This window comes from Lemur catta, chromosome 20, assembly GCF_020740605.2.
Source record: "Lemur catta isolate mLemCat1 chromosome 20, mLemCat1.pri, whole genome shotgun sequence".
NCBI classification, from domain to species: Eukaryota; Metazoa; Chordata; class Mammalia; order Primates; family Lemuridae; genus Lemur; species Lemur catta.
The window spans coordinates 29,277,081-29,522,974 of NC_059147.1; the positions used below are offsets into that span (position 1 = coordinate 29,277,081).

The 245,894-nt window shown below is 45.6% G+C and overlaps 5 protein-coding genes and 3 non-coding genes across 25 annotated transcripts in view; 4 read left to right on the top strand and 4 right to left on the bottom strand.

Moving 5' to 3' along the window:
* Nucleotides 1–3,078, top strand: part of SLC38A7 (solute carrier family 38 member 7) — a 14,417-nt gene extending 11,339 nt beyond the window's left edge. For 2 of the 4 annotated variants that reach the window (XM_045533594.1, XM_045533595.1), the window contains exon 12: nt 1,161–3,078. In XM_045533594.1, the coding sequence (XP_045389550.1) occupies nt 1,161–1,263 (103 nt within the window). In that variant the 3' untranslated portion in view covers nt 1,264–3,078. The remainder of the gene's footprint in view (nt 1–1,160) is intronic. The other 2 variants (XR_006730439.1, XR_006730440.1) reach the window with 2 other exon arrangements.
* Nucleotides 3,079–37,045: 33,967 nt separating this feature from the next.
* Nucleotides 37,046–117,073, top strand: CNOT1 (CCR4-NOT transcription complex subunit 1). Of its 9 annotated transcripts, none has more exons than XM_045533255.1 (49): nt 37,046–37,196; nt 53,344–53,619; nt 58,336–58,443; nt 59,035–59,133; nt 59,675–59,743; nt 59,872–59,926; nt 60,429–60,632; nt 62,194–62,362; nt 63,244–63,370; nt 63,517–63,627; nt 66,614–66,784; nt 67,210–67,337; nt 68,989–69,229; nt 71,195–71,314; nt 72,041–72,163; nt 72,345–72,496; nt 79,596–79,746; nt 81,644–81,845; nt 83,262–83,396; nt 84,506–84,630; nt 84,878–85,164; nt 86,022–86,100; nt 88,204–88,434; nt 88,767–88,907; nt 90,975–91,154; nt 92,904–93,020; nt 93,375–93,485; nt 93,819–93,896; nt 94,077–94,254; nt 95,108–95,238; nt 96,374–96,670; nt 97,523–97,663; nt 97,759–97,863; nt 98,494–98,613; nt 99,818–100,009; nt 100,901–101,043; nt 101,551–101,659; nt 101,755–101,924; nt 102,552–102,804; nt 105,053–105,301; nt 105,957–106,120; nt 106,314–106,431; nt 107,711–107,812; nt 109,785–109,958; nt 111,310–111,459; nt 112,387–112,567; nt 114,557–114,689; nt 115,740–115,874; nt 116,039–117,073. In XM_045533255.1, the coding sequence occupies exons 2-49, from the start codon at nt 53,518–53,520 to the stop codon at nt 116,115–116,117; spliced, it is 7,140 nt and encodes a 2,379-aa protein (XP_045389211.1). In that variant the 5' UTR covers nt 37,046–37,196; nt 53,344–53,517; the 3' UTR covers nt 116,118–117,073. The 9 variants fall into 9 exon arrangements, with proteins under 9 accessions (XP_045389211.1, XP_045389215.1, XP_045389213.1 ...); XM_045533259.1 differs by having other exon boundaries at nt 102,552–102,783; XM_045533257.1 differs by having other exon boundaries at nt 83,262–83,381.
* Nucleotides 80,359–80,494, top strand: LOC123625495. Its single transcript, XR_006730515.1, has one exon. It is a non-coding gene; the product is annotated as a small nucleolar RNA SNORA50 (small nucleolar RNA).
* Nucleotides 91,920–92,056, top strand: LOC123625494. The gene has a single exon (XR_006730514.1). It is a non-coding gene; the product is annotated as a small nucleolar RNA SNORA46 (small nucleolar RNA).
* Nucleotides 117,074–117,309: 236 nt separating the features above from the next.
* SETD6 (SET domain containing 6, protein lysine methyltransferase) lies at nt 117,310–121,146 on the bottom strand. Its single transcript, XM_045533265.1, has 9 exons — nt 121,053–121,146; nt 120,731–120,820; nt 120,510–120,654; nt 120,291–120,432; nt 119,966–120,160; nt 119,718–119,838; nt 118,784–118,964; nt 118,475–118,617; nt 117,310–118,291 (listed from the first exon to the last, which is right to left on the bottom strand). The coding sequence occupies exons 1-9, from the start codon at nt 121,077–121,079 to the stop codon at nt 117,989–117,991; spliced, it is 1,347 nt and encodes a 448-aa protein (XP_045389221.1). The 5' UTR covers nt 121,080–121,146; the 3' UTR covers nt 117,310–117,988.
* Nucleotides 121,147–122,109: 963 nt separating this feature from the next.
* On the bottom strand, nt 122,110–163,240 carry NDRG4 (NDRG family member 4). Of its 6 annotated transcripts, none has more exons than XM_045533269.1 (16): nt 163,060–163,240; nt 143,219–143,313; nt 138,665–138,709; nt 131,062–131,167; nt 130,693–130,813; nt 130,545–130,607; nt 130,310–130,370; nt 129,009–129,095; nt 128,876–128,932; nt 128,339–128,442; nt 127,585–127,641; nt 127,452–127,503; nt 126,483–126,530; nt 126,309–126,344; nt 126,125–126,176; nt 122,110–124,154 (listed from the first exon to the last, which is right to left on the bottom strand). In XM_045533269.1, exons 2-16 carry the CDS (start codon nt 143,288–143,290, stop codon nt 124,000–124,002), a joined length of 1,116 nt encoding a protein of 371 aa, XP_045389225.1. In that variant the 5' UTR covers nt 143,291–143,313; nt 163,060–163,240; the 3' UTR covers nt 122,110–123,999. The 6 variants fall into 6 exon arrangements, with proteins under 6 accessions (XP_045389225.1, XP_045389222.1, XP_045389223.1 ...); XM_045533266.1 differs by lacking the exon at nt 163,060–163,240 and adding an exon at nt 162,392–162,612; XM_045533267.1 differs by lacking the exon at nt 163,060–163,240 and adding an exon at nt 161,579–161,712.
* On the bottom strand, nt 136,750–136,853 carry LOC123625583. Its single transcript, XR_006730584.1, has one exon. It is a non-coding gene; the product is annotated as a U6 spliceosomal RNA (small nuclear RNA).
* Nucleotides 163,241–198,964: 35,724 nt separating the features above from the next.
* On the bottom strand, nt 198,965–206,195 carry GINS3 (GINS complex subunit 3). 2 transcript variants are annotated; one of them, XM_045533596.1, is made up of 3 exons: nt 205,826–206,195; nt 202,143–202,376; nt 198,965–200,623 (listed from the first exon to the last, which is right to left on the bottom strand). In XM_045533596.1, the coding sequence occupies exons 1-3, from the start codon at nt 206,009–206,011 to the stop codon at nt 200,393–200,395; spliced, it is 651 nt and encodes a 216-aa protein (XP_045389552.1). In that variant the 5' UTR covers nt 206,012–206,195; the 3' UTR covers nt 198,965–200,392. The 2 variants fall into 2 exon arrangements, with proteins under 2 accessions (XP_045389552.1, XP_045389553.1); XM_045533597.1 differs by having other exon boundaries at nt 205,913–206,142.
* Between the last annotated feature and the right edge of the window lie 39,699 nt (nt 206,196–245,894).

A 245,894-nucleotide genomic window follows, 5' to 3' on the forward strand; every position in this document is an offset into this window, starting at 1 on the left:
AGGCAGTGCCAATTAGAGTTGCACCAGCAGTGAATAAGAGTGCCCTTTTCCCCACACCCCTGCCAGCACTGTATGTAACAGCCTTTCTAAGTTTTGTTAGTCTGATAGATGAGAAATATTACATTGTTTTAATATGCAGATTTCCCTGAGCAATGGAGAGGTTGAGAACAGGTTGCATGCTTTAAAAAAAATTATTACATCATAATCTTGTTCATTGTAGAAAACTTAAAAAATACAAACATGCCTACAGAAGAAAATAGGGCATGGTGGCTCACACCTGTAATCCTGGCACTTTGGGAGGCCAAGGTGGGAAGATCACTTGAGCCCAGGAGTTTGAGACTAGCCTGAGCAACAGAGCCAGACCCTGTCTCTACAAAAAATAGAAAAATCAGCTGGGCGAGGTGGTACATGTCTGTAGTCCCAGCTACTTGGGAGACTGAGACAGGAGGATCGTTTGAGCCCAGGAGTTTGAGGTTGCAGTGAGCTATGATGATGCCTCTGCACTTTAGCTCAGCCAAGAGAGCAAGAGCCTGTCTCAAACAAATTAAATAAATAAATAAACAAATGTAAGAATTTTGACTGGGCACAGTGGCTCAAGCCTATAATCCCAGCTACTTGAGAGGCTGACGCAGGAGGATCACTTGAGTCCAGGAGTTTGAGGTTACAGTGAGCTATGGTCGTAAAACTGCACTCCAGCCTGGGCAACAGAACAAGACCCTATCTCTTAAATATATGTACATATTAAATAAAAAATAAATCACCCTTAATCTCAATACCCTGTTGCTGCTGTTTTTATAGGTATATTTGCAGATGTCTGCTTTTTATTTCTTTTTTTTGAAGAAATGGATCATGTTCCATGTGACCTTTTTTTTCCCTGAACATCTTTCCAACAGGAGACCTGCATTCTAATCCTGCTCCTGCCCTTGGTGCGTTGTTACCAGTCAGTTTATCCCATTAGGTCTTGGTCCCCTTACGTGTGGAGTGGGGATAATACACCTTGCCCTACATGCCTTTGTATGGAGAAGTCCTTGGGAAGTAGGAAGTGCTCTAGCAGCAGGAGAAGTAGTATAATTACAGTAATTAACTGTTATATATATTGAAGCCTGCAGAGTCATGGGATGGGATAACTGATCAGGCCCCTCTCATCCTCTGCCCTACAGCTGGTGGGTGCTGGTCAGCTATGGAGTCCTCTTGGTCACCCTGGGAGCCTTCATCTTCGGCCAGACCACAGCCAACGCCATCTTTGTGGATCTCTTGGCATAACCACTGCCTTCCAGGGAACACATGGCCTTTGCCATTTGACCTAGGAACACATCTCTTAGAGCTGTGGGGCCACTCTGTGTCCACCATCATTCCAACTGGTAGGATGACATCTGGACATCCTTTCCCAGGGACAGTTCTGGGGCAAAGTCAGGCCCCACACCACTGGACAGCTCAAACCCAGCTCCCTACCTACTCCCCCAGTCCTGGCAGTGCCGTGGATGGTGGCAGGAGTTGTCATGTCACAGAGGAACCATCTTCCTCTCCCAGCTCTCAGCTTCTCCATGCCTGGAACCCATGCTGAAGAGGCCAGTGGGTGTCAGAAGAAGGAACCCAGTCTGACTCCCCTCTGGAGAAAGACTGTGGACAAAAGGGCACCACCTTCCACAAAGCAGCCCATCCAGAGTAGGGGCTGTGCTCATTGTCTGGGGGTCAACAGTGGCTTCCTCTGGCAACATCCAAAGGTAGCACTGCAGTCATACAAATACGCAGAGGCAGGTGGATTCTTGTCTGCTCCCTCTTGGGGCCCCATTCTGTCTCTTTCTCCAAACCTGATGGTTCAGGCTGGGCACCCCTGTTCTCCTCCATCCCCAGGCATCACCAAGTCTAATGTTTACAAACGGTGCCAGCCCGGCTCTGAAACCAGGGGCCGTCCTGTGCCACGGTGCTGTGAGTATTCCTCTGTTAGCTTTCCCCATGGGGTTGAGCGGGGAGTCTGCTTTTCTCTCTCAGATTCCAGATGGGCCCCCTTCTTTGCAGAGGCCCCAGGGTGGGTGAGGGAGAAGTCTGGGAACCTTTCTGACCCTCCATGCTGGCTGGGCTAACCAGGATCAAGGTGAACGTCTCTGACAGCTTTTTCAGTGATTGTTTCTCTTCTCCCTGCCTCTCCTCTTCCTCCTCCCCTGCCAACTCTTCTAGCCTGATAACTCAGAGGGAAGAAAGGCAGCCAGGTTGTCACTGATGGGCACAAGATTTGAGCCTGTCACACTGGCCTGGAAGTTTCCCTTCCAGTCTGGATCTTCTCTGTTCCCTCCCTCTCCCTCTCTACTCCCTACCCCGTTGCTCTGTGTAGCTCAGTTTCTCCCACTCACATAAGTTGCGGGTGGGGATACCAAACCCTCTCTCACAATTTCCTCAGTAACGTACGTCTATTGGTCCTGGCCTTGGTGGCCTGTCAATCACATTGAGATCATACCTGAATTGTTACCCGAGGTGGGGTAAGGAGGAACACTGCCCCCCCCATATTCCCATTTGACCCCTCAACTGCCCCTGTTCGTTTTGGCCAGTCCTGGGCACCAGTCCGGCTTCCTCTTTCACCTAGAACCCTCAGCATTTTCATGGCCCCTCCTGCCCCAAATCTCTGTAGTGGGGGTGCCCAGCAGCCCACCATGCAGGACAGAGGCTGGCTAGGCTTCTGCTCAGTCCCCAGACTGGATGAACTCCCTTTGCTCACGTCCGCTCTTGGTGCCTGATCTTCTCTGCCCCGGGGGGGGGCGACCCCACTCTACTGCTCTTCTGCACAGCACCCGGCTCTGCCAGCACCCACTGCTGACAAGGCGAGGAGGACAGCCCAGGCAGCAGGGCTGCTCGGCCTCCCAGAGCTGTGTTTCAGGGTGGGGGTGGGGGAATGTAGGAGGAGTCATCGCACAGAGACTGACCATCAGGAAAAGGAGCTGGAATCTTGCCTCTTGGCCTAACCTCAGGACCCCCTCCCACCGTCCCCTCTGTCCTTTCTGTCAGGGTATTTCACTGTTTCTTTTCTACTTGTGCACACAAAGAAAAGGGAAGATGGTTAATAAAAGGGACTTGTGCTGCTGAGCTGCGTCCCTTGTGTCTGGTGGTAGGGGCAGAGTCCAGGCCACTGCCAGGAGGAAGAAGGGCTGGGGTGGGAGGTATAGATGACACATCATCCCCTATGACCCCCGTTTTAGGATTGGCACCGCCGGGCTCCCTCTACCAAACAGGAACCTGCAAATGGCTTTTGCCACCTCCTATCCTATCAGTCCTTCCCCACTGACTTAGGAATGCAGCTCAGTCTCTGGTCTTGCTACCTCGGCCTTTACTCAAGCCCTCTCTGTCCTTCCTGCACCTCTGTGGCTTCTGACTGGCCCCCTGACCTCAAACCTTGGGTGAGCTTCAGACTCCTAAGCATCATCCTCATCTATTCAGAGGCAGGCGTTGAGCAGGCCCCCGCCATCCCTGTTGCAGCCAATCAACCGTGCTCAGCGCTGGTGAGAAAATAATCAGAACAGACCCCAGCTCTGCTCTCAGCCGAGTATTGGGAATACTGATGCTAAGCAAGTAGTCACACAAGTGTACACTTGCAAATTGCGATAAGTGCCAAGAAGGGAAAATAGAGTGTATGATATTTGGGGCCTTGTCTGGGAGTCGAGAAAGACTTCCTGGAGGAAGTGATGTTTGAGCTGGCCGCTGGATGACGACTGGGAATTAACTAAGGGAAAAGAGCTGGGGAGACCTTCCAAGCAGTGGGAACCGCATGTGCAAAGACCCTGAGCTGGGAGGAACATGGCTTGAGGAACTGAGAAATGGTCAGTGTAGGTGGAACATTGCCTAGGTGTGGGAGAGCAGCAGAGGTCAGACTAGAGAGTTCTAGGCAGGTCTTCAATGGCTCCCTCTTGCCCTTAGGGTCAAATCTAACCAGTTCATCTCCCACCTCACTCCCCTTCTCTGCTCCAGCCATACTCCAGTGAGGGTAAGCGCCCCCCAGCCCCCATTCTGGTAGGGGAGGGACTCACCCTCTAAGGAGGAAACACTTCAGATGGGTTTGCGGGGTAGGGTGGCTTGGCCCTTGGTCTATGTTCACACCAGACTAGTGGTCCCAGAGCTGGAGGTTGGGTTTCACTGTATGAACAGAGAGAAAGAAAGGTTACACCTTTGCCAAAGGCACACTCACATGCAAACAGCCAGATGCATCCAGTCATACATTTTACTCAAGACATCCCCAGCCTAATGTTTCACACACTTGTAAGCATTTGATCAATGCCTGTCTCACCCATTAGACTGTAAGCTCCATGGGAGCACTCCTATGTCTTCCCCATCCACCAGGTGCCCTACCCCAGCACCTAGCACATAGTAAGCAAGTGCTCAGTAGCTGTTGAGGGTAGGGCACAGTGGCTCACATCTGTAATCCAGCACTTGGGGAGGCTGAGGCAGGAGGATCGCTTGAGCCCAGGAGTTGGGAGTCACAGTGAGCTATGATGGTGCCACTACACTCTAGCCCAGGCAAGTGAGTGAGACCCTGTTTCAAAAAATAAATAATAATTTTAAAAAGTAAAAAAAAATTAACTGGGCGTGGAGGTAGTCCTAGCTACTTGAGAGGTGGGAAGAGCACTTGAGCTTGTCTCTAAAAAAAGTTGAACAAGCAAATGAATGAATAGGAACATTTGTTGAGTACTCATACTGCATAGCACTTCACTTGCATCATCATTTGGTCTTCACAACTGCTCTGTGAAGAAACCAAGGCTAAGAGAGATGACAGTTTGCCCATGGTCACACAGGTCACAGGTCATAAGGTTGGAGCCAGACAGCACTCTTGCCATGCCTGAATAAACAAGTGAGCAGAGGGCTCTCAGAGACAGCCTGATGATTTCTGGCCCCTGAAGGCAAGCCCAGGACCCTACCACACTCATCCTGGCACCAACACCAGATCTTGGAACCCTTGGGTCCTCTCCCAGCCAGTCTACTTCAGGTGATGGTCAAGTGAGAGAGTACCTGCCACTGGTGGCTCTGGGCAAGTTGCTTCACCTCTCCAGGCCTCTTTCTCTGTCTCTAATATGGGAAGGAAAGTCACTGGCCTTATTTACCTCCCAGGGCAAAGGAGAGCCAGAGTAAAGAAAGCCCTTGGAAAGTAACCAGTGCTTTTAAGCAAAGGCCATGTGTACAAAAGAAATGTGCAAACTCAGCTTCTCAAGAGGACACGTGCCAGGGTCTCACCCACTGCCTCCTGAGAGTCAGGGTGCTTCTCAAACTTTAACTTGGGTAAAAGTGCATACAAATCACAATCGCCTGGGGGTCTTGGGCTACAAATTCTGATCCAGTAGCTCTGGAGTGGGGCCTGAGGTCTATATTGCTGACACTTCCAGAGGTGACAGTACTCTGGCAGTCTTGGGCCACATTTTTTTTTTTTTTTTTTTTTTTTGAGACAGAGTCTCACTCTGTTGCCCGGGCTAGAGTGCCATGGCATCAGCCTAGCTCACAGCAACCTCACACCCCTGGGCTCAAGCGATCCTCTTGCCTCAGCCCCCCGAGTAGCTGGGACTACAGGCATGCGCCACCATGCTTGGCTAATTTTTTCTATACATATTTTAGCTGTCCATATAATTTCTTTCTATTTTTAGTAGAGACGGGGTCTCGCTCTTGCTCAGGCTGGTCTCGAACTCCTGAGCTCAAACGATCCTCCCGCCTCGGCCTCCCAGAGTGCTAGGATTACAGGCGTGAGCCACCACGCCCAGCCGTGGGGTCACATTTTGAGTAGCAGGAACCTCGTGCATAGAGGTAAGTCTTTGGCATCAGACAGACCTGGCTTGAATCCCAGTGATGCATCTTAAACTGTGAGAAACTCGGGGAGTTGGTTCACTCCTTTTGCTCAACTATAAAGTGGGGGTGGTAGGTTATCAGTACTTATTAACATTGGAGTCACTAAAGTTGGTATTCAAACCCCCCACACTGCTAAATTTGGCTAAAAAAATAGGGGTGATGATGCCCACCTTGTAGATGTAGATAACATAAGTCCAACGATAATGGTATAATGATACGTGTGACATGCATGAAGTAGGGTTGGCTATTTCACTATAGTAGGAGTGTAATAGCAGTTTCTTCCTTTGCTCAATAGAGGTCACCTTTGCATAATTTCTGTTACGACAGTGGGAAGCCTGTGGCCTCAGAGGAGAATCCAGGCCTCTGAATCACTAGGACTCTCAGTGACTCGGCTGCTTGGTACATATGAGTGACATCCTTGTGCTAGGGCTGGGCCACCTCTAAGTCTTGGCGTCCAGTCTGGTAGGGGAATCAGACCAAGCCAATAATCACAGATACTAATCGTGTAGGTACATGTGCTAGATGTACATATAGATGTTACAAACCCAGATTCAGTAATAGTTCCCAGGTATGACACAATGAAAAAACATTCCAGGAAGGAGGTGTGGAGGAAGGCCAAAGGCTTTGCAGCCAGGAAGAAGGCACACACCCTGTCCTCCAAACATGTCAAGTCTCCTAGGGGAACTAGGCACAAGATTCATCCGTGTAATCATTCTTCCATTAAAAACAAAATTGATGCATTAGTTAAGAGGATGCTACAAATAAACCCTAAAATCCCAGTGGCTTAACACAACCAACGTTTATCACTTACATCCCAGTCTAATGCAGGTGGTCCTGGGCAGGCACATGGCAGGCAGGGCTTGGGCTTGGGGCTGGCAGGGGGTGGTTGAAAATTTTCAGTGTGGTTGACTCCTGGAGTGAATACTGCTGAAGACCCACTCAGACCCTCTTTGGGTATCTTTGGGTGTGTCACTGGGCTGATATACCCAAATCCCAGTCGCTGTCAGTTTGGCTAAGGGTCCGCAGCTGCCCTCCTGTCAGCTGAGCTGCGCTCTACTGAAGAGGCACCCAAGCTTCACTGGGAAGTTACATCACACAGTCAGTGACTGATTGAGGCCTGGCGCGGTGGCTCCTGCCTGTAATCCTAGCACTCTGGGAGGCCGAGGCAGGTGGATCGTTTGAGCTCAGGAGTTCGAGACCAGCCTGAGCAAGAGCGAGACCCCGTCTCTACTAAAAATAGAAAGAAATTAGCTGGACACCTAAAAACATACATAGAAAAAATTAGCTGGGCATGGTGGCGTGTGCCTGTAGTCCCAGGTACTCGGGAGGCTGAGGCAGCAGGATCGCTTGAGCCCAGGAGTTTGAGGTTGTTGTGAGCTAGGCTGATGCCACAGTGCTCTAGCCCGGGCAACAGAGTGATACTCTGTCTCAAAAAAAAAAAAAAAAAAAATGGCTGATTGAGATGGGCACCTAAACCCACAACCCCCCTACCCCCCACTTCCCACTCCCCAGCCCTGGCCTCAAAGTGAGACTATCTTCATGGTGCCCCTTCGTGATCAGGATGTAGCCATTCTCTAGCTAAGACCACATTCTTGCTGAACTTTCTTCACCCATCCTGCTTTCCCCATTCTCTCAATAAATCAGTTTTACGAGAATCCCCATCTTATCTCAGGCCCTGCTTCTAGGGAGTCCACCTACTCCCTAAGTCCCCTCTCTTCCCCTACTGCAGCCACACTCTGGAAAATGAGTTTGTTCCCTAGAGCAACTGACCAGGGAGGCTCCTGATTCAGGAACCCGAGTTTTAGTAGAGGGCAGGGAAAAGGCAAGGGGCTGAAAACGAGGGTTATGTGCAATCCTACAGCCTGAACTGATGGGACCTCAGTCTTTGTCCTCTGCCTCCTCTGGAAGGCTGGAAGTTAGGTTCTGTACCCTGCCAGGAAGGACATAGGGTGATCCATTCTGGGAGAAGTTGAATAACCCCAGAAAAAAGGACCTACAGATAACCCAGTGAAGAGACTGGGTCCCTACAACACCCCATAGTGATGGCCTCAGCTGACGGATCAGCTGGGACCAAGTGCATGGCTTCCAGTCAAAAGACTCTTGGCTATGGATGAACAACCTCAGATCTGGTGGGAGAGATGAGGACAGCTCCGAATGTACCAAAGAGAGACCAAAATAGCAATCTGGAAAAAATGCAACTCAAAGGGAACAGAGTTAATGCAGGTAGAAAAAGAAAAACAAAACTTATAATTAATACTCTCAGAAATAAAGAAGATATTGTAATTGTAAAACAACAAAAAAAGATACCTTGAAAAATAAAATGAGAGCTAACACCTGAAACTTGAAAGTATGACAGTAGAATGAAAAGAATAAATCAGAAAAGAGTTGAAGATAGTTAAGAAAAATCTCCCAGAAAGCAGAACAAAGAGACAGGGAAAAGACAAAAGAAAAGAAAATCAGAGTTTCAACTCAGTTCTGACATCTGACTAATAGGAGTTCCATAAACAGAGAGCAGAGAAAATGGGTAAGGTATGCAGTAGAGCAGGGAGGTATTATCAAAGAATAATTCAAGAGAATTTCCCAGAAATGAAAGACATGAGTCACCATATTTGGTCCAGTAAATTGAATTCTAAGAGCTGCACACTATGAAAAAAGAGAAAATCTTAAAAGTTTTCTGAGTGGGGGGAGGGGTGCTGCTAAGCATCACTGCAGAGTGGAAGATAACATATCAATGCCTCCAAAATTTTGAGTGAAGTTAATTTTCAACCTATTCAGTATGTAACCAAACCTTCAATTAAGTATGAGCCTGAAATAAAAATATTTCCAGATAAAGTTGAAAGTAGAATAGCGGTTCCTGGAGGCAAGGAAGTGGAGTGGGGGACAGGGCTAGCTAGAGGTTAGTTAACAGATGCAAAAGTATAGCTAGATAAGAGGTGTTCTAGTGTTCCACAGCATTAAAGGGTGACTAAAATTAGCAATTTTGTTTTTTAAGAGAGTAGGTCTTGCTTTGTCACCCAGATTGGAGTGCGGTGGCATCATCATTGCTCACCGCAGCTTTGAACTCCTGGATTCAAGCAGTCCTCCCACCTTAGCCTCCCAAGTAGCTGGGACTACAAGTGCTGTTTATTGTGAGGCCTTAAGCAAGTTACTTAAACTCTTTGGTTTTTTTTGTTTGTTTGTTTGTTTGTTTGAGACAGAGTCTCACTGTGTTGCCCAGGCTAGAGTGAGTGCCGTGGCATCAGCCTAGCTCACAGCAACCTCAAACTCCTGGGCTTAAGCGATCCTACTGCCTCAGCCTCCTGAGTAGCTGGGACTACAGGCATGCGCCACCATGCCCGGTTAATTTTTTCTATGTATATATTTTAGTTGGCCTGATAATTTCTTTCTATTTTTAGTAGAGACGGGGTCTCACTCTTGCTCAGGCTGGTCTCGAACTCCTGACCTCGAGCGATCAGCCCCCTTGGCCTCCCAGAGGGCTAGGATTACAGGCGTGAGCCACCGCGCCCGGCTACTTAAACTCTTTGGATATCTCTTTAAAACTTTGTCCAAGGAAATTTTAAATTAAAGAAAAAAAAAAGCCTTTTTGTCCATTTCAATATCTCCCTATAGAAAAAATCACTATACCGATCCCAACAGGAATCCCTGGTCCCATCTTTGGCTTCTCCTTGCTGTATTCCTCACCACCCACACCAGAAGTCATTGGGGCACTCTTAATTCTGCTACAAATAATCCTGCAGATATAGAGTTTTCCTCTCTGCTCTATATATGGAAAATGCCAACTTCAAGCCAAAGCACGGTTCAGGGTCCCCTACCCCATGTGAGACCAAGTTTGGCCAAGATTTCAAGGCCTGGGGGTGCATCTGTCCAAATGGGTTACCACTGAGGTGCCCAGTGTGTCAGCCCCATGGTGGGTCTTTGGGACAAGGGAAATTTTGGCCAAAGAGGAAGCCTGTGATCCGGCCTCCCAGGGGCAATCGTGTGGTTACCTCCTTTCAAGATCTTCCCACCCCCGGTACACAGCCAGAGAGATAGCACAGGATCTTGCAGAGCCCACAGACTACCAAGAATCTGTTTCCCACCTCACTGCTCCTCACTACAGCTGGGCCAGGGCAAACCTAAGACTGGAAGCTGATGTGTCGTATGTTCGCATGTTGAAAGGCTATGAACCAAAGCCAGGCACAGTGGTGTGCACCTTGTAGTTCCAGCTACTTGGAAGGCTGAGCTGGAAAGATCACTGGAGCCCAGGAGTTTGAGGCCAACCTGGGCAACATAGCAAGACCCCATCTCTAAAAACAATTAAAAAATGGTTATGAGGCTGGGCATAATGGCACATGCCTATAATCCTAGCACTTTGGGAGGCTAAGGTAAGAAGATCGCTTAAGGCCAGGAGTTTGAGACCAGCCTGGGCAACATAGCAAGACTCCATCTCTATGAAAAATAAGAAAAATTAGCTGGGTATGGTGGCTTGCACTTGTAGTCCCAGCTATTTGGGAGGCTAAAGCAGGAGGATCGCTTGGGCCCAGGAGTTCAAGGCTGCAGTAACCTATGATCATGCTATTGCACTCTAGCCAGGGTGACAAAGCAAGACCCTGTCTCAAAAACAAAACAAAACAAAAAAACCCACAAAAATAAAAATAAAATAAAGTGCCAATACTTACAAAATAAAAAGATTTCAATTCTATATAAATCTTAAATTTTATTTTTGGTGGGGATAGAAATTTTACTTATCCATGAAATCCTCAAATCTGGGAACCTGATCTAATCCAACACCTTTATTAAAATCAGAAGAAAACTGAGGCTCAGCAAGAGAAGGTGACTTACCAAGGTCACCAGCAGTAAATGGCAGCCTGGAAGCCAGGCCTGCAGCCTGCTAGTCCAAGGCTTGGTCTCATATGACAGCCTGATGATGTTTACCTTGCTTAGCCTCTGTCTCCTCATATGTCCCTGATACTCATGCCAGGGAAAGAGGAATGGGGGAGGGAGAATATTAGGAGGGGGAAGCCCTGGGACTCTCCTCTGTCCTTTTTCCCCAAAAGAACAGAGAAACAGCAGTGAGAAAATTTCAGAAAAAGCACAGAATAGAAGCTGGTTGGCCGAACTCAGGAGTTCAAGACCAGCCTCAGCAAGAGCAAGACTCCATCTCTACACAAAATAGAAAAAATTAGCCAGGTGTGGTGGTGGTGCCTGTAGTCCCAGCTACTCAGGAGGTTGAGGCAGGAGGATCGCTTGAGCCCAGGAGTTTGAGGTTACAGTGAGCTATGGTCGTGCCACTGCACTCTAGCCCAGGGTGACAGAGTAAGACTCTGTCTCAAAAACAAAAAAAGAAAGAAAAAAGGAAAAGAAAAGAAGGGAAGGGAGGGGAGGAGAAGGAAGGGAAGGGAAGGAGGGAGGGAGGGAGGGAGGGGGTGAGGAAGGAAGGAAGGAAGGGAGGAAGGGAGGAAGGGAGGAAGTGAGGAAGGAAGGAAGGGAGGAAGGAAGGAAGGAAGGAAGGAAGGAAGGAAGGAAGGAAGGAAGGAAGGAAGGAAGGAAGGAAAGAAAACAAAAGAAAACAAAAGAAAGAAACTGTCTGCCCTAGGTAGAGTTTGCAAAATCCATTCCTCCTCAATTTCTCCAGCCCTCTCCCCTCCCCAGGCAGGGCTGTGGGGACTCAAGAAGGAACTGCCAAGAGGGACTGTGGTGGGACTGATTTGGAATCAGCTTAGAAGCCCTCTACAGCCAGATGACAACCACATACTCTGAAGATGACTGCTCCTAGCATTTGTGGACAAACAGTTACTTCCTTTCATCGGCTGAGCTTACACACAGCCATTCACCAAGGAGCAAAGGCGCTTTGGTTTTTGAGGCTACTATCACCAGGGCTCCTGGCACTGGGAGCAGAGCCAAACTGGGGCCATTGAGATCCTTTTAAAATGAGTAAAAGGGGCCGGGCGCCATGGCTGATGCCTGTAATCCTAGCACTCTGGGAGGTCGAAGCGGGAGGATTGTTTGAGCTCAGGAGTTCCAGATTAGCCTAAGCAAAAGTGAGACCCCGTCTCTACTAGAAAAATAGAAAGAAATTAGCTGGACAACTAAATATATATATATAGAGAGAGAGAGAGAAAAAATTGGCCGGGCATGGTGGCGCATGCCTGTAGTCCCAGCTACTCGGGAGGCTGAGGCAGCAGGATTGCTTGAGCCCAGGAGTTTGAGGTTGCTGTGAGCTAGGGTGATGCCACAGCACTCTAGCCCAGGCAACAGAGCGAGATTCTGTCTCAAAAAAAAATAAAAATTAAAATAAATAAATAAAATAATAAAATGAGTAAAAGGGTAAGACCCCAAAGCAAATGTCCAGTGTGTACTGGGCACCCCCTGGGAAGGGAGGCGGGGGCCGCACACAGCAGGTGGGAGGCAGGCAGCGGACAAGGGACCAGTCTGTGGGCCGGGGCAGCCCCTGGGAAGGGAAGCACCAGCCTGGCCCGAGGGGAAGCGCAGCTTTTCCCCTGCCTCTCGGTTCCCCAGCCTCAATGCCAGGAAGTTCTTTACAACTAATTCCAATCTCTCTGCTGCAAACCTTCTCCCTCTAATTCGGCCTCAGGGACTGAAATCCTCCTTCTGGATGGAGCCTGGGCCCCGGCTTCCAGGGCTGGCTTCAGCACTGACCCGTTCTGTGATCTGGGCAGGTCCCTCTTCCCTCAGGTCCCTCATGTGTGAAGTGAGGTGGTGAGATTCTGCAGTCCCTCCCAGCCCGGGCAGATTATATCGTCCTCAGCCTTCTCCTCCCCAGTTCCTTATCCCGGGGGTTGTACACAGAAGCCCTTTTGTGCTTATATCTTGGGGGGAAAAAAGGAGAAGAAGAAAGACTAAGAAGAAGAAAATGGAAGAAGAGGAGGAGGAAAGAGGAGGGAAAAGAGGGAGAGGGAGGAAGAAGAAGCATTTAAAAACTAAGAGCCATTGCATGAAAATCTGGACATCTGGCTCCTCTGAGAAGTCAGAATATCTGGCCACACTGGTCCTCATTCCTGCTTGGAAACTGATGGACCCCTGCTCTCTAGCTCACTGCAGTTCTAGCCCGGCAGCTTTTCTCACGTACGTGCCCTGCCTGGCCCCTGAGAACATCTGGGTTTGGGAGACCCGCAACTGACCTTGAACCCAATCAGCCAATTCCAGCCCACCCCCTTGCTCCCCTGTAACCCGGCATCCACTCTGGGGCTCTGAAATGCCAGTAGATGAGCAGATGCCAGCGCCAGAGCCTGCTGTCCCACCAGCCTCTGCCCAGAAGCTCAGGCCGACATGGAACAGGACTGGCCAGGAACACTAGCCAGGGCTGTACTGGGAGTGAGGTGAGATGGATGTCACCCCTCAGCTTCACTACGAACATTAGCAGTTCGTGGACCCAACATCCTCCCTGCTTGTCTGGCTGCTCATGGTTAATAGAGGCTTACGGAGAAGCTGACTGTACCTTCTCTTGGGCCAGTCCCAAGATACTAGTATAAGGGAGGCTGGGGCACCATGAATATTAGGATAAGGGAGACTTCTGGGTGTGGAGCCAACACAGCTGGACCTCAAAAAACCAGAACCAAGAGACCATTCTGCTTAACTGAATTCCTGATTAACATGAGTCAATCTCCTAACCTGTATGTCCCTAGATGGTGAAAAGAAATAATACTAAAATGTGTCAGAAATCCTTTCTTCTAGCCAGGTGCGGTGGTTCTCGCATGTAATCCCAGCTACTTGGGAGGCCGAGATTGAGCCCAGGAGTCTCAAGCCAGCCCAGGCAACAGTGAGACCCCATCTCTTTAAAAAAAAAAAACCCTTCTTCTTCAGGAAAGAAGACCTCATGACTACAACTGAATCTTTCTTTGCTGACTTAAGGTCTGCCAAAGAGCTTCCTTCCTTCCTTCCTCCCTTTCCTCCACAAGTTGTTTTTAAGCACCTAGGATGTGTCATCCTCTGTCTTGGCTTGAGGACAGAGAAGGTGCAGGCAGTGGGCTGGAATGGGTATAACCACAGAATATTCCTCAGAAATCGCCTTCATAGACTAAATTCTGAATCCTAGTTTGTTTCTTAAGGATTTGCTTTTATTCTCTTAAAGATTGAAAGCTCAGGAAAAAAAAATCAACCCAATTGTAAGCGCTAAGTAGCTAAATTCAAATTAATTGAGGCTTGGGGACCAGGACAGTCCTGATAACTGGAAGAGAGCACAGGGTTGGAACTGGATAGGTCTGCATTTGAGTCCCGGTTTTACCATTTCCAGCCAGTGGGGTCTTACCTAACTAACCTTGCTCAAGCATTTACTATGCACTTGGCACAGTGTTTAACGCTTCCTATCCATTATCGCAGTTGGTCAGCCAGCTCTAAAAGCATTGCAAAGGAAACCCCAGGAAAGGCACTTTACCTCCCCGAGTCTGAATTTCCACATCTCTAAAGTGTAAACAAAAATAAGCATCTGACTGGTTTGTTGGGTGGATTAATGAGCCCAGTGTTGGAAAACCCTAAGCACGGGCCTGGCCCAGGGTGTGTGCACGGCAGGTGTGGGCTCCAGGACACACCGCTCTACCAAGTGCATCCTGCCAAGGTGCTCTGCTGGGTAATCAGGTTTTGGTTTTTTCTTTCTTTATTTTTTTAAATCTTGTCCCCCACCCTTTTTTCATTTTAAAGGGAATTTATGTTCTGGTTTGGCTGGGCCATGTTGCTTCGATTGAATCCCAGGCAGGGCTGCTCCCAGCCTGCAGGGAACCTGCCTGCCACTAGCTAAACCTAACTTCACATAGTTTAGTTAAGATAATGGAAGTTCTCCCAAGTCCCAGCCCAGTACTAAATGAGCCCTCCTCTTCATCGGTCGTCTGCCTTCAGCAGAGTGCAGGAGGAAAGGAAAGAACCACTCTGTTAGTCTAAACACCTACTTGCTATGCAACTTCACATAGGTCTCTTTCCCCCTCTGGGCCTCAAGTTCTTTTTTTGTACAGTAGGAGGATTGCAGCAGATGACTCAGAAATCCTGTGGCTATTAGAGTTTGCCACTAATGATCCTACAGGCACCCCCTGCCCCTAACTCCCCCCATCACATATGGCTAGTGGGGCTGAAGTTGGGCCAGGAACCAGCTACGAGAACTGGGGCAGCGTGAGTCCTCAGTGAGAACCCCAGAAAACAAAGGGAAGCCAACCTTCTTTTGCCAACACAGGGCCTCGCAGCAGGCCCATTTCCAAGCAGATAGGTAGTTTCCTGGCCACAGGACTGGCTACATAATTTGTGAGGCCCTTGTTCAAAAGTTATTAAGAATTTCAAGAGCACTCTGGGAGGCCGAGGCAGGAGGATCGCCTGAGGTCAGGAGTTTGAGACCAGCCTCAGCAACAGTGAGACCCCGTCTCTACTAAAAATAGAAAGAGGCCAGGCACAGTGGCTCACGCCTGTAATCCTAGCACTCTGGGAGGCCAAGGCAGGAGGATTGCTTGAACTCAGGAGTTCAAGACCAGCCTGAGCAAGAGTAAGACCGCATCTCTGCTAAAAATAGCAAAAATTAGCCAGGTATGGTGGTGCACACCTGTGGTCCCAGCTACTTGGGAGGCTGAGGCAAGAGCATCACTTGAGCCCAGGAGTTTGAGGTTGCTATGAGCTAGGCTAACGCCACAGCACTCTAGTAGCCCAGTAACAGAGGGAGACTCTGTCTAAAAAAAAAAAAAAAATTCAAAAGCATTAAACCAAGAGCAGGGACCTTCTAAACACAGGTGACTGCACAGGACACATGCCCATGAAGCTGACCCTGCCTGGCCACCCTGGGACACACAGGATCCCTTTCTCTTGGTTCAGAACATCAGAACCTCCCGAGCTCTGGCTGTAGCTCCATGAGAATGGGCCCTACCAGGAGAGGCAGTGGCTCCCTGGGAGCAGAGCTGGGTGGGACAGAAGGGAGAAGGCCATCTGGCCTACATTTTCCTTGATGATACAAGCCAGAGCTATGGTGAGTGTCCCTACAGAGCTCTGAGTGACCTAGTGCCAGGCAGCAAGGGCTGGGGGCAAGACAGACTCGGGCCTTCAGAGCCAGAAATTCAGGGCAGGCATTGGAAGAGCAACAGCTCAGCATGGCAGAAAGAGCACTGGACTTAGATTCAGGAGACCTGGGTCTTGGTTGGTATCATGTTGGCCCGTCACTCCCCCTCACTGGGTCCCAGTGTTTTTGCCGATCAATTGCCTTCTGGACATTTCAGGATCAGATGGGTAAAATCCCCAGGACAGCAGATCATCCTGAGCATTACTGAAAGCTGCAGAGTCGGTTCACGTGCTTAGACGAGATAGAGTGGTGCAAGTCCCATCCTGGACACCTCCCAGCTGTTACTACACCTCTGTAGGCCGTAGCTTCCCCATCTGTGAAAAATGGGAAATAGTTACTCGGCCTCTGCAGGCCTTAGTTTCCCCACCTGTGACATGGGCAATAATATTAGTGTTGTAAAGATGGAGATCATGTAGGGGAGGAAGGTTAGCACGATGTGTGCCCAGGAAACAGACTGATTAGTTCAAATTTGGGCTCTGCCATATACCAGTTATGTGACCTTGGGCAAATATAAACCTGTCCAGGCCTCAGTTTTCTCATCTGAGAAAAAAGAACAATAATAATAGTAGAACCTACTTCCAAGGTTGCTGTCAGCCAGGCACAGTGGCTCATGCCTATAATTCCATCACTTTGGGAGGCCAAGGTGGGAGGTTCCCTTGAGGCTAGGAATTTGAGACCAGCCTGGGCAATATAGCGAGACTGCTGAGACTCCTGTCTCTACAAAAAAAAAAAAAAAAATTAAAAATTAGCTGGGCGTGGTGGTTGGTGCACTGCTATAGTCCCAGCTACTAGGGAGGCTGAGGCAGGAGGATTGCTTGAGCCCAGAAGTTCAAGTCCAGCCTGGGCAACATAGGGAGACCTCATCTGTTTTGTTTTGTTTCGTTTTGTTTTGTTTTGTTTTTAAAGCAAGGAGGTAATTCCCACAGAGTCCTTAATACAATTCCTGGCAGGCAAGTTCTCGCTCCACAATGCCCCTCTCCCAAGGGCCTGGGAAAGAACAGGGCCAGTAAGGAGTAGTTTGGAGGGAGCATTCAGGACGTTACCTGACTTTAAATGGGAATACCCTTTGTCGCTCAGGCCGTGGAAAGGTGGAAAGCTTCTGTCTGGAGAAGGTTTGAAGAGACTGGAAGAAGGAGGGCTTGCCCAGCCATCTGCCCCCTGACTGGAGCACCTACCTCTGCTCCTCCCTGGCTGCCATCTTATCAAGGGGCACCGGCAAGAGCCCCCATGAACTCTGAGTTCAGCCCCGTCATGCCCTTGGCTCTTGCGGCCTGGAAAACACCTGCACGTCTGCACGATGCTCCCTGCAGATGAACCCCTGCATATTCCTCTGCATGAACTTGCACAGCTGGAACCTCATGGCCAACAACCGGTACCTTGAGTACCCTGCTGGTGTCGGTTACTCCTACTCTCTCAGCCAGAACTACCAGACTGATGACCAGGCTGGTTGGGCTGCTCAAGGTGGGGACAGGGAGGAGGGAAGGAAAGGGACAGAAAGGAAGACAAACAAGAAAGAGAGATGGAGGTGGGGGAGGACAAGAGAGAGAGGGCACTGGAAGAAGAAAGGAAATGTTTTATGTCTCAGAGCAGAGGCTGCAGATTCGTGTCCTGTGAGCGGCATTCATTCAGCCCATGGACATCTTTCCCTGGGGCTGCACATTGCTCGTGGGGAAGAAAACTTGAATTGTAGTCACTACCATTTATACAACTGAGAGATTGCACTTAGAAATTCAGATCTGTGGCTTCTGTTGAGAAGTCAACCCTCTGCCTACATTTCCTCCTTGCAGCACCTCTCAGAGTTGAGGGGCCCAAGGGCCAGATGGCTTTCGAAGGCCACATGCTCTCTAGTTCATCACTGTCCCCACCTTCCCCTATTGTTTCACTCCTGTCTGCTTCAACATTCATGTTCTTTGCCTGGTTCCTACAGACATTAGGTTTGTGGCCCCTGTTTTATTTGCTTTTGTTGTTATTTTCATAGAGATGGAGTCTCACTATGTTGCCCAGGCTGGTCTCGAACTCTTGGCCTTAAGGGATCCTCCTGCCTCAACTTCCCAAAGTGCTGGGATTACAGGTGTGAACCACTGCACCTGGCCTGTGGCCCCTGTTATAGACACAAAAAACCCCAAGCCCTTTTCTGGAGCTGATGGATAAAGGATAACTGCTTCCCCCCATAGACAGGGCAAGCTGTATAGACGAGCAGTTAAGAATCAGATGACTGGGTTCAAACGCGGTCTGCCGTTCCCTGCTGTATGACTTTGGGCAAATTCCTTTAACTTCGCTGTGCTTCAGTGTCCTTATCTGTCTCATGGGATGCTAATAATAGTACCCATCTCATAGTGTTGTACTAAGGATTAACAAAGTTAATACACAGAAACCACCAGACCCTAGAAAGCACTCAGTGTCAGCTGTCATTATTGTCATTCCTGAGGCTGTCACAGAGATCAGATGTGTAGGAGGAGACACTCTGTGTAACCCGGAGACCAGGGGCGGCTGTCTGCAACTACTCCCTGTGTGACCTTGGGCGGGTCGTCTACCCTCCCTGATCCTGAGTTTCTCCGTTTGTGAAATTAAGGAGCCAGACAAAATGATTTCTGGACCTTTGTTTTCTTTTTTTTTTTTTTCATTAAATTCTGCCTTAATTAGTATTAGTGCCACAATAAAACATATAACATTATACATTATTTTATCAATGAGCTTCAGTTTGGGAAACTGAATAGCAGAAATAGATCTGAACATTTGAGTCATGGCAAAATTGGTAGTTCTTTGAAATCTGGGGGATGTATTAGTAAAACCGTAGACATAGCCAACCCCCTACCGAAATCCTGGAGAAGAGCATTTTATTAATTTGCGGGAACAAGACTGGACACTAGCTAAGATGTGACTTGTTGAATTCTAAAGCCACCTGAGAAACTGGCCCAAGGAATGAAGAGAATCAGTGGTACGTGCTGGTGGCAGATAAGACAGAAACTTTGCATTGGGATGACTAACTGCACATTTTATGAAATGGCTTTGAATTTAAAAAATGAAACATTTCATTGTGTTTTCTCAGAAGCAAATCAAAAGATTACAGAGTCCCATACACTTTGAAGACACAAAATGGATGCTGAGTGACTACAGGTCACTCCAGGTGTAGTGGACCTTTGTTATCTAAAATTGAACGCAACAATTTTCTTTCCTTTTTTTTTTTTTGAGTACTTTACCATGTGCCAGGAATAGGCTACCTATAGTGGAAACTAGTGAAGGAGGCAGCCCCGGAGTCTGCCCTTGTGGAGTTTACAGCCAATGCAGAAGCAGACATTAAACAAGTCATGACAAGTGTGAAGAGTATGACAGCAGGGGAGGTCTGGGGGACTGTGGGAGGACCAAGCAGGGGGGTGTACATAGCCTAGGACGTCAGGGAGGGAAGCCCAGTGAGTGTGGAGGAAAGAGAGCACAGAGAGAGCAGTGGGCAAAGGCATGCCGATAATGAAAGCAGATGCATCATGGGCTGGGACATCACTTTTAAGAGGCAGGAGCTGGGGCCGGCAAGCTCTGCAGGGCCCAACTGTAGAGGGTCTCTAGGCCCCATTAGGGCTAAGGGTAATAGGAAGCTCTGGAAGGGTGTGAAGCCCAGACTGCCGTGACCAGCTCTGCCAAGAGCAGCGAAATATGCAGATGAGTAGATGAGCTCTCTCACCCTTTGCCCGGGGCAGGGGAGGCTGAGACCCCACTTCCTCTCCGTTCAGGTGCCTGCAGACAACCACCAAGCCCTGTGGAGTTCCTTTGAAAAGCTCCCCACTTTTGCGAGCCATGACTTCTGGGTGTGTGTGTGTGCCCCGAGTGCACAAATTGTCAATGGTCCATTTCTCGTCAAATCCAAGGTAAGTCTCAGGCCCTGGCTAGCTGTGCAGGAGCCACACCAGCAGTGCCTGGAAATGCTTATCCTTTGCCTCAAGGCTTCCTCCATACTACAGATATTCACTGAGCACCCAGTCTGTGCCAGGGGACTACGGTGGTGACCAAGACAGACATGGTCTCTGCCTTCTAAGTGGGTGGCAATAAACAATAACCGTGAAACATACATATAAAAACAAGGTTGTTTCGGAGAATGCTAAGGGCTGTGAAGGGCCACTTTAGACACATGGTTGGGAAGCCTTGCTGAGGAGGAAACAGGCGAGCTGAACGAGGAGGAGCAGCTGTGAGAAGAGCTGGGAGAAGGGTGGTCCAGGAGGAGAGAAAAATGAGTGGGAATGTGAAGTAGAACAACCCTAGTGTCGGGGACCGGGACAACAGTAGAAAGGAGGCCGCTGGAGCTGGGGCTGAGTGAGGGATAGGCCGTGGGAGAGTGGGGTTGTAGAGGCAGGAGCTGGATCCTGGGGGGCTGTAAGCCATGGTAAGGATTCTACAGGAAGCTACTGGAACGACGGATAAATTATGGAGAAGCAGGGGAGAACACAAGGAGAGACACCAGTCAGGGCCTGTTGTGGTCCAGGCAGCAATGACAGTGACACATGGACTAGAATGAGAGCACTGGAGACAGAGATAAAGGCAAGGACTGGGCTATATTCAGATGATAGCAATTGATCCCTGACCTTGATCCCTCTCCCCCTGACTGTCCATGAGGCTGTCTGAAAGGGGTCAGCTGCTCCGAGGTTCTGAGTGTGGATCTGTGTTAACCCTGCAGAAGGCAGCGTAGCCAAGTGGCTAAGAGTGTAGGTCTGGACATCACACCGACCTGTGTTAGAATCCCGGCTCTGCCTTTGACCGACCCTGTGGCCTTGCACAAGCTCTTTATCCTCTCCGTGCCTCAGTTTCCTTGTCTGTAAAATGGGAATGCACACAATAGTACCTGCTTCACAGGGTGATGGAGAATAAAGGAGAAGAGTGTAAAGGTCGCAGAGAAGGGTCTGGCACACAGTGAGCACTCAGTGGTTAGTCACTATCACTGTCACCATCGGGGGCGGGCATTTACTTGTCTCTTCTGGTTTTAGGGCTTTGGAGTGGGAAACAGAATGACCAACTACCAGCTGACTGATGCCACTCTGCTAGAGTTTGGTTACTCCCATGGCCTCTTTGGCAGTAAGTCCTGTCTCCTTCTAGTTCTTATCTTTGGCACCTTGTGGCTCATCTGAGGCAGGTGGCTCTCTGCCATCCTCAGGCCAGAGACAGATGACACCACCAGGCAGTCCAATTTAGATTGGTCAGAGTTAAGAATATGGCAGGAAATGGGGTAACTGCCGGGGAAATGGAGGTGGGCCCAGGTGGCGCCTGCTGTCACTGCCTGACTCTCCGGCCCTGTGCCCATGGACTCTAGGCATCCCTCACACCTGCTGCTGCGCTGAGGACTCCTGCAACTTCAGCAACACAGAGGACAACTGCTTCAGTGCAGTGAGACATCCCTTCTCCATGGTTGGGGGTTAGAAAGAGGGTGTCTCTTTCCTGCTCAGCTAGCAGGAGAGCAAAGAAAAAAGAGGAGCTCAAAACCTGCATTATACGGAAATCCTGTGAGGCAGAGTGACTGGGCCCACATTGTTATTTTAAAAAATCTAATTCATTTTCACTTTTTAAACTGCAAATGCAATATGGTTTCCTCATTAACTATTCAAGCAATATGAAAGTTTGGTGTGGTGGGGTCCAGACTTAATTTGATTTTTTAAAATTTTTATTTACTTATTTGTTTTTGAGATGGGATCTCGTTCTGTTGCCCAGGCTGGAGTAGTACAGTGGCCCTGAGGTACAGCTCACTGTAACCTCGAACTTTGGGCTCAAGCAATCCTCCTGCCTCAGCCTCCCAAGTAGCTAGGACTACAGGTGTGTGCCACCACACCTGGCTAATTTTTAAATTTTTTGTAGAGATGGGTGTCTCACTATGCTGTCCAGGCTGTTCTCAAACTCCTGGCTTCAAGCAATTCTCCTGCCTGGGCCTCCAAAGTGCTGGGATTACAGATGTGAGCCACTGTGCTGGGCTACTTTTCAAAAAAAATTTTTGTAGGCAGGGCACTGTGGTGCATGCCTATAGTCCTAGCTACTCTAGGGCTGAGGCAGGAGGATTGCATGAGCCCAGGAGTTTGAGGTTACAGTGAGCTATGATCATGCCACTGCACTCTAGCTGGGTGAAAGAGCAAGACTGTGTCTCTAAAAAAATAAAAATAAAATTTTTGTTAGGGGAGTGGGTGTGGGACTTGCTATGTTGCCCAGGCTGATATTGAACTGCTGGCCTCAAGCCATCCTCCTGCCTCAGCCTCCTAAGTAGCTGCAGACTAGACTTAATTTTCCTGTTGTTCAGAATAGGCATTATTATTCTCATCTTGCAGAAAGGAACACAAACTACCTCATGGACTTCCAGGTAGTAAGTGGCAGAGTGTGGATTACATTTCAGGTTTTTTTATATCCAAGGGCAGGACTTGTCCCCCAGGCTGTGTGGCCTCCCACTAGGCCCCCTGACCTGCCCCAGTCAAAGGCCGTGGCAAAAATACTCAGCAGATAGGCCGTGGTGATCCACATCAGAGAAAACATTCACTTTGCAGCAAGAGAAAGGACTGTCCCTAATTCCTCTAGCAGAATTTGCTGTCATGCCACCCCTGTCTCTCCCACCCAAGAGGGTATGCAAATCTGAAAGCAAATGACTGAGAGTCAGTCTGGGGTGACTCTGAGGTGGCTCTGATTTCATTACAAAAGTTATTTCTACAGACTTCTGCAATCTGTGATTTAAACAGAAACAAAAACAAAAACAGCAGGAGGTCTCACAAGGAGTGGTGACTGTTCAGAGGAGATGGTGGCCCTAGAGCCGGGATTCTGACTATGCTCCCTGCTTGATGCTGGGCCCTCAAGTTCTGATTAGTCATTGCTGGAATCCAAAAATCCCAAGTGCCTCAGACTTCCATTTGACCCTTGACAAAGGATTATTGTACACAGAGAGTTATGACAGGTCACCAAAATTTGGTTTTCAAATAAGAAATAGCACTTTAGGAGTGTGTACTGGGCACTCGGACCTCTGCCAAGAAGTCTGGCTGCCATGCAGCCTTGCAAAGTGTCTGCTGTGCATGCCCAGGTGGAGATGGTTGGTTGGAATACTACCAGGAGTGGGAATGGGTGAGATGAGAAGACCATAGAGTCTTTGGCCCTACCTAAATAGGCCAATTAAAAAAAAAAAACCACAATTGTGAACCCTGGCCCCTAGAACATAATTGAGCCCACTGGCTTGGAGGAGCTGGTTGGTATTTGGTAGCTCTCTCCTGGGTGGGGGAGGGGTGCAGAGTTCCCCAGCCAACATGTGGCACAGATGTGTCCCCTGGGTTTAGCTCCAAGACTGCCCTCCCCTCCAAGAAGCCAGAGGGCACAAGCTCAGGTCCCATATGCTTTGTTGGCAGTGTCTGCTCTGGGTGTCAAAGTAATTGGGACTTGTACCCAGAAGTATAGCAAATTGTGTTTCACCCTTAACTTTGGAAAGACCTTGGACTGATTCTTCTCTGCAGGTCCTGGAAGCTTATGGCATGACTCAGGGCATTGGCCTCAACATTTACAACCTCTGCTCACCCTGCTGGGGGTACGTGGCTACCAGGGGAGTTACGCTGCTCACCCGAGCAACCTCTTCCAAAGATACCAGTTCGACGTGTTCCCCCTGGTAAGTGGTTGGTGAGGCGGGATGTGAGATGGTGAGGGCTGTGCCCTGTAGTCGGGGTATAGTTATCAGAGGTAACGCTTCTCTCCACCTTTGCAATTAGTCCAATCTACCGTCCATCATCTCTTGCCTGGACTATTACAACAGACTCCTAACTCGGACATTCCTGATGCCACCCTTGTTCTCCTATTCCTCACAGCAGCCTTTTAAAATGAAGGTCAAGTCATGTCATCCTCAGTTCAAAATCCTCTGTGGTTTCTCTTACTATGACGAAAGCCAAAGTCCTCGAGTGGCCTACAGGGTCCCATGAGTTCCGGCTCCTCTCTGACCACAAATTCTACCCCTCCCCTCCCCGATCCCTGCTCTGCTTCAGCCTCCCCTGAACACTTGCCAAACGCCAGCCTCAGGGCCTTGGCACTTTCTGGCCCCCTGGTGCTTCTGCCACCAGATATCTGCATGGCTTGTCACTTCCTTTAGGTCTCTGCTGAGAGCCTCAATCAGAGACGTCAGCTGCCTGCCTCCCCAGCCCTCCCACCTCTTTCTGTCGCTCCACCACCTTGTTCTCCTTCATTATTTTTGCAGCGCTGTTACTGCCTGGTGACACTTATTTATTATTGTTTACTCCCTCCCCACCCCCCATTTAAATGCAAGATCAATGAATGCAGGGACTTTGCTTTTTTTGGTGCTACATTCCTAAAACCTGGCACCTAGGAAGCATTTCATACCTACTTGTTGAGTGAATGAATATCCCCATTTCACAGGTGGAGGAACTGAAGCTTAGAGAGTGATATCCTAGTACAAGGTTCCCTAGGGCAGAGCTGGAATATGAACCTCAGGAGCCTGACTCCAGAGCTCAGAATGTTGAACAAAAACTTACAAGTGTGATAAATGGTGCCCAGCGCACCTCGCTTTCGCTTCCATGGAAGCATCCTCAGTACCAGCTGTCTGCTGGGTGCTTTCTGTGCCAGGGCAGCCTTGCCCTGGGAATGCACGGTCTAAGTCTGCAAGGGATCAGGGTGGTGGGGTGCTCAGGCAGTGGGAATAGGGGAGAGGCAGCGCTTCCCCAGGCTCCCCTGTCCAGGGCAGGTGCACCCTGGGTCTTGCTTCTCAGGAACACTGGCTGGCAACGGAGGCAGAGAGGAAGGCACGCAGGATCGCCTGGCCGCCCCTCCTCTCCAGCTCCCCTTCCTTGGGTTACTCTCCCTGAGGACTCTCATTTGGAGCACAGTGTGGACCAGGGGCTACTCTGGGGCTGAGAACAGTTCCAGGTGGAAAGAGCTTCATGATCAGCCTGGACAATTCTTCTGTCTTACGGAAGGGGATACTGAGGCCTAGAGAGGGGGCAGGACTTAGTCTACATGGGAAGTGGATGAGCAGAAAGTACAGAGACAGAAGAGTGGATCCTGGGGATGCCTTGTGGGGACTGGGGTTGGGGGTGGTGGGGGGACCATGCAGCCCCTCCTTCTTCCAGAATTCAGCAGCCCGGAGAAAAGTCTCTGGTGCTGCTCCAGAAAGCATTCTGCCTCGGGGAAGAAATGTCCGGAGGAGGAGGGCTGTGTAGATGATCAAAGCCCAAGTATTTCTTCCTTCCTTTAAGTACCCAAAAGAAGACCTTGTCCCTCCAACTAGCTAAAGCTGAGCTCCACCCAGATCTCACAGATGAGAGATAAGTTCTTTCCAAAGGAACTTCATTAGCATTTAAATGTGTGCCAGTCTCTCCGTCTTTAAAAAAAAGAAAAATATAACCCTCCCCTCCCCTCCAGCTATAGCTTTCCCAGCTTCAGCCCTCTCCTTTCACAGAAATTGCTCTCTTCAAGGTCACCAGTAGCCAAATAGCTGTCGCACAGCCCAAGGACTTTGTCTGTCCCCTCCTTGCTTGACTGCTCAAAAACACTGAGTCCCTCAGCTCTCCCCCTTGGGCCTCTTGGGCTGGACTGCTCTTCCACCCTTAACCTTGAACTCCAGCACTGCTCTTTTTAGGGCCCGGCTTCTGTTCTCTGCAAGCTCCCCCAGGCCAGCAGCTCCACTTGCCCAGCCTGTCAGTGCTGTTGTCCCCAGTTTCCAGAGCCTCTCAAACTGTTAGGGGGGCCAGTGGACATCTGCACCTGGGTGAATCACAGGTACCTCCAACTCCCGCACTGAACTCACCATCTCTGCCCCCAAACTCCTGCAGTCTCCCTGTCTCATCGGGAGAAAGGCACCCAGTGGCAGATAGTCCTTCACTTTTCCCTCCCTTCCACACTCCATCAAGTGCCAAAGCCAGACAACTTCACCTCCCACATCTCTTGTGGCCCAGTCTCTCCATGCTCACAGCACTACCTCCCCAAGACTCCTGTAGCTCCCTAGTTATCTCCCAGCAGCTTTTCCCACTGGGCACCCATCCTTCCTCCACATCACAGCCAGCCTGACCTTAATGCAAATAGAAGCTTGTCAGCTACTCCACCCAACCCTTCGAAGGCTTTGCAGAATTCTTAGGATAAAGGGCTGACCACAGCAGCCCTAGCTGTGCCTCTGCCTCTCTGGGCTCCAGCCTTCCTGGTCTTTCAACTCCTCCCAGATGCCCAAAGATGCCAGTATCATCTCTGGAAGACCTAGCTCTTTGCTGGAATGTGCCCCCTCCTCACCACTCTACCCACATAATTCCTACTCCTTTCACATCCTCGGGGGAGCCCCTGAATCCCAAGACTGGGTTGCAGACACCCCAAAGCCTTCTGTGCTTCCCCTTTTATTAAAATTTATCACGCTTGCAAGTCTTTGTTCAACAGCTGGCTTCTCTGCTAGTCTGTGAGCAACACCAACCAGCACAGACACCTGCAGTGTCTACACTGTTCAGAGCTGTGTTTCTTTCAGGACACAGTGAATGTTTAATCCATGAGTGTTGAAAAATAAGGGTTCTGTCGTGGTGGTAGAGATGGTAGCTGCAGAGCTGCGATTACTGGCTCATAAGCACCCGATGCACCAGCTCCAAAGTCCGTTCTCTGGCCCCCCACCCCAGTGGCTATGTTAGGAAACCCAAATAGGGATCAGCTGGCCCAAGGGCTGCCTTAAGGAGGAATCCCTTTTGCAGAGGCTGTGGAGAGCAGAGTGGTTGAGTGACTCATTTCTTTGGTCTCCCTTTGTTCCCCTGATGGTGAGCTCTTGTCAGCCCTGGTACTAGAACAAGCAGGTCGCTAGCTTCTTTAAAGAGTGAGATCTCCTTTCTCAAGGTCAAGGTAGAGCTGGGCTTCTCCCCACCTCTTAACCCATGTTGCCCCAGAACTTGTGCACAGGAGGCGCCTCAGGACTCAGTGTGGGCTGCGTCTTCCTGGGAGTAGGAAGGGAAGCTCTTCCTCTTCAGTGACTGACGGGTGTGAAAGAGGACCCAGGTTCTGGGTCTGAAGGAAGCTGTGAGTTAGGGGACTAAGGAAAGTGAGTGCAGTTGGAGGCAGGATGGCTTGGAGAATACAAATAGGAAAACTGAGGCTGGGGTCATAAAGGGCTCTACGTGGCTATTTGAGCTCCATTCAAACACCACTTTCTCTAAGAAGCCCCCAAAACGTCTCTAGATTTCTCCCCTATTTCTCTATCCAGGCCTCTGTAGATTTAAAAGAAAAAATCTTTGCTGCTTTTTCTGCTAAAAAAAAAAAATGCTTATCTATAAAGTTTAACTCTAGAGCCGTGTTCCCCGTTTTGAAACACAGCAGAATCACTCGGAGGGCTGATTACTGGGCCCCACCCCATAGTTTCCGATTTTGTAGGTCTGGGGTGAAATCTAAGAATGTGCATTTATAGCTAGCTCCCAGATGCTGCTGCTGCTGATCAGGGGATTATACTTGGAGAACCGTTGCTCTACAGAAATATATACTGCACTACCAAGATAACCCGTACTATTTGGCCTCTCTCTCTTCTGCATGCGGCTCAGGACACATGGTCCGTGTGGTCAGGCTCTGAAGATGTTTGAGAGCTTCCTGAAGAACACCTCCTTCCTGTTATCTTCCTCAGCTGCTGGTAGAGTTTTCCAAAGGCTGGAGTTTCCCACCTCCCACCCCCCATTCTGCTTCTCTTGGGATGTATCTTGTTCTATGAAGCTCCATGCTGCTGTACCAATATAGTGGAATCTGGGAGGAGGGAAGGGGTTAAAAAACGAGTCTATGTGAGAAGGATGGACAGTAGTATGTTCCTGGAAGTCTACAGAAGCTGGATTCCAGTGAAGGTTCTGCCCCCAGTTTGCTATGTGACCTTGACAAAGTTACTAAGCTCTTTTTGAGTCTTCATTTTCCTATCTGCAAAATGGTAGGACAACATTCCCAAGCTCCTATCCTGCCTCCCAGCACTGATGGGAAGGATCTTGACGGTGGTTTGGAAAGAATAAATCTTAATACAAATTGTACTTCTAAAGGCTTTCTTACATAAAGGAAACTTTGAAAACCACTTACCCACACCTTTACAGCCCCTCCTATTCCTGTTTTGTTTTAAACCGATGTTTCTATTTGCCTGTTGACAGCATCAACATAGCAGGATTGAGGCCTGACATGGTGGGTCACACCTGTAATCCCAGCACTTTGGGAGGTTGAGGCTGGAGGATGGCTTGAAGCCAGGAGTTTGGAACCAGCCTGGGCAACAAAGCAAGACCCTCTCTCAACAAAAAATTAAAACATTAGCTAGGCAGGGTGGCTTGAGCCTGTAGTCCCAGCTACTAGGTGGCTGAGGCAGGAGGATCGCTTGAGCTAAGGAGTTCAAGGCTGTAGTGAGCTAAGATCATGCCACTGCATTGCAGCCTGGGTGACAGAACAAGTCCCCGTATCAAAAAAAAAAAAAAAAAAAGATAACAGGATTGCATATGCTATATGATCTATAGCCTATTAAGTAGACTGATTCCTTGGAGTTGATTCTCTTTCAGAGTCATTCATTCATTCATTCAGTATTTATGGAACTCTTACTATGTGCCAAGCACCAGGCTGGGGCAGATTACTAAGTATTAAACTCTCTGGAATACAATTAATCTTGTCAAAATGCTTTCTTCTTTATTTGAACCTGGAGTTTGTCATATCCTTTCTTTCACTATCTTTCATTACTCTAACACACCGAGTGCTACAAAGACAAATAAGGACATATCCCTATGCTTAGCCCAGTGAATTAGGCTCAGATTTTTTTTGAACTGGAATGAGCTTCAATAGAGAGATTCCTCAATATTTTATTTCAAAGATCTTTGATAATTATTTTCCCTATGGGCTCCATATTTTGGAAGATTTTTGTCTACCACATGGGATGAACTTATTAAATGATAACTGCTGTAGCTCTTGAGGGGGTGGAGTGGGTAAGAATAAATGTTGATTTTGTTATGCTTTTTGAAATACTGAAAGCTACTCACAGGCCCCTCACAAGTGTAAGTTGAGGCCTTATGAAAGTTTAGGGATTCCTGGTCATGAAAAGTCCTTTTCAGGCCAATGGGGTTGGCTATTCAGCCCACCTTTTTAGGTGCAGGGAGGGGCTATTATTTTAAGCTATGTATCCTGGAAGAGTGCTGGCGAAAGTACTTCTGGATCATCTCCCAGCGTTGATAATTGTTAACCCACTCATTCTGCAGGTAATATACAGCCTTGAACTGTTCACTAATTATGACTGGTCTCCACTCCCACTGCGTCACTTGACTAGCCTTAGCACCCATGCGGCCATTAAATATGAGATGTCCGATTTCAAATCTAAAGTGTAGTTTATTATATCTCAAACAAGAAATAGTAAAATTAATCAAAGTATGTGCCTAAACTATTAACACAGTTTTGCCATCTTAACAGTAGCTTGTTTTTGCCAGCAGCAAAGAAGCCTGGAGAGCGAGTGGTGATGAAATCTCCAAAGGCATTTTCCACAGCTTGTTGAGAATTGCATGTTTTTCCTTGCAAGAAGTGGTCCAACGCCTGGAAGAAGTGGTAGTCAGTTGGTGCAAGGTCTGGTGAATACGGTGTGAGACAGAGACTTTCCAAATCCAGCTTCCACATATTGAGCAATGTTGTTTGTGCAACACGAGGTCGAGCATTGTGAGCATTGACATCTTGCAAAAGGATTGGCCTGTCTGGCTGGGAGTGGTGCCCCATGCTTGTAATCCTAGCACTCTGAGAGGCTGAGACAGGAGGATCACTTGAGATCAGGAATTCAAGACCAGCCTGAGCAAGAGACCCCATCTCTACTAAAAAAAAAAAAAAGAAAAGAAAGAAAAAGAAAGGATTGGCCTGTCTCTATTGACCAATCTCAGCTGCTTAATCACAAGCATCCTCATCATTTGGTCCAATTGGTAGCAGTAGACATCCACTGTAATGGACTCACCAGCTTTCATCAAGCTGTAGTGGATAATACCAGCAAAGGACCACCAAACAGGCACCATTAGCTTTTTTTGATGAATATTTGGTTTTGGACTGTGTTTCACCACGTTACTTTATCCAACTGTTGTGCTGAACACTTGCAATTGTCAAAAAGAGTCCATTTTTCATCACATGTAACAATACAATGTAGAAATGGTTCACCTTTATTTTGTGACAACAAAGAAAGGCAAGCTTCCAGATGATCTGATTTCTTTTCGGAAGCTCCTTGAATTCATGTGTTACTCATCTATCCGGCTTGTTTATCTTGCTGATTTGTTTCTAATGGTTCAATATTGTTGGACTAGTAACGTCAAACCTTGCTGCTAATTCATGCTTAGGTTGAGATGGATTTGCTTCCACTACAGCTTCCAGCTCATCATTATCCACTTTGGTCTCAGATTGCCCACTTGGCTCATTTTCAACATTAAAATCACCAGAAGAGAACTTCTCGAACCATTGGCATACTGTAGGTTCATAAACCACATCCTTCCCAGCCACTTCACTGATATTTCGAGCTGTCTGTACAGCATTGGTTCTATGACAGAACTCATATTTGAAAACAACACAAAACTTTTACTTATCCATGGTTTCACAAAAGTTGCTCTAAAAAAATATGAAAGATAATCACAAGAAACCGTGTGTTTGAAAGAATGAGGATGTACCTTCACAATAAAAATAAAAGAAGAAGTATCAAAGTGAAATGTCAGAGATATCAACTGTCAAACTTAGTACTTAAGGAAATTGGACATTTTAGACTTAAATACCTAATATAAATTACTAATTATGACTTGTTCTGCTTTTTTTTTTTTTGGACAGGATCTTGCTCTGTTACTTGGGCTAAAGTGCAGTGGTGCAATCATAGCTCACTGCAACCTCAAACTCCTGGGCTCAAGTGATCTTCCTGCCTTGCTTCCCCAGTAGCTGGGATTACGGTTGCACACCACCATGCCTGGCTAATTTTTAAAAATTTTTTGTCAAGACTGGTGTCTTGCTATGTTGCCCACTCTGGTCTTGAACTCCTGGCCTCAAGCAATCCTCCCACCTTGGCCTCCCAAAGTGCTCGGATTACAGGCATGAGCCACTACATCTGGCCACTTGTTCTGTCTTTTGCTTCTCCAAAGAGTGATGTGCTGTCATGGCACCACACTGTACTCTAACCCTGGTGACAGAGTGGGACACTATCTCCAAAAAACAAAACAAAACAAAACAAAGAGGAATGTAAACCTCTTGAAGTCAGAGGCCTCTTTTTCTCAGACTTCTAAGACTCTAGACTATATTTGGAAGAGATTAAATGTCTGATGGATTTATAACCCAGAGAGGGAAGTGCAGAACAGGAAAGAGGAGTTTGGAAGACAATTCTCAACTTATTGCTCCCCTCCCCACCTCTAGTTCAGAATATGTTGTAAGTTTACCTCTCTAAGCTCCCTAAAATGACAGTAGAGAAGGGTGCTAGGTAAAAGCTGTTAAGTGTAAGCAGGGGGCTGAGATAGTGCCCAGGGAAAAGTCTATAAGACTAAATGAGAACTATCTGCCCAGGCAGGGGCCCAGAGGAGCAGAGGATGAGTAGCTGCTTCAGGCTTCTGCAATCACTTCAAAGAGCCGGTCTGTAATCAGAAATAGCACAGGAAATTGGAGCAGAGTTACAGAACCTGTCTAGCTCTGAAGTCCATCAATAGTCCCAAGGTCTGCTTATCTGTCTAGAGCCCAGGAAGGTTTTTCAGACCTGTCCCAACTTGTTTGCAAGCTTCCATTTTCAGATAACCCTAAACTAACCATGAGTCAAAGGAGATGCTATGTCGCCTTTCCGATTTCCTCCCTAGCGCCTTCCTTGTTCTCTCACAAAAAGAGGCATTAGGAGAAATAACCGTAAAAAAAGAAGTCAAAGCTTCCTACATAGTCTTAGGATAAAACTGCCCACTTAAAGAGAGAATCTGAGAGCTCAGATGTAAACCTACCTGGAAAACATCAAACACAGAGCACTATTTTCAGAACATGTCTCACTAACTTATAACACTCTGACAGACTATACATTTCATTTTTAGGTCTGGAAAATATTTGTTCATGAATGAGCCACTGAACATTATAGTTGGGACCTTGGAAGTCACCTCATCAACAGGGTTTCCAAACTACACTTCGAGTGCGGTGGGTGAGAACCACCCACCTTGCTCTGCCATTGACTAGGTATGTAACTTTGGGCAAGTGACTCAACCTCTCTAAGCCTCAGTTTTATGATCTATAAAACAGGGTAAATAACTCAGACCCTACCACACTAGGTCCTGAGGTCTGGATGAGATAAAATATGTAAAGTTGTACTTTTAGAAAATATCAGTTGATTGAAAAAAAACAAACCAAAAACAAAACCCCCATGCATATATGAATTCCAGGACCTTGTAGTGAGTCCTTGGCTTCCTGGGAGTCCACAGCCCACAGTTTGGAAGCATAATATTTGTCCAATATAATAATAAAGAGGGAAAACAAGGTCCGGGGAGGGGGGACTGACTTAAGATTACACAGAAATTCCGTGGCATAGCCTAGTTAGGACTTAGGTTTCTGAATTTCTCAGTGGGCTTTTTGCAGTGTGCCTCCCTGAACATCCTCTAGGCTACAGCCACCAAAGTCCTACCAAAGTCTGGGGGGCCAAGGAGTCAGAGGGCTTAGAGCTAGGCAGTGGTAATGGGCTGGAAGGAGATCACAATTTAGAGTCAGGCTGCCCGTGAGTGGCTTTGGATTGAACAAAGAATCCTTTAATTAATTAGTTAATTAATTAATTTTTAGAAATGGGGTCTCCCTATATAGAAAAAATTAGCCGGGCCTGGTGGCGCATGGCTGTAGTCCCAGCTACTCGGGAGGCTGAGGCAGAAGATCACTTAAGCTCAGGAGTTTGAGGTTGCTGTGAGCTAGGCTGACGCCACGGCACTCACTCTAGCCGGGCAACAGAGCGAGACTCTGTCTCAAAAAAAAAAAAAAAAGAAATGGGATCTCCCTATGTTGCTTATGTTGCTCAGGCTGGAGTAGTACAGTAGCTATATACAGGCATGATCATGGCACAGTACAGTCTCTCACTCCTGGGCTTAAGTGATCTTCCTGCCTCAGCCTCCCAAGTAGTGAGGACTAAAAAAGTATGCCACTATGCCCAGCTCCTACAGAGAATCCTAATGTAGTCAACCTACTGTAAATTGAAGTTACTGACTCACCTGAAAAATGGGACTGAAGACCAGGAATATGGAATAATAAGGCCTCCTACTTTTGCTCACCTTTCTTCCAAGCACCTCCAAACATTTTATAACATAGTTTGCACAGATCTTAAAGCCTCAAAGTTCTTTGTCTTCTAGGTATTTTTTCTCCTCCTTCCTTAACCCAATTCAATAAGGCTTTTGTTTCCCAGCATTTACATTTCCATCTCTGGGCTATTTTGGGAAACAAAGAGTTTTGTTAAATTCTTTCAGAGCCTGAGATGCACAATTAATAGGGGAGTGAAGGACTGGAAGAAGGCTGAGGAAAGAGGCCAGGTGAGTAATTAACAGCTGGCTGAAATATCTTGTTTCTAAATATAGTACATTTGAACCCCAACACACATAATTGCTGACTTATCAGGTGATTCAATGAATCCTTTGTGAAGGTCTCTAGTAAAATAGTTTGTCTGGGTGTGATTTCCAATTATGTCTTGCAGTAAAATGAAAAGGTGTACCAGGTGATCTCCAATGCCCCTTCCAGTTTGTAAATATTTTGTGAGTCTCTTAGCTTTCTTTTCTTTTTTTTTTTTTTTTACGAGACAGTGTCTGTTGCCCAGGCTGGAGTAGTGCAGGGATGCGATCATAGCTAACTACAACCTCAAACTCCTGGGCTCAAGTGATCCTCCTGCCTTGGTCTCCCAAAGTGCTGGGATTATAGGTGTGTGTCCAGCCTCAGCTTTTTATTAGGATAGAAGCCACCCAGAATTCTGACACACAGTAGGAGGACTTTGATCTCTAGGCTATTGCACAAATATTGTAGTACTTGGCTGAGTCCCCCTGACACCTTAAATTCAAAGAGTGGTGTTGGTGTAGATCCAGGGCAAGGGCTGGCTGTGGACACAAGGATTTCCTGGAGCAGCGTCAGTTTAAAGTAGCAAAGACAGGCTGAAGTGGGGAAAGGCAACTTACCTTTATTTCACCTTATCTTTATTTTAAGAGATCTATGCTTGAGACCAGAACTAGTTACAGAATTACAGAGTTCCCCTTAGACATTTGACTTCTATGGGTATCACTTTCTGTTTCTTTTTAAAAAAAAATATTTTAAATTATGCAAATAAAACAGGAATATATCCACTTTGTAAAAAGTTCAAATAGTAAAAAGCAAAAGTTTCCATTACCCTTCCTCACTCCCACTCATCTCCCCAGGGAGAAACATTGGTGTCAACTGGGGGGAGCGGTGTATCTTTCCAAATTTTTTAGTGCATTTAGTTATATGTAAATATAGTTACTTTCTTTCACACAAATGGCAACATACTGATTATACTATCTTTTTTTCCTATTCTGTACCTAGCTTTTTAAGAACTTTTAACATTTTTTAATTTAAATTTTTTTTATTTTGATAGATTTAGGGAGTACAATGCAGATTTGTTACATGGATATATTGTGCAGTGGTGAAGTCTGGTGCACTTTTTTATTTAACAATAAACTTTGGAACCATTTCTTATCAGTATATATAGATTTACCTCATTCTTTTAAAAAATTTCATAGTATTCCTTATATAGCAGTACCATACATTTATTGAGCCAGTTCCCTATTCCAATCTTTTGGGTCCCCAGAAACAATGCTTCATTGAATATCCATATACACTCATCTTGGTACACATTTGCAGTGTTCATCTGTGGAATAAATTCTTAGATAAGGAATTACTGGGTCAGTGGGTTTGTGCATTTTCAGTTTTGAAAAACTCAGCTAAAATGCTTCTATCCATAGAGGTTTTAGCAATTTTTACTAGCAACAGTGCAGGGAAGGGCCTTATTCCTCATCCTTGATCTGTTTATGGGGCCTTTTACCACTATGATTACAATGTTGTAAGTCAATCTCTCCGTTTCCTACTCTCTCCTTCCTTCCTTCCTTCCTTCCTTCCTTCCTTCCTTCCTTCCTTCCTTCCTTCCGTCTTTCCTCCCTCCCACCCACCCTCCTTCCTTCCTTCCTTCCTTCCTTCCTTCCTTCCTTCCTTCCTTCCTTCCTTCCTTCCTTCCTTCTTTCCCTTTCTTTCTTGAGACAAAGTCTCCCTCTGTTGCCCAGACTAGAGTGTCCTGGCATCACCCTAGCTCACAGCAACCTCAAACTCCCGGCCTCAAGCGATTCTCCTGCCTCAGCCTCCCAAGTAGCTGGGACTACAGGCATGTGCCACCATGCCCAGCTAATTTTTTTCTATTGTTAGTAGAGACAGGGTCTCGCTCTTGCTCAGGCTGGTCTAGAACTCCTGACCTCAAGAGATCCTCCCGCCTCAGCCTCCCAGAGTGCTAGGATTACAGGCGTGAGGCATTGTGCCCAGCCCCTTTCCTCTGTTTTCAACATTTAATTGCTCACATGCCTACCACGTGCCAGGCACTGTGCTAGACGCTGGGAATAAAGCTATGAATGAGACTGAAGTGAACCGTGTCTGTATATGGGGTCTCTGGCTCGGACATAGTTGCTTGGAAACACAAGGCACTCAGTAAATGTTTGCTGAAAGACCTGGCCTGTAACCAAGGCAAGGCAGGTGTGGAAAAGTATTTTTAGGACATCAGGCTCAGTGACATAAGCCAGTCACAAAAAGACAGATGCTGCATAATTCCTCTTATAGGAGATACCTAAAGTAGTCAAACTCAGGTGGGCACGGTGCCTCATGCTTATAATGCCAGCACTTTGGAAAGCTGAGTTCACAGGATTGTTTGAGACCAGCCTGGGCAACACAGTGAGACCATGTCTCTAAAGAAAGAAAGAAAAGAAATAAGTCAAGCTCTTAGAAACAGAAAGAAGAACGGTGGTTGTCTGGGGTTTAGGGGAGAGGGAAATGAGAGGTGTTAAACAACTATGGGTATCGGTTCAGTTTTGCAAGATGAAAAAGTTCTAAAGATCTGTTACACAACAATATGGCATATAATTAAGACTACTATACTGTCCACTTAAAATGGATAAGATGGTAAATTTCATGTTTTTTTAACCACAATTTTTAAAAAAGTATTTTAGGCACAAAAGGTGGTATGAGACAGATGGCCAGGCCACAAGCTACTCAGCCTAGCCTGAGGACATGGGTGAGGAGGGGGATAGGTTTTTTTCAAACGGTAGAAGAGCTACCCAGGCTCCTTTGGGAACAGGTGACCATAAAATCTTACAAACTATTAATACTATATATAACAGCCAAATCACAGCAAAAGACGTCTCTCTGGTTTTTCTCTCCGGAGTAAAGGGCATGCGTATTCTCCCTTACATGAGGCCAGGAAGAGAACTGGAGTTCCAGACCTCTCTGTAAGGCCTCCCTTCTTTCCTAGGCACAAGTAGAAGAGAAAGTTCCCTGGACCGAAGACGAAGGAAGCTAGGACCAGGCAGGAGGCTGGGAGACTGCGCTCTCGGGGACGCACCGCTCCTCCAAAGGCTCAGCCAGTGACAGAAGGAAACGTGTAAGTTCTGCGACCGGAATGGGGCGGGGGCGCGACTACATATCCCAGGATGCACAGCGCCCCAATTCTAGTCACAGCCTGGCTGGCTTGCTTGCTGGCTGGTGTTCCCCGCCAAAGGGACACAAGGGGAGGGGAATGTTTCGGTTGGGAACCCCCGCAGTCTACTGGCCCGTGACATTTCGAAAGAGGAAGGAAAGTGGAGGAAGGCTGCTTCACTGTAACTCAAAGTAGTTCCCGCGCAGGGTGGCGAGGAGGCACGGACCCCCTCCATTATTTATTGTTTCTCAGAGGCAACGCCAGGTCCCCGTCGGTCGAAGACCTCGAGGGCAAGTGGGAAGTCCATGAAACTCCAGTCGAAGTTAGCAGTGTCTCCCCATTGGCCCTCTCCTCGAGCGCAGGCGCGAGGTCTCGGACTCCAGTCCCCAGGGGCTGGTGAGCGGCAATTGGCCCAAGCCCGCGAAATAGGAGTCTGGATTGGTAGTTGCTAGCAGGAGCCTGGTTTCTTCCTCGACTTCTGCAAGTGATAGTGTGTGATTGGTTTAAATCCGCGGGCACCTGTCGGTGATTGGGCGGGAGCCACGAGAGGGGCGCGGTCATTGGCTGGTGCTGGAGCCATCCCTCCTCGGGCGGGCAGCGAATGATGAAATGGGAACGGGGAGGGGAAAGGCCGCGACGTGAGCGCGCGACCTCCGGCGCCATTTTGTAGAGAAACAAGCGGAGTTAACCGAAGAGGGGGTCGAGAGCCGGAGTCGGGGACCCAGGAGTTTCCTGTGTCCAACGCCGCCGGAGCCACCTAAGGTGAGGTGGGCTGGGGTCAGGGGCTGGGTTAGGCTGGCGTGTCAGCTTGAGAACACGAGTGCCGGTGGGAGGAGGACCGAGGGTGGACTTGGGGCCACTGGAAGCTCCCGGAGCTGCGGGGAGCGAGGGGCAGCCGGGACGGGGAAGTTGGGCGAGGCGGGAGAGGGCCGACTGTCTCCCCACGCTTGCGGAGGCTTCGCGCTTTGAAAAGAAGAGGCCGGCGCGAAGCCTCCAGGAAGTGGAGGGCAGAGCGCGGGGCAAGACCCTGGGTGGCCCCCGACCGGGGCCTGGAGGCTCCGAGGGCGGCGGTGGCGGCAGTTCGGGCCGCTGAGTCTTGCTTGGCGCGGGCTGCACCTTTCTCAGACCCCACGGGCTCTTCAACTGTTCCTTTCTCTCCGTGCTCCCTGGTGGGTGCGCTGGCCATCGGCTCCCGAGGCCTAGCTCCTCGGGCCGGGGAACTCTGTTTGGAGTTGTTGCAGATTCCTAATTCTTTTCGGTGTACCCGGAGCTGCCGCTCTCTCCCCGCTCTCCTCCTCCAGCACGATGTCAAACCCCCTCCTTGTTTCGGGTGTCCGCCAGTGGGAAAGGCGGGCGGGAGCGGACACTTCCTTATTGCTCCTTGCCACAGGTTTTGTTCCACTCGCGCGCCCGGGCGCTCACACTTTCTCCGAAGTCGGCCCCCACCCACCCTGTCCGCTGTCTGCAGTAGTGGCGCTTTTGCTCACCCAGGGGAAGTGTCCCCGCTACAGAGCTGAGCGCTTGCGGGGCTTAAGGCTGGTGGGAGTTGCTGCTGCGGGTCTTGTAGAGGTTACTTAAGGCCAAACACACAAATAATGTGCTTTTTCTGTACCACACTCTGCAGAATTCACCCAACCATGCTCACAGATACTGTCCCCACGAGGACTGAGCTTTGTAGGTTAAAAAAGAAAATACTTGATACCTGTGCGTTTGCATGTGTTGTATGTGAAATAAACTTCATGACACGTACGCTTTTCCCCCCGAAGTCACCCAAACAAATGTCACATTTCTTAGGACTCTAATCAATTAAAGTTACTTTTTTTCCTGAAAACTGAGTAACAATACTTAATCTCCTTGCCTATTTCTCTACCATTCGATCGTCTGTGACCACTTGGGTGTTTTTTAGTTTTTGTTTTTAACTCAATAATCGAGTAAATATACTTATTTCGAAAAAATTCTGAACATTTTCCTCCTGACAGTCCTTTGATAGGAATAGAGGATACATGGAGGGAAAAATGGGGGAGGGCAAGTAAAATATTAGGAAGTAAGTTAAACAGATTAAGAACAAATTTGTTTTTGTAGAGGTACTTGGGTTCAACACTTTAGTGATCTGTTGTTCAGGTTGGCATTCCTACCCTTTGAAAGATTGGCAGCACAGTATTTTAGCTATTAATAAGATATATGGTAACAGTTTAAATAGTTATGTTTTGGGACACTGCAAATTGTTACCTTGTCTAAGGTTGATGATACATGAAGTTTTGGGCGGCTGGCTGTGTTGTGACTGAAATGATGGCATGATGATAAAACTTGTTTGGAGAGTTGGTCCCTTTTCAACAAGTGTGGGTCCCAAGTCTATTAGTGGAAACTTAAGTCTAGAATTGAGGCACAAAGACTTAACCATTTATAACAGAAAGTATTTCCTTTTCTTACCTAAGATTGTGATCTTTGAAGTTTTAAGGCAGGGTTTTGTGGCATTCGGGTGGAACAGAATGGAAATATGCTCTTGTTAGTTCCTAACTCACTTGAATGGATCCCTGGCTTGGTTTTCTTTTTTTCCAGTCTCTGAATTTTCTACTGGGGGTTTAAATCCTGGTCTCTTTAATGTAGGTCTTGTCAAGCCAAGTACTGTGACATCCTTATTTGGAGTTAAGACATTGAAAAAAAAAAGAAACGATGTCAAAACAGAAAAGGAGGCCGAGGCGGGAGGATCACTCGAGATCAGGAGTTCAAGACCAGCCTGAGCAAGATCGAGACCCTATCTCTACTGAAAAATAGAAAGAAATTATCCGAGCATGGTGGCGCATGCCTGTAGTCCCAGCTACTCAGGAGGCCGAGGCAGTAGGATTGCTTGAGCCCGGGAGTTGGAGGTTGCTGTGAGTTAGGCTCACACCATGGCACTCTAGCCCGGGCAACAGAGCCAGACTCTTTGTCAAAAAGAAAAGAAAAAGAAAAAAACAAAACAGAAAAGGAAATGCCTGCTATCTCCTTCAAAACATGTTTTATAGCCTAATCTCAAATTATCCTTGCATGTTACTTTTTCTAAGGTATGTTTTTGTATTCTGATCTAGTTATGAGAAGCTTTCTTTTTAACCGACTTAAATTTATGAACTTGATTACCTCACTCTATGATGTAACAACAAATCTCAATACCACAGAAAAGAATTTATTTGTTCCTAATATTTTTTTTTTTTTTTTGAGACAGTGTCCAGCTCTGTCTCCCAGGCTAAAGTGCAGTTGCATTATCATAGCTCTCTGAAACCTCACACCCCTGGGCTCAAGCAGTCCTCCTGCCTCAGCCTCCCCAGTAGCCTGGACTACAGGTGCACACCACAACTGGCTAATTTTTCTGTTTTTGTAGGGATGGGGGTCTCGCTTAGGCTGGTCTTGAACTCCTGGCTTCAAGTGATCCTCCCACCTTGGCCTGGGAAGTGTTAGGATTATAGACGTGAGCCACCTCACCCAGCTTGTTCCCAATAATTCTGATTGAATGCTCTCATATTTTAAGACTTTAATTTTTTATAAAATGTTTGTTATGCTTATTGAGTTAATAAAAATAGTAGTCTAGTATTTTGAAATGCTGTATTTTATAAACTTAATATTTTTTTTTATAAAAGAACAAGACTAAGTTTCAGGTCATGCAACTATGTTAGCTGAAGCACTTATTAAACAATCCTCTGACCAAACTAAACTTTCTGTTGGGGAATTTCAGAATGGCATCTCATCAAGTCTTATTTTAAAATTTTATGTATGAAGGAATTCCTTTTCTGTTTGCCCACAGTTTTTGAGAAGCATGTTGCAAAGCTAAAACGGGCTCAAAACCTTTTGCACCCTATGTATACAATACTTTTTTAATGTAATTTTCACTCAAATTTGCAAGAATGTAGCAAAGCAAATGAAACATTGTTCCTTAAAAAGCATTGTTTGAGAAGGTACTACTTAGAGGTGTAGACCTAATCTGAAGCCTGAAGCCTGTGTGGAGATTTGAAGGGAATGCAGCCTTTAGGAATGCAGAGTGTAGATTTAGGATGTACATTTATTTATTTTTGGAGACAGAATCTCACTCAGTTGCCCTGGCTAGAGCGCCATGGCATCAGCCTACCTCACAGCAAGCTTAAACTCCTGGGCTCAAGCGATCCTCTTGCCTCAGCCTCCTGAGTAGCTGGGACTACAGGCATGTGCTACCATGCCCAGCTAATTTTTTCTATATATTTTTAGTTGTCTAGCTAATTTCTTTCTATTTTTAGTAGAGACGGGGTCTCACTCTTGCTCAGGCTGGTCTCGAACTCCTGAGCTCAAACGATCCACCCGCCTCGGCCTCCCAGAGTGCTAGGATTACAGGCGTGAGCCACCGCACCCAGCCTAGGACATACATTTCTGTTTTTAATTATGGAAAGCTCAGCATAAACCTCAGGATAAATGTGTTAATTTTGTTACAGTTGTTAGAAGGACTTGCCTGAAATGTTGAATGAGATGTTAAACTGCAGAATTTTTTGGTAGTTCTGAGAATATAGTAATAAACTCAGTTTCTTCCACTGTACCCTAAACATGCTTCTGACCTCAAATATGTAGGTTTTCTTTCCCTTACACATCAAGCAAGCACTTGTGGAGTGGACACTAGATGGGTATCCTCTAATTCAATTCAGTTCAATTCTGACATTATCTACTTGGAGATAGTGTCAGATCCCAGGTTAAGGGCTCAGTTGCACAATGCTGCCCCCCATGCCAGTCTCAAGCCCCAGGTTGTTTTACTTATGCTGACTATCAAGCTGTAAATCAGGGTTCCCATTCTTGAGTTCAGTTAATTTGCTAGACCTGCTCACAGAACTCAAGAGAAACACGAAGGATACAAATAAAGAGGTACATAGGAGGAGGTGTATTATGCATAGAGTGAGCTATGGGGGAAGTGGCATGGAACTTCCTTGCCTTCCCCAGAGCTTCTGTGTCCTCCCCAGGCTGTGCCATGCCTCAGCTCCCTGAAGCCAGTTCTTTTTTTTTTTTTTTTTTTTTTGAGACAGAGTCTCCCTTTCTCGCCTGGGCTAGAGTACAGTGGCGTGATCATAGCTCACTGCAACCTCAAACTCTTGGGTTCAAGCGATCCTCCTGCCTCAGCTTCCTGAGTAGCTAGGACTACAGGTGCGGGGGCCACCAGCACCTGGCTAATTTTTCTATATTTTGTAGAGACAGGGGCTTGCTCAGGCTGGCCTTGAACTCCTGACCTCAAGTGATCCTCCTGCCTTGGCCTCCCAGAGTGCTAGGATTACAGGAGTGAAACACCAGGCCCAGCATGAATTCAGTTCTTTATGGGTTTTTATGGAGTCCTTATTACATGGCCATGGTAGTCAACTTAACCTTTAGTCCCTCTCCCCTCCCCAGAGGTTGGGGGATGGGGCTGAAAGTTTCAATCCTCTAATCCTGCCTTGGTCTTTACAGGTGACCAGCACCCATCCAGAAGCTATCTCGGAGCTGCCAAGCCATCAGTCAACTTATTACCATACAAAAAGACAGTTACGCTGGGCTGGGTGCTGGCTCTTGCTGATAATCCTAGCACTTTGGGAGGCCTAGGCAGGAGGATTTTGAGGTTAGGAGTTGGAGACCCCCCCCCCCCACTAAAAATAGAAAGAAATTAGCCCGGTGTGGTGGTGCAGGCTTGTAGTCCCAGCTACTTGGGAGGCTGAGTTTGAGGTTGCTGTGAGCTAGGCTGACACCATAGCACTCTAGCCTGGACAACAGAGTGAGACTCTGTCTCAAAAAAAAAAAAAAAAAAAAAAAGACACTTATTCCCAGGATTTTAGGAGTTGTGTGCCAGGAAATGGGACGAAGACTAAATATATATTTTTTAATACCACAATAATGTTGAGCTAATTCTTTGAGATATAAAGTAGGATGAAAGCATGTATTTTGAAAGATACCATCTTAATGTTCTTAAAGTGTCATATTAAGAACTCAGCATTTTCTCTTTGACATAATTAATTTGAATGTCATCGTTAGATTTATAGCTTCTAGGTTTTTTAAAATTTTATTTTTTAGAGCAATTTTAGGTTCACCTCAAAATTGAACACAAGGTACAGAGATTTCCCATATATCTCCTACCCGTACACATGCTTCACCTCCCCCATTATCAACGTCCCCCACCAGAGTGGTACATTTGTTACTATTAATGAACCTACATTTACACATTATTACCCAAAGTCCTTAGATGGCATTAGGGTTCACTCTTGGTGTTGTATTTTCTGTGGGTTTGAACAAATTATAGCACCTAGTTTTTGCCAACATAATAATTATCCCTTTGTCTACTTTTAAACTCTTTGACTTTTTTGCAGTAACTTTCTAACAAATCTCCCTTATCTTTTCCCCATCATTTGGCTAATGAGTTTATCACATGAATGATATGTGAATGCATGCTAATTGTAAAAGATTCTATGAGTATAGTTAATTCTTTACATTTCTGCCAAAATGCTTCCTAGATCATTACTTTGGAAGTACCTGTTCTCTGTTCAAAAGTCCTTCTGATACTTTCATCTGGAGCTAAAAGTGTTGATCCATTCCTGCCTGTGGTGGTACATTACTGTCTTTTTTTTTTTTGAGACAGAGTCTCACTTTGTTGCCCAGGCTAGAGTGAGTGCTGTGGCGTCAGCCTCGCTCACAGCAACCTCAAACTCCTGGGCTTAGGCGATCCTACTGCCACAGCCTCCCGAGTAGCTGGGACTACAGGCATGCGCCACCATGCCTGGCTAATTTTTTCTATATATATATTTTAGTGGGCCAGATAATTTATTTCTATTTTTAGTAGAGACGGGGGTCTCGCTCTTGCTCAGGCTGGTCTCGAACTCCTGACCTCGAGCAATCCACCTGCCTCGGCCTCCCAGAGTGCTAGGATTACAGGCGTTAGCCACCACACCCTGCCTATTACTGTCTTGTATAGTCAAAAGACTGCTAAGTAGTGGTCCACAAATACATCATTGCCTCTGTCTACCAAAACTTTATTTCTCTGTCATTCCAGTCCAAACTCAAATGTACTGTCTATAAATCTCTTCCCTAATTTCCTTAAGCAAAAATTGATTTCTTGCCATCCTCCTTGGCTAGTTTCACTTAACTGCACCTTATATTGCCTTGTGAGTTTCTGTTTATAGTGGGTAAGGAGTCTTCCTTTCCCCCAAGCATGTATACAGCTGCCCTAAATTGTAATTGAACAATGCTTCATTTGTTAGTAGACTCACAGAACCTGGCATTCTTGGAAAGGAATGTTCTTTGGGTTTTGTTTTTTGAGGGCACAGACTGTTTTTTGGTGCTATGTGCATATAATTCTGTTGACGTCTTTAATTTTTTAAAATTTTATCTATTTATTTATTTATTTTTGGAGACAGAGTCTCACTCTGTTGCCCAGGCTAGAGTGCCGTGGCGTCAGCCTAGCTCACAGCAACTTCAAACTCCTGGGCTCAAGCGATCCTCCTGCCTCAGCCTCCCAAGTGGCTGGGACTACCAGGTGCGTGCCACCACGGCCAGCTAATATTTCTGTTTTTAGTAGAGGAAGGTCTCGCTCTTGCTCAGGCTGGTCTCAGACTCCTCAGCTCAAACGACCCTCCCTCCTGGGCCTCCCAGAGTGCTAGAATTACAGGTGTGAGCCAGTGCCCGGCCTGTTGACTTATTTTAGATGGTTAAACTTTGAAAGTTAGTTGTGGAGAATTAACGATAGCCTTTTGGGAAATTGAAGCCTAGGAAAGTGAGCTGATTTACTTCCTTAGTTTAGGGTCAGACTAGGTTTTCCTACTCTAGCCATTCTGTCTTTCCATACTACTTGAATGAGTAAGTAACGCTACTGGAGTTCAAAGCAAGGAAAAGTATGATCTATGAATTTGATCATTTTATCAGAAATGTGAGAATAATCTCGAACTCCTGACCTCGAGAGATCCTCCTGCCTCGGCCTCCCAGAGTGCTAGGATTACAGGCATGAGCCACTGCCCCTGGCCCAAATACAGGTTTTTTTCCCAGCAGTTTTTTGGAGGACAAGACAGAAGTCTTGAGGCTTTTTTTTTTTTTTTTTTTTGAGTCAGGGTCACACTGTCACCCAGACTGGAGTGCAGTGGCCTGCTCATAGGTCTCTGTAACCTCAAACTCGTGGGCTCAAGGAATCCTGCTTCAACCTCTTGAGGAGCTGGGACTACAGGTGCATGCCACTGTGCCTGGCTCATTTTTAAATTTTTTGCAGAGACAGGGTTCTACTGAGTTGCCCAGGCTGGTTTCCAACTCCTGGTCTGAAGCAATCCTTCTCACAGCTGTAATCCCAAAAGTGCTGGGATTATACCTTGCCTGCCAAGATTTGAGGTGCTTATCTCTTCAGTATGAAAATGTAAAACCTAGTGTGACAAAAAGATGGTATTTTCTGTTATAGTTAGTGTAATTACTTAACTTCAGTGTAATAATAAACTTGAAGTTCGCTGAGACTTCTTAAAGGTGAAGTTTTTTTAAAATTGAAGTTTTGAAAAGTTTTTTAGCTCTGTAAACTGAATTCTGACAGATACTTGAGTAAGGTTTTTCTTGGTGTAGTTGTAGTTTTAAAATAAAGTAGCTTCAAGAAAGATATAGTCTGTTATCTTTTAATGGTCTTAAGTATATTATATATTTCATAGCTTTTAAATTTTGAAATGCTACTGGGAAGACACTTATGAATAGTCAGTTGATTCTAGATCAGGAACTTGCTTCCTTTCTGACTTTAAAGTAAGTGTGCATTCTGGCTCTCTCTTCACTTTCTCAGTTTTTAAAAATAAGAAATTTGTTTGCTAATAGTTAAATATTTTGAGCTAAGCTGATGTCTGAGTTGGATTAATTCTTGTAAAATTTTTAAGATATCCACATAAGGCTATTAAATGTTAAAAGTTATTGAATGCTGGCATGATGGCTTACACCTGTAATCCAAGCACTCTGGGAGGCTGAGGCAGGAGGATTGCTTGAGTTCATGAGCTCTAGACCAGCCTGAGCAAGAGTGAGACCCATCTCTACTAAAAATAGAAAAATTAGCTGGGGTGGTGTGGACTCCTGTAGTCCCACCTACTTGTGAGGCTGAGACAGGAGGATTGCTTTGAACCCAGGAGTTGAGATTGCAGTCTACCTATCAGCCTTTGTGCCTGTGAATATTTCCTTATCCCTTGCCAACTGGGTTCTAAAAAAACTTTTTATACTAGGCATTTCTGAGACTAATTATACAAAAGTTTTGGATGCCCATAGTATGGATTATTTACATTTGTATTTTTGCTCTTTAGTTTGAGTAGTGGAGAGGTAAGTGTATCATGTGTACACCTATTATGCCATGGATATTTTGAGAATTGTCTTTTGAAACAGGCTAACATACCAAAGGTTAAAGAAGTTGAGGACGTTACAAAGGTAAAATGCATATATTACTTGGAAGTATTTGATTTTGCGTTTTTAGTTATTTTTGGCAACCAAAAAGCATTGGCATTGTATATAACTTAGTATACTAAACAGTTTCGCAGTATTTGTGTACAGCTTTGTAGAGTTCTTTCATGAGTTTTAGTGACTAATAATTCTCTCTTATATACTGTGATATACCCTGCTTCTACCCTTGCTCCTCCATAGCTTATTCTTTTTTTTTTTTTGAGACAGAGTCTCATTCTGTTGCCCAGGCTAGAGTGAGTGCTGTGGCGTCAGCCTAGCTCACAGCAACCTTAAACTCCTGGGCTCAAGTGATCCTTCTGCCTCAGCCTCCCGAGTAGCTGGGTCTACAGGCATGCGCCACCATACCCGGCTAACTTTATATATATATTTTTTTAGTTGTCCATATAATTTCTTTCTATTTTTGGTAGAGACAGGGTCTCGCTCTTGCTCAGGCTGGTCTCGAACTCCTGAGCTCAAATGATCCGCCCGCCTCAGCTTCCCAGAGTGCTAGGATTACAGGCGTGAGCCGCTGTGCCCGGCCCACAGTTTATTCTTAATTCATGTAGTGATTTTTTTTTTTTTTTTTTTTAAGAGGCGAGGTCTTGCTGTCTTGCTGTCTTGCCTAGACTGGAGGCCGCAAAGGTGATCATAGCACGCACTACAGCCTTGGACTCCTGGGTTCAAGCGATCCTTCTGCCTTAGATACCTGAGTAGCTGGGATACAGGTGGTCGACATCGTGACTGGTTTAGAGTGATTCTTTTAATTTTTTATGGAAACAGGGTCTTGCTGTGTCGCCCAGGCTGGAACTTCTGGGCTCAAGAGGTCCTCCTACCTCAGCCTTCTTAGTAGCTGGGATCACAGGCATGGGCCACCGTGCCCAGTCTGATTCTTATATTTTAAAAGTCATACCATGTCATCCTGTTTGCAACCTTTTGCTCTACGTTTCTTTCAGTAAAAGCTAAAGAAAGTCCTTTTGTTACCTGCAGGATCTGGCCCTGTGCTATACCTCCTCACATATTTCCTTCTCCTCCTCACATATTTCCCTCTCCTCTCAACTTGTGTTTTTACTCTCTTCCTCCACTAAATTTACCGCAGTTATACTGGCCTCTTTGCTTTTCTTCATGCATGCCAGGTGGGCACTCTTTGAGGAAGCCTTTGTACTGACCAGCCTCTCTGCCCGGAACATTCTTTTCCCAGATGTGTGCATAGCTAAATCCCTCTGTTCCTTCCAAGTCTACTCAAATACTGTTTTCTCAATAAAATGCCCTTTGACCACCCTACTTAAAATTGCAACCCCTCTCTTCCTTAGTTCACTTTTACTTTGCTGTTTTTCTTTTTCCTTAGTGCTTAGCACTTCCTAACATGCTACATAATTTCTAATGGTTACTGTTTCTCACCCCCAGTGGGAAAAGAGGGACGTATGTCTGTTTACACTGGTGTTATATGAAATACCTGGCACACAGTGGGAGTGGGAGTGTGAGCCTGTAGTCCCAGCTATTCTGGAGGCTGAGGTGGGAGGAGGATTGCATGAGCCCAGGAATTGAAGGCTGTATTGTGCTATAGTTGAGCTTGTGAATAGCCACTGCATTCTAGCCTAGGTGACATAGACCTCGTGTGTTACCAAAAAAATACCCCAAAAACCTGGCTCATAGTAAGTACTCAACAAGTATTTGACTGAGTTAATACACATAACAGTTATGTATAAACACTCTGATAAGTTGTGCTAGCCACTTCACATAAGCCATATAACATTTCTTGTCTGGTGGATTTAAGTATTGTTTGGCTTTGTGTTAATTTTGTGGAAAGTCAGTTTTGAGGTGTTTACCTCCAGGGCCCACCCTACAGAAGGTGCATAAGCCATTTTCTCAACAAGGGCACTAGTGACGTGTGAGCAGGACAGTTCTTTGGTGGTGTAGGTTGACTATTCCTTATCTGAATTGCTTGAGACCAGAAGTGTTTTGGATTTTAGATTTTGGAATATTTGGGTTATACTTGTTGAGAATCCAAAATTCAAATGCTCCAGTGAACATTTCCTTTGAGTGTTATGTTGGCAAAAAGTTCTATATTTTGGATTTTCAGATTTGGGATGCTCAACCTGTATTGTCTTCTTTGCAAGATGTTTAATTACATCCCTAATTCTTACAAAAAGGCCAGTAGCTCTCCCACCCCTACGCATTTTAAAATCCTGTTGGAGACAGTATTGCTCTCCAGTTTATTCCAGTAAATGCCTTCTTGAGGTTCAGATTTCTTGTCAGGATTATTCTATTTAGTTTAGATTAAATTATTCTTGGTGTAAGTCACAAATCACTTAAAATTAATTTTACAGTAGCACATGTGATAGAAAACTACATAGGGAAAAGGAATATCATATTTCGCTGATTCTAAAAGAAACTTTCCACATTTTAACATCTCAAATTGGGATGTATCATGTCAGAAAAACAAATGCTGCCAGATAAACTTGTGTTATATAAAATAGCAATGCTATCATGATTAAAGACAAACCAAGCTGAGATGAGATTATGGAAAATTATCACCACTATCTCTGATGGGTGGTGAAGGTGGAGGAAATTTCAAAAACATTGCCTACATTTTGTTTGCCTTAAAAAAAAAAGCCTAGTCAAACTTTATTTTAGGGATCTAGAAATTGAATATATCTGTTGGGGCTGGGGTGTAGTGGCTCAGGCTTATAATCCTAGCACTTTGGGAGGCCGAGGCTGGAGGATTGCTTGAGGTCCAGTTCAGGAGTTCAAGACCAGCCTGAGCAAGAGTGAGACCCTGTCTCTACTAAAAATGAGCTGGGCATGGTGGTGCACATGTGTAGTCGCAGCTACCCAGGAGGCTGAGGCAGGAGGGTGGCTTGAGCCCAGGAATTTGAGGTTGCTGTGAGTCAGGCTGACTCGATGGCATTCTAGGCCGGGCAACAGAGTGAGACTCTGTCTCAAACACATACACACACACACATACCCTTATTGGACGTACAAAGGTTCTGGAAAATGTTCACTGTCCTCACAGATGGTTAGTTGGGAGTGATGGTGAAAAAGATATGAAAGAAAGCTGAGGTGTGTCCCTGGTAATACACATGAAACAATAGTGAACAGTGTGATTAAACTTTATAATGCCATATGCATACTGAAGTGATGGGGGCAGACCAGCCTGTAGATGATCTGAAGTGCTTTGGGAGGCATTAGTGGGGCTCAGGCTTGAGGTAGGCCTGACTGACTTACTCCTGATTCTTTTACCCTCTTTATGGAGACTTGTCGTGCTGCCAAGTGATCACCAACTTTCTTCTCTTGACAGTAATCAGTGATCTACCAATTGCTGATTCCAATGATATTGTAATAATTTTTGCCAGGCTCTGCAGCTCAGGTTTGTAATTCCAGCACTTTGGGAGGCTGAGGCGGGAAGATCTCTTGAGGCCAGAAATTCAAGACCAACCTGGGCAACATAGATCCTATTTCTACAAAAAATAAGAAAATTTAGCCAGACATGGTGATGTGTGCTTGTAGCCAGCTACTTGGAAGGCTGAGGTAGAAGGATTGCTTGAGAGCCCAGGAGTTCGAGGCTTCAATGAGCTATGGTCCTCCACTGCAACCCTGCCTGGGTGACAGAGCAAGACCCTGTCTCAAAGACAAAAAAAAAAAAATTGTTACTTTTTTGACCCTCATTTATTAATACACTGCCAACTTATTTTCCTTTTAAAATCTCTTCCCCATGGTTTCCAGTAGTATATGGATATATTAATTATTGATTGCTGCATAACAAATTACCACCACATTTAGCTGTTTAAAACTTTTTTGTCCTTTGTTCCTTAAGAGGCAGGCACTGCTTGGCTAGGTGCTTCTGACTCATTGTAACTCAAAAAGCAGCAATTAAGATATTGACTGGCTGCAGTCACCTCTAGGCTATGGAGCAGGGAGATTTTCCTAGCTCATTCACATGGCAGTTGACTGGTTTCAAATCCTTGGTGTCTGTTGGTTGGGAGTTCCTTGCCACTTGTACCCTCTCCCTAGTGTTTTTCACAACATGACAGCTTCCTTCCCCAGACCACAGGTTCTGAGGTGAACAAGACAGAAGTCATGGGCGTAGTGGCTCATGCTTATAATCCTAGCACTCTGGGAGGCCAAGGCGGGAGGATCTCTTGAGGTCAGCCTGAGCAAGGGTCCACTGAGATCAGCTTGAGCAAGAGCAAGACCCTATCTGTATCAAAAAATAGGGAAAATTAGTTGGGCATGGTGGCAAGTGCCTGTAGTCACAGTTACTTGGGAGGCTGAGGAAGGAAGATCGCTTGAGCCCAGGAGTTTTAGGTTGCAGTAAGCTGTGATGATGCCACTGCACTCTACCCTGGGTAACAGAGTGAGACTCTGTCTCAAAAAAAAAGTAAATTAAAAATGACCGTTAAAAAATACAAGTCTTTTTGTGATTTAATCTTGGAATTGACTTTCTTTTCTCTGCTTTAGAAGCCGTGCTGAAGGTCTAGCCTACTCTTAAGGGGAGGGGAGTATGTAACAGTTTCAATATTAGGCTGCTTACCACAGTAAACATTTCCCAAAGATTTGTCCTTGGATTCCCTAGGGATGCTATCCCTTCCTTAGTTTTGTTTATTACCACTATGCAGAAGACTTTGATTTCTGATATTATGCACTTTTAAGTTTCTTCCTACCTCCTTTGCCACTCTTCATTTTCCTTTGTGGGTCCATTTTTTTCTCCTATCCTTACAAATGCTAAGCTTCTTCAGGACTCTTTCCAGGCCCTTTCTTTTTTTTCTTTTTTATCTTTTTATTTTTTGAGTCAGAATCTCGCTCTGTTGCCCAGGCTAGAGTGCCCGTGGCGTTAGCCTAGCTCACAGCAACCTCAAACTCCTGGGCACAAGTGATCCTCCTGCCTCAGCCTCCCGAGTAGCTGGGTCTACAGGCATGCGCCACCATGCCCGGCTGATTTTTCCATATATATTTTTAGCTGTCCATATAATTTCTTTCTATTTTTAGTAGAGACGGGGTCTCGCTCTTGCTCAGGCTGATCTCGAACTCCTGAGCTCAAACGATCCACCTGCCTCGGCCTCCCAGAGAGCTAGGATTATAGGCGTGAGCCACCTCCGCCCGGCCTGCCTTGTTTCTTAATGGACATCTTTCTTGCGTAGTTTTACTTCATACTTTTTAAAAGCTATCTTGTTTGGATATACTATAATTATAATTTAAGGAGTTAGTTTTTACTGCCTTTCTTTGCTGTGATAAATAATATTAATACTAAGTGAAAATACTTCAGTGAAAAATCTGTTTTCAATTTCCTTTTGAGTTTTTGAGGTAATATAACTGGAGGGATACAGTCTTAACGGGAATTAATCACAGGTTCAAGGATAGTACAATAAATACTTTTTACAACATTGCTAACTTGAATTTCAGAAAAGGTTGTACCAGTTTATACGGCTCTTAATAGTTTGGTAAGTCCTGTTTGTTCTTATCCTGCTCATTATGGGGTGTTCTCAAACTTTTTTTTTTTTTTTTTTTTGCTAGTCCGATACGTAAAATATGCTACCACTGTAATGTGAAGGAAACTACTTACTATAGGAATTTATGGCAGACAGGTTCAGTTACATCTAGGGGATGTAAGCATAATTTACATTTAACTTTTTGTATGTTATTACGGCAGGATGAACAAACATATCTTGATATATTCCCAAGCCTTTCCTACTCTTTTTTCATGTGGATATGGAGATATAGCATCATTAGAACCTTCGCTTTGTGTAAATAAAACAATATAGTCTTCCTACATTAAGACACTGTTAGAAATAAAAGTTTAATTGACCTTTCAAGGGCTTTAAGTTTACTATGCTATACATGGTGAGTTCTCTTTTTTGTTTTATTCTTATTTCAGCATATTGTGGGGGTATACATGGTGAATTCTGATTGCAGTGTAATGATGAGATTACAGACCATGATGCTGTGGATAAGGTCAGCTCCTTGTATTCAGAGATTTTTGTATTTCAGTGGATCTTGGTGAATTCTTTTACAAATGTAGAGTTTTGTATGCTTGCCCTTTTTTTAATTTTTAATTTTTTTTAATTTCAGCATATTATGGGGGAACAAATGTTTAGGTTACATATTGCCTTTGCCCCACCCAAGCCAGAGTTTCAAGCGTGTCCCCCCCCAGACGGTGTGCATTGTACCAGTTAGGTGTGAATAATACCCATCCCCTCCTCCCTCCCATCTGCCTGACACCTGATGAATGTTACTATTGTATGTGCACCTAAGTGTTGATCAGTTAATACCAATTTGATGGTGAGTTCATGTGGTGCTTGTTTTTCCATTGTTGTGCTACTTAGTAGAATGGGCTCCAGCTCTATCCAGGATAATACAAGAGGTACTAGATCACCATTGCTTTTTGTGGCTGAGTAGAGCTCCATGGTGTACATATACCACATTTTATTAATCCACTTTGCTTGTACAGAATAGTTCCCCCAACTCAGGTGGTTGGAGTCAAACTGATAAGCATCCTGCCATTTTAGCTGTACTGCTGCTTTGGGCTTCCCTTTCTGAATTCTCCTAGTGAACAGTTCCAGCAATGAAGGAAGGAATTTGGCTTCTGGAGTTCTTACTTGCCTTTAAATCGGTCCTTACTTGCCATTCAGATACCTAAAACATATATCCTTATTTAAAACTATAAGACCAAACTACCTGATTCTGCAGCAGTAACATAAGGAATAAAGTGAACAAATGGGGTCTTATAAATAGATTGAAGATAGCATGGAAAGAAGGTCTGGAAATAAGGTGTTTCTTTCCAGAAATCCTAATTTTAATTAAGTTCCTGCTACTTCCAAAGGACATAAAAGAAATTATAATTTTGAAATTGGTAAATTAGAAATCTCAAAGTTGTCTTGCTCTAAAATAAAACTTTTTGTGGTAGAATTTTCTTTTTATACTTGCCTTGTCTAATTTTGAAACTTGGCATTTTAATCAACTGTGGTCGAGCTAGCTTATAATTTTTTTTAAGTCCTCAGTAACACTGTAGATACTAAGACAGTGACAAAGGTCGTTTAACCTCCATTTCCCTTGATATATTTTTCTTGGAGATGGAGTCTTGCTATGTTTTCTGTGCTAGAGTGCAGTGGTATGATCATAACTCAGTGCATCTTCAAACTGCTGGGCTCAAGCTAGCCTCCTGTCTTAGCCTCCTGAGTAGGTGGGATTATAGGTGCATACCACCAAATTTGCTAATTTTTTGATTTTTTTTTTTGTAGAGATGGACTCTCCCTATGTTGCTCAGGCTGGTCTCAAATTCCTAGCCTCAAGCAATCCTCTCACTTTAGCCTCCCCAAATACTGGGATTACAAGCATCAGCCACCATCCTGGCCTTGTTTTTCCCTATTTTTTTTTAAAAGGCCTGTCAAGTGAAGTATGGGAGTGGAGAAGGAACAAAGGAATCTGGAACTGGTTGTGATGAAGTAGTTGTAAATACCACTGTACTGGGACCAGCCCTCCTTTTCTCCTAATTTAAAATTCTGGATTTTTTTTTTTTTCACAGGTGCCATGTTTCAGAACAGAGTAAGACCCCTGGTAAAGAAGAACTGAAGACATTGTACATACATCAGATATAGCCTAATTACAAAGAAAGCATTAACCTGCCTCTGAGGTGACTAAAGGGGAATAATGGTGATTTTGCGCCGGGCTCGGCCGCCTGCTTCCGCCCCAACCAGCAATGAATCTTGACTCGCTCTCGCTGGCCTTGTCTCAAATCAGCTACCTGGTGGACAATTTAACCAAGAAAAACTACCGAGCCAGCCAGCAGGAAATACAGCATGTAAGTAAAATAGTCAGAAAACAAGTACCATTAAAAGACTGAGTATACAGTGGAAAGAAAGCTGGAAATTCATGTGGGTATATTACATGAAAGGTAACTAACTTTTGTCTCTTTCTTCAAGTGATTTAGTTCAGCATAATAAATAAAAGATATTTTATCCCAATCTTTTTCTTTTTTTCCAAGAGATGGGGTTTCACCATGTTACCCAGGCTGCAGTACAGTAGCTATTCACAGGCACGATCCCACTGCTGATCAGTTTGGGAGTTTTGACATGCTCTTTTTTCGACCTGGGTTGGTTCAGGCAGCCTAGTGGTCCCCTGTTCGCAGGAGGTTGCCATATCAACATTTTAGTGCAGACACCTGATGGGCACAGTGTGCTATAGCACAGAACTTCTGGGCTCAAGCAGTGCGCCTGCCTCAGTCTCCCAAGTAGCTGGACTATAGGCATGTGCCACCATGCCCGGCCCTGTTTTATTTTTTCTAAAAAGGATTTTTCACAGCTTTTTATTTTTCATAGAAATTATGAAGTATGATCTGACTTTTTTTTTTTTTCTCTTGAGACAGAGTCTCAGTCTGTTGCCTGCGTTAGCATGCAGTGGCGTCATCATAGCTCACTGCAGCCTCAAACTCCGGGGCTCCAGCATTTCTCCTGCTTCAGTCTCCTGAGTAGCTGGGCCTATAGGCTTGTGCCACTGCATCTGGCTAATTTTTTCTATTTTTTTTTGAGACAGAGTCTCACTCTGTTGCCCAGCTAGAGTGAGTGCTGTGGCGTTAGCCTAGCTCACAGCAACCTCAAACTCCTGGGCTTAAGCGATCCTACTGCCTCAGCCTCCCCAGTAGCTGGGACTACAGGCATGCACCACCATGCCTGGCTAATTTTTTCTATATATATTTTAGTTGGCCAGATAATTTCTTTCTATTTTTAGTAGAGACGGGGTCTCGCTGTTGCTCAGGCTGGTCTGGAACTCCTGACCTCAAGTGATCTCCCACCTTGGCCTCCCAGAGTGTTAGTTTTACGAAGTTTTATGTGGACATTTGTTTTCAGTTCTCTTGAGTATACCTAAGAATGAAATTGCTGGGTCATATGATAATGCTGTCTTTAACACTGAAGAATTGCCAGACTTTTTGAAAGTACATCATTTCCAGGAGCAATGCATGAGGGTACCAGTTTCTCCTCATCCTCACTACACTCATTATTACCTGTCTTTTTTACTTGTAGTCATCCTAGTGAGTATGAAGTAATATCTCATTTGTGGATTTTTTGGTGGTTTTTTTATTTTGAGATAAGATCTCACTCTATCTCCTAGGCTGGAGTGTAGCAACATGATCCTAGCTCACTGCTCACTGCAGCTTTGAACTCAAAGGATCACTCAGGCGATCCTTTTGTCTCAGCCTCCCAAGTAGCTGAGACTACAGGCACATGCCACCAAGACCCTGATACTTCTTATTTTTATAGGTGTGGGGTCTCGCTGTGTTGCAGAAGCTTACTTCAAACTCCTAGCCTCAAGCAATCTTCCTGCCTCAGCCTCCTGAAGTGTTGGGATTATAGCCACGAGCCACTGTGCTGGCTTTATTTGTGGTTTTGATTTATAACTAATGATGCTAAGCATCTTTTCATGTGCTTATCTGCATATCTTTGGGGAAATAATCCATTCAAGTTGTTTGGCACCCCCAGTTTTTTTTTTTTTTTTTTTTTTTTTTGAGACAGAGTCTCACTCTGTTGCCCGGGCTAGAGTGCCGTGGCATCATCCTAGCTCACAGCAACCTCATACTCCTGGGCTCAAGCAATCCTACTGCCTCAGCCTCCTGAGTAGCTGGGACTACAGGCATGCGCCACCATGCCCGGCTAATTTTTTCTATATATATTTTTAGCTGTCCATATAATTTCTTTAAAACTTTTTTTAGTAGAGCCTGGGTCTCGCTCTTGCTCAGGCTGGTCTCGAACTCCTGCCTCAAGCGATCCTCCCACCTTGGCCTCCCAGAGTGCTAGGATTACAGGCGTGAGCCACTGCACCCGACCTGTATTTTTCTTTATGTAAACTTTTTGAGCTTTCGTGAAAATCCCCATGTGTTGTTTTTTTTTTTTAAAGCAATTTTTAGGAGCTGAGGTTGAAGGCACAATTCCTCAGATAATGCTGCCTTACCAATATTCCTCCTAAAGAAGGACTTAAAAAATACTTACGGGGATTTCTTTTATTTCTAACTGTGGAAGTTGGTTGACTACCTCTTAAGGTTTACTCATTACCATTTGTGGGCACCCTTATTAGGAATTTCTTTACAATGAGCTAAAATCAAATGTTTTTATAAGATTTACTGTTTAATGTAACCAACTTTCACATAATTAAGTCTTCAGTCCCCCCTCATGTGTCTTCCCTAGGCCTAATAATGACCGGTTTCCTATACATTCTATACGATTTTCTGAATTTCTACCACTGTAACTATTTGTTGATGTCATTCTTAATATGTGGCTCCCAGATTAGAATCTTTTTCTTCTGCTTGTATTGCTCTTCTTTCACCTGTATCTGTGGTTGCCTCTGCTCATACGTCTCACCTTTAGGAAAAGCTTCTTTGGGGTACTCCTTTCCCCCATCGCCCATCAGTCTTCCATAGCTCTGTTTTATTTTCTTCATGTAACATGTAATTTATCAGAAAGTCTTTGCCTGTACTTTTCCCCCATCGCCCATCAGTCTTCCATAGCTCTGTTTTATTTTCTTCATGTAACATGTAATTTATCAGAAAGTCTTTGCCTGTACTTTTCTTCTCATAGGAAAATGTACTTTGGGAGATTTTAGAATGTATCAGTGTCCTCCATTGCTGTATTTATAATGTCTGTAATAGTGCCTAGCATATACTCAACAAATACAGGTTGAGCCAGATCATTTTTTTCTTTGAGGGGTATAGATGTCTGGTTAGTTGGGGCATAAGTAATTCTATTACTTAATTTTATTAATAGCTGCCCCCCCCACCCGCAATTTGCTTTTTAAGATACTTTGTTCATCATTCTAGGGGATAGGACAACATAGTCCCTGCTTTTGTAGAATTTTATTAAGGATTGATTAGAACCCACAAAACCAGTACATCATGAATGAGTTCACAGTAATCTTGAGATTCAGAGGTTCTTATTGTTTGTCTAATTTTATATATATATATTAACTTTCAGATGTCTGGAGGACAGTGTACAGATTGATCTTAACTCCCACGTTTTCTGGATGGGAATAACAGAAACTGAAAATAACTTAGCCAGCTGTCACATAATTATCACGATACAGTGGGAAGATCATAGGCTTTGGAATTGGAGTATGAATCCAGATTCTTTAGCTTATAGACTGTTGGAGGTTAGGCTCATGGAGTCTGTTTTAAGTATCTACTTCCACATTGCTTGAGCCCAGGAGTTTTAGATTGCAGTGAGCTATAATGACACCACTTATACTCTAGCCCAGGCAACAGAGTGAGATCCCGTCTCAAAAACAAGCAAACAACAACCAAACCAAAACAAAAAATTATCTACCCTTTTCATCCATGGGGGTAAATTTTGGCAGGGTTGTTGAAGATTAAACCAAGGAAGCTCAGCACAATATCTAGCCCAGAGTAGGTAGTTAAGTATTTTATTTATAATATTTTAATGTGGGATTTAACAAACTGATTACTGTGTATGTACAGTGTGCTCAGCTCTTTTCTGGACTAGATGTGCAGAATTGAACACAGCTGCACAAATTTCGCCGTTCTCATGCAATTTATAATGGACAGTAAACAGAAATTATCAGGTAATGGTTAGTACTGTGGAGAAAAGTAAAGCAGGGTGTAAGGGGTGATGGTGGGGCAGGCCTTGTTGCTATTTTAGGGATGGTAGTTATAAAAGCCTCACTGGTAAGGTAACTTTAGAGCAGAAACCTAAAGGAAGTGAGAGAACAGGCCGTGTGTGGTTATCTGGAGCTTTCCATTTAGAGGGGATAGTAAATAGAAATACTGGTACATTTGAGAAATAGGAAGAAACTAATGGAGCTCAAGGGCAGCAGCTAAAAATCACTGAAGTCATCTAGCAAATGGCAGCTTCCTTCAGGGCAATGCCATGTAGATTGTAAAGGGTTACAGCTATTCAGAATTTGGGTTACATAAAATTGTTACCTTAAAATTTTTTTTTTCGTATTTAAAAACTTTTATTTAAATCTTCAAAAAATTATTTTTATTATTTTTTCCCTTATGTTTTTGCAGAACACATTCAAGAGCCATAATTATTTTAGTTTATTTTAAAAGATGGGTTTTCACTATATCGCCCAAGCTGTTGGACTCCTAGACTCAAGTGATCCTCCTGCCTCAGTTTCCCCTGTAGCTGAGATTACAGGCGTGTACCACCACATCCAGCTTTTTTTTTTTTTTTTTTTTTTAACTTAAAAGAAAAAAGGACCTTTCTATTACATGTTGTCTGATACTACTTGGTGTTTTTGGTGTAGATGTTGACAAAAGTCAGAGTTAATACGGGATAATTACTGGTAGTTTTCTTCTCTTCCTCCTGCCAGTGACTATAGGAAACATTTTAAGAATATTGAATTATAAAATATAATACTTCCATCTCAGTAATTCCTTTAACTCTATTCCAAAATGAACAATTAATGTAAAGGGATTTTGCCTTGGAGGTTGATTTTCTTTTTTCTCTTTTAACCCTCCTTCATGGTTCTTAAAAACTCTCCCTTAAACTTATGTTTTTGGTCTTTTTAGATTGTGAATCGGCACGGTCCTGAGGCAGACAGGCATTTATTACGCTGCCTATTTTCGCATGTGGATTTCAGTGGCGATGGTAAAAGCAGTGGCAAAGATTTCCATCAGGTATTTGGGGCTCGCAGAGTTTATGTCCACTTAGCTCTAATTAAGTGTTCAATGAATTACATTTTGGGCATATTGTATGTAGTAAACGACACATACAAAATAGCATCCAGAAATAACCTTAGCTGGATGGCTAAAAGGTGTTAGACTTTTCCTTTTTTCTGTCCTTCCCTTTTCCTGCCTGGCTGCAGACCATTACAGCTACCTAGTTCAGGCTTAGAGAGCTGGGGATCAGACCTGCCTGAAGGAAGCAGGAATGTGGGGATGCCCTGCTTGCTTGACAAGTAAGTAAGGCAGAGAGGGGATCTCGTGTCCTGGATTGAGTCTCTTTGGCTTATTTTTCAATCTGACCACAGTTTGACATAATATTATTTCTTACAGTAATCTTGTCAATGGAGTCTGTTCTGTGGAAGTGTTGGTTTAATACTTGTTGATAATAGACATAGTTTAATGGGATTTTTAAAGAGCTGATTTTGATAGTATATAAACAATATACAATGTTAGATCATACAGTAATGTTCTGAGAACCTCTGCTTCTGTTTGTGCAAGATAATGGCTAGTGCTAATGAAAATTCCTTTTTTTTATTTTTAAAGACTCAGTTTCTGATTCAGGAGTGTGCATCGCTGATTACAAAGCCAAATTTTATCTCAACGTTGTCCTATGCCATTGATAATCCATTGCACTATCAGAAGGTTGGTATTACTTAGTAGTTCTAAAAATGTGATCTCTTGTTACGCTTTCTAAAAGGCCCTGGGCCCTTTTTTGGTATATATTTATGGTATACAAATGTAATTTTGTTACATGGATATATTATGTAAGTGTGTACTTTTGTTATGTGGATATATTTACATAAGTCGTGAAGTCAAGAGCATACAATGTATATTGCACTCAGTAAGTAACTTCTCATCATTCACACCCTCTTTTCCTCAAAAGGAAATCCTTGATATCATAATGTTGTATCTTAATTTTCAAATTTCAGGTAGTTACTTTAGGGTGTCTTCTGTAGCTTTCTTAACAAAAGGCATTTCATTTGATAATGAAATCTTACTAAAACCACATTATGTGAAAACTTTAAGCTTGTCAGTCCATAGTTCAAGGACATTTTGTATTATTTCTAGCAACACTACAGAATTGTGTATGTCCTATATAGTGCCATACATACTTGGGCAAACAGATGCTTTTAAAACTCCTTGAAAATTAAGTCGTTTTAAAATAAAATTTGGTTTGTTTCAGAGTTTAAAGCCTGCACCTCACTTATTTGCCCAGCTGAGTAAAGTGCTCAAGTTAAGCAAAGTACAAGAGGTGAGTGATTTAAGAAAAGGAATGTATCCAGCTATTTGGGGAACTTTACAAAAAAAAAAGATGTAGGTAAAATTAGAATTAAAAACAGCCATTTGACTCTTTGGTCAGTCTAGCCCTTGTTATTTCAGGTAATTTTTGGCCTTGCCCTGTTGAATTCTTCTAGCTCAGATCTCAGAGGTTTTGGTAAGTTACTTTTCTTCTAAAAATATATCTGGGGGTCAGATCTGCTTGAAGGAAGGAGACTTTAAAAATCCATGGGTTTTTAAATCATAGAGCTTCATAGTTTAGATTTAGATAGCAAGATAATTTAAGATTAATTCCCATTAATATCTGTCTATGGTAAAAACAGATAATATAAAATTTACCCTCCTAACCATTTTTAAGTGTATAGTTCCATAGTGTTAACCATATTCAGCTTGTTGTCTAATGGATCTCTAGGACTTGTTCATTTTGCCAAACTGAAACTATACCCATTGAAAAACTTTCCATTTTTCCCTGCCCCCAGCCAGCCCCTGGCCATTGGTGTCTTTCACAGCTCTACTTAATAGGGATAAAACGTTAGAAAGTTTAAAGGGGTGAGTTTGTGAAGGAGAAGGGCGGTCATATCTATATTTCGAGTATTTGTGACTTTTTACCCATTGTAGTCCAAAAATAACTTGTGATTTTTGGTTTATCTGACTTCTAGCTGCCCAGTTTATCAAACAGAAACTTCCAGATCTTCTGCGTTCTTACATTGACGCAGACGTCAGTGGAAATCAAGAAGGTGGCTTCCAAGATATAGCAATAGAGGTCCTACACCTCCTCCTCTCCCATCTCCTCTTTGGGCAGAAGGGAGCTTTTGGAGTTGGACAGGAGCAGATAGACGCTTTTCTTAAGACACTGCGCAGAGGTAAGGGACTCTTTGTAGCCTATAATATAGATGAATTTCTTGGAGGATCACACATGATACAAGCATTTTGGAATATAAGGGGAGTCATTGATTTACTTCTTATGTTGGTAATCTTTTTAAGGAAGAGACTGTTTTATATTTAAAATATGAAAATAATAAAGCCTCATTATAAAAGGTATAAAATGAATATAACTTCACCAGTAATCCTTGATATATAAATATAACCAGAGATAAGACTTGGTATATTTCCATGCAGTCTTATTTTCCTCCTTAGGGAGACTACACACTGGTTTGTTTGTTTGTTTGCTTGCTTGTTTGTTTGTTTTGAGGCAGGATCTTACTCTGTCTCCTGGGCTAGAGTGTAGTGGTGTCATCACAGCTCACTGCAATCTCAAATTCTTGGGCTCAAGTAATCCTCCTGCCTCAGCTTCCTGAGTAGCTGGGACTATAGGCGTGTGCTACCATGCCTGGCTAGTTTTTCTAGCATTTGTAGAACTGCCTGGCTTCAAGTGATCCTCCTGCCATGGCCTCCCAAAGTGCTAGGATTATAGGCATGAGCCACTGCACCCAAGTGTGACACGTTGTTTTAAGCCCCCAAAACTGGTCACTTTAGATATACCTACCTTATTTGCTTGGCTGTTGGCATAATGCTAAGATAAATCCTAGTTCTTGTTTTCTCCCTTCCCACCCCACCTAATCCTAGTTACATCGTTGCTTTCAGTCTTTTAGAGAGATCTTTGTTTTAGAGAGTCTTTTAAAAAACAAATTGGTGGGCGGGAGTAGTGGCTCAAGCCTATAATCCTAGCACTCTGGGAGGCCAAGGTGGGAGGATTGCTTGAGGTCAGGAGCTCGAGACCAGCCCAAGCAAGACTGCGACCCCGTCTCTACTAAAAATAGAAAGAAATTAGCTGGACAACTAAAAATATATATAGAAAAAATTAGCTGGGCATGGTGGCACATGCCTGTAGTCTCAGCTACTCGGGAGGCTGAGGCAGAAGGATTGCTTAAGCCCAGGAGTTTGAGGTTGCTGTGAGCCAGGCTGATGCCATGGGACTCTACCCCGGGTAACAGAGTAAGACTCTGTCTCAAAAAAAAAAAAAAAAAAAAAAAAAAAACCTAATTGGTGATAGTATACTAATATCCATTTTCACTGTTATTTTTGTTTCCTTAGGTTTATATAGTTTAATTTTAAACTGCATTAACTTTCTTCTTGTCAGTGAAATACATTGTGGTGTTCTAGTTGTTCGTTTGTGATGCTTTGCTTGTATGGGGATTGGTAGCCTCATTGTGAAAATTTAAAGTAATATTTAGGGTGTGAATTGGCCAATTGATGCTGGAATCCTAATATTAAAAGCTAAAAGTATACCATTGAGCAATCTTTGTGATATAAAAAGATTCAAATTTTAGAATTGGTATTGAACTCATAAATTGGGCTAGCAAGTTTAATAACGTGAAATAAACTTTGCTTTGATTATGAATTTGGGGACAAAGTTTGGAGAAAATAAAAGAGGATTGTTTATTTTTAATCACTATAGCAGTTGTAACCTTTTTCCTCCCTCAGATTTTCCCCAAGAACGCTGTCCCGTGGTGCTCGCACCACTTTTATACCCTGAAAAACGGGACATTCTAATGGACAGGATCCTGCCTGATTCTGGAGGGGTAGCTAAAACCATGATGGAGAGCTCTTTGGCTGATTTCATGCAAGAAGTAGGCTATGGCTTTTGTGCGAGGTTGGTAGTAAGACATTAAATTTCTGATTATTCTTGTACCAAGCATGATGTAATTCCTGTAACAAGTTCCTTAGAATTAACAACTTTTGCCTCAAGATTTTTGCTTCCAAATGTTAATCTTCTGCAAACTAGTGTTGGCAGCAACTGTATACCTCCTGGGTGTTAAATTGCTATCTCCTTAACCCCACCAGTTTCTTGAATTTAGGAACCAGAGGTTTCTAGACTAGTTGTAGGATAGGCATATTTTAGCTTTGGGGGAGGAAAAGAGCATTGAGGCAAGGGTTTATGGAACTTTCACCTGCCTGGGGTTTTACCCTGTTAGTAGCACTTAAGATTGTGTCATAGTGTATTGTTATTATTTTTCTGAGGGTAAGTTATTAAGGGCATTAATGTGCTTTGCTGTGACTTAAAAACCCTTGTACAAACCACATTTTCACTTATGTTTGAAATTTTGAATTTGTGTTTTATGAGTGCCTGACATGTATCTTTTGTTTAATCAAACTTTAAGATGCAAAGTCTAAAGGTTAGGATTCATTTTCAAGGCTTTGTATGTATCAGAATAATCAAACTTACCTTGAGTGTTAAAATCTTAAAAAGTAACATGATTCACACTGAGGATTGAGGATAATTTTATATGTCACTGTGAAAGATCATTACTCTTGGCTCTTATTTTCTTCCACTGATCTTTTAAAATTTTGCTATTTTCTTAAGTGGGTGATTTTTACATTCCTAGCTGTATAAAAGTGACAAGAAATGAAGCTTATTCTATTTGTATAAGTGAAATGTATGATTTCACACAAGGGTTCATTTAATATACTACCATTTCTTAATCTTGGTTTTGAGGATGGTAGCATTTTTCTGAAGTTACATTTCTCTTTCAGTATTGAAGAATGTCGCAATATAATCATGCAGTTTGGTGTTCGGGAGGTCACAGCTGCCCAGGTTGCAAGGGTTTTGGGAATGATGGCTCGAACTCATTCAGGATTAACAGATGGTATTCCATTACAGGTGTGTTGAATTCAGCTATTTTACCAAGTGAGTTAATATCCTGTCCTGTTTATTTTATTCGTTAAATGACAGAATGACTGTTCTACCAACCAAAACTGAACACATTAAGTAGTTGGATTTGTTTAATTCAAGTTTTACTTCTACAGAGTATCTCTGCTCCTGGCAGTGGTATCTGGAGTGACGGAAAGGATAAAAGTGATGGAACACAGGCACACACATGGAATGTAGAAGTCTTGATTGATGTTCTCAAAGAACTGGTAAGTACCTGTATTCATGGTTTTTGATTCATGATATTACTAAGAGATAGCCCAAAGAAGGCACATTTTAATAAATAAAATGCCCAGCTGTGTAAGAGCAGCAGTGTTTTGTAATTCTGCAGCTTCTTTGGCTCGAAAAGTAATGACGCTGGTAGAAAGGTTGTGAGTTATCTTGATTGATCATAGTGAGTTACAGATTGAGCTGCTTATTCTACTCAATACGCCCTTCTTATTGCTGCGCTAGAATAGTCTTTTGGGAAAAAGAAAGGAATGAAGTATTTGAGTTAATTATGCACTGGAAATAGTATATAATCAAATTCTGGTTTTTATTTATTTATTTGTTTGTTTTGAGACAGTCTCACTTTGTTGCCCGGGCTAGAGTGAGTGTCGTGGGCTCCGCCTAGCTCACAGCAACCTCAAACTCCTGGGCTGAAGCGATCCTACTACCTCAGCCTCCCTTGTAGCTGGGACTACAGGCATGTGCCACCATGCCCGGCTAATTTTTTCTATATATATTTTAGTTGGCCAGATAATTTCTTTCTATTTTTAGTAGAGACGGGGGTCTCGCTCTTGCTCAGCCTGGTCTCGAACTCCTGACCTCGAGCGATCCACCCACCTTGGCCTCCCAGAGTGCTAGGGTTACAGGCATGAGCCACTGCGCCCGGCCCAAATTCTGTTTTTTTTTTTGAGGGGGGGATTGTTGGCTTGCAGTTCTAAGCGGCACTGCTTAGGTGAGTTGTCTAATTTTGCAGGGAGTGGAGAGGGCTAATGTATTGCAAAGTAATGATTAAAGAATTACTGAGAAGGGAGGCCTTCTGAATGTTTTTTGGTAGGTATAACAAAAATCCTGCAAACTCTGTATGGTGGATAAGGATAATAAAAATTCTTATTTATCTTATTAGTTGCACTTTTGGATCTACAAACTAAACCGATAAAGTACCTCCACTAAAATATTGAAATGCTTAAATAAAACAAATGAAACTTTTAGATATTTAAAGGAAGTGATAAAATTTAGTCAATGGAACAGTAGTGGTGTCAAGATGTAGTATCTTCAGTTTCGTGCATAAAATGTCATGCAACAAAATATAATAGAAGACTTACATATACATAATCATAACATTTTAAAATCACGTGTCCAAAAATAGGATATATCTGTCCTATTTCTCATCTTCACTTTCACGTGTTTGGAATTTAAGGGTAAAATCCAGTTACAGAGAAGCATGCGGTTCTCTCTCCCTCTACTGTTTTTTCTTTTAAGCGGGCAGCAGACCAGAAGCAGCATGCTATTCTCTATGTGGCCTTGCTACCACGATATCAGTGTGTTTTCTTTTTGTTTTCTCAATTGTAGATGGATTTGTTCAGACAGTTTTTCATTAGTAATAGAAGGCAAAAATAATACACGATCATAGCAGAAAACTAGGAAAAGTATAAAAACCATAGTTTTATCACTTACAGATAACCACTTAGGGAGTTAATGTTTATCTTTGTGATTGTCATGCAAAAGTAAGGACATGCCCTTTTAACTCAACAGTTCTGTCTTTGTTCTTTATTACCCAGTTAAAAATACTGTCTTTTTAAAAATTGTAGACAAGTAGACTATCCCATGATATCTGAAGCTATTTTTTGTTCCTGTTTACAGAGAGTGAAAAAATTGAGTGCCTGCAGTGGGGTTTTAAACAGTTGAATTAATAACCTCTTTTCTTCCTTCCATTTTCTTCTTGAACTCTGTTAGAGTTTTCCACACAATTTTTGACCCAGAGGACAATTTTAGATACACATTGGGTTTATAATTTGGTTTTTTGATTGTCTATCAAGGATGGGCACGACTGTGGATTTATCAAACTTATCTCTATCTAGGATAATGCTGTTTAACAGTAAATTTATGGTACTGTTTTTTTAAAACCAGTCTTTGAAAACAAATTAAAAAAAATTATTTTCTGAAAGTTGTTATTTCCTTAGGAAAACGACAGTTGAAGATTGTTTTGTACCATATACAAGCACAAGCAAGCTTTAAATTTTTCATGGCTTGAATGGAGTCACTTTAGAACTCTTCTACCACCCTGCCCCCCTTCAGAACACTTTGGGAAAGAATGGTTAGAGCTTTAGATACAAATTGTACACTGCCAACATATGTCATTTCCTTATTTGCCTTTTTCTTTTCAAGCATAAGACATACTACTTTGTGCAGGGTGTTTTGTATAATTACCTTCTATAAACTTGTTTCCTTTGCTTTTCTTTAAGGAGTCTCAGGCTGCTTTGCTTGAATACCTTTTCCAGAAAACATCTTTTGAATGGAATTTTTAGTCATTTAGACATAAAGAATCTAGACCACTGATGCATACATTGGGATGCTTTTAAAGGAGATCTTACATTAATTAAGAATGATGTCTGAGGCCGGGTGTGGTGGCTCACACCTGTAATCCTAGCACTCTGGGAGTCCGAGGCGGGAGGATCGCTTGAGGTCAGGAGTTTGAGGTTGCTGTGAGCTAGGCTGACGCTACGGCACTGTAACCCAGACTACAGAGCGAGACTGTGTCTCAAAAAAAAAATAATAATAATAATGTCGGGGATAATAGATTTATCCTTGCCACTTTGTTCCAAGACAGTAGAATCTTGGTGGAAAGACAGCACTGAGCGAAGATTTACTCATTTGCCATATTGGAATGGGTCCTGTTGTTGGACTAAATAGGAGAAGAGAGGGTTCCTGCCTAAGTACTCACACATTTAAAAGTATGTCAGGATCCTGCCTAAGTACTCACACATTTAGAAGTATGTCCTGAACTGAAGGTTGGAGTACCTTGCTCTTAGAGCCAGTTTATTTTGAATATTAGGAATTGACCTTTATATCTCTTTCAAAATGCCAGAAAAATTCAGGTGATTTTGTTTATAAGAGGAACATCTTGATTGAATTTCAGATTTAATTTGGCCCTTTGGATATAAAGCTTTGTGTTCATTAAACTTTAAACTGCTTTTATCTTTTTTTTAGAACCCGAGTTTGAATTTCAAGGAAGTAACTTATGAACTGGACCATCCTGGATTTCAAATTCGTGACAGTAAAGGACTTCATAATGTGGTTTATGGCATTCAGAGGGGTTTGGGTATGGAAGTATTCCCAGTAGACCTCATATATAGACCTTGGAAACATGCAGAAGGCCAGGTAAGTGACTGGTATTTAGCTATTGAAGGGGAACAGAATAATGACTTATTCCTTATGTAGTGCTATCTATTCATTGATTGAAATATTCTTTTAAAGTAGAATTTGTTTTACACAGCTCAGAAGAGAATGGAGTGTCATAATATTGAAAGAATATAACCATAGTTTTAGTACCAGTAAGACTCCATTCAGGTATAACAATCAAGCTGTTTTCCCAGTAATTTAATCTTGTTTGTTTCCAAGGCCATCTCATCGTGCACCTTTTTATTTGTCAAAATTGTCTAGGTTTTCAAAGGGCAAACAATTAAGATTTTAAAAGGGAAATTGTCATTCTAATAACTTTGGGATTAGCCTGATGAAAACATTTTGAATTTTTTTTGCCATTCACAGTCATGTATGGTGGTAAAGACTTTATTCTTTTGTTCCAGCTCTCCTTCATTCAGCATTCCCTTATAAATCCAGAAATCTTCTGTTTTGCGGATTATCCCTGTCATACTGTTGCCACTGATATTCTGAAAGCACCACCGGAGGATGACAATCGAGAAATTGCCACATGGTAAACACTCTCATGTAGATTTTCTTTAAAGGGTCACATCTTTTTTGAAATATAAAACAAATTGTGAGCCAAGTATATAGTTAACAGGTTTAAATGAAACAGTATTTTCAGTTATCCTACTTACCTTAAGTTTTCATAGAGGATGTTGGTGGATAAAATTGTTTTTAGTCTGTTATCACTAGTTATATCTCTGCTCTTTAAGGTGTGCCATCAGATATTTTCTAAAATATCAGAAATTCAAAACTATGAAATTTTGGAGGGGGATTTGTACTACTTGTTAAGATTTCTTCTCTGTAGATTTGCTTTTTTTTTTCCCCCTTTGTAAGTTGCTGAAGATAGCCCATCAAATCTGATACTTTGAGCTAAATTATCTAGTTTCTCTGAGTCCCAGTTCCAAATTTCCGAGGGAGAATCTGACTCCACTGTCTAGTTTAGGTTTTTCCCGAGACTCTTTGTCCAGTCACTCCTCTCTGGTGTTGTGAGGAAAGGATGATAAAAGTATTTCCATCATTGTTGAAGTATCCACATAGCTACAGGGAGGGAGCATGGCCTGAATTGTTTGCCAGAGGCATCTAATTTATAATGTTTCTTCAATTTTTTTTCCTAACTGTATACTCTCAAGGACACTTTTTCATCTTTGAACAGGCTGTCTTTATTTTTTGGTGGTAATGTGTTCTTTTCCCAGATGCTAGCCAACATTGGATTTGCAAGTTTGGCTGATTTTTCCTGTTGAGCGTAATGCGTACAGAAATATATCTTTTTCATTTTATTTTAACAGATAAAGGTCTCTTTCCATATTAAAAACATGTAAATACTGGTTCCTTAGTACAGCAAGTTGTCTACATTTAAGTTTTCCTAATTGGCTCAACATTGTCTTTTAACAGATTCTACAACTGAGAATCCAGACGAGGTCCACATAGTTTCTTTATTCTGAAAGTCCCTCTTTCTTTTTTTAAATTTATTTTTTGCCATTGATTTGATGGAGAAATACATCGTTTGTCCTCTGGTCTACCCCACGTTATGGTCTTTCCTTGATTCCTCATGATGTTTCTTTTGTTCTCTTTCCTCCTCTTTTTTTATGGGCTAAGGATAGTGTTAACATCTTGATATTCAATTAAAGCCAACCAGGTCCAACTTCTTGGCAAGAATAATTCGTAGCAGGTGTTGTGGATTTCACACTTACATCACATGAGGAGGCACCTAAGTTGTAACTTTGCATTCCTAAAGTGAGTGTTAAGGATGTGTTTTTGGTAGACTTTTTTTGTATGTAGATTACGATGACTATGGATGACCATGTGTGTAGTGGGGTTGACTATTCCTAAACTGTGATTTGTTTCTTTTTTTCATCCTGATCACGGACATCTGTGATAGCTTTTGGTAAGCAGGATCCATGATTATGCAGATGTTCAGTGGTTTTGTCCTCTCCTTTATCAGTTATTCTCTGTTAATTTGGGCTGCCTTTGAAATTAATCTGGAAGCATAGCAGCATTATGTTATAGAGAGAAACAGCAATAATTTAAATAAGTATCAAATATTAAAACATGGCGGCAACTTGGTTTTGTCCTGATAGCTAGTATCACTTATTTCGAAAATGAATTTTGTGTACTTGGATTCTCATTGAGAGAGCACCTTTCTTTTCCATTCTTATTAGGAAGAGCTTGGATTTGATTGAATCTCTGCTGAGGCTTGCAGAGGTTGGGCAGTATGAGCAAGTCAAACAGCTCTTCAGCTTCCCTATCAAACACTGTCCAGACATGCTGGTATTGGCCTTACTACAAATCAACACCTCCTGGCATACCTTGCGCCACGAACTCATCTCCACTCTGATGCCAATTTTCCTTGGAAACCATCCTAACTCAGCTATTATTTTGCACTATGCATGGCATGGGCAGGTAAGACACAACTGTGTACTTACAATGTCTTCATCTAAATAATTGACATTCTTTGGAGTGTTGAGGATCTTCAACTAGAGAAATTTATTGTCAGTCTTTGAATTACTGTGACTTTCTGGAGAAGCCATACTGTCATAAAACTTGTTTTATCTTTTAGGATCATGTGAGCATTAAAATATATAATCCCAAAGAGCAAGGAGGCAAGATAGTTTTCTTTTCTCTTCTCTTCTCTTCTCTTCTCTTCTCTTCTCTTCTCTTCTCTTCTCTTCTCTTCTCTTCTCTTCTCTTCTCCTTTTTTTTTTTTTTTGAGACAGAATCTCACTCTGTTGCCTGGACTAGAGTGCAGTGGTGTCAGCTTAGCTCACTGCAACCTCAAACTCCTCAGCTCAAGCGATCCTCCTGTCTTGGCCTCCCAGAGTGCTAGGATTGCAGGCGTGAGCCATACACCTGGCCATCAACATTGTTTTGATAACAGTTAAGAGCTTAAACATTTATTGTATGAGCAGAAGGTACCAATGTCACGTTTTAAGAGTAAATGGGAGAAGATCACAGATCCATTTAATTAGCATTATTTTCAGTTTTATCTAAATGCAACATTTAAATTTAATTTTAGTTTGTGCCGAAATGCCTTTCAAGCTCTTGTACTTTTTACCCCTAATTTTGTAGAATGTATTTGACAAGTAAATATTCTTTTGTCCATTGATTCCCCTCCCCCCCTTAATAGCAGTAATCTATCTTCACCTTTACTTCAAGTGCCCTTTTTCGTTGTTCTCTGTTTGTTTTTTGGAAAAAGAGAGGGAGGTCTTGGTATGTTGACCAGCTGGACTTGAACTTCTGGGCTCAAGTGATCCTCCCACCTCAGCTTCCCATGTTAGTTTTTTTCTTTAACTATTCTTACAGTAGTTTGTATTACATACAAGTGCTTTTTAAAAATTAATTGGGGCAGATGCGGTGGTTCATGGCCTGTAATCCTACTCTGGAAGGCCGAGGAGGGAGGATTGCTTGAGCTCAAGAGTTTGAGAGCATACTGAACAATAGCAAGACCCCTACCTCTACAAATAGTAGAAAAATTAGCCAGACATGGTGGTGCATGCCTGTAGTCCCAGCAACTCCGGGAGTCTGAGGCAGGAGGATTGCTTGAGCCCAAGAGTTTGAGGTTGCAATGAGCTATGATAACGCCACTGCACTGTAGTAGCTGGGGCAACACAGTTGAGACCCTGTCTCAGGGGAAAAAAGGGAGGGGTCAGTCTGAAAGGAGCTGCATCTCCTCATTCTTGTCCTACTTAGACCATCTGCCTTTCTAGGGCAGTTACTGGAATATAACTTGGATACAGCAATAGTAATTTTGTTGGTGTCACTTCTTCAAGAGATATTTACTGAGTTCCAGCTGTCTGTTTATATTATTCAAGGTTAGTACCAGGCTACCTGCTGGTAAAAAAAGAAATTGAATGATTACAAAAAAAGAAAAAAGAAAAATAAAAAATTCAAACATTTCTGTTTTGTGGAAACAGCTAGATTAAAAATGTATGCACAAACACCACTCCCAGAAATAGTGATACAGCTCTGTACTATGCAACACGAGGGATAGTCACCTGAAATTGTTTTTGTTTATACATTAGTAATTTGTAATTTCAAGTAGTTATATAAACTTGATATAACCATGTTCATATGTTATGTTGTATTCTGTTTGTAATGTTCTATTTGAAAATGTATGTAGAGCAAATAAGATGGTTGAATAAGTGTATGACCCAGGCTTAGGAGTAGACTTCATTTTGAAGATGTTGATGTAACTTGGCTTTCCCATAAAGACTGTCACTGTAGTTGCATAGTGGTTGAGACCTGAACTTAATGTCTGCACAAATATCCCTGATTTTTCCAACAAGTAAAATTAGCTGGGCATTTGTAATAGCACTTGTCACAATGTTTAGCAGTATTGCTATTTAGCTTTTCTCCTTCTTTTCTTAGGGACAGTCTCCCTCAATTCGCCAACTTATCATGCATGCAATGGCAGAATGGTACATGAGAGGGGAGCAGTATGATCAGGCCAAATTATCTCGAATACTTGATGTGGCCCAGGACTTGAAGGTGAGTTCAGAAGAATAGAAAGACACTGGGTTATTTATTAGTGATAAAAAATAAATTTTTGTGTAACAAGCACGTCTTAGGAATAATTCATTCACATGTAGCCAGCTCTTAGATAAAATGAGTTGAGGGATTTAGAATTTGCCTTGTAAGTCAAAAAGATGGAAAAGAGAATGGTTTTAGATATGTAAGAATGTTTTTATTTGTTTTTGATTGGTCTTCTATGTATTATAAGGCTGTTTTAAAGTGATAATTGAGCTTTTTTCATAAGTAATCTGTGAGATACAATTATTGGATAAACTAGGTGTATTTCTTCCTGAATCAGCAGGTTTTTTTGACAAATTATTGGACTGGATACCATTAATTACTAGGTTCATTAGTGTTGGTGATGCAGTTTTGTTTAGGCTAGAGTAAGCCTGTATTTACATTTTAAAAAATGGGGAAGATAAATTATTGATGCTTTGAATCTTGCTCTGCTCTGGGTTTAGTTATTTGAAAAAGCACAGAATAAAGTTATTTTGAAGGTAGAGTCGTGCATTCTCCTTTAAAAAGTGATCTAAGGGCTAATGTTAAATCACTGAATTGAATTAAGTTGTTTAAATTGTGACCAAGTTATTTAAATTAACAGTATGTCTTTATTAGACTTGTTTGTGAAAAGCAGGAAACAGTGCGACAGAGATATTTACTTAATAGCTTGACCTGTAGTTTCTAATATTGCTTTTTCTTTAGGCCTTGTCAATGCTGCTAAATGGTACTCCTTTCGCCTTTGTGATTGACCTTGCTGCACTTGCTTCACGTCGTGAATACCTCAAACTTGACAAGTGGCTCACGGATAAGATTCGAGAGCATGGGGTAAGCAAGATTTATTCATTATTTCTGCTTTTAAATTTTGGTAGCTAAAATTGGTAATGAACTTCAAAAGTGGCAATGAAGGTATTATTTATTCTGGATTTTAGTCATAGTGTTTAGCAGTTTTTAATCTGAAAGCAGTTAAGATCAATTTCAAATACACTAAGACTTTTTTCTTTTTCAGGAGCCTTTTATCCAAGCATGTATGACTTTTTTAAAGAGACGGTGCCCTTCTATATTGGGTGGACTTGCCCCAGAGAAAGACCAACCCAAAAGTGCTCAACTTCCTCCAGAAACTCTGGCGACAATGTTGGCCTGTCTGCAGGCTTGTGCAGGGTAAGAAAAACGTGCTTGAGAATGACCCTTTAATCCTGAAATTGGATTATATGGATGATTGTTGATTGTGGAAGAGAAGGTTGAATGTGGGACAGCAGTTTAGATAATCTGATGGTTTTTAGGTCCAAACTACTGTGTTACTTATAATATGTATTTGAATGATTTGAGTTAATTTTTTGTATGTGGTACAGGGTAGACCAAATTCATTTCTTATGCATGTGCATATTCAGTTGTTCCTGCAACATTTGCTCAAAAGACTTCTTTCCCTTTTGAATTGCCTTCTCGAAAAAGCAATTGCTCAGTGATTTATGGATTTATTTCTGGTGTTTTAACCTTGTTGATCTATATGTGTCTTCTTTTGCCAATGCCACAGTGTCTTGATTACTATAGCTTTTTTTTTTTTTCCCTTTTTTTTTTACCTTGGCATAACTGACAAATACTATAGCTTTTTAGTAAGTTTTGAAATTGGGAATTATAAATCTTCCAACTTTGTTCTTTTAAGGATTGTTGCAGCTAATCTGGGTTCCTTGAATTTCTGTGTGAATTTTAAGATCAGCTTGTCAGAGTTGTGGTGGCTCACACACGCCTGCCTGTAATCCTAGCAGTCTGGGAGGCCATGGCGGGAGGATTGGTTGAGCTCTAGGAGTTTGAGACCAGCCTGAGCAAGAGTGAGACCCTGTCTCTACAAAATACAGAAAAATTAGCTGGGCATAGTGGTGTGGGCCTATAGTCCCAGCTACTTAGGAGCCCAGGAATTTGAGGTTGCAGTGAGCTGTTGTGAGGCCACTTCACTCTTCTGAAAAGATCAGCTTGTCAGTTTCTGCAAAGAAGTTAAAAAGAAGCCAGCTGGGATGTTATAAGGGTTGTGTTGAATCTTTAGCTCTTTTGAGAGAGTATTGCCATTTTATTAATATTAAATTATTACAATCTGTGAATCCAGGATATCGTTCCACTTATTTAGGTCTTTAATTTTGTTTGATATTTTGTCATTTTCAGTGTATAAGTCTTGCATCTCTTTTATTAAATCCTTTGTTGTGTGTTTTATGTAAGGATCATGTCATCTGCAAATAGAGATAGTTTATTGCTTTCTAATCTGGATGACTTTTACTATTTTTTTCATGCGTACTTGCCCTAATATGAACCTCAAAGATAACATTGAATAGAAAATGGCAAGAGGAGGACATCCTTGTCTTATTTCTGATTTTAGGAGGGAAGTATATAGTGTTTCACCATTAAGTATGATGACAACTATAGGTTTTTCACACATGCCCTTCATCAAGTTCAGGAAGTTTCCTTACCTTCCATTTCTAATTTGTTGAATGTTTTTATGATGAAAGGGTTTTATCAAATACTTTTTCTGCATCTATTGAGATGATCACACAGTTCTTATTTTTTATTCTCTTGATACATGATGTATTATATTAATTGATTTTTGGATGTCATACCTTGTATTCCTGAGCTAAACCTGATTTGGTCATTGTGTATAATTCTTTTTTTTTTTTTTTTTTTTTTTGAGAAAGAGTCTGGCTCTGTTGCCCAGGCTAGAGTGCCGTGGCGTCAGCCTAGCTCACAGCAACCTCAAACTCCTGGGCTCAAGCAATCCTTCTGCCTCAGCCTCCCGAGTAGCTGGGACTACAGGCATGCACCACCATGCCCTGCTAATTTTTTCTGTGTATTTTTAGTTGTCCATATAATTTCTTTCTATTTTTAGTAGAGACGGGGTCTTGCTCTTGCTCAGGCTGGTCTCGAACTCCTGAGCTCAAAGGATCCATCCACCTCGGCCTCCCAGAGTGCCAGTATTACAGGCGTGAGCCACCGCGCCTGGCCTCAGTTATTGTACTTTTTAATTTTATGATCTTGGTTTGGTTGGTTTTTTTTTTTTTTTTTTTTGAGACAGAGTCTCGCTCTGTTGCCCAAGCTAGAGTGAGTGCCTGCCGTGGCGTCAGCCTAGCTCATAGCAACCTTAAATTCCTGGATTCAAGCAATCCTTCTGCCTCAGCCTCCTGAGTAGCTGGGACTACAGGCATGTGCCACCATGCCTGGCTATTTTTTTTTTTTTTCCATATATATATTTTTAGCTGTCCGGATCATTTCTTTCTATTTTTAGTAGAGACGAGGTCTCATTCTTTTCAGGCTGGTCTCAAACTCCTGACCTCCAGTGATCCTCCCCCCTCGGCCTCCCAGAGTGCTAGGATTACAGGCGTGAGCCACCACGCCCAGCCCTAAAATATGTTTTTTGAACCTGTTTAAGATAGCCAATTCAAAGTCTTTGTCTAATAAGTCTAACACTTGTGCTTCCTCAGGGACAATTTCTATATGGGCCAAACTTTTTTATTTCTTTGCAGATTTTGTAAATTTTTTTTGTTGAAAAAGGGACATTTAAAATACTGTGGCAATTTTTGAAATCCTGTTCTTCCTTGTTCACTGGAGTTTGTGTTTTGATATTGTTCTTTTTTTTTTTTTTTATTAGCCGCTTTTGGAAATAATTCTGTGAAGTCTATTCTTTGTCATATTTGGCCACTGAAGTCCCTGTTTGATTACCTTTGTTAGCTAAGATTGGACAGAGATTTCCTTAAACCCAAACCTGGGAATCAATAAGCTAGGTTTTTCCTTGCTATTCTGTGTGCATTGGGACATACCTTAAACACTAAGCCAGGCAATTGACTACTCCACCTTAGCTTTTGGTTCCAGAGTTTTTCTTTTAAGATTTTTGGGTAGCCTGTTGTTTGCTCCAGCTTTAATCTTCCACTTCAACCAGCCAGAGAGTTTAAAGCAATTACCTTTAAATGTTTTCTACTGACATCTCATGGGAAAAAGGGTTTTTGTTCTGGGCAAACTCTTAGGTCAAATAAAGACAGCCTTGCCATTATGGCCTGACAGGAACTCCCTAAACAGCTGAAATAATGACAGTTCTCTGAGAATGAGGCTAAGATATTTCGACCCTGTTCTGACCCACCTCTGGTTGCTATCACGCTGTTGGTTCTCCGTGCGTTTGGGGGCTCTTAGTTTCCAAGGCTGCTGTAGAGCTGGAGCCTGGAACAGGGCAAATTAATATGCCAGAAAGCTTGGTGTTTTTTACTAAGATATAGTAAGTCTTTCTTGAATAAAAATTTCCCAATTGTTGTAAACCTTTGGTTAATTTCCTTAGTTCTGAAAATGTTGATTCTGACAATTTTTTGCTAGTTTTCTATTTCTAGTTGCTTTTATAAAGGAGATAATATTTGGATGTCCTTACTCTGTTCTAAAATTTGACTTTAAAAGTGTGGACTTTCACATATACATATCAATCCATCTGGAATTGAATATTCTGGCAAATTAAGTGCGTGTTAAAATTGGATACAATTATTTTGTATATATGTATAAGGAGGCAGTCTTCCCACCTTCTGGGTTTTCAGTTATTTCTTCAGTCGCTATATTAGCAATACCTGTCTTCTTGAGGAATTTAATAGAATAATGCATGTGAAGTATTTAGAATCCATGTTTATAAATAAATGCCAGAGAAGGAAAATTATTCCAACTAATAAATATGGAAGTCATTATGATGGAGTTGTAATGTTTAATGAGCATTAAAAGTAGGGAGTGAATGTTTTAGGAGCAGGATAATTACGTAGTTTTAAATTATCCTGCTCTTAAAACACAAATTACTTAATAATTACAAAGGAGAAAAACAGTAACTTTAGTGGAGAAACCTGACAAACTCATTACTCTGTTATTCAGAGTGATCACCAGCTGAAACCTACATCGTATGCCTCACGATAAAATGCACTGAGAAGAATATAGTATAACTTACGTGTTAAGGCTTTTAATGCATAATCTAAATCTAAAACAGACAAACTCGAATCATGGGACAGTCTACAAAATAACTGACTTGTACTTAAAAAATATCTAGGTCAAGAAAGACACGTGAAGGCTTAAGAGTTCTTCCAGGTTAAAGGAGCTAAAGAGAAGTGACAGCTCAGTGTAGTGGAATGAATCCTAATCCAAGGGGAAAATAGCAGTGAAAGACAGTGTGGAAACAATTGGTATAATGTAAATATGGCCTGTTTGTTTTATCAGTGTTAAAAGCTTCTGATCTTGATAATTTCACATGGTATGTAAGAAAATGTTCTTGTTCTTAGAAAATGTATACAATATATCCAAATTTAAATGCTTCAGGGGGGAAAAATAAGAATGGTTAAAAATTAGGGCAAAATGTTAACCATTGGTGAGCGACCCATTTATGGGAGTTCATTATAATATTCTTGCCCCATTTGAGTTTGGAGTTGTCTCAGAAATAAGTTACCCCCAAATAAGGATTAATATTTTAATTTATCATATTTTATCAATTCTAAGATACCCTTTAAAATATTTTAACATCTCTGAAGTGCTGATGTGCCTCATTGGTAATGGCTTATAGTTATAATTGATAGAATTATTTTGATTTGGCAAAGGACATAAAATAATGGTGTGGCTTACACAATTGAAGGCATTTTAGATTTACTGCTACTGTAATATTATTATCTACTGCTGGTAGCCTGTTTCCAGAACCCACAGCATAGGTCTCTTTGGAATAGTTTCTTTTTAATTTAATGGTTTTTTTCATTTGTTTGCTTTTGTTTTTATGATTGGTAAAACATAGACATGGTTTTAAAATCAAACTCTAAAACAGGGTACATTCCGAGAAGTCTTCTGTCAAACCACCTGGTTCTCCCCTTTTCCTATAGGTAACCATTTTCATTAATATTTTTGGGTTATCTTTGCATTTTAACAACAAATACAAATATCTTTGTATATTTAACCCCACCCCCCGAAAAGGTAGTATATTATACATGCTTGCAATTTGCTCTTTTCTAGAGTTCATGATACACAATTCAAGAGCTTCCTTATTCCTTTTAATTGCTGCTTAATACTCTGTTTAGTAGATACTCTGTGCTTCCCTCAGCCAGTCTCTTATTGGTTGTTTTCCCTCTTTGTATCACAATAGTGTTACAATGAATAGTGTTTTATATCCATCATCTTTGCCAGTGTGTATTTTGTACCACTAGAAGGGGATTTGCTAGGTTAGCAGGTAAATAAATGCATGGGTAATTTTGTTAGGAGTTGCAAAATTTCCCTCTATAGGGATTGTTCCAATCTGTATAAGTACCAGCAGTATGGGTGCCTGTTTCCCCATAGCCTTGCTGTTGGAGTATGTGCTAGTCTGAATGGTAAGATACAGTATCTCTAAAGTTTTAATTGCTCGGGAGTGGCAGTTTGAATGCAGATACATTTTTAAGTAAAGCTTCAGAGGGCTACTTGTATCTTTACATTTGAAATACCTCTAATTGTTTTGAGCATCTTTTGGAAATCAATGGTATTACCACTTGTTACCAAAACAAAAAGTAGACCCATACCTTTAGGAGTGTAACTCTCCCATTTCTTTTCGATAGTCTATTAGTCTAGAGTCATGTGTCACTTAACATCAGGGATATGTTTTGAGAAATGCATTGTTAGGCATTTTTGTTGTTCGAGAATTATAGAGTATACTTAAACTTTGATGGTATAATGCACTACACACCTAGGCTATATGGTATGGCCTATTTTTGCTAAGCTACAGACCTGTATAGCCCTTACTGAATATACTGAAAGCAATTATAATACAATGGTAGTATCTGTGTATATAAACATAGAAAAGTTACAGTAAAAATACATTATTACAGTCAGTGGGACCACCGCCTTATATGTGGTCCTGCATAACCATTTTGATGACTGAAATGTCATTATGTGGTGCACTACTGTATTTTTCTTCCTGGGTTCAGTGGATGTAAAACAACTTGTTAAATTTGTAGTCCATGTTTGAAGCATTGTTATTTGGTGTTGGCACACCATTTTGCTGTAGGGGTATAATGTAATCGCAGAGTTAAATACTACTGATACCACTGTAACCTTTTTTTGTTTTTAAACATGTGAAACAACTTTCTTGTCTGAGAAAACCACCTTTACTTTTTTGTTGTTGTTGTTTTGTTTTTTGGAGACAGGATCTTGCTGTCTCCAAGGTTGGAGTGTAATGGCACAATCATAGTTCACCGCAATCTTGGACTACTGGGGCTCAAGTGAAGCAATCCTTATGTCTGAGCTTTTCAAGTAGCTAGGACTATAGCCTAATATTCTGATAAATTTTTTTTTGTGTGAAGACAGGGTCTCACATTGTTGCTCAGGATGGCCTTAAACTCCTGGCCTCAAGTGATCCTCCCACTCCAGTCTCCTAAAATGGTGGGATTACAGGCGTGAGCCACCGCTTCTAGCCACATGTTTACATTTTAATGATAATAGTAAAATTCTGAATTCAGGAGGGATGATTTAAGATATCAAGTTCATGTAGAGCTTCTGAATACAAGGAGCCCCCCATAGTTTGTTTTATGAAGCAATGCAGGTTGAGTATCTTATTTGGAATGCTTGGGGCCAAAAGTATTTCAGATTTTTTTTTTTTGGATTATTTACACTATACTTATTTGCTAGGTATGCATCCCAAATTAAAAAATCCAAAATATGAAATGCTCCAATGAGCATTTCCTTTGAGCATCATGTGGGCTTTCAAAAATTTTCAGGTTTTGGAGCATTTCTGATTTGGAATGCTCAACCTGTACTAAGAACCTTAGATAGGAAAACGGGTTTTTCTATCAAATAAATATTTATCCTACTTTACATTTGTTTTAGAGGTCAATCACTTCTTTATGCTCTTGTTAAATGTAGTTACTGACTAGGTATGATATTTTTATCTGTGTTTAATAAATGTGTTATCTATGACATACTAATATAAAAATTGCTTGCCTGTTTGCTTTTATATGTCTGGGTTTGGATGTAATTTTGTGACAGTGATTGAAAATATGGAATGTTTCTTGGAGAATTTTAAAATGTATTGGTTGTATCATATGCAAGTTCTAGTTTCTGGGGTACAAATTAGAGTTTCAAGAGAAAGCCAATGCTCAGAAAATCCTAGTGATGATGACAGATGCAGAGGGATTGGGTATGGCAGAAATTTAGCCATCTGTTCCAGCAGATTCTTTTTATTAGAAAATTAGATTGGCTTAGCTAGGTGTTCTGGGTAATAGCAAGTCATGTTTTTTCCTTCTATCTGTAGGAGTGTTTCTCAGGAGTTGTCAGAGACCATTCTTACCATGGTGGCCAATTGTAGTAATGTTATGAATAAGGCCAGACAACCACCACCTGGAGTTATGCCAAAAGGACGCCCTCCCAGTGCTAGCAGCTTAGATGCCATTTCTCCCGTTCAGGTAAATGAATGCTACAATTGATACATCTGCATTTATTCACACACTTGGGATAGGATAAGCTTCGACATCATCATTAATAAATTGTCTGAATTTATTACATTTTATATAACTGCATGTCTAGCAGGTTTTTTTTGTTCGTTTGTTTTTTTTGAGACAGAGTCTCACTTTGTTGCCTGGGCTAGAGTGAGTGCTGTGACGTCAGCCTAGCTCACAGCAACCTCAAACTCCTGGGCTAAAGCGATCCTACTGCCTCAGCCTCCCGAGTAGCTGGGACTACAGGCATGCGCCACCATGCCTGGCTAATTTTTTGCTGTATATATTTTTAGTTGGCCAGATAATTTCTTTCTATTTTTAGTAGAGACGGGGGTCTCACTCAGGCTGGTCTCGAACTCCTGACCTTAGCGGTCCACCCGCCTCGGCCTCCCAGAGGGCTAGGATTACAGGCGTGTAGCAGTTATATTTTAAAAGAGATCCATAAATAGGTATTGTCATTGAGAATAGATTTTAATCATCAAATAGAACACGTATAAGAGTAAAGATACAAACAAAACTATTTAGGTAAATGGAAAGGGTTTCTTTTTAAAATAAGAATTACATATACTTTTGAGAAATAAGCACTGCCTTTGAACCTGATGTGTCTTGTTTGTAGCTTCACGGGCCAAGCAACAGTGCTAGAGCATAACGACTTGTTGTAACTGGAGCTCTTCAGCTCTCAACTGAACTGCTCTTTTAAAAACAAGGTACATTTAAGTTACTCCCTGACACCGACCACCCCCTTCTCTCTGGGAGCAACATATTGCGCTTCAATTTTCAGCTGCCTTGAATGGCAGTTTGAGGTTTAAAGAAAGAGGCACTTAGTGATTCTTCAGTGGCTACTTTGCAAAAGACATTTGCTTATATCATTTTCTATAGTCGTGAAGGCATGCAGTAGTGCCCTAAACTGTAAGAAGCTTGGATGTGTAGTTAGTATTTAAAAAAATATTTTGGTGAATAGCATACCTTGTTTTTGTTTTCAAACTCAGAGCTGATCTTCCCCAATCTCCAAGATTCTCAGATTTTAGCTAGATTTATTTCTAATTTTTAGTGTTTTCATTTATGTTGAAAGTTAAGTAAATTAGCTTAAGAGATTATTTATTAATAAAATGGCTTATTTGAAATTGCAAGGACTTAATGTAATAACTGTCCCATGTCACTACTAAATGTTTAGTGGTACAGTGATAGCGTGATTCATCTTAAATATTTATTCTAGAAGTTTTGTAGTTCTGTTCTTATGGCTCTGGTATAGGTCTAGCATCCCTAATCTGGAAATTGAAAAATGCTCCAAAATCTGAAAGTTTTGAGCCTCGACATGATACCACAAATGGGAAATTCCACCCCTGACCTTGTATTATGTGTCAAGCCAAAACACAACCATAACTTTATTCCTGCACAGAATTATTAAAAATGTACAAAATTACCTTCAAGCTATGTGTATAAAGGCGTATATGAAACATAAATGGATTTTGTGTTTAGATTTAGGCCCCACCCCAAGGTATCTCATTACATTTATGCAAAATTCAAAAATCGGGGGGGAAAAAAAACCCAAAATTTTAAATACTTCTGGTCTCAAGTATTTTGGTTTTTCTTTCCCCTTCCCGTGCCCCTTCCCTCCCTTCAAATATTTTGGATAAGGGATACTCAACCTTTACTTTGGCAAAGGCTAACTCTTTAAACCTGTTCCATATATGACATAGAAAAATAACTGGCACATTTGACTTGGTATAGTGATATAAATATCATCATGATTGTATGGGTATTGTAGTTTATTAAATAGAGTATGAAGAGCTATTGTTAAAGATTGCTTTACCTGGGTTATGTCGTTGAAGTATATTTAATACATTTTTATGTTTTTCCTTAGATTGACCCTCTTGCTGGAATGGCATCTCTTAGTATAGGTGGTTCAGCTGCCCCTCACACTCAGAGCATGCAGGGTTTTCCTCCAAATTTGGGTTCTGCATTCAGTACCCCTCAGTCACCAGCAAAAGCATTTCCACCCCTTTCAACCCCAAATCAGACAACAGCATTCAGTGGTATTGGAGGACTTTCATCACAGCTTCCAGGTAAGGAGGGGTGGAGCATGGATTATTTAAGTTTCATTGTGCCTTAGTGTGTGGTAAGGGGTTGGGAGTCACTTTGCTAAGGAAAGCTGCTTAAATGAAATGTGTAAACTGCTTCAACATGTAAAGTTGGGAAGAGAAAAACATATTATTACATTTAATTCAGTCTAATTGGAAGAAAGACTTAGGATATTTGTACTTACAAAGTTAGTTGAATTCTTCAGTAATGATTCTGTATTACTAAATGATAGTATAAACAGTAACATGTTAATCGTGTATTCTAAAGAGCTTAGATCAGGAACTCACAGCTTTGTGAATTATTCCAGGTTGGTATACAATAAAGGTAGAAAGAAACTACTGCACATGTTAGGTTCAGACATATGTTATGCCTGCCTTTGTACTTCACTGACCTTGAAAATGATAGTAAAATCCCTAAAATCTATTCAGTTTTTTCAAGTATTTTGGCTTGTAACTTCACATTGAAATAAAGGCTACTTTTTTTCCCTGTTTGTGCCCACTTCCCTGAGCTTTCTGTATTTTTTATGATTACACTATAAGTTAGGATACTAAAACCTCTAAGGACTGAAATGTTGTCATGATTCTGTAATCTAGTTTAATACTGCTGCTTGTTGGTTCTAGCCTTGATGATTCACTTAAACCAAAGTTACTGTACTTATTGAGGCCTTCCTAGCAAAACTCCCTGCCCCCCGACAGAGTCTCACTCTGTTGCCTGGACTAGAGTGCTATGGCATCAGCCTAGCTCAGAGCAAGCTCAGACTCCTGGGTTCAGGTGATCCTTCTGCCTCAGCCTCCCGAGTAGCTGGGACTACAGGCATGCGCCACCATGCCCTGCTAATTTTTTCTATATATTTTTAGTTGTCCAGCTAATTTCTTTCTATTTTTAGTAGAGACGGAGTCTCATTCTTGCTCAGGCCGGTCTCAAACTCCTGAGTTCAACGATCCACCCGCCTCGGCCTCCTAGAGTGCTAGGATTACAGGTGTGAGCTACCGCTCCCGGCCCCTAGCAAAGCTCTTAACTACTGTAAGATTCTGTTTATTGAAAATTGAGAGGAATAAAGGAGTTCTGACTCATGAAATTCTCCCATTTTAATCATTGAGAAAAGCAAGCCAGCCCCTCTTACTGTGACTATTTTGGGTATGCTGGTATGTCCCTTGAGAATGTATACATTAAAATTTTGCATATTATCATGAAATAAAATAATTCCAAACGCCGAGGAAATTTTGGCATTGTTCATTTTCACCTACTCTTTACTGGCTTGCTTTCTCTATAAAATTGAATAGATGTGTAATTAGGGAATCAACAAAGACCCTGACTTAAGAACGTATATCTGAGATGTGAATAAAGTCAAGAATATGAGTAATGATGATAGGACTTTTGGGTGCCTTCGTTCTCTCTAGTAGGTGGTCTTGGCACAGGCAGCCTGACTGGGGCTCTTGGACTCCCTGCAGTGAATAACGACCCTTTTGTGCAGAGGAAACTGGGCACCTCTGGACTGAACCAGCCTACATTCCAGCAGAGTAAGATGAAACCTTGTAAGTGGTAGTGTTGTCTGTGATTGTGAAGTGTGACTGATGGACATAAATTTTTTTCAGTTGTCTTATTTGTTGTCCCTAGAGTTATAGGAACAAAATACTGACTTAATGTATTGTTAGTAGGGTCATCTGTTGATGTGCCTCCTAGACCAGAGGGAATAAATTCACAAATTTGAACTGTTAAAATAAAAATTAGAGGTGTCTCTCCACATTTATTCTAGATTCCCAGAACAAAGTAATGGTCAATAAGAGGCAGCATCCTGAGGATGTTATTCTAAAAGTAAGAAGTTTTAGGTATGGTAAAGAGAAAACACTTAAATAATATTGTACCTGATGTAAACATTTGTTGTTTTTTAACCTGCCAGGAGCAGACATGAAGACATGAAAATTCAGATTTCTGTTTCAGCTTAGTAGTTAATAAGGTTATAGCTTTATAATATATATACCCTTTATGTCATAAATATTGCCATATAATATATATGATGCGGTATATAATAAACCAATTTTAAAAGTCTCACCTCCTTACTAATTTTACTGTCCTAACTAAAGACAGAGAAGTCATCTTTTATAAATCCATAGGTGTACTGATTTATATGTCCTTGTCATTGTGACTAAATAGTCATGATACAAGGTTCAAAAGTACATCAGCTGACTTGATAATGTTAGTGTGAAAGGCTTGTCTGAATGTTATGTTTTGTAGCATGCTTTGTGTTGATATCAGTCTGTCACACACATGCGTTTGATAATTCATGTGATTTAACATCTTAAATGTGATTTTTATTATAAAATAATAAAGACTTGGTAACCTCTACTGAGGTTGTATTAAGGGTAAGTGCATTATGATTTTGAAGCTAGTTTTATATTGTAATAAGTCTCAGTGAAGGAAATACTAAAGTAGGACTATATAAAGGGAAGTTTGTTAAAGTTGTATTATGTCTACCTAGAACACGTTAATATTGAAACTTGACTACTTAATACTAATACTTTATACAATTTCTTATTTTTTCCTCTAAAGTTAGACCTCTACTGGTCTCTCTGGCTCTATGTATTTTATGAGGGAGTAGTGGAAGGACTTAAGTGCTTACTGATTACTTTTCTGTTTCTGACAGCGGACTTGTCTCAGGTATGGCCAGAGGCAAACCAGCACTTTAGCAAAGAGATAGATGATGAAGCAAACAGCTATTTCCAGCGAATATATAACCACCCACCACATCCAACCATGTCTGTTGATGAGGTGAGTGTCTAGGATGATCTAATTATTTATGGTTTAGACCAATCTTAAACACCCTTTTCAGGGTTTTTAGAAATCTAGCTCAAAGTATTTTGATGTATTTATGTATCTTTTGAAACCTTAATATTTGTTGTGAGCTCTGTTTATTGGTATATATTCTGTGTAACAGTCTTCTGTTAGGAATATTTGAGGTAGGTTCTTAGTAATAGTTTCTTTTTCGTGTGTGTTGTTTTTTGTCTTGCTTTTCCAGGTATTAGAAATGCTACAGAGATTTAAAGACTCTACTATAAAGAGGGAACGAGAAGTATTTAACTGTATGCTAAGGAACTTGTTTGAAGAATATCGGTTTTTTCCTCAGTACCCCGATAAAGAGTTACATATAACAGCCTGTCTGTTTGGTGGAATAATCGAAAAAGGACTGGTCACTTACATGGCACTGGGTCTGGCCCTGCGATATGTTCTTGAAGCCTTACGCAAGCCTTTTGGATCCAAAATGTATTACTTTGGGATTGCTGCACTAGATAGATTTAAAAATAGGTAAGTGGATAGGTTTCCTATGAAAGCTTTCTTTTTTAATTGAAGGAGCAATAATAATTATCATTTATTAATTAATGGGTACCAGGCCCCATAATTATACTAACAAATCTTATACTGTGTGAAAAAGAAGAGGAAGAATAGAAAACAGTGCAGTTCATTACAATTATCAAATCAGTTATAGGAAAACTAAAATGAGATAGTAGGGGTTTTTTTGATTGATTATTTATTGAGGTATACTTTCCTACATACAGTACAAGTCACCCCTTTCAGGGTGTGTAACCACCACCACAATCAAGATACTGAATATCGCCCCCTCCTCTAGAAGTTCCCTTGTTCCCCTTTGTAGTCAGTTCCCCCTCCCCCGCTCTCAGTCTCTGGTAATCACTGATCTCTAAAGTTTTTCCAGAGTGTCATTTAAATGGAATCATACAACATGTGGCTTTTGAGTGATGCTTTTGAAAGTCATCGATGTTAATGCAGATTTCAGTAGTTTGTTCCTTTTTATTGCTGCGTAGTATTCTTTTTGATAGATTGACTATAAATTGTTTTTCCATTCACATGTTGATGAAAATTTGAGTAGTTTTCAAATAGCAGGTTTAGGGGCTCATTTTAATCTAATTTTAGTAAAACATGACCTTTAAAAAGCAATGTATTCTTTCCTGATGTAAAATGAGTGAAATTCACAAGTATTTTCCCCTTCTACTTATGTGTTCTTTTCATTTGGCATTCTCTTCAAATAGGTTATTCATAAGTACAATGTGGAAAATGACCTAGATTAGCATTTTTCTGAAGAAAGTTTTTGTTAGTAGTGCTGTTCTCTCCTTATAAGAAATAATAATGAATGTTTTTGTTGGCAGATTGAAGGACTATCCCCAGTATTGTCAGCATTTGGCTTCTATTGGTCACTTTATGCAGTTTCCACATCATTTACAGGAAGTAAGTGCTGTCAGTATCTAAAACCTAAATAACTGTCTAATAGTTGGAAGATTTATTTTGATTTGTTTTGGAATTTGCTAGGAATGGTATTAAGAGGTATACATATTTCCTGTTCATTTTGTGGCTTGCTAATAAAACATGACTAAAAATGTCATTCTTGGATTTTCTAAGCCAAAGCATTTACTGGTTCTTTTAGCCTGATAATGTTATAGAAGAATAGACATCTTTTACTATTACTAAGAGAATCTTTATGCTAATATGTATGGAAATCCTGCCTGATTCTAAAAGGGAATTGGAATGTGAGTCTTGACTATGAATCAGTAAAATTTTCCTTTGCTTTAAATGTTATACAGTTCAAAGCTGTTAAACATAAGATTTAGACCAGTGTTTCTTAAAAATAGAACCTTCTTATCACCTGCTTGGATTCCCTTGAAGTGCTTGTTTACAAGATGCAGTTCATGGGGACCTTTTCCCAGGGAATATACATTTTAAGCCATTTTGTGTGATTGCCATTCTTGAAATTAAGAACCATTGTTTTAGAGACTGATTTTTGGCTTGAGTGGCAAACATTATTCATAGCTTTGACTTTACCTTTTGGTTAATGTCAGCTTATATAGAACAGGAAAGTTGAATAATCTTTGTTAACTTTATTTTTTTCATAAGGTAGACAAATGATTTTATAAGATCATATTTGAAGGAATCAGAAAGATTGAAATTTGAATCTACTTGAAATTCTATATTTTATTTTAGTCTAGCACTTTCTACCTCATCCTTGTGCATTTATTAGGAGAGCAGGATTATTGCAATGACTTAACCTAGGAGAAAATGGAGTAGGAGGAAGGCATGTATTTATTCAAGTGAGTGGATTGAAAGGAATTCAGAGCCAGGAATATGGAGACTGAAAGACTAGAGAGCAAGTGAGAAGGGAGTGGTCACACAAAACTGGTCCCCAGCCACACTGTAAGCAAAATAGAGACAGAGAGAGGTCATTGTTTATCTTTCTGTACTTTGTCAATTTAAAGGGCTATACTTTCTCCAGAGATTCTCTTTCTTTCTTTTTTTTTTTTAGAGACAGAATCTCACTCTGTTGCCTGGGCTAAAGTGCTGTGGCGTCAGCCTAGCTCACAGCAACCTCAAACTCCTGGGCTCAAGCAATTCTTCTGCCTCAGCCTCCCGAGTACCTGGGACTACAGGGATGTGCCACCATGCCTGGCAAACTTTTTCTATATATTTTTAGTTGTCCAGTTAATTTCTTTCTGTTTTTTAGTAGAGACAGGATCTCGCTCTTGCTCAGGCTGGTCTCGAACTCCTGACCTCGAGCGATCCACCCACCTTGGCCTCCCAGAGTGCTAGGATTACAGGCGTGAGCCACCATGCCCGGCCCAGAGAGTCTCTTTCTTACTTTAAAATATTCTTCTGAAAGTAAAACTTGTTTGCATAGATGGTAATTTTAATTTCGCTATGGAAAGGACTGTTCAAATAGCCCCGGGAACACTATGTCAGCCTTCTAACGTGTGTGTGTGTGTGTGTGTGTGTGTGTGTGTGTGTGTGTGTGTGTGTGTGTGTGTGTGTTTTTATTATAGGTCTGTAAAATGAAAAAAATAATACTACCCTATAATACCCATCACTGGTGTGGCTTACCCTTCAGTTGGTTGAACTGTATATAGTATTTTTTATTTTTTGTAGCAACAGCTTCAGGGAGATACAACTTACACTGCAGTGTGTTCTTTAGGCCTTAGGTTTCTTATTCATCAGTGTCCAATATAAAAGAGTTTATAAATTTTTAAGGATTTTTAAAGTTTGCATTTATCAAAGGGTTTAAAGATATATGCAGATATTTGGGGTTCCTGTTTTGGGGAAGTCGTTTTGCTAAACTACTTCTCATAAATGCTTCAACATACTAATCTTTCATCTTCAAAGGAATCCATGGTAGCCACGTCTGTTTTAGTGCCGGGATGGGGCAAGGAGTAAGCGAGGTAGATGAGCCAAAACAGTACTGTGAAATTATTTTTTACCCTCTCAGAAATGAGGGGCATAAAATTCAAACTTTTCAATTTCTGTTAAGAATTCTTTTAACGTGTTTCTTCCTCCCTGCCTCTTTAGTATATTGAGTATGGACAGCAGTCCAGAGATCCTCCTGTGAAAATGCAAGGGTCTATCACAACCCCTGGAAGTATTGCACTGGCTCAGGCACAGGCTCAGGCCCAGGTTCCAGCAAAAGCTCCTCTTGCTGGTCAGGTTAGCACTATGGTAACCACCTCAACGACCACCACTGTTGCTAAAACAGTTACAGTCACCAGGCCAACTGGAGTCAGCTTTAAGAAAGATGTGCCAGTAAGTAGGTCTATCTTTTTTCTTTTGTAGGATGATTTGTTATGTTGTAATATATCCAGCAGTGAGCATGTATTATAATTTTATTATAAGCATAACACATGACTACTAAAAAGCATAAAGACCAGCATTCTGTTGTATCTACCCTTCCTGTATTTCTCAGAAGCAGGCACTATTAATAGTTTAGTATATATTCTTGCCCATACTTCCAGTGCACAAACATACCGTGTGTATTTTTTACTCTTAACAGAATCTGTATACATTCTTTTTTCTGGGATTTTTTTCAAGGAGTTATTTGAACTTATTTGCCTTATGTACTTCATTATTATTTTTAGCCTTCTATTAATACTACAAATATAGATACATTGCTTGTGGCCACAGATCAAACTGAGAGAATTGTGGAACCCCCAGAAAATATCCAAGAGAAAATTGCATTTATCTTCAATAATCTTTCACAGTCGAATATGACACAAAAGGTGAGTATGATATAGGTTATAAATGTCCTCTTTTCTTTTTCCTAATGGGTAGAAGGATATATTTTTGACCTTTTAAAAACAATCACTTTAAAAGTAAGGTAGAGATAATAGGATCAAAGCAAGGGGAATGTGGATATCCAACTAGTGGTTGTGGTTTTTGTAGACATTAATGTTGTGTTTTGCAGTGAGTTATAGGCTATTGAAGTAAACAGTGTTCAGTGATGGAAGGTTTCATTTGTTCTTTTGGTCATGCTCATTTTCTCCCAGAGAATATCCATAGTATTTATTAAATCCTAATAACTGAGGTAGACATTGTGAAAAGCATAAAGAATGGTATTTGCCTCCTCAGATTGCATGCTAAAACATTATATTTATTTATTTTTTTGAGACAGAGTCCCACTCTGTTGCCTGGGCTAAAGTGCCGTGTCCTCAGCCTAGCTCACAGCAACTTCAAACTCCGTGCTCAAATAATCTTCTGTCTCAGCCTCCCTAGTAGCTGGGACTACAGGCATGCGCCACCATGCCTGGCTCATTTTTTCTATATATTTTTAGTTATCCAGCTAATTTCTTTCTATTTTTAGTAGAGACGGGTCTTGCCTCTTTGCTCAGGCTGGTCTCAAACTCCAGAACTCAAATGATCCACCCACCTTGGCCTCCCAGAGTGCTAGGAATACAGGTGTGAGTCATTGTGCCCGGCCTGCCAAAACATTATAATTGACCTCTGGGCAATGTGGGTGTTAGGGATGCCGACCCCCTGCGTGGTTGAAAATCCAGGTATAACTTTTGACTTCACAAAAACTTAACTATTAATAGCCTACTGTTGACTGGAAACCTTATTGATAACATAAACAGTCCTTTAAAACATTTTGTATGGGTTGGTCCGAGTGCAATGGTGTTTACAACTAATTGATCACAACCAGTTACAGATTCCTTTGTTCATTCTCCAATCCCACTGCTCCACTTGACCAGCCTTATTAAAAAAAAAAAAAAACATGTATGGTTTATGTATGATATACTGTATTCTTACAATAAAGTAAGCTAGGGAAAAGAAAATGTTAAGAATATTATAAGGAAGAGAAAATATATTTACTATTAGGAGGATCACCATAAAGGTCTTCATCTTCATCATCTTCACCATGGGTAGGCTGAGGAGGAGGCAGAGGAGGGGTTGGTTTTGCTGTCTCAGGAATTGTGAAACAGAAGAAAATCTATGTGAGTGGACCCAAGAAGTTTAAACCTGTGTTGTTCAAGGGTCAGTTGTACTTGGAAATGCCAGTGTTAGCTAATAAGATCGGCTTATACAAGTGGATTTTAAGATGTAATGCAAGTCCATCTTTCAAAATCCCAGCACAATTGCCTGGGGAAAAAATTGAGGCCTTTAGCATCCTTTTTGGAAAACTTAAAGATGATTTCCTGGAGATGAAATTTCAGGAAAATATAGTTCTATTGTTAGATCTGTTAATGGCAGGTTGTAGATTTAGTAACTTAAGGTTAGGGGCAAGGGATTGCATGTTTGGTGTTTTTGTTTGTTTTTTGAGAGAGGGTTTCTTCACTCTGTTACACAGGCTGGAGTTCAGTCGTGTAATCGTATAGCTCACTACAACCTCAAACTCCAAGGCGTAAGCGATCCTTTTACCTCAGCATCCTGAGTAGCTGGGACTACAGGCATGCACCATCACACCTTGCTAATTTTTAAATTTTTTGTAGAGGGATCTTGCTGTGTTGCACAGGCTGGTCTGGAACTCCTGGCCTTAAGCGATCCTCCTGCCTCAGCCTTCCAAAGTGGTGGGATTACAGGCGTGAGCCACCACGCCTGGCCTACATGTATAATTTTAAAGCTAAAAATGGCCGTAGTTGTTTCAGTCCCAGTTGCCCATAGTTTGAGATATGATTATGAATCTGAGCATACTGTTCTTCATAGCATCTATCTGATAGGGGGAAAGCATGTTGCTTTAGCATCTAGTTGATTTTGCAAAAAGTCATAAGCTGTAGTCTGTTGCACAGAAACCAAAACCTCATTTTATCATTGTGTAATTTTGTGCTTCCCATGTCATATTGATTGGCCAGGTTGAAGAGCTAAAGGAGACTGTGAAAGAAGAATTTATGCCTTGGGTCTCACAGTATTTGGTTATGAAGAGAGTCAGTATTGAGCCAAACTTTCACAGCCTATATTCAAACTTCCTTGATACGCTGAAGAATCCTGAATTTAACAAGATGGTCCTGAATGAGACCTACAGAAACATCAAAGTAAGAATTGGTTCTTGTATTTTGTTTAATTATTGCTTTGATTTGTAAATACTTGATTGTATAGGTAGAATTTGTGCTTTTTTATATATTTATATATATAAAATATATATAATATATATATATTTTTTATTTATATATCATTTGATGTCATCTGTAGTAGGTATCTGGAAATTTCTCTAGGTTTTATAAATATAGAACTAAAGTTTGTACTTACTTTGAAAATTTGTTTTCATCATTCCATGAATGACTTTAGAACTTTACCATCTATTATCTATTACACACAAACAATATAGTAGTGCTTAGTGTTTCTATATGGCATCACCCTCTGTGCATCTTTTCATGCCCCCCCCCCCGCCCCCCGCATTTTTATTCATGATGTACTATTGGATGTAGTCCTTCTTTTTAAAGATAGTCTTAGAAAATCATTGTAGGGATGTATGTTGCTTTTGGACATTTAGGTTGTTAATCACTTTAATTATAAACAATACTATAGTGAATGTTTTCATTTGTATCTTGTAGTCAAGTGCCAGATGTCCCTAGACTCTAGACTTATTTGTGGAATATCTATTGTCTAGGATTCTTTGCTGCTGATTTTAAGGTCAAACTTTTTAATGAGCTCATGCTTATTCAATAAAATTCAAGTATTTCAATTTCTAAACTGTCCCTTATTTCTTAGGAAGAAAATCTTCACTAGAAAACAGTGTGAACCAGCATACAGCTGTTAATCATTTTTTCCTGCATAACTTGGGACTTGGCTTAGGAACCAGCACTATATTTAAACCTGTGGATGGGAATTTTCCCCATTCTTGGTTACGCTGTAGTGCAAAAGAATTCCTGGCTCTTTCTCTTGCACAGCTGACTTGTACCATTCTGCTGTTGCTATATGGAGTTAAGGAACATGACTATACTCAGCTTTTGTTATCTGATATAGCAAGGATGGTTGGGATGCATGAAAGTTCCCACATACTCTGGGGCAAAAGTTTCAAGCTCTGTTTTTCAGATAAAAATTATATAGTCATAAATTTAGAGGTACCATGTAGTAGATGGGTGTATATATGTTGTCTGTGCCCGCAGTCAAAACACTCCTTTGATGGTTTTGTCGCTTAGAAAAGCAAGAACTTGGATAATCAGTTAAATGGATTGTCTTTTCTACAAATTTTAAAAGAACTATGTAAGCAATAGTTGCTGTATTTCAGAAAGTTTCTTAGTTGACTCCAGAGATGTGTTAATGACTTGGATATGCTGAAGATTGCAATAGGTGGCTATGTTGGTTATGTTCTTCTGTATGCCTGTTGCCTTGAAGGACTTATAAGCATAGCTGTAATCTTCATTTGAATTGAATTTAACCCATCAAAATAGATTTGCAGTTGAGTCTGTGCCTCAGAGCTAGCTAAAGTTTTCAGAGTTTTAAAGTACTTTTCAGTGGTAGGGTACCTGACATTTTTAACCTTGTGTATTTTTTGGGTTTTGTACAATGTATTTGTATTACCTAACTAAAAAGAATAAAATATAAATATTTTTAAAGGTTAAAAATGGCACTGTTGGGTAATGAATACATCAAAATGATGTGACATATGGAATTGATCTGCTTTGGGGCATGTTCTCAGAAATGGCTTTTTTTTCAACCTCATTGGTATAAGAAAAAGATGGCTTACTTTTTAGGGTAGAATAATAGAATTCGGAAAGATTTAGTTGAAAATTTTTTTTCATAAGCTCATTCTCATCTTTCTTAATCTTCTACTGTTTCAGGTCCTCTTGACTTCTGACAAAGCTGCGGCCAATTTCTCAGATCGTTCTTTGCTTAAGAACTTGGGACATTGGTTAGGAATGATCACATTAGCTAAAAATAAACCCATCTTACACACTGTAAGTTTTAACTGAGGATTTATATAAAGTTTGGGAATGTTTATGCACCATATTATGTCAAAATCTTGACTTTGGGACTATTTTAATGATTATTGGGTTTTTCTAAGATTTTTGGCCTTTGTTTTGATTTCCTGAGTATACACTTGTGGCCCTGCATATTTTAGGATTAAAAACAAAGCCTGCAAGCTGTGATTTTTTTCATAACTTCTTTTTGATAAGGCAAGGGTTGGATATTATGTTGATTCCTGGATTCCTGTGTGTGGGATGAGCTTAGCAAAATACCTTTCTTTGAGTAGTTTGTAAAGGCCTTTTGGAGTATATTCCTAACTTTTGAAAATATTTTTTCAATTCCAGGACTTGGATGTGAAATCTTTGCTGCTAGAGGCTTATGTTAAAGGACAACAAGAATTGCTCTATGTAGTGCCATTTGTTGCCAAAGTCTTAGAGTCTAGCATTCGTAGTGTGGTGAGTAGATTTTAATAATTTTATCCATGGCTAATTTGTAAGAGTTGATTGTTTCAGCACAGGGTCAATAGATTATTTCCTTAGTTCATACGAACATAAAGCTGGTGAGGTCTGTTTCCCTCTGTGGAACTCATATTTCCAATTTGAGAGGCTAGGTGAAATTATAGGAAAGATTCTAATGAGTGGTTTTGGATTTTGGTGTTTTTTCTGAAATATATGTGGGATGGCTGAGGGTTTTGTTTTGGTCACATTGGTATAAATGGTCAGCTGTTTTAAATAATCCAAATTAAAGGATACTTTTTGGGTCTGTTTAACATATTAGCTTTTGTTTAGGTTTTCAGGCCACCAAACCCTTGGACAATGGCAATTATGAATGTATTAGCTGAGCTACATCAGGAACATGACTTAAAGGTAATTTGTTGCTTCTTTATCATTTGGAACGTTCTCTGCCTTCACATTTAAAATTTATAGTACAGGCAGGCAGAGTATTTTGGTGGGAGCACTATAATAACTGATTTGAGAGTGGAGTATATTATGAATAAAACTAAATTTTTCGTTTTAAAATTCTAATCAAATACTGGAATTATGCAGTTAAACTTGAAGTTTGAGATTGAAGTCCTCTGCAAGAACCTTGCATTAGACATCAATGAGCTAAAACCTGGAAACCTCCTAAAGGATAAAGATCGCCTAAAGAACTTAGATGAGCAACTCTCTGCTCCAAAGAAAGATGTCAAGCAGCCAGAAGAACTCCCTCCCATTACAACCACAAGTAAGTTTGTTAATTATTCTAGCCCCTTCTGTTAGCCAGAATGTTCTCTTAAATGGTACATTTCCATGACTATAGTGAACTATAATTTTACTACATAATATATGTGGTGCTGAAACTTTGTATACCTTTTTTGGGGGGGAACCTTCTTAATTATCAAGTAAAGTTAGTAATGACTGGGCATTTTGTCACCTTGTTAGATTCCACTCTAGCAATTCACATGGCATTCTTAACGGGATATGATCTAATCATTTGTTCCTCATATCCCATGTAGGCCAGGTCATGGCTTATGTTGTTTGAAGTCTTAGAAATAATTGTGTGGCACGATGGCCTGTGTTATCTCTCAACCTTGGAGGTGGTCAGACCAGGTAGAATGGATTATTTTGTCTATAGCAAGAGGATTGGAGGGCGGGGGTGGGGGTGGTGATGATGATAATGGTGTGTGTAGAGGTTTTGAATGATTGGGTGGTGTGGTTAGAATAAATCTACTTCTCTTTCTCTCTCAGCCCCCAGCAGCCAAGAATCCCCACGTGTAAACCAGGGAAAAGGCTAGGTTGAAAACAGACATCTGTCATATAGATCTAAGCCTATAAGACTTGGGTCCACTAATGTGGCATAACCACTCCATTGATTTCTGTGCTTTGGGGGCACTGCCACTGATATAGTTTTAATGCTTTGTTTGCATCTCTGTTAAAATAACAGAATATCTCTTTTAGAGTGGGAAAGATATGACCTGTGACATCTCTTCCCCACTCCCTACTCACAATCCAATTAGTTTAACTGGATAATGACCACTTACTACTAATTTTGTAGTAAAGTGAACAAATGTGCTGTTTTTGTCTCTTATTACTTTTAGCAACTTCTACGACACCAGCTACCAGCACCACCTGTACAGCCACAGTTCCACCACAGCCACAGTACAGCTACCATGACATCAACGTCTATTCCCTTGCAGGCCTGGCACCACACATTACTCTAAACCCAACAGTAAGTAAACACTGCTCCATTCCCCCAATTCCTAGCTTGTGACAAAGCGAACTGTTTGATCACTTTCTCTTCCTCTTTCCCCTTCCCTCTGGATTCCTAGGTTGTAGACTCTTATGTCCGAGAGAGTAGGTCTAGAACTGCTATGTAGTACAACTGCAACTTTTTCCTCTCTCTTAAAAATAGTCAAAGTGGGCCAGGCGCGGTGGCTCACGCCTGTAATCCTAGCACTCTGGGAGGCCGAGGCGGGTGGATCGCTCGAGGTCAGGAGTTCGAGACCAGCCTGAGCAAGAGCGAGATCCTGTCTCTACTAAAAAATAGAAAGAAATAATCTGGCCAACTAAAAATATATATAGAAAAAATCAGCCGGGCATGGTGGCGCTGCTTGTAGTCCCAGCTACTCGGGAGGCTGAGGCAGTAGGATCGCTTAAGCCCAGGAGTTTGAGGTTGCTGTGAGCTAGGCTGATGGCACGGCACTCACTCTAGCCCGGACAACAGAGCGAGACTCTGTCTCAAAAAAACAAAAATAGTCAAAGTGACTAGACATCGTTTATATTGGTTCCTCATATCCAATAAGTTAAAAAGACCAAGGTAAATATTGGGGCATAAATTTTACCCAAGATACAAGATCAGAAACAATCTTTCAGGTGAAGCAAAAGACTTCAGTAGGCAGTGTAAAATGCTTGCTACTCTGAGGAATTATTTGTAGCAATAATAGTTTTGTAGGAAGCCTTTTCTCTGTAAACTTGATTCTTTTGGTGTTTTTACAAGCTAATAGAGGAGTTGATTTTTTTAAGAGACTACTTGAGCCGTAAATTTTAATGAAGCAAGTAATGTGTCTTTAAGCTGCTAAGGCATCTTATAACAGTTTGCCTATTAAACTTAAATTTAAAAAAATCATATATACCTATTATTATGTATCACAGGATATTCTGAATAACTTCTCCTCTATTTAGCCCAGCTCCTGTTTCCAGAATTTTTCATTGGTTAATTTTAAGTAGAAATTGGTAGTTTTGCTTAACCTTGAAGTGATTTCCAGAATCATGAGTGTATGGGTGTGATTGTCAGTAGGAATTGGGTTGTATTATGTAAACAAGCTACCAAGCTACTGACTTATTTTACTTTTTCCCCTGCCTAGATTCCCTTGTTTCAGGCCCATCCACAGTTGAAGCAGTGTGTGCGTCAAGCAATTGAACGGGCTGTCCAAGAGCTAGTCCATCCTGTGGTAGATCGATCAATTAAGATTGCCATGACTACTTGTGAGCAAATAGTCAGGAAGGATTTTGCCCTGGATTCTGAGGAATCTCGAATGCGAATAGCAGCTCATCATATGATGCGGAACTTGACAGCTGGAATGGCTATGATTACTTGCAGGGAACCTTTGCTCATGAGCATATCTACCAACCTGAAAAACAGTTTTGCCTCAGCCCTCCGTGTAAGTTGGTTATTTCCTTGGTGTGGTACAAAGCTCATTCATTACGGCTTGTCTGCCAGGGTTTTTCCCCCCTTTGCCTGTGGCAGTGGACATTACCACTAAATAATCACCATATTTGTTTGATGTTTTCTTTCTTTTTAAATTACAAATTTTGCTGAGGCCAAAAGTCATACGTTGTTGCTGACTGTTGTATTCCCCAGCACAGTGTTTGGCAAATAGTATAGATACCCTAATATTTGTTAGTTTAAAGAAACAAAGATTAAGGGCTGGATGTGGTGACTTACCTGTAATTGCAGCACTTTGGGAGGCTGAGATGGGAGGATTACTTGAGGCCAGGAGTTCAAGACCAGCCTGGGCAACATAGTGAGACACTGTCTCTACAAAAAATTAAAGAATCAGCCTGGGTGACAAACCAAGACCCTGTCTAAAGGAGAGAAGTGAAAATGCAATAAGCTAACAATCTTATTTCTATTATCCATGAAGAATTTAGATTAAAGCAGTTTGAGCAGGCTAGTACAAAATAATTGAAAGTGATAATGTGTGTATACACACAAGCACATATTCTCTCTTAAAGTAATGCAGTTACTAGTTTTGAATCTCAGATGTCATGGTTTATGATTCCTTTGTTTACTGCTTTCATATTGCTCATCATGTTCATAACAAACCAATAGATGTTTAGGGCATTTTCATCTTACAGATGAGGAAGCTGATTGTTACGACTATTTCAAGGTCACAGCTGATTCATAAGTAGAGCCAGACCTATACACCTTTCAGATGCACTGCATTTCCTACTACCTTATCTGTCTATCTACATCAACTTCTAAATCGTTTTCCTCCCCATCCCCTCCATAGACTGCTTCCCCACAACAAAGGGAAATGATGGATCAGGCAGCAGCTCAGTTAGCTCAGGACAATTGTGAATTAGCTTGCTGTTTTATTCAGAAGACTGCAGTAGAAAAAGCAGGCCCTGAGATGGACAAGAGATTAGCAACTGTAAGTGTTCAGCATTTGCCTTTTAAGTTTTTTTTTTTTTTTAGTTTAAGAAAGTGCCTTATAACAAGAACCTCAGTGACTTTTTTTGTTTGCAGGAATTTGAGCTGAGAAAACATGCCAGGCAAGAAGGGCGCAGATACTGTGATCCTGTTGTGTTAACATATCAAGCCGAGCGGATGCCAGAGCAAATCAGGCTGAAAGTGAGAATTAGCACTCTGTCTCTCCCTGCCCTATCTTGTGTTTTTTATGTTCTTGTTGCTTGAACTTTGTATCGGGACTAGGAAAGCAGGGTTAAATGTGGTTTCTGAGAAAGCAGCTTACCTTAATAGCATTTCACTTAAAGGCTGCCTGTTGAGCAGGTATGGAAGTTGTGTAGATTCCTTCACCTCTCCAAGTTGTTCAAGTGGTACTGTTAAGAGTTTATGGGCCTGTTAGTATTTATGTTTCCCAACTTGGGCTTCTCTAGTTGCATTTTTTGGTGTTTGTGTTTTTATTGATGGTTGCTTATGGTTCTCAACAAGGTGGTGAGAAATCTGATAATATTTACCAGCTCCAAGGGAGAGTTGAACTGGCACAGTCCCATTTGAGGCATTTTCCGATGGCAAATGAATTTATACGTCGTTTACGGGATTCAAGGGAATGGGAAACCCTCTTCTGAGTTACATTTATGTGCACATGTATACTCAGTCATGCTGTTATATGTTGTAATGACTCCTGTCATTATATTCTCAGAACCCTTGTGCTTAACCTGCATGTAAACTTTGCACTTACAAAAAAGTTTCTGTTGATTGTGGAATGAATCCTGTCAAAATAAGTTTTCTTCTTCCGAGGTTGGTGGTGTGGATCCAAAGCAGCTGGCTGTTTATGAAGAGTTTGCACGCAATGTGCCTGGCTTTTTGCCTACAAATGACTTAAGTCAGCCTACAGGATTTTTAGCTCAGCCCATGAAGGTAAGTACTTGTTTTGGTTTTAATAGTGTATTTAAAGTTTAATTTAAATGTTTTTGACATTTAATATATCACTTGCTTCCTGGGAGCTTAAGCTACAGGGGAAAAAAAATAGCCACAATTGTTGAGTTAATAGGTACCAGATCAGCATGGCATATAGGGGATCTTTTTTTTTTTTTTAAATCCATGAGGTTGATCTAATTGTAATGTTTGGCCTAATTAGAGAAATTTGTATGGTAACACCATTAAAATCCCTTTTTTAAATAATAGGATTTTCTGAAATTTTGAAAGTTATTTACAGAAACGTTGGAAATATAAGGAAAATCATTTTCCCCCTGAACCATTTGAGAGTAAGCTGCTGACCTGATGTCCCCATCACTCCTGAATCCTTTGGTTTGTACTTTTTACAAAATCATTTTTCTGTGTGACCACAGTACAGCCATTAAAATCAGAAATTAACACAAATGCCTTATTATCATCTAATTCTTGGACCTCATTCAAGTTTCACCAGCTGTCGCAATAATGCATAGCAAAAGACCTATTTTAGAATCATACATTTCTCTTAGTTGTCATAAATTTAAAATCTCCCTTATTTCATCCTGGTGTAGATCTTTGGTTTTTCCTCTCTTTCGTGACCATGATACTTTGGAAGATTATAGGCTGGCTATTTTCTAGAATGGCCTGATTTGGATTTTTGACCAGTGTATTCTCATGACTAGATTGAGGTAATGCATTTTGGTAGGAATAGCACAGAACAGGAATAGCACAGACTAGGAACACAGATGCTGTGTTCCTATTCTAGCCTATCAGGCTTTATTGACTGAGCACTGTATTTTCATGATTTGGAACACTTACTTTCTGAGGCTGTAGAAGGCTTACTAGATGCCACAAGTGGTGGCTGCCCTCAATCAGTCTGTCCCATTTTTAATGGTACTCTCTTCAATCACTTGATTAGGGTAGTATCTGCCAGGTTTTCACTCTGAAGTGTGAAGCACCCCTTCCCCTGTGTCTGCCTTGCACAGCCCCACCTAATACCATTAGACCAAAGGAAGGGGAAATGGAAGTGGCTCTTCATGTTTTGATGAAAAAAAAGGAGAAAAATAAAGGGAGTAAACATACCCATTGACTTCTGTTTGGTACATGTGCCAATGGAAAATCTTAAAATTTTTTGTTTATCTCTTTTTGGTTGTTTCCTTCTCCAAAACAGCAAGCTTGGGCAACAGATGATGTGGCACAGATTTATGATAAGTGCATTACAGAACTGGAGCAGCACCTACATGCCATCCCACCAACTTTAGCCATGAACCCTCAAGCTCAGGCTCTTCGAAGTCTTTTGGAGGTTGTAGTATTATCTCGAAACTCTCGGGATGCCATAGCTGCTCTTGGATTGCTCCAGAAGGTTGGTTCTTAAGCTGTTATTTTTAGAAGCTAGGTTTATAAACATCTGGTGACCTGTATCATATTCACATACCTAAAAGCAGTTATGCCTAAGATTTAAAAAATTAGTATTGATCAAGTTCTATAAGTAGGTGATTTTTTTCCCTCCAGAGTAGAATGTAGTCTTGGTAGTTTCAAATGGTAAAGTGGGAAGTCTTTATTTTTCCTTAAGTTAAGATTATCTGGAAATGGGATTATTGAAGAAACTTTAAAAGATAGCCCTTTAGATTTTGAGGACAAGTTGATCCAAGAATGTGGGTAATAGTACGGGGTAAGTGAGGATCCCTGAATTTTGACTGTGTAGGGATAGCAGAACCTTTTATGACAGTGAAGAACACAGAATGAGCTTAAACTAAACAGAACTTAGAGTGTGTTAGGATATTTGGAGAGCGGAGAAAACAATCTTGATGCTTTAGACGGTACGTTGTAGTTTTTTTTTGTTTTTGTTTTGAGACAGAGTCTCACTCTTTTGCCTGGGCTAGAGTGCCGTGGTGTCAGCCTAGCTCAAAGCAATCTCAAACTCCTGGGCTCAAGCGATCCTCCTGCCTCAGCCTCCCGAGTAGCTAGGACTACAGGCGTGTGTCACCACACCCAGCTAATGTTTTCTGTTTTTAGTTGTCCAGTTAATTTCTGTTTTTAGTAGACTCAGGGTCTCCCTCTTGCTGAGGGTGGTCTTGAACTCCTGACTTCAAGCAATCGTCCCATGTTGGCCTCCCAGAATGCTAGGATTACGGGCATGAGCCACCATGTCTGGCCCATGTTGTAGTTTTTATTGAGATTTGGTTTTTGGCTCTGATAGTTGGGCTGAGTACTATGTTTTCTATGGTTTTTGAACACTTGCTTTCTCCCATAGGCTGTAGAGGGCTTGCTAGATGCCACAAGTGGTGCTGATGCTGACCTTCTGCTGCGCTACAGGGAATGCCACCTCTTGGTCCTGAAAGCTCTGCAGGATGGCCGAGCATATGGGTCCCCATGGTGCAACAAACAGATCACAAGGTTTGTAGCCAATCTTAGAAGAGTAGTAATTATTGAGCTTTCCTTTGACATATGTAGCCCTGTTTATGTCCAGTGGTTTCCCTTTTTTCTAGAAGATAAATAGGACATTTGGACTTCCTAATTCTGAGAATTGTTAAATAGTTGTCTTTTTTCTGTCTGGTCTCTACCTTCTCTTCATGATGGATAAAGAACACTAGTACCTTGTTTTGGGGAGTAAATTGTAGGGCACTGTTTTAAAAGGTTTCAGTGATTTCACAGCAGTGGTGTTCATATAGCTGTATTTTAATGTCTTAAATGGAATCTTGTTTCCTAGAATTTCAAACGAAAGCCTGGGCTATCTGTTCTACTTCATTACTGGCTGTTTTGAAACTTAGATACTAATTTGCAGTTGACTCTCTAGGCTTCCTTAATTTGGAACAAATTTCCAGTGAATAAAATGGGCTCTTCATTTTTTCTGATACAGTATGGTTAAGACTTTATGAATAAAGAAATACTGAATTTTCCTAGGTGCCTAATTGAATGTCGAGATGAATATAAATATAATGTGGAGGCTGTGGAGTTGCTAATTCGCAATCATTTGGTTAATATGCAGCAGTACGATCTTCACCTAGCTCAGGTATGAAAGGAATTTACTTAAATGGACAAAAGAACTTAGGAAGTATGTTTGCTTTAAGTGGTTTCTCTCTTACATTATATTTTCTGTGTTGCTAGTCAATGGAAAATGGTTTAAACTACATGGCTGTGGCATTTGCTATGCAATTGGTCAAAATCCTGCTGGTGGATGAAAGGAGTGTTGCCCATGTTACTGAGGCAGATCTCTTCCACACCATTGAAACCCTTATGAGGATTAATGCTCATTCCAGAGGCAACGCTCCAGAAGGGTGAGGATGAAATGCTTTGGGACCCCTGTGCATTTAGCAGTCGCTTAAGAGCTTTAGAAAGGAATGTGCAGGCTTATTACTAACAATATTTGTTGTAACTGCTTTACCTACAACATATGGGATGCTTTGGTGAGGCCTAATATTGTCCCTTGAAGTGTGAAAGCTTAAACTAACTGCCAAGCCTAAGTGGTATAGAGCAGTACATACAATATGAGGCTTGATATCAGAGTCCTGAGTTTAAGCCCTGGTTATGCTACTTAAACACTTTCTGATTTTAGGGAAGTTATCCTCCCTAAGTCTGTTTCTTATACAAAACAGAGATTTCTAAAAGTACTATTGAAAATCAGAAGTAACATAAAGCCTGGCCCACAGCAGGCAAGCAGTGAATATTTGTTGACTCTGAGCATAGCTCCATTTCAATGGATAGATTTTTGGGGGTAAGAAGTAGTTTAACTGAGGTCATTTGCATATTGTGCCCTCATGAGCAAACAGATATGAAAAGACCAAGGATAGTTTTGTTTTAAATATGGAAATGGTAAAGTGAAGTGACATCACTCTTGTGAACTATATGTCTGTAAAATCACAACCATGAGTAGACTGATTTTCACTCTGGATTTATTGTACTAGATTGCCCCAGCTGATGGAAGTAGTGCGATCCAACTATGAAGCAATGATTGATCGTGCTCATGGAGGCCCTAACTTTATGATGCATTCTGGGATATCTCAAGCCTCAGAGTATGATGACCCTCCAGGCCTGAGGGAGAAGGCAGAGTATCTTCTGAGGGAATGGGTGAATCTCTACCATTCAGCAGCAGCTGGCCGTGACAGCACTAAAGCTTTCTCTGCATTTGTTGGACAGGTAGAGCTTTTGGAAAGAAAGGTGCTTTTTATTCAACATAAGTAGTAGGGTGTGATGCCTCCAATATTAAAATTTAGTATTATGTACCTGTGGCCAGTTCCCTCCATACTCATGCAAACCAAAAATACTGTCATCATGCTGTTAAATTGTTAGAGCCTGTTTCCTCCTCATTGATCACTGAGCAGTAAAGTCAACATTCTCTGCCTCCCATTAGTTCTGTTTATCCCATTTCAGTTGTCACAGATACAAAGTACAATAGGTCAGATAATGAGTAATGAAACTGCCAGATGTAATTTTACTAGCTTGATAATCAGCAATGATGGGATTGCAGGCTAGTAAATATGTAAAATTCTTGTAATAGCGCATGTTTTTTTAAAAAAGTATGACAAAACAAAAAAACTTAAGATAATGAAGTGGTAGAGCATTTTATTGTATTTTCTAATTTAAGATGCTTATCTATTTAAGTGTATAGTAACATGTTCCTTTGGAAGTAGTTTCTAGAATGCCTAGATTTTCTAAATTTGATGCAAACGGACTTTGAGTTAAAGTGTTAGGAACCAAGCCCCCAGCTAAAAATCAGGTTTGATAGGAATATTTGTTAATAGTATGAACAGGAAAAAATTGTTGGAAGAAAACCATAGGACAATTGAGCATTCTGTTTTTGATTGCCACTGGCTGCTTTCAGCACCTGAGGGTATAAGACATAGTGACCCAATGTGGCCTAATTGTAGTATAACTTGGCAAGAGTGGTACTTTTCCAGAAGTGGCCTTAGAATTTCTTTTAGTGGAACTATTGGAATATTTGTTCAGGGTGAGTTACCTGCTTACTTCTGCAGATTGACTATTAGATTCATTCAAACTGAAACTAAAACTTAAGTGTGTTGCCAAAGGAAGATTACACATTTGATCTGTTTTCAAATAAATGACAGCTGAATATGGAAGAGCTGATTTGAATTCTAGAAGTTGTTAGAAATTGGATTTATTTTTCAAGATGAATGTTACTCAGTAAATCATACTGAATACATTTCTCCTCTAAAAGAATCCAGGGAATTATAAAACATACCCTGTTGAAAAGCTTTTACTGCATGTGTATAGTTTGATTCCCGATTTGGAAGAAATTGTCCTTTGTGATCATTGCTATTTCATGGGTATGGATGTGGCACCTGTCTCAGCTCTTCTTACTGGCTTACTTGCTTTCATTGCTTTTCTCCATTTCTCTTGAAAAAGATAGTGCATTACATTTTTCTGTTCCATTTTGCATCCTTTTGAAAATTCTTTCCTTCTTGATCGTAGCATACTGTCCTCATTCCTCCCCCTGTTTTTCAGACTCTCTGTAGACACAAGTCCCTTTGTCATTTAGGGGCACATTATTATCATATCCCTACCAGTTCAGCTGCTTTATTGCTTATTGGGGACAGTTAAATTGTTTTTAAAATTTTCAAGATAACCTTCAAGTTTTCTTTCTGGGCCTGGTTTCTTTGTTTAGTAAGTACTGACCTTTTCCTTCCTCTGCAGCCTTAATGCTTATTTCACTGTTGTTACCATCGTCATCTTTTGGGATGTGGGAGTGTACTAGCCAAGTAACTTTTCTGCTATGTTTCACTTCTAGTCCATGTCATATAATTGTGGTTTTTTTCCTTTCTGTAAAATAAACTTGCCTTTCCCACTTTATTTTAGCTTAACCTAATAGTTAATTATATTAAAATAGCTAGACATGATCTGTAGGTATTTGCATTTAGTACCTACTTACTGTATAAATTATTGATTTTTTTTCTGGGGGTAAGCTAGTTGGAATTTCAAAAGCTTTGTAAATATTGGTTAAGTCAATTGGGGGAAATTATCTTTAATATTTTGAGAAGCAAATTATCTTACATGCCATAAGAAAGTGAAAGTTACATAATTTCCTCCTTGGGGGAAAGATGCATTGTCTATAATGTCTTAGTATGACCTAGATAGTTACTAAAAGTAGGTTTCATTTGCATAGTTATTTTCCAAATTATTTGGCAGTGGCCTACTGTTCAAAATTGCCTTATTATCTCTCTGTCAATTTTCAACTTCAGTGTTCTCTATTAAACTTAGAGCTGGAGGAATTCTGTCATGGTTCCTTAATTGAAAAGTAATTGTTCTAATGACATTTTTTGCGATGTAAGCAATAGAAATGTGACAATAGGAACAAATGAGGGAATATTAAGCGTGAAAATTAAAGGTGTATGAAGTTTATTTGTGTGTATTACCTAATTCTGTCTCTATTTTTTTGTTCCCCTGGTAGATGCACCAGCAAGGAATACTGAAGACCGATGATCTCATAACTAGGTTCTTTCGTCTGTGTACTGAAATGTGCGTTGAAATCAGTTACCGTGCTCAGGCTGAGCAGCAGCACAATCCTGCTGCTAATCCCACCATGATCCGAGCCAAGTGCTATCACAACCTGGATGCCTTTGTTCGACTCATTGCACTGCTAGTGAAACACTCAGGGGAGGCCACCAACACTGTCACAAAGATTAATCTGCTGAACAAGGTCTGAAATCCTTTCTTGCCTTATTCTTGCTACACTTTAAGTCTCCATCAGTGGTTCTCAACATTATTAGGCCCAGCCATTGCCCAAAACATGTTCTGTCCTAAAGGATCATAATGTATTTTTCAGTGTATTAATGGTCAATGGTTGGTAATGACTAAAATAGAAGATATGTAGGTAGTATGAGATTTGCTCCTACACAGAATGAATCACTGTCAATGGGTGGCTAGAAACGTCCACTGCTGGCCAGGTGTGGGTGGCTCATGCCTGTAATCCTAGCACTCTGGGAGGCTGAGGGGGGAGGATCGTTTGAGCTCAGGAGTTCGAGACCAGCCTGAGCAAGAACGAGACCCCATCTCTACTAAAAATAGAAGGAAATTAGCTGGACAACTAAAAATATATAGAAAAAATTAGCTGGGCATGGTGGCGCATGCCTGTAGTCCCAGGTATTCAGGAGGCTGAGGCAGGAGGATCACTTGAGCCCAGGAGTTTGAGGTTGCTGTGAGCTAGGTTGACACCACGGCACTCTAGCCCGGGCAACAGAGTGAGACTCTATTTCAAAAAAGAAAACCAAACAAACAAACAAAAAAAAAAAAACCTGAGTTGAAATTGAATTATCTGTATGATTTACAAGGTCTAATCTGTGTGTTCTGTACAGGTCCTTGGTATAGTAGTGGGAGTTCTCCTGCAGGATCATGATGTTCGGCAAAGTGAATTTCAGCAGCTTCCCTACCATCGAATTTTTATCATGCTGCTCTTGGAACTCAATGCACCCGAACATGTGTTGGAAACCATTAATTTCCAGACACTTACAGCTTTCTGGTGAGTATTGTTGTGTTTGATATAGATTTCTTGTTTAGGACTGCTGGTTTAGTGTAGTAAAATTTTAGGAGTATAACTGTTGTGGATTTTGAGGCATGTTGATTTGTAAAACAACTTGCATGTTGCCTATACTCAAGTGTTCACTATATTTAAGTTAAGAGTATGCTTCTGACTAAGGTTCTTCTTCTTTCAGCAATACATTCCACATCTTGAGGCCTACCAAAGCTCCTGGCTTTGTATATGCCTGGCTTGAACTCATCTCCCATCGGATATTTATTGCAAGAATGCTGGCACATACACCACAGCAGAAGGTGTGGCTGCAGTTTATCTCCTACAGATGAAGACAATAACTACATGGGGCTTATTAGCACTGCCTATAGATTTTTATTAGTCATTTAGTATTAACAGTAATTGTACTTCTTTCAACTTTGGTTGGGAATTCTTCTATTTAGTGTTGACTCTAAGTCATGGAGAGAAGTTTAACTAAATACTAGACTGCCTCTGTCTAAAAGGGAGTGATTAGGGTTTTGCTTCTGCAACTATTGTGGGCCTCCTGTGTTAGTCTCTCAAGGTTTTTTGTCATTTTCTTTATAAATGCTTTGCTTTTTTATTCACAGGAATGATTTGTTTTATATGCTAGTCAAAGTTTTGTGGATTTATTGTTGTTTTTAAAGTTGAAATCCTTGAGTGCCACCTTAGATGCTTGAATGAATCTATAATGGGGTTTGGGAGCTTGCTAGTTTTACACATTCTCACTCTAAATGCTAAAGGCCTCACACTAAGGTTGAGGACCGACCACTGGGATACTTTATTTTGAAGGATTATGATTAAGTTCTATTAAAGAGTTCTTAGTCTAATTGGGAATACTGCACAGTTAACATGAGAAGTTTTTCTCCCATCTTGCAATTAAATGGCAAATGAGTACTGCAGAGAGTTTGGTCCTTCAAATTAGAAGAAATGTGACTACTGTGGCTGGAGTGAACTTGGCAAAAAAGAAGGTGACATAACCCTTAAATGAATTTGGTTTTGTTTGGTGGACAAGGGCTTTCCAGGAAGAAGGAACACAACATATTGAATAAAATTATGTAAGAGTGAATTAAACATAATTGGTATGGTTAGGGGACACTGAGCAGGCCAACTTTGGTTAAAAATAGAGGATTCATGTTGTAAACATGACTAGGTTATTTGGCAGGAGTTGGAATTGGGAAAAGAAATGGTTGAGACCCAGTACTTAATTACAAAGAACTAAGGAAACAGACTTCTAGTTGTCAGTGTCTCAGCTGGCTGAGTGTTTTGTGTTCTCTCTGAAATTTCCTCAGGGTTTTCTCCTTTCCCCTTTTTAATTTTGCTATAGGCACAAGGATCAATATGTACTGAAATCTCTGGAGCCAGTTTGATTCAAATATTTCCCACTTTCTCCATACTTAGTCCGTTTTCATGCCAGTCAGTGTTTAGTAGAGGTACTTAACGTTTGTATTCTGCACTTACATTATATGGAAAAGATAGCCACCGTGTAATTGCCTGGGCAATTCTTGGTGACAGAGCAAGAACTGAGTGTAATTATGACTCACGTGTTTTTCTTTCTTTTAGGGATGGCCTATGTATGCACAGCTACTGATTGATTTATTCAAGTATTTAGCGCCTTTCCTTAGAAATGTGGAACTCACCAAACCTATGCAAATCCTCTACAAGGTACTTAATTTGAATTTATAAATTAAAATAATTTCCAGAACTAAAAAGAAAAAAAAACATATTTAGCTAGGCATATCAGGTATTTTTTAAAAAAATTAAGCCTTTAAGGTATGAGTACATTCACTAAAGTGCAAAAATGAAACACTTGTATAACTAGGACCCAGATCATAGGGTGTGTGTATGTTCAACTTTAGTGAATATTCCAGTTTTAGTGTTTGTACCAGTTTATACTTTCTGGCAGCATGTCGGAGTCACTGTTTTTCCCACATCCTTGCCATACTTGGTATTGTCTTTCATTTTGGCAGTCGTGTAGTAGGATTTCATTGTGTACTTAATGTACATTTCCTTGATGACTTCTTTTTTGTGTGTGGTGGGGATGGGAGCACAGTGGGTGGAGACAGTCTCTCATTATTGCCCTGGTTTAGAGTGCAGTGTGTCATCATAGCTCACTGCAGCCTCAAACTCCTGGGCTCAAATGATCTTCCTGCCTCAGCCTCCCGAGTAGCTGGGACTACAGATGTGCACCACCATGCCCAGTTAATTTTTCTATTTTTTGTGGAGACAGGGTCTTGCTCTTGGTCAGGCTGATCTCAAACTCCTGAAGCTGACCTGAGGCTGGCTCATTTCCTTGATGAGGTTTTCATGTGTAGATCAGCCGTTTGGATAGCTCCCATTTGTGATACTCCTCTTCCATTCTGTAGCTCATATTTCTATTGGATTGTTGGCATTTTTCTTTTCTTAAAAAGTAGTTCGTCATATATTCTGGATTACATGTCCTTTGTTAATATATATTCAAATCGATCTCACAGCTTGCAGTTTTACTCCCTTAAAAGAAGGGGTGACTCTTTAAGAACAGAAGCTTTAAAATTTACTGTCATCAAAAGTATTATTTTTTCTTTCTTTCTTTCTTTTTTTTTTTTTTTACTTTTATTAAGTTGCTGTTGTGACTTAAATTTTTGCCTGTCTCAGGTTGCTTGGGTGTTCTGTGTACTACCTATATATGTTTTATTAGCATAAGAATTGTTGAACAGGCCGGGCGCGGTGGCTCACGCCTGTAATCCTAGCACTCTGGGAGGCCGAGGCGGGTGGATTGCTCGAGGTCAGGAGTTCGAGACCAGCCTGAGCAAGAGCGAGACCCCGTCTCTACTAAAAAATAGAAAGAAATTATCTGGCCAACTAAAATATATATATACAGAAAGAAATTAGCCGGGCATGGTGGCGTATGCCTGTAGTCCCAGCTACTGGGGAGGCTGAGGCAGTAGGATCGCTTAAGCCCAGGAGTTTGAGGTTGCTGTGAGCTAGGCTGACGCCACGGCACTCACTCTAGCCCGGGCAACACAGTGAGACTCTGTCTCAAAAAAAAAAAAAAAAAAAAAAAAGGTTGAACATTCTGTTAAACTGTTTTTTGTGGCTGTAGGATCTGTAGTGTATAGTTCCTTTTACATTTCCTGATATTGGTAATTTTTGTGCCTTTTCTATCAGTATTGATTCTTAGGCAGTTATCAATTTTATTAATTTTTTTCCAAGAACTAACTTTCTGGCCTTTACTCCCTATGCCCCTTTCAAAGTTTAAAAACTGAAAAAAAAAAAAAAAAGTTTTTTGATATGTGTTTTATTCTACTTTGGGTTTTTTTTTGTTTGTTTTTTTAGCTTCTAAAGATAGACTTTACACTATTGCTTATAGTTTTTTTTTGGGTTTTTTGTGTTTTTTTTTTTTTTTTTTGTCCATCCTTTTCTAGCATATTCATTTAAGGCTATAAACTTCTGGTCTCTACTTTTTCATGATTTCTAGATGGAAATATTTGATAAATCACCTGTGGTATTGTTAATGTTAATTAAAGCCTGTAACCTTTTTAAAAAATGTTATTGAAATATGATTTCTGCTTTTTTGTTTTAACTGCAGTTGAACTCATAATAAATGTTACTTCCTTTTTCTTAGTATGGAAATGTTTTTCTTGTTTTTAAACAATAGGGCACTTTAAGAGTGCTGCTGGTTCTTTTGCATGATTTCCCAGAGTTCCTTTGTGATTACCATTATGGGTTCTGTGATGTGATCCCACCTAATTGTATCCAGTTAAGAAATTTGATCCTGAGTGCCTTCCCAAGAAACATGAGGCTCCCAGACCCATTCACTCCTAATCTGAAGGTATAGTTCCATATAGTTCAAGGAAAAGTTATATCTTAATATTTCAGTCCTTTCCAGGCTGTTTAACTCCTACTCTCCAACATACAGTTATTTGTTAGGTAAGGGTACTGTTTAGGGGAAAGAGTCTTGTTTATTAAGCATGATAGAATATGATATTGTTGCTATTGCTGCTGCTTAATATTAGTTCACAGTGTTTTTCTAGTTGCTGTTTTTCAGATTGATGTTGATATTAAATACAGCTATATTTATAAAAACCTCAAACTAGTTGTTAGGTCAGTCATTTGCTGAGTGGACTCCATGTGGCAAAGAATTGCAGAACAAACAATATAATACCCATATTTCACTGGTGTTGTGTGTACACATGCCTGTACCTTGATGTTCACGGGGGATTGGTTCCAGGACTCCCTCAGATGCCAAAATTCTAGGATGCTCAAGTTCCTTATGTACAATAGCATGATACTTGCATATAACCTACATATATCTTATCATATACTTTATTTAACATATTAACTGCCATGTGAATTGAAAGGACTGAAATATCTCTAGATTACTTAATGATATGTAATGCAATGTAAATGCTATGTAAATAGTTGTTATGCTATGTTAAAAAAATACCCCCCCCCCCCGCCCCCCGAGTATTTTTGGTCTGTGGTTGGTAGGATTTGGATATTGAGCAGAGGGCTGATTGTATGTTATTTAAATTGTTGAAATGTAGTGAATGGACCACTTCAAACCACACCACCCTGACGTGGCTACTATAGTTTTTTGGTTTGAGGTCTTGCTGTGTTGCCGAAGCTGGAGTGCAGTAGCTGTTCACATGTGCAAGCATGGTGCACTACAACCTCAAACTCTTGGGCTCAAGCAATGCTCCTGCCTCATCCTCCTGAACAGCTGGGCCTACAAGCATGTACCACTGCATTTTACTATAGTTTTTATGTATTCTCTAATCTTTTTTCACATGCATTTTTAAAAAAGTACTAAGTATCATGTTATCTTGTTCTGCTGAGGCTGATTTTCAAAGGCGGTTGGTGAGTGAGGAAGCTCGTTCTGAACACGTATTTTGAAATACAAGTTCAGGACAGATCTGTTAATGGTGCAAATCAGACCTCTCCACAAAAGGTACCTGTGTTGCCCTAACAAAGGAAATACATTATAAAATGAGAAATTCTTATCATTTTTTATAAATATTCTTATTAAAGAAAGACTGGTTAAATTAAGAAAGTGGCAGCTCTACTCTTCAAGACATTTATCGTGTAAATAATTTTAGGAAAACAATCCTACCACTTTTCAGCATAGATATAATTTGCTTTCAAGTCCTACAAATTGTGATTGTTGAATTTGTCTGTGGCAGGTGGACATGTTGAGTGAAATTAACATCGCACCCCGGATACTCACCAATTTCACTGGAGTGATGCCACCTCAGTTCAAAAAGGATTTGGATTCCTATCTTAAAACTCGATCGCCAGTCACTTTTCTGTCTGATCTGCGCAGCAACTTGCAGGTAACATTGGGTTTGGCTTAAATTTAGCTGTGTCTTCCATAGAAATAGAAAGCACTTTCTATGCACAGTCCAGTATGTTTGGGAAGTGTTTTCAACCTGATTTAAAGATTTAAAAACACATTGTTATTTCTATCAGTTGAGTGAGCTGAACTGGATCTTTATATTTTACTAGTTCATTTTATCAGGCACACAATGCTGTACCTTTGGATGAGGCAACTAGGCAATGGACTGTTGGACCGGTAACAGTTACTCCCTAATTGCACTCTCAGATTTTTCTAAATAAATGTATTCTTGTTTAACACTTTAACTGCCAATGTGAGTTGTATTTAACTCATGCTAGTTTTGAGCCCAGGGCTTTGTGAAGCATATGTAACTCACATGTCTCTTTACCTGGGAACTGCTTGAACTATTTTTCTAGTTGCATATAACTCATGCACAGAAAACAAAAATAACAAATTTTCCTTAAATTTGAAAGGATCATTTTGCTTTAGAAGTTTTTATTCTATTTTTGTAATAAAACACTATGGCCCCAAGGAAAAAAAATTTTCTTTCTAGTGTGGCAGCCAGTGTGTTAATTTGCTATATTGAATGACTTGAAGTTGTATCATCTTTCCAATCTTTTCATACCCTGCAACCACAACTTTCTTCCTCTCCAAATCTTTAGCTATGCCATGAGCATAGTGATGACAGCTTTGGCTTACTGAGGTAAATCATGTTTCTCTTGTTGATAACAACCACCCTCGGGCAGCTGTGTATTTATTAAATAACCTCACAAACTCAAGTAAGTGCCTGCATTTATTAAAATCACAGTGAATGTTGAGAACAGTTCAGCCTTTCTATGAAGGTGTAAGGGTTTAGAAATACTGGTGCTAGAATCAGTCCTCTGTGGGCGTATGTATAAGGAGCTTTCTGTTTTGTTCATTTAAGGTATCCAATGAGCCTGGCAATCGCTACAACCTCCAGCTCATCAATGCATTGGTGCTCTATGTAGGAACTCAGGCCATTGCGCACATCCACAACAAGGGCAGCACACCTTCAATGAGCACCATCACCCATTCAGCACACATGGATATCTTCCAGAACCTGGCTGTGGACTTGGACACTGAGGGTGAGTCAAACCTGCCAGTTCTCAGAGTATAGTTTTCTGCCTTTTTTTGTTTTTAAACCGTAGTCTCATCACAAAAATATATTGTGTGCTTTAGCCACAACAGAGAATGTTCTGTCAATATATTTATAGGTCTGGCTGGTTATTTTATCTTTCATTGGACATTATCTGTTCAATGTAGAAAATATAGAAAAGCATGAAGGAAAGAATTATGCAGAACCCTCCTATATCAGGTAGTATTTTGGTTTGTATGACTATAGTTTTTTTTTGTTGTTGTTGTTTTTTGAGACAAGTCTCACTCTGTTGTCTCGGCTAGAGTGCCATAGCGTCAGTCCAGCTCACAGCAACCTCAAACTCCTGGGCTCAAGCGATCCTCTTGCCTCAGCCTCCTGAGTAGCTGGGACTACAGGCATCTGCCACTGTGCCCGGCTAATTGTTTCTATATATTTTTAGTTGTCTAGCTAATTTCTTTCTATTTTTAGTAGAGATGGGGTCTGGCTCTTTCTCAGGCTGGTCTTGAATTCCTGAGTTCAAACCATCCGCCTGCCTTGGCCTCCCAGAGTGCTCGTGAGCCACCATGCCTGGCCATGACTATAGTATTTTAGTGTGAAAAAAAACATTTCTTTTAGTAGTCTCTTTACACCTATGTTACGTTGTTTTGTTAGCCTGCCTTTTACGTGCATTTATTGGTGCTTGTTTGCCAGGCAGCCTCTTAAATGTTAGGTGTATAAAGATTAATGAAAAGTTCACAGTGTAACTCCTATTGCAGGTTGCAGATTTCCTGGTTGAGCGACATTTCTTTTTGTCCTTTGTATTCATTCTTATGATAGAGACTCCAATTAGGTGTTAGCTAGCTGTACAGTCCTCATTTTAGCACACATAATTCAGAAGGACAGCTATTTTTGCTATGGATTCTTGAGAGGCTAACTCATCTTGAGTATATATTGTATGCTTATATGTAGAAGGGATTTGAGACAGCTTAAAATCAAGATTTAACAAAACAGAATACCATTACCTCCAGAGCTGAGCTCTAAGAGGACAGCCTTTAGGGAAATGTTAAGGGTCACTGTGATAGCCTTACAAACATGAGTAGTCAAGCAGAGGCAGACAACCAACCCAGTTAAGATAATAGATGTTTATTCTAAGATAGTGTAGTTCCCCAAGTGTGGACTGGGAATCCTTAAGAGTGTCCTCAGGACCCTTTTCGGGGAGCTTCAAGGTCAAAACTATTTTCAGCGTAAGACAACTTTTTATTTTTGTTCTCATTCTGCCACGTGTACAATGGAATTTTCCAGAGGCTACATGTAATATACTGCAACAGATTGAATGTAAAAGCAGAACATTAAAGAGATCTGCAAAATATAAAAAAAATTTAGTGACAACCCTCTTCCCTAAGTTGTTTTATAAAGTATTTTTTAGTAGTATTTATATTAACATATAGTAGGTCTGTTTTAAAAAATGAATTAATAGGTTGGACATGGTGGTTCACACCTTTAATCCTAACATTCTGGGAGGCCAAGGTGGGAGGATCACTTGAGGTCAGGAGTTTGAGACCAGCCTGCACAAGAACAAAACATCGTCTCTACAAAAAAATAGGAAAATTAGCTGGGCGGGTGGCACCTGTAGTCCCAGCTACCCAGGAGGGTGGGCCCAGGAGTTTGAGGTTGCAATGAGCTATGATGACTGCACTGCAGTCTAGCTGGGGCGATAGCATGAGAGACTGGGGGGAAAAAAACTTAATTTTTCTAAAAAAAATTTTAAAGATTTTATTTTTTTCAGTACCAGCTAACATCTTAATTTTTAATGCGGAGAATGTTGAAATAAAACCCACAGAAATGAAAGCTCCTTTGGGTGCTGAGGACTTTGGGTTTAAACCAAAGATTTGAAAGCCTCCATCAGAAACCCAAACCCTAGCCAGGCAGAACTATGTGTCTTTACCACGTTAGCCTTTCAGAGCAAGTACTCATTAAGCAGAGGTGTCTTAATTTTTAGGTCGATACCTCTTCTTGAATGCAATTGCAAACCAGCTGCGGTACCCAAATAGCCACACTCACTACTTCAGCTGCACCATGCTGTACCTTTTTGCAGAGGCCAACACTGAAGCTATCCAGGAACAGATCACAAGGTAACCACTTCACTTTGTATGTTGGGGGTGTTTTCTATACATTATGTTCAGTGAACATGTTTTACTTGTCAATAATATATTAAATGTGTTGTGAAAAAAATGGATGGCCTCCTAGTAGAAGATTACACATTACTCATTGCTGAAATGAAAAGTAGTTTATACCTCAGGAGGTTCTCTGAGGTGCTGGCAGCTGTGGGAGCATTTTTAACTAGTCCCGAATCATGTAGGCCCATTATAGACTATGTTAAAGATCCGGGACATTCCTCACTACCTCTGTGTTAAAAGACTTTAAGCAGGAAAACAAGATCATATGTGCACGCTCCTTGCAGAAGGCAATCTGTTGCGGGTTGCTTAGACTGTACATAACATTGGAGAGGTTGGGAGATAGGTAGATTCCAGTGACAGACATACACAGATATACTTTAAAAATTGGGTGGGACTTTTTAAACTTTCCATTTACCTGAGACTAGTACCTATGGTGCGAAATATGGTACTCCTTAGGTTTCATATATTAAAATTTAACTAGTATTTTATTGGATGGTTAGGTTAATATCATCCATTTTGTTTATGATTTTATATATAAAGCTGAAGTAAACCTTCTATTTAATCTTTGTTCTTGTGCTAATTTCCTGAGGGTAAATTTATAAGTACAATTGGTAAGTGAAAGTATATGACTATTTAAGCTAATACTTACTGCCATTCAGCAAAATTTTACCAATTTACACATGCAGTAGTAGTTTTAGAATTATTTTCTCACTTTCACTGAGTCTTCATTCTTGAAGTGATTATTTTGTGTGCCACATTCTACGGGCTTTATGTGGGTGGCTTCCTCATACCACTAATTCTGAACAGCTCAGATAGTAGTAAAGCAAGGATAACAGCATCTAAATAAAAGAACAAGGTATTCCACCCAGAATCCAGTCTTAACTACTGGTAAAAGCTTTGCATGTGGTTTAATAACCAGGGCGAAGGGTTAGAAAAAAGGGAATGGAGGAACACTCATGAATTTGTATTTTTCCTTGTGCATTAACCCTTTGTCCCCTCTTCCAGGGTTCTCTTGGAACGGTTGATTGTAAATAGGCCACATCCTTGGGGTCTTCTTATTACCTTTATTGAGCTGATTAAAAATCCAGCGTTTAAGTTCTGGAACCACGAGTTTGTACACTGTGCCCCAGAAATCGAAAAGTGAGTTACAAGCACTTTTTAATTGTCTAGAAATGAGGAAAGGATAAAAAAAAAACCATGGTTGCAGCTTGTGTGGGTGATTAGTAGCTAAAGCAAATGATATATAAGATACTGGTGAGGCTAAACTTTTTTTCCAGATAAATTTGTAACTTTTCTTTCTTCAGGTTATTCCAGTCGGTTGCACAGTGCTGCATGGGACAGAAGCAGGCTCAGCAAGTAATGGAAGGGACAGGTGCCAGTTAGATGGAACCACATCTCTGTTGTAAACGTGTCAGTCTGGAGGTCCCCCTGCATCAAGTTCATAAACTGACTGAAGAATCCTTTCAGCTCTTCCTGACTTTCCCAGCCCTTTGGTTCTTGGGTACCTGCTCCAACTACTGTTGGGGCCAGCCTCCTGTCTATGTGGGCACGTTCCAAAGTTTAAATGCATTTTTTTTTTTGACTATTGGCCAAAATTTAGAAGATGCTGTGAATATCATTTTGAACTTGTGTAAATATATGAAAGAGAAAAACCTTTGTGTGGACCTTCTTGGGTTTTTGCAAACTTGTGTCCAAAGCAAGTACATAAACTGGTACCTTGTAATCAAGAAGCAGCACCATGCACTTGTCTGAGGGCATAGGTCCCATGCTTCTGACATTCCTGGTGTCCCAAAGAATAGCAAAAACCAGTTTAAATATCATGTAACTTATTTTTTTAATGTGGACAGGGGCCCTTGGCAATCACTAAGTTATTAAAAACATGGATATGCTAGCATTTGATATGCCAGGGAACATGGGAAAGGCTCACAAGTGGGATCCCTTAGGGTTTTGTTTTGCCTCTCCTCAAACTCATTCTAAAGCTGCCTGCAGGGAAAGCAACAGTTGGAGCAGCTCCTCTTTCTGCTGCAGACCATACATTTGGGCTCCGTGAGATACGGGGTCTACTCTTTTTATAAGAGGAAACAAGACCAGGCCCAATAATGCTCCCTTCCTAATACTTACGAATCGCCCTTATTACCCCACTGAATGGCCATACAGGCTAAGCTGAATGACAACAATAAAGTCAAAAGGACCAATACAGCCCCCCTTCTAAGGATTTTGAATGTTTTGTAGATGTATTGGTCCCTGTGTTGTATTTCGTAGCCTTTCCCGGGCTTCAGTTCCCCTACTTCTTGTATGTGTATGCATACTGTAGTTAAACATTAAAGTCATGACATGCATGTGAGTCCGCTGTGCCTTTCTCAGGAGCAGCAGCCAGTGCTGGTGGTGAGGAAGAGACAGGACAGCCCAACCCTGCAGAGCCCAGGGCCTTTAGGGAACACCAACTTCGTGCTGAATGATGATCTTTCCTCGTACTAAGCTCGCATGTGTTCAGACAAGCAAGGAAATTTTTATGTGGTGTTTTTCTTCCTATTTCCCACAGTGGAGAAAAAGGCTGGATGGAGCAGGTTTCTGATTACACTGAATTACAAAACACCCAGGTTTAATAGCCTTTACCCTCAGCTACTTTTAAAAATATCAAAGAAAATGAGTAGGTATATAAAATTTATCCTAACATTCACCTTTTAATCAGTGTCAAGTTTTAGGGCCAGAGAGGACAAAATTGGATAGCTTAAGTCCTACGTGAATGGGGTTTTGAATGTCTTTGCTCTACATGGCACAACTTGCCCCTCAAGACCCGAAACAGACTGCTGATTACGTAACTGAAGGTGGAATTAAAGCAACCACTCTGAGTGCCAGTTACACAGCTTATTATATTAAACCCTCTAATGGTCTTTAAAGGTTAAGGGACCTTCTTAAAAATAGACCCAGATTTGAACCAGGTGTACTTGCAAAGTCCACGTTATTAAATGCTAGAACACAGTAAGACCTATTACCACCCGATTTCTGCTGGCATTGGTTAGAACTGAAAACAGCTATAAAACATCAGGTAACAACTAGCAGTGATCCCCAAGTCTGCTGTGCCCAACACATCACACTTACCTCAGTTAATCTTACCATAACACCTTTGCTACTTTCCTTTTAGTATTTAATAAGAAAAGCAAAAGATCCAAATTTTCCTCCTTTTCAAGCATCAATGAATATCAATTTAGAATAAGTTCTTATTGCTGTTCCTATAGGCAACAGGGAACCTGCTAACTTGTCAGCTCCAACAACTGATGTAAGATCATCTTCTGACCATAGCGAAGCTGTAAGGCCTGCTGTTCTCTCCAGCTGAGTCTGGCATAGACCTCCTTATTACTGAGTAAATCTTGCTCAGTTTTTAAGTCTGTGGCATAGGTTTGCAGGGTTAATAGCACACTGTCTCGAAGAAGCCGTCTCCATGATGCTCTGAGCTTGGGGATGCTTGTGATTCTCAGGCTGTGCTCTGCCCTTTCATCTCTCCATCCATCCTGGTCTTTAAACGCTCTGAACTCCTCAGCAGGCATGCACAGAACCTAGAAGCAACCATGGGGCCCTTTGATTAGGATATACTTGTTTTAGAAGAGACCCAATCTATCTTAGTATTTATTAAGTGTTCTCTCCCAACATGCCACCGTTCCTCTCTCATCTTCTAGCTCTTTTGCTCCAAACACTGAAACTGTTTATCAGCATTAAATGGCCACTGTTAGGCTCTTTACCTTTAGTGTGGTGGTCAGCTCCTCTTCCGTCAGCACCTCCTCCCGCCCAATCACAAAGGCTCCCTCTTCTCCTACCATCTCCAGTTTGCATAACAAATCCCAGCGCTCATACAGCAGGAGCCTTTCAGCTTCACCTTTTGTACCTGTAGATAAATAGTGTGAATGTCTAAGTACGCCCAAGGGCTCATTTCTCCCTTGGTCTACTACCTAGTCTATAAAACAAGTCAACTGCTATTCAACAAAATTATTGTAACCTGTGGCAGGTATAGATACAGCCTGCATGTCAAAGATCAAGTTAATGAAACTCACCCTGTAATGCTGCCTCTCGAACTGTCACCATCTGAATGTCAGCTGTGTCATCTGTGTTGCCAGGATATGGTTCGACAAAGCCATACATATGAATCAGTTGCCAATTAGCCATTTGCCCATAAGTGTTGAAAATCTCATGGCCTTTAGGAATGGGCTGAGTGGCCACCATCCGAAGATAATTCTGGGGTAAAAGGGAGAAGCTGGGGCCATGCCTTTCCCAGGCCAGTCCCATAAAGATTATTTCCCTCTTAGGAAGAGCCTCCAGCAGGTGGTTCAGCCATAGGACTGATGATGTATTTACCAACGGTCTACCTTTTAGTTCTGATTAGACTCTGTACTGTAGAATAAAAGGGGGGGAGGCCGACAAAAGGTCAGCTTCCTGTTTTATTAGGTCAATCTGTGCAGTTGTCTTCAGTACTTAAAAACTTCCTAGCTTTTAAAAATGAAATTAAACCCAGATCAAAGTAGGAAAGGTAAATGGAGGCAAAGTTTAGGAAATAGCCATATTTACTAACTTTTAATATTATGAACACAGCCCTGGCGTCATCTTAGACCTGTGAACACCCTCCCCACAGCCGTCCCCCCCATCCCTGAGACTACAGCTGGTCTAGGCTGCTCCCCACAGGGCCTGCACACAGTCTGGGCTCACTACACGGGGCGGGGGGGGGGGGGGCAGGGGGGTGTACACGACTATGTAGACCACCCAGTGTCTAGCACCAAATCAATAATGGTAGTATAGTTTAGCAGGGTTAACTACCACAACTTTGTTAAAATGTTTTGTGCTCAAACGATTTTGCTATAGTATGAAGTACATACAGGAGGAGCTGACTGACCTCAGATTTTTGGCATTAGTAGAATGGAGCCTAATGACCAGGTTTGAATCAAATGCTCAGTCAGTGCATGTAAGAATAAGAACTGGGTGGGATCCACTCACTGCAGAGTATTCTAGATTGGCATTGTGATTGGCTAAGTGGTTTAATATGTCTGCAGCAGGCACCATCAAAGGGGAGTTTGGCTCCTTTTCATCCTCCTCTTCCTCCAGTGGTTCCTGAAAGCTGCCATAGAGAGAACTTGGCTAAGGCCCAGTCTTGGCTGAGGAACCGGGGGTGGATTTCACTGTTCTTCCCCTCTTGTCCCTCAATAGGGTTCTAAAGAAAAGGCTCCATGGCTCTACTCACTGACCTATAGGCCATTACAAGGGCCACGAGCTGCTGGTAGAGCTCTAGGGAGCGAACCCGGGGGCTGAAGAGACCAGGGTGGGCTTCCATGAAGGGCAGCACGATGGAGTAGTACTCGCTGCGGATGTTGGCCAAATCCTTCTCCACGGCCTCGGGTACGCCTGTGCCCTGCAGCAAGCGCCGGCGCTCCTCCTCTGGCCTGCAGGGACACCCCCCACCCAGTTCCCCTCACCCTACTGGGACCGGTGCTTGTGGGCTCTGTCCCCAGGGCAGGGTGGTTGGAGCAGGCTACGGTGCAGGCGCTCCTCAACCCCTTCCACGGCTCTCACCAGAACATAGGGTGCTCCAAGCGGCCCAGCTCGGGCCACAGCGCAAAATAGGGTCTCCAGGGTGAGGCTGGGGCCTGCAGCTCGTGCAGCAGCGCCAGCAGAAGCGGCACCCAGCCTGACTGGCTCTGCAGCGCGCCTCGCTCTGAGAGAGACACGGGAGTGAGAGCCCGGCGCGGTCCCACCAGCCCGCCTCACCGCCCCGTCCGCCGGCGTGCCCACCTCGCTCCAGCAGCCCGCCGATCGAGCAGGTGTGCTGCGACAGGAGCGCAGCCCGCGGCACCTCGAACAGCAGCTCCCCGGGCTGCACGCTCTCCCGGGCCACCATGCCGTAGCCGGCCACCGTGCCGTGCCGGCTTACCGCCACCTGAGCAGGAGGGGCTGGTCAGAGCAGCCCAGCGTCCCCGCCCCGCCGCCTCCGCCCGCCCATGCCCCTCACTCACCTTGGGACTCAGCTCCAGCCCCACCCGCCGGCACCAGCTCAGAAAGCCTGCCACCGGGTCCGCGTCACCGCCGCCCCCGGGCCCCGCCACCTGAAACGAAGGAGCGTAGCGACCAGGCTCCGCCCCGGAGAGCCCGCGGGGCGGGAGGACATGGCGGCGCATGCGCGCGGAGGAAGGGCTCTGGGTGGGGGAGGGGACGCGCGGAGAGGGACGCGGGACCCGCAGGAAGGACCGGAGGGGGCGCACGCGGGACGACACTCGGGGGTTAGGGGCGAGGCGTCCGGGAAAAGGGTGAGCCCCGCGCCGGCCGCCTGCCACTCACCCGCGGCCGCTTCGCCTGGGTAGCCATGGTCTGAGCGCGCACGCCCTGCCGGGCCGCGGGCCGCGCGGACACTTCCGGCGCCGCTGGCTCCGCCTCCGGGGGGGCGGGACTCTGGCGGGCCCCGCCCCGGCTCCGGAGCCACGTGGTGCCGGTCCAGGAGCCGAGATGCGCGTCAGGTGGGAGTCCTCCTACTGAAAACATCCTCGAGCTGGTGTCTCCCCCGCACTCGCGGGTCCCAGTGCAGGACGGCGGGGTCTCGCGCCTCCTGGAGCCGGGTTCTGACCAGGTTCAGCCCTCCCCTTCGGTCTGTCCCCGACAGCTATGGGTGCAAGAATAAAATACGGCTTCTGGATGGGAGGCCGAGGGTCTAGCGGCTGGCCGGTGGTGAGTGCACCCATCTGGGCGGCCAGCGGCCTTCCTGATCTCGACCCCTTGTTACCGATGGTCATGGAACCGCTTTATTGTTATTTGTTCAGTTAAGCAGTTAGCGTGTGTGTTTGTGTGTGTTTTGGAGTGGCATGGCCCCGAGGGCTTCCAGATCTAGAAAAGACCTTCTTCCGCCCTCATTTGCTAGTACATCCCCGTTTTTCATCTACTGCATAGCACGTGGCGGGTTTTGTTTTTATTTATTATCTGACATAGCAGGGACTCAGTATCTGTTGGGTAAATGAATAAACTGAAACAAATGGTGGTTGAACATGGGGAAGGAGCATGCTTATTATATAAGAAAGCGGGGCAGCGAATATAGAGGTTACAGGGGTGGGTTTTGAAGCCAAGCAATGCCGGAGTTCATCTCTCAGCTTGGCCTCTTGTTAGGGCCTTTATCCTGAAACTGTTTCTTCAGCTGTGAAACTGAGGTTAATACTTACCCTACAGAATTCATGCAAGGATTGTTAAAATAATGTTTGTGACCAGCACTGGAAATAGATGAGTGGAGACAGTTCCTTGGCCTCACCTGGCACCCTCAACCCCACTGAAACCCAGGAAGCACCAGCAGCCTCCGTCTTAATGTGTATTCCAAAGCTTCCCACGATGGGCACGGCCGCACCACACTGCGTTCCTCTTAGGTTCTTTATTAGTTTTTCGGCACAGTTAACTCTTTCTACATTGACAAGGATTTTTGTTTTACATTTTGTCATCTCAAAGTCTCATGACAGCCACCAGAATACACAAAATTAGGCTCTTCACTTTGTACAGAGAGGAAAATAATAAACTCCATTAAAAGTTCACCTTGACCCAAAGAGACAACCTCTGATGGAAAACCACACGCAGGAGGACCCAATATACATATATATAATGTATAGATATTTATAGCTATCTCATCTGGAAACACAGCAAGAAAAAAAAATTCCAAGATCCTCAGTACTATCTACAGTAAGAGGGATTAATTCTACCAGCTTTCACAAAGTCACATTCAGTATTCAGAGGAAGCACGTGAGTGAGTAGAACTGGGGACGGACTAACACTCCACCAGGCTCTAGAGCAGTCTAGTAATGGCTTAAGATTATAGTAGGGGGATGATGTGTGCAGAGGAAATACGGATATAGGTGTCCCCTCAGCCTCAGAACACCCCCACACACACGACCCTCCCCCTCCACAGCCCTTCAGTTTTTCATTGCTCTCCCCTCTTTGTTTTGGGGTTTGTGACCCTCAATTTAGGCTCCAGGACAAATGGGTCTGGTTTCTGGGCCTGGAGATTCTACAGGGAAAGGTGGGTGGGTAGGGGGAGTATACGGCACAGTCTTGGGCTTCAGGTGGCAGGAGGGGTCTGGGCTGTCTGGGGAGCCTTTCTCCTCTGCCTGGCCCTTGTTCGTGTCAGAAACCTTCAGCCTCCACCCCAGGTCCCAGCAAGCCCCAGCCCACGCCCACTGCAGCAGGCCGAGACGGGGATGTGGGGCTGCGGGAGCCTCACTGCCTGGGACCGGTTCTCTCCAGCTACACTCCCTTCCTCAGTGATGCCTACAGCAAACCCTGGCACAGCCCGACCAGCGCTCTGCCTGGAAATACCACGCTGCTGCTGACTGGCTTGTCTTCTGGGGAAACCTGGGGGCAAAAGAGGGTCTATAGGATCTCTCAGCTGCCCCTGCCGGCTCCTAAACGCAGTCACCGTGAAGGTCTCCGGGGTGCACACAACACACACGGGCTATCCCAGCCTTTGCCCTCACCCCTAGTCAGGTCACTGTGGAGACAGAAGACCAGGTGACTACTGCCTCAGGGAGAAGTGGCTCAGAAATGGGACAGGGCCAGGAGGTGGCAGAGTGTGTGGGTTGGAAGGGACAGTCTGGGGGGTTCCTGCCCTCAGGGTTCTCCCTGTTCTGTCTTCCCTGGGCAGAGAAACCCCCTTAGCCCCTGCCTGCCTGGCCCCACAGCACCAGCCAGGCCCAGAGAGCACCAGGAAAATGGCTGCCTGGTCGGAGCGCCCCCGTGTGGCCGTTGTCCAGATGATTGTCACATGTGCTACAAGACAGAAACAGGTGTGCTTGGGGGAGGGGTGGGGAAGCGGGCCTGGCAATGCTCCCCGCTGCTGTCTCCGAGCTCCCGCGCCAGTGCCTGTGCTGCCCCCAGCCCCCACCCGCTCAGCCCCCTCCCGTCCTCAAACCCGCCTGCCCAGCGGCTCCTCCCACACTCGCTCCTCGACCCAGGAAGATCCCGGACCCTCCCCTGTCCCTGCCTGCCTGCGCGCAGGGAGTGGGGCGGGAGGGGTCCCGGTCAGCCGAGCTGGCAGGCCGCGATGGGGGCGGGGGTGAGCCCTTCAGACCATCCGGAGACTGTTCCGCTGCAGCGTCTATGGTGGACCCCCTGACTTTTTCATACAAAAGAGAAGCAACCCCACTTCCTCCCCTTTGCCCTCACAAAAATAAACTAAAGGGAAAATGAGCCGGCGCAAGGATGGCAGTGGGACCTCGATGCAAGCGGGCAGGTGGTGTCTTCGGCGGGACCAAGGGCTTCAACAGGACACCTCCATGGTGTGGTTGACTTGGCCCAGCCCCTCGCTGCTGTCCGAGTGGGTGCAGGCCTGCGGGCGGCCGCCATCCACCGAGCTGGCGCTGGTGAGGGACGCGGTGCGGGAGCGCGCCAGCCGGGTCATGCTGGCCGAGGGCACTGTGGACAGAGACGGGACAGGGTGAGGACCAGCGGGCAGGGCCAGGCACCTGCTGGCGGGAGGAGGATAATGCAAGCAAAGCGGCCAGCGAACCATTCTTCCAAGGGCACAGAGAGGCCCCGCCCAAGCCAGGGTGCCAGGGATGGCCCTGTCTGGCCTGGGGCATGCAGTGCCAGCGACAGCGGGTGCGCCCAGGGGCTGCGGCCAGCAGGGCCCTCTCTCGACAGCCGACCAGACCCGCCTGAGCTGGAATAGGGATGTGCTGGATTCCCAACTGTGCCTCCCTGGAGAGGAGGACCGGGTGGGGAAGTAGGGTTGCTTCTGTGACGGACGACAGATGGTGGTGGCCTCGCTGCCCTAAACTCAGGCTTGCACAAGGGAGACTTGCGGGGAGAAAGCTACCCTCCTGAACGCTGCCGGCCACCAGCCGGGCCTGGGCTCCACCCCCAGGAGGCTCTGGTTCCAGCCCCCAGAGCCCTGGAGGCCACGCAGCCCGCGGCAACCTAGAAGCGAGACTGCTCCACAACCCAGCCAACCGGGAGGCCAGGATCTGCGGAGAGCAAGAGTCTTTGGGGATTTTGAGCTACTAGGACACAGGAAGGCTCCAAACCACAGCAAGATGCGGCCTGGCTGCAGCGCTGCACGGAGGAAGGCGCGGAGGGGAGGCTGGGGCCATGCAGGGGGGAGGGCCCGGGGCTACCTGCGCCTCCACTCAGCCTTCGGTCCTTCAAGTACGCAACTAAGAGAGAAGACAGAGCCGGGGAGGCCGGGGCATGACGACAGGCCAGAGAGGAGACAAAAGGACAGGCACAGAGAGGGCTGCGGCAGGGCCAGAGCCTCAGAGAGCCCACACCTGCCCCCCCACCGCCCAGGAGCGGCCTCCGCCTGGCCCGAGGGAGCCCTGACGGCAGGTGGGGGTGCTCCTCACCCCCCTTCTCCAGCCTAGACTGTGCGCACAGCCTAAGGCCAGCCCTCACCATCTGCCGGGCCTCAGTCTCCCCACGTGTGGAACGGGGGAGGCCCACACGTCCCTCCCCACTCTCGGGCTGTGCGGTGACATTTCTCCTGAGTCCCCCGTGCACACGTCCAGCACCCGACGGGCAGTGCCCATGCGGTCACCTCACAATCGTTCACCCCGCGCCAGGGCCCGGCCTTGGCGCTGCAGCTCTGCCTCTCTGCTGGCCTGGGCCTCTCTGCCCTCCTCCTCCATGGGGCTGGCGGGGATTCTACTCCTGGGTGGGCTCCCAGCCTTCCCCCTGCCCGCCCCTCCTGTCGTCCTGGAGGTACCAGCTCCAGCGGCTGAAGTCTCCAGGGGGGAAAAGACAAACTCAGGGAGAGGTTTGCTCCCTGGCAGCGGGGGAGCTGGGCCGGCAGGTAGGTGTGTGTCAGGGGAAAAGGGGAGAGGGGTTGAGCCAGCAGGGTGCTCTGCGTGTGTGGGTGGGTGTGGAGCCCACTGGGGCTCAGGGTCTGCCGATGTGCCACCCCAGGCTCGGCTGCCTTCAGCTCTAACACCCAGGTGGTCCCACCTGTCTTCCCTGGTCCCCAGACTCCAGGTCCACTCCTGTGATGCCCCTGGGTACATCTGTCACTTGCGGCAAAGGGCCTTCTCAGGTGTGTGGGCCCAGCGGTGACCCTGGCCCGGCAGGGGGTGGGTGGTGTGTGTGACTCACCTTTGGGCTTCCCTGGCAGGCCCCAGGCCCTGGACCCCCCAGTAGCCCCAGCACTGCCATCAGAACGGTGCCCCAAAGCCTCCCCAAGGGCACAGGAGAGCTGGGCACAGCTTGGGATGCTCAACTTACAACTCAGGTGGCATCGGTGTGTGGCCCAGCATCCAGGCCCAGGTAACACACAGCGCAGATGCCAAGACTCCTTGGCACCGGCTGACACTGAGTGTCAGCCCCACCAGCATGAGCCCCTCCCACCACCCCCCACTGGTCTGGGGCGGGCGGGTGGGTGCAGGCATACTCACTGTAGCCCATGCCTTGCAGGAAGTATTTGAAGGCTTCGCTCAGCTTCCCTGGCTGCAGGAGAGCAGGACGGGCACATGCTTTCATTGGCTGCTGGAGACGGCCGGGGGAGGGGGGGCTGGAGGCTTCCCCCACTCCCCACCCCCAGGCTAGGTGATACAAGGGACGGAGGGCCAAGAGTCTCACCTGTGTGACCTGGGGAAGCCCCCCAGAATCTGCCATCTGCAAGGGAGAAAGTGTGGTGAGCTGAGCGAGGCCCCCCACACTGGCACAGGCCCCCACCCTGGCTGGGACCCCAGCCCCCACCCCAGGCTGGTTCTGTGCCAGGTAGCCCGCCCAGGGCTGGGAGGAAGGCCTCACCTTCAGGAAGGTCGTGGTGGTGGGGTCCAGTTTGGAGTTGCACTCGACCTGGGGACAAGGAGCCAGCTTCAGCCACACCCCCAGCCTGCATTGCTAAGGCAGGTGCTGTGCCCAGAGCTGGGGGGAGGCTGCAGGGGGGCAGAGGGACAGCCAGCACCTCGGACCGGGGTGCAGCCGGCCCTCCCAGACTTTCTTCTCCTAGGGCTCCCCAAGCCCCTGGAGCTCAGTTAGCAGTCCCCTGAGAGGCCAAAGACCCTCGGACCCCACTCTCAACTGCTGGTAGGGCAGGAATGGGGCAGGGGCTGGGCAGGCCACCCTGGTGGGACTGCTCGGGAAAGCCTCAGGGCCGTGGCAGTCAGTGAGGTGATTGGGGCCAAAGGTCCACAGGAGACTCTGAAGCTGCTGCCTGGATCCAGGGCTGGCAAGGCCCACCCCGTTCCTCCAAGCCCTCCGCGAGGGCATGGGAAAGCTTGGTATCTCCCAGGCACGCTGGGGGCTGCTCCTGGCACTCCTGGACCCCAAAGCCTCCAGGCAGCTCTGTACTGATGGGGCACCCCACCCACAGGCTGCCTGCTTCCAGAGTTCCCACAGGAGAGGTGACACAGGGCCCCCCAGACATAATGGGTACAAGTGGCAGTGAGGGGGGACCATGCTGCTGTGTGCATGAATTATGATGAGTCAATTGAATTTTAGAGACAAGAGGGATCTTAGGCTCCGGGTGGGCCTGAGATGGTCAAGACCCAAGTGGGGGCCGCAGTGCTGGGAATGGAAGACGGGGCCAGCAGGTGGCCCCAGCCCCTCCCGTCTGCAGGCCTGGCTGGCTGGTGAGGCCTGGGAAGGTGGGAAGTGGAGGAGGCGCTGTCCAGGCTGGCCTGAGGCCAACCTGGGCGGGTTAAGAACTGGCCGGGGTGACCGGGGCCCAGGGAGCCCCCAACGCCCACCCCCGGCAGCACACAGCCCCACACTCACCACCCCGTCCTCAGCGGGTGCATTGTCCCCGACCACCAGCATCACGGGGCAGCTGCAGACACAGAGGAAAAGGGCTGTCTGGCCGGGGCGGGGGGCAAAGGCCGGGGCAGGCCGGAAGGCCAGGGGCACTCACCGGAGCGTCTTGGCATTGGGCACCGTTCCAGGCCGGTTAATGTCCAGGTCTCTGCGGCTGCGGGGCAGAGGCAGAGGTGGGCATCCCAACACTGGATGAGGGGGGTCCCCAGTCCTTCTCCCTAGATGTGGCCCTGCTCTGCACAGATAGGGGCCAAGGGGTGCCCCTCATGCACGACTTCTTTCCAAACCCCCAAATCATGCCAGGTGGGCTCTCAAATTCTGCTTCCCACCCTCCTCAGAGCCATGCGCACCACCTGTGTCGTGGTAGTTTCTGCTGCTGGCTGTCTCCTGGACCATATGGGATAGCACGGCCCGGGTCTCGCTTATTTTCTATTGTTTTTCTAGCACTGTGCACACAGCAGGTGCTTAATAAATATTGGTAGGAAAAAGAGGAGGGAGGGCAGGTGAGTGAGGGGCCTGGCTACCCCACTGGGCTCCAAGGAGCACAGCTTGCAAACCAGGGCCCAGCCTCCGCCCCGTTTCACAGATGTCATTGCCTAGGCTTGGGCTGTTGGGGTCGGGGAGGTCACTAACCTCCCCCTGCGCTCTGGCCAGCAGCGCACCAGGAGAGAAGGCGAAGAGCCTAAGGACCAGAGTCCAAAGCCTCGCTCCCCCTCAGTCCCTCTCAGGGGTGTGACCCTGGGCAGGAAGCGACCCCTTCCAATGCTCAGGAACCTGCCTGCCCTGCCTCCCCCCGTGGGGGCTGTGGGAGGGGATCCCGACTGGGCTGCGCTGGCAGCGCCCGCCCACACCTGTTGTACATGTTCCAGAAGAGCTGCAGGTTGGCCTGGTTCACCACGTTCCCGATCTGCTGCCGGTAGCTCTGCACCAACTCCGTGTTGTTCACCAGCTCCTCCTGGGCCAGGGACGGTGGGGACGTGGAGGGGAGGGTGGGGTCGTGGAGGGGACCGGGAGACAGAGGGATGCAGGCTCAGAGTGGGCTTCCTGGTGTCACCGCCAGAGCAGCTCTCGCGCCACTCCGAGCAAGGCAGGGGTGGGAGGGTGGGACAGGGCAGAGGGTGAGGCCTCCCACCCCCCTCTGTCCCTCAGATGCTGCAGCATAATGGATGACAACACAATACGGAGACAGGCTGTCTGACCCGCCTGCTTCCCCCCTGCCCTCCTCCCCACCCCCCCTCTGTGGGGGGTTGGGGAGGGCCAGGAGCCCAGGGTGCCCTGAGAGCGGGCAGAGCTAGGCCCTTGGGCGGCTGCCCAAGGCTCTGAGCCCTCTCTGGCCCTGAGTCCCCTGCTCTGGGTGAGGGCCCGGTCACAGAAGCCCCGCCCCTTACCTGGCTGAAGAGGTGGGAGAGCACCGTGTCGGGTAAAGTGCTAGTGAGGCCGGAGAGCTGCGGGCCGTGGGGGAAGCCAGTGTGAGTGCCGCCCCTCCCCGCCCCCAGCCCAACCCGGGCGCCACCCGCTCACCTTGGTGGCAGCCCAGTCGATCCAGCCCTTGCCATTGGGGTCGATGTTCATCAGCACCAGCCCCTCCACCAGGTCGGGGAAGATGAGCTGCCGAGAGAGGAGACACAGGGCTGGGCAAGGCTGGGGGGTGGGGTGCAGGGAGCCCCAATCTTCCTACCTAGAAGACAGGCTGTAAAACTCTGGCCCTGCCTGTCTTGCGGGTGGAAACGGAGGTGCAAACGCTGAGGAACCAACTGGCTTCAGCTGGGACCGCGTGTGCGCTGCCACGTCCACATGCCTGTTTGTCCCTCCCCAAGCCCCAGACCTGTAACAAGTCTTGCATTCATTTAGAATCTGTATCACTGCTTTCCGTCCCTTTTACTATATTTTTGAAGATAGTGCAGTTGCAAAACTGAGCATTAAACATCTTAAAATCTTAAACATGTTATTTGTTTGCTTTTATAGAAAACGAAGTCCTCATGGTGTAAATTAAGAAATGGACCTTTTCAAAGGCTGTTTAGTGTTAGACATCGTAAAGAAGATCTGCATTTTCTGTTCAACTGTTTGTCCATGTCTAGGGAAAAATGGCAACACGCATACAATACTCTAGCCACGCACGCCGGTCCGGGGGAGAAGGAGCAGTCTGCGGGGAAAGCGGTTAAGTGCAAATTGAAACTGGACTTGAAAATTCTTGGTTGTTTCGTTTGAAGAAATAAATATTTTGAATCCTAAAAAATTAGGATTTTTGTTTGTAAAGATGAAAAGCTGTGGACTCTTACCTACCCAACATGATGTTTTTGAAATGTGACTTCTTTAAACCTCACAACCTTAATGTAAGTGTAATTTTTTGTTTAAAAAATTATTCATTTTAAAAATATTTTTTTTAATTTAGAGATGAGGTCTTGCTGTGTTGCCCAGGCTGGTCTCAAACTCCTGGCCTCAACTTAACCTCCCATCTCAGCCTCAAAAAGTGCTGGGATTAAAGGTGTGAGCCACTAGCCGCTCAGCCGTTTGTGTTTAAATACTACCTTAGTGAGGGACAGTCCGTACTTAGTGGCTAGAGCAATTACTTGTAGTTTGTTGCCAATAGAAATTTTGACTTTTGATAATAGTTTTAAGCACATTATTGTTTATAGTCTTTTGAGAAAATATTTGGAGAAAGGAACTCTTTTTTAAAAAAACAAGTTAATTTCCTTGGAGAAAAAAGAAATAAGGGGTTTCTATATAAAAAGGAGGTGGGGGAGGGGAAGGAAGAGCAGGGAGATGGAAGACACCTGCCCTGCGACGGTGTTGGGGTCATGGGTGGGGGTGGGGAGACTCACTGCAAACTTGGCCAGCACATAGGCTCCAGCTCCCACTCCGATGCCAATCACGTACTTGAACCTGGTGCAGAGCAGGCTGGTCACTCTCTAGGGCTGGGGGTGCCATTTCCCATAAATCCCACTGGGAGCGGGCCCCACCCACAGCCCGAAGCCCTCCGCTGGAGCCAGGTGGCTCTGCAGTGGCAGTGGGCATCCCCTGCCCCCCAGCACAGAGGCAGGGGCTAGGGGGACTCACCCAAAATGCTGCACCACGCTGGGGAGCATGGCAGCCAGTTGCTCCATGGAGGGGAACTGGTACCTGCAGGCAGAGCAGGAGGTCAGGGCCAGGGTACAGCCTGGGGTGCGGAGCTGGGGACGGGTGGACAGGGCTCTGGGGTACCTACCCCTGAGGAAACTGCGACGCCCCCACCTGCTGCCCAGGGGCATCCACGTGGCACACCACAAAGTGCTTGGTGATCTCCTGCATGTCCTCAAAGTTGAAGAAGGTGTTGAAGCACAGCTTGTCTGCAAAGACACACTTCAGCTGTGGCTGTGCACAGGGGTGGGGGGAGCGGAAGGGAGGCCACCGGGCCCTGAGAGGGGGGTGAGGCAGTGGGGACCAGCCTCAAGGGCCCAGTGGGGAAACTGAGGCTCAGATAGCCAAGGCTACCGAGCTAAGTGTGAGCAGAATCTACAGGGCGCTGTGGCAAGGTGGGGAAGCCTGGCTGCTCCGGCGGACTGGAGGCAGGGGAGGCAGGGGAGGTTGCACTTACGGTTGAGGCCCACGTCATGGTAGGTGAGGATGGCTGGGCGGTTCCCCTTGGGGGAGCCCCGGATCACCACGTGCAGAAGGCCGTAGGGCGTCTCAATGTCGTGTTCCTGGGGGGAGAGACAGCGCTGCTCGCTCTGGGCAGTCCCCACTCCTGGCCCTTCTGGGGAGTGAGGCGGTGGGGCAGCCTGGGGACTGTGGGCCCCCTCCCTCACTTAGGGTGTCTCTCTCATCACTCCAGTCAGCCCCCGAGAGGACAGACCAGATGGAGCACCCTTCTCAGGGATGCTAACCACAAAGACAGCATGACCTGGTCTGTGTGGGAAAGTTCTGGTCCTCTCTGCAAAGCAGCCAGTGGGTTGTGCACAGCCCAGCCCAGCCCAGCCCCTGCACTCTGCCCTCGAGGGTCCAGCAGCCCCTCCTGCACAGCTCTGCCGCCCCAGTCCAAGACCCTCCCCGACTCAGAACCCTCGGGGCTTCCTGCTCCTGAAGGGGACCGGCCTCAACAGCCCTGCCCAGAATCCTCAGCAAACACCCCGCCCCGCCCCACCCCCACCCCCCAGGATCACAGAGCAGGAGCCTTCCACCCTGAAAGCCCTCCCTGTGATCCAAGCAACCCAAGGCGCCCCTGCAGGCAGGGCCAGGTTGGACCCCCGCCTCCTCCCAAAGGCCTCTGCAGCGCCCTCTCCAGGATCCCCTGGAGTTCACATCCTTGGTTTTGCTGCTCAGGGTCATTAGTTCCTCAGGAAGACCCGCTCTGCCCCTCACTGTGGGACTCAGCAGGGCCCGTCACTTCTCTGGCCTCCGTCTCTTCATCTCAAGCCATCTCTTAGGGACTTTGTGAGAACTAAATAAGTTGATGTTTGTGGAGCGTTTAGCACTTGGAGGTGGCCCCAGAAAGGAGGGCTGTTGTGCTTGGGCACCCTTGAGCCCTGGGGAGATGCCCTGCTGGCTGGTCCCTTTGCAAACTGGTCACTCTTGGCCACTCACTTGGGCAGACTTCAGGAGGTCTCAATAAACAGCCCTGCCCTGCACCGTGGGGAGTCCTGGGAGCTGCAGTGGGTGGCCCAGTGAGTTGGAGGTGGGGCTGGGGTCAGGACAGGAAGGCTGAGCACCTACTGTGTGCCAGGCTTCCTGCATGTCTGTTACCCAAGACAGAAGGAACCCCACCCTCTGGTTTGTAGACGGGGACACTTAGGTTCAGAAAGAACCTAAGAACCTAAGTTCCTGCCTCCAACAGGGAAGGGGAGACTTAGGCTGCAGGAGACAGCATCTCAGGGACTGGCCTTATCGGGTCTGGTCTCAGAGGACCACTGTCCAGGCCTGTGTCTCCACTGGGGAGTCACAAGGTGGTGCCAACCTGGTGGCCAAAGGCCGCACCCTGGGAGCTGCACTTCTGCTTTGATGACTGTTTTTTTTCCCCGTTGTCCTCCAGGTGGGCCAGGGGCCACCACAGCCTCCCACATCCCAGGTCTATCCTCCCTCAGGGCCATGAAGGCAAGGCACGCTGCCCGCTCACTGACCACTGACTACACGGTTCACGGATCTTCTTATGCACCCAAGCCACAGAGGAGGAGACCGGCCGGGAAAGGAGAAATGACTTGCTCAAGGTCAAGCCCAGAATGGCAGGGTGGGCCTTGCTGGGTGCCAGTCTCAGGGGCTAGGCTGTTCACCGAAGGCTGCGTGTTCTCAGGAGAAGATCACGATCCCCCCAAGGGACCCCCTGAGCAGGCAGCCCCGCTACAGCTGCCTGTGGTTCTCTCAGCTCCGGAGGGCGGGGTTGGGGGCAGGAGGGACGCACATGGGAAAGAGCTGCAATGCGCATGAAGGACAGTTCTCCAATGGGGTCAGCCTCGCCCTGCGGGCAGAAGTCAGAGCCCAGGGCCCATCTAATGAGCCCAGACCTCCACCACCTGTGGGTGCCTGTGAGGAGTGCCTGACCTCCCCTGCCAAGGAGGCGCCCTCTGTCCCCTCCCAGCCCTGGTGTGACCGCCTCAGTCCCCATCCCCAGACAGCACAGGGCCTGCGCCCCTGCTGAGGCCAGGTTGCCTGTCCCATGCAGCCCGGTGACCTTCGCTGAACCTTCCCACCGACCTCCCTTGTGCCCCTCTGACGTCCGCGGGGAGCTTCGACTCAGTTCAGCCTGATAGAAGTCCCACGTCCCCAACCCCCAGGGTGCTGCACAAGGGGGGTGCCCCAAGGGCGGCAGCGTGAGGCACTCTGAGCCCCCCAAGCCCCAGAACCGAGCGCTCCCATTGGCTCCTGGTGACGTCAGAGCCAGCCCCGCCTCTAGGTGGGCACCGCGGGAGGCACTGCGGCAGCAGGGGAGGGGGCCCTGACGTCCCCTCTCAGCGCATCGGCTCCCCTCACTGTGACCTTGAGCGCTGGGGGTGGGGGGAGGGGGAAGGGGAGACTCTTCAAGCTGGACTTTGGCACCGGTGCGAGGGGGCTGGCGAGGGGGCTGGCGAGTGGGTGTGACTGCTTCCGTCAAGCGCATCAATAATCAATAATTCGGGGGCAGGGGCTGCATGGGGAGGTAGGCACTGATGTCGCCTCCGTCAGGGGCAACCTCATGGTCTGCAGACCTGGCAGGGCAGGTGCGTGGGGCCGGGAGCTGAGGTAGGTTTGTCCTAGCCTCTCCCTCCTTGAGGAAGAGCATCACCGGGCCTGGGCACCTGCTGCCCCAGGGGTGGGAGAGGTGCTCTGGGGCCCCTGGCTCTGGAGAGGTGTGGGGGTGGCTCATGGCTCCAGTGTTGCCTTCCCCCACCTACAAAATAGGGCACGCGGGGGACCCCTCCTCATTCCCTCCCCTGCAGAGACCCTTGCCTGAAGGCTGTCAGGATTGCTGAGACCCAGAACGCTGGCGGTTGGCACCGCAGGGCCCTGGGGACTGCACCACTCCTAAGGAAGAGGCTGCCTGTCCTTCCGACCCCACTCTGGTAAAGCCATCCAAACAACCGAGACGACTGCACACAGGGACAGGGCAGCAGACCCCGCGCGCGCAGATCCCCAGACACACGCTGGGAACACGGCCTCCGGGGCTCGCAGAGGACACCCCCTCACCCCCTGAGCTGCGGGTCCCGGATGCCCAGGCAGAGGGCACACGGTCGGTGGGAGGTCCACACCGGCACACGGGTCCACACAGGCAACGCAGACAAGTCAGGCAGCGCATTCCGTTTCCTGCAGGGATTTCAACCCTCCCTGTCACAGCCCTCACGCCCACCCCCGGCCTGAACAGCAGCTGCCCCCAACCACTCCTGCAGGCCAGGGTCACCAGGGAGACTCTGGCCTCGTCTCAGCAACCCCCAAGGTGAGGCGGCCGAAGGCAGAGCTGCCACCAGCCGTGGGCTGAAGGATGCGCCATCCTCCCTGCCTGCCGGGCCGCCCCTGGAGCCCCCACTCACCCCATCCCAGCACTCCGGCATCTTGCCGAGGGAGGGAACCCGCCTCGACCAGGAAGGGCAAACAAAGGCCTGAGTCACTCGGGTCCAGAGGGAGGGGGCAGCTCGAGTGGGAGACGGTCGGCTGTGTGACGGGGCACCGCTCCTGGGCCATTTATACGCGGATCGGGCCCGGCCGAGGCCGGCCCCGCCCCCCGCAGCTCCGCCCCGCCCCCGCGCGCGCATTGGCCGCGGGCAGACAAGCCCGGCTCCGATTGGCTCCCCAGTCCTGCCGCCGCTCCTCCCGCCCAGAGACGCAGCATCCCCACGGTCCCAGCCCCGCACGCCACCCCCACCCCCAGCCACACAGCTGCTGCTGCACACGGGGTCCTGGGAACACAGGCTCACCCGTGTCAGGGACACAGGAGCCTCTCATAGACATGCACAGCAATGTGGGCAAGGCAGGACACACGGGCATGGCCCAGACAGGCGGCAACTCTGACCCCCACCCTGGGCAGTATGGGGGCCCTGAGAGGGCCCTACGCTCAGCCTCCTGGGGGCCAGGCCTCCAGGCCCAGCCTCCCCACCTGGAAGGCCTGGATCACTTATCCTTGAGTAGACCTGGGGAGTCACTGCTTTTCGGGGCAATCTGGGTCAGCACCCGGCTTCAGGGGACTGCTCCTTCTCCACCCACTGGGGACTTTCTCCCCTGTGGCAGCTTCTACTCTGCCCACATGGATGCCCAGGGCTGGCCCACACTGCTGAAAGTGGGGTTCTGGGGCCACGGCCCATGGGGAGATGGCAGGACCAGGGGTGGGTTGGGGCACATACTGGCTCTGCCTTCCCTACTCCCACCCTGCTGTAAGGGGCTTCAGGCCAACCAGTGTGGGGCTTGGCTCTCAAGTCTCTGGGGAGCAGGACACAAGAGCCACCTCAAGCTCCGTGCCCGTCCTCCTGGGCAGCAAGTGAGCCGGCCTGAGGCACGCAGGTGGAGTGAGGAGAGAAGGGGTGCCACAGGAGAGCAGAGGAGGAGAGGAAATAGGCCGGGCAGGGAGTGGAGGAGGGGGGCCCTGGGGCTGAGAGAACAGGGGCGACAGAAGGGAGGGAGGGCTGCTGGCGCCTGTGCTCCCATTCTGTCTTGGCGAAGCAGCACGCCACTCACCCAGCCTGGGGCAACAGCCCAGCACACTGGCCTGCTGCCCTCGGGGAAGGTGGTCAACTCCTCGTCCCTGGATGCCTGGTGACCAGCTCAGTGTCTGCCATGTATGCTACTCCTGACCATGTCCTCTGCTTGGGCACACCAGCAACTTTCCCTGCCCCATCTCTGACCTCTTGCTTTGGGGCTTAGAGCAGAGTGCCAGGCCCTGTGCTCCCCAGGGCAGCAGGATGCGGCATGGGGTGTCCCCCAGCCCCTCACCTCCTGGCTCCCTGTTCCTGTAGCCACTGTGGCCACAGAAGCTCAGAGGCAGCCGGCTAAGGCACAGCCCTGCCCTCTGCTCTGCCCACAAAGTCCTCCCAAACCCCCATGCTCCCCACTCAATCCTATGCACACTCCAACCTCTGACGTCTGAGTGGCCTCTTGCCACCCTTGGACCCAGGTGACAAGCTGACCTGTGACACTGCTCACTCCAAGCCATGGCCCCCATTTCTGCTCAGCTCATTGGCTACAAACCCACAGACCTGGGCTTAAGTCCCTCCCGGCCCTCCACTAGCTGGGCGACTTTGGCAAGCTCTCTTAGCCTCTCTGTGCCTCAGGCGTCTCAACTGTAAACCAAGAATTGTGTGCCTTCCTGAGAGTGCCATGAGAATAAGAAAATACTGCATAAGTCATTCCAGACACGACCCCACCCCTGCCCAGGCCCTAGAGAAGGGGACAATGTGTTGTCCCTCCAGACTGTGGGCCCCTTCCATGAAGGTTGTGCAGTTACTGTGGCGAGACAAGGCGGGCTCTGGTCTTACTGGCCAAACCTTGGTGCCAGTCACAGCTCTGCTACTTCCTTGCTGTGTGACCTTGGGCAAGTCAGTCAACCTCTCTGAGCCTCCCTAGCTAAATGAGAGAAACAGCAGAGCCTACTGCACAGGTGGTTGCGAGGATAATACACATATTCCTTGTGAACCTATGAGAAAGGATGAGGAAACTGAGGCGCAGAGAGTGAGGTAATTTTCCTGCCCAGCTAGTTCACACTGGAGCTTACCGGCACCTCTGGGCCTGCGGGCTCGTTATCCAGAGTGACGGCCACTTATTAAAATGTCTCCCCGCGCCAGGCTAGATTCAAGCACTTTACATGTTACCTCATTTCATCTTTTTTTAAAAAATATATAGACGCTTCACGAATTTGCATGTCATTTTTACACAGTGGCCATGCTAGTCTCTGTATCATTCCAATTTTGGTATTTGTGCTGCTGAAGTGAGTGCTCATTTTATTCTCTTCCTATTGACGTTACAAATGAGGCACAGAGAGGTTTGGTAACCTGCGCAACATTACACAGCTAGTGGGCACAGAGTCAGAAACCACACCTAGGCAGTTTGGCTCCAACTCTGTGCTTGGGTGACCACTTGTCACAGTCAGCTGGGTGTGTCCGAGTGCCAGGCCTGCGGGCACCACCACCTCATAAATGCTTAGGGCAGACCCGAGCCTTGGTCTGCCTGGCTGTCAATCCCTCTGCCATGCTACCTCTCCTGCTGGCTAGGCCCATTGAGGCAAGGGACAGTGACATCACCTGTCATGGTGAGCAGGGAATAAAATCCCCACCAGGGCTTAGCCCAGGTAACAACCATCCTTGTGGCTGCTTCTACCTCCATGTGGTGTGCCCACAGCGGACAGGAAGGTGCCTTTCAACATAACCTGCCCTTGACCAAGTGAAGGATCTTGAGAACCGGGATCCCACACACCAGGGCAGCTGCCCTAGGTGAGGGCCCCACCGCTCAGGGGGCTCGGTGGGCAGAGAGGCAGAAGCAGTCGGGTACCGAGAGGTGCGGTGGGGGCCTCCCCCACGACCCCAGGAGTCCCTTCGATCTCCTCTCCCCCATGGGCGTGCGTGTGTTGGGGGCTGGCAGCCAGCACCCCTGGTCTGGCCTCTCCCACTGTGGGACCAGAGTGCCGACTGGCGGACTGGCTGCCGCAGGATCTGGTTTCACCAGGCCCCTCCTCCAGGGCCCATTTGCCCACACATTCCCGCCTGTCCTCATGGGGAGCATGGAGGACAGAGAGAAGCCTGCAGCAGCAGTGTGTCTGCTCGCATCTCAGGCTGCCCCTTCCTAGCAGCCTGGGGCATCTCGGCCACATCCTGCCCATCCCTCCTGGGCTCCCGTTTGTTCCCCACTGCGGAATCCCATCCTGTCCCCCAGAGCCCTTTGTGTCTGCACATGGCACTCCCAGGGGATGGAGCATGTGCACACTGGCTGACCTGAAGCCTCCCCTCCCATCCTTGGAGTGGCGTGTGACCAAGGGACCAGCACACGGGCTGGATTCTCACTGTAGAGCCGCTCACGCTGGGGGAGGAGCCAGCGGGCAGCCCCACCTCCCACGTCACCTCTGCATCCAGACCACAAGGCTGGTGCTGTCATGGAGCTTGGAGACTGACCCAAATCGAGGTCAGGCCCAGACAAGGGCAGTGGCCTGGGAGCTGGTTCCATCCGCCAAGGAGGAAGTGTCTGCATTTCTTCAGCATGTTTTGATGGCCAGTGGGGCCCTGGAACCCAGTGCAGCTCCCTGTGTCTGCTGTCAGACATGTTGCCAAGAACTGGAAATAAACGGTCACTACAGGACTCCGAGGGGAGACGGGGCTGGCCAAGTGAGCAGCATCACCGTGCGGAGGAATGAAAACAAAGGGCACTTTCCGTTTTCACAGAGAATCTGGTATCAACTAAAGAGGATACAGTTGTCCTGGCAACAGCTGCCATGGAAACAGGAGCTATTTTGGAGCATCAACCTGGCTTTCATTGGAGGAAAACGCTGATTCAGATGACAACATCCCTCACTCCCTTCCCCATCCTCACTCCCCGCAGAACCCCGCTCCCTTTCCTGCTGTCCTGGTCACCCTGGGCAGCTCTCCATCGGGCAGGGGGCAGGCAGAGCCACCGAGAGCCGTGAGGGTGGTCCTAACGGCCACTCCAGGCTAGGGGCACACAGAAGGGCTGTGACCCTCCTCTGGGACCTGGCCGGGTAGGGTGAGGGGCCGGCCAGCTGTTGGTCCCACATCTCAGGAGGCTGAGCCTTGACATACCTTCCAGTCTGTGTCCACAGCCGAGAGGAAGGCATCGGAGTTCTCCTGCGGGAAGACAGACAGAGGTGGTGGCAAGTTGGGCCCCGGCTGGCCTGAGGGGCCCACAGGGATCTGCCATGAGCAGACTCGATTTCTGTTTCCCAGTCTGTCTTAACATTAGCAAGAGCGACCGCGACCTCACCAGGTGCCAGGGATCTGGCTGTCAAGTATTGATGGATGTGCCTATGAGCGTGTTAATTTCAGATGTGAGTTCCATTTTACAGGAAGCTCAGAGAGGCTGAGTTACAGGCTACAAAGTGGTGCAATCTCTGACTTGATGTTGGTCACTTTGCCCTCCTGCCCCCCTAGACATTTTTCACGCTTTGACCATCAGGGAACAAGGGCGGAGGCAGGGAGGGGTGGGTATGACCATCGTACCCACTTTAGTGATGGGGAAGCTGAGGCCCACATAGAGGAGGACTGAGGGGGATTTTCTACCCCAAGCAAAGGCACAGCGGTGACGGCTGTCCCCACCTTCCTAGACCTGGCCGGTCTGCGCTCTCGAATGGCTGGGGCTCACTTGACAATGATGGCCTGAGCCTTGGATTCCAGCCTGTCCCGCCCGCTGGACCACAGGTGCCACGAGGGCAGGGCCATGTCTGGCTGTGCTCTCAGCCTGCAGCCTGGCACGGAAGGGGCTCCCCAGACACGAACAGATCAGCATGAACAATCTGACTTCACACATGAGGGGAACCAGGCCCAGACTGCACCTGCAGTCTCTAAGGCTGCACAGCTGGGGAGTGGGAGACTGGGGGCTCGAACCCCATGCCTGAGGCTCCAGGGCTCTCCCTGAGGCCAAGCGACCCTAGACACTGTGGAGGGCCTGGTTCTGGCTGTGTGACTCACCCTCTCTGGGTCCCCATATCCTCGTTTGTACAATAAGGCACCAGACTCAGGCCCCTTTTGGGCCTGGGGAGGGAGACATATCAGGGACCAGCACATGTCCAGGTAAAGCAGAACTCCCAGGCCCTGCCGTGCCCTGCTGTGTCTTTCTAGAAGCTTCTCTGCTCCCCTCTGCTGGGCTGTGAGCTCCTGGGAGGTCACGTAGCCTCCGAGCCACAGTGTTTTAAAGGAGTAAATGAGAAGCATGGTGCTGTCCGCGGCCCCGTCCTCTGTATTCGGGCTCTAGTACAGTGTCTGCTCCAGGTCCTCCTGCGGAAAACACGTGGATACACGAGACCATCAAGTTGGAAACAGGACGGGAGTGGACGGTAACACGAGAAGGGGGTGGGCGACAATATACAAGCGGAATGAACCCAAATCACAGCAGTGGGAAGGAGAAGGAAAACAATACTTCTGGTGTTTTTTTCTCAAAATAAGGAAAAGTTCAGCCACCTGCACTCTGGCAGGTGGAGAGGATCAAAGAGCCCCAGGGGTGCCCACACCCAGAGAGGAAAGCCGGGCTTTAGTCCAGCCCAGGCCTGCGGGCTCTGCATGGGTGGCAGGGGAGGCAGCTACTCCTAGAGCCTCCAAGGAAGGTGACAAGGGCCTGGGGCTACTCATTGGTGGATCCTCTCACTCGAACACCTTGCACAAGGAGGGCTGGGCAGGTAGATGTGGGAGACTTTTTCAAATTAATTTTTTGATTTTTTTTTTTTTAGAGACAGGGTCCTCTCTGTCACCCAAGCTAGAGTGCAGGGACATCATTATACCTTACTGTAACCTTGAACTCCTGGGCTCCCGGGATCCTCTCACCTCAGCCTCCTAAGTAGCTGGGACTACAGGTGTGCACCACCATGCCCAGCTAGTTTCTTTACTTAATTTTTTTTCAGAGCTGGGGTTCTTACTATGTTGCCCAGGCTGGTCTCGAACTTCAGATCTCAAGTGATCCCATAGCCTCGGTCTCCCAAAGCAGTGAGATTACAGGCGTGAGCCACCACGCCCAGCCGTGGGAGATTTTTATACTCCAGACCTTAAGAGGGCAATTATCTCAGAGAAGCAGGGAGGAGGCAGTTTTTTAAAAACAGAATCTGACAAAAAGGACGAGGCAGATAATAGCAGGGTGTGCTGTGTGCTCCCAGGGTGCCAGGGGGCCCCAGGAGATGAAGGGTGTGGGAGGGCTGGAACCAGGAAGCTGACAGACAGCAGCAATGACACAAGTCGATTCAGAGGCTCCGGAGGTCCCCTGGGACCTGAGTGGGCACCCAGAGGAAAACAGAGGGGAGAGGGCCAGCCATGGGGACGTGGACAGGCCTCCGCGTGCTGTGCGGGAGGCCGAGGTGGGGACACAGGCCCGGGGGCGAGATGACAGCAGCGCTCCCGTGGACACGCCAGGCAGTCTCAAGCGGAGGGTGGGTGGGGTGTGGGTAAACGCGTGGACGCACCCCGCAAACTGCAGTGCCACAGAGTGAACGGACAGGCCCTTCCCACCCTGCACTTGGAAAAGGAGAACCTGCCTGTGACAGTCGCAGCCCGAGGCAGCCGTGGAAGGCAGAGAGAGGGGCAGGACTGTGCCGGGGCATCGCGCTGGGGGCACCCAGGAGGCTGTTTGGGGCGTTGACTACACCTTAGGACACAGCAGATGTGCCCGGGCCCCAGCACAGGGCTCGTGCTGACTCAAGAAGCAGAGGGGCCTCCATGCGAGACTGCACATACCCCTCACGCAGCGGTGGGGACATCGTGGTGGCAAACTCTGCCCCGGTGGTGGGTGGGATGGAGCCAGACACCAACTGCGGCAGAGCCAGAGCCCGCGGGGGACACGAAGAGGCACAAGCGCACTGCTGAGGCCAGCGGGGAGGGGCGGCAAGGGCTGGGCCGGCTGGGCAGAGGGGGCGCCCTGCCGAGGTCGGGGTGAAGAGCCAGGCAGGGAGGGGTCAGGCCAAGGCGCCCGCAGCTCTCCGCACCGTGCTGGCCTCCAACCTGGGCCACAGAGGCACACACGGCACAGACAGGTGGCCCCTCCGCGCGGCTGCCCTGTCACCCGCGCACCTCAGCACTCGTGATGGGAAGCGCAGGCCCCCGAGGGCCACCGCCCGCCCGCCCAAAGCCTCGCACGTCTCTGCTCACATGCCTCAAAAAACAGGCTGGCATGGGGAGGCGGGACTTTTTGGAAAGTTCTGAGAAACTTCTTTCTTCTGAGCCGTATGGCAGTCGGTGCCTTCCCCCCAGCCCGCCTTGTCACTCAGAGTCCACTGCGTGCGGGGCGCTGGGCTGGGGGCCGGGGAGCCACGGGCACAAAACAGACCAGAGCTCTGCTCCGGAGCCAGTGCGGTAGGGGGGACGGTGGTACGTGTCACCCCCAGGGCCAGAGCATGCTGGGGTGTCAGGATCGCACCCAGTGGTTGGAGAAGGCCTCTCTGAGGAGGGGACATGGGAGCAGAGCCCTGAGTGAAACAAGGAGTCACCTGCAGATTTCTGGGTTAGCGCGTCCCAGGCAGAGAACAGCTGGGAACATGACCGGCGTGTTCGAGGAGGCTGGGGAGGAGTGAGCTGGGGGACAGACGACTGCATGCTGGGCCCCATCTCTGGGTGGGGTGGCAGCCGCTGAGGCTGTAAGCAGAGGAGCGGCCCGATGCATTTTAAAGGGGTCGTATGGAGCGAGGGCAGAGGCAGAAAGACCAGCCAGCAGGCTCTGCAAGGTCCCGGCAAGCGCCATGGGGCTCGGAGCGGGAGCGGGCGGATGTGGAATAAAGGGCTGCCCGTGTGCAGCTCACGGCCCGACCCGATGGCTGCCCTCAGGTCGCCCAGGTTTATCGGTTAACTCTAGGTTTGCTTTCTAAGATAAGAGGGTACCTTCTCCCGGAGCACTGAGGCCTCAACATCTGTAAAATGAGGGACCCCCTCCGGCTCTGGTGACCCAGAATTCCACAAGTAGAGGAGAGGAGCCACACTCCTCCTTGCAGAGTGGTTTGTCACAGCCACCAGTACAGTGGCACTGGGAGGGAGGGAAAGGGAAGGTGGACGGGGTGTCCCACAGCAAGAGCGTGGGGTGTAAGTCGCTCTGGCACCTTACGCCTGGTTTCCCCGGCTGAGACTCTGGGGCAAAATCGGAACCTGTGCCCCACCGCCCCTGGCAGCGCTGTTGGTAAGCCCTGCCCTGGCACCTCCGAGGTTTGTGAGGAACGGGCACGGCTGCAGATGACGAAAGGTCCCTGCAGATGGCGGGGTGGCACCACGTCCTCCTGGGGGCAGCACTGCCCAGTGGCTACCCTCGCGGGGCCGTGGCTGTCCGGAACCAGGGGCTGAATACGGCCTCATTCCCCGCCAGCCCTGTGACCCTGGCCAAGTGGGCTCACCTTTCTGTGCCTCGGTTTTCTCATCATTAAAATGGGGCTAACTCTCCCCAGCGACTCCAGCCTCAAAGACGGCCAAAGCCTCAGTGGAGCGGGCTGGGTCGTATGGGGGCTCGGGCCGCCCGAGGGAGTCTCCCAAGGCGGGGACAAGGCTTCTCGGTTCTCAGGGTGCTGCCCAAGCAGGGTCAGCGCCCCGATCCAAAAGGCGGACGAGAGGGCGCGCGGTTTCCCTCTTGGCCGCGAGGTGGCGCGCTTGGCACCAGGCCCTCCAGGGGAGACTCACCAGCTCGGTCGTGTCCTGGCCCCGGAGCAGCGGCTTCTCCTCGGGGAATCGCAGCTCTTGCAGCCCGGCCATGGTCACGTCGTGGAGCAGGAGGCCTAGGGAGGGAGGGCGAGGATGAGGCCGGCTGCGCGGGGGACGGCCGGGCGCGGTTCTGAATCTCCCGGGCAGAGGAGGGCGGCGCAAGCCAGGACCGGGGCGGGAGCGCCGGGGACCGCACGGACCGGCGCATCCTCCTCGCGCCGGCACCGAGGCCTCGGACTGCAAACCTGCCAGGCCGGCCTGTTTGCCTCAGGGTATGGCATTACGGTACTCGCTCTTAAAAGTTAAAACATGTTTCAAAAAAGAAAAGCAACAAATGATGATGCCTAAAACAATTACAATCAAAATTCTGCATTAACTGAGAAGCAGAGGGGCCGGTGTGGGGAGGCCAAAGCCAGGTTCAGAAGCAGAAATCCCCTGCGGAAGGCCCCTGGCGTCCGGCGTGCACAGTGAGGTTCTGGAGGGCAGGACGGCTGGACAGGGACAGAGCGAGGGCTTCCCTGAGGGCCTGAAGGACAAGCCTGCCTGAGGGTGGCCCTGGGAGGGAGGGCACTAGTAGAGTGATGTTGAAGGAGTAGGTACCAGTCACAACAGGCCACTAGCACGGAGGGGGTGACACAGCTGCCGGATGGTAGGTCCCAAACCCTAATTGCGGGGTGTCCCTGGGAGACCCAGGGGCCTCTGAACCTCAGGGGAAGAAAAGGTCATGTGTATGTGCACACATGTGCATACACGCAGGTGTGTGTGTGTGTGTGTGTGTGTGTGTGTGTGTGTGTGTGTGTGTAGGAGCCAGCAGTGGGGGAAAGAAGACAGAGAGGGCCCTGAGCCCCACAATTCTTCTAGGACTGGCACCACCATCCCTCACTTGCATTTTAGTATGGCACAGACCAGAATGCGCCAAGAGGAAAACTAGCCAAGGGCATGATCTAGAAATTCATCAAAGAATTAAAACAGGCCAATAAATACCTAGAAAAATATTCAAGCTCACTATGAGTCAAAGAAATTAAAATTCAAATGAGATGCTCTTCTTTCCCCCCAGTGGGACTGGCAAAGTTTGCAGTGCTAGCAAACAGGCACTGCAACCGGCCCTTTCTTCTCTTGCTTATGGTTGGATAAAGGGACGTATCTTTCTGGAGGAAGTTTCCCAAATGAATTAAGATTTTTTTTCTTTTTGGAAGGACAGACTTAGAAATTAAGATTATTTAAAAGGTTCATACTCTTGGACTCAGCAATCCCCTCCGTGGGAGAAACTTCCTAAGGAAACCAAAAAGCGCAACTAATGATTTAACTGTAAGAATCTCACTACGGTGCCATTTATATCAGAGAAAAACTGGAAGGAAAAAAGTGTCCATCAATAGGACAGCAGATAGATAAATTATGGGTCAATAACTAGTAAAAGATATCTAATAAAATGGGAAAATGCTTGTGTTATAACAAACAGAAAAGCAGTTACAAAAGAAATACGCAGTATTATCCCATGTGTGAATGATACAGGCAGTTCCACAGAAAAGCCTGCAAGGCTGTACTCAGAGTTAGCAGGCATCGTCCCTGGGGGAAGACTGAAAACTGGGGTCTGCAATCTGGAATCAGGAAAAAACATTTTTTAAAACAATCTGGTAATAACTCCTTCTTCTTGCAAAGCATTTCAAAGCTCACGAAGTGCTTTCTTGTGCTATGTTATTTCACTATGATGCGAAGTGAGATGTGGAAACCAAGGCAAAAACAGGTTCAATGACTTGCTCAGACAGGCCAGGTCTGGACTCCTAGTCCAGTGCTCAGTGCTCATTCTGTAACACCATAGCTGCCTGACCTGGAAGGATGGAAGGATGGATTCCCGGATTCCTTCCTCCTGTCCTTTCCAACCCTGTTTCTAGTCTTTCTTAAGGGTAAAGCCCCCTGCCCAGCCCACCCCCCTTTGGCTTCTCCCTATGGCAGGCCCAGTGATTGAAGATGACACAAGGACACAGAGCCTCGGTGGAACCCATTTCTGCGGCAGGGCTGCTGTCGTGAGAGCAGGTGGCCGCTCTGGACCTTCCCTAGGTTTCCTTCCCTAGGAAAGGGAAGCAGGAAGCCTCAGTCCTCCAGATGGTTACAAAGACGAAGATGGTGCCTTGTAAATGTGTGGGGGTCCCCGCTGGAGTCCAGTTTGGGATTCGCACATGTTGGGGCTGCGCTTGGAGCTCCTGGCCCCCCGGCCCCATGGAGGCCTAACTGAGAGCTGCGGAGCCTCCTGGGATAGCCCTCGTCCACCCACCAGGAGGCCTGGCAGGGAGGCACCTGCTTGCTCAGCCTCGGTCCCTGTGCACTCGGGCTCCCAGTGGTTTCCGAGGAAACCAGCTAACACAATGCAGATGGGCTGTATTTTTAGAAAGGCATCCTCTCTGCTTTCCTCCTCCCTTTTCCCTTCCATCCCTTCTGATGTGTGCACACTCGCCCAGCCACCCGGTGGGAGCTGAAACAAGAGCCCCCACCTTGGAACAGTCTTCCCCCAATGGAACGTTCTTAGCCATCTGCCTCCCTGAACTCCCACCTCAGTTAAGCCCCTTGGCATCACTGGGGGGGTCCCCACCCTCCCCCTCAGACTCTGCTCCCCAAGGACAAGGCTATTAAAAGGGCTGAGAGTGGGCAGTGCAGGGACAGATGGCCTGTGACGGAGGGAGAGGCAGGGAGGCGGGCAGAGAGAGACCTCATAATCCAGGGAACCGGGACTGTCTCAGCCCATGGACAGTGGGGAGCCGTGGGACCAAGAGGCCAGAGCGGACATTCCCACAAGGGGGTGGCAGAGAAGTTTCTTCTGATCAAAGTTATGATTTTTATTAATAAAAAACAAGCAGCTGGGGGATAAGTTAGAAGAAAGTGCCAATCCCATCAAGCTTCTACAGCGAAGCCCGGTTAAGGGCTGCAAGGACAGTGGCCCGGGGGCTCGGTGGTGGGGTCTATGAAGCAGCCAGTGGTGGCTCTTTCCGCTCTACCAATTTCCCCCTTTTGGTCCCTTATTTCCTAAAGAGAACAAGGAGCTATAAACAACAAACGGGCCTGGGGTGAATCCCAGCCTCTCTGCTTATCAGAGGCCGGGAGTCACGGACACTCGGCCACTATTTCTTCCCTCCCACCGGCCACCTGGCTTTATTTCAGCAAATCACTTGAGGCCCACTGATTAGTATTTCCAAGAGGGGAGCATCAGCCCTCCTCTGCCCGCCTCAGAAAGGTTTGAAGAGCAAGAGACGACAGACATCTTTTAAATGGAAGATTTCTGTCCATAGTTGAACAGGACAAAACTAGCTCAGCATAGGGGATCCGGTTAAAAATATAAGCAATGACTGTCATTGTCATTCCTGAAACTACTCAAGAGATGCTTAAGTTGACCCGTGACAGTTACACGTCCTACAGAGGAAAGCACCTGCTGAGTGGGAAGAGCAAGTCAGACAGGGGCAGGGGCTGGTGGGGGATGTCTGGAAAAACACTGGGGATCTCTGGTGGTCCCAGTGACTGGGGGCCACAGGTGAGAAGGGCCGTGTGATTCGGGGACAGTGCTGCACAACGGAATCACCCTCTGGGGGAAGGGGCTGCCCAGGGCGAGCCTGCGGGAGGGTCTGTGCCACAGGTAGGGATTGCTGTGAACCCAACACGCCCTTCCAGTCGCTGCTGCCCTGGACCAGAGTCGGTGCTCAATGACACACTTGCCACCCCACCCCCCCTACACACCGTGCCAGCAACCCCGGTTAGAAAAGAAGCCCCAGAAACCTGAGACCCCAGAAACCTGGGAATCACCTCCTAACTGCACTACACAGGGGGTTTGGTGCCATCCATGGAGCTGGCCTCCTTGTCACTCTCCCTGTCCCGATTCTGACCTCAGAGGGTTGGGACGGCACTGAGGGTGGGGCTGGGAGGGACAAGACCTTCCTTCTGCATCCCCCTTTCACAGATGAGAAAAGACAGACACAGGCAAGTGTGACTAGTGCAAGTCCCCCTGTGGTAGACACACCAAGGGGACCCAGAGTCCCTGCTCTTGCAGCCCACTTTACATGTATTCTGCCTTCCTGGCTAGATGGCTGGACAGGAGGATGTAAGACACACTATTTTTTTTTTTTCCAGCCCAGTCTCCACTTCTTCTCTCTAGTTACAGCTCCTTGGTTTATGCCCCACTTGAACCAGACCAGTTCTCGTGCTTTTTCCTTGGCTTGAGACTTTGAATTCCTATGTCCCCACCAACCATCACTCCTCTGCCAACAGCCCCCATCCCCACACCTGTCCAGCACATGCCCTCTGTGCTTACGGCAGCCATATGTGGATTCTGACACTTATAGCTAAAGATCCAGCTGACTCAGCAAGCACATCCTCCCACCGCAAAGCACGTGCCTTTGTTCATGCTGTTCCTTCCACCTAGAATGCCTTTCCCTGTCATATCCCTACAATAACAAAAAGAATCAATATTACTGACCACTTACGATGTTCTAGGCACTGTTTTAGCATTTTACATGCATACATTCATTTACTCCTCACAACTCTTCTCCGAGGCAGGCGCTATTACTGTCCTCATTTTGTAGCTGAGGAAGTGTCGCACAAAGACGAGAAGTAACCGGCCCAAGGTCTCACCACCGGTCAGTGATGGAACCTGGATTTGAACTCACGACGACTGGGCTGTTCCATCTCGATAACCAACTGACGCATGGATGAGTGTTTTAATCCCCTACTGTAACCTCCCAGGGGACACAGATCTGAATGCTCATCTGTCCAACCTTATCCGAGCCCAAGCACACAGAGGGTTACTAACCGGTGAACTGAACTGAGAAGAGACTGGAAATCCTTGCGGTTGACCTGCCCACAGAAGCTGTAAGAAGAGCCCAGAAGAAACATTTTTGTGGCCCAAAGGCCACTGTTCCAACGTCATCTGTAGGCATACAGTAGTACTCAGTGCACACCATCAAGGTTCGAAGGTCCTCTCAAGAGAGGCCACCATTTGGTACAATGTCCCCTCATGGGGTTGGCCGGCAAGCGGTTTCCAAGGCAGTGGGTGTGGACACAAACCGTGGAGGAGGCAGAAGCAGCCTCAGCACCCCGTGCAGCGTCACCTGGGCTCTGTCCTCACTCTCGAATCCTGCCCGAGTCTCTGGTCTCCCCACGGGGCTTGCCAGAATCCCTGCAGGGGACAGACTTAGCAGCTCTCCCATTCCAGGCTCAACGGGGAGAATGAAAAAGACCATGCACTCAACGGAAAAATGCGCAAAGGTCTGGAATAGGGAGTTCAGGGAAGAACCAACGTATGAAAAGCAGATGAAAATCATTCGCTCCACCTCACTCATCATGAGGGAAATGCAGACGCAACACCGAGGCATCAATACCTGCTCAAACATCACCTTCTCAGACACTCCTAGAGGAGGAGGACTTCATCGGTTTTGTTCACTGTCATGTCCTGTGTCTGCAACCGTGCTGGGCACAGGGCAGGCACTCCGTAACATGTTTGTTCAATGAAATGAAATTCTTCATATAGATCGAAAACTATTTTTTAAATTTTAAAAAATTAATTTTTTCAGAGACAGGGTCTCACGCTGTGGCCCAGGCTGGAGTGCAGTGGCACAGTCATAGCTCCCTGCAGCTTTGAACTCCTGGGCTCAAGTGATCTTCCTGCCACAGCCTCCTGAGTAGCTAGGACTACAGGTATGTGCCACCATGCCTGGCTAATTTTTAAATTTTTTGTAGAGATGGAGTCTCGCTATGTTGCCCAGGCTGGTCTTGAACTCCTGGCCTCAAGTGATCCTCCCACCTCAACCTCCCCAAGTGCTGGGATTACAGGTGTGAGCCACAGTGCAGGAACTATTAAGAAATTGATAATATCCAGTCTTGGTGAGGTTGTGGGAAAATGGGGACATGCTCTCATCCTGTTGGTTGGATGGCAGTGGGTTCAACTTTATTTGGAGGGCAACTTGGTAGTTTGTCAAACGTAAATATCTCAATTCTGCAATTTTGTCTGTAGATATTTATCCTAAAGAAAAACACCCATGGGTACACTAAGAGGCATTGCACAAGGATGCTCACTGCAGCACTGTTCAGAATATTAAAAACACCTAATAAACATCAGGAGAATGGCTAAATAAATTATGGAACATCTGCACCCTGGAGTACCATGTACCTATTAAAAAAACAAGGCAGCTCCACTTAAATGGACAGGCAAAGCATTCTAAAATATGCACTCAAGAGATAAAGGCATGTCATAAAATAATAAGTATAAATAATCCCATTTATGTGAAAATACAGGGACTGAATAAGTACATATATTGGCAAATTCAAAACAATTCCCAAATGATTTGGGGTAAACTGTAACAATGTTTATCTCCGGGGAAGAATATGGGTTTAGAAGGGCGTAATAGGGAGATATTTTTATGCTATACACCAGATTTTATCAAATCTAAGATACCACTGATTGTAAGTGACACTAACATTTTATGTATCAATAAGAAGAAAAATACCACAGCCAACTAAACATAATGCCTTCCCCTCTTTTTAACTTATTTTGAAAAAACTGTATGCTTACAGAAAAACTGCAAAAAATAAGCAAAAAAAAAAAAAAAAAGCACAGGAACACAGAAATTTCCCACATACCCTTCACCCAGCTTCCCCCAGTGTTATTATGCTACAGAACCAACCATAACACAGTTAGAGAAACCATAAAACCAGAAACATTGATATAATACTGTTAAGTAATATATAGGCCTTATATGAATTTCACCAGTTTTCCCAAGAACACCTTTTCTGAGTCCAGGATCCAATCCAGGATGCCACATTGCATTTAGTTTTTATGTCTCCTTAGTCTCCTCCAACTGGGAAAATTCTCGGTCTCTGTCTTTTATGACCTTGACACTTTTGTTTTTTTTTTTTTTTTTTTTTTTTTTTTGAGACAGAGTGTCACTTTGTTGCCCGGGCTAGAGTGAGTGCCGTGGCATCAGCCTAGCTCACAGCAACCTCAGACTCCTGGGCTTAAGCGATCCTACTGCCTCAGCCTCCCTAGTAGCTGGGACTACAGGCATGAGCCACCATGCCCGGCTAATTTTTTTGTATATATATTTTTAGTTGGCCAGATAATTTCTTTCTATTTTTAGTAGAGACGGGGTCTCACTCTTGCTCAGGCTGGTCTCGAACTCCTGACCTCGAGCGATCCACCCGCCTCGGCCTCCCAGAGCTAGGATTACAGGCGTGAGCCACCGCGCCCGGCCGACCTTGACACTTTTGAAGAGCACTGGTCAGCTAAACCGTTGGCCTGGGTTTGTCTGTTGGGTTTCTCGTGATTAGACTGAAGTTATACAATTTTGGCAAGAACACAACAGAAGTGATGGGCCATTCTCCGTACTTCATATCAGGGATATGCGATGTCAATCTGTCCTAATACCGAGGTGTTAACTTTGATCACTGGATTAAGGTGGTATCCACTAGGTTTCTTTGCTGAAAAGTTCTTATACTACTTTTCCCTTTGTAATTAGTATCTTGTGGGACAATACTTTGAGACTATGCAAACATCCTGAATCTCATCATACTTTCTTTTGCCCACTAATTTTAACAATTGATGATTTTTGCCTACAATTATTACTTTGTCCGCCTAATGATAACTTTCTATTTCCTTCATCCCTTCTATACTTTTTAATTGGAATTCTGTAAGAAAGAGATGTCCTCTCCCCTCCACTTATTTATTTCTTCAATTATTTATTTACATCAGTTTGGACTCATGAATATTTATTTTAACCTACAGGATAAAATCCATTGCTATCCTTATCTATTCCATTGTAAAAATTGGGCCAGATTTGACCACCGGGAGTTCCTTCAAGTAGGTTCTTGTGTGCTTTCAACATGTACCCATCATTTTTTGAGTAGTTTAGAATTTGCTAGCCTCATTAGATGTTCAAAACTCATCTTGTACTTTCTCTGCCTCAACCTGGAAATCAACCATTTCTCCAAGGAGCCCTGGTTCCTTTTAATGGAGAATGCTGTTTAGAAACCAAGACCTTAGCACTAGCTGTGCTCACGGCTACTGGAGTGCTCATTGGTCAAGGCCCTGTCAGCAGGCAGAGCTAGGAAATGTACCCAAGACAATAACACACTTATTTACTTCAAAATCTACCCATCTGCATACATATTAAAAACTTAAAATTTATACTGCTGCCTCTAACCTGAATTCAGTACCACAGAGTTTATTCTATTCCTCCCTTATTTGTAACTTTTTCTCCAACAGTGAGAAACCTGGCTTTTGTTTTCCACAGTATTTTTGCTTATTTGTTCATTCCTAGAATATAAAGAAAGTAGTTTCAGAATTGCTACCAACATGATGGTCGGGTGCAGTGGCTCACGCCTGTAATCCTAGTACTCTGGGAGGCAGAGGCAGGTGGATTGTTTGAGCTCAGGAGTTAGGGACCAGCCTCAGCAAGAGCAAGACCCCGTCTCTCCTAAAAATAGAAAGAAATAATCTGGACAGCTAAAAATATATAGAAAAATAAAAAAGAATTGCTACCAACATGAGTTCTCATCATTCAGGGTTTTTTGTACTTAACTCTTTTAGACATAGATTCAGACTTTTAATATTTTAAATTTTATTTTTCTTCTTCTTCTTTTTTAAGATGGAGTCTTGCTATTGCCCAGGCTGGATTAGGACTCCTGGGCTCAAGCTCCTGAGTAGCTGGGACCACAGGCACACACCACCTCCCATGCCCAGCTTGATCCAGATTTTTTAAAGCATCTATCACTCCTGTGAATTCTTATAAAGGAAAGTATAATTGAAATAAATTGCTCAAGGTCTTTCTAAAACTTCTTCACATTCTGGGGCTGGTGCCTCTGAATCTTTTTCTGTCTTGGAGTTGTTGATGCCCATGCAATTCTGTACAATTTGGGCTTCTCTGGCATCAAGAATGTTGGTGATGCAGACTGCTAATTGTCCCCCACAAAATGTTCACTCTTTCTCCCTTGACAGATCCCCAAATTTTAGATGGGCAGGTGGATGATGGGAATAAAACCTATTTATGATCACATGATGTTCTGCCAGTGAGATGTATATGGAAATGTGTGACTTTGGGGTGGTGTCCTTAAAAAAGGAGACATGTCATTCTTTGATTCTTCCTCCTGCCTACTGATTGGATACAGATGTGATGGCAGGAGCTTGAACAGCCACATTAGACCCTGAGGCAGGACACTAACGGTGGCAGAGCAGCAATATAGAAGGAGTCTAGGTACCCAAGAGCCATGAAGCCATGCTGTGGGATGGTCTAACTCCAGACTCTGTTTATGAAAGAAGGAAATACACTTTTATCTTGTTTAATCTATCATTATCATGGGCTTTCTGAGGCTAATCTAAACTTGAGACATCTTTCTCAGAGACCCACCCTAACATGCTAAAGACAATCAACAAAAAGGGAAAGAATAGGGCTTTCCCAAGGGAAGATAGGGAAATACTAGAGCTAACCCGGAACTTGCAGCTTCCTCTCTCCAGTGGGCAGAATAATCCATAATGGGATTCTCCCCAGGAAGCTTAAACAAATAAGCCAGTCCCTTCTCATGCATACCTCACAAGCTCACCATAATTGTATTAGTATCAACATGCGGTAACCATAACCTACATTAAAAGGTTAAAAATGAGCTGGGTGTGGGGGCTCATGCCTATAAACCCCGTGCTTTGGGAGGCCAAGGTGGGAGGATCGCTTGAAGTCAGGAGTTTGAGACCAGCCTGAGCAATGCAGTGAGATTATCTCTTAAAAAAGGAAAAAAATTAGCTGGGCGTGGTGGCACACGCCTGTAGTCCCCCAGCTACTTGGGAGGTTGAGGCAGGAGGATCACTCGAGCCTAGGAACTTGAGGCTGTAGTGACCTTAGATCGTGCCACTGCACATCTGCCTGGGCGACAGAACGAGACCTCATCTTTAAAAATAAATAAGAGGTTAAAAAGCTTAGTTTGGCACTTTTCGTCACAAATTCTCAAGTATCTTTAACACGGGTGCTTCGCTCAATTCAGTTGTGTACCTGTGCCCAATGTGGCAAACTTCCCGGGGACAAAGATACACTTGTCCTGGATCTTTGAGCAAGATTCAAAGAGGTAAACTGAGGAACAAGCCTCCCTCAGCACAGAAGTGTGCAGGAAAGAGAAGCCTGAAGGAGCATCTTTCTTAGTGGGTATTTACTCATGGAAAGCCCCCTACTCCTCGGAAACGCCTGCTTTATTAGGGCTTTGCAGACCGGCATTCGCCTGGCAGAGAAGGCCTCTACTCCAAGCAGCTCCCACAGTCTTCCGCCTCGAATACGATGTCTGCAGGAGGGGCTTCCTGCAGCGATGCCCACCTGACACCCAGGTCGTTTCTTCTTCTAACAGCACCTCTGGGAAACCTCCCTCTCCATTCTCAGCCCATGTGGTCCAGGCAGGGATGACCGGGATGACCACACCCTTCGGGTGGCCAGGTGGCCCAGGCCCCAGTCACTCATTCATTCACCAGATATTGACTGAGCACCTACTATGTTCCAGGCACTGGAGATAAAATACTATGACTGACTGATAAACATCCCTGCCTTTGTGGAGCTTTCCAGCGGGGGAGGCAAATAATAACAAATTCTAAATAACTATATGGTATGTCAGACGTCCTAAGAGCAATGGAGGGAGCAACGTCACAGAAGGGGACAGAGAGTGATCTGCAACAGGGTGGCAGAGTGACAAGTCGCCATGCTAAGGGGACTCGAGCAAGACTTGCAGGAGACTGGAGAGTGAGCCCTGGGGATGTCTGGGAAGGGCGTCTGAACCGAGGGAACAGCCAGTGCAGAGGCTGGGAGGCAGGTGCATGCCTGGCAAGTTCTAGCCAATGAAAGGAAGCCCTGGGGGCTGGAGCGGGGGTGGGGGAAGGGAAGGAGAAAGAGGTGAGGACAAACAGGAAAGGGTGGGGGTGCCAGGTCACGTTTGGCCTTGAAGGTTTAGGAGAACTTTGGTTTGCACCCTGAGGGTGGAGGTGCATCGGAGGGTGTTGAGCAGAGGGAGGAAGTGGCAGGATTTCCACCGTAAAGGATCCCTCCTCCTGCCAGGTGTAGAACAGACCTACAAGGCGAGGGTGGAGCCGGGGGGACCAGCTGTCACGAGGATCCAGCACAGCGGTGCTGCCGGTGCCGCACGGAGGCGGGGTGGCCAGAAGTCCTGGGGTTCTGGGTGGTTCTGAAGGCAGGGCCAACGGGACTGCGGGCGCATCGGATGGGGGCAGGACAGAGGGAGGGGTCACGGAGACTTGGTGTTAGTTTTGAGCCACTGGAGGGACAAGGCTGTCGTTTAGGAGTTGGGGAAGGCCTTGGGAAGAAAAGGTTTGGAAAGACGAGGGGTGCAGCTTCAGTCCCGAGCCAGGCAGCGCTGCACACACGCGGGTGGGTGTGACAGTCTGTGCTGCAGACGCCCGGGAGGTGGCCGCTTCAGAGACATCACTATAGAGACGGTGTTCGAAGCCACAAGGCTGGATGAGGTCAGCCAGGGAGTGAATGAGGACAGGGAAGATGGCCCAAGACTGAGCCCTAGAAAAGGCAGTGACGAGAAAGTGGCAAAGTAGAGTGAGAAGCCACTGAGGCAGGCGGCAGTCAGAGGGGTGGATGGCCTGGAAACCAAGCAGACAGAGCACAGGGCTGGGTCTCAGTGGCAGTTCAGGGAGCGGTGTGGCCTCCAGTCAGTACCAGGGCTCTGCTGGCATCCCTGGGGAAGGGCAGCTGTTCCCCAGCAGTGGGATGATCAGGGAGATGGGCTGTGAGCCAGCAGCCACGTTGCCCTTGTGAGGAAGGGCCTCCCTTAGGCCTCAACCGACCCAAAGAACCAAACTGACAGGAGCCAGAGGGAGAGGGATAGAGCCCAGTGGCTCTGGGTCCACCATCCTGGCCCGGATGCCCCATGTTCCCCTCTTTGTATCAGTCGAAGTTCAGTTTCTGTCACTTCCAACCAAGAGACCCAATGTACTTCTAAGTTCTTTTCTCCTGCATGGTCCAAAGGGGCCTAATGAAGCCCAGCATCCCACCTACCCCCTGGCAATCACACGCAGGCCCAGTGTGGGGCCAGCGGGCCCAGGATGGGGTCAGGGGCCTCAGTGTGGGGTCAGGGGGCCCAGGGTGGGGTCAGAGGGCCCAGGGTGGGGTCAGGGCCACAGTCCACTCTGGGGCAGTTCAGGCCTTTTCCAACCCAGGCACTCCAAAGACGGAGACTAAGCTGTGATGGTGAAAAGCACTTCCAGGCCATGTCAGGTCATCCCCCTGGATGACCACTGTGGGTTGCAAGGGACCTCTGGGCCACCCCCGGCCACTCCTGCATACCAAGCACACAGTGACTGCTCCGCCGCTGGAAGGGGCCTTGGGAGCGGCAGGCTCCGCACTCCGCCCGCGTGGACGAGGAAGAGGTGTGTGCAAGGGCTCTCCTGACAGCCCGGAGGAGCAGCCGGTGGGCTTCCCTGTCCCCACCCCAGGCCCCAGGTCCCCAACAGAGCATCTCCACTCCAGAACAAGTGGGCAATATTGTTAAAAGCCATTTCCAGCATCCACGTGCCTGAAAGGCACCAGAGTGTTCAGGAAACAGTTCAGGGCGCAGACAGTACGATCCTGGGGGCTGCAAACCTAGGACTTCGCTATGAGACACCCCCCCACATACACACACTCTGGGGAGAAGACATCCCAGAAATGGTCCCTCTGTTCCCCCCAGAGAGGCTCGGGTCCCCCATCCACATCTCACCGCCGAGGATGGGCACATTAACAGGCACATGGCACCTGCCTGCCACCCCCGCCCAACAGGTGAACTGAAAAAGCATCTGGGTCCCCAGAGGTATTTGTTATCGGGCTTAAGACGCACGGCCACTCTGGGTGGAGCATACATTTCAGCCACGGTTTGGAATCTGAAGTACTTGAAGATTAAGAAGGGGGAAGGCAGAGGTGCAATCGGGGCTTCTCTGGTCTGACGGGGACACCAGGTTTGTGCCAGGGTGGGTGGCAGTTCTCACTCTATTAGGCTTGTGTGATGCTCTGCCACTTACAAAATAGGGTCACAGTGCTTTCCCAGCCGATCCCCGGACTACGGCGGGGGCAGAGCCAGGCTCAGCCCAAGGTCACCAAGCCAGGGCCCATCAGAACCAGCCCTGCGGACCCCAACCCTGAGGTCCGTCCACCACCCACGCTGCTGCCCCCGGTGGAGACTGAAGCATGAGTCCGATCTGCCCGCACCTCCTGCTGGCTTCCTGCGGCTGCTATAACAAATCAACACTAACTTGGTGGCTTAAAGCAACACATACTCATTCCTTACATTTCTGGACTCAGAAGTCCGAAACCAGTTTCACTGGGCTGAAATCAAGGTGTCGGCAGGGCCACTGCCCGCCAGAAGTTCTAGGGGAGAACCTGTCCCTCCGCCCTTCCCAGCTCCTAGAGCCACGCTCCTTGCGTTCCTTGGCTCGGGGCTCCTGCCTCCATGTTCAAGGCCAACAGCAGCGCATCTTGCTGCAGTATCATACTTCCTCTTTTGTTTTCAAACATCCTCTGCCTCCCTCTTTTAAGAACACATGTGGTTGCATTTAGAGCCCACCTGGACAATCCAGGCAAAACTCCCCATCTCAAGACCCTTAACTTAATCACCTCTGCACAGTTCCTTTTGCCACATCGGGTAACATTCACAGCTTCTAGCAATTAGGATCTCAATATTTTTGGGGTCATTATTCAGCCCAGCACACCCTCCCCCCAAGCTTCCCGTGGCCCCACCTTTGCCCACATTGTTGGCTTTGTCCGTAGTGACTTCCGCCTCCTTAGACTGAAAGGAAACCAGCTTCGCCACCCACCTTGGACCACTCTTCTTCCCGCGCTTTTCCTCCCCGCACAGTGGACTTCGGAATTCCCACGGGACTGGTTTCATCAGCGTCACAGCACCTGGCACTTGCCCCTATGCATCGGTTAATTTTTAGTTTTTAAAAATAGAACTTGAATTTCACCTAATACACATTTACTAGGAAAAACGAGAAAAACAAGAAGACCAAAAACAAGAAAGCAAAACCCAATAGGATCCTGCAAACCAGAGGAAGCCTTGTTACTGTGCCGACATACAGTCTTTTGTTCTTTCTCCAGTGCTCATCTAGACACTGAAAAAGAGTTTTTTTTAAACAAACGAAAAAACCAAAACACCTCCAGTGTTCTGAAACAGCCTTTGGACTCTGGAGCCAGATATCCCGGTTCAAATCCCAGCCGGCCACTCACCATCTGTGTGACCTTTGGCTAGTTACTTAACCCATCTGTGCCTCAATTTCCCTTTCTGTACGAAGGAGGAAATGATGGCACATACCTCATAGGGTTGCTATGAGGATGAGTTAATGCACAGAAAGCACACAGGGCTGCGCCTGGCACGTAGCAAATGCCATGTACGTGTGAGCTGTCATCACCATTATTATTACACATATTTAAGGGGACATCTGTTCAGGTGGAGAAATAACCTTCGGCAGCGTAATCCACAGCCACCCGGGGCTCCCTGGCATGAACGTTCTCCTCTACTGCTGGCACTCGGGGTGGTTCTAGTTGGTTTTTCTTTCCTATAAACAACAACGGGATAAATATCCTTGAACAAACACCTTTGCACACATCTTTATTTGTTCCTAAAAACTCAACTGCTGAGTCACAGATCACACGTATTTTTAAGCTTTTGATATATCACTGCCAACTTGTCCTTCATAAGAGTCGTACCAGTTTCCCTTCCTCTGCCCAGTGGAGCAGCAAGCCCGTCTCCCCGCACCCCTCCCTCCCTGGCGACCCTGGGCACACCTGGTGACGTGCAGTCTCCCCTGCCCTCCAGTAGACCATGCCCCCCGCCCCCCGGGCTTCTCCATGGGCCCCCACGCGACGTCGCAGCAGCCCAGCGCATCAGGGAATGAACTGAAAATGAGGATTCAGGGTCCTCTTTTCAGCCTCCCGGGGCAAACCCGTGCCTCACCTTCCCCTGCATGTAGAATGTGGGTCAGCACCTCCGCCAACAATCAAACACTATTTAAATATAGTCTAAAAAACCGAGTGGGGCTACGTATTCCATGCATTAAAATCAAACCAAAATTCTAGACAACTGGTAAAACTTTTGCTTCTTGCTTCACACGTCAAGTATGTTTTTTAAAAGTTTCCAAGATCCAATATCGAGGCTCCCTAGGGACCATTTTGGAGGCCCATAGCTGCCATTTTAGAGCTCTGACTCTGAACCATTTTGGAAACATCTTGCTTGAGCATCAATACACAAAAACAACCGCCTTCCTACTTGCAAGCAGACGAATGTCCCACTTTCCCATATCACACTGAAAAATAAAAAAATCACCCAGCTACCAAAGGCACCAAGAATCTGCCCCCCAAGGATGGCAGCGAGCTTGTGTGCAGACATCACAGTGTACTGGGCTCTCTCACAAGTGTCACCTCGGCTGTCTCCCCAAATGCTAATGAGGGAGGGCTATAATTCCCATTTTATGGATGAGAAGACTGAGGCTCAGAGAAAATAAGAATTTGTCCAGGAGCTGAGAAGCAGAGAAGAGACCTCAAAATTCACATGCTCCGATCTCAAAATCCTGCTTTCCTTGACCCTGTTACAGCAAAGCACCGTGAGGAAGCCTGGACAGGGCTGGCCTTGAAAGCATCAGCTATCAGTGAAGGGTCTGGAAGGGCCCAACAGCCCCTTCCCTCCAGAACCAAAAGACATGCTAGGTCTGGGCGTGACAACTCACAGGCAGCCTTCTAGTCCCACAGGGGAGGGGGCACCTGGCTTTCCCCACCTGGTGTCTGAGCTGTGGACATCCTGCCAGAAGGGCCCAAACCCAGATGCCAGGCCTCACTCATGGGAACCTGAGATCCCCCTAAGCAGGGTCCCAGAGAGGCCTGGATTGTGCAGAGAACCCAGCAAAGGAACGGGGACACCCTGGAGGGAGGGGATCTGGAAACTGGAACAAAGCGGGAGGAAGAGACCCCAGGACATCAAGCAGACAGCTCAGGGACACAGCCCTGCAACTGCCACTGGCTGAGCCTGCCTGATGCTGCGCTCAACACTGTGCACACTCTCACATCCGATCTCTGAAGACCCCAGCCAGGCAGGTATGCGATGATCCCATTTTACAGAGGAGGAAAGTGAAGGGCGGCACAGCTACGAGACCAGCCCAAAGCCAGGCAGTCAGCATGCCCGGGGACCGCTCCCAGCTCTGTCCGGACTGGGGTGTGAATCCAGCACCACCTTCCTTAGCTGTGTGAACGTGAGGAACTGACCAATTTCACTGGTGAAATAGGCATGATAATAACACGGGAGAATGTGAAAACTATACAGAACTAAATAAACAAAAGAGTTTTTTTAAAAAAATCAGGAAAACCATTTCCTAAGGCTGATGTGGGGGCAGGGAGTTATCGGCCTCCACAAAATTATCCTAGGGACACAGGTGATGAGAGGGCCACGTGAGTCTAGACTCAGCCAACAGTCACCGAGCATCTGCCGTGTGCCACAGAGACCAGGACCTGGCAGGTACTGCTTTGGGCATTGCCTCAGGCAATACCTAACTGAGTCAGAAAGTCTCCAAAGAAAGTTTCAAATTACCCTGATCAAAACAGGACGTAGGCAGGGCAAGTTCCCACCCGTTAGAACCAAGATGGTGGAGAAATAGAGAGTGTTGCCCTGATTCCAGGAAGACACCGCCCCTTTCATGAATATTCCTCCCCTTGTTCAGCCTATAATTAAGCCGATGCTTATATAGAAAGGCAACAGGAACCAGGGAGCCGGTTCCCTTCTGCAGGGAGAACTTGCCTCTGCCGTGTGTGGAGTAACTTTCTATAGTTTCTGAATAAATCTCGCTTTCACTTTATCCTGTCGACTCGCTCCTGAATTCTTTCTTGCACAAAGCCAAGGACCCACTTGGACATCAAGTGGCTCTCAGCCTTGGGAGTCATTGTCCTGTGTCACCACCCCAATAAATCGGCCACCACCGTGACTGTGACCTGCTCATCATCCAATGGGGGAGATAGGTCCCAATGTACAGATGCCTGTGAGCAGGGATAAAGTGGAGTGGGGACAGATCCAAACTCCCTAGTGGCCACCAGCCAGGACAGGTGGAGCTCGTCATTACGGGGACAGCCAAGATCAAGGACCAGAAGAAAGTCCAAGAAGTGTCCAGCAGGGCCTACGTCCCAAGCAGGTGTGTCACCTGCATTATCTCAGTGAGCCTCATGCCATCTCTTCAAGGGAGGGGCCCATAGTTCCATCTTTAAGATGAGAAAACGGAAGTCAGAGAGGTTAAGCAATCTATTTGAAATCACACAGCTGGCTAGGGGTGAGGTTGAAGTTTGAATCCAGATCTGTGAGACGCGGAAGCGGACAGGAGGGAGTTGGATAGGGAAGACTGAAAAGATGATGAAATAACAACCGAGGGGTTGCACTGTCTCCCAGGCCAGATAAGAGGTACAACAGCCTGATGACCAACAACAGTGAGTGAGAGCGTCCTGCTCCAGCCTGGCCAGGGGCTTAGGAAGTCTGCCAGGACGTGGTCAGCCCATCTCATGAGGGAGGAGGGGTCCTGACCTCTGTACCCTAAAGAGGAAGGCACACTGCAGCAGGTCCCTAAAGCCTGGACCCCCGGGGAGCCCCCCACGCATGCCACCTGAAAGCAGTTTTCCTCCAGGCCCCTCAGGTGCAGGGAGAGGAGGACAGAAGGTCCAGGTGTTCTGTCTTCCATGCAAGGCTCTAAAAACCCAGGAGGCTGTAAAAACCTTCCCTCCAGGGGGTTAACAAACTCAGCCAGCCGGCCCAAGCCTGCCTCAAGTGAGCTCTAGAAGGACAAGCTGCCAAGGGATTGGAGGGGGTGCCAGCCCTGTGGCTAACTGGGCCCGGAGCTGGCACTTCCGAGCACCCAGGCAGAGTTTCCAGCGTCCCAGGAACGGCCCCCACCCTCCCTTCTCTATGCACCTGCCACAAGCTACTGCCGATTTAATGTACTCACAGCCTAAAACCTCGGGCAACCTAACCCCCAGCCTTAGAAACACCGCTCTCCCCACCCACACATACTCCAGGTCGTCCAGCACCCACACCTCTCCCAGATCAGGCCTCTCACACCCCGGGGCACGGGCCAGTCCCTTGATCCTCCGGCCTGTAATGCCACCTTCCCCTCCATTAACGGAAACTCTGTCTTTTGGGGGCTTCGAAAGCTACCCCCTGACGCAAACTCCAACTTGTCTCCCGCGTGCACCCACAGACTGCTGCTCCTTCCTGGCCTTGGAGCAGGGCCCCTGTGCCCTGTTGTCTTGCACGGGAGGGCCAGATCCTGGAGGGGAGGAACCAAACCCCCAGGTGCCGGAGGCCATTTACTGGAATCTGCGTTCATCCAATGCACGTGGGTCCTGCACCTTCAAGTCCCAGGCCTGGGGGAATCGTACTGCTTTTCCCTTTCCTCCAGTCTGGGTCTCTCCATAACCTCTAACACAGAGGCCACCTGTGCCATTGTCCGCCAGGCCTGGGCGTGCTGTCCCCTGGCTCCCTCCTCTGCCTGCTCTCCAGGCAAGCCCCGCCTTCCCAGGTCATCTCCAGCCACCGCCCCCCCTGGATGTGGGTTTCCGGCAGGGCATCTGGTCACCTCTGGCGGGGGGGGGGGGGGGGGGGGGGTAGGCTGAGGGTCCCCAGTCAGCAGGGTCCAATCTGGCTTCCCACTTCCCAGGCCACTTGGCCTCTACTCCCAGCAAGAAACTTCTCCCGCTAGAGAAAGGCGGCTCCGACCGCCGCAAGAGGCAGGAAACACGAGGCCCGAGGCACGGGTCCTGCTGGGAACCCAGGGAGCTCCTTTCTAGGCAGAGAAGCGACACTGATTGCAGGGCGGGGGCTCTGAGCGCCCCTTCGGGGTCCCGTTCCCGAGCTTGGCTGTCGGAGGCCGCAGGGGCCGCTGGCCCGACCCGCACTCCCGCCGCGCGCTCCGCCCGCCGGGCCGCCGGCACCAGCGACTCGGAGCAGAGCCGTGCGGGCCACGGCCTCCAGTCCCCGGGCCGGCTCGGCAGCACAAACTGCGAATGAGTGGGCACCACACTCCCTCCTGCTGGGGCCGGAGCTGCCCCACGCCCCGGCCACCGCGCCCGGAGCCCGCTCCAACTCGGGAAGTGGGGGGCGGCCGCCGGGAAGGGCGGGCGGTACCTGCCAGCAGTTCGATCTTGTGTCCCAGCACCTTCATCTCGGCGCCCGGCGCGGCCGGCGGGGCTGCGGCGTCGGGGAGCGCGCTCGGCCCGGGCGCGGGCAGGAGCGCGGGAGACCCGGAGCGGGGCGGCAGGAGCGCGGCGCGGAGCCCGAGAGGCAGCTCGCAGCCCGCAGCCCGAGCGCTCTCGCCGCCCCCCACGCCGCGCTCCCCCCTCCGAAGCGGTTTAAAAAAATCCACCAATTGCACGGTCGCGCACCCCCAAAAGGCGCCCGCCACCACCTGGTAGGGGCGAACTCGGGGAGGCGGAGGGAGTGCGCGGGGTGGGTGCGGGTGACGCCGCAGGAGGGGGCCCCCCGCGCCCGCCGCCCGAACAAAGAGGCCCGGCGGTCCCCGGGCGTCGCGGCGGGGGAGGCGTGGGCGGCGGCAGGGCTTGGCCCCGGGGGGTCCCCGTGCCGGGCCCGGAGGGAGAGCAGGGAGAATGGGGTGGGGTGGGGAGGAGGGGTGCCGCCCTCGCGCAGGCGAAATGTGGCCCCGGCGACGAGCTGCGGGGCTCGCGAGTCCGGGGTCGTGCGCGGAGGCTGGGCCGGGGCGGGGACGCGCCGCCACCGCGGTGGCAGGGGGCGCGGGGGCCGGGAGGGGGCAGGGGCGCGGGGCGCCGCCGACTCACCGAGGCGATGCGAGCGACACAGACGCGCAGGCGGGAGCCGGGCCCGGGCGCTGCCGCCGCCGACGCGCGGGTGCCGGTGCCGCCGGCCGGGGAGCCCCTCGCGCGCCCGCAGCCGAGGGTGGAGGCCGGGGCGGGGGGCGGCGCGCCGCGGGGGGCGTGCCCGCGTGGGTGTGGCGGGCGTGGGCGCCGCGGGGCCGCGCGGGGCCGGGCCTGCCGGCGGGTGCGGAATGGGCCCTGCCCGCCCCTCCGGCCCCCCCGGTGGCCGCGCGGCGTCGCGTGGGGTGGGCGGCCTCCGCCTCGGACCTTGTGCAGACTCCCGAGGGGACCTCGGTCATTTAGGGACACAGCCCCCCTGCCCTCTCCTTCCTGCCCGACTGGGGAGCGCTGGAGAAAAGCCCTGGGGGGTCGGGAAGAACCAGGTGCTCAGGGGCCCTTGGGGCGTTGTTCCCCCTGTTTTTGGAACCGAGGGTTGGTTTCCTTGGCGAACTCGTGCGGGAGTGAAGTCTCTGGCAAAGGAGTTTTAAGAGGGCCCTCAGAGTCCTGCCCAGAGAGTGGTCAGCCCCCCGTTACCCCCAATTCTCCCTGCATTACCTGAGCAGAAAAGGGAGCGGGGAGAGTCGTGTCCCCTGCGGGCTCATCTGCTCTGGCCCGGGGGCATTGCGCCCACCCTCCGCTCCCCGCCGCCCTGAGGGAAGGCGACAGTGTTGGTCCCACTCTAGCGAGCGTGGAAATCTGATGGCCTGAAACAGTAAATTCGGACAAGACAGCTCCAGACAAGGGCTCCTGGAGACCCGGTTGTATTCTCTGGGGTGGCCCTGGCCGGGGCTCTGCTCGGTCATCCCGGAGGTTGGGGATGGCTGCGGGGTGGGAGGAGGCCCGCAGCCCCCCTCTGTCCGCACTGCTTTGTGCTGAGGTCCTGGCTTCCCCTCAGCTCCAGGGGGCGGTGGCAGTGACTTAATCCACCCACCAGCTGAGGAAGCTGGTAAGATTTTGGTGGCCTCAGACAAGGCACTCATTCCCCCTTGGGTTACAGCTTTTTCCTGCTCGGGGTGCAGTATACAAATCGCATAGGGGGCAGCAAACTTGGCTTCCTCACCTTGAGGAAATCCCTGCCTCTCAGTTTCCTCCGTGTAAAGGAGGGGGGAGGTCTGTGGTGACAGTGTGAACCTGTTCCTGAAACTTCCACCAGACGGTAGTTCTATATATAGAAGTCAGGAGCCAGTCCTTAAGAAATAGGCTGGTTCTGCAATTTCCTGGCTGTGTGATGTCAGGCAAGCTGCTTACCCTCTCTGAGCCTACGTGTCATACTCTGTGAAACTGGGATGATGCGATACAGACCTCAGAGGATTCCTGCTATTAAATGGCAGAATATAAAGAAAATGCTTAGAATAGTGCCAGACACATGGCTTAAGTGTTTAATAAATGGTCGCTATTGTTACCAATGATGAAACTGTTATTATTGCATTAGAGATTCTTTCAGGCTTTCCTAAGTTCTACCGTTTCAGTAATTTCAGACCTAGTCATTGAGCAAAATTAATTGTTGATGTTCTAGCAATGTAAGTCACGAGGTCTAGCCTGTTCTGCATTCCTTGGAGGAATACAGGCCCCGAGAGGATGTAAAAGGCTGCCTAGCAAGAGCTTCGACACTATGACAAGTCTGTCTGTGTGAGGAACGGTGTCTGCAATGGCCTTGAACTGATGTAAACAATCCACTTGGCTCCAATAACTCGTGAACTCCAAGTGAGTGTTCCGGAGGGTCATGCTGTGGATTTGAACCCATAAAAGTAGAAGCTTAATAAATGATGAAGAAATGTAATTGTGAGAGCCCCCAGGGCTATTGCATCAAGCAAAGGTGCTTAGGGGATAGGCAGTTTCTGGGGGAGTCGGTCACACTAGGCAAAAAAGGAGTCACTGCTGAGTCAGCAGAAGGGTGAGCTCTCAGTCCCGGTGCTGCTGGGCTCTTCGTCTTTAGCACCTGTGGAGGCAGGGTGATGTTTGGGGGCAGCTGGGTGGCAGGGTTTTTAACAGTGGAAAGCAGAACACTGCAGAGAGCCAAGCTGTTGCCTGGGACAGGGGGCTTCTAAGAAGTGCCCCCCCCCACTCCTGTGCCTAATTACTGGAAAGATGCTTCGTGAGTCACTGCCTCGTATACGGGCAGAAGACTGGCTGGCCTGCACCTAGGCTGGAGATGAGACACAGCCTTTCTGAAGATCTCAAATGAGCCTTCCCTTGCCCATCTGTAAACTCAGGCTGACTTAATCAGGGTGTTAGTTGTAAGAAACAGAGACCCACTCTAGCTAACTTAAGCAGAAAAAGGCTTTGTAAAACGGAAGGTGGGCAGCTCTTGGGATCTCAAGACCCAGGCCTGACACAGCAGTGTTGGTCTGGTGTTAAAATCACCACTGCCATCCCTGGGCACAGAAGCTGCAGCCGGTGCCACTCCTGGACATGGGCACGGTCATCAGGACCATGGCTGCCTCTGAAGTCGGAGGTGGTGCTGCTGCTGCTGCCACTGCCCGGTCCTCACTACAGTGGATTCTGCGTGGTCTTGGCTTCCTCATGTCAACAGTTTCTAATTCACTGTCAAGAATGGGATGTCTCTTTGGAGGAGCCCAGATCACATACTCTGACAAAGCTGCAAGGGAGGCAGGGAAAAGGCATTTCCAGTTTCCCTGCAGGGAGGTAGGCTCTGCCTTGTAGGAAGGGCATGTGAGATGCCAGTGCCCAAAAGAGTGACTAGTGACCACTTCAGATAACAGTGGACTTGTCAAAGTCTGTGATATGACACACATGGACACTTAACTCAGAGCCTGGCATGGAAGGGACACACGATCCCTGCGTTGAGATTCATACCACACTTTAAATCTACAGTGTCAACCAGTGGTGCTCCTCCATGCTTTACTCTTTGATTTTTCAGCAGGTGAAAGACAAAAGGACCTTGAAAACAGTATGGCTTGCTGCCCTTCCAGATGCAGAGGCAGCTCCGGTCCTGCTGCCAGGAGGACAGGTGACTGGGTTTTTCCATTGTGGTGATGAATTGGGCTGAGTCACCATCCCTCTCCGGTCCCCTTGTGACCATGACTGGGAGCAAGTAAAATGAACCAGCTGATGGAGTTGGGGGCGCAGATGAGCCTAGAGATCTGGAATCTTTGTTCCTTAGCAGGAGGAGGGGGAGGCAGCAACTGTCTCCCCCTCGCCACTAACACTCCCTACTCACTAATCATGAGCCACGCAGCCTCAGGGAGAGAAGAGAGGATCCTTTCTCTCCTTTTGTAGTATTGAGTGGCTCTTTAGTGCTGAGCCCTGTGCTGTGGGCTTCCCTGGAGAACCAGAGCTGACAAGGACTTTGACCTTGCCTTTAAGGTTCATGCACTGATGGAAGAAACCAGCTCAGAGCCCCATAATCCAGGCACAGGCAGACTCTGCTAAAATGTGTAATTGAGGTTGCCATGGAGTGCAGTGGAGGCCTGGAGGGCTCAGCCTCCTGGAGGTAGAGGCATCTGAGCCTGCAAGAGGTGGAAGGTCAGCAGATGGAGACAGGAGATAGGGCAAATGGGGAGACTCCATCCATCCATCTATCCATCCATACACCTATCCATCCATCCATCCATCTGTCCACTCATCCACCCATCTATCCATCTACCCATCCATCCATCCACTCATCTACTGATCTATCTATCCATCCACCTATCCATCTGTCCATCCACCCATCTATCCATCTACCCACCCATCCATCCATCCACTCATCTACTGATCTATCTATCCATCCACCTATCCATCTGTCCATCCACACGTCTATCCATCCACCCATCCATCCATCTGTCCATCCATCCATCCATCCATCCATCCTACCTTGGGTCAGCCAGGCCCTGTGCTAAGCTTGGGGAGGCACAGAGCTGAGCATGTTGCAGCCCTGCCCCACAACAGGAGCTCCTGCATGGAGATGGAGAAGGCTGGGCATGCATGAGCAGATGGCGAGGAAGCTGGAATGAGGAAGCAGGTAGGGGAGAGTGCCTGGCCTCAGCCTGGCTTTGCAATTTCACGAGCTGCCAGATTATCTGCTTCTTGTTCCTGGGCCACCCTGGGCCACTCACTGGCTATGATGCCACCCCCTTTCTCCCATGACATGTAAGGACCTCCTTCCTGCAGGGCCAGTCCTTTGCTCTCCAGGTAACTCCAGATACCCCACTATCTCCTCCATTCCTGAGGACAGCAGAACCCCCCAGTGCCCTTTGCAAATGTCCCTCTACCTCACCTGGAAACTTTAGCAGACACGTGGAAGCCCAGTTGGTGCTGAGTGAAGGCAAGAGGTGGATCTGACAACATTTTTAAAAAATTACAATAATTATGTATATATTCAGCACACAATACTTATAGAGGGAAAAATAAAAATCACTCATAATTCCATTGCCTAAAGATAGCCAGTGTTAACATACTGGGGGATATGACCTTCAGCACTTTACATATGTGCATATATATAATACACATATACACACACACAGTTGGCCTTCCATAGCTGCAGGTACGGCATCCACGGATTCAACCAACCACAAATCCAAACTCTTTGGAAAAAATAAAAATAAGCAATATAACAAAAATAATACAAATAAAAAATACAGTATAGCCACTATTTACATAGCATTTACATTTTATTGTCCTTGTCTCAGTTTCCCCTGAAGGCTGGGACTTGGTCTATGGAAAGGCATCCCTCATGGTGAGTAGCAGGTGGCCATCCAGGCTCTCCTCTGTCATAGTGTCCCTGCTGGCCCAAGCGTGTGCTGACCTCCCTGCTCTCTCTGCAGGGAGAGAGAACCTGAGGGGGACAGGGACATGGCTTCCCTATGGGGAATCTGGCAGAAAGCAGGTGCAAGATGAGATTCGCTCTTCGGAGTTGAGCAATGCCTTCTCCTTCCTAAGGAGAGCACACGTGTTTGGAGAAGCCTCTGTCCTGAGGTGCTGCGGACCTGGCCCCCTCTCTGTGGGCTCAGGCTTCATGGGCTGTCATTGTCCCAGTCCCACCCTGGGCCTGAGCTAAAGCTGCCCACACAGCTGTGCACGTGCCAGTTCCCAGACCTGGGGTGGACTTGTCAGCCCTACGGCTGGACCACCAGTGGGCACTTTCCCTTTTCAGGGGCTGTAGTGTCCCCACAGTGTCCTCAGCATCATGACAGTAGGGTTGGGTTGAATCAGAAGTTTCAATCAAGTTTCCAAATACTAGAAACGGAGGAACTGACTTAGGATGCTGTGCTGTGTCCCAGGACCACCCTCAGGCTTGATGATTTGCTAGAAGGAAGAACTAAGAAAAACCATTACATTCATGTGTACCATTTATTGTGGTAAAAGGATACAGGTCAAAATCGGTAAAGAGAAGAGGTGCATGAGCAAAGTCCAGGAGACGCCAGGTGCAAACTTACAGGAATCCCCTCCCAGTGCGGTTACACAAGAACACAATTCTTCCAGCAGCAATGTATGACAACGCATGCAAAGTATGACCAAACAGAGAGGCTCACCCAAGCCTTGGTATCCAGGGTTTTTATGGGGGTCAGTCACATAGGCATGCGGCCCATGTTACTAACCTCAGCTGCTTGATCTCCAGGCCCCCAGGGGTCAAACCGATGCAGTGTTGCCCAGGGCCTCAGACGCACAAAATCACTGTTACCCAGTAGGATATTCCAAGGGCTCGGAGGTCATCTCACTGCAGGAGTCAAGGGGCAGCCCGTCCTTTGGAATGTGCAGGGTTTGAGCAACACCAGCCTGCTGAGTTAATCCCTGACTGTTCAGAAGCCAATGATTTATTTTGTGCGCACGCACGCACGCACACACGCACGCCCTTATCTATTATCACCATGATTTCATTTTTTAAAAAGGAGGTTTAAAGCCAAGAAAGTGGGCTAGATATCATGACATAATATAAGTCGGTGCTCCCGAAGAAAAAACAGTTGGCTCGATGTTACTGACTTTGAAGATGAAGGGGCCAAAAGCCACCAGTGTACACCATGAACCTGACAAAGACGTTTTTCTTGTTTGTTTGCACAGCTTTGTGTCCGGTCGAGGAACAGTTGAGAGGCTACCTCTGGTTCCTGCTTGCGGGAAGGACTGGGCCCTGCCGGGGGTGGGAGGCCACGGTCTGGGACCCTCCCTTAAGTGTCTAAGCCAGTCCGTCCTTTCTTTCCTGGGCCTTGCTGCTGTTGCAACTTACCCTGGCAAAGAAGGCAGCCTGTTCTGTTTGACAAGTGCTCTGCCCCCTGCCCTGGCCCTTGCTCCGGGCTCTGGCCCTCGCTGGGCTGACCCTAGGGTAGACCAGCTCGTCTTCTAAGGCCCCATCTCATCCCCTTTCCTCACTGTCCAGCCCCCATGCATGGACCTGAGCCCTCAAGGCTGGGGCTGCTGGCCTGTGCAGGCTTCATGGCGTGGAGTCAGCCTGGCTCCCGCCACCTACCACCTGGGTGACCCTGGGCAAGTATCCTAACCTTGCAGAATCTCCTCTTCTCTCAAGTGGCTCCAATGGACACAGCTGTGAGGAATTGATGAGTTGATAACTGCAGAGCCCCCAGCCCAGGGCCTGGCGCCCAGCTGGAGCCCGTTTGATTAGTAGCTGTTAGGACAGTGGCTCCAGGTACAAAGTGTGGGGGCAACTGGGATCCTTCTGATGTGTACAGCAGGTATGGTGACACATCCAGCTGCCTGGAACTGGGCGCTGATGAGTTGGGGGGCCCTGTGGCTTTGGGACTTCTGGGAAGGGAGCACAAGTCATGTACGTGGCAGGAGGAGACCTAGCGGGGCTTTGGGGTGTCGCAAGGATTGAGGCCGTGTGCACTCTCTCTGCCCAGGGCCCTCTTCCTTCCACTGCCCCATTTCCCCTGTGGGGGCTGATCCTGCTCATCATTTGGGTGTCAGTTTAGACCTCACTTTACTCCCTGATTCCCTGACTACCCTCTTCTGTGCTCCAACTGAGCCATGTGCTTTTGTATGTATGTATGTATTTATTTTCGCAACAAGATCTCCCTCTGTTGCCCAGGTTGGAGTGCAGTGGCCCGATCACAGCTCACTGCAGCCTCGAGCTCCTGGGCTCAAGGATCCGCCCACCTCAGCGTCCTAAGTAGCTGGGACTACAGGCACGAGCCACTATGCCCAGCTAATTTTCCTATTTTTTTTGTAGAGATGAGGTTTCACTGTGTTGCCCAGGCTGGTCTTGAACTCCTGGCTTTTCAAGCGATCCTCCCGCCTCAGCCTCCCAAAGTGCTGGGGTTACAGGCGTGAGCCACCGCGCTCGGCCTGAGCCGCATGTTTACTTGTAACAATAGTCTCCTGGTTATCAGTGCCAGGCATAGTGCTGAGGGCATTACCTACATGTCTTATCTCCTTTGATTCCCTCACTGTTTAGACAGCTGCCTGTAGCTTTATCTTTCTGAGTTCACAGACGAAGAAACAGATCCACAGAAGTGAAGTAAATGGCTCAGCTCCTCTCCTTCACCCTGTACAGCGGTTGCCTGAGGCCCAGGGCTTGGGGACCACAGCTCCAAAGGGAACATGGCCCTGCCTACGTCTCAGTGGGACCCATTTCAGACTTAGGACCTCCAGAACTATAGGAAAATTAATTTGTGTTGTTTTAAGCCACTAATGTGGTAATTTTGTCACAGCTGCAATAAAAAACTAATATAGTGGCCCATCCCCAATGCCAAGGATCACAGCTCACACTTGGTGGTCACTTACCGGGTGATTTCCACTTACTCTCAGGAAAGACACGTAAGAAAAAAGTACTTTTTATGTTTTGGATTTATATACCGGGGCTTGATTGGGAGGTCTCAAGCTGGGTCAGACTTTGGTCCTGAGAGGCTGGGTGGGTCACGGAGAATGACACAGGAGCCCTCCAGGGGAAGGGAGCCACAGGCTGGTGAGTGAGCAATGACACCGGGCAGGGCAGGTAGATGTCGGCATTCTGGGACCTCCCCTGGCCTCAGGCCTGGGCTGCCACACCTGCTACCTTCACAACCACGAGGGCACCAGGCACTGAGTCTCTACCTCTGCCCGGCAGGGTCCTAAGCCCCCCACAGAATCAGCCCAACAGCCCGTCACGTAAGCACCTGTGCCACAGGGGCGAACAGCCACCGCCTGCACACTCCTGCACCGTGTCAGGCACTGTTGCAAGAGCTGCACACCAGCAGGTGTATCATTATCCCCATTTTACAGACTAGGAAACTGAGGCCTAGAAAGGAAGTCACTTGCCCACTCACGTAATCAGCAATTGTGTCTGAGCAAAGGCAGTGTGGCTCCAGGACCTCTGTTCTTAACCACTATACTCTACTCCCTCTCTAGATGAAATGATAACATAATACGTAATAGCATAATGTTATAAAAACATAATACCAAAATATGCCACCTTGGCATATTGATTACTTTGAGCTGAAGACAACTGAGAACAAGCAAATACAAGAAAAGCTCTCTGCCCTCTCCCTGTTTGCGTAAAAGCAGGACATAAATTTGTAAAGGTATCTCCCCGTCCCCCTCCACAGGAAGGACAGAAGTTAATCAATAGAGATGAGTCTGGAAGCTCATCGGCCCAGGGAGGGCACAAGAGGAATCCGCGTAACAAACCCTCCTAAGTTGCCCCGTCCTCCACTCATTCCCCCTTATATGCATCTTCCCATAATCTGCGTCCCTAGAAACTCAAAGTCCTTTCCCTTTGTCTTGTCACTTCTCTAAGAACATATTGCTCTTCTGCTAAGATGCTATATAAGCCCGAGTTCTAACCACCCCTGGGAGTTACTCATCACTGAGTGCTGCCACGTGTGTGCACAGTGCACGTGTTAATGAACTCCTTGATTTTCTCTTGTTCATCTGTCTTTTGTCATCTCATTTATAGGGCCCCAGCCAGAGAACCTACGGGGATAGAAGGAAAAAGGTTTTTTTTTCCTCCCTGACAATACCACCTCGCATTTGGATAAAGCCGTTCAGTTTACAACACATTTTCCTCTTTTCTCCTGTCATCGTGTCAGTGGCTGGTCGTTATGATTAGTATCCCCGGCTCACATTTTGGGAAATAGCTCCCAAGAAAGGCACCCAGCGTCTGCGGCAAGGGTGGGATTCCTTCCTGGGTCTCCTGCCTGCAAGTCCAGACTCTCGCTCTCCCACCAGCTGCCCCCTGCCTTGCCCTCGTGCATTATTTATGGCCCATTACTCACCTCCTGCAGGCACCCAGATGCTGCCTGCCAGAAGCTGTGACCTCGCTGTGTCCCCGGAGAGGACCAAGGGCGGCTCCTTCCTCCCCAGCCTCACTCTCAGCTCTCCCTCCCCCTGCCCCAGACTCTTTGGGTCTCCGCAGGCTCCTGGCGTGTGGCACAACCTGTCCCCTCTTCCCATCCACGAGAATCACCTTGTGAGCACAGTTTCGTCTTTGCCAAGGCGGCTGACACCATCAGCAAGCTCCTGACTTCCCAAGCCAAGCAGCAGCAGCAGCTGAGAAGTCCCAGCTCACCCTCCCTCGCCCTGGCATGTGTAGGGGTGAGGCAAGGGGTATGGATGGTGCATGTGTGTATAGGTACACATGTGTCGTGAGAGGAGGGCCTGTGTGTGTCGTATGTGGAAGGGAGTGATTTAAGCACTCATGTTTGAGCACATTTTTGTTGCCTCTCTGGGTCTCATAACTAAAAGTGTAACCGGTAAGGATCATTTTCTTCTTCATTCTCACCCAAGGGAGTGGGACCAGGGGCTTAGATGTAGAGTTAAGGTGGGACCCTGAGGGCCCTGGGAGCCCGCAGCTGTGGAGCTGTGTGACATTGAGCAAGTTGCTTGACCTCTTTGCACATTAGTTTCCTCCTCTTTCACTGCCTCACTGAGTCATTATGAGGATTAAATGAGAGTTTGGGTAGAGCCAGCAGCGCAGGGCCCAGGGGACAGTAAACGCTGGGAAAATGAACTTTGGACAGTGCACCGGTTTGGATCACAAAGTCTTGGAAGGAAGAACGCCTGGAGGGAAGCGGAAGCCAAGGGCTCCACGGGCAGAGTTGGATGAGCTCCAGGCAGGAGCCGGGTCAATTTCATCTCAGTTTCCATGTCTATAAAACGGGCAATAGCTGAAGGTAGTAGTTGCTTAAAACCAGGGCTAGCACCAGGAAATTCTGGAAACGAAAGCGAAAACTTCAGGTGATCACAGAAATCGCCCCTCCTGGGACTGAACTCTCCCCTTTCCTCAGAATTTAAGGCATTTATCCGGCAAGTGTTAGCCCATAAAACCAGAGGCAGGGATCTGTTTCTCCTCCCCACTTTTAAGCCCCAAACTCCCAGATCCTGAGTGACTGGTTGGAGGTTCTCAGAATCATCTGGGGCCCTGGCACCCACAAAGCCCCTGAGCCCTGACCCTGGGACCCAGGTTGGGTGGGGCTGGGGGCACCAAAGACTCTGTCTTTGATACGTTTCTTTAGTGGTTCCAAAGCAGGTGGCCCACAGTGGGAAATTAGAGACCAAGTGCTCAGCTGGAGATTGTTCCAGATGCCCCTGGAAAGACAGGCTCTTTTTCTTCCATCCCAAGACCCTGAGAATTAAAGGAATGAGCTTTCCCAAACCTCACCATCTCTCACTTCCTCCACTGGTTTCTGCATTCTAATCAATTTACAATCACCGTACCTGTTCTCGGACCCAGGACAATTGGCATTTGCTCTGCAGGTGCCTCTCCGGGAGGCACAAGTGATCTACATCAAGGTCCTCCCCAGACCTAGGAACACAACTTGCAGAGCCCTCCATACTGGCAACAACAAAGCAACCAAGGTATCTGTGTGACCTGTGTCCAGGAAGCCACAAGCCCCAAACGCCAGCATCCTCTTCATAGTATCTAGAGCCTGGTTGGGCCAGAGGGCCCTTGGTAAATGCTGGAGGCAGAGGAGGGGGATGGTTTACCAGGCAGCATTGTTACAGCAATAGCTAACGAGTTTACCAGGAACGCTCTGTTTTTTCAGAGACGCTTGAGGCTTTGACTACTTTAATATCCCATTGTGTGATTTCCTGCCTGTAGTGAATCAGCAAAGCAGTCTGGTTCTAAGGTTCCCAAGTGATTTCAGTGACCTTGATGGTGCTCAGTGCCCGCCTAATCCAGAATCAGCTGTGACCCTCATGAACACATGCCCGCCCTTCTTCCATCTCATTCACCAGAGGAGCCCCCAAAATAATCACCAGTGAGCCCTGAATGCTCACCATAGACTGCTAATCCATCCGAAATGTGCTACGTATTTGTCACCACAATCCTATCAAGTAGGAATTTAGATTATCTGCCCATTTTACAGATGAGAAAACCAAGGCTTGTGGGAAGTGAAGAAACTTGCTGACAGTCTTACAGCTGGCCAGTGGTGGAGCGAAGACTCTGGCCCAGATCTCCAAGCCCATGCTTTTAGCCTCTCTGCCAAGGAGCCCCCTCATATTAGTAACAATGCCTGGTTTCATAGGACAGCCCCTTCCTCAAGCCCTCTCTGTACACCCTGTCCCCAAGGCCACCTTCTAGTCTGCAGTCCTGCAGCCGCTTCCCCCTGGCAGGGAATGTACCCAATCCCTGCTGCCTGGAGTTAATTATTTCCAAAAGACATTTGGAAACGCAGCTCTGCTGAGTCTAATGTGTTCCCTTTTGCTAATTTAATAATTTTGTTTTCCAAAATGAGTGTGTTTTTTAAGCGTGTTCACTGGACCGATTACTCGGCAGATATTTTCCCATCGTTGTTTTCTTCTTCAAAGCCGCGCTCACACAAGCGCAGTGGATCTTTACAGCTGAGCCCTGTGATTTGCGACTGGGGTATCTGCTCACCAAGGGCAAGGCCTTGGCTCCCTGTGCCCAAGCTCAGCAGTCTGTCGGGGCGGAAGAGGGCCAGCCTGGAGTCCTAAAAATACACAACGTACTAGATCATCGTAAAGAGCAGCAGCTTGGGTTCTTACCGGTGCATGTGGTTCACCAAATGCTAAGAGTGGTTATATCTGGGTGGTGGATTTTAAGGGGATTTTTAGTTTCTTCTTTATGTGTCCTTACCTGTTTTATGTTTCATTGTTTGTAATTTTAAAAAGTGTATCATTTTAATAACAACACTACAGTTATTGTTATTAAAAATAAAATTCATTCAATAAGACGAATCTGATCCTTTAGGCAAAACCTTAGGCGAATCTGACTTTTGTGAACTTGTTAAACCGGCTTTTACAAACTTGTTAAAGCCACTCACACGCAGACCTATTTGAAAATGAGCAGAACACTACCCGAAAAGAGAAAACAAGACCCAGGCTAACAATTATGTTCATGAAAGAATGTTTACGTATTTTAAAAAATAGAATGGAACTTGAGTTTTTTAAATGTTAACTTTTTGTTTGTTAAATCTTTGACATCACTTTTGTTTACTCTCAGGCATGACTTGACTTAAATTTGTAAGTGGACTGTATGTGGGGTGGTGGCTTCCATGTGGTTTTCATTCAACAAATGTGGGGTGGGCTTTGCCCTGTGCCAAGCAGTGTTCTGGGCTCACAGGATTGGGGATGGAATGGGGATGGAGCCCCAGCCTAGAGCACTTCCTAGTTTGAGGGGAGACAGTCGTGCAGTTACCCAACTTGACAAGATGCTCTGAGAGGGTGATGGGGAAGCTCCGAAGAGGCAGTTTTTGCTCTGCCTAAGAATGACAAATTTGGGGTGCATTCTGCCAAATGACATCCCAAAGGCTTGGAAAATTCCTATATAATAGCCATCTCCAGGCCGGGCGCGGTGGCTCACGCCTGTAATCCTAGCACTCTGGGAGGCCGAGGCGGGTGGATCACTCAGGGTCAGGAGTTCGAGACCAGCCTGAGCAAGAGCGAGACCCCGTCTCTACTAGAAATAGAGACGAATTATCTGGCCAACTAAAATATATATAGAAAAAAAAAATTAGCCGGGCATGGTGGCGCATGCCTGTAGTCCCAGCTACTCGGGAGGCTGAGGCAGGAGGATCGCTTAAGCCCAGGAGTTTGAGGTTGCTGTGAGCTAGGCTGATGCCACGGCACTCACTCTAGCCAGGGCAACAAAGTGACACTCTGTCCCCCCCCCCAAAAAAATAGCCATCTCCATACATTGTTCTTCTGAGAGGTCTGCTCATTCATTCATTCATATTTATGGAAGCCCCAGTTTATTGAGCCTCTATGGGTGCCAGGCTCTGCTAGTTGACTAAGAAAGATCTAGTAGCTTCCTGCCGCTCTCCACATGGACATGGAATTCTTTCTGCTGCTCTGCCGACCTTCTCTCTAAAAATATGCCTTCCCTTGCCCCTCTCTTGATCTAAGAGTCCCATTCCTGGATGAGTTGAATGTGTTAATTCTGGGATCAGTGAGCCTGCCCGCAACTACGGCCGTCCCAGGATGTCCGGATGGGCTCAAGGTCCCTCGGGTGGTATCTGAGGGCTTCTCCCCTTGGGGTCCCCAAGGAGTAATCAGTCTGCTGTGTGGCACCCTCAGAAAAGAAGGGGGAAAGGTCAGGTTCTATCTGGTATCCACAAAGCCACTTAGATGAGCTCTTCTGTCTACATCAGATACTCTCCAACACTAATCACAGATCTGCCCCTATGAGTTCCTCGCTGACAATGAGTCGCCAAGTGCAACCTGCAGCTGATTTTTATTCACACACCATTTTTTGAAATCTGTACTTGGTTTGCATACGAACATGTATCAGAACAGTCGTATGTGACAGTAACTTAAACTGGCTTATGCAGAAAATAATTTAAAAGAAAAAAGGTCATTAATTTACTCATTAAACTGAGAGGTCTGGGGATGCATCTGTCTCAGGCACAGCTGACTCGGTTTCTCCCCATCTCTGGCTCTTGCTTCTGCCCTGTCCGCTTCAGTTTCAGGCTTTGTTCTGTGGTCAGGTGGAGACGAGCATTATGGCTCCTACCTCCTCTCTGGGTTCAGGTGCAGCAAGAATTTGCACGTGTCCAGGGTGTGCCCAGATTTTGGACTTGGTCAAGGGCCTGCTCCCATCCTGATGGGTGGGGGGAGGCACCGAGTGGCTTGAGGAGAGGGGGGTCACGGGCTCCTCCCTGGAACAGGGCTTAAGGTCAGCTTGTCTGGGAGCATGTGAACCAAAGGAGTGGCTCCCCAGGACAACAGCGCTATAGTTACCAAGGGGGTGGAGAATGGATGCTGCCAGAACCAGCGGCAGATGGTCTTGGTGCTAAGTGGAAGAGCTGGGGCTGCACCTGCGGCTGTGGCCTGTCTCCATCCCAGGGGCCCATCGTGCCCAGCAAACAACAGGTGCTTCACGCATACCTGCCTGTTGAGTGAGTTTCCTGTTGCTGTCCCCTGCTCACTGGCCTCATGGGAAACCCTGATTCTCTAGGTGTTAATAGTTGTTCTGATGGCCACCTGTTATCTAGCCTCTCCCCCTCCGCAAATGAGGTCCCATCCCTGTGGGTGAAGCCCTCCTGGTCCCCCTTCGTCTTTTGCAGCAAACCTCAGCCTGAAGTGAAACACCAGGAAAGAATCCAGCCTGTTGTGTTGGGGACACACGCACAGAGCCTGTGGGTTTTCGACACATTCTTTAGATGGGTGATAGTGGTGGGAGAAGCTACAGGCTGTGCCATATCTCTGGGGCCTGGGGGCCATGCAGTGGCTCCCATCCGGAAGCTTCCCCTGGATCAGGGCACGTGGGGACAGAGTGGCCTGGGGTCACAGGCGCCCACCAGCTCAGGGCTGTGCACATGGAGTCTGGTACCAAGTGGAGGATGAGAAGCAGGAGCTGGGAGCTCAGCTCTGGGGGAGCTGATGGACAATGGCTGGTCACTCCCGGGGACGTGCTCATGGGGGTGGTTGCAGCTCCCTGGCTGATCGGTGCTTCCCGACCCTGAGCCTAACGAGAGACACAAACCAGAGGCTTCAGAAGGACACCCTGTCACCACCCTGCAGCTGCGCCTTCTTAGCTCAGGCTGCCATGACAGAACACCCTAGACTGGGTGGCTTAAACAGTAACGTATTTCTCACAGTTCTGGAGGCTGGCAAGTCCAAGATCAAGGTGCCAGCAGGGTAGGCTTCATTCTGAGGCCTCTTCTCTTGGCTTACAGGTGGCCACCATCTCACTGTGTGCTCACATGACCTCTTCTTTGTGCGTGGAGGGAGTGAGGGAGGAGGAGAGAGAGAGAGGGAGAGAGGGGGAGGGAGAGGGAGGGAGAGGGGGAGAGAGAGAGAGAACAAGCACCCTCTCCGGTGTCTCTTCATATAAGGGCACTAATCCCACCATGAGGGTCCCACCCTTCTGACCTCATCTAGCCATGATTACCTCCCGAAGGCCCCGTCTTCAAACACCATCACACTGGAGGTTAGCGCTTCGACACAGGAATTCAGCCTATAGCAGATGCTTAGTCCCCTCAATCTGTCTTCCAGTACGACCTGCCAGGCACCCTGTGCCATTTTACAAATGAGGACGCTAAAGCCCGAGGGCAGAGTGCCTGGCCCAGGTCTCAGAGCCTGCGTGCAGTGGAGGCAGGACTGGGACCCAGGATCACCTGGCTCCAAAGCCCGTATATTTAATCACGGAGCTCTCTAACTCTCCAAGGGCCAGAACTCTGCACAGGCGGCACGCTTCCGAAAGCCAGACCCATGGTAGGGAAGCAACAGATTAGGTTAGGATATTTCCAACTGGGTCAGCTGATTTGTTTGAGACAGGAGCACATGGGGCAGTTATTTCAAAGAAAAAAAAAAGGCGGAGAGAGAAGCAAATGATTACATTCTGTCCTTTGTTAGTGTCGGGGCAGGAAGTGCCAGCCTTGCTGTCTTTGCGTCCCTGGTGCCTGTCACTGTGTGCAACACGTACTTAGCGCTTGGTCCACGTGGGGAGGAGGAGGAACGGAAGGCAGGGGAGGGAGGCAGGAGGACCTCCTACCACATGCTTCTTGGCAAGAACCACATTTTCTTAAACTCTAATTCATGCTTAAGGTCCGGCGAGTTTTGTTTCATATTATTTTTCCTTACTTTTTTTTCTCTCATGCTCAACTTAGAAAAATTGCAAACATAGAAAACTATAAAAAGCAAAAACCACCCACAGACCTGTTAAAATCTGTGGCTGTTTTTCCTTCCAGTCTTTTTTTAATGCTTCTATTCATTTTTTTTTATAATTTTAACATAGGTAGACTCATACTATATATGCTCCACATTTGAAGATATAATTGCTGCAAACAACATTTCTCCCTTCATTAGGTACACCGTGCACACTGTCAAAGGTGGTGCTTCTCAATGTCACCTTCCAAAGGCACTTGCTGATCCACTTCTCTGCTGGCTGCAGCAGGACACAAGGAGTGGAGCCCAGGCCCAGGCCACAGTGACCAGCTGGAATTCTGGGTTGTAAGCATGAGAGGGGGCCATGGTGCTTTTTGGGTTCAAATCCTCATTTTACACGTGAGGACCCTGAAGTCTGGAGAATTGAAGGGCCCGTTTCTGGTCACTCACCAGCACCCTGGTGGCTATCCCTAGCTGGGTTTTATACATTCGATGCCATTTGCCCAGACTCAAATATTCTCCCTTTGTTCTTCTACATCTACCATCCTCCCTCCCTTCAGTGTGCTCTGAGCCCTGGACAGCTGACCTGTGGATGCCCATCACCCTTGCCCTGTGGCTTCTGGGTGGTTGCAGCCAATGGGAAGACTGGCAGGAGGTTGAAGGAAGGAGGGTGGGGTGAGTTGTCACTCTGAAGCTGTCCCTTCCAGGCCTTGCTTTGGCAGTGACTGGTTCCTCTTCTGAAGGTGTCTTTGTCTGTTGGGGCTGATATAACAAAATACCATAGACTGGGTGGCTACTAAAGAGCAGAAATTTGTTGCACGCTGTTCTGGAGGCTGGGAAGTCCGAGATCAAGGCACCAGCAGATTCAGTGTCTGGTAGGTGCCTACTTTCTGATTCACAGATGGTATCTTCTAGCTGTGTCCTCACCTGGTAGAAGAGGCAAACGAACTCCCTTGGACCTTGTTTACAAGGGCACTAATTCCATTTGTGAGGGCCACACCCTTGTGATCTAATCACCCCCCAAAGCCTCCACCTCCTATCACCATCGCATTGGGGATTAGCTTTTGCTATACCTTGAAAGTGTCCCCTCCAAAATTCAGGTGGCATTAAAACTTAATGGCCATGTGAAAGTATTAAGAGGTGGAGCCTTTAAGAGGTGATAAGGCCAGGAGGGCTCCTCTCTGGTAACTGGGATTAAGGTCCTTATAAAAGAGGCTTCACGCAGCGTTCAGCCAGCTCACCCTTCTGCCTTCTGCCACATGAAGGCACAGTGTTCCTCCCCTCTGGAGGGTGCAGCCTGCACCAGGTAACTGAACCTGTGGCGCCTTGAGCTTGGGACTTCTCAGCCTCCAAAACCATGAGAAAATAAATTTCTGTTCTTTGTAAATCACTCAGTTGCAAGTATTTTGTTATAGCAGCATGCATGGACTAAGGTTTCAACACGTGAATTTCGGGGGACACACACATTCAGACCCTTGTAGAAGGCCACAGCTCCTTCGTGGTGGCTCTCTCCTACAGGTCTTGCTGGATTCTGGATCCTTGTCCTTCCAGAGCTGGGAGAGATGAAGGCTTCCAGATATTGCTAGTCCCTGGGTGCATCACCATACCATGGTGGTTTCCCTGAACTGTGCCCATGCTTCTGTATACAGCTCTTCATAAATAAATCCCCAGCAATGTCCCCATTCAGGGTGCCTCCTCTGGGTGCACCCAACCATCACACGGTGCTAAGCACCTCCCATCCTAGCTGTTGTTGTCTTATTTCCTTCACAGCAGCAATCATGGAAACGAATTTGTATGTTCACTTTTTGATGGCCTGTGTCTTCCCTGGCCTGTGATATCCATGAGGTCAGGGGCCTCGACCTGCGACCGAATCTCCAGCAACAAACACAGACCTCATAGTAGGAACTTGATCCTCACTCATTAAGATGACTGAGCAAATAAACGGCAAAGTCAGAACTGGAACCTGGGTCTTCTGACTCCTAATTTTGGGTTCACCCACCTTCTTATGTTTCAGAAGGAAAATGAATGGAAGAGTCTGGGGTCTGCCCTGCCCTGAAGAAGTTTATATTGTATTACAATGTAATTACTAATGTTATTCAATGACAATATACAATAGCCACTATTTACTAGACACCTGCCCAGTTCCAGGTGCTGGGCTAAGCCCCTCCGCCATCATCTCCCATGGACCCTCATGACCACACTGCAACATAAGGACTGTTGTGACACTACTGACAGATGACAAATTGAGCCCGAGGACTAGGAACTTACTAGCTTGTTTTGGCTGCACAGCCAAGGGCAGGAAAAGCTGTAAGAGGGGAGGGGGTGCCTGTCCCGTCCACGCCAGACCCTAGAACAGAGCCTCGTGCACACGCTCTGGTTCCCAGTGAACACGCCAGTAGACGTGGTGAAAGAGTGTGCAGGGTCTGCCTTCAGCACAGGGACTCGCTGGTGTGGAGAATGGGGAGCCCTGTGGCTTGATGTCGCCTCTTATGGCCACTCTGATAAAGTCCCAGCAGCCTGGGCGCTGGGAGCCCTTGACCTGCGGGATCTCTTCCTCCTCCCAAGTTGGGCTACTTGAGCCCCAAACTCTGGGCATGTTTCCCTGAGGAATATGGGAGGGACCAGGGAGTCTAGTCCACACACCCACTCCCTTGGCACCACAGTGTGCTGGTCGGGGGGTGGGTGCTGGTTGAGGGATGGGTGCTGCATGGACTGACAGCAGTGCTGAGGTGAGCCGAGTCCCAGGCCTGGGTCTTGCCAGCCTGTCTCACTTGCCTGAGGTCACGAGGCCAACACCGTGGAAGACCCAGGACTCGAGCTGGGGCCGATTCTGGAGCCCTATCCCTTATCCACACTTGCCTCAGAATAGACGCCGGCGCCTCTGGGCAGCACGGTAATTATGGAAGCTGCCACTTATTTATAGTCTCAGGCTGACAGCCCACTGGGAGGGAACCCTCTGAGACTCACCGCCTCCTGGCCATCGTGGCCCTCATGGCTGCGACATGCTGGGGGCGGGGGGATGAGGGTGTTCTCTGTTCTCAGGCCACATGGAGAAAGGCAGAAGCCAGGAGCAGGGCAGGCCGGCCCTCCTGCCCGGCAGCGCCTGCGGCAGCCCTTGCACACCCTCTCCAGGGAGGCAGTCCTTGCACACTGTCCCCAAGGGCAGCACTGATGCTTTCCTGGGCTGCAGTGGGACTTGCCGGTCCCCTCACAGCGCATCCCACGGGGCTGTAGGCATTTATAGCACTGAGAGCTCTGGCCAATTCCAGACCCTGGAGCATTCGATTCCCAAGTCTGAGCCAGACCATTCTGGTTCTGGGCCACGTGGCACCAAGAAGGCAGGAAACGGTGAGTCGTCCTGACCAGGGCTCTGAATCCCCTCTCTGCACACACCAGCTGTGGGAGGTCTCCAGCCAGTCACTTGGCCTGCCTGGTCCTTAGTTTTCTCATCTGTAAAATGGTTTTCTCATCAGCAATAACACCAATATCTTAGGATTGTTGCAGGATTATGGAGGACAAGACACGTGGAACCCACTGAGGCTCTGAAACCCACGTGGTCCAGTCTTGGGGCAGGGTCTCAAAGAAACGCGGCACACTGGAATTCCAGTGAGCGCTCAAGTCTCCTGAAGAACAGGAGGAGGGGTGGCGTCTAGGTACGTATGCCTCAGCCACTTCTGGTCAAGTCCCTGTCCTCTGCAACACCAAGCAACTCCCACGAGATGCTCACTCTGTTTTACAGAAAACCTCCCCTTCCTCCATGCACGGCTCCTCCACCTGTGCCGGGCCCTGCAGCCAGGGCCCAATTCCAGAAGGCACCACTCACAGCGTGTCAATGGGCGAGGTGGCGCAGCAGCCCTGTTGCCACCTGCCACAAGATGTGCTGCCACTGACCGTGTTTCCTGGGGACAGTTCTTTTTATGTCTATCTGTCCAGCAATGGCGATGTCCTCCAGGGAGGGTATGGAAGGCAACAGAGTAGGCACCGCCAGAGCTTTCTCTAGCAGGCCCGGAACAGCTGGGAACATTCACACCTACATACCTGTGGTTCTGTCACACAGGTAAAGCACTCAGCACAGGGTGAGTCCTCTTAGGTGGCATTTCTAGAACTGCCTAATGGAAAGGCTACGCTGCAGTTTTCTACTAGGCTAACCGTGGGCTTGAAAAATGCTTCCAGTCAAGGATGCAAGAACTCGGAATGAAGTAGTCCGGGCCGCCCTCACTGCCCCTGGGGGACCATTTGGCCTGAGTGGCCCGTGCAAACAGGATGGGATGGTTCCTGGTATTTTCCAGGTGACAGATTTGAGTATGTCTGCAAACCTTGGCTGAACTAACTCTGGACAAGGAGCAGAACAAGCAGGCCAGCGGCAGCATTGTGAAGCCAGAGAGCACCCAGGCATAGGCTCCCTGGGCAGCGAGTCCCTGGAAACCGTGCAGCCTCGTTCTCCAAGGCCAAGAGCTGCAAGGAGAGCCATGCTGAGGGGCCGGCAGGCCAGAGAGCTGCCCGAGATACCAGTGATATGGGAACCATGGGAGAAATGCCATGGGGGTGGGGACAATCATATGAATTAACCAGAACTCTTCTCTTCTTGGGGAAAGCCACGTGTGGGGTAGGAAGGAACGCTTTGGTAGGCCCCTTGGGGCGAGGGAGGAGAGGGGCAGCAAAGAGCATGAATAAGAAATAACGACAATTGCTAACTGGGTTCCAAGGCAGGTGGCTGAAGAACTCCAGGGCTTCTGTTTTGTTTTGTTTTGCCTTGAGACAGGTTCTCACTCTATTGCCTGGGGTAGAGTGCTGTGGTATCAGCCTAGCTCACAGCAAGCTCAAACTCCTGGGCTCAAGCAATCGTCTTGCCTAAGCCTCCCAAGTAGCTGGGCCTACAGGTGTGTGCCTCCATGCCTGGCTAATTTTTCTATTTTTTGTAGAGACCAGGTCTTGCTTTTGCTCAGGCTGGTCTTGAACTCCTGGCCTCAAGTGATCCTCCCTTCTGGGCCTCCCAGAGTGCTGGGATTACTGGCTTGAGCCACTGCACTCGCCCCAGAGCTTCTGTTTTGCTGAGTCAGGGAGCTGAGGACAGCAGAGGAGCAACTGGGCCCTGTACCAACTCCTGCTTCTGAAAGTCCCACTCAACATCAGCCTGTCCTCTAAATGCACATTAAACATGTGGCCTGGCCGGGTGCGGTGGCTCACGTCTGTAATCCTAGCACTCAGGGAGGCCGAGGCGGGTGGATCGTTTGAGCTCAGGAATTCAACACCAGCCTGAGCAAGAGCGAGACCCTGTCTCTACTAAAATAATAGAAAGAAATTAGCTAGACAACTAAAAATATATACATAGAAAAAATTAGCCAGGTATGGTGGCGCATGGGTCTAGACAGGCAGGTCGTTCTGGCATTGACACTGGAAAGTCGTAGGAACATTAGAAACCACTTGGAGGGCCGTGACCAGGATGGGAACTGTATGTGTAAGAGCAACGATCCGTGAATTGAGAAAATGATTTCACCCTTTGAACTAGTGTTATGATCTGCACATTTGTGTCCCATCCCCCAAGTTCATGTCACCAAGGTGACGGCATTAGGAAGTGGAGCTCCTGGCAAAGCCCTCATTATCAGGATCAGTGCCCTTATATAAGAGACCGCAGAGAGCTAACTAACCCCTTCTACCAGGTGAGGACACAGTGAGAAGATGCCATCTATGAACCAGGAAATGGGCCCTCACCAGACAAGGAATCGCTGGCAACTTGACCTTGGACTTCCCAGCCTGCAGCACTGTCAGAAATAAACTCCTGTTGTTTACAAGCTACCTAGTTTATGGTATTTTGTGATAGCAGCTTGAACGGATTAAGACAACCAGTGATTTCATTTCTAGATCTATTGCTGAATTTGTTTCCTATTGCTGCTGTAACAAATTATTACCAACTGAGTGGCTTAAACAGCACAAATTCATAACCGTACAGTTCTGGAGGGCAGAAGTCCAAAATGGGTCGGCAAGGCTGCATTCCTCCAGCAGGCCCAGGGGAGGCTCCATTTCCTCAACTTCTCCGGCCTCCAGAGGCTGCCCACATACTTTGGCTTGTGGCCTCTTCAGCAGTGATGTCACTCCAACCTCTGCTTCTGTCACTGCAGCTTCTGCTTTCCCTCAGCTTCCTGGTCACATCACCTGCTCCGACAGTGACCCTCTTGCCTCCCTCTTACGAGGTCCCTTATGATTATATTGGGCCCATCCCATAACCGAGGATGATGCCCCATCTCAAGAGCATTAATTTAATCACACCTGTGAGTCCACTTTGCCATGCAAGATAACACAGTCCCAGGTTCTGAGGATGAGGATGTGGGCGTCTTTGGGAGGCCATTATTCCGTCTCCCACGCTTGCTTGCCTACAGAACCCACAAATGTGCAAGGATATAGGTACAAACGTTGAAAACATAGAGACAACCTAACATCTGACGACGGAGTTTTGGATGAACGATGCGGCCATTCTAGGGACTGTTCTGCGGCCACAGAAAGAATGAGGGAGATGACGTGGAAGCCTGTCCGTGCTGTATTTCTAAATAAGGGAGGCACGTTTCAGAAATTAATAACTCATTGTTTAACAAGTATTTTTCAATGCCTACCATGTGCCAGGAGCTGGGAGCACAGGAGAAATTCATATTCCTTTCCTGTACAAAAACTATATATGGAAATACGTGTGTTCGTGGAAAAAACATCTCATCTGGAAAGTGAATGCTAAGTTGTTAATAGTAAGTATGTCAGGAGAGGAAGAGTGGGGAGTTGCAATGGGGAGGATTTGTCCATCTCACTTGGATGTTTTCATGTTGTTTCATCGTTTTCAACAAGCGTTTATTTTTCTGCTAAAAAATGAAAATGAACTTAGGCACAGTTATCAGGATGCAAAGTGGCTACACACAGACGCCCAGTGCATAGTGTTCAAACTGTACCATCCGAAAACAAGAAAGGAGAGAGAGAGAGAAAGAAGAGGAGGGAAGGAAGGAGAGAGAATGGAAACAAAGGAAGGAGGGAAGGAAAAGAGGAGAAAAAGAGCAGACTGACAGTGTTAACTTGCAGAAGGGAACGCTCATGGGGCACTCAGCCAAGGCGCTCGCGCTACAAAGCATCCCCGCCCACCCCCCTGCAGGAACTGGCAGCTCCTCCAGGTATATTTCTTCTCATCGTCTCTTTCGACACCTGGCCCTGTGCCTGTACACAGTAGGTGAGCCGTGACATATTGTCAACAAGCCACACAACAAATGGAAGTGCTGGTCATGGTATAGATGCTGCTCTGTCATGTCAGGGGTCATCTCTGACCCCCGAGGTCGACAGGTGCATCCACCAGCCTCAATTCTACACCAAGATTCACCTCCCCTTGTTTCCAGCCATTTCAGCTCAAAGTCTGGTCCTTCCCAAGCCCCTGGAACTTCCGAGGGTATTCGAGGCACAGACTCTGCAGTTTGGGGAAATAGGTGGAAATTCTAGGTCATTTATTCAGCTGTAGTGGTCCCCAAGGTGAACCTGTAGTTCACTGCTTCTTTGCCCCGAACTGCACCCTGTGAGCTGGTCTTTCTGCCCTCGGCAAGTGTCTCTGGGGCTGAGGCTTCGTGGCCGTGAGGTGTCGGGCTCAGGGACCCTCCACCAGGGCATTGTCATCTCAGACCTCAATTGCCCTGATAGATGCTGTCTCAAAATTGCATACCTGGCAAACAGGCTGTCTGGGAACATGGCTCAGTGACAAAACAAGCATCTGTCTTTTCATTTTATTCTTGGTTCTTACTGTTCTAGGAAAAAAAAGACTGGACTTGAGTATCTGAAATACTCACTTATTACTGAAAAAACAAGGAACCTCTGATTTTCTCGGGAAACAGAGCTGTCACTTCCTTTTAGAGCTCCTAAGCATAAATTGAAACAAGGAAAACATAATTTCAATTTGTTCTAATTGTCTCCTTGAAGGCCTACTTCATCTTTGCCAGAACTATAGTTGGATAAAATGAAAACTGCTCCTGAAGTACAGTTTGATTCAACCTGCCAGGCCTTTCTGACACATCCCAACTCTTACTGCTCTGTCCTCCTCTCCTCCCGCTTCCGCCACACACCCAGGCAAGTTCCTGCCCCAGGCCCTTTGCACTTGCTATTCTTGCAGCCTGCAACACTCCTTCCCCAAGTGTCTGCATGTTTCCTTCTCTCCTCAGGTCTTTGCTCCAATGTCACCTTCTCAGGGAAGCTTCCCTGAACACCCTCTTTAGAATTGCAGCCCCGACCCTGTCCCAGCCTCCCAGCCCCCATCCCTGCTTTATTTTTCTCCATAGCACTTTTTGCCTCCTAATAGATCATTTATTTAGTTTACTGTCTACCCCCTTTCTAATGGAAACTCTAAGAGGGCAAAGATTATTGTCTATTTTGTTTACCATTGTAAACCCAGTGCTAGAACAATCATTGAATCTGAATCTTTACAGTAGAGTTCTACTATTTTTTTTTTTAGAGTCAGGGTCTCACTCTGCTGTCACCCAAGCTGGAGTGCAGTGGCATGATCAGAGCTCACTGCAGCCTCAAACTCCTGGGCTCAAGTGATCTTCCCGCCTTAGCCTCCCAAGTAGCTGGGACTACAGGTGCGCATCACCATGCCCAGCTAATGTTTAAAAATTTTTTGTAGAGATGGAGTCTCACTCTGTTAGCCTGGCTGGTCTCGAACTCCTGGTCTCAAGCAATCCTCCCGCCTCAGCCTTCCAAAACACTAGGATTATAGACATGAGCTACTACATCTGGCTGAGTTTTGCATTATATCTCCAACATCTTATAAATATGCTAATGATTTGACCCAGCTATATTCCACAGCTAGGAATTTATCCCTGAGAAGTAATCACAGATGTGTGCAAGGATATGGTTAGAAATGTTACAAGAGTGAAACACTGGAAATAATAAGAGCTGGCATTTAATTACCACCTACCGTGTACCAGACTCTATTGCAAACATTTTATGCATATGAACTCATTTAAACCTCACAGCAACCCTGGAACCCACTTATTATTATCTGGAGTTTGCAAGTGAGGAAACAGGCAGGTCTAAAGAGCATGGAATAGAGCCAGGATATGAAGTTGTGTGTCTGACCCAAAAGCCTGTACTCTTCACCATGCTCCCACCAAAGGCATTCAATGCAACCATTTAATATGATGTTGTAAAGGGATTTTGTCCCTGAACATTTTAGTGGGAGGGTGATGGAGCCCTGAAATTATACACAAGTTGTATGTTCACACACCTTGCTGGGAAGAGGACAGCTTCGACAGATTCTCAGAGGCATCCCAGGAACCAGGCTTATAGAATAATTCTCCTATGTAAACAAGTTCACGGGTTGTCGATGTTGCTTTTAGCAAGGTGATTAAAAAAATTTTTTTTTAGCTTCTCTCTTTCCATACAAGCTTTCTTCTTCCTGCCCCTAAACCTATTAACAACCTAGAATGTCACCATAGAAGAATCTTTAATGATCTGGAAAGATCTTCATGATACCTAGTTAACTGCAAAATGCAGGTAACTCAAGAGAGTCTACATTATGACCACATTTTCATAAAAAATTCATATGTATAAATATGCACAGTAAAAGGACTCAAGTAGACTACAAATGTTAATAATTGTCATTATGGGGTGATGAAATCATGAATGTTTTAAAACTTCTTTTCTGGTCTCATTTGTGTTCTTTACATGTTTACAAGGATATGAATTACTTTTGTAATTAAAGAAAATTTTTTGTAAGAAAAAAGCAGCCTTTGGGAAGATCATTTGGTAGTAGCTTATCAAAATTTTAAAGGTACATACCCTTGATCCATCAGCTCCACTTCCAGGAGTCTGTTGTACAGAAATCTTTGCACGTGAGTCTGAATGTTAGTCTGGTGACGTTCACCACAACGTTGCAAAAATTTATCAACAGCCCAAACAAACCCTTCAGAGAAGGTGAGTGGTTAAATAAAATGTGGTATCTCCATACTCTGAAAAACTCTGCAGCTGTTTGAAAACAAAAACAAACAAAAAATAAGGTAGCTAGATCTCTGACAAGATAAACTATTAGGTTAAAAAAAGGGAGTTTACAGAACAGAATATATAATAAGATTCAACCTACATAAAGGACTCGTGAGTGTGTGTGTGTGTGTAAAGTCACTAAAAGGCGCTGGAAGGCGCCTTGTTTGTTGACAGTGTTACCTCCAGGGAAGGCACTGGGAACTGGTGTGGGGTGTGGGAGGTGATGGTGAAGGGGACTTTCTGTTTTGTTCTGGATTATTTGAATCTTTTACAAGTCGTCTATGTGTGACTGTGTATTATTTATGTAATCAATTTTAATAAGAAAGTTTTAAAATACTCCCCACCCCAACGCTAAATGTTTCCCCCCATCGAGCTGCTCAAGGGTTCCATCTGCAAAGTGGCAGGAAGTTTCAGGAACGGCCCATAGATCCTGGCTACTCTCAGGGTCAGAAACAGGCTCAGTCCCCAGCAAGGGACAAACGGTTATATCAAGAGTGGCGCTGCCATACGGGGGATGCTCTTATGTCCTAAGCAAGAACAGTAGTTGGGAAGATCGCGGAGCAGTGTGGAAGGCAAGTGACAAAAGTCAGGTGGGCAATTGCACAGCGCTGCCGGGCTTGCAGCCAGGCGGGGTCCGCGCATGCCCAGGATGAAGGTCCTAGCGCAGTTAGCCAGGGGGGATTATGGCACCTTGGCCTAAACCCATCGTTCCCTGGGGCTTTCTCATCAAAGTTCTAATGCCCCAAACCTGCAAGTCCTCAGGAATCCAGTTGTCCCCACTGCTGCCCTCCTGGTCCCTGGCACCTTCATCTCTCACCTCCGTTAACACAGTAGCCTCCTACGGGTCTCCCGTGGCGCCGTCCCTGTCCCCCCAGAGCCCGGCTGTGCCCGCACAGCAGCCGCAATGGCCTCCGACCTTGCTCAGGTCGTGTCCGTTCCGTTTCCCTGCTGCTTTTATGATAAGATTCTTGATCTAATCTCTGACCCCACTGCTTTCTCTTCTTGCATTACTTGTTCCAGCCCAACCTGCTCTGTCCTGAGACACGGACGCTGTCGCCCACCCTGGGGACTGTGCACTCCCCGCTCCCCACGCCTGGACTCTCCAGACCTCTGTGTGGTCCGAGGGCCCGTTTAAAGTGCATCCAACGCTCTCGTCCTGGAATCTATCACTTCGGTTCCACCATTATCTGCCATCCTCGGTTGTACTAGTTCATTCCCCATCTCCCCGGCCAGCCAGCATTATCCAAGGACTTACCGTGTGTAGGGTGCTGCGTGAAGCGCTTTGCAGATAACCCACTTAGGCTCCTCCAGCCTCTCCCGGGTAAGTGTGACTACGCTGCCAATTCACAGGTGAGGAAAGTGAGGCACAGAGACAAGCAGTTTGCCCGCCCAGTCACGTGACTCTAAAACAGGCAAAGCTGGGGTTTGAACCCAGGTGCCCTCAGCCTAAAGCCTGGGCTGCTAGTTCCTAAATGATCCTGCCTGAAACTACTAATGTGATAAAAAACCGACACCTTATTTACTTTTTGAAGATTCAGATTGGCTTGAGGAGCCTGCAGCACCCACAGGACCCCCCACCCCACCAGGATTTTACTACCTGTGGTGAGCTGGGGGGTGTGACTTGACCGGTTTTTCCCTGCTTGGTGATAGACCAGGCCATGACTGATGGAGTTCTACAGCTTTTTCTTGACACCCCCAAAATACTGACTCCATAAGCACGTTTCCCTTATGTAATTCTCAACAGGGTGACACTAAAGGAGACCATGCTAGCACTGGTGGCATTGCAGCTCTGGCAGTGCCTCTGATTGCAAAAAATAGGGGACCCAACGCCTATTTGGGTTCTATTTTTATTGAAACCCCATTAGCTTGTTTCCATCAGAGCAATTAAAGTGTCGACAGCGCTGTGGAGGAGGTGGTTTTTGCGAGCAACTGTTCTCACGCAGAGAACTTGCTTTTCAAAAGGACCCCTGGAGGTTGAAGTCTCAGGCTTAGTCTCAGCCCCAAGGTGGGTTTTCTTGGCGGATAATTTGGTAACATCCGCTGCAGCTGGTCTTGAGTTAACTGAGGTTGAAGAGAACCTAATTTCCCTACTCCTTTTCTTTGGGATTTTATAACTCAAAACCAGTTTAAAGCTTGCTAACAGCTCTAGCGAATGTTAATTCCTTTCACACCTTGCCTGAGGCACATGGAGGCCAAGTGTGAAGTTTCACTGGCACAGCTGTAGAGAGCATTTCTGTCTCTACCTTTGCACCTTGAAATCAGCTAAATCCAGGCAAGCTGGGCCCTGTCCTCCTTCCACGCCTGGGTGGGTTGCTGAGTGGGCGTGACCCACTGGCTGGGGTATGCCCCCCCATCTCGTGACTCTGCATCTTAACTCTGGGGCACGTCCTGGGTCTTGACAGCTGCAATTCAATGGCCACTACTGGAACACATGTAAGGCTCTGTGCTTTGGGGGGCTCAGCGAGTCTGGGGTGAGACACTAGAATCTACAGTCCTAATAACGTGCTCCCACTCCCTGTCAGCTCCATCACCCCTCAAACAAGCTGCTCCCGGCTTCCTTCTCCTTCCCTCATCTCCTGCCACTCTTGTCCATGCTCCTGCCACCAGGCCTGCTTTTGTTCCTCAGGGCAGGCCAAGCCACACACCTCTCACCTTTTCCTGCCCCAGGACCTTGGCACTTGCTACTCCTACTGCCCGGAATGATGCCCTTCCCTGGCCTCTTCACCGGGCAGGTTCCACATCCTTCCTCAGATACCTTCCCTGAACTCACCATTTGACGAAGGTCCCCTAGCTGTTCCCCTTCACACACACCCTCATAATTCACTTCACAGATCTAGTCGCAATCCGGTTCATAGTCCCCCTTGCCCATTAGAATGTAAACTGCACAAGGGTAGGGAGGGATGACCATTCTGCTCCCCATTGTGGACCCCGGGCCCAGCATGGCCCAAGGGAGACCCTCACTGGAGGGGTGAATGGACACGTGAACAAGTGGGATTAGTTCCTGCTCTCAGGGAAGTCCACAGGAGAGGCCAGAAGCCAGCCAACCCCCTGTGCCACTGCAGGGGACTGGCTGAGCTGCCAGGGCTCTTCTTTCTGAGAACCTCCCCTCCTCCAGGCAACCAGCAGCCATCCCTCACTTTGTTTTGAGCAAAGGGGCAGGGGGGTGAGGCAGAAGGAGGCAGAGGGAGGCTGTTTTTGCAACAGCCAGAGTTGCAGATTAGACACATGTAATCAAAGCCAGAGGGCTGCACAGTGTTCTGCCAATTGAGATACCCAGATTAAACAAGCCCAGAGCCCCTGGAGCAAAATGCCATGCAAAATAACTTTTCAAAAATAGCAAATTGCAATCTCAGGAATGAGCATGCATTGTCAATGACATGAGCAGTGTTTTGAAACAGAAAGAGGGGTCCTATTTATATTGCAGATAAGGGTTATGTGACAAAGACATAGCTTGGGCCAGTTTTCCCAAAGGAGACGCTTAGGCGTGGTGGCGACTCCTCTAGAAGCTGTGTTGGAAGGACAAGAATTGATCAGAGACGCCTGGTGGTGTCGTGGGAAATGGGCTGCCCTGGCCTGGCTCCACTGCTAACCGCACGGTAGAGCAGAGTGGGTAGAACTTGACTTCCAGAATTAACCTGGCCTGCGTTCCAGTCCCGGTTGCCATGTGACCTTGGGCAGTTAGTTACTCAACCTCACTGAGTTTGTCTCTTTCTCTGTAAAATGGAGGTAACAGTAATTTATCTGTTAGGGTTGTTATGAAGATTAAATGAGATAATACATATAAAGTGGTTACCACAATGCCTGGCACAGAATAAGCTCTCCGTAAATAATAGCTATGATTAGTAACACTTGTATATTGAGGAAGTCACATCACCTCTTTGTGCCTGTTTTTCCTTCTATTTAAAAAAAGATAGGTCAAGAATTTTTCTATTCATCAAAAGACACTACAAAGAAAATTAAAAGACAAGCTACAAACGGTGAGATTCTTGCAACACAGATAACTGACAAAGGATTAGTATGTGAAAGCATAAAGAACTCCTATAAATTATTAAAAAGATAAACAACCCAGTAGCACAACGGACAAAATGCATAAATAGGCATTTCACAAAAGAGGAAGCCTGAATGGCCAATGAATGTATAAAAATGTTCACTTCTTTAGTACTCAGGAAAATGTAAATCAGGATCACAATGAGATTTTTTTTTAACATTCATTAAATTGGCCAAAAAAATAAGAATTCTAATAATCATGTGCTGTGGATGGGAGAATAAGGTGGTACAATTTGGCATTAGCTTGTGGAGTAGGGCACTCACAGACCCTGCAAGCCAGCAGTCTTGTTACTGAACCCAAAAGGGATCCAGCCTAGGTCTGGTTACTCGCCACTGCACAGATAGCCAGTTATTGAGACGATGAAGATCGCTAAGGAAGAAAGGAATTTTTAATATGAAAGACTTTTGTTGGGAGAACAGGAGAAGCAGCCTCAAACCTGTCTCCCTGGCTAAGGGAGAGTGTGGGCTTTGAAACAAGGGGCTGTGTGCATTGGGGCAGGTTAGTGAGGGGCAGTGAGTGAGTCTTGGTATCAGGAAGTCTGCCCAGGGGACTTTGGAATCTCAACTCCTTTGTCTTGCACAAATTCTGCCATTTCTGAGAAACAACTCAAAAGGTGAAGTAGTTAGCTAACGGACAGGCTATTAAAAAAATAAAGGGGTTACCGAAACTTGTTCATAAAGCCAGTTACGGTTTCACTTAGGTATTCGCCCCAGAGAAATTATGTACTGTATCAGAAAGTGGACAGGGACAATGTCTGTAATAAGAAAAGAAAGACTGGAAAGGAATCAGATGTCCACTGATAAGAGAATGCTTATAGAAGTTGTGGCGTGTTCCCACAACAGAACAGCAGAAAAAATGAACTGCAACTACATGGTTGAAAGTTGACATAAAATTGAGAGAGAAGCAAAGTACAGTAGACGCATGCACTGTGATCTTATTTTTACAGAGTTCAAAAACAAAACAAAAATAATATATTCGTTAGATATAAAAATCAAGGGGATGATAAACATAAAATCCAGGATAGTGGTTACTCTAGGGGTGGAAGGTGGCAGAGAAACTACACCGAAGGAGTGCGGAAGCAATGGTCATGCTCTAGAACTTACAGGAGTGGAAGTTCATGGGAGTTCATTATATTGCGACACTTCAAAACATACAGGTATGTTACATATATTCTTTTGCATGTATCAAATATAAAACAATAAAAATAAGTCTTTTTAACAGTCTGGACTAGTTCATCCTTCTGCTCTAGGCTATGATTTCTGAACTATGGTGTAGCAGCTACCAGTTTAGGGACATTTGGTAACAAACTCGCCACAACCTCCTTCATCTGGTTATTCCTGCATTAGTTCTCTTGGTGTTTATGACATCTCAGGGGCCTGAAGACCAAACCTCTGTCCTGGGAGATTTGCTCTGCAATGTGGGTCCCTCAGGGACCTTGCCCCATGACATGAGGAGGTGGGTGTGCTTGAGCTGTTATTAAGCAAGGCCGTACGTTCATCTCCACTTAACCCAGATAAACACTTTCTTCTTTCTACAGATACACACACAGTACCCGAGACCCATTGTTTTTCTACGGTTTCTTGGTTTTATCTGAAGTGGCAGAAAAGCCTTTTAAAACCACAGTGGCTTAGGGAAATGAGTCTTTCCAAATGGAGTGAACTTTTCCATTTTTATTGATTTCTTTCAAAATGCCTTAAAAATTGGAGAACTTCATTTTCACTGCTGGCCAGAGACAAACATGATGTGTCATGTTATACAGGAAATCTTTTAAATGGTGTAAAAATGCAGGCAGTACGATCCTCTGAAATGTTGATCGAGGTCTGAACTGGCTTAAAACCCGAGAAAAGGCTTCCCGGGCTGCTGAATTATTTCAAAAGAAGCACATTATTCAATATTTACCTTGGATAAAGAAATAAGAGTGAATGTGACATGCTAAATTAGAAAATGACAGTGTCCTTTGAAACAGTTTTTCAAATGTTTTGCTCCTGAACCAAAGAGATAGCCGAATGCCAGGCCCTCTTGGTCCCATTAAGATAAGGCCACTCTCTGGTAACAACTGTTGTCATCTCTCCCCTCATGGACCGGCAGTGCTGGCTTTTAATACTGGTTCCCGTCTGTCTTTCCACAAGCGTCAAGACAAATCCCCACCACCCTTTTCCTTTAATAAATCACACTATCTTTCTCTCACCTGCCCCATTTGTTGTACTCAATCTACACTCTTTAGCTACTCACTTGCTCTCCTGTGTCCAAAGAAAAGAAAATGTCCCCAGGGAAGAATTTTAGCTGTACAGAGACGTGCAAATCACACGGGAATCACATACACTTCTCCCTCAAGGGTGATATAGGAACAGAAAATGTCATAAAGGTTTGAAACTCTGGGGGTTTTTTTGTCCTTAGCCACCAGTGGGAGACGTGTGCACGACGTGCCGGTTCCACGTGCTGCTTTATGAATTCTCCAACACTAGCAGTTCCCAGGCACTATTTTCAGAACTGTGCTGACACTTGTTAATAATGTTGGTGAAGAAAGTCGTGCTCGTTTTAAACGCATTTAAACACAAAGAAAATGAGCTAGAGAGTGCCAGAAAAGAAAGGGGGAGAAAATCAAGTTACTGCAATCAGACAAAAAGAATGCTAAAGGTTTTCAGTACAATCAAAGAGGCCTTTTTCTGTCAGATGCGAGTACTGGGGAAAAAGTGAAAATTTCAGTTGAAAAGCAAATATTCTGCCCCTTCTCGATTAGCTAACCAGCAGTCTGCTCCTACGCAAGCTCCAGCTGGCCCTTAGCTGGCCCTAGTTACCCCCCCACCCCCAGTGCAGAGAAACCTTTTCAATAAGCTTAACTTCTGAAATCAATGTGGTGAAGCGTTCCATGCTCTGTTTTGCTTTCAAAAATGATTGCCCCCTAAGTACAATGTGGGATTCGGATTGAAATCTGAAACAGGAAAACAACATTAGTGGAAAATCTGGTGACATCTGCATAAAGCCTGTGGTTCAGTTAATAAGTGTTGCGATAAATGTGCCACGATTGTGTAAGATGTTAGGGAAAGCTGGGTGAGGGATATATGGGAACTCTGTCTTCTCTTTGCAGTTGTTCTTTTTTTCTTTTCTTTTTTTTGAGACAGAGTCTCACTCTGTTGCCCGGGCTAGAGTGAGTGCCGTGGCGTCAGCCCAGCTCACAGCAACCTCAAACTCCTGGGCCCAAGCAATCCTCCTGCCTCAGCCTCCCGAGTAGCTGGGACTACAGGCATACGCCACCATGCCTGGCTAATTTTTTCTATATATTTTTAGCTGTCCAGCTAATTTCTTTCTATTTTTAGTAGAGATGGGGTCTGGCTTTTGCTCGGGCTGGTCTCGAACTCCTGAGCTCAAATGATCCTCTCGCCTTGGCCTCCCAGAGTGCTAGGGTTACAGGCGTGAGCCACCGCGCCTGGCCTGTTCTTTAAATCTAAAATTATTTCCAAATAAAAAGTTGAATGAAATGATGCCCCTTTAGTTGATTTGACTCTGATCTCAGAAAAAGCAGCATAGGAGACCTCTGCTTCTGGGGGGTGGCCTCTTTTGTCCCTTCCCCTCGATCACCAGGCAGGCAACAGGACAGTGCAGCCGGGAAGGAGAATGCTCTAAGGAGAATGAGTAAGTCTGCTTGGCAAGCAGGCTGTGTCTGGCTACACCGTGTCTCCTTTGATTAACTAGGCAGAAAAGCAGAAGCTTGGAGACATCAACAAAATGAGCTCCAAGAAAAGCAGGCTGGGCCCGTCACCTGGATTAGTCATTTGCTCTCGGGAAGAGAGCAAACTACATTTTCTCCCACTTGCCCTTGATTCACTTGACATTTTATTCGCCATTATTAAGGATGGGAGATGTACTGCTGCCCATTCGGAAGGGTAATATCAAGAGTTAGTAACAGAATTCCGACTTTCAGATCCCTGTTGTTAGGTTTAGGGCATTTAACTGTCTCTTAAAAAATGGTTCCTATGTGTGTTCAACAGTAGAATTTTAAGTTTACCTTTACTAGATAAGAAATGTGGAGATTACAGTTCTTAATCTTCATAGTTATGCATCTACCCTATGTTCTGTTCTACAAGTATAGATTTTCCTTCCGAAAACAAAAATATCTACTTTGAGAAGCACACATATGGCCTCCACACAGTTGTTTTATTTGGCCAAGGTCAGTCTAAAATATAGTTTCACTTAAACACAATTGTTTCGAGCATAAAGATAAAAAGCTCTCAGAGTTCCTTGAAGGATAGCGGACAGAAGAGAACAGAAAGACTCAGAGCAGAACTGATGTGTGTTCCGTCAACGCTTCTGCAAGCCAGTTTTACTCCTTCAGACACAGTATTCCAGAAACTTCTCAGGTCCAGTGGTGCTGACAGACTAATGAGAAGCTCTGTCAGATGCTTAGAATTCTCTTAGGGAGAAGGTAGAATTTTTATTTAAAATAAGAAATTATTTCTGCTATGAAAGCAGTAAGGAGATTCAGTATCAGACCACGGGGGTAAAGACGGACTTTTCAACAAATTGTGCTGGGATGAAGGAGTGGACTTTTTCTCTGAGATGGGAGAGTTTTGAGCAGAGAATCCACAAGATTGGATTTATTTCTGAGCAAGACCACTGTGGCTGCTATAGTGAGAAGAGTGGATGGAGGTGGTGTGGAGCGTGAATGTGGGAAGGCAGTGAAGGGGCAACCCCAACAATCCAGGGGAGAAGTGGAGGGGGCCTGGGCCCCAGTGACAGCTCGGGAGATGGGAAAGGTCAGAGGAGCAGCCTGGCAGGCGGGATCAGGAGCTCAGTCTCAGGCGTGTTAGGTCCGGTGTTGAAGTGGGAACACCAAGTAGGTGACTGGATTCAAGTCTGGAGTTAGAGGGACAGACCTGAGCTGGAGATACAGATTTGGGAGTTATCAGCAGATAGACGGAGATTTAAGGACTCAGCCTGGAGCGGCCAAAGTTCAGAGTTCAGGGAGAACAGGAGGAACTGACAGAGACAGAGCTTTGTCCCACTCCTCCTGGCAGCCCAGATTGTCCCTGGGAAAACCCTGAGTACAGTGAGGTCTTTTGTCTATAATTAAGGCCACAATTATGTGGGAACAGAGCCCTTAAGGGGACAGGGCACACATTTACTCCCTGGATTTGGAAAGCAATTTGGTATTTGAGTCAATTTGTTGGGTCTTTTGAAAAATTCGCCCCTTTGAAGGGACCAAATAGCAATCCAAAAGACTGACTGAGGGCTGGAAGTGAGAGGGTAGTCTGACAGGCTTGAAGGCAGAGCTGTAATTGACGATGGGTTCAAAAGCTGTGTAATATAAGCTGTTCACAACTTAAAGCAGGGAATAAATTCTGTACATGCATACCCACATATTCCTGACATGTGGCCCCTGAGTAATTTTTTTTTTTTAAGAGACAGGGAGGGTCTCGCTCTGTCACCCATGCTGGAGTGCAGTGGTACAATCACAGCCTACTGCAGCGTCCGATTTCTGGGTGATCCTCCCATCTCAACTTCTTGAGTAGCTAGAACAAGTGCATGCACCATGCCTGGCTAATGTTTTTAAATTGTTTTGTGGTAGAGATGGGGTCTTGCTATGTTGTCCATGCTGGGCCCAAACTCCTGCCCTCAAGCAATCCTCTCACCTTGGCCTTCCAAAGTGCTCAGATTATAGGCATGAGCCACCCTTTAGTGAGCGAAGAAAAATGGTAGCAGTCTTAGAATTAGCTTTCAATACAAAGTGAACATAATGATGCCAAAAGTTAAATAACACGCTTTTCTCACTCTGTGAATGATTTCTGGGGCCCTGACTATATATAAATTCTGTAGAAGTAATAGACATCTCATCTTCCCAGGACACGGCACATTCCTATGGAGAATGAACCTCATATTTATGTGTATCGTACAAGCAAAAGAGCAGTTGCTAAAACATGGATTTATTTGGGCATTCTTGTCAAATACGATCAAAGGCAAAATTCTCTGATAGCTTTGCTGATCATCTGTAGCACCAGAGTTACAGAAATAGTACCTGTACATACTGTATTCATGTACAAATTTATTTAGCACTAAAATCAAATTATAAAAACATCAATTCCATCTTAAAACAGGCATTTTAAAAGCATTTCTGTCATTCTAAGTTTATATCAAGACATCTGCACAGTCTGGGACCCAAATCCCTCTAATTCCCAACGACAAAGACAACTTTTGCTAGTTGTGGGGTGAGGGAGAGGGAGCAGGGGTGCTCTGCTAACAGTCCAGGGGGCCCAGGGAATGCCGCGTCTTACTCAGCCTGAGGCTGCCTCCTTGATCTCCAGGGCAGGAGTTCTGCGCTTAAATGGGTTTCCAGTAAATGTCCAGGGATCCTCTATGCAATAATGTTGCAAAATTTACTGAAGAGAAAAAAAACACAATTGAGGCTTCTTGCCCACTTAGATTCACCATGTTGAGTTTCTCAAATAGGACTCTGCACAGCTGACAACCCTCAAGTCCTGATTTCCAGATGTAATAAAGGCTGGTTAACATCCTTTAATAACTACTTTGCAATTCCCAGTGACTCCCTGACAGCTTTTCTAGGCAGGGAATAGAATAAGCATGCGGGTGCTCTGCAGATCTCACAGACAAAGCAAGCTCAGTTTAACCATGTTTCTTCTAGGTTGACTGCAGAGTTATGTGACTTCCAGTTCACAAAGCCCTGACGACAGAGCATGAAAGTAACATCTTTTCTTTAGTCACAGCCATGCCATTCACCGGCCTTTCTCTTTTCCTCCCTTATTCTTGGTGACTGTTTTTGGAAATTGGGGTAAGTCCCTGCAGGTGGGTGGCAGGAGATATCACGTCAGGACAGCATCATGGGAGTGCTGTCCTTCCTATAACCATGAGGAAGATGAGGCAGATAAGATCAAGAGAACATTTTGTGAACAGGCCAAGATAGCCCAATTTGTACCTGTCCTTTGCAGCCGGTGAAACTGGACATCTGAGGCTGTCCAAACTCGCAGACACAAGGAATCCCAGTTGCAGTGCTACTGCGATGTATACGTCCATGATTCTTATTTAGGAATGACTTTGATTTCTCCTCAGCTGTGGGTTCTGGCATTAAAAGCCCTGGGCTGAGGGTCGCCAGGGAGGGATAGTCCTAGAAAACTTACAGGGCCAGGGACATCCTGTGGCATGTCCGTTCCCAACCAGATGGTCCCACTCCTGAGACTGCTACAGGAAATAAGCCATGAAATAGGACACGATTCTGGTCCTGTATAAGGTCAACCAGCTCTCACCAAGGACACACAGAGGGATAAGTCTACAAGGAACAACTCCGTGTTTTTCTGGCCTTTAGTCTTCCATGTCCGTGAACTTTCTCTTCTTGTAATTCTGAACGAGGTTGGAAGCTGTGATCTGAGAGGCCTGCCCTTTCTCCCAGCACTGAAAGTCATTCAGCCCTTTCTGCCCGGTTTGAAACAAGCCCCTCTCCATCTCGTCTAGCCTGGCTACCAGTGCAGAAGTGTCTTCGTTGTAAGCATTCTGGGAGGAGTCCATGATGCGGCGAAAACGGCCAATAAATGTCTGAACGAGAAGGGAGTCAGAGAAGTCAGGATTGATCTTACACCCCTTAAAGCCAGATCCATTTTTGTCTTAGAACTTTAAATAGTATGAAAAGAAAGAATTAGGTCGCAGGACTCAGCCAGGAGGTCTGAGTCCTCTCTACCACTAAAGCAAGTTATTGCACACTGCCAAACCTCCATTTCCCTGTCTGCAAAATATTGTTATGAAAACCAATGAAGTAATACATGTCAAGCACCTAACAAATGCCTGGCACATAGTAAGGTCCTCAAAAAGCATTATCTATTATCGTTATTCGTAACAAAGGCCATAATAATGTACTGTAGTCACATGCAGACAGTTTTCAACCAGGGAAGACTCCGGATTTAACTGGATGCAGTTTGTATGCGTTTCGGTCTGAAAGCAGGATGGAGACACATATTATCTGGGGGTACCCTTTTACCACCAGGCTCTGAGCATAAACCATAAGGCTCTGCTCCAGTTTCTTCAAATGCCTAAGGGCAAAATCACCTGATCTATAAGGAACTCTAGTTTAAAGCATTTTGAAGCAGTGATGGAAAAAGAAAACATAGCACTCACTAAAAGGGGTAGGATTCCAATTTAGGAACAGGTTTCTGCTCAAAGAATTTCCTAAACTTGAACCATCTATCACCTATGCATTGATTTATTCTATTGAATGGAAAGCAACGATGTTTTCCCTTACTGTCTACATTAAAAACAGCAGTAGCACGTGGCAGGCCAAACAACCCTTAAGCCTGATAAAAGATGTCAACATAGCCCGGGAGCAAACGTGTTTTGAACCAACTGTTCTTATAAAGCTAGAAATGAGGAATAAAGCCTTTTGGAGATTTATGTCCTAAGAGGCAAAAAAGATGTTTTTTTCCTAATATTAACAGAATAAAAAATAATTATGAAAAATTAAAATAAGGGTATACTGTACAGGATGGTAACAGATGAATACAATTGTTCTGTTCCATGCAAAATAGTAACAATAATAGTTACCGTTTATGACATGGCACTACATAATTTTACAACTCTGTAATTTTGGCACTATTATCATCTCCATCTTACAGGTGAAGGACCGATGCCTTGAGAGGTCAAGTAGCTCGAGCAAGTCACATGTTAGTCCACGGCACAGCCAGGTCTTAACCCCAGAGCAAAGGAAGGGAACAAATGACCCCATAACTCATGTATTTCCAACGGGAACCCCCAGATCAGGCCTGCGACGGGGCTGGGGCTGTGTGTCTAACTCCCTGTCACCTGTAATCCACCATCACCCTTTTTTCATTCCCTGGACTTCCTGCTGGTCCCAACTCTTAGCGAGCAAATATGAGGAACAGCAGACAAGTCATATTTTTAAAAATATATAAACAGCTTACACGGTGTAATTGTAGGCTGACCTGGAATGATAACAAACTAAGTTTACAAGTCATATAGTGTCCTGGGTAAAAGACATCTGGTGGCTGCCATGCTGGCTCCTGAGTCACTTGCAGCACCATAGGTTTTCACATCAATTACTTGCCTGTAGCAGAGACTGGGAAATATCTGCATTCTCAGGACTGTCAAAACGCAGGAGTTGGGAGCCAAACCCGTAGAAATGTGGCCCCATTTTGTGGAGGTCCACCACATTGGCATCTGCACTGAACACGGTCCTCCAACCCTCTTGGTAGATCTTGGGAAGTTCCACGGAAAGGATCCGACGCTTATTGTCAAAAAGTCCTTTTGCCAGCCACAAGGGGAGTTCAATCTTGGAGCCCTGCATCAGACAAGAATATAGATCACAATTGGCTTTTGATCGGTATCTGGGAACTTGGATTTCAGAAGGGTTTCCACCAGTCCCAGAGCTGATGAGAGTGTCTCACTGTGCCTAAACTGTTTGTACAAACAATGTGGTTCATGTTGAACACCTGCTTTCCTTCTGGGAGTCGGAATTTTGGTACATGCTAGGCAGACAGTGCCTACGTGACCAGCCCCCCAAAAAACTCTGGGCACTGAGTCTTTAACAAGCTTCTCTGGGAGAGAATATTTCACACATGTTGTCAGAGTTCATAATTGGAGAATTTAAGTGCATCCTGTGTAACTGCCCTGGGAGAGAACTCTCGGAAGCTTGTGTCTGGGTCTCCTCTAGGCTTCACCCCATGCATCCTTTCCCTTTGCTGATGTTGCTTTGTATCTTTTGATGCAATAAATCCTAACCATGAATATGACCATATGCTGAGTCTTGTGAATCTTCTTAGTGAAAGATCAAACCTGGGTTGGTCTTGGGGACCCCTAGCATAGACAGAAATCGAGAATTTATTACCAGAAGTCAAGAGTAAGGGAATCCTGAAGAAAGAATAAAAACGACTCCAGAAAATACTATGGAAATACCGGAAGAAAAAAAAGAGTAATGAAAAGAATAAATAAGTGGGCATATGATAATAATAATAATGTTTTATAAGGTTTAAAGTGAGTCAAGTTAGAGTACCTGACAATAACACAAAACGAGGAAGAAAATGGGGTTTTTGTGTTCTAAGATCCTAGTAATGTCTGTGTTGAAAGTAGTAATTGTATAACATTCTTGTTAGTCAGAAATGATTGTGTAATATTATATTTAAGGTAGCCATTAAAATAATAGAATATCTAACTAAACTAATAAAAAGGTAAATGGATAATAAAATAAGCTTGGTTAATCCAAAAGAAGTCAAGAAAGGAAAGAAAAAGGAAACTAAATCAGAGAAGGCACAAAGAAAAAAGTAGGAAGGCAAAATTAAATACAAACATATCAATAATTAAATTAAATGTAAGTGGATTAAATATACCAATTAAAAATTGTCAAACTGAATAAAAAACAAGACTCAACTATATGCTGCTTAAATATAAAGGCACAGAAAGGTTGAAAATAGAAGGATGGAAAAAATGTCACACAAACAATAATCAAAACAAGGAAGCATTACTAGAGATAAAGAGGAACATTTCACAATGATAAAAGTGTCATTGTATCTACCAGAAAAATAAAAATATCTGTCTACATTAACAGAGAAAAAGGAGAAATAGATAAGTCCATAATCATAGTGAGACTTTAACATGTTTCTTTAGATAAATAAAAAGCAGCAAACAAAAAATCAGGTAGAGAAGATCCCAGTAAAAAAAATAATAAACTTGACCTAGTTTACATACACAGATTATTTATTGTACACCATGACTTCATAATAGACATCTTTTCAAGTGCATATAGAATGGCTAAATTGAACATACGCTGTGGCATAAAGCAGGTCTTAACAACTTTCAAAAGACTGAAATCGTTCAAACTATGTTCTCTGGCCAGAGTGGTATTAAGCTAGAAACCAAAAACAAAAGGATAAATAACCAAATCCTAAAATGTCTGGAAGTAAGCACTAGCCTTCTAAATAACTCATGGGTCAAATAAGAAATCACACTGGAAATTAGAAAATATTTTTAATTCATTGATAATGAAAATACAACAAATCAAAACTTATAAAATACATTTAAAGTTGTGCTTAGAGGAAATGTACAGCTAAAAATGTATAAAGGAAGATTGAAAAAAAATCAATGACCTAAGTATCCATCTTAAAATGTGAGGGGGAGGGAGAAAAACAGAAATTTAATTCCAAATAAAGTAGAAGGAAAGAATGAACTAAGAACTTAATGACCTAGAAAACAAAGGCACAAAAGAGAAAACTGACAGAACCCTAAGTTAGTTCTTTCAAAAGTCTAACAAAATTGATAGACTCCTGGCAAGGCTAATCAAGAAATAGAGAGTACAATTTATCAATACCAAGAATAAAAAGGACACTACTATAATCCTACTGACACTAAAAAAGATAGTAAAAGGACATTTCGAACATTGTACCAAAAAGTTGAAAATTTAGATGAAATGGTCAGATTTCTAGTTGAAACAGAAAATCTTAATAGTCGTATATCTATAAATGAAATTAAATGTCATGCAAAGCTTCCTACTTAAATCTCTCATGCAAAAGAATTCCAAATAATTAATATGGACACTCTGCCCTCAAAGAAGGGGAGCATGACTCCCTACTCCTTCAGGGCGGCTGTGCACAATGACTTCTTTCCAAAGAAGGAAAAGGTGGAGAAACCTGACAAACACCTCAGTCAGGTGAACAAGGTTCATATGAACAGTAATAAATCATGCTGACAGCAGGCACCCTTGAAATGATGTGATGAAAACGGTACTTGGCCTCTATCGTCTTCCTCCCCAGAACCCATAACCATAGTCTAATGATGAGAAAAACATCAAACAAATCCCAATTGGGGAATGTTTTACAAAATACCTAACCAGTGCCCCGCGAAATTGTCAAGGTCATTAAAAACAAGCGACGTCTTGTTGTCTCAGCCAAGAGGAGTCTAAGGAGACATGACTACTAAGTGCAATGTGGTATCCTTGACGGGATCCCGGAACAGAAACAAGGACATCGCTGAAAAAGGACACAAGTCCTGTGCAGTTGGAAGGGGAAATGGGGGAGGCAAGGCTGAATTTTTTTGTGATCAATCTTTTGGTACTATTTGACTTTTAAAACTTTGTGTATGTATGACTTCGATAAAAATTAACTCGAAACAGACCAAACAAAAACACCCTTCTGAACAAAACTTAGGAGAAGCAGGAAATCAGAATTAACCATTATAAGTCACGTTCCTGGGACACACTGGTATTTAAAGCCACAGGGCCCTGGGCTCGACTCCCAGCTCGTCAATCTTAGCGAGGCCCTGGCCACGTTACCAGCCTTTCTGGGCTTCAGCTTCCTCGTAGGTAACAACACCTGACCAGAGGGTTGTTGAAGGATTACAGAGGTGACAGACGGAAACGCTTTCTGCCCCCCTCGCCCACGCTGGCACTAAGCAAGCCCTCGGTAAATGGGTGCTGATCCCTCGCTCACGAGGCGGGAATGCACCTAACATTTCGGGGTTCCTACACTCATCCCATGCTCTTACAGCCCAAAGAGGTTTTAGGGCAAACGCGATCGGAACCCTGATCCCCAGCGGGAGGCGATCCTTAAGCATTCACCACAGTGATGAATCTGGACGGCCAAACATGACATCCTTGTTGGAGAGCGCCTGACCACAATGTGGCCGGCGCCCGCGACTACAGGCCCCGGCGGCCCGCGCGCCCCGACGCGGCGACCCCGGGCCTCGGGCCGCGCCCGCAGCGCCAGTGCGTCCGGCGGGAACCCGCGCCCGAACGCTCACCGGGGGGACCGCGTCGCCAGGGCCGGCGCCCGCGCTCCGCTCCGGGAAGAAGGCGCCCAGGCGGGGCATGGCGGCCTCCGTGCGCACCGGCAGCTTCTCGTGAGACATCAGGATGTCGTCCAACGACAGAAAGTTCTCCTCGGGCCCCAGCGCGCCCGACTCCACCCGGCAATACGCCTCGCACATGGCGGCCACTTGAACGTCCCTTCTGCCGTTCGCGTGATTCGGGGGGACCTCGGGGAGTCAGGCTGTAAAAGAGACGGAGGAGGAGGCCGGGCAGCACAGAGTGGGAAACTCGTTTCCCGCGCTCGGGGACGGGCCAGACAGGAGCAGTCGATCCAGGCGGGCCCGCCCAGGCAGAAGCAATCGACAGAGTCTGCGGCCTCGGAGCCAAGGGACCCAGAGGCTGGGCACAGCAGGTGGGTGGGCCGGAAGTGCTCTTCCCTCCGCGTGCGGCCCAGTGTGCGCTCGGTACAGAGAACCTGGATGGCCCGTTGGAGCTGCGGGATGCAATTGCACTAGCTTGCGGTCTTTGAACTGTTCATATGAAATTAAAAACACGTTTGGGGGCTTAAAATAAAGACATCACGTGCCTCCACTGTATGCTTAAGTCTGGCCTTTCCTACAGTTTTTTTCACCGTGCAACTCTTAATCTTGATATTTGAAAGAAACATTAAAGAAAAAAAATCTCCGGCACTAGTCCCAGGTAGTTATCATGGATTAGATTATGAATTATTTGTTGTATTTTGGTGGGGCAGGGTGAATGGAGAGGAGTCTTGCAAAGAAAGGCCTCGAGTCTCCTTCAGGGCATCCCAGGTCACCTTACCATCAACAGACAATCTCCTTTAGCGGCTCTCAATTTAAGTATCTAAAAGAGGAAATCCAGTTAGTCCAGTTTATCTTTTTGAGGCGGGCCACAATTGTCACAGATTGCCAGACATCCTATAGATGGGGTATCTGTGTCAGGTGCCATCACTGGTCCAGTGGCTGGGGGAGGATGACAGGGGAGGGATCATGGCCACGTAGCAACAGACTTGGTGGCTCTACTCAGCCAGGGCTATGGGTGGTGGCAGATTGTTGAGAGATGCACTACAGAACTTCACGTAGAAGAACATTTCTGGGGCTACTAGAGCTGTCAGCAAAGGGTGTGTGGGAAGGGAGATGTGTATTAATTGTGAGTTTTATTTTCTGTATTTTATGATGCTTTGGCATCTTGGGGCCTTGGGGACCTGGAGAGGAACTGTCCCTCCAGGGTTAGGTAATTCCTGGAGATAGCAGACAACTTGCTGGTGAACACAGCTTGCATATACAAACCAACCAATCCAAGCCTAAACCCCACACTTCCTTTATCCAGCTCACATACCAATATTTCCCCTGCTCTAAATCACTGTAGCAAATGACACCAGGGCCAAGTACCGGACAACTAGACATTGCCCCTATATCCCAGAGCCTGCCAACATTATTCAAACTATTCCATCCTAAACTTGCCTACCCTGCCTCACCCATTCCTGCCCACAAGAAACCTCAATAGAGGCTCTGGGCCATTCTTTCTCCTTGCTCCCTCTGCCTCCTGACTGATCCTGGTACTCCCCTGTGTGGTGTGGCAAAACCGCCTTCTTTTGAGAACTGTAATCACCTCTATAAATTAAATTCTGAGGACAATGAAAACAAGACGCAGTGGAGAGTCAGGGCCAAACTATGGAAAGCCTTGTGTACTATTTAAGGAGCCTGTTCCTTAGAAAATAGGAGAAAACTGTAAGGTTTTTGAGCAAATAACAACATAAATCAGAGCTTTAAAAAGAGAATTCTAGGCCAGGCATGCTGGCTCACACCTGTAATCCAAGCACTTTGGAAGGCCAAGGCAGGAGGATTAATTGAAGCCAGGAGTTCAAGACCAGCATGGGCAACATAGCTAAACCCTGTTTCAAAAAAAAAAAAAAAAATTAGTTGGGCATGGTGGCATGTGCCTGTAGACTTAGCTACTCGGGAGGCTGAGGCAGGAGGATTGCTTGGGCCCAGGAGGTTGAGGTTGCAGTGAGCTATGATGATGCCACTGTACTCTAGCCCAGGCAACAGAGTGAGACCCTATTTCAAGAAAAGAAAAAGAAGAAGAAGAAAATTCTAGCAGTGGGGTGAAGAAGGGAGAGATTAGATGCTGAGAAGCTAGTTTGGAAGCTGTTCAATGGGCAGTACTTGGCAACTAACTGGATACAGGGAATGAAGTATAGAAAGAGGTTAAAGGTTCAAGTTTTAAGCATGGTTGACCAGGTGGATGGAGATGTCATTAATACCCAAGACACAGCGGCAGTTGGAGGCAAAGGATGAGTTCAGTTTGGCACACGGAGTCCCGGAGCTACTGGACAGGCAAGTCTGCAGCCCAGTAGGGAAACCAGCCTGGATACTGTAGAGTTAGGAGGCATCTATTATACTTGGAGGTAGTTATATGAAGGTTTTTTCCTTTATCATATTTTAAATGTTCAGTTTGCCATACAATCCAATATAAAAGCAAATATAGTTAATTTAGAATTTGATGAAATGGATGTGTGGTACTGGATAATGTTTGGGACAGAAATATAAATTAGTTTGTCTAATTGAAGGCAATGCATTATTTACTGCTGGGGACAGTAAGCCATTTTTTTCATGTTGAAACAATTTAAGATAGATGCTTAATGGTTTATTGATGCCAAAGAAAGCCCTTATTTTTGTACAGAGGCCAGAATATTGGCTCTAAACACAAATGTCACTATTATTTTAATACTAAAGTAATAGGCCAGTGTTTAAGAAAAGATGATATTGACTTGTTTTTATTATTTAATATCTTGGCTCACAATGACAGTATCATTCATTGCATGTTATTGTTACTCTACTTAAAATAATCTGTCTTCTCTTTGAACTAATAAACAAGTGAATAAGCCAGAAAAAGCAAAATTAATGAAAGTTTGAGCTAACGAGGCTACACTGCATCGATTCATTTGACAAAAGTGGCACGTGGTTTATCAAGTATATGTCTGTCTATAGCTTAACTTCTAAGAGCCAGGAGTACTTCTCTTCTCTGAGAAAGCTGTGTTCCTTAGCGCCTGGCCAACCAATCGACGTACCAGATGACACTAAACAGAATTTCAGTACACTTAGAATATTCAGGGTATGTTCAGTATATTTACAATATACAGAATTTCAGTATTCTGAAAGATATCTGCTAGATCCCTGAAAAATAGAGCAATTTTTCCAATGTAATCATTACAAGATTGCAAAATCACAGAAGTACAGAGTTTTAGAACACAGCACAAGTGTTTTGGGGAAAAGGACAGGAGCTGCATTTGGTTTTAAGGTGCAGTCTCAGAAGCATATATAGGCTTTAGATGTGCAAAACCACAAGCAGCTTTAGATCTGTTCTTTTGAATACCAGGGCTCTCTAAATTTCTTTCATTCAGTGGGGAGGTTGTGATGCAAGTGACAGAAATCCAAATCCTGGGGTTGGGGAGGACCTACGGGGGGCAGACTGGAAAAGAAGGAACCATGAAATGTACTGGACTCCATCCTTCCAGGTGCTTGCTCAGGCCAAAAGTTTTGGGGTTTTCCTTGATCCATTCCCCCCATTCTTGCACTCTATAACTGGCCCATCAGCAAATGCTGACTCTATCGTCATATTTCTAGAATCTAGCCATTTCTCATTACTCTGGTCCAAGTCACCATCATCTCTTGCTTGGATTTGTGCATTAGCTTTCTATCAATTCTACTTGTTTCTTTCATTTTTTTTGAGACAGAGTCTCAGTCTGTTGTCTGGGCTAGAGTGCTGTGGTGTCAGCCTAGCTCACAGCAACCTCAGACTCCTGGGCTCAAGTGATTCTCCTGCCTCAGCCTTCTGAGTAGCTGGGACTACAGGCATGCGCCACCATGCCCAGCTAATTTTTCTATTTTTAGTAGAGATGGGGTCTCACTCTTGCTCAGGCTGGTCTCGAATTCCTGACCTCAAGAGATCCTCCCGCCTCAGCCTCCCAGAATCTGAGGACTATAGGCATGAGCCACTGTGCCTGGCCTATTCTCCTTGTTTCTGCCCATGACCTCCTTGTTGTTCCTTAAACACCCCAAACACACTTGCTCCTCAGGACTTCGCACTGTCTGTTCCAGTATCTAAAATGCCTTTCTCTTAGGTTTCCACATGGCTGGTCCCTTTCAGGTCTTCACTCAAAAGTCACTTTCTCAAGGAGGCTTCCCTGGCCACACTACCTAAAATTTTAACTATTTTCCACTCACACTTGATATCCCCCTGCTATGGTTTGAGTGTGACCCCCAGAATTCATGTGTTGGAAACTTAAGCCCGCAAGCAGCAGTGTTGAGATCATGAGGGCTCCACCATCGTGAATGGATTAATGCTGCTAGAAAAAGGACTTTGGGGAGTGGGTTCTCTCTCTTCTGTTCCTCTGCCATGTGAGGACACAGCAGGAAGGCCCTTATCAGACGCCAGCACCTTGATCTTGGACTTTCCAGCCTCTAGAACAGTGAAAGAATAAATTTCTGTTCTTTATAAATCACCCAGTCTCAGATATTCTATTACAGCAGCACAAAATGGACGAAGACATCCCCCCTTTCCCTTCATCACTGATAACTCTGTAATGTACTATTTATTGCACTTATTTATCATGTTGATTGTCTCTCATTCCTACTAGAACATTAGCACCATGAGGGCAGGGATTCTCTTAAGTCTGTTTTTCACTGCTGTGTCCCCGCTGCCCAGTGGAGGTTAGGCACTTCATAAATATTTGTTGAATGAACTAGTGGCTCTTTATTTATAGCAATGATATTAAATTTCCTTTAAAACATCAAGTAAAAGTTTTAAGTAAATAATAGTACAGGTGATATGCAGATATTACAACAGTTACAAAACATAGCAGTGAAGTAATGAAATAAATAAGATAAAGTGGTAAAAAAAAAAAAAAGAGTTAACTTAGCCAAGGGACAGGTTAAGTCACATGTAATTCTCTAGATCTGTGAGCTTAAGTCGTTAACAATGTCTTGATGAAAGCCCACTGATTGGGCTCCAGGAATTTAGGTTTCATTGCAGTTTTGGTAGATCTGTACTGAATTTTACCTTTATACAAACTGTAAAAATGGGATGCTTCAGCAAATAGAATGAATGCATTTTAAAGTGGCTGAGTTCCTTGTCTATGAAACATCACCAGCAGCTATTTCTACTCAAGTGCTGTGTTACATCAGGAATCTGACAGGCCTGGTAGAGTCCAACTTCCATCATTTTAGTTGGCTTTGTGACCTCTTGGAATGGGGATGATCACCATAGCACATGGAATTGTGGAACAAATGAGCCAATGTATAGTTGTCACTTCAACACTGAGGAGGGTAGAGGCACTGACCCCCGGACAGTCAAAAATCTGCATGTAACTGTTGACCCCCCCAAAACTTAACTACCAACAGCCCACTGCTGACCAGAACCCTTACTGAGAACATAAACCATTAATTAATATTTTGAATGTCATATATATTCTATACTGTATTCTTACAATAAAGCAAGCTAAAGAAAGGAAAATCAAACAAGAAAATATATTTACTATTCCTTAAGTGGAAGTGGATCATCAAGGTCTTCATGCTCGTCTTCACATTGAGCAGGCTGAGGAGGAGGAGGAAAAGGAGGGGTGGGTCTTGCTGTCTCAGGGGTGGCAGAGGCAGAAGAGGTGGAGGAGGTGGAAGGGGAGACAGGAGAGGTGGATACACTTAGTGTAACTTTTTTTCTTTTTTAGAGACAGAGTCTCATTCTGTCACCCAGGCTAGAGTGCAGTGCTCATAGCTCACTGCAGCCTCGAACTCCTGAGCTTAAGTGATCCTCCTGTCCCAGCCTCCCCGGTAGCTGGGACCATAGGTGTATATCACCACACCTGGCTAATTTGGGGGGGAGGCAGGGGAGAGACAGGGGTCTTGCTATGTTGCCCAGTCTGGTCTGGAACCCCTGGCCTCAAGTGATCCTCCTGCTTTGTCCTCTCAAAGTGCTGGGATTACAGGCATGAGTCACCCCACCCAGCCATCAGTATAACATTTATTGAAAAAAATTCCACATACAAGTGGACCCATGCAATTCAAATTTGTGTTGTTCAAGGGTCAACTGTATACAGAGCACTGAACTCAGAGCCTGGCCCAATACAGGCTCAATAAATGTCCTTCTTATCATCGTTATCCATGCATGTGTGTTGACTGCTATATGCTTGGCACCTAAACAACACCTGGTACATAGCAAGCACTCAGGAAACATTTGTCAAATACCTGTCATTACTTATTATCAGCATCGGTCTAGGCTTGGCTAGACTGGCCTCCTCTCCAATTCAAGTTACTAAATGTACTTGAAGGTGATAATTTGTTGTTCTCCAATCCAGCTTTTTCCTGCAAAAGTTCAGGTAGAATTTATCTCCTATGAGATCAAATTATTAAAGTTTTTGTTTGGGGGGGGGTGTTTTGAAATTACAGTACTATGATTGAAATTTTATTATGTAAAGATAATGGATTTAAATCACTGGAGTTCATTTTTACATAATTTAAATGTTCTTTTGGTTGAGCTATTTCTTGAGCACTGCTCCAAAACGCCTTCCCTGAGATCAAAATAAATTGATGGGCACAACGCGACCTTCTGTGTGGGTAGTGCCAATTTTAGATACTTCCCACAGTCTTCAGCAGAAATTGTAAACCCATCTTATATATTCAGAGATTTTTTTCTTAATGTGTGTGTGTCATGCTCATAAGCTGCAAAGAAGCAGCTAGTGCATCATTATAATAGAGGTGCTTGTTAGTCTAACCTGACCAAGCAGAGGTGGTTTCTCCTGAGTCCTCTCCCCCTGGCTTGCAGATGGCCATCTCCTCCCTGTGTCCTCACACAGGCCTTTCCTCTCTGCATCTGCACCTTTGGTGTCTCTCTCTATCTTTCATATAAGATACCAGTCATATTGGATTGGGCTCTACTTTTAAAACCTCATTTAACCTCAATTACCTTCCTAAGGGCCGTATCTCCATAGTCACATTGGAAATTAGAGCTTCAAACTATGAATTTTGACGGGGGCCCCAATATAGTCCATAACAATCTGGTTTCCATCTATATCATCTGATACGATTTTTAAATTTATTTTTAATGGATGAATAATAATTGTATATATTTATGGGGGACAATGTGGTGATCTGATATACGTGACACTTCTTTACTGTTGCCCTAGAGCAAGGCTGGCTACAGATGCTTGATCGAACACCACCACACACGCCTACCTTCCTGTTTCCTGCTTCAAATCTCCTTAAACCACACAGTCTGTCTCTTTGTGGGTATTTCGTATGGACACATGAAACCGATAAAAACACAGGAGAATGATGAAGAGGACCAGAAATCTACAGGAACTTCTGTAGAACAGAAAGCAGATGGGATCCGATGGATAGAAAATCTGGAGCAATGGCAAACACAGCTTAACCAAGGTGGGCAAAAACTATTTATACTACCAAGGAAATGAGAGCAGTTCAGGAATATTCTAAGCTTAGTCAACAGATACCAGGAGCAGGAGGTGGTACTGGGACAAGAGGTGGAAGGTCTGTTATTCACAAGAGCCAGGTCAGGACTTGCTTCCATAGCACAAAGGAAAACTGGAAGGATGCCAACGTGATTAGCACGGCCCCCTGCGCCAAGATGACATGAATTTGTGAAGCATTTCTTATTTTTCATAGTATCACCCCACAGATGTCACGGTAATCACAAGGTGGAAACTGTACTTTTACAATGGAGACATCTGGGGCCACCACCATATGGAAGTGATGCCACCTAACATATTAACAGTAGAACAACTTGACATGATGCGCCCGTAAGATCATACAGTTACAATGTATAATGAATCACCTATGAATTATTCCTGCCAAAATATTCAGCCTGAATCCAATCAAGCCTCTAGACCTAATTTTACAGGCGATCTGGAAGTCAAGGAGGAGGATTTGAGAAAAAGTTGAATAACACTGAGAGGAAACAGGCAGACAAGATCAGAATGTAGGGCATTCTATAAGGCACTGCCAGTGCAATATTGTCTCAGGGCATCTAGTGTAGAACTCTAGGACCCTTGTTTGCGACCTCAGAAATACTCAGGATGGTGCTTTGTGCCCCCTCAGTTATACCAGAAGCTCTCTAAGCATCTAAAGGCTCATGGCTCCGCTCAGCCGGACACCACTGCGCCTGAGACTGCCAATGCTGTGGTCAGACAGCAGCTTCTCAGGAGCCCAAGAGAAAGAAGGGCACGTCTCAGAGACTGAGCCCGGTGACATGGTGGGATGAGACATTGGAGGAGTCTTGGGAAAGGGTGTATATTTTGCATGTGAGAGAAAGGCAAATGATTTGTGGGCAGAAAGGCAGACCCTGGCAGTTTTCAAAACATAGCTGCAAAATTCTTTGAATCTGGGTGGGCTTTGTGACTGCTTCAAACAACAGAGCTTGATGGAAGTGAGGCTATGTGCTCCTGGTGCTAGGTCATAGAAGGCAATGCAGCTCCTGTCCTGTGCCCCAAAACACTTGTCCTCAGAGCCAGGAGTCATTACATAAAAAAAGGGACTCCGCCGACTCCACCATCTAGAGAGGCTACATGGGCATGCTCTGGTGGGGGTCCCAGCTGATCTTAGCCTTCCTGCCATCTCAACCAAGGTGTCGGACACGAGAGTGCTGAAGCCATCTGGGGCCTTCCAGAACAGTCCATCTGACAACTGAATATCACCAAGTGATCTTTATCAATGTCACGTGAAACAGAAGAATTGCTTGACTGGGTTCTGCCTGAATTCATGATCCACAAAACTGTGAAATATAATAAAACAGTTGTTTTAAGCCACTAAAGTTTTGAAGTGTTTTTTTTTTTTTAGATTTCTTTATATAGACAACTAGAACAGAATATGGCTATTCAAAAAGTCAATGTTGTGGGTGGGGGTGGGGAAATGGTGGGTGTGTTTAAAGGGCTATAAAAATCAAATGCAATGATTCAGCGTTGATTGGCTTCTGGTTCAAAAGAGTAGATTACACATATTTTGGGGACAACAGGGGAGACCTCAACACAGACCATTTAGTAATAGTTTTAGGAAATTATTGTTAATTGGGTTAGATGTGATGATGGTTTTGAGGTTATGTAGAAAAATGTCTGTTTCTAAGACATACTTCCTGGTGTGATTATGAATCACGTGTCATGATTGCAACCTACTTTACAGTGGAGCAGCAAAACAAGTACACACAAAGCAAATTAGCAAAAGGTTAACAATTTGTTTTAATCTAGGTACTGGGTATATGAGTGTTCATTATACAATTGTTTCCAATTTTCTGTATGTGAAAAAATTTTGAAATAAAAAGCTGAGAAAAAAGATCAGAGAAAATTAACTCATTAAAACGTTGCCAACTTCTTTAGTCATGAAGAAAATGCAAATTAAAACTAAAATGCAGCACCACCCACCAGAACGGCTAAAAAGAAAAGGACAGAAAAGCGTTGGCAAGGCTGTGAATCAAGTGGAACTCCCTCATGGAAGTGTGAAATGGTGCGACCACTTTGGAAAACTGTTGGCAGTACCTATGAAAGCCGACATATGTAAACATATTGCATCATTGTAATGCAAGTACTTGTTAATCCAACTTTTCTTTTTGTGTATTTTCACTTCCATCAAAATACCTTTTCCTACTATTCCTATATTTTCATATTTTTTCTGGCTATTTATTATGTAGTTCAATCCAGGGGCTGATAGCCAGTGTTTATCTCAATCCAAAGGGGGTGCAGAGGGGAGCAGATCTGTTATTTTGAGGAGAAAATAGGGGAGAACAGTGGTCATTTATTTATCAAGATGTTCAAGTGTCTATTAGGCGCGCTGGGGCTGCAGAGACTGATGCGAAGATGGGTATGAAGTGTCTGGATGGTTAGGGAGGTCAGGCAGCGCCCAGGAGAGGACATAGTAATAGGAGCAGATACAAGTGATGACAGAGACTGGGAGCTCACGCCTGTAATCCCACCACTTTGGGAGGCCGAGGCAGGAGGATTGCTTGAGGCCAGGAGTTCAAGACCAGTGTGAGCAACAGCGAGACCCAGTCTCTATAAAAAATATTATAGAAAAAAAAATTAGTACAGCATGTGCCTGTAGTCCCACCTACTTGAGAGGCTGAGGCAGGAGGATCGCCTGAGTCCAGGAGTTTGAGGTTCCTGTGAGCTATGATGACACTACACTCTAGCCTGGGTGACAGAGCAAGACCCTGTCTCAAAAAAAAAAAAAAAAAAAAAAAGTGACGATAAAGCCTTGTCCAAAATGTCATGGAGGTTCAAAAGGCTTGGTGAATTCTGACCTAGACATAAGAGGGGTTTACACTTGCTTCAGAGGAAGGACCATCAGAATAGGGCCTTAGATATAACAGAACCACACTGCCAAAAAAAAAAAAAATAGAGCCTTAGAGTATTGGTAGGAATTTTTCAGCCGGCCCACAAATGTGGGGAGGGGTCATTCCAGGCCCAAGGATCAACCTCAGGCAAAGATGTGGAATTGTACAAGTTTAGGACAAAACATCTCTTCTTCTTGCTATGTCCTCATATGGCCTTTCCTTTGTGCATGTGTGCCTTTGGTGTCTCTTTCTCTTCTTTTTGTCTTTTTTTTTTTTAGAGACAGGTTCTTACTCTGTCAACCAGGCTGGAGTGCTGTGGTGAAATTATAGCTCCCTGCAGCCTTGAACTCAAATGATCCTCCTGCCTCTTGAGTAGCTGGGACTATAGGCTCATGCTACCACGCCGGCTAATTTTTTAATTTTTGTGTAGAGACAAAGTCTCTCTATGTTGCCCAGGCTTGAGACCAGGAGTTTAATCCGTCTCTACAAAAAATAAAAAAAATTAGCTGGGCGTGGTGGCACATATCTGTAGTCCCAGCTACTAGGGAGGCTGAGGCAGGAGGATCCCTTAAGCCTAGGAGTTTAAGGTTGCAGTAATCTATGATGATACTACTGCATTCTAGCCCAACCAATAGAGTGAGATCCTGGCAAAAAAAAAAAAAAAAAAAAAAAAAAAACCTGGAGAATTGGGTTGAATAAAAAATAATAATATTATCTAACTTTGATATGTAAAAAGGTGGGGATGCAAAGAAACTGGGTTGCTGATAGGAATGTAAAATGGTACAGTCACTTTGGAAAATAGATTGGCAATCTCTTATGAAATTAAACATGCAATTATATATGACCCAGTAATGTACTCTTGGGCATTAATCCCAGAGAAATGAAAACTTATGTTTATGGAAAACCTTGCACATAAATGCTCATTAGCAGCTTTATTCAGAATGGTCCAAATCTGGAAACAACCTACATGTCCTTCCACAGATTGGTGGCTAAACAAACTGTGGTACATCCATGTCATGAAATAACTCTTCAACGATAAAAAAGGAGTTAAAAAATGTAGGATGCAGAAATCCTAGGAGGCAAATAAAATTTAAAAATTAACAAAAAGGAATGAACTATTGCATAATGCATAGTTGTTGATTCGTCATGTAATAACTTGGATGCATCTCCAGAAAATTTTGTTGGGAGAAAAAAGCCAATGCCAAAAGATAATATATAGTATATTTCAACTTACATAACATTTTTGAAAAGGTAAAATTTTGGAAATGAAAAAGAGACTAGTGGTTTCCAGGGGTTCAGGATGGGGGAAAAGACAGAGGAAGTTGGGTGTGGTTATAAAAGGGAAAGATAAGAGATCCCTGCTGTTGTGGAACTGTTCTGAACTTTGTGGTGTGGATGCACAAACCTACACATGTGATAAAATTGTAGGGGGTGGAATACATATAAAAGAGCACAAGAAAAAGTGAGGAAATCTGAATAAGGCCATGGAGTACATCAATATCAATATGCTGGTTGTGATACAGCGTACAACAGCTTTGCAAGATGTTACCACTGGGAGAAACTGGATAAAGAGTACACATGTCGCTCACGCCTGTAATCATAGCACTCTGGAAGGCCGAGGTGGGAGGATGGTTTGAGCTCAGGAGTTCGAGATCAACCTGAGCAAGAGTGAGACCCCATCTCTACTAAAAATAGAAAGGAATTATACAGACAACTAAAAATGTATATAGAAAAATTAGCCGGGCATGGTGGCGCCTGCCTGTAGTCCCAGCTACTTGGGAGGCTGAGGCAGGAGGATCGCTTGAACCCAGGAGTTTGAGGTTGCTATGAGCTAGGCTGATGCCACGGCACTCTAGCCCAGGCATCAGAGCAAGACTCTGTCAAAAAAAAAAAAAAAGAGTACACATGTCTCTCTGCATTACAGACCATCCCCGACTTACCATGGTTCAACTTATAATTTTTTGACTTTACAATGGTGCAAAAGCAATAGGTATTAGGTAGAAACTGTTCTTTGAATTCTGAATTTTGATCTTTTCCCAGGCTAGCAATATGCAGCCTCTCTAGTGAGGCTGGGCAGCAGCAGTGAGCTGCAGCTCTCAGTCAGCCACGCCACAGTGAGGGTAAACAACTGGTGCTCTATAGTGTACTGTGTTGCCAGTGATTTTGTCCAACTGTAGGCTAATGTAAGTGTTCTGAGCACGCTGAAGGTAGGTTAAGCTAAGCTATGATGTTCAATAGGTTAGGTGTATTAAATGCATTTTCCACCACGATCTTTTCAGTTTACCTCAGGTTTAGTGGGATATAAACTTTGTAAGTTGAGGAGCATCTGTATTTCTTATAACTGCTTATGAACCTACAAATATCTTTAAAGGTTTAATTTTTAAAAGGAAGGTGCAGAACATGTGTAGCATGCTACCATTTTTGTAAAAATGGGAGCTATGTAGTTATAAATTTGCTTGTATCTGCATACAGTATTTCTGGAAAGATATTAATAAAAATGGTGACAGTGGTTTCCTCTAGGGAGGTGAACTAGGAAACTGAGAGTCGAGGGAGGAGGAAGACTTATTTTTCACTGTATCTTTTTGCATGGTTTGAAATTTTAAACCTGTGCATGTATTATTCTTACAGTAAAAACTCTAAGAAATCGAGAAGGAAAGCAAATGTAAAATTTAAACAATTTTTTTTCCAGTGAAAGCAAAGATGAGAACTTACAGATCATAGATTGATGTGCCATCATGATCCGACGCCCCTTTCAATGGGGAAATGAGAGCTTTTACTGGGAGGAGGGGAATGGATGCTGGGTAAACACCACCAACGTGCACCCGACTTTAGAAGGCCACCAAAGTCTCCTAATTTATAAGTTCAGGGTGGGGAGGGGTGTCACTGTACCCCACGAAGTGACAAAGGCAGCGTTTCCCAATATTCTGCCACTGAATGTGTAGACAGCTCCGTGACTCTGCTTCAAGCTACCGTGGTTTGGCCTCAGGGGAGCTTTTATCTTCCAAAATATCATCACACATAATTTAAACTTTTAAAACACTCATCAGTCCCAGCCACGTAGGTGTTCTTATGTATTAACATGTGGAGTCGGAGGGTGTGTGTAAGGTAAAGTAGACCCACGCTCCTGGCAGGAACCAGGAACGCCCCTCCCACAATTTTACTCTCTTCAAGCGAAGCTACTCACAGCTGTTTGATCTTTAGAAACAGACCCCGTTGCCTGTTTACTTTGTTTATGACAGTCAATATCACATCATCATGACTGAGTTCTAACTTCCTGACATTTTATCCTGTTCTCCTAATATCTCTTTTTAGGAGACAATATTTTTTATTTAATGAAAATTTAAAAAAATTAACTGAAGAGTCTATACAAACACTCTTTTAAAAATCCTGCATCCCCCACTACCAGTAAACAAAAGACAGTATCGTGCAGTCAAAATTTAAAATACGAGAGATTTAAAGTACAAAGAGTATCGTTTGATTCTATGATAAGCAATCAAGTACTTTTTTTCAAAAAAAAAAACAGAACAAAACTCTTTCCCTCCACCCATCTCCAATGCCACAGAAGATTTAAAGTATTTCTGGGAGGCCGAGGAGGGTAGATCGCTCGAGGTCAGGAGTTCGAGACCAGCCTGAGCGAGACCTCGTATCTACTAAAAATAGAAATAAAAATTATCTGGACAACTAAAAATATATATAGAAAAAATTAGCCGGGCATGGTGACGCATGCCTGTAGTCCCAGCTACTCAGGAGGCTGAGGCAGGAGAATTGCTTAAGCCCAGGAGTTTGAGGTTGCTGTGAGCTAGGCTGATGCCACAGCACTCACTCTAGCCCGGGCAACAGAGCGAGACTCTGTCTCAAAAAAAAAAAAAAAAAAAAAAGATCTAAAATATTTCAGACCTGAAAGATGCTCAAATCTGTCAACACTAGCAGTTGGGAAACCAATGCAAATAGAACATTACACCTCCCCAAAACCTACTGTTCCCGTTCTTACCACACAACAAACCGCATTACAGACCATGAGAAACAGAAGCCTTGTTGATTATACTGACAGGAATACCAAAAAATGTGTTTAATGCCAGAAACTGAGCATTCTGTTTTCTTGCAAGTAATGCAGTGTGAAAAAAAAATAGATAGAGAAGTAGTGCCTTTGCCGGCTAGCACATTTAAGTGATAATGCACAAAAACACCAGGGAAGGAATAGACCTCAGATTTACTGAAAATATATCATTTTCATAAACTTTTTATTTTGTTGTTAATGGAAAACCCTCTCAGCTTTGTGGGAGTCAGATCTTTGATGCACTTTGGTATTTACAAATAAGGCCAAGCTTAGGCAAAACTGAATCCTGTGGACTGTGAGTGTGTGTGTGTGTGTGTGTGTGTGTGTGTGTGTGTGTGTGTGAGAGAGAGAGAGAGAGAGAGAGAGAGAGAGAGAGAGAGAGAGAAATAAAGAGAGAGAAAGCATTATCTTTGCTCTCCCTTTTGGGCAATGGATTTTGCTCCTGAGAATGGTTTGCTCCACTGGGGACCTCTGAGAACCACCTCTTTTTAGCCTGCTTAGTCCTCAGAGGTTGTGCAGGAAGGGTCACCTTTCTTGGAACACCAAACTCATGCCCTCTGCAGGGGGAGCTTCCCTGGTGGAGATGCCCTTGCCCGCGTGTGCTGGTGTTCTGGCTTCTGCTGTGCTAGCACGGTCCATGCTCAGTGTGACCAACTGTCCCAGTTTGCCCAGGCCTGAGGGGTTTCCTGGGACACAGGACTTTTAGCGTTAAAAGTGAGTCAGTCCCATCCACAAACAGCCAAAAGGTAGAATCAACCCTAGTGTCCATTAATGCACAAATGAGTAAATAAGATGTGGAATATTATTTAGCTTTCAAAAGGGAGAAAATTCTAACACATTCTAACACATGCTGCAACATGGATGAGCCTTGAGGATATTATGTTAAATGCACTAAGCCAGTCGCAAGAGGACAAATATCGTATGATTCCACCTATATGAGGTACCCACTGTGGTCAGATTCATAGAGACAGAAAGTACGATGGTGGTTGCCAAGGGCTGGGGAGTGGGGGAATAGGGAATTAGTGTTTAGTGGGTGCAGTTTTAGTTTGGAAAGATGAAAAAGTTCTGGAAACGGATGGTGGTGATGGTTGCACAACAGTGTGGTTCAAAATCGTTAGAATGGTAAATTTTATGTTACATATATATTTTGCTATTACAAAAAATTAAAAATTTAAAACAAAAGCAATAAAACCTACTTAGTTCCACGCAAACTGAGACAGTTGGTCACCCATGTCTTTTACCTGCAGGCCGTTCCCCTCTGCCCCTCCATCCTCTAGATGTACTCTGGGACACCTGCTCACTCACTGCATGTCCCATACGTGGCGGACTCCCTGGTCTCAGCCCCTGGTGTTGGAAAGGGCAGGTTCTGAAGCCCAGAACCCCCACTTTTCCTCAGGGTGACAGTGAACTATGATGGGACCACTGTACCCAGCTTGGGCGACAGAGTATGCGACTGTCTCAAAAAAAAAAAAAAAGCGTCTGAAAAAATTCATGTGCATATTTGAACCCTGCTCCAGGGGACTGGAGCCTTTATAAAATATGCATAAGAATTTTTTCAGATCCTTTTTTTTTTTTTGAGACGGTCACATACTCTGTCGCCCAAGTTGGAGTACAGTGGTCCCATCATAGTTCGCTGTCACCTTGAACCCTGAACTCCTGGGCTCAAGTGATCCTCTTGCCCTCAGCCTCCTGAGTAGCTGGGGCTACAGGTGTGCACTATCACACTCGGCTAATTTTTAAAGTTTTTTGTAGAGATGGGGTCTCATTATGTTGTGCAGGCTTGTCTCGAACTCCTGGCCTCAATAAATCCTCCTACTTTGGCGTCCCAAAGTGCTGGGATTATAGGCATGAGCCACCACACCCAGCCCAGACCCTTAATTTCTTAAATCAGTAACATTTTTCAACCTCTGACACAAAGGCAATGGAGGATACGAGTTGTTTTGATTGCTCAGACTCTATAAATGGTTGATTTTTGCTTAGGGAACCACCCCTTCCCTGCTCTTAGTCCACGTGGTTTCTGTGAGGTTGAACTGGTTGGTCGAGGGACTCAGGCTGGTCAATCGGAATAGTGATGGCGGTAAAGAGACGGGTCTGTGACCCAAGTAAAACCAATCCTGGGACCAGGAGCATGCTCTTCCAGTGGAGGATGCTGTCAAGGTCAATATCATATATTACATGTCCGTATATACATAGATACACGTGTGCATGTATACTGCGTGTTACCACCAGAGTCTTTGCTACGCTTTGCTAAACCTATGACAGAGATAGTATCCGAGCCACTGTATCTCTCACTATCAAATGACAGAAACCCAACTGCAAGTGGCTCTGCACTGCTGGCCACCTGCGGGGGAGCACCTGCCTAACCTGAGAGCCCACAGAGAGACAAGCAGAGCTGAGAGATGGGGCAAGAGAGGCTGGATCCCCTTAAGGGACTGGATCTAGCCATGCTGAAGCCACGCCCTTCAGTTTTTAGTGAGGTGAGCCAGTACACTTGTACATTCCAATTTTGGCTTAAGCCGCTTGAAGTTGGGTTTCTGTTACTTGATACTGAGAGATACAGTGGCTCAAATAAGCACAGGAAAGACTCTGGTGGGAACGTATAGTATACATGTACGTGTGTATACATGTATATTCAGATATATATTACATATACATATGTACACATAAAATATCAATATTATTTGGAGACTTGCTTTATTGTTTTTCCCAACAAAAGATCCACATATCTTGCTCCCACTCTCCCTACCTCATTTTCTGTCAATTTCCTCCCAACATCCTCTCCTGTCCCAGGTGAGCCTCAGTCATTGTTGCCTTCAGCCCTTTGTGCCCGCAGTTCCCTTCCTGCCAGGGTCCACCTGCTGGCCTCAGTGAACCACATTTTGGCTCGGGCTAACTGAGCCCCTTCTAGGTGCCATATACTATGCCAAGCACTGCATATGCATGACCTCACCTCATCTGCATAACAACCTTCTGGAGCAGGTACTATTATTTTTCCCATTTTACAAATGAGGAACTTACTGACTATGGAATGATTGCATTCCTCAAAGTTCATGTGTTGGAAACTGAATCCCCAAGGCAACAGTGTTAAGAGGTGGGGTCTTTAAGAGGGGATTAGGTCATGAGGGCTCTGTCCTCATCAATGGATCAATGTCATTACTGTGAGAGTGCGTTTGTTATAAAAGCAAGTTTGTCCCACTTACTCTGTACCTGGGTGCTCTCTTGCCCTTCTGCCTCATGCCATGAGATGACACAGCAAGGCCTTCACTAGATGCCAGCACCTTTATCTGGGACTTTCCAGCCACCAGAACAGTGAGGAAATAAATTTCTGTTCTTTATAAATTACCCAGTCTGTGGTATTCTGCAGTAGCAGCACAAAATGGACTAAAACATTACCCAAGATCTCACAGCTCATGAGACTGACCTTGGATTTAAGACTCAAGTCAGCTGGGTTTCATTGCCTGTGCTCTTAACCACCACACCACACTTAAGTTCAATTTTTAGAAAGATTAATTAATTGAACCAGAAAAAAAATGCCATAGAATTTATTCAATACATTTCGGAGTCATTTTTTCCAACAGAGGCTTTGATATGAATAAAGCTGCAAGTTTCCTGTATCTACTGATTGGCTTTTATAATTCTCAAGGCATTCTGTAATCAAATATCGGTTCCCAAAGTTTCCACAAAGAGAAATGTAACCTCCATAGCGCCGGGCTGTTCTGCCAGCTGTATACCACTATGCAATCTTTGCAATCACTGTTTGACGATGCATCGGCACTGCTTAGTAATATACGGCACCACATGGCTTTGTGTCAGCATTTCTGAGTCATGGCTGGGTACCTATAACAGCCGAGTGACATATGCTCTAACAGGGTCTGACTCACTTACGTAAGCTTCATTAACTTGACAAGTTTGATTTTATAAAACTGAAGAGGTCTCTGTGAACTTTGGGTTTTTTCATCTCTATATAAAACTACAATATGAGTTCAGAATTATCCCTGTGATCCCGTGTGGCCTTCACTTTGCTAATTCCTGTCCTTTCCTCTTGAGTGAAATGCTTTAACAGTGTAGTCTGCCCTGGCTGTGCCCACTTCTGCGTCCACACTCACTTCTCTGCCTCCTGCAGCCTGGTCTCTGGCTCTGCCCCCTCGTGTCTCTGAACTTACCATGACCTGCTGCACCCTTTACAGGTCTTACCTGGTTGGTTTCTCCGCAGCATTTGATGCTATTTTCTACTCAATTCTTCTCGATACTTTCTCTCCTCTTGCATTCCAGGACAGTATTCAACCTTGGCCTTCCTCTTGCCTTTTGCCATTAGTTTTTTGTCTCTCTTGCTGGGCCATTTTTTTTCTCTTTCTCTTTCCATGGGGATATACCGCCCTGACTCTCCTTTCCCTTTCTAGTCTACACACATGCTCATGGGTCAGAAGAATTAATATTGTTAAAATGATCATATTACTCATAGCAATCTAAAGATTCAATGCAATTCCTAGCAAAATACCAGTAGCATTCTTTACAGAAGTAGAAAAAATAATCCTAAAATTCATCTGGAACCACAAAAGACCCTGAATAGCCAAAGCAATACCGAGCAAAAAGATCAATCCTGGAGGCAACACACTACCTGACTTCAGAATACACTACAAAGCCACAGTAAACAAAATATCATGGTGTCAGTATAAAAACAGACACATAGACCAATGGAACAGAATACCTAGTCATAAATCCATATATTTACAGCCAACTGATTTTGACAAAGGCATATAGAACATACATTGGGGGAAGGACACCCTCTTCAATAAATAGTGCCAGGAAAACTGGATATCCTTATGTAGAAGAATGATGTTGGGATGGGAGGAGATGCTCCTGGCAGAATGACATGAGGGTTGAAGAATGAAACTAGACCCCCACGTCTCACCACATACAAAATCAACTGCCTTCTCCTTCTTCCTACCTCTATTCTTTTGTTCTTCACAAGAAAATGGCACATCTGTAAACCTTAGCACTCTAACTACTCTGATCTGGATCATTGTGTCCTGTCCATACTAAAGTGTTCGCCTTGCTTTAAAGCCCTTCAATGTCCACAGGAAAACAGCAGTGACATTCAAGGCCCTTCTTAGTCTTGTCTTGCCCCATCTAACTTGTTCTAACAGCTCTGCCCCCGTCCTCTGCAGAGGAGCAGCCACAGGTGGCCACTTTCCACACCATGAAACCTCACTCCTGGACCCCTGATGCCCAAACCAGGGATGAGAGAGGACTCGAGATCAGCCCATGAAGGGCCCGACTGAAGAAGTTCCACCCGATCAGGGTTGATGGTGATTAGCTGGGCATATCAGAATCTCTCCTGGGAATTTTAACTGGAAAAGGTGAGACTGGGTTAGTGGCAAAAGCAGAAGGTGAAAGATGCCTGGCAGGAGGCCATCAGGTAGGGATTGCTGTGAATAAACAGAAACAACGAGGTAGAGAAGAGATGCAGAGTGGAGGAGGATGAGGAGGTTGTCGGGGAGAGGGAGGAGGGTGGCAAAATACCCTTGTGTCAGAGCCAGGCTGCATTCTTACTGTAACCTGGGTCTCCTTCAGGCCCAGCCAGTGGTTGTTTCTATGAAGTCTGGCAGGTGGGGCCTGCCTGGGTGCATCTGATCTCCCTGCTGCAGATGCCTTCATGATAAGCCCCCAATTACACACCTGTGGCTTTGTTCTCTGAACCCTAACCCAGGTGCTCTTCATTGCCGCCTGGGCCAACTTCCATCAGCACTGGAGCTGCCCGGGAGTGAAGTGACCTGCAAAGCGGTGGAGCTGGGCTGTGAACTCAGTTTCATCGATTCCAAAGCCCACGGTGTTGTGGCTGTGTCCATGGCATTCTAACGTCGAATGCTTTAATTGATAAGGCGACAAATAAAGCTAACTGGGTCAACCCCAGCCTCTTCCCAGGTGATGCAATGCAGGCTCTTATTTAAGACAGACTGCGTTTTTGTAAATCATGTTTCCCTTTGCAGAAGCCGGCAACTCTTCAGGAATCTTCACGACTGTTCCATATGGTATCCCAAGCCATGTGTGCACGTAACCAGCTCAGTTTCAACTTGGTGACTGTGATCACAGGAGGCAACGAGGACAGAAAATCATTTATGGTGGTTGAATATTGGACTCTTAATTCATTGTTTTATCTGTTCTGAACCTCTCCTCCCTCTTATAAATTTATTTATAATTGATATATAATAATTGTACATATTTATAGGGGACGGTGTGATGTTTCAAGGCATATACACATTGCATAATGATCAAATCAGGGTCATTACCACATGCATCACTTTAAACATTTATTATTTCTTTGTAGTGACAACATTTAAAAATCTTCTTATCTAGTTATCTTGAAATACACACTACATTGTTATTTGCTGTAGTCACCCTAACACCAGAACTTATTCTTCCTGTCTAACTGTAACTTTGGACCCACTAACCAACCTCTTCTGGTACCCCCTTCTCCCTCCCCTCCCCAGCCTCTGGTATTCTACTCCCTACTTGTATGAAATCAACTTTTTTAGATTCCATATACGAGTGAGATCACGTGGTGGCGATGTTTCTGTGCCTGGCTTATTTTACTTAACATAGTGTCCTCCAGGCTCATCCATATGGCCACAAATGACAAGATTTTATTCTGTTTCATGGCTGAATAGAATTCCATTGTGTGCACGTGTGTCTACATACCACATTCTTTATCCATTCATCTGTTGATGGACATTTAGGTTGATTCCTTATCTTGGCTACTGTGAATATGCTGCAATAAACATGGGATTGCAGATCGTTATTCCCCATACTGATTTCATTTCCTTTGGATATATACCCAGTAATGGGACTGCTGGATCATATGGTAGTTCTATTTTTAATGTTGTTTTTTTTTTTTTTTGAGACAGAGTCTTGCTCTGTTGCCCAGGCTAGAGTGAGTGCCGTGGCGTCAGCTTCACTCACAGCAACCTCAATCTCCTGGGCTTAAGCGATCCTACTGCCTCAGCCTCCCGAGTAGCTGGGACTACAGGCATGCGCCACCATGCCCGGCTAATTTTTTCTATATGTATTTTTAGTTGGCCAGATAATTTGTTTCTATTTTTTTAGTAGAGATGGGGTCTCGCTCTTGCTGAGGCTGGTCTCGAACTCCTGACCTCGAGCAATCCACCCGCCTCGGCCTCCCAGAGTGCTAGGATTACAGGCGTGAGCCACCGCGCCCGGCTATTTTTAATGTTTTGAAGAACTTCCATACTGCTTTCCATAATGGCTATACTAATTTACATTCCCACCAACAGTGTATAAGAGTTCCCTATCCTCTGAATCCTTGCCAGCATTTATTTTTTGTCTTTTTGATAATAGACATCCTATATGTTCTGGTTACTGTGAACAAAGAAAAGTATAAAATAATTTTTTAAAAATAAAGAAACATAAAGTAAAAAAAAATAGACATCTTAACTGGGGTAAAGTGATATCTTTGTGGTTTTGATGTTCATTTCCTTGATGACTAGTGACGTTGAGCATTTTTTCATATATCTGTTGGCCATTTGTATGTATTCTTTTGAGAAATGTCTATTCAGGTCTTTTGCCCATTTTTTAATAGATTATTTGGTTTTTTGCTATTGAGTTGATTGAGTTCTGGAACAATCTCCAGAACTCTTTTTGTCTTGCAAAATGGAAACTCTGTGCCCGTGAAACAGCTTCCCATTCCCCACTCCCTTCAATCCCTGGTAACCAGCCTCCCACGTTCTGTCTCTATGAATTTGACTACTCTAGGTACCTCATATAAGTGGAATAATACAAAATCTATAGTTTTATAGTTATTGTTTACCCTAAAATAATGATTTAAAGAAACTTTACTGAACTCAAATTGCTTATAATTTATAGACACTCTGAATATACCATAGCCTAATTATTTAGCCACTGTAGGATGACCACCCGATATTTTACTTTTTAGAATTTCTCAAATAAGCTATGGTATACAGCTTCTTTGTTAATCTTCACAATGACTGTACCAGATGATATGTTAAATCCTGTGTGGATATAACCAGCTCAGTTTCAACTTGATGACACTGTTGAATCTATACAATCCGTACACCAATGGGCCTTCACTGAGGGCAATTTGCCCCCCCGGGGTACACTTGGCAATGTCCAGAGACATTTGGGGGGGATGGATACCACTGGCATCTAGCGGGTAGAGGCCAGAAATGCTGCTGAACATTCTACAATGCACAGGACAACCTTCCACAACAAGGAATTACGTGGCCCCAAATGTCCATGGGATTGGAGTTGAGAAATCCTGATCTACACAGTAGTGACGTTTCCGTGCTCCACCCAGACCACAATTTTCCAATCAAGGAATCATAGCTAATATAATGGAATTGAAAAGTGTCTCCTTTCTCTGAGAAGAGACCTAGGGAGGCTCTAACTGCCTTAGTCTCCTACTAACAAAAATATTTCTGATCAGTCCACTTGCCTGTTTAGTGATTCCAAAACTTGACTGTATGTGAAGCTTTTATAACATTTTCCTATAGCCTACTTTACTTTTTTTGGCATTTTATTGTGGAAACCACAAACTGTATCAGTATTCCAGCTTTTTGGAGAGGACTTTTTGGTTAGGGCTCCTTCTTTTAGTTATTAATAATAATAACTAGAGTTAATAATAATAACAAGAGTACTTTCACGTTCTTGGCTCTTGTGTGGTCCGGAAGATAGATGTGATCCACAAGTTTATCTCTTTGCAGCAAATATCTCCACATTAGTACCACTATGTAGCAATTAATGTGAACTATATAGTGCCTAGATAATTCTCTCCACTTTGCAGCCAACATCTTGCAATACAGAAATCTTCAAAATTCCAAGAACTACTATTACCCTGATTTCCCAGAAAAGGAAGTAAAACTGGGCATGTTGGACATTATTTAAGAGTTCTAATTTAGAAGCAATCAAGAGTAGCCTTAGAATCTACGGGCTAGTCAGCGACTAAATGAATCCCTGAGTTTAAGTTAAATGCTTAGTGGTGTAGTTAACATCTCCACAATGTCAAACAACAGTTAGAGGAGGCTGTGGTTTTGGACTGAGCTCCTGCACTAGACCCCAACAGAAAGACCAAACCAAAATGGAGTCACTCATGCTAAATGTCACATAAACAAACTGAAACTTGAAGGAAGCAGATAAATCCCAAACAGAGCCCAGTTTTTTCTGAAAACTGAAGATTCTCATTTACCGGAGACAGTGTAATAAGACAGTTCCCTCTGCTTTAACCCTTACAAAAAAGTAACCTGATGTTAACCGATCAGTCATTTTTCTATTGTTCCGTTTCCCGGTTCCCACGTTACAGAATCCACTGTTCTGCCATTGCCCAGCGGGAGCTCTCATTCTATTTCGTAGAATGGAGGCTGCCCTGATTCATGAATCACAAATCAAAGCCAATTAGAACAATAAGAAAATTTTCTGTCATTTTGTCTCTTAACAGTATGATGCTGTTAAGTACCTTATACCAAGTGAGTGAGTGAGTATCTCGTCAGTGAGGATTCTAATTAGGGTAAGTTTCAAAAAACCCAACCCCAAATGGCTTAAACAAAATGAGACTGTACTGACATAACTGAGCTGTTTCACGGGGAGCTGGATTGGGACCTTAAAGCGATTGGTTCAGGCCTCATCCTTCCAGGTTCAAGGCCAGCAAGACGGCCCAAGAAAGAAGACTGAGCAATCCCCCAGAGCCCCATCCAACCACACTGTGCACCACTGGGGTACAAGCCATCCTGTGGCCAGGCCTGAGCCTCCAGCCCCACTAGGGGTGGTGAGGGGTGGGTCCACTGCATCCAAAGCACACCACGGAGAGAAGGGAGCCATGGCCCTTGGGGGCAAGGGTGCTGTTACCGGCAGAAGGGGAAGTGGATGCCGGGCCACCCAAACAGCAAATGACCACGACTAGCACAAATTATGTATATAACCAACGATGGAACAAAGTGAAGAAAAGCCATGGGTCAGCTAACATTTTAGCATTTGAAGTTTTTCAGTGGTTTTATGATGTTTTATTTCCTTGGTCATCCCATGACTTAGTTAATTTAAGGTGAGTACGGCTACTCTCTCTTAAGGGAGCAAACTAAAGCCTTCGGTGGCTTCTCTGAGGTCCTTGATCCATCGAGGGCAGAGACCCAACTAGAAACCGGGCCTTGAGCTCCTACAGTTGCCTTCTACTCATCCTGAGGACAGAACTACTATGTTTACAGATTATTACGTAGGAAATTTTTAAAAAGTACTGTTGGCTAAGTTTCTGCTTCAGATAGGTAAAAGAATCTACTGCCCAGGTGCCTAAAAGTATTCATATTCTGTGTAAGGCAACTAGATTCCTTTGGCTAATCATTTTATCTCCAGACTTTAGGCTGGAAGAGTTCAGAGAGTATGATGGAAATGTGAGTCATGTGTCCTGGACTTCTTAGATTGTGTGCGAAATCAGAAAAGTCTCGGTAAAGCACAGAACACACAAAAGACTTCAGAGAGATGCGTGCTCTCTGCCCTTGCTTTTCATTCGGGCTGTCATTCAAGGGTAGCCCCCTGTAGAGAAATGACCTTGGGCTCAGTGAGTAGCAAGGTCTTGGGAGATAAATAGGCACTGAATGACCCAGCTGGCAATAGCTTGCATTGTATTCTTTTAGGGGTTAAAATCTTTCTGAAAGGTGCTGAGTGCATTGAGCCTTTGTGATTTGTTTGGTGGTGCTCTGAAAATTTGTCTCTGTTCCTAATTTTAGAGCCAGCAGCTGTCACTGCTTTGTTCTAACAAGTCGGTAATTTTCCATTCCCCCTGCTTACTCATATTGCCTTTTTATATTTAATTGCTCACTCTGTAAAAACTTTCTAAATTGATCTTATTTAAAAAAGTGTATTAATTGCTTTATTCATAATTGATCTTATTATTTTTAACCCCAAGGAAGGATGTGCATGTCATATATTCTGTCATTTGGTATTTTATTTCTGTTAGTCATCGCTTTAAAAAAATTAAAGTATCACCTTTTACTTTACCTGCATATATGCTCTACCTGTATAATACAGACCTTCCTACATTATGTGACACACACGGAGTTTTATCACACAATGATACGGCATTCAATGCCTTTCACCTTCATGGCAAGAGGGTTGCTTTTTGGTTTTTATTTGTCCATTTATTTATTTTTAGGATTTCATGGGTACCATTAGAATTCCTTGCAAGTATTTTACAAGTGGAACCGTAACTTTATTTTTGTATTTTAATCTTGCGGTAGTCTGGGATTTGCCTCAAAATAAACCAGATGGAGGTGAAGAGGGTATAGATGGGTTAACCAAACAAGACTGGCCGTGGCACCTGTCCACATGGGTGAGAACAGGTGGTTCATTATACCACTCTCTCTACCTTTGCGTATGTTTGAAATTTTCCATAATAAAAAGTTTAAAAAATTTTTGCATAGATTATTTCTAATAATCTCCCTTTAATAAGGATGATGCTCACTGTGCAAATATTGCCACCTATGGGTGGAAAATATATTATATTTGTTTTTCTTTGGATAGGTTGCCGCGTCAAAAAAAGAAAAATTTATTATAATCTTGATCTCTAATCTAGTAACTCTGAAATGTTATTTTCATTATTACTATTTTCTCAAAACTCTCTATTAAGATGAATTGCTAGGTACAACTCACATAAATTTTATTATAATCTCTGTTATATACATCAATAAAATTAGTGTGTGAAAAAGGTCAAATTACTTTTTAATATAAAAGCTCATGGCTTTTTTTTTAAAAAAGACCATGATTTTAGAAAGTCTGAAGATTCCATACCAGAATATAATTTTAAAAATGTAGTTTTGACCCTTCAAATATTTTTGGTAACTTGAAAATGTATTTATATTTTAAGTCTCTTGTTCATGTGAGTTTGCCATTTTTACATGAATCCACGAAAAAGAAAGTTGCTGCTTTCAAACCTGGAGAAAATGTTACAGAAACTTCTATAAATCATACAGAGTAGACATAGATAACTTTGTGAGTATCATAAATGAGTGACAAAAGGAAATACTTTTGGGGCTAAGCAGAATGTTCTATTAATAGAAATCATATTTGAAGCTTTTGATAGTTCCGGTACCAAGATAAGCACAAAGTTGCCATCAGAGCATATTTCAGGCCTCCCTTCCTGTCCTGTGATTAGAGTTACAGGTTCACTTAATGCCCCTTTGTTTTCTGAAGTATAAATTGCATTCTACATAGCTGTTATGCCTTTCAGATAAAATTTATAATACAATTTGGCCTATTAAAATTCCAAAGTGACAATCTCTTCTGCAATGACCTTGCCCAACATTTTTTCTCATTAATTGTGTTTGTATTAATAGGATGACCTTGCCCAACATTTTTTTCTCATTAATTGTGTTTGTATTAATAGGACTACATCTGCCCCTTTCTGCTACTGAAAAACTATCTTGAGAAGGGCAGAGTTTCACCCAGTAATGAAAACATGTTACACTGATCCTGTAGGTCAAGTCTACTGATTAAAAGAGTCAGGACACATATTTCACATCTTCTGGAAAAATCTATAGTTTCTGGAAAAACCTGTATAACTGGCTGGTCCAGGCTCTTATATATTAGAATTTCTAATATTTTAGGATTAGAGCCCATTTTGAGGGACTTGCAATGCACTGTCAGATTGTCAGGTGCCAAAAGCACAGGAACCTAAAGAAAAATAGGTAAATTGGACTAAAATAAAAATGTAAAACTTCTGTGCATCAAAGGACGCTATCAACAGAGTGGAAATGCAACCCATGAAATGGAAGTTAATATCTACAATCATGTATCTGAAAAGATGTTAATACCCAGAATATTTAAAGAACCCCTATAACTCAAAAATAAAAAACCAAATAATTGGACTTAAAAATGGGCAAGAATAGGCAAATATCTCCAGAGAAGACATACAAATAGCCATTAAGCACATGAAAAGATACTCAGCATCAGTAATTATTAGAAAAATGCAAATCAAACCTACAATAAGACATCACCTCACACCTATCAGGACGGGTATCATAAAAACAAAACAAAAATAAACAGAAAAACCCAAAACAGAAAACAACAGGCGTTGGTGAGGATGTGGAGAAATCGGAACCCTTGTGGATTGCTGGTGGGAATGAAAAATGATGCAGCTGCTATGGAAAACAGTATGGCAGTTCCTCAAAAACTTAAACATAGATTTGCCATAAGATCCAGTAATTCTGCTTTCTGGGTATATACCAAAAACAACTGAAAATAAGGACTGGAACAGATATTTGTGCACCAGTGTTCATAGTTACATTATTCACAATAGCTGAAAGGTGGGAGCAACCCAAGTGTCTATCAACAGATGAATGGATAAACTGAATATGGGATATACATACAGTGCAATATTATTCAGTCTTAAAATGGAAGGAAATCCTGACACATGGTACAACATGGATGAACCTTGAGGACATTATGCTAAGTGACATGAGCAAGTTACAAAAAGACAAATAATGTACAATTCCACTAACATAAGGTACCTAGAGTAGTCAAATTGACAGAGACAGAAAGCAGAATGGTGGTTGCGGGGCTGGGGAGTAGGGGGAATGAGGAGTTAATGTCTGATAAGTACAGAATTCCAGTTTTGCAAGATGAGAAAAGTTCTGGAGATGGATGGTGGTGATGATTGCTATTTTGGGAATGTACTTCAAGCTACTGAATTGTACAGTTAAAAATGATGAAAATGGTAAATTCTATGCTATATAAATTTTACAATTAAAAATTAAATAAATAGGAATTTTAAAATAAACTTGAACAGCTTGCAAGTGAAAAAACTTGTCACATTGTTGAAAAAGGAATAAATTTTGAGAGATAACTTCAAAAATAAATGTTATTTGAAAGCACCATGTTAATTTTTGTCAATTCTACAACTGTTCTTTTCAATAGTATCTTCAGAATTTCTCTATGTACCTAGCTCTGTGACAGATACTGACATGGATATTGTAGGTATCTGAAAGATCAGCCTAACCTCCGAGGAGAGCACAACCTTGGTGGGAAAATAAGACATGTATGAAACTAACAATGAGAAAAGGCCACATGAGATTAAGGTTCAAATGAGTGACACAGGTAAAAAGTTTAAGGGAGAAGAGAAAAAGGCCTGTAATCCTTGCACTTTGGGAGGATGAAGTGGGAGGATTATTTGAGGCCAGGAATTTGAAACCAGCCTGAGCAAGAGTGAGACTCCATCTCTACAAAAAATAGAAAAATTAGCCGGGCCTGGTGGTGAGTGCCTGTAGTGAGCTATGATGATGCCACTGCACTCTAGCCTGGGCAACACAGCAAGACATTGTCTAAAAAGAAAAAGAGAGAAAGAGAGAAAGAGAAGAGAAAAGTTCCTCGGGGGGCCTGGTCTAGTGGGGAAAAGGGGTCTAACAATGACAGGTATGACAAATCTTGATAGTGCTCTGAATTTATGCATCCAATTTTCAACTTGAAGCCATCTCTATTCAATCAAACAACAAATACTTATTGAACACCAGCTCTAAGTAAAGAGGCGATTACAGAATTTACAAAAAAGAATAAGACACTTTCTCTGCCATCAAAGAACTTATGATGTAATAAAGGAGCTAGGACATGTACACAAAGAATTGTAATGTAAGAAAGAAAGTAAAAAATACCACAAGAGAGTCAGAAGTAACTAAAACAGGTAAACATTGGCCCTTGAGTGGACATGAAAACCCACGGGATACCAGAGGGTTCAGAAATCCCCAAAAGATAATTTGTTCTTCGATAAAGGTGGCATTTCAAGTCAGTGGGGGAAAGGTAGATTATTTAATAAATGGAGTTGGAGAAATTGTTATGTTGAATTCCAATTTACTCTTCATACCCAAATATATACCAAATCGATCAAAGATTTAAACACAGTGAACCCATAAAAAGTACTTGAAAAAATTATAGAAAAAAGGATGTTTTTAAAATCTTGAAGTGGGGATGGTCATTCCAAGACAGAAAACCAAGAGACCTTAAAGAAAATGATAAATTTTACTACATAAAGGTTAAAATATAGTTTGTAGGAAAAACTTATATCACAGACATAAACAATATTTTTTAAAATGACAAATGAAATTTTTAAAATATTGCATAATCTATCTTAAAGGCTATTTAATAGTGTTTCTATTGATTAATAAGATGTCCAATAAGTCAATAGAAAAATGGGTAAACAGTAAGAATAGGCAGCCCCAGAAAAAGAAGGAAAAATGGCTTATGATGTCTGACTGAAAGAAAATAGCTTATAAACTCTTACCGAAGGGAAAAAGAGCATTGATTTTTTCATATAACAGAATGGCAAAGATATAGACGTTAATAATATGAATGTGAGGAAGACATTCATATACTGATGTTTCTGGAGAAACTAGTGGACTTGGGCTCTGGGCCGGGAAAGGTAATTTTAATACAATTTTTAATGTTGTTGAAAGAGAAAAAGAAAGAGAGAGATTGAGAGATTTTGAATGAGAGAAAGTTCCAGATGAGCAGAAGGAAGACAATCATGTTGCCTGGGTTAATTGAGGGAGGTCTTGTGGAAACCCGGGCATCGAATTGGGCCTGGAAAAATGGGGAGATTGTTGAGAAGAAATGATGAAGGGATTCTGAGTTTGAAGCAATGTCTACCTTGAAGTCTGCATTTTCATCAACTCAATCATGCTGGGATGTTTTTTATGTTGTGGCCATAAAAAATCCCAAAATATTCCAAAAACTCACCATTCTTTTGGTTTTCAGATCATAGGAACTAAGTTCTGTCAGTGGCTCCAAAAGAGCTCTCTGGGGACTTGGTCAAAGGCAGTTCCAAGCCCATTTCCTATGTGCACAGTCCCACCAAGCTGGTCTTGGTCACTAGGGATGGAGTGGGAAGAACCTCCTAAAAGGAGATGTGCTGCCTCTGGCCACAGCTGTTCTACAAAAAGCGACTCAGGCAAGGCACCAACCCTCACTTCTGTAAACTGAGGGAATTGGAACATCTGAGCTCTGTCCTTTGCAATGTCAAAATTACCCACAGTGGTTCTTTATCACCTGTTGTCAGGGCTCAATACAGGAACAGTGACTGTGGTTTTCCTTGAGGCAACAAAATGAAACACAATGTTTGAGGAAGGCAAGGAAAGGAGAGGAGACCCCAAGCAGTGGGGAGTTGCCCCCCTTCCAGTTAGGTAAGAACAGAATTCTCTCCCAGGAGAAAAGTCTGAGTGAGACCAACAGATACTCATTATCTGCTCAGGTGGAAATCCTCGCTGTATCCAGGTGTTTCCTCTCGCTCAAGGCTTTTTCCTAACTTTCTGGATGTTGTACACTCACACTGCCTGGTGTGCTCCTGGAAACCCCCTTGTGCTCTAAATATTTTGTCTTCCCAAATAAAAGAGTTTGGAATACTTCTAAATTTTTTTTTTTTTTTTGAGACAGAGTCTTGCTCTGTTGCCCTGGCTAGAGTGCCATGGCATTAGCCTAGTTCACAGCAACCTCAAACTCCTGGGCTCAAGCGATCCTCCTGCCTCAGCCTCCCAAGTAGCTGGGACTACAGGTGTGCGCCACCATGCCCGGCTAATTTTTCTATTTTTTTGTAGTCTCGCTCTTGCTCAGGATGGTCTGGAACTCCTGAGCTCAAGCGATGTCCCCCGCCCGCCTCGGCCTCCCAGAGTGCTGGGATTACAGGTGTGAGCCACCTCGCCCGGCCTGGAATACTTCTAATTTGTGGAAATCTGAAAGGGGTTGTGTGTTGGTCGTTTTCAAAAATAATTTTGGTTACAGTTTTCCACTCTGAAGCTTGGCTCTCTCGGACTTCCATTTAGAATTCAAGCTTACAAACACCTAACTTTTCAGAACATACTCGAATTGACCATAGCGAAGTTTAAACACCATTTCTGGCAAGGGCTTTCTCTTTGCCAACCTAATTGAGTTTTCAAGTCAAGAGACCTGGAGTCTGATCGCCAGCAGCCTCTCCTTGCCTCTTGACACCCGGGGGCCTCGGTAAGAGTGGTTTCTGAGGGTTGGTGGCTTGGTTTTTACAGCGACGGAGAGGTTCTGGCATGTGAAAGCTCACCTTGATCTCCAGTGCGAAGACAGGTGCTGGGGTTGAAAAGGGCCCTGCTCCGCCTGCCGGGTTCACTCGGGTCTGTAGGATGCTGCGAGGGAACCCAGAGTTTCCACGATGCAGAAATAACGTCCTAAATGCTGCCACCCGGTGAGGGCGACAGCCCCAGAGAGACACTGTCCTGCGAGGCCAGTCTGCCCTGAGAGTTCATTTCACAGGAAGTCGGGGTGCCGGGCCCCAGCGAACCTGCCACTCTGCCCCGCTGCAAATGAGGCAGAGGGAAAAGCCACCTGACATCAGTGAAGAAAACACTACAATTTTAATTAAGCCTTTAACATTTTCAACAAGTTGACAAAAACCAGCAGTTTTCTCTTTCTTTTTTTTTTTCTTTTTTCCCCTTTCTTTCTTTTAAAAAGCAGTTTCCTCCTAAAACCAGCGATCAGAAACCCTCGGACAGCGCGTTTGCTTCTGAGCACTTCCTCCCGTCCTTTGCAAGAGCAGCTTGTGGCCGACGAATCACCAGCACAGAAGCCTTTTACCTTATTCCCCTCCCCCCACCCCCGCCACGTCAGGCTGCCCTTTCGAGAACGCGTGGAAGTGAAATGTTGCGAGCAAGGTCGCCCCCTGCCGGCCGAAGTGATCATCGCACGCAAGCGACCACTTCTCGCTGACAGCCACTTTCACCTCCCAGGCCTGAGGCTCCACCATGTCCCCTGGGTGGGCGCAGACGCTGCGGGACTGGAGCTGCCGTGGCCCTTCCAGTCTGTCCTCCACGCCTCTTCCCAGCCACTCTCCAAATAGCACACACACACCCGTCCCTCGTCTGGCTTTACTTTTCGTCCTAGCACTTATCATGGACATTATAGTATGTGTGTGTGTGTGTGTGTGTGTGTGTGTGTGTGTGTGTGTGTGTGTAAACTGCCTTCACTATTAGAAGGAAGCTCCCGCGGGCAAGGATTTTGTTTGGTTCACAGATCTAGAGCCATGCCCAGCACCTAGCAATTGCTCACTAAATATTTGTTATGGGGTGCAGTGGTTCATGCCTGTAATCCCAGCACTTGGGAGGCTAAGGTGGGAGGGTCCCTTGAGACCAGGAGTTTGAGGTTGCAGGGAGCTGTGATGACACCACTGCACTGTAGCCCAGGTGACAAAGCAAGACCCTGTCTTAAAAGAAAAGCCGGGGGGGCGGCGCAAAGTATCTGAAATAGACATTTCTCAAAAGAAGACATACAAATGGTCCATAAGTATATGGGAAAAATGTTCCAACATCACTAAGCATCATGCATTTTTTTCTGCCTTTCAATCGGTTACAGTCAATAGCTATTAACTTGCCTGCTAGTTAGTGTCTTCAATTTCCTCTTTCTCTACAGGCTCCAGTGGTTTAAATAAAATGAATGGAAACCAAGGCAACACCATCATGTGGCCATATATAGCTGTGGTCCCCAACCCCCAGGCATGGACTTGTCCCAGTCTGTGGCCTGTTAGGAACCAGGCACACAGCACTAGGTGAGCGGTGGGTGAGTGGTATTTACAGCTGCTTCCCATCACTTGCTTCACCGCCTAAGCTCCACCTCCTGTCACATCAGTGGTGGCATTAGATTCTCAAAGGAGCACAAACCCTACGGTAAACTGCGCAGGTGAGGGATCTAGGTTGCACGCTCCTTATGAGAATCTAATGTCTGATGACCTGAGGTGGAGCTGAGGCGGTGATACTAGTGCTGGGGAGTGGCTGCAAATACAGATTATCATTAGCAGAGAGGTTTGACTGCACAATAAATGCAATGCACTTGAATCATCCCGAAACCATCCTCCCCAACCCCTAGTCAATGGAAAAATTGTCTTCCATAAAACTGGTCATTGGTGCCAAAAATGTTGGGGACTGCTGATATATTGAACTTTGTTCTTACACTGATTATATTATAACTGGGAAATGTTTTTCTCCTCCAATAATCTCCACAATATCTTAAACCAGGGGTTGGCAAACTACAGCTGGTGGGTCAGATCTAGCCTGCTGCCTTTTTCGTAAGGCCAGGAGCTAAGAATGGTTTAAGCAGAAAGGAGGAGCAGATGGCGTGAGCCACCCAGCATCGCATCTTTTGCCTTGTTGGCTAAAGCAGAGCCCGGGACCCTGATGCGGTGAGCCCTCTCCAGTGAGCCTCAGATCTTCCCAAGGAGTTTGTTTTTCTCCCATCTCCTTCCCCTGGGGAGCTGGCTCTGCTTCCCCTGAAAGGCGAGGCTGCTATGAGGGCTCAGGGGCACCACTCAGATGAGATGTGATCCCCCAAAAAGAGTTTCATCTTCTCATTAGAACTGTATTGCTAAAAAAAAAAAATCTTATTTATCATTATCATATTTTGAATTTTGTCCATAAAAATTTGTGAAAATTTTCTCTTTTTTTATGTAAGTACCTACATAAAATTTTGCCCCTTGGCCCCGCAAAGCCTAAAATATTTACTATCTGGCCCTTCACAGAAAAGGTTTGCTGAGTCTTAAACTATTTCTCTACCCTCACTTCAACTTCCCTCCCTCCCTTTTCCCTTCCTTTCCCTCCCTGCCTTTTTTCATTTTCCCTCCTCGAGGGAAAGGCTTGAGATTCAAATTCCAGGGACGAGTGGATGTGACAGGCCTGGCTAGGGTCACAGGTCCACCACTGGGCCTGTGGGAATGCCAGGCTGTGTGGCATGATAGCCTCGATTCACAAAAATGAGGGCAAGGCTAAAAGACGTTCAGTGAAGAGGAAAAATAATGATGAGAAATGAAGCGTAAATACTGTAACTCAGAAAAAAAAAAAAAAAAAAGAGTGGCTGGAGCTCAGGTGTGATTCACTTACAGCGGGCTAAGTGAACCTGAGGGTATAATGAGACTGAGTGAGCAGCCAGCACCCTGAGTGAATAAAGCTGAACAGTAGCAACCAAACATCCAAAGTGCAAATAGGAAGCATGCTGACTCTACCTGAAAATTGCATTTCGCTCTCCTGGGCATCCATGAGCCCAGCTGCTAATGTGTGGACTGCTGTAAAGCTCAGTCCCTTTCTGCTTTGAAAGCCATCTCACTGCAAAACAGCACGGAGGACGCATCCTTTGAGTTATCTTTGCTCCCACAGGCTTCAGGAAAAAGATTCCAAGAAAAATGAGCTGAGGTCAGAGCTGCTAATAGCTGGGAGAGGAAGGGTTGCCTCAGGGAAGGTTCCCTCACCCGCACAGCTGTCAAAATACTTACCCAGGGGGAGGGTCGGAAGCCAAGCCTCAGTTCCAGCTTCGTGGCTCCCTCTGGTGGCCAGCAGAGGCAGGTTCAAACTCTCCCTGGAAAATAGTGTATCTGATTTAGAGCCCTAGGAAATCCATAAATTCAGAACAAGAATCTAACTCACGATTATTACTAAGGCACACAGGGAAGGCAAGCCACCTTGTGTGAGAATTAGCAGACAAACAACAGATTTAGAATCCCCCTACCCCCTAAATAGCCGATCATAGAACTGTCGGGTACCGAATATGGAACAGATATATATGAAATGGTTGCAGAAATAACGGGTACAATGACAGAGATAAGCACCCAACAAGATAGGGTTAGAAATAAACAGGGGGACTTGAAAAATGGATCTTATAGAAATAAAAAATGTTTCTTGGTTGAATTTTAAAACCTTTCAAAGGGTGGTTGAACAGAAAATTAGACATAGATGAAGAAAGAATTAATAAACTGGAAGGTATAGTCACAGGAATCACCCAGAATGCAATGCAGAGTGCTGAAAAGATAAAAATATGAAACCATTAATAAGATATATTAGGAATAGAATGTTCTTGTGCCAGTACCATGCTGTTTTGGTTGCTACAGCCTTGTAGAAAAGCTTGAAGTCTGATAAACTGATGCCTCCCAATTTGTTCTTTTTGCTGAAGATTGCTTTGGCTATATAAGGTCTTCTCTGGTTCCATATAAAGTGTAGAATTATTTTTTCTAGATCTTCAAAGAATGATGATGGTATTTTGACAGGGATTATATTAATTCGATAGATCACATTAGGTAGTGTGGACATTTTAATAATATTGATTCTGCCAATCCATGAGCATGGTAGGGTTTTCTATCTGTTTACATCTTCTACAATTTTGTTTTCTCAGGGTTTCATAGTTCTCCCTATATAGGTCTCTCACCTCCTTAGCTAAATATATTCGTAAATATTTTTCTTTGATGCTATTGTGAAAGGTGTTACGTCTTTGATTTGATTTTCAGCTTGGCTGTTACTGGCATATATGAATACCACTGATTTGAGTGCATTGATTTTGTATCCTGAGACTTTATTGAATTCATTTATCAATTCCAGGAGTCTCTTGGTTGAATCCTTGGGATTTTCTAGGTATAATATCATACTGTCAGCAAAGAGTGAGAGTTTGACCTCTTCTGCCCCCCTTTGGACACACTTAATTCCCCACTCTTGTCTGATTGCTCTCCAATAGAAGTGGAGATAGTAGGCAACCCTGCCTGGCCAGCAAACATATTAAAAAAGTGCTCAATATCTCCAATCATCAGGGAAATGCAAATAAAAACCACAATGAGATATCACCTAACTCCAGTGAGAATGGATTTTATCAAAAAGTCCCAAAACAACAAATGTTGGTGTGGATGCAGAGAGATAGGAACACTCTTACACTGCTGGTGGGGCTGCAAATCAGTATAACCTCTTTGGAAAGTAATTTGGAGATATCTCAAAGAACTAAAAATAGAAACACCATTTGATCCAGCAATCCCACTACTAGGCATCTACCCAAAGGAAAAAAAGACATTTCACAGTAAAGACATCTGCACTCGAATGTTTACGGCAGTGCAATTCACAGTTGCAAAGATGTGGAAACAACCCAAATGCCCATCAATACATGAGTGGATTAATAAACTGTGGTATATGTATACCATGGAATACTACTCAATCATAAAAAAGAATGGTGAACTAGTACCTCTTATATTACTCTGGGTGGCGCTAGAGCCCATCTTTTGAAGCAAAGTAGCACAAGAACAGAAAAACAAGCGCCACATGTTCTCACCATCAAATTAGTACTAACTGATCAACACTGAGGTGCTCACATGGAAGCAATATTCATCAGGTGCCTGGTGGGTGGGAGGGGGTGGTGGGGATGGGTAAACTCACAACTAATGGGTGCAGACAGCACTGTATGGGGGATGGGCACACTTGTAGCTCTGGCTTGGGCGAGGCAAAGGCAATATATGTAACCAAAATGTTTGTATCCCTATAATATTCTGAAATTTAAATAAATAAATAAATAAATAAAAAGAAACCTGTACTAAAGAAATTTCTAAAGGATATTTTTCAGGGAAGAGATACAAGATCTAGAGACAGGAGCCAAGATACAAGAAGGAATAGTGAGCAAATAATATGGTAAATATTCAAATCCAAAAATTATCACCTGAATAAAATGATGGTAATAAAGTATAATGTATGGAGCTGAAATATGGAACAAAAATGGCAAGTAAATCATGAGGGAGAGTTTAGAGTTAAAATATTCCAAGGTTATAGTATTATCATGGAGAAAATATAATAATTAATGTTAGAGGTGATTAAGTTAAATGTGCCTAGTAAAATTTCAATGGTATCCTTTTAAAAGAATAGAAATAGTGTACAAATTCCAAACCAGTAGCAAGAAAATATGTAATAGGAAAAACAAAACAAAAATTAAAAAGACAAGAAAGAAGGGAGAAAGCACAGAAAAGTAGAACAAATGGAATTTTTTTAAAAAGATGGTAAAACAATTCCAAATATATCAATAATCCCAATAAACGTAAGAGGAGTATACATGTCAATTAAAAAGACAGAGGCAGTCAGATTAGATTTTTAAAAATCCAGCTGTGTACTGTTTGGAGATATGTCTGAAGCATAAGGATACAGAAAGCTTGAAATCACAAAAGTAAAAAGCATGAGAAAAGAAATATTAACAAATAAAAACTAGGCACAGTTTATACCAGATAAAATAAACTCTAAGACAAAAGGTATTACTAGGGATAGAGAGAATCATAAATATAGTTGATCCACATAATTCACCGATTTCATATTTGTGAATTTTCCTACTTACTAAAAGTTATTTGAAACTCCCCAATCAATACTCTCAGTGTTTCCCAGACAATTTCAGACAAGCACAGAATGGCAAAAAATTCGAATCATTTGATGTGCATGTTCGCAGCTGAGGTTGAACAAGGTGATGCTCTGTCTTCATGTCTCAGCTCTCATACTATAAACGTGTTTCCTTTTCACAGCCTACTTAGTGCCACAATGTTTGTATTTTTGGACTTTTGTTGGTGATTTCATGGTTTAAAGTGGCTCTCGAGCACAGTGCTAAAGTGCTGGCTAGTGTTCCTATTTGCAAGAAGGCTGTGATGTGCACTATGTTAAAAATATGTGTATTAGATAAACTTTGTTCAGGGATGAGTCATAGTGCCACTGGCCGTGAATTCAATGTTAATGAATCAACATATGTCAAATAAGGTGTATTTAAATAAAGCACACATTTTAAAAGGTTATATATTGATCAGTTGATGAAAATGTGTGACCAGAGGCTTGCAGGAATCTAACCTTGTATTTCTCCAAGGAGCAGTGGTTCATTAATTCACTGTTTGCTACAACTTCATAGAACACAGTTACAACAAATAACAACAATCAACTCTAGTTCAATTCTCCAGGAAGAGTTAACAATTCTAAACTTGTATATCTGATAAAATAGTTTCAAAACATATAAAGCAAACATTTCTATAACTATGGGGAGAAATGGACAAATTCACCATCATAACAGGAGTTATTGATCGGTCAGGAAGATAAAAAAAAATCAGGAATAACTCAGAAAATTTAAATAGCACAATCGACAAGCTTGAAGACTGTTGACAGATACAGACAGTACACATTTTCCTCAAGCAAACGTGGTACAGGTGCAACAATTCTTATCACATATTAGGCCACAGGGCAAGCCTCAGAGATTCTGAAGAATTATATTACACAGATCACATTCTCCAACCAATACTGTTTCTGCTTCTGCCACTTCTAAAGGCAGCATGTGCCCAGGCTGAGAAATGCAGACCTAGAGATGGTTCAGCACCCTGGCGCTGGAAGGATCTGTATTGGAGTTCTGTCCCTGCCACTTCCTAGGTGTGTCACTCCGGGGAAGTGACTTTCCCACTCTGAGCCACCGTGTTCTCAGCTAGAAAGCTGAGGAAATTCATTCATCCTGCCAGGAGGAGTGAGAAAACATACCCGAAAGAAGGCTCTTTGAGACCTGCAAATTTAAGGATCAACTCCCACGTCTCTCGCTGACAAAGACCATCCCTTTTCTGTTTTCAGCAGAAGGCAACCCCTGCAGCGGGTCAAAGGTGATGACAGGGGATGGTTGGGCACGAAGGACGCCAGGGGAACCGTGGGGGAAGGAGGTAGCCGCTCCTTCTGACTCCGGCTTCACTTCCATCCAGCCCTCCTGCCTTCCACCAGCCCCGCACGCACTGTCAGCTAAGGCTCGTCAGAGCCAGTAGCCTGCCAGCCCGCCCTCTGTGGCTCCACATAGTGACATCTCACCACAGCATTGTCAACACTTTTCTCCAGTCCTGGCATTTGTGCTGAAACCAGAGCTGCCTGCAGTGGCTGGAACGCAGATCCCATCTGGCCCTGGTTTGGCAGGGGCAGGGTAGTAGCTCAGCTCGGACCCATAGCTGGGGGGCAAAGGAAAACCGGGCTGAGCCCGAAAGAAACCGCATTGGGAATGTAAGATGCTGACAGGGACTGGAAATCCCAAATCCACCCTGGCTGTGGGCTTCCCCCTTCCCGTGTGACAAACGCGTGTGGACGCAGGGCATGGGCTGAGTGGGCAGACCGCGGCCGCAACCGTGCTTTGTGATCTAGCAAAAGGACGTCTGCTCGGCCAGACCTGCGGAGAGACTGGCTTCCAGAATAGCCCTGCCATGGCTAGGTAACAAGGAGGCTTTTCATCCTGGCTCCTCCTAAGTCCCCATGTCCAGACGTTTGCTTGGTGACGCCATGGTAACCGTGATGCCACAATGGAACATTCTTCTGAAGGCGGTAGAGGAGCTCCCTCTGTTGAGCTCTGCCGTGGAAGGCCAGAGTGAGTTTATTTCTCCTTTAGCAGGAGCGGTTCACGGTTCACGGAAGAACTCTGAGGAGCATCCTGAGGACAAGAAACATCTGGTGTCATGAGCGGAACATGGTGACTTAGAACCGTGCACATGGGTTCCTTAGGCCGTTGTGCATGGTTTGAGGCAAGGGTGTGGGCCTGGTGATGCGGCATGTGGCGAAGCACCTGGGGCTTTGAATCCAGACAGACCTGAGCTCAAATCCCAGTTCTACAACTTCGTGGCTGTGCGACCTTGGGCTGGCTACTCGATGTCTCTGAGTGTCAGTCTCTGAATCTGTAAAATAGGGCTAGTGAGCGTGTCCACCTTCCGGGGTGGGTGTGCAAATGAGCGGAACTAAATGCCAGGGCTGTTCCCATGTAAAAGGCCAGGCTGGGCCGGGCACGGTGGCTCACGCCTGTGATCCTAGGACTCTGGGAGGCTGAGGTAGGAGGATCGCTCAAGGTCAGGAGTTCGA

Bases quoted from the DNA above. Each gene is read 5' to 3' on its own strand.
- CNOT1 (XM_045533255.1), top strand. From the start codon at position 53,518: ATGAATCTTGACTCGCTCTCGCTGGCCTTGTCTCAAATCAGCTACCTG. The intron at 84,631-84,877 runs GTGAGTGTCTAG...TTGCTTTTCCAG, and splicing joins CAACCATGTCTGTTGATGAG to GTATTAGAAATGCTACAGAG. The intron at 97,864-98,493 runs GTGAGAATTAGC...TCTTCTTCCGAG, and splicing joins CAGAGCAAATCAGGCTGAAA to GTTGGTGGTGTGGATCCAAA.
- GINS3 (XM_045533596.1), bottom strand. From the start codon at position 206,011: ATGTGCGAGGCGTATTGCCGGGTGGAGTCGGGCGCGCTGGGGCCCGAG. The intron at 202,377-205,825 runs GTGAGCGTTCGG...TGTCTGATGCAG, and splicing joins CTGGCGACGCGGTCCCCCCG to GGCTCCAAGATTGAACTCCC. The intron at 200,624-202,142 runs GCAAGTAATTGA...CTTCTCGTTCAG, and splicing joins TTTCCCAGTCTCTGCTACAG to ACATTTATTGGCCGTTTTCG.
- NDRG4 (XM_045533266.1), bottom strand. From the start codon at position 162,428: ATGAAGGTGCTGGGACACAAGATCGAACTGCTGGCAG. The intron at 127,642-128,338 runs GTGTGGGCGGGC...TCTGCCCCGCAG, and splicing joins TTCTGGAACATGTACAACAG to CCGCAGAGACCTGGACATTA. The intron at 126,345-126,482 runs GTGAGGCCTTCC...TCTCCCTTGCAG, and splicing joins CCACCACGACCTTCCTGAAG to ATGGCAGATTCTGGGGGGCT.
- SETD6 (XM_045533265.1), bottom strand. From the start codon at position 121,079: ATGGCTACCCAGGCGAAGCGGCCGCGG. The intron at 120,655-120,730 runs GTGAGTGAGGGG...CCTCCTGCTCAG, and splicing joins GGCTGGAGCTGAGTCCCAAG to GTGGCGGTAAGCCGGCACGG. The intron at 118,965-119,717 runs GTGAGTGGATCC...CTTTTACCCCAG, and splicing joins CCAATCTAGAATACTCTGCA to AATTATCTTCGGATGGTGGC.